At 43.7% G+C, this 288358-nt stretch overlaps 1 protein-coding gene across 5 annotated transcripts; it reads left to right on the top strand.

Annotated features, from left to right (window-relative positions):
• The first annotated feature begins 150982 nt into the window (after positions 1-150982).
• Schip1 (schwannomin interacting protein 1) lies at positions 150983-277715 on the top strand. Of its 5 annotated transcripts, none has more exons than XM_052180384.1 (8): positions 150983-151169; positions 152065-152748; positions 249484-249602; positions 267950-268067; positions 268875-269072; positions 269870-269993; positions 272319-272412; positions 277078-277715. In XM_052180384.1, the coding sequence occupies exons 2-8, from the start codon at positions 152083-152085 to the stop codon at positions 277127-277129; spliced, it is 1371 nt and encodes a 456-aa protein (XP_052036344.1). In that variant the 5' UTR covers positions 150983-151169; positions 152065-152082; the 3' UTR covers positions 277130-277715. The 5 variants fall into 5 exon arrangements, with proteins under 5 accessions (XP_052036344.1, XP_052036343.1, XP_052036342.1 ...); XM_052180383.1 differs by having other exon boundaries at positions 151101-151118; XM_052180382.1 differs by lacking the exon at positions 150983-151169 and adding an exon at positions 151479-151553.
• The last annotated feature ends 10643 nt before the right edge of the window (positions 277716-288358 follow it).

The following is a 288358-nucleotide window of genomic DNA, read 5'->3' as shown; positions in this document are numbered from 1 at the left end:
CATGGTGTAGCTGTCCGCCCTGTGATCAGTCATATAAATCACATCATCTCTCCTCCATTCCCCTCCTGTCTTTCCTTTCTCAGTATTTCTTAGCCAAGCTAAGCACCCTTTCAGCAGCTTTCAAGGTGCCTTTCAGTAAAATCTGCATCTACTTAGCGGTGGTAAGCGGGCCATAAACTTACATCGGGTCAACCGTGGACATCGGCTTCAATTAAAAAAGAAAACACAGAAGCTGGAGTCCCCATCACCATTTATCTCTTGATTAAAAACATGGGAACTCGTTTCTTCTTTTTCAATAGAAAATAAGGGGCAAGAAGATCGCTTGGCTATAATGCTTTAATAGCCTGATTTATAAGTGTCTCTCAAAATGTCTGGAAGGAAAGAGACACCCTCAATGAGGCCAGCCCTTGCCTCATTGTAGCCCTGCACTCTGGGCTGCTGGCTTGCACACCTGACAACTCTCACGTCTGGGGCAATTTGAAGCTGTGCCCCTGGATTCCCCCTCTTCTCTAAAGAGAGGGGAATTAACAGAGCCTGAGACAGAAGCCCCTCAGAACTGCCAGCATCAGTGGCTTCTAAGCTCTGTCCCCCACCAGCCAGGGTGCTCCTAAGTCTTAGCACCCCTCTTTCAAGGGAAACTGTCTCTCGTCCCCACAAATGGATACCAAACCGTTTTGTATGCAGCCAAACCAAGGCTGCAGTTTGCTTTGCCCTTTTCATTTGCCAAGAATTTATTAGAGCCCATAAAACAGCTTTCTATAGCTGGGGAAACCGTGCCCTTTCTGTTTGTTGTTACTGTTGTTTTTAATCTAGGCAGCCGTCCAGAAGTTTGCAGCAGGAGTGAACCTCTAGCCTCTGCTTTCTAGCTTTATTTGGCTTGCAGAAGGCAAGCACGCAGCAGTGCTTTGTGCAACATTATATAGTCAAGGTTCCTAGTCTACGCTGTTTGCTTTATCATCGTCAAAGTGAAATCCCAAGAAGAAGGAGAGCTAAAGCATGAAACCAGTGATGTGTGCAGCTGTTCTTTGTCGGGTAGTAAAAACATTAACAAGGGCAAATTTATCTTCATAGCCACGCTGTGTCCACGTGAATGGAAGATGTGTTTGTCCCGTCTTATGGATGGCGGTACTGACACAGGTCAGAGCCCATCCTATTCTAAGATCATACACTGAACAAACACAAATCAGCAAGACGCAGGTGAGCCAGTATCCGTGTCTCGGCGGCAGAGCCCTTTACTCTCCACACCTGCTCCCTGCCTACAGAGCGCCAGGGATTCATTTACTTTTGTAGCATAATACTTTACATGAAAGCAACTATAAAAAGTATGACAATGCCTTGTTAATTTTACAACTATTACATTTCTTTTCCTGGATGCCGTTGCCTAGTCCTTATTGATCCAAGATGCTGGTTTAGTGCATCATAGGAGAAGCGGGCAACAAAGAAGAAAATAAATAGCATTTTAGAATTACAGTGATCTCCAGAATTGCTTCTTAGCACAGGGCATCCTTTGAAGATTTAACTCATCTGTAACAATGGCCACATGCACCCAGGCTCAACGTGCAAGGATATTAGGTAATGGCAACAATTAGAGATTTGGAGAAAGATGCAAAGAAAAGATAATATACTGTGTTCTATTTCTCCCTTCATTGCCTCAGCTCACCAAAGAAGTTGGCTCTGTAATTCCTGAGAAATAACCCAGCTGGCAGGACATTTTTGCAGATGAACCCGTGGAGGCAGGCTGACAGTGGTAACTGCATCCCTCACACGACCAACATAGTGCCATGCGTTTTCTCTGTGGCCTTTGCTCTTTGGTGGCTGTGTGAAGCTTATAGAGTGCCAAGATTGACAGTCAGGGTCAGGAAAGCGACAGGACCAGGAGCCTGAAAGGGAGCACCCTTTTCTTTTTGATCTACAAATTCTATTTTAAATTAAAACAAAAAAGAAAATGTTCTTATCCTGGAATTCCTTAACCTGACTGTTGCAAAAGGGCTCTGGCAATCAGACCTCACCTGAAAACTTCTATTTTCTGCAATTTGCACAGATACTTGGCCATGTAAAACCTATCCCATTGTGCTGTGCTTTGGTAAGTAAGCAAATGCTTGACAGCTTTTTGGCATCTGAGTCATCTCAGTTACCCTTGTGAAGGGAAAAAAAAATGCAGGCAAACCAAGTGATGAGAAGCACTAGCGGACGTGGTGTCATTTTTCCACAGACAGGTGTGTCTAGGTTGTCACCTAAAACCCTGCAGGTTCATTGAAGAGAGAAAGTTGGGAAGATTGAGAATGGAGTGACAGGAGAGAAAAAGAATTAATTACACATTTCCCCAGACACACCACCTGCCCATCCAAACGCACTGTGAATTCAGTAAGGGGAGTGGACGTGACAGTCTCTGACACTCAAGACTGTTCCCTTTTGGCAGTCAGGTTTCTAAGGGACAGAAATGTTATTCACAGGCCCTGAGCTCTCTTAATCCTTGTGCATTATGAGGGCACATTCCAATGAAACTCAAATTTATTGCCAGCTTTTTGTGCTGTTCATTGATAACCTCTGTTACTTAGAGGAAACACGTGCCCCACCCTCAAGAAGGATGCTTATCAACCTCCAGTCAAACAATGAGCTTTTACTTCTTTTCTAAAAGGCTGCTTATGCCTCAGAAGTGTGTGTATGTGTGTTCATGTGCATGTCGCAGGGCCGAGATGAGTAAGAACATCTGTCTCCCAGATACAAGGTCCTCGGCGTGGCCTCTGACCTCTTCTTTCATCACAGACACATTCTATTTTGTCGCAGAAGTGAAGAACAGTTCCAGGGATTCCAAAGGTGATCCCAAAGAGGCGTTTCTGGTCTCAGATCCACACTGCTTCACACTCAGACCAGCTAAGCCCGGTGTGCCTTCCTGTCAGGCAGGGGATGGACCAATGCCCAGGGCAGGTTCAGAGCTCACCAGAAGCTAATGCAACCACATAAGCTACAAGTCCAAGACAGCACAGTTGAGACATCTGCCACTCTGGGGCGTCCCCACTAGGGTTAGAGGGCTCTGCTTCAGTCTAGCACAGCTGTATAAACAAACCCTGTTTGTATGCATTGGAGAGACTCACAGTCTGAAGGAAATGTTGGGTGTTTCTGAGGTGTTCTGTAGAAGCTGCACTTAGTTCCATCTCACAGAGTAAGATGTCAGGCTTACAGTATAATTAAAGTTCTCTTTACTATATCTGAAAAAACGTTGCAATTGCAGTTATTTTCACAGTTGAAGCTTCAAAAAATATTGGCTTTATATGTAAGTGTTCCCATCTTTTCTGTCGATAATTCCTATATAAAACGTATTTTGTCAGGAATGACTTCATATGGTAGAAATACATGTTCGTCCCTCATCTCCCCTTCCCCTTCATCTCTGAGAGGGCATCCCCTCTCAACATAACCCAACTGTTGGATATCCCCCCACCCTGGTGCATTAAGTCTCTGCAAGATTAATCACATCCTCTCCCACTGAGGCAAGACATGGCAGCCCTCGGCTACATGTGTCTCAGGGGCCTCAGACCAGCCTGTGTACACCCTTTGGTTGGTGGCATGGTCTCTGGGAGCTCTCAGGAATTCAGGTTAGTTGTCACCGTTGGTCTTTCTATGTGGTGGCCATCTCCTTCATTGCCTTCAATCCTCCCCCTAACTCTTCCATAGGGGTCCCCGACTCGTCCAATGTTGACTGTGGATATCTGTGTCTGTTTCAGGCAGCTGCTGAATAGAGCCTCTCAGAGGCCAACTATGCTAGGCTCCTGTCTGCAAGTACATCATTAATAGTGTGAGAGATTGGTGTCTGCCCATAGCATGGGTCTCAAAGTGGTCTAGCCATGGTCAGCCATTCCTTCAGACTCGGCTCCATCTTTGTTTCTGTATTTCTTTTAGACAGGACCAATGTTGCATCAAAAGTTTTGTAGGTGGGTTGATGTCCCAATTTATGCACTGGGGGTCATGTCTGGCAACTGGAAGTGGTCTCTTCAGGTTCCATAACCTGAAATACCTGTTGGATATTTCTGCTAAGGTCGTCCGTGTTTTTATTTTTTTCATTTGATCATTTGCTTGTTTTCTGTGCAGTCCAGAAAACAATCTATAATAGTTATGCTTTTGGTTTTGAATAGGTGTGTTTATCAAGTATATAGCAAGCAAAAGTAAAATAACAAACAGCAAGTGGCAGGTAACTAAATAGATACATAGCACAGCATCCTCAGGATGGGAACTTAAAACATCCAACAGAAATGGACTGAGACAGCCTTCTAGAACGTTCCGTCTCAGCTCCCACACAGAACAGGGTGTTCCCTCGGGTGGGGCTTCCAAAAATGAAAGAACAAACGACAGCAGCTATGTGTTTATCATCAGACTGGCACTCTCAACAGCCACCAGGAAGCCCTGGGGAAGCTGGAGAGGGCAGCTGGGCTCCCAGCTGGACTCTGGGGATGAGCCTTCCATTGGCGACTTCAGCTTCTTTCCCACTACAGACACTTTTATATCCTGAGACAAATAGTACTTTATTCTCTGTGGGAAATAGTTTGACCTCTTTGAGAAATGCTGTGTGTTCTAGCTGTTCTCAAGGACATGATGTTTCTACCCTTCCTTTATTATCTGACCTCCCTGCCACAGAGTTAGGGGGACCAAATCAACTTCAGGTAGGGGTCTTAAAGGACTTTTTGGGACAAATGCTTGAGTCTGAAACAGGGGGTATGTATAACACTCTAGAACCAGCTCCCTAGTGAGCTCAGATAACTCATGACTCCTCACAATACGAGGGGCACTACAAGTTTGTTTTTTGTGATACTGGATATTGGGCCTAGGCAAGCCCTTGGCAAGCACTCTGCCTCTGAGCTATAGCCCAAGTCCTATCGATTTCCATAGTGGTTGCACCAATTTTTCTTGGCATCAGCAATGAATAAAGATTCTTCTTTCCCACATCCTCACCAGTTTTTTATGTCATTTGTTTTCTTGATGTTCATCATAATGATAGGTATAATAAGATCTCAAAGAAGACTTAATATTTTGGCTGATGTCTAAAGATCTTGAACACTTAAAATATTTATTTTCTATTTGTGGTTTTTTTCTTCTTGAGAATTCTGTTTGGTTCATTGACCCATTTATTGATTAGAAGATTTGCTTTTAGGTGTTTAATTTTTGCAGGTCTTTATGTATCCTGAATATTAAACCTCTGGCAAAGTTTCTTTCCATTACCTAGTCTAGTTTGCTACTTCTTGTAATAGATGGCTTCACTGAGCAGGGTCTTTTAATTTCATGTAATCCTGTTTGTAAACCCTTGGGCTCTTTCCTGTGCTCTTTAGAAAGTTCTTACCTGTGCCTGTATCTTCAAGGATTTTCCTTGAACAGCTACACTTGGGGTTTTATATTAAGGCCTTTGATGCATGTTGAATTGATTTTTCTGTGTAAAGTGAGAAATATGTATCTAATCTCATTCTTCTACATGTGGATACTAGGGTTTCCTAACACCATTTATTGAAAACCTGTCTTTTGCCTGGTGTATGCTTTTGACACATTTGTCAAACATTAGAGGGGATTTATTAGTGAGCTGTGTGTGGTTGTTTTTCTTTCTGCTCTTTGACAGTCATGGCTGTACACTCAGTTTTCCTACCCTGCTTCCCTCTCTCATCCCCCTACCCCAGCTCTCCTGCTGCCAAGCCTTTTCCTACTTTGCTGTCTTTCTCCCCTTCCCCCACATTGAGTTTAAACTATGGCTGCTTGCATGATCATGAATGGGGATATTCTTTACTAAAACGTGGGTAATTTATCAGTGGGTACACCATTGGAGAAAACACACCCTCTTCCCAGCATCCATTAACTGCAGACTGTCCCACAGTGAGGGGTGGGGCCTGGTGATCCCTGACCCATGCATGATGAAAAATGATGATGGCCCCAACTCTGTGCAGTGAGTTCATGCATGGTGTGGCCATATCATGTTGAAAGCACAGTATTCCTCAGCACTTCCACCCAACTTCTGGTTTTTCTGTTCTTTACATCAGCTCTTCAATGATGTTTCCTAGCTGTTGGCGAGGCTGACTTAGATGTGCTGTTTGTGACAGAGCTGTGTTTTCTATACTTTCACTGACCTACATGTCTCTTTTAGCACTACTTCCATAGTGTCTTTATCATTATGGTATATAATTTGAAGTAAAGTATTGCGGTGCCTCCAACACTGTTCTTTCTCCCTACTGTTATTTTGACTTTTTGGAGTTTTTGTGTTTCCTTGTCCATTTTTAAATCGTTTTTGTTTTCCTAGTCTGTGAAGAATAACATTGGAATTTTTAGTTATTATGTTGAATCCATAACCCACCTTTGGATTGTATAGCCATTTTCAGGATATTGATTCTGGTGAGTCATGAATGTGAAAGCCTTTTCACTTTCTACTGTTTTCTTAGATTTCTTCCTTCAGTGTCTTTTGTTTTGTTTTGTGTTGGAGACAGAGTTTTTCAGTGAAGCTCTGGGCTGCTTCAACCTCACAGATGTGCTTGTCTCTGCCTCCCCAGTGCTGGGATCAAAGGTGCACACCACTGTACCTTGCTTTCTCTAGGTGGACGCGGTAGGTTTCTTTTATCTCCCTGGCTGTGTTTATTCCTAGCTCGTTTTAAACTCTGATAAGAGAAATGTTCTTCCTAGTTTCTTGACAAGATTTTTCTTAGGATATGGGAAAGTTGCTTATTTTTTGTATGTTGATTTTATACCCTTCTAAATTGCCAAAAGTGTTCATCAGATCTACCTCTCTGGTAGAGGGTTCAGGCTCTTTGTAAATATTTAGGATCCTGTGGTCAGCAGCAGAACTGGTTTGAATTCTTCAGAACTAAGGGGTCAGCATCCCCTTTCTTGCTTTCTCCTGTCTGGGTGCTCTCGCTAAGATTCCAAGCACCACTGAGGATGAAGAAGACTAGAGAGGGTAAGCTCTTAAGCATTCATTCAGGCCTCTAGAAGTGATTCTGTTTCCAGAAAACTGTAATGTTGGCTGTGAATCTGTCACATGCAGCATTTGTCACTTTGAGATACCTTTCTTTTATCCATGTTTTCTTAAGGACTTTTCATTCTAAAGGTATGTTAAATCCCATCAAATGTCTTTTCTGCATCTCTTGAAACAGTCATGTGATGCCTACTCCTTACATCTTCTTTTATGTTACATTACATTGAACCAACCTTGCATCTCTGGGATGAAACCAACTCAAGCATGTTCTATAATCTTAATAATGTGTTCCTGAACTCAGCTTGCAAGTATTTTGTTGAAAATTCTTGAGTCAAAATTCATCGGGAAATTGGTTAATGATTTGTCATTGTTTTGTCCTTAGCCTGCTTTGATATAAAGGCAATGAGTTGGGCATTGTTCTTTCTTATTCTGTTTTGTAGGATTTAAGGAACACCAGCAATGGGTCTTGAAAGTTTAGTGAGATTTAGCAGTGACTTCATCTTTCCTTTATGAGGAAACTTAATAACGGCTTTAATCCCATTGACCTATCAAAATTAATTCTCCTTGATTAAATTTGTCAGTTCATATGCATTTAGAGGTTCATCCATTTCCAGACTCTTGGAATGTAAGTCTTTAAAGTTGGAATCTCATAACTACTTCATTTCCACATGTAATTTTGTTAATCTGGGATTTCTCACTTAGTTTGGCTAAGGCTTTATCAGCCTTGTTTATCTTTATAAAGAACCAATTCATTGTTTAGTAATAGTTTTTTGTCCTCTTAGTCTACATTTTATTGATTTCTGCCCTAATCTATATTACTTCTGTATTACTTCCTGCTCTCTGCTGCACTTGCATTTGGGTTCTTGTTTTTCTATGTCCTTAGGGTGAAATGTTGGGTTATTTAATTGAGATCTTTCTGGATTTTTAATGTAAGCACTTTATGTTATAAAATTCCTGTTGTAACAGTCTTAAGTTTGTAACAGAAGTTCTGATGGCTTGTAGAATCATTTTCACATCTTTTGTACAATCTACAGGTATTTGTGTATCTTGTGTAGCTTCTCTCTGTTGATTTCTAGCTTATTTTGCATGTATCAGGGTTATGTAGATTTCATTTTTTATTTGTTTTATGTTTTTGTGTTTGTCGTGGCATGTTTTGTTGCCTATAATTTTAGAGAACACTCATGGGCCAACCACTGAGAAGACTATGTATTCCCTATCTGTTGGTGGTTGGTGGGTACATTCTGTAGATATCTGCTGAATCTAATTGTTCTGCCTATAGTTTAGCTCTTTCTTTGTTGATTTTTAGTTGGAAGATCTCTGTAATGATGAGAGTATAAGCAAGATATCTATACCATCCCATCTAAGGCTGTAAGAACATTGCAGAAAGGGGGTTCAAAAAACATGTAAGAACTGGAATGCTTTGAGAAGACCTGCAAATCTTATCTGTGCAAGACACAACCATTTTAATCATGAATTCACAGCAGCTAGAAATGCCTACCTGGCCGTAAAAGAATGGGCCTGCCAACAATCTGGCTTGGATAAAGGGAGAACTTAGGGAACCCTATGCCTCACTGCCAAACTCTTTCCACTGTTAGATTCAGGAAGCTAAAAACTCATGGCTTGTATTTGTGTATCCATCAATAATCCCACCAGGCTCCAGTGCATGCTTTCAATCCAGAGGTCATACAGATAGTCCTAAGTAAACTAAATGAGTTACAAAGCAAATACTAAAGTCATGAACCTGGGAAAGGTAGTACAAGGATGAGGAAGAGATGACAGGGATGGGAGGGAATTATAGAGAAGGTAGGAGGATATATATATATATGTATATATATATATATATATATATATATATATATATAGAGAGAGAGAGAGAGAGAGACAGACAGACAGACAGACAGACAGACAGAAACAAAGACAGAGAGTTTTCAAACAACAAAACTAATCAATAAAAAAGTATGTGTTAAAAGGTACGAATGAGGAGCTGAGCCACTCCCTATTACTGTCTTAGGACCTATCTGACCTGTCCTACGTTTGAGTGGCTGTTTTCCGATATTGGAAGGCCAACCTCTGGAGCAAGTATATTTAATCGTCACATCTTCTTAATGAATTGTTACCTTTATTAATATGTTGTAGTCTTCTTTATCTCCTTGAAGTATACTTTGTTAGATAAGGGAAGATCTGTACCAGCTTGTTCATAGCTTCCATTTTCTTAGAAGATAGATTTTCATACTTTAACTCTTCTTTTTTGGTTTTTCAAGACAGGTTTTTTTTTTTTGAGACAGGGTTTCTCTGTGTAGCCCTGGCTGTCCTGAACTCACTCTGTAAACCAGACTGGCCTCGAACTCAGAAATCTGCCTGCCTCTGCCTCCCAAGTGCTGGGATTACAGGCGTGCGCCACCACTGCCTGGCTGACTTTAACTCTTTTCTTATGTCTTTGTCAGTGAAGGTGCGCATGTGTGTGTGTGTGTGTGTGTGTGTGTGTGTGTGTGTGTGTGAGTGTTGTGTGTTTACAAACAGCAGATAGTGGGACCATTTTTCAATGTTTAAATAAGATATTTTTATTAATTGAGAGTCCCTGCCCAGGGACAAGAAGTGTCCAAGTGTGTGAGGAATGGGAGCAGCACTATCAGGAAGACCAGAGCACATCTGCCTGTCAGATTTGCTGTCCAAAACTGGAAAAAAGAAGGAGGCACAAATGTTTATTTTTTTCATGGTTTTCAGCTGGGCAAAAACATTTTAAAAGACTAAAAAGCCAAGGAAGGATTATAATAAAAATATGGGAAATTTGTTATTATTATTTGATATTAGATAAAATAATTATCATAATAATTAATTTAATATTAATTATTAATTAAATATCAATTAAATTAATATTCTTTTATTAAGGTTGCTATGTATTATATTTGATAATTTAACATATGCATGGAGTGTACTTTGATCATATTTACCTGCAGTTCTTCGTCTAACTCCTCCACGATTTACCATTCACCACACAACCCTTCTCAATTTTGTTTTTTTATTTTTATTTTTAGTAACCCACTGAGTCCAAATCGTGCTGCCCATATACTCACGGGTATTTGAGTCATTCACTGGGGTTTTGTCAATCCACCAGGAAGTACATCCTTAAAGAAAATTAGCTCTCCCTTTCACAAAAGCCATCAACTGTCAATCGCTACTCAGCTAGGGGCGGGAACTCATAAGGCCCTCCCCTAAGAATGCTGACTGACTCGCTCTTACACAGACAACCACAGCTGCCACGCAGTGATCCTATCATGTCCAGAAAATACCGCTTCACTCACATTCTTCCTGGACTGTTAGATACTTCCACCTCCTCTTCCAAGATTGTGAGCTTGTGGAGAAGGAGGTATGAAACAGATGTCCTCTGTATAGCTGAGAACCACACAATACTAATTCTCTGCATTTTGACCAGTTGTGAGTTTCTACATAACTGCCATTTACATATGCCTAATAAATAATTATATAATTTAGCATAAAGAAAGCATTTTGTTATTTGAGAATTACTATCTGCATTTATGCAACTTCTCTGATGAGGTATGAAGCTCCACTAATCTATGGATATAGAAATATAAGCTTAGAAGGCAGTTAGGTACTATATTAATTTAGCAAAATAATTGTTGTATACTCACTCCAAGGGCCTGGGAACTCCCCAATTGTGGATTCTTAGCCATATTTACAATATTGAATATATTGTTTCCTCCTGTGAAACAGGTCTTAAGTCCAATCAGAAAGTGGTTCCACTGTAAAGAAAAATGAAATTCTGAGATTTTCATGTAAGTGGAGGAACTGTACAACATTATTGAGTGAAGTAACCCACATTAATATCACATTCTCGCTTACTTGCCAATCCTAGCATCAAATCCTTAGATTTCTGAGTTTCACTGGAGTACCTATAGAATCCCAGAAACGAGAAATCGGCTGTTGGTGGTGAGAGGAAAGATCTTAAGTACCTGAAGGTGGGCAGTAGAACACAGATAATATGAAGGAGAGAATAACATGGAGGGAAGTTTAAGTGGAGAGGGGCCTTGGAGGGTAGGCTTCAGAAGGGAATGAGAAAGGGGGTAACTAAATCTAAAGATTAGTAACAGCAATATAGGGATCTACTGTTTTATAAGGTATAATACTTTTCATATAAAACTAGATGTAATGCTCATTCCAGAAGCAATAAATTGCCAAATAAAAACCCCAGTGCCAGGTCTAGAATGCCTTCCTTCAGGCGTGGGTCACAGGTATCCCAAAGATGCTCCAAGCAGTGCAGGCTACTGGCATTGCTCTTAGTTGCCCTCCGGAACTTGATGATAAATACTGCTGACCATATACTTTGGTCACAGGAAATCTTAGTTATCGTTACTATTGCTGTGATGAAACACTATGACCACAAAAACCCCTATAAGGAAAACATCTCATTGGGGCTGGCTTACAGGTTCAGAGGTTTACTCCATTGTCATCATGGTGGGCAGCATGGTGGCATGCAGACAGAAGTGGAGCTGAAGTCGTAGCTAAGATTTCAACATCCAGATCAGCAGGCAGCAGGAAGAGAGAGACACTTGAACATTTGAAAACCCAAAGCCCACTCCTAGTAAGACACTTCCTCTATTGAGGCCACACCTATTACAGTAAGGCCACACCTCCTAGTCCCTCTAAAGCATTGCCACTCCCTAAAGACCAAGCATTCAAATATATGAGCCTCGAGGGGTCATTCCTATCCAAACCACCACACAGGGCATGGACAAATCAAGCCAGGACTGACCAGGAAGTTTCCTCCCTACCGGCTAGCTTTTATACCACTGGAAGGTCCTATGCAGGCTGTTAAAGAAAAGGGAATCAAGCCTGCTACTCAGTCATGAACACATTAATTACAATAATGACAAGCACGGTGAGATGTACTCATGGGTTACACAGTGGCGTGAACATGGGGGAGGGGGGCCTTGCTAATCTGGTCAGTTAGCATCTGTCTTTTTAATCGGTACAGAAAGAGATACGCCTGCACACAGGAAGGTTCTAGGCTCTCTCTGCCTGACTTGAGAAGCCATGGAAAGCCTGCCTAGACTGTCCTTTGCCCTTTTGCACCCATCAGGACAGGGCAGCAAGTTTCGCAGCAAACCCCATGAAGCTCACCCAGGCAAAGGCAGGAGGGGGAGACTACCTTATTTGATGAGTGTCTTCCAGTCCCAGTTACAGGCTCCCACACCACGCTTGTGTCTCCACAGCCTGTCCCTCTCCGCTCTCTCCACACTGCCTTATCCAGACTCTCTTTGCTGCTGCCCAGACCGATACTCTCTGACTCTTGCTCATGAAAGAGTTTCTCCAGCAGTCACCCTTGACCATAGCTGGCCAGCAGCATGGCACGCCTGGGTGGCAACAACATGGCATGCCTGGGTGGCAGCACCTCAGCAGCTTCCTTGGGGAGAAATCCCCACCCTGGTCTCTATGGTCTGTAGCTAATTCTCTTAGGAGAAGCCTTCACTGCTTCTTGGTCTTAGCTGTATTTCATCTAGTCACAGATCCAGATCATATTCTGTCCCTTTTACAAGTCCCTTGTACCCCGTAACAACCTCTGCAAATACTCATGACACAGTAAGTTTTGTAAAATGTAAAATTAAAAATTATATTTAAAAAGTTTGGATTCCAAACACCAGAGGCATTTAGGAACCTGCACATGGACATGACAAGAGAGAAACCTGGTCTCTCATAGTCAAGATGTCAAAAATTCAAACAAAATAGAAAGTTCTTTACTGGAGGAGAAAACATGTAAAAAAAAATACCTCTTTCATTTAAGTATTTACTTAATGTTATAATGAACGGGAAACTAAAACCTACTGTTTTTCTTTTTTATGGTAACCGCCTTGATCATAGGTTTAGTGGGAAGTATATATATCCATCTGAAAGCTTTGGGGTTCTTGTGTAAAAACTGGGAGATTTGGATCAAAATAAATCTGTACTAAACTATAATAATTACCCCTCCCAAAAATCTACTGGGCATGTTTTTAGATTCTGCCTTGATATCAAAAGTGTCACTTTTCTCCCCCATGTTTCTCTGTCACACAGGTATAGGGACAGTTTGTCAGTGCTGAGTCAGCAGCAAGCCTTCCTTCTGCTAACCCTGACATTTCAAGAAGGGCAGGCTGTTTCTGTGAGATAGAAGGTTAAAGTTTCCAAGTCCATGCAAAACTCATCAAAGAATCAATGGCTACTGTTGCATCTCATATGTCAAAGGCCTCTTATCAAATATGTGTAGTGCTACAGCCTAAGAAACAGATGTGATAATATACTTATTACTTGCTGTTTTAGTCACTGTTCAGTGGCTAAGAAGAGACACCATGTCCAAGGCAACTCTTAGGATAGAAAGTGTTTGATTAGGGGCTTGCTTACAGTTTCAGAGGCTTAGCTCATTGTCATCATGGCGGGGAGCATCCATAGACCCATTGTGCTGGGGCAGTACCCAAGAGCTGCATCCACCTCCACAGGCTGGAGACAGGGAGAAATGGTACTGGCCTTGGCTTGGGCTTTTTCAACCTTAAAGCTCACCACACTTTGTTTAACAAGGCCACACCTCCTAGTCCTACCAAAGAATTCCACTCCCCATTGCTCCCCACTGACTAGGTATTCCATATACATATCATTTTCACATAGGATATATATGTTTTCACAAATGTGAAACTGTGGGAGCCATTCTTTTTCAAACTACCAAACTTACCAACATTGGCATTGTGCTTAGCATTAAACATGCATTTTCCCATTCAGTTCTCCCAGCAACCCTCTCAAAGTCTCATATTACAAGTAAGAAACGAGGCAGGAGAGATGGCTCAGAGGTTAAGAGCACTGACTGCTCTTCCAGAGGTTCTGAGTTCAATTCCCAGCAACCACATGGTAGCTCACAACCATCTGTAAAGGGATCTGATGCCCTCTTCTGGCATTTCTGAAGACAGTTACAGTATACTCATATACATAAATAAATCTTAAAATAAGATTAAATAAGAATGAGTGATTTTACGATTAATTAGTTGTCCCCTAGGTAGAATCAAGTGACCTGTGAATGCACAAGCATCCTCCAAATCATCTCGGATTCGGCCTTTCTAAGCAGTCATCATGGTATCCTGAACTTTCAAAACTATTGGCTTCTCTTGTGACTTGCCCTAGAGAAATAGGTGATTTCTATTAGCTTTTAAAAGATATGATATGAACTGTGAATTTAAGAACATAGAACAGACTCTCCAGGTGACCTATATTCAAAACATTCTGGGAGTGGAGGGACACAGGATCCACACAGGTGACAGGAAGTCAGCTAAAAGGAGAGTAACAGCTGGGTATGAAAGCATGTGTCTCCTTCCACACCACAAACCATGGGCTCACTCCTTTAGAGTGTGATACCCAAAGCCAAGACCAAGGCCGATAGATAAACCTAGAGATCAAAAGACCAGCTACAAATCATATAACACAGTCTGGACCAAGAAAATACCCGTGAACAAGAATGGTCACCCAGAAGTTCACCATTCTGAACCTAAAAGAGTCTTCAAGCAAAACAGTGCAGGCCGCAGCCCCTACCTACGCTTCTTTCCCTACAGCACACACACGCGGTTCAGGGCTTGGAGTGGCAATGCTCCCTAAGTATCCTAAGTCACAACACGCCAGCCAGCTTGTAAGTACACCTACTCCAAAGCTTTTCTCCTCAGCTCCCAACTTATCCCCACCCATCCACCCCAGAAAGGACCCATTCTCCACCCTGGAGACTCCCAGCTTCCCTCTCTGTACGACTCCCTCCTTTCTGTCCTGGGACTTGAGTAAGAGGGCCCACTGTATGTCTCTGTAGATGTAAAAGACAGAAAAGGCACAAGCTGACGAAATAAGACAGCAGGCACATGGGGAAAAGCTATTGCTGAGACCTCTCCCTAGAGGAGAGTTTACCTTCAGGAGGATTAAATACAATTATCATATAGCCTCTCTCTGCCTCCCTCTCCCTCTCCCTCTCCCTCTCTCCCTCTCTCCCTCTCCCTCTCCCTCTCCCTCTCCCTCTCCCTCTCCCTCTCCCTCTCCCTCTCTCCCTCTCTCCCTCTCCCTCTCTCCCTCTCTCCCTCTCCCTCTCTCCCTCTCCCTCCCCCTCTGCCTCTCCCTCCCCCTCCGCCTCTGCCTCTGCCTCTGCCTCTCCCTCCCCACTCTCCCTCCCCCTCTCCCTCCCCCTCTTCCTCTCCCTCTCCCTCCCCCTCTCCCTCTGCCTCTGCCTCTCCCTTCGCCTCTCCCTTCGCCTCTCCCTCCCTCTCCCCATTCCCCTCTCCCCCACCTATGATACCTTTTAAAACTGAGGCTAAAGAGGCCCCACTCTGGAACACAGCTCTTTATTTTGGCATTGATAAGAACAAAAAGAAATAACTTGTTTACTTGGGAAATGAGGTCTGTTGCGCATACATTTATATCCTCTCATGGACCATGTTCTCTTTGGGCCACTGTCTTATTTGGCAAATGAAGTCAGTGGCTCCCCTTTATTTATTCTTGGGATGCCTAGTCAGACACAATCTCACCAACCTCACAATCTCATGCCAGTGGTGTTGCATCTTTCATCCATCTACTGTGACTCACCTGGAGCATGAAAAGACCACTATAGACTACAACAGACTCAAGAGATTAAATATTTCTCCATCAATGTTTAGGAAAAAAGACCTTTCCTGAGCTATGACTAGTATCAGTCATTTTCACTCAGGGAACCACTTGGTTGCAAGGAATCTCTTCCTCACACTGGTAACCTACCAGCTGTGATATCGTGTCTTCCCTAGAGTGATTCCTGAAGAGCCACTCCCCGTGTTGCTTTCCTGACATGCTTTAGTACATACCCTGGGGTTAGCATGTGCATCAGGGAAGACAGCTCTGCCAGGTAGTCACCATCTGACAACAGAAGTTATGTAGTTACTAGTGAGAGTACAGACCACAAGATCAAACTTAGTCCAGAAGATACATTTAAGTCTTTCTTACACTCAGTTGCACGATGGGAGACATATATTATGCCCACCGAGGTGTATTAAGCAAAAGATGAAAAAGCAACATTGCTTTGCTTTACTACCTGTCAGGCATCTGTCTAAGCATGGTGCTTCATTCAGCCAGAACCCTGTAAGAATAATATTATAAAACCCCATTTGACAGAAAGACAAATCAAAGGCTCAGAGATGCAAAGTAATTGTCCACCCAACAACTCTTTAGTGTTAGCTAAGCCAGGATTCACACTTAGGCCTATATGGCACACAAGCCAGGTCCATACAACTGAAGTGTGTGATGTCACCTACAAGTGAAAACCAAGCTCACAATGAGTGTGATGATCGTGCATCTCTACATACCCCTGGACATTTTGAGCTGACTTTAAAAAGGCACTGGCATGAGACAAATTCTGTGGTTTTGAAAGGAGTCTCTTATAGACAGTTTCTCTTAGCATACATAACGTTAAGAAATCATCAACTAGGAATATGGCTATATTAGCTACTTTTCTATTGGTTCGATGAAACACCAATGCAATTTATAAATTAATTTATGAGACTCTGTCATAGTGGAGAAACTTGGCAGCATGTAATCTGGAACAGAAAGCTGAGAGCTCACATCTTGAGCAAAGAGAATTGTGGCCAAGGACAAACATCCTTCTAGAAGGCCACGCCTCTTGGACCTCCCCCAAACACTACCTACTGGAGGCCAAATACTTAAATGCTCGAGACTATAAAAGAAATCTCTTTCATCCATCAAAAATGTCATGGCTAGATCGAATATGTTATAAAGAAAATGATCTCACTGATATGCTGATTATATCTGAAAACATGCTGAAAGGGCGCTAAACCCTTAGAGGACGTGAAGGCCAAGGCTTTAAGGAAAGGGTTCCTGGAGGCACCTCCAACATGAGGCCATGTTGTGCTGGGTTCCTTTCTCTGCGTAAATCTCTGTTTATTTCAGAGATTTGTCTAAACTATCCCATGTGAACAAAGCCTTTGAGCTTTCCTTTGAATTTCTGAATAATTTATTCCTCCCAAGTCTCTGAGTCTGGTCATTTGTGTAAAGGAGGGACCAGGCTTCTTGGCAAGACTGCTGCTTACAGATCAACAGTGAATTTGTGATCTCTAGAATGAAAATGTTTTCTTGCATGTACCAACAGTTATGACCTTAGACTGGCCTCACCCTTCCCTGGTCCTAGGCATCTATCACTTGAGGCCATTCTACCTCCTTTGCCAAGACTGTGGCAAAGCCAAAACAAGGCAGGTAGGGGAGAGCCCATATGGACCACAAGCCTTGTAAAGTAGAATGTTGTTTTTTGCTGCATTTGTTCCCTACGGCCTGGGTCATAAGGGGGATAAGTGGGACTTGTTTGTGTTTACAGTCAGGACAGGAATTATTTAAGCAATTTCACACATTTAATTCAATGGACATTCAAGATGTTTTAAACATCAATAGTACATGCACTCAGCATTGAAGAAACTACTTCGCCCAGAATGGAAGACAGAATAAATAACATTTGTAAAGCAATGGGGAAGTAGTGGAAGGAAAAGAGAGTTGCCAACTCTGCTTTAAAATTCAAGAAGTGGCGAACTGAAGTGAGTGTTCTGCAGACAGTTAAGGTTGCTTGCTGTATAGTTTCAAGGATGAAAGTTCAAAATCCATCCCAGCAGCTGCTTAGGAAGCCAGGCACCCCACTCATGCCTGTAACCTTAGCTCCAAAGCAGCTGGAGGCTGAATGATCACTGTGGTTCGCTGGCGTCCATCCTAGGAGAAAACACTAGCTCCAGGGTCAGAGAGAGAGACCATGACTCAAAGGGACAGCAAAGAATGATAGGCAGGATACCCCGTGCTCTCTTCTGCACACATCTGCATAGGCCTAGATGCACACAGGCAGACACACACACACATAATATTTGGATACGAGCAATATAAAATTCAAGAAAGGGGAGTCAATGGGAAAGAGGACGAATTAGAACAGAGTATAATGACCCATGTGTGTGAAACCTATTACTTTGTGAACTAACTTGATTTTTTATTTAAAAGATAAAAACAGGTTTGAAGAGTAAGCAGGAAATCAGGCAGATAGGAGGAGCAGGAAAGATACTGACAGACAGAGGGATGTGCAAAGACCTAGAAGCAAGAAAGACCAGGATTTACATGAAACAGTCAGGGTTCAGGGATTTTTTTAATATAAATTTGACATCAAATTTGATATAATTTGATATATATTTGATGTCAATTTTTTTTTTTGATTTTTGGTTTTTACTAGACAGGGTTTCTCTGTATAGCCCTGGCTGTCCTGGAACTCACTCTGTAGACCAGGCTGGCCTCGAACTCAGAAATCCACCTGCCTCTGCCTCCCAGAGTGCTGGGGTTACAGGCGTGTACCACCACCGCCCGGCTTGATGTCAATTTTATATAAAACTTATATAAAAATTCATAGAAAAATGATGTCAAATTCCTGGATATCAAGGAATATGAAAATGGTGCATGGAGTAATTGTGCTAGCTAACTTGACACAAGCTAGAGCCATCAGAGTGAGGGAGCCACAGTTGAGACAATGCCTCCATAAGATTAGACTGTAGGCATTTCATGAATTCATTGTTTTTGATAGCTGAGTAGTATTCCATTGTGTAAATATACCGCATTTTCTGTATCCATTCCTCCATTGAGGGATATCTGGGTTCTTTCCAGCCTCTGGCTATTATAAATAAGGCTGCTATGAACATAGTGGAGCATGTGTTCTTATTGTATGCTGGAGAATCCTCTGGGTATATGCCCAAGAGTGGCATAGCAGGGTCCTCCGGAAGTATCATTCCCAGTTTTCTGAGGAGCCACCATACTGATTCCAGAGTGGTTGTACCAGCTTGCAACCCTACCAGCAGTGGAGGAGTGTTCCTCTTTCTCTACATCCTTGCCAGCACCTGCTGTCTCCTGAGTTTTTAATCTTAACCATCTGACTGGTGTGAGGGTTGTTTTCTTAGGCAAATGTTTGGATATGGAAAATGTCATCCTAAGTGAGGTAACCCAAGCACAAAAGAACACATATGGTATACACTCACTGATAAGCAGGTATTAGCCTAGAAGCTTGGAATACCCAAGACACAATTCACGTATCAAATGATGCCCAAGAAGAAGGAAGGAGACTTTTCCTGATCCTGGAAAGGCTCAGTGCAGCAGTGTAGGGGATTACCAGGACAGGGAAGTGGGAGGGGGTTATTGAGGAACAGGGGGAGGGAAGAGGGCTTATGGGACTTTCGGGGAAGGGGGACATGGGAAAGGGGAAATCATTTGAAATGTAAATTAAGAATATAGAGAATAAAAAAAAAGATTAGATTGTAAGCAAGCCTATAGAGGCTTTTTGTTTTTGTTTTTGCTTTTGTTTCGGGAGGTTGGGTTTTTGTGTGCATGTCTGTGTGATTGATATGGGAGCTCCAAGCCCACTGTGGTGTTTCCACTCATAGGTTGGTGACAGTCTCTTGTGAATCACAGTTGATTCTTCAGCCCCAGCTAACCAAAACCACAGAATCTTTACAATCAAAATATGGCCCTGATAAGCATCTTTAATCTTCCTTTTCAACACAAGCCAGGCCTCCATCTTCTATACTGTTCTCAACATTATCTTTGACGCTCCTACACAACATCCCACAGAGCTCTTAACACCAAATGGATCATCTAGCCCAAAGTTCCAAAGTCCTTCCAGAGTCCTCCCCAAAACATAGTCAGGTTGTCACAGGAATACCCCACTCCTGGTACCAATTTGTCTTAGAGTTTCTATTCCTGCATAAACATCATGATCAAGAAGCAAGTTGGGGAGGAAAGGGTTTATTCAGCTGCCAGCTCCAAATTGCTGTTTATCACAAAAGGAGGTCAGAACTGTAACTCAAGCTGGTCAGGAAGCAGGAACTGATGCAGAGGCCATGGAGGGATGTTTCTTACTGGCTTGCCTCCCCTGCTCTGTTCTCTTATAGAATCTAAGACTACAAGCCCAGGGATGGCACCACCCACAAGGGGCCCTCTGCCCTTGATCACTAACTAAGAAAATGCCCCAGAGCTGGATCTCATGGAGGCACTTCCCCAACTGAAGCTCCTTTCTCTGTGATAACGCCAGCCTGTGTCAATTTGACACACAAAACCAGCCAGTATGCAGAGGAAGGGAGCTCTCTGTGAGTTTGAGGCCAGACTTATCTACAGAGTTGAGTTCTAGGACAGCCAGAACTATAGACAGAGAAACCCAGTCTCAAACAAACAACTAGATTTGGAAAGAAGGAAAGAAGGAAGGAAGGAAGGAAGGAAGGAAGGAAGGAAGGAAGGAAGGAAGGAGAGAGATTGGGGAGAGAAGGGGAAAGGAGGACTGAGATAATAATGATCCCAGCACTCAGAAAGATGAGGCAGGAGGATCATGAGTTTGATGGCAGTTTGAGCTACATAGAGAGACCCTATCTCAGAGGGTGGGTTAGGTGCAAGGTAAATGGAAAGATAAAAACTGATTCTTTAACTAGTACAGCAACATGCATTAGGAGTCACCTGAACTCTGGGAGGCCGGGGACTAGTGTGTTTTGGGGAGGGTCTATAAAGTATAGCTCAGGGGTAATGTTGCCCAAAAGCTGATGATAGCATTCTGAATGCTGTACCCAGGATAATCTCCCCCCACTACCACCTTTGTATGGACATCTTCCTGCAGCTCAGGAGTCATCTTGTCCCCTCCAGGTTAGTATTCTTGTCTCAGTAGCTTCCCTGCAATGGGAAGAAAGAACCACCCACCAGAGCTAGGTGGCAGCTGTCCAGGAATGGGAGTGAATGCTGTCCCTAACAGTTTTATCATTTTCCCAGGCACTATTCCACAGCCAAGGGGGGGGGTTCTATCTAATCCTGGAATTCCTCCATGCTGACGAAGAGGTACATACTGTGTGGAGCAGGCTTTGCTGGCTATATATAAGCACTGCCATCTAGTAGACCAACCCAGGTCCCAGAGCCTTTTCAGTATGGTGGAGAAAAAACTTCCTGCTATAGTCGGCCCTGCACTGAGTGACTTGGGACACTCAGGAAGCAATTCAGCAAGCTGCCAGTCACCACAAATCAGTGAAGGGATTTGGGACAGAAAAGCAGGCAGCTGTGATGTTGTGGCCAACCATTCTAACAGCCAGAGGCAAGAACTTACAGAAGCTTTTGAGATTGTGTGTGTGGCTAGGGTTTAATTAAAGATCTCCAGTCAAAGTTGAACAAAAACAGGGAAATCTTCTATCTTATTTAGGGTTACTATTGATAATGATGAAACTTCATGACGAAAAGGAAGTTGGGGAAGAGTTTATTTGGCTTACACTTCCACACTGTTCTCCATCACTGAAGAAACTCAGGGTAGGAACTAAGAGCAGGAACCTGGAGAGGCAGACCAAATGCAGAGGCCATGGAGGGATGCTGCTTACTAGCTTGCTCCTTATTGCTTGCTTAGCCTGCTTTCTTACAGAACCCAGGACCACCAGCCCAGGGATGGCACCACCCATAATGGGCTGGCCCCTTGCCCATCAGTCACTAATTAAAAAAATGCCCTACAGCTGGACCTTATGGAGGCATTTCCTCAACTGAGGTTCCCTTCTTTTATGTAGCTCTAGCTTGTGTCAAGTTGACATAAAACTGGCCAGCACAATTTGATCCTGATCCTGTCTGTGCCATCTATGTGCAATCTTAGGATTCCCAGAGACACTAAAAAACTGTCTGGGAAGTAGGAAGGTCAGGAATGTGTGTGTACTGAAGAGACTGCACAAGAAAAAAATCAAAGAATTCTGCAAACTGTCACACACACACACACACACACACACACAGGGTCTCATGCACACTTGTAATGGAATCATGGGTTTCCAGCCAAAATAATTTGCACAGCTGGAGATCCACCTCTCTCCTTTTGGTAGCTAGTTTGACAAAGACAAACAAACTAAGTGTATCTTCCTTTGTTATGACTTCCAAACTGATTTTGACAGATTTCCCCAGTGCCCGTGCTCCGCTGCAAACCGAGGCTGGCTTGTCTGGCCACAGGAGCGCCAGCGCAGCGTTCAGCTGATGGGAATTGCAGGTTCCTCTCAGATTTGTTTGTACAGCACTTCCTCCCTTGCCCAAAGTATACATTATGTGTGAATGAGGCTCGTCACCGTTCTGCATAATTACCGCATTTGGAGCCATTCTTTCCCGAGAATTTTCTCCCATAGCTTATGATTTCTGGTATTTTGCAGCCACCGTTATCGGTTTCGATGCTGCGGTTTAATAGCGCCTTCAAATGCAAATTTGACAACACAAGCTGGAAATTACCGGTAACAAACAAAGGAACTAAACTTCCACTCCAGTGTTGTCACAGTTCCACCTGATGCATAAAGAGCCCTGCATACAACTTAGGCTTTTGTATTTTATAAGAAGAGCCAGAAATTCCTGAAGACACAGCAAACTTAGGCTCCAAAATGGAGTCACTGTGCAGTATACAACTTCACTGACAGTTACGTCTAGTGTGATTCCCAGCAAATCTTTGTACCATTTATCTGAGGGCAATACATCAAATATCTCCTTACCAGAACACTCCAGTAAATGGTCCGTCCAAGGAGCTGCCAAGGCTGGTGCCCTGGGCCAGTGCAAGTTTCCTGGTTTTTATAGGCAGGATTATGGGGAAAGCGGGGAATATCTCCAGCCAAAAGCTAGAGGGGTGACAGACTGGTTCGGGAAGTGTGTAAGTGTGGGAACAGCTGGCAGTGTCCTATTAGGGGGCCTCAAACCCTGTCTGTGAGTCTCCTCATTCTACAGTGTGGGGTACACTGTAATTCAGTCTGTACTTCCATTCCATCTTGTATGTCCCTTGCAGGGAGATTCAGAATCAGCTCCTCTGGGTGACACCGCACTTCTGGGCGGGTGGATGGCCACAGAAATGAATGACAAATCATTCTTGCTTCCAAGTCTCATTGCCTCACTTCCCACAACAACCTCAGTGTGTCAACTGCCTCAGTGTGTGCCCTCCGCATTTCAGCGTGGTCTGCTTGGAAAGTCCCCGAGCTTTAGAGTGGGAAGGACTTTTCAGAATCACAAATACTGTCCTTTGCAGGAACCATGAGACTTAGATATAAAGAGCTAACAATTCACCTGTCTTTCTTCCAGGAAGTAGTTATCATTGGCATAATGAATGTTTGGGGGGGGGGAAACGTGAGAATGTTTTGTTTGTTAGTTTCAGAGGCAGATGAGAAGAATCATGGAAAGAAAATACTCTTATTTTGAAGATAAAGATTTCGTTGGTGGCTCTAATAGTTATTTTTCTTGTGACAAAATACTTAACAAAATCAACTTCAGGAAGCAGGATCTTCCTGCTTATAGGAGAGGGTGCAACATATGCCTGTCCTGGGGTAGGGAGAGCCTGGGGACAAGCTGTCTCTGCAGCCAGGAATCAAATGTGAATGCCTGTGCACTCCTGGAACCCAGCCCACGGGAGTGGGGGGGGGGGGGGTGGAGCAACCAGGGTGGGTGCTCCGTTCTTAGTTAACTATCTCAGTAATGCCCTCACAGACACACCTAGAGATGTGTTTCCATGGTGATTACAATCCAATCACGTTAACCACGAAGACTAAACCAGCAACTGCTGTTCTCATTCTGCAGTATTTTAGGTTTGAATTAACACGAGACACCCAATCTATAAGCATCACACTGGCTATTCCGCTTTCCTTGCTCAAGCTAATTGAAGAACAGAGAAGGACAGAAATCCATAAATAGCGAGCAGGAAATTAGATTGTTTTTTTTTTTTTAAATCAATTCTCAGGACCTAAGTTATCAAGCTCTAAGAGTAAGAGGCTGCAAAGAAATATGATTTTTATCTAGGTCATAAAATTTACAGCTGTTTTCCTCCCTTAATTTAAATGAGGAAGCAACTGGCATGTGTAATGTGCCAATCCGGCAGGACTTGAAGTGTGAATTCACAGGTGAAAACATTTATATATTTATCCAGAGTCAAATTTGCATGAAATAAATTTATCAAGGGACCTTAGTTTTAAAGCTTGCCTTGCATGGCTGCCTAGGACCAAAAGAGAATTCTAGTATATTAAAGTAATAATTCCTTTTGAACTATGGCTATTAATGTAAGATGATAGAAACAGGCTAAAATAAACAATTTTCAAAGAAGGACCTAAAGCCAAATTATCTTGCCTTTCCAATACTTGTCAGTTGTAGCTTGAGCTATTCATGCTCTCAAAAGATAACTACCTGGAATTCTCTTGCTCATTCTGAGGCAGTGACAGAATTAAATTATTGATAACCCCCTACTGGCATGAATCAAATACAGGGTGTTTGGTTACAACAGCTGAAAGGTTTCTTGAATGCAGGAGCAGCTGATGATTTGACAGAAAGTCAATTACTATGACTAGTCTAGGTTAGATTTCGGAGTCATTTTAATTATTCTTCACAAGGTTTTTACATTTCACTCCTCTTTAATGGCGAATTTCAGGAGCTAGAGTACTGCGAGACACTGAAACAGTAGAAGCAGAGGAGACAGATGCAGCCACGGTTCTCTTGGCGCTCAAGACTTGGAGAATAGACAATGATACAGGAGCCTGCAGCAAAGCCTAAGGATTCTGTAAGAAGAGAGTGCACACACCCCAAGAAAGACCAGCTGTTCAAAGGAAGCCAGAGGAACTGGGAGGCCTGAGCAACCTGACTGCTAGGTTTGCCAGAACATTGAGACCTTAGGCAGGTAGGAAAGGCATTCCAGACAGGAGGCATGGAAACTCACTAAATACATGTAGAATTACAGGTGTGTGCAACCGCCCAGAAATGCTTTGAGGAAATCCTATGTTTAAATGAATGGGGAATGGGACATACAAAGGCTAAAAGACTCCTTTGGAAAAGTCCCTTAAAGTAAGATAATTGATATTTTCCTTTTGAAATGTATCATTGCATTATGTTTTCAGTTAGTTTCAATTGAGCAAGTAAAAAAAAAAAAGGTACAAAGAAAGGAAGGAAAAAAGGAAGGAAGGAAGGAAGGAAGGAAGGAAGGAAGGAGAAAAGAAAGAGAGAAAGAAAGAAAGAAAGAAAGAAAGAAAGAAAGAAAGAAAGAAAGAAAGAAGGAAAGAGAAAACTTCCTGAATAAAAACAGGATAGGCTATTATAAGCTATTTCTATTATATTTAAAATAGTCTGTCCCTGAGAGAACAACTAAAATATTAAATGATTTATGTCTATAGACTTAAGACCAAGATGTACTGAATTTACATATTATTAGAGATTATTACAGTTCATTCAGTAACACAATACACACTTGCCTAAGTCAAGATTTTTATTTCTGTGATAAAACACAGTAACCAAAATCAGCTTGTAGAGGAAAGGGCTTGTGTCATCCTACAAGTCTTGGGTCAATGTCCATCAGTGAGGGAATTCAGGGCAGGAACCTGGAAGCAGGAATTGAAGCAGAAGTCATGGGGGTCCTTGTTACTGTCTTATACCAGATGATTTTGCTGAGCCTGCTATCTTACATTATCCAGGACTATCCACTAGGGAGTGGTACTACGATAGGTGCACCTACATTAATCCTTAATCAAGACAATGCCCCTAAAGCTTGCCCACGGGCCAGTCTAATGGGATGTTTTTCTCAGTTGAAGTTCCTCCTTACTAAATGACTCTAACCTGTGTCAAGTTGTAAAATCAAGCCAGCCAAAGATCTCTATCTATCTATCTATCTATCTATCTATCTATCTATCTATCTCTCCCCCCAACACACACACACAGTTTGCTGTACAAAGGGGAAAGAAATGCTAACATGTCATGTAGAATTTACATTTCTTATTGTACTGTCCAGAGATACAAGAACAGGTTTGTTTTCTCTGTCGATTAAAGAATTAAAAGAAAGGAAAGGTTTAAAAATCAAGCAAAACCAAAGTGTATTCAAAGTGGACAGTTTTATTAGAGTTTAGAGGAAAATCCCTAGGGCAGGCAAGCTATAACTGTCAGCAGCTGCCTGGAGGAGGGGCGTGGAGGGGAGAGGGGCGGGGAGAAATTCGAATCAGTTGAATTAAGGATTGAGGATGGAGGTCAGCCACACAGAGACAAGCAGCCACAGGACAGAGAAGAGAATTTGGGAGAAAGAATAAGAGGCCCAGAGATCCTGAAATAGACCTACTTAGGTTCTCTCTCTGGCCAGTGATGGAAAACTCAAAAAAAAAAAAAAATCACTATGCCTCTTTGAGTCAGGATTCAGAAAGATGGACAGACTCAGGGCAGTTAAGGGACTACTCTAGGGTGGGGCGGGGGTTCTGGAAAAGAAAAAGTTCAGTAAGGGACAGGAAATGGTAATTATTTTGCCTCTCTCTTTATCACAGCTTAAGGCAAGCCTGCCTCCCCAGGGTTGATCTACCTTCCTGAAGGATGGTGCTTTGACCAGATAATTGGTAATATAAACTGGATTAACTCATTTATGTTTGAAGTCACTTGAATTGTTCTGCTGAGGCTGGGGATTTAATCCTCTTAACCAAAAGACCGTAGTTTTCCTTAATGTCTATTACTATTGTCGTGTCACTTATGAAATGAAATATTTTCATCTTCTCAAGTACCACATCCTCTTTCTGAGCCTAAGATTTAGGCTGTCTCAGAAAACATGGGATTATCCTCACATTCTACATTAATGAGATACCTGTGCTAATACCAGGAAGCACCTTCGTTTGGTAACAATGTGAGGATGGCCAGATGATGCTCCGGAATGATGTTCACAACAGCAGGAGTTTTGAGGGCACCTCCTGGGGGCATCTAAATTCTTATGTCCTGTAACAAAGAACTGAAAGGAAGCAACAGTTGCAGCAGAAGCAGAAGCAGAAGCAATTTATTAAGATATATTTCCAGGGGAGGAATCAAGCCAAAGCAGAGAGGTAGTTTAGTTGCTCTATGGCAGTGTTAGACAAATTGTTGGTGCTCTGTGTCACACTGCATGATCTTTCCGTACTTGAGCTTAGCCAAAAGGCCGAGACGCGATGCATGGTCTTTCTGGATAATTCACATAGTATGGGCTTTGGAGCTCACTGAAAGCTTTCTTTCACATGCTATGTAACATTCAGTTCTACATGCAACTTCATATACCATATGTCTCATTAGTATCTTACATCTCAACAGAGGATTGTGTGTTTTAGTATTCCAATGTGTTTCAAACCATTCTCAGACACTCTGGCTTGCCTCAGAATCTCTACGAGGGGTCAGACACCCAGCCTCAACTGAGGGCTTTCTGACCGTCTTCAGTCAACTCCTGTCCATTCCATAGACTAACTCTGCAACCTTTGTAAAGTCTTCCAACTCTCTCTTCCCACCATACTCTCCTGTCTCACTACATTTTTCTCAACTCTAATAGTTTCTCTATATGCTGAGAGATGTTTGTCTTTTATAATTCATAATTGGAATTCCAGTGACTTTCCTAGATTGGTTAGTAAAGGCATGTCATTAGCAGAAGCCCCCACCCTGAAGACCAAGGAGCTTATTCAGCTGTACCCTACCTTGTCTCACTAAGGTCATACTTGAATTTCTCCACCTGAAAGTGAGTGCTTTAGACTGAGATTCTACTTGTGAACTTTCACCCAGCAATGGCGGCTTACTCAGGTCCATTAAGTCAAACTCATTGCTGGGAAAGTCTGGCTAACCAAATATCACTCTAAACCTATGGAGAGACCATCTTGTCATCTCTCCATAGGGTTTTTGCTATTACTAAGGTAAGAGAAAATTAACGACTCCAAAGGAGAAATGTTCAAGCCACTAAAAAGTCATCACCAGACCCCTTATGGTCTATTATATAAAACAATCAATCAATCACTGCAGCTCTGCTGTTAGATGGATTTATGGTGCTCTCATTGAGTTTGCTGTCAGTGGTTGTCTACAGCCATTTCACCCTGACCGTGGAAGCTATGCACAGTCAGGTCTGGTTAGTAACTGGATGGGAGCTTGTTCCACTTACAGCTCTGCATGGATCTAGAGCATTTCCCCAAAGATTTGTGGTTGCCCAGTTCTTCAACAATGAATATGTCAATGTTTATATAAACACTCTAATCCTTACTTTTAGGTATTATGCATTATTCACGTGTGTATATGAATACACACATGAATAATGTTGGTGTACTCTCAAACTGATAAATTGTGTAGATTATAAAATAAGAACCAAAATATATTATGAATTGTGAAGGACACAAGAATTTAGAAAAATGAATAGGAATGGATTCACAACATCCTCTGAATTCTTAGGGATTATCTTAAATGCTTGTGAGATGCTTGATTAGCAATACTCTTCTGAATGACCCAGACATTTACAACGTTAATCAACCCCTTTCTAATCCTTTCTGCTTTTTAAGAACTACACATTTGCAATCTTACAACTTGCATTTTCATTTAAAGATGTTATGCTTTTATATATTCAACAAACATGGTCAGTTTTGTCTTTTTTCAGAAGGAAGACAACCGAAGGTCAAGTTCACCAAGCACGTAGTAGGGCTCAGCCATTATCAGTATGACTCTCCAGTCATCCAAGTCCTCAAAGTTCTCCTTCCTAATACTCCACAATGTTCATCCAAGCAACCATAATGAAACTTAGAAAAAAACAAACAAAAAAGGGACCTTAAAATAAGAGGGGGGACTTAACAGGAGAATGGGGTTCAATGACAATGAAAGTGGATGAGAGAAAATAATGGAAAATCAGTGTGTACGTGTGTGTGTGTGTGTCTGTGTGTGTGAAAAATCGCCAAGGAATAATATCTAAAACTTAAAACGGTTGCTTTTAGCTTATTTTTCTACCATTCAATTGATTTTTTATATATTTTTTGTTATTCATTTCTTTATCTTTGGAGATAGAACTTGATGTAGCTCAGGGAGGCCTTCAACTGGCTGTATAATCAAGGGTGAGCTGGAGCCCTGATCTCCTTGCCTCTGCTTCCTAGCTATTCAGTGGGCATTAAATGTAGTTTCCTCCTTACTGGGAAGCTCTCTTACATACATGCGAAACATGACAGGATAGTTGTTGAGCATTGTTGCAAATGTTGTATATGTTGACTGAGAAACAAATACCCCTGAGAATATAATCACAGCTTATTATTTTATGATCACACTTCATTTTCTTTCCCTTATTAATGTTTAATTCTGTTACCCAGCTTACCCATATAACTCATTCACTAGACTGCACCATTAGCAACTCCTGATAATTTCCAAATCAGACCTAAATAAAAGAAATTTTATTTCATTTTGTTTGCATTCACAGAGCAAATGCCTGCTCCCTCTGAGTATAGTGGACACAATATATCCTAGAGTGGTCACAGGAACCTAAGGAGGATTGGCAAGATACCACAGTATATAAACAATCCGTGCATTAAGGAAACCATGCGAACTATGCTTTTTAAATCTATTTTATTTCCTCATAGGTTCCCCTCATAAATGTTCCTCAGTCTGTTTAGGCTGGAAGGCTGTCAGATAACATTGCACAGAGCATTTGAGAGGCCTTACACCAGAGTTCTAATCTCTATCATTAACTGATGACATAATTAACCTTGAGCATCGACTCACCTGCCAAGTCTCTTTTTCCTTCTGCACAATAGGACACTATCTACCTTTTAACCTTGTTGTAAAGACATAGTGTTTACAAAGTTGTTAGGACACTGACAACAAAGAGCAGTCACATACTAAATGACAGCTACAGTTGCTGCTCCGTAGCAAGCAACTGCCTTAGCTGGAGTTAATGTCCAATGATTTTCTACTGACTAATACAGATAATCTTCTACCCTTTGATAGTTTTATTAAACTCCACAGAAGTAACTGATGCTCCGATACTTCTTACATTTTGCAGATTGAAGATAAAGAGCCTGGCAGTCATATAACAATAAGCACAAAAACTGTTAGTGCATTCTTGTCTCTTCTACCAGGATTTGGAACATCAATTCCCAGGGTGTGAAGTTATCTAAGAGCTGAAGTACAAATGAGAAATTGAGGTGCTCTAATCCCGACTCTACCAGCAACCATGTGAGATAGAGCTACAAATCCTTTCTCAGTGTCAGCCCCACAATGCAGGTCTCCAGTCTGGGGGCCCAACTCTAATCCTCTTCATTTAGTGATTTGGGTAATCCTCTGGCCTCCATCTTTAGGGATAAACCTTATCTTACTCATAGGAGGGAAGCAGAGAACATTGACTTTTCTACCCATATATGGCCAGGTTCAATTCTGTATGAGTTGTGTGAATACACAAACGGAAAACCGAGAGAGTCAACTGAGGGCTATGATTCTCCACTTTCATTTATAGAAGAAACATGGGCCTGATTTTTTTTTCTTTTTTGTAAGCATCCAAGCAAACAAAAGATAGGTTTTTCAAAAACTTTCCACCAAGAGAAGGTACAGGTCCATGATCAGAAATGCAGAAAGGCCATTATGCAAGGTCTCATCCTGAGGGAAGGCCGGGAAGTCCCACACCATGGCCCCTGGGACTGACAGATGCGTTGAAAAGATTGGCTTCTTCAGTTGTTGGTTCCCCCTGTGAAGAGATACACAGAAGGTTAATCAGTTCTGAAGCAGTGGTTGCCAGGGTTGGAAGACAATGATTAAATTTGCATAATCTGTTTGGAAGGTGGCCTGTCACAGTGGATAGACAGTTTTAACTGAGAATCAGATGCCCTGGGTTAGATTTCATTTTTTTCCTTTACTATTTATATGGACTTGGGAGGGAAAAATAATCCTAAAATAGAAGCTTTGGGTTTCTTATATGTAAAACGTGTGAGACATACCGACCGCAGAGTTTAGTGGAGATTTATTTAAAAGAGCAAATGTAAGAAGTCACCTCCTATACCTGGTGCCTAGCAGTCTTTCTCTGGGTGTTAATTATTTTTATTCGGTACTGACAAGAAGTGTCAGTTCTGCTCATATTCCTGTTTGTGTCTTATCTCTCCAGCCTGGAATTTGACAGAAAAGTTGAGTTCTCTTTTAAAAGCAGTTATCATTGATTTGGATTTATGTTTCTCTGGATAATCAATTATTCATCATTAATGATTTCTATCGCATCAGGGTTGGGTTCTAAAGATTTGCCTCTGTAAGGATTTTTAATAATTCTAACATTTGCCCATATTTGCATAGAACTTTGTTCTTCAAAAGCCTTCCTATTTTCTCCTTTGTCTAAGAGTTAGTACGGTTTTGCCCTTAAAATTTAGCATCGATTTCAAGGTTTTAAATGGTTTTCTGTGGCTGCATATGAATAGGGCTTTTTATTTTCAAATCTTCATCTGAGAACTGCAGCCATAGCCTATAACTGACTGAGAACAGACACTTGAATGAAGCAGTATTTCACAGGAAATTCATAAAAACTCTAAGGGTGGATGACAAAGCAGGTGCCTGGCATTTGCCTCGGCTCCCCAGTGAATGTAATTCACCCAAATGGGTGGCACGTGCTTGCTTCACACTACCCTGGGAATTATCAGAGGCCAGCAAATGCTAGGCGCTAAAGAATAAGATATTTGTGCTAAATTCTTTACGGACATGCTATAGAAGCACCAAGGATGTCCACATTAAGGCAGAAAGGGTAAATGATTTTGTTAAACTTTTCCATGAGATGTTTTTTATCACTTTGATCTCAATTTGAGCTCTATCTCCATAAAGCTCATGTTTGCACACTTTCCACATGTGAACAGAGCTGCTCACGGGAATGGGGAGGGACCATTGGCTTTGCACCCCACTTCTGCAGTTTTTATTGGTCAGTGATTTGACTTTGTGGGGCTCTCATTTCCCTGTATGAAGAATGGCTAAGCACAATAAAATGTGTCTCACTGTTTACTGGGAGGGTTAAATGAGATAAAACAGAAATAGTCCTAAATCTACTATTGGGTATTCAACCTGAATGACAGGATAGAGCTGTTGTAGTGAATAGTGCTGGCAGTAATGCTGACCCCAAAGTCACCTGTCCTGCTTTAGCCATATAACAGAAACTGATCCTATTGCTATATGGAAACCCACCTCTGCCTCTAGGAAATCTGTCTGCATAGACACACACAGGGGCCAGAGGAGAACATTTCTCTTACTCTAATCACACTCAGCCTTATTTTCATGAGTCACGGTCTCTTTCTGAACTTGGAGCTAGGGGTGATATCTAGGAGACCCCAGCATCCCTCCTTTGTCTCCCACAGCATCAGAGAGCCACATCCAGCTTTTTACACACGGTCCAGGATTTGAATTCAGGTCTTCCTCTTTGCTTAGCTGTCACTATTGCCCTCTTAGCCTTCTTCCCAGCCTTTGGCTGTTTGGTTTCTAAAGCTGAGCTCTATAAGCACAGCAAGTGAACAAAGAACCCTTCAGGGCAGGTTTGCATTAGCCAAGCTCAGGGAGACAGATCTAACAGGCTCAGTTAGGATGGGAGCCATTACTATCTCAGATCCCAGAATCTTCAGATAGCCCAACCAGTACATTCTCTCCACGGAAAAAGCCTATGAGGGAAGCAAGCTTACAACAAAATTGTTCAGTGAACACATATTTAGGGGTCCAGGAGAGAGAATTTATGAATACCTAATGCCATTGAGCGACAATCAGAATGGAACTATCCTTGCCTATCTGCAAGACTCCTTAGCTTCAGATTTCTTCCCCCTTGAACTGAGCCCAGCTATGCATGATGGTTCATTTTCTCTGTGACTCTCATTTTCTCTTTTCCCCCATGTCCTACCCCTCTAACTGATGTTGTTTTCCATAGTAACTTAATGCATATTTAATCTGGCATAGACTCTCTCACCATACAGCATGTACTAGACTTATTCTTTTAACTATAAGAGTCAATCTTCCCCAAAGTACACAGAGGCAGAAATTGATGGACAGGGCAGAGGGGACCCTCAGTGTCATTCGCTCTCACCTGTTTACTCATAGTAATGACAGGGCATTTAGGCATAGTCTCTACTTTCCCAACTAAACATAAAACCATTCAGAAATGGTCAATGTTTATATTTGTAAAGTTTTCCCCGAAATTCTGTGATACAAAACTCAATGTACAACATGTGCCTGCTGTGTGTGTGTGCCTGCTGTGTGTGTGTGTGCCTGCCGTGTATATGTGTATGTGTGTGCTCGCACACATGTGAGCACACGCACACACACAACTCAGGGTTCAATCCTGCACAGTGGGGAAAAGCCCACTCCAGATATGGCTTAAGGGTCTCACTGAGACTGTAATCTGACCACCCTCTCTTCTTGGCATTCCACCTGTAATCATGAATTCTAAGCTCAAACCAAAGACAGAAGGCGTTTTCTCGGCAGCTGGGCTGCCCTGTTGACTTGTATTAAGCTTCAAATCAACCAAGCGTTTGAAATCACCTCTGAGGTTAAACCGTACCTCCCTGACTTTTGAGTGGTGTTTTGTTTTGTTTTGTTTTTCTCTATTCCTTAAATTACTTGCTTTTCTTCTTGTTGTGATACAATACCTGCAGAAGCAGCTTGCTTGTGGAAGGGTCAGTGAGCTTTGGCTCCCAGTTTGGGGACACAGGCCATCAGCAGTGAGAAGGTGGAGACATGAGAGCCCACAGACGCTGTCTCTTTGCATTCAGGACTTTTTTTAAAAAACGGAGGGAGGTGGATGGCAGCAGTTGGCTTGGTTTTCCTCTAGGACTCAGTCAGGGTCCCCAGCCCATAGTCTTTAGAAACATCCTCACAGAAGCACTCGGAAGTGTTTCCATGGTGACTCTAAATTCAGTGACACTGACAGCAGAGAGTACCGGTCACAGTTCTATTTCATTTTGCATATTTTGGTGGGTATATCAGTACAGTCTACCAAACATGTGGGAAGAAGTGTGTCACTAATGCGCATCTATGGAAGTACTTGGTTACATATTATAGACTGAATATGTATCTACATATCTACAAATAGTTATCTTCTTTGCTTCATCCAGGGTATCTGTGACAACTGTGAGATGAATGTATACACACACACACACACACACACACCACACACACATTTCCTCTTGATCTTTTGTTCTTAGTCATCTGGATCTCTGCAAAAGTCATTTTTCTTTTGCACTAGTGATCACAGGAGGGTTAGCACAGGGTTAGCTCGAACACTCCTCTCACACTGACCAATGAACAGGACCAGAAGGTCCTTCTGCTCCTTGCTTCCAGAGTGCAGTTCTAAAAGCTGAGTAATCCAATCAAATTTAAAGCTAATTTGGTTGTATTGGTTGCATTATATTTTACAAACTTAGAAAAATCGCAGTTTTGTAACCTTTCAAGATGAAATGTAAGCATCCTGCAATAGTCCGATTACCAAAGAGACAAACATCCTGAATGGCTGCCGTAAGCTGGGATCTCTGGGAAGGAGAGCAGAGAGTCCACCCCCAAGGGCTTCACATGACTGCTCAGTGTGGGGAGGGGCTGTGACTAGAGTATTAGGCTGACCCTTGATAGTCCTCTGACGATCTGCCTGCTTCTAGAACACACACCAGCAGCCCCCACACGTTTGACGTATAGGACATTTACTTGCCTTGATCTTCTTTTCAATTTTGTCTAGCAAATTGTATGTTCAAGTAAAGGGTATTGTTTTCATCTTTAGAAATTCTTAAAAGGCAAGAGAGTTTCTACCAGAGGAGAGGAACCATGCCTTGGGCATAAACTTGAGAAAGATCCTCCTTCAATTGCCTCGCCTCTTCCCAGCCTGATCCTTTGGTCTCTCTTCTCCAAAGCAAGGAATGCTACCTACAGTTGTATCCAAGGCCTAGGTCTTCTGTTAACCAAAGAGTACCAATCATATTGGTGTCTTCAAAAGCAGCCAGATGTCCTTCAACACAAGAATGGATATAGAATATGTGGTACATTTATACCATGGAGTAACTCAGCTATTAAAAACAATGACTTCTTGAAATTCTTAGGAAAATGGATGGAACTAGAAAATATCATTCTAAGTGAGGTAACCCCGTCATAAAAGAACACACATGGTATGTACTCACTGATAAGTGGATGTTAGCCCAAAAGCTCAGAATATCGAAGATACAATTCACAGACCACATGAACATGAAGCTCAAGAAGAAGGAAGACCAAAGAGTGAATGCTTCAGTCCTTCTTAGAAGGGGGAACAAAATAATCAGGGGAGCAAATACAGAGACAAAATATGAAGCAGAGACTGAAAGAAAGGTCATCCAGAGATTGCCCCACCTGGGGATCCATCCCATATACAGTCACCAAACCCAGACACTATTGTGGATGCCAACAAGTGCTTGCTTACAGGAGTCTGATATGGCTGTCTCCTGAGAGGCACTAACAGAGCCTGACAAATACAGTGGAGGATGCTCACAGCCAACCATTGGACTGAGCTTGTGTTCCCAATGGAGGAGTTAGAGAAAGGACTTAAGGAGCTGAAGGGGTTTGGAATCCCATAGGGAAAACAACAATATCAAACAACCAGATTCCCCAAACTTTCCAGGGATTAAACCAAAATGCAAAGACTATACATGAAGGGACCCATGATTCCAGCTGCATATGTAGTAGAGGATGCCCTTGTTGGGCATCAGTGGGAGCAGAGGCCCTTGGTGTTCCAGAGGTGGGAGAAGGCTTGATGTTCCAGTATAGGGGAATGCCAGGAAGGGAAGGCAGCAGTGGAGGTGGTGGTGAGAGAGCACCTCATAGAAGCAGGGAGAGGGAAGATGTGATGGGGGTTTTGGGGGAACCAGGAAAGGGGATAACATTTGAAATGTAAATAAATAAAATATGCAATAAAAAAGTGAAGATTTAAAAAAAAAGCAGCCAGTTAACTCTTCCTTAGACTTCTGCAACCAAAGGAGACAACCTGAAAGGTTCATCCCAGAACACTGCAGTACATTGCTCTAAAAGCCCCCACTTCACACACACAAAGAGAAAGCCAGCTTGGTCACCTCCAGAATAACCACTACAGTCTTGCAATGAGTTATGGGTTCTGCCTCCTCCAGCCAGCAGCTGTGTGCTGAGCTCGCTTGGACTGCACTGTGGAGATGGGTTGGCTTAGGATGTCCAGAGGGATTCACTAGCCTAAAGACAGCAAGGAAGGACCCATGGCATGGGAAGGTATTCTGGTTTCATTTCTGTTATGATAAAATAACCCTACAAAAGCAATTTAGGGGGAACCTGTTCTTTTGCCTTCCAACTCCAGGTTACTTATAGTCCACCACTGAGAGGAAGTTGAAGGAGAAATTCAAGCCGCTAGTCCCGTCATTTCCACAATGGAGAGCAGAGATAAAGTGGGTGTGTGGATCCTCACCTGCTTGTCTTCTCGAGTGTTTATGCACAGCTTCCCTCCATCTTACACATCTTAGAGTCTTGCTCATAAAATGATGCTGCTGCCTACAAGAATCCGAACCTTCCTACAAGTCCACAACAGACATGTGTGGCTCTCTTCCCATTTGATTCTAGGTTGTGTTAAGGTGACAGCTAAAACAAGCCAGCACAAATTGCCTAAGAAACTTAAAAGGGGAAAAAATTGATTTGGAACTGTCTCTCTATGTAGCCCAGGCTGGGCTTCAACTTGTAGTCCTCCCCAGTAGGTGATATTACAGTCGTGACCCATCATGAACTCAGTTCATTCACTGCACGCAGAAGAATGAGGGAGAGGACCAGGAGGAGGAGGAGGGAAAGAAGAATAGGAGGAGGGAAAGGATGAGTAAGCTAACCTTAGTAGAGCTTCTGCAGGGAAACAGTCTCGAGTTGCAGTCATCTCAGAGCTGAGAAAATGCAAGTGAAGCTAGCATTTATCATAACCACGTGCATAAGGTAAAGATAGACAGAAATCAAGGATCGGTGCCAATGTCAGGCTTGAGTAACTGGGTGGATGGAGGTGTAGCTTGCTATGAACAATGAAAGATCTAAGTGAAAAGATGTGGCCAGCGGGGCTTTAGGGATTGACCTAGCTGCGGGAATGAAGACATGACAGGCACACATTCAGAAAAGCTAGGATCCGGTGGGTCATGCACACTGCAGTGAAGATGCACCAACAGCAACCCAAAAACTCAATTAATTCATTATATACAGAAGAAGGAAGAGGAGGAGGAGGAGGAGGAGGAGGAGGAGGAGGAGGAGGAGGAGGAGGAGGAGACTCTGAAGACACAGTCTCAGGTTGCACTCATCCAGGAGGAAGCTGTAGTCCCTTCTTTCTTTCTGCACTTAGTGGTTTCAGCTAAATGTCAACCTTTCATTAACATCCATACTTGGGCCAGAGGAAGGTTTTTCCATCCCCCGGGCCTGATGGAGGAAAGCCTTGCCAGTCCCACGGATCTGAAGCAGTGGGGTCCTTGACGTGACTGTGCCCTTGTCAATCATAAACGTATACTCAGGACTTCATTGGCACCCCACAAAATACGATTGTGTCTGGTCTTTGTGCAGTTATTAAGTTTCTGAAAAAAGATAATACGGTAGATTTGCATGCCTTGGATCAGGTTCTCTGAAGTCACCTGAGGCTGACCAATAAAGGAGGCGCTTCTTTCTGTGGAGATTGGTCAGGCTGAAGAAAGCTTGATGAAGAATCAAGGCAGGGATCAGACAAGGATGTGATCTCAGGCAAATATTCTAGAGTGTAAGCTTTAGCCTGCACCCGGGAGAACCCCCGTGGGCACAAAGCACATTACAGTTTCCACTCATGGCGCCAAAGAAGCGAGCATTTCAGGTCCATCTCCTAGAGGTATACTGAGTGAGAGCAGGTATCCCCTGGTGTTCCTCAGCATCAACTTCTCGCAGAAGCACACGCCTCCCACGCAGTCTCTAGCTAGCAACTAAACACATATAGGGTCGTATGATTGACTTCCGAGCCTCCACTACAAACATCCTCTACATTGGAGCACAACATTAGATTTTCCAGGATGTTCTGAGAACCATCCAGGTCTGTCAGTGACTCATCCTCCCCAGGTCTCCTTCCTTCTTCCTCTTTTCACAGGAGTCAAACCTGCCTCATGCTCTACACAATATCACTGTCCACTCTTTCGTTTCCTCCATTTTATCCTCAGGAATATCATGCTCAGTTGCAGAATAATCTGATAAATTCTATCCCCATCTTAGTCTCTATTTCCTGCAGCCTTGTACCATACTATATAAGGCATGAATCTTTAACATTGTCTACCCAGTGGTGACTGTCAAGGAGTTGGCAATAGGACAGACAGGGAAATGGCAGACACATAAGCACACAAGAAGTTGCATCTTTCAATGCATTCAGGCAAAGCAGTACCAGGAACCCAAAGGCAGCCTCTGTGGAACAACTACAATGGTGGGCCTTAGAGAGAGGAGGAGGACTTTGACATACAGAAATTCTAGAAAGGGACCTAAGGGGATCTGAGCAGAATATTAGCATCATGAGCTACATCCAGCAATGGAGCCACTGTCTGTATGGACCTGGAACATAGGAGAGCGGTGTGTGCTCAAGACTGGAAAGTCTTAACCTATAGGGAAGAAGATAAGGTCCCCAAACCAGTGTCAAAGAGTGCTAAGAAAAGATACGTGACATCTGAGAAAGAAGCCATAATACTGAGAGTTGAGACTTAAGAGTTAAGTTGGTAGGAAACAGGGAAGCAGAAAGAAAGAAGGAAAACCAGAAGAAAGTATTGTGAGAAAAAGCCAAGAAGAACAAGAAACTCAAAAATAAGAGAGGAAGGGACAGTGACCAATGCTTCAGAGGTCAAACAAGGCCATAAGTCAAATGAGCTCAGGGTGTGGCGGAGCTGGGGAAAGAGATGTCCAAGATGCCAGAGAGAGGGGACTTGAGCAGAAAATGCAGTGAGACCAGAAGTCTCCTATGCTCCGAATAGAACTTTGTCGGCAAAATAAAAGAGAGACATGGCTCTGGGGAAGAGACTGCAGATCTCTTTGAAGGTCTTTGTGTATTTGGAAGGATACTGTGTATCTGTGAGCCTTCTCAACAGTAACAATGAACTTTATACGAATAAAAAAAATATGCTCCGTAACAGCTTCCATCCATGAAGGCCTCATGTGAGGCATAGAGGATTTCAAAATATTTAATAGTAATGCCAACTGCTTTAGCTATTTCCCATCCCACATTGGCTCTGCTGTCACCAGATTTTTCATGTACCCAAAGAGCAGCATCTAGTGGCACCTGAGAGCAGATGATCCATGGGCATTTGCTTCCTGGTTTTAGAGGACTCAAATGGAGCACATAAAAAAACTACCCAGGGTCTTGATTCTTGTTGAACTCCATTAGATATTTCCTTCCACTTCTATTGTCCTTGCAATAACCAACCCAATACCACACAGTTCCCCCTTTCCCACTGGGCTATCTATAAAATGTGGCCTCTGAATACAGCCCAACAATCAATACAGATTGTCACAAGCCAAGTCTCTTGGGTTATTACCACCATAATGCTCTTTACTCTGATCAATGGCTACTTTTCCTTCTCCTGGCCTCAGTCACATGGTGTCTGTATTCCTTTATATTTATTCATTTGTCCATTACTTCTTGGCTCTTCTGATCATACCATCCATAAACCAAGCATCTGCAGGGACAGTTTCTTCTATCACTTTATCTAGCTTAGCTTCAAATATCGGAGGGGGCTCAGTAGTTTGAAAGTGAACTTGCCCCGGGGCAGCCAGCATGGCTTTGATGAGAGAGCTCACAGATACCACACAACATTACTGCAGATATAAACACCACTGTGTTAGAGTTTGATTCTGTGCCAGCCCAGAAAGAAGCATCTCTAAAAGGCCTTCAATCTAACGCTTAATTGAGCACTATTTTGTTTTGTTTTTTATTGTTGTTGGTTTTCTGTTCCTGAGACAGGGCCAGTGACGAATTTTACCTATTGTGCTGCTTTAGATGCAGCCAGCAATTGCCCTTCTAGCATGATGCAATGAGCTTCTGCCCTTTTCCATTACTAAGACAAAAATTCTATTAGAATCATTTGCTTAGGTTGCTTTTAGCCATATACCCCACCTCTAGTCTCTGAGCTTCTGGTAATTTCTAACAAAAAGGAACACTGGGATGATTGGGCACATCTTTGTTTAGCATGTCCTACAAAGATTGAAGTCTGCACAAAAGCATGTTCATCTTTTTTATAGCAACCCCATATGATACTCCTCCTTATCAGATTACCCAGAAGACAAGCATCTTGGGCAAGGTGGTGTATGAAAATCCGTCAGAGTCATGTCTGTTTTATTTTGCTGACAAAGTTCTATACGGAGCATAGGAGACTTCTGGTCTCACTGCATTTTCTGCTCAAGTCCCCTCTCTCTCTGGCACCTTGGACATCTCTTTCCCCAGCTCCGCCACACACTGAGCTAGCTCATTTGACTTATGGCCTTGTTTGACCTCTGAAGCATTGGTCACTGTCCCTTCCTCTCTTATTTTTGAGTTTCTTGTTCTTCTTGGCTTTTTCTCACAATACTTTCTTCCAAGAAGAACTATAGAACTTTTACATTGTAGGCACAGGCTGCTCCAGAACCATTTCAGCAACTTTGTCAAACCTGATATGCATGCTCTCACACTGTCCTACTGACACAAATTTTGCAGCTGTGGTCAGACCTCGCATGGTGCGAGCAGCCGGCTCCATTTGGGTACTCTTCTCAACCTGCTAAACACTCAGGGGTTTGGATTATGTCATCTATGTAATGAAATTTATTATGTAGGATGGGAGGGATAACAAAGCAAGATCCCAGACTACCATCCCATGATGATTAGCAGGACTGTGGAGCTAACTTGGAGGAGTGCTCTGAAGGGTCACTGGCAAGGATTCCAAGTGAATGCAAGTCTTCAGGTCCAGAAGCTTGGGGACTACTCAAAAATGCATTAGCCTGAAAATACCCCATCACCTATATCATCTATTCAGTTAATGGAGCAGTGCTGGACACCACAGCAAATATGGAAGGGACTGACTGATTATAGCTCTCTGTAATCCACAGTCATTTTCCAGAATCCATATGTCTTCTTCATGGGATGTTCTGAGCTGTGTAAAGAGCTTTGGGCTGAGCAAATAATCTCTACTTCTTTTCACTCCTGATGATGTCTGTAATTTCATCGCAGTCCCCAGGCAATCTATACTGTTTAGTATTCACCATCCTACAGGTAGGCAACATACAGGTTCCCATTTCATCCAATCATACACCATTTCCTTTGCTATTAGGCACAGCTCTATAATGGTGGTATGTAGAGTGTATGCCAGCAATACATATGTCTTGAGAATGTTCTCTTGCAGTGGAGAAATATACACAAGTCTTGGGAAGGATAGTTATCCATATCTAGGGCAAGCTTAGTCCTTCTTACCTGTTGTTTTAATCCTGTATCCATCCATGCTGTATATGCACCTGGTGCCTTTGGGTGTTGTCATGAATTAAAGTATACTCAGATCTGGTGTTTACCAAAGCCCCAGTATTTTCCACATTGATAGTGGACCACTGAATCCATAAGTTGACATGAGCTTTCTGTCACTATCTATGGCCCTTACCTGAAGGAACCTTTATCATCCATCAGAGTAGTGACTTTGGTGGTTTCTATTTCAGGACATCTTCCTCTGCCATAACTAGGGACACAGTGCAGGACTACCTTCCCTCCCTGCCTTCCTCTCCTTTCAAACTGTTGGTAAAATCTTGGCCAGAAAGTCCCTAGGAATTCACCTCAATACAAATCTTAACACATTTTTTCTCAAGTAATTTTGACAGACAGAACCCATCGTCTGTTTTCTCTTTCATCCCTGAGTGTTTAACACCTGTCTCATATGGGGTTCCTATTGCTATGATAAAACATGGAGACCAAAAGCATCTTGGGGAGGAAAGGGTTTATTTCACCCTACATGTCTCTCAGTCAAGAAAATGCTGGGCAGACTTGCCTTTAGGCCAATCTTGTAGAGACAATTTCTTTATTGAGAGTTGAGAGTCCTCTTCCCAACTGGTTTTAGCTTGTGTCCTGATGACATAAAAATAAGCAGAACATCATACAAATTCAATTTGCAGGATGGTGTGGATCATGAGGTTTTCAAAGCCCATCCTATGACATAAAGACTCATCATCATAGGACTCAGAAGAGCCACCCAAGCCCCATACCCACCTCATGGGCCCTCCTGAATCAACTTCTTTCTTAACTCTGTGAACTTAGAGCTATCTGGTCCTCAGCGTCAAAGACTGCCTCTCTTATTTCCAGCTCCCTCAGTAATATCTGTTCAACCTCTACTGTATTTCATTCCTTGTCATTTATAGGGACCTCCACTAGAGATAAACAAGTACACAAAGTTATATATGCCAGTCTATGGTGGGAAATTTCTCTTATATTTCCTTAAATTATACCGTCTTTCTTTGTCTTAAGTAGGGATGAGTGGTGGTTCTATTAGTTTTTCTGCCTCCAAACACTCAAATTGATCCCATCTGCTCCTGCATCCAACAGCTTCATAAGTGGACTTTCATTGCTTGCTAAAATCAATCCCAATCACACAGTTCAGGTACTGAGTATTCCTCAACTACCAGTTTCTTGTAGTGGACCATTATTAAGGCCTGGTCCGCATACTGAAGCATGGACTTTCCCTTCTCTATTAAAAGAGAGACCTGATGGGTATCTTCTGTTACTTTTATCATGTTTTGCTCCTTCGCCTCCTCCTCTTTCTCTTCCTCCTCCTCCCCCACCCCTCCTCTTCCTCCTCCTCCTCACTCTCCGATTCTGCCTGTGGGTTTCAGGTTCTTGGATTCTTGGAAGAACCTTTTAGCATAGACTTATTGATCTAACTGTGACTCTGCCCTCCAGTCATAAGATATGACAAGTCAACATGACTATATGTCATCCTTTCTTTTATCTAATTTACTTACTCACCAAATCAGAGGCCAACACAGAATATGTTAACCATGTGTCTTGTTTGCATTATAATTTTCCTTTACCCAAACAAATACCCAGTATTCATCTCAACCCCAGATATATTTCTTATTAAACATAGCAGTGGCCAAGCAAACTCTCTACCAGCCTGTAAATAATAGCAACCGTTACATGTTACTCTTAGGGACTGCAGAGTTTTCTATAAATCTTAAACCATTCTCCAGGCACCTCCAAGAATGCAAGAAAAGGAAGGAGAAAAAATTCTACTGACTGCCACATGAATAATATGGTACATGCATACCTATGCACACAGCAAACATACACACACATACACACTAATAATAATAAGTAAAATTTACTAAATTTTAAAAGTAGAGAGTAGAAATTTTGTCCACTGGAGACTTAGGAGAGATAAGATTAAATTACAATTACCAAAAGACCAATGCATAGATGGAGGCGTAGTAGGGAGACTACAGGGGACAATGTCAACTGTGGATTTTAGGAAGACTAGAAAGAAACATTGGAAGCATCTCAACACAAGGAAATGCTTGGTATTTAAGGAACTGGACATGCCAATGTGGTCACTGCACAATAGATGCATATATCCAGTGACCACAACATGCTTCACACACATGTACATTCAAAAGACAAAAGAAGCTGTGAAATGGGTAAAGAAAAAGAAGGCAATATGAAATAGTCTACAATGGATAAAACAGATTTGGAGACTATGGAAATTAATCAAAGGATTTACATCCACTTCATGAGGTCTATCTCAGTCACTGTTCCTCAATGAACAGCCATCAATGTCTGATTAAAATATTTCTGTTTAATGCATCTTTGGAGTCAAAATGAGTATCACTGCAGGAGAGTCCAGGCACTCCATGCCCTCCTCAGTAACCCTGTGTATACCACCTCCAGACTGTTGTAGTGGCTGCCATGTTTCTAGAGATTCTATTTCCCAGGATACAAGGACACAGCACTTGTTTTAATAACATAGCTGCAGGGTCTTTTTTTTTTTTTTAAATTGAACCACATACACTCCCCATAAAATCAAAAGCCAGCATCCTGAAGTTTGTAGCTTGACCTTTTTTTAAAAATTAATTCATGTTCCCTAAGAATTTTGAGCTAGGAGGAACTTTGGAAGATTATCTGGCACAAAACCTGCCAGGGACAGATGGTGGCCTGTCCCTCCCTGGTCCCCTGGAGCATGAGAGAGATGGACGAGAATGAACAGCAAAAGTGAACATGGTTGCCAGAGAAAAACAAATCTTAAAACTGGGAAAATTCCAAACTTTTAATTCCAACATTCAATTATTTTTGTTTCCACTTACTTAAGTGTTTTATGATCTGCCCGCAAATATTTGTCTTGGGAATAAAATAGCAAAAAAAAAAATTATAAAATGTCAGCCACTGTAAAATTATTTATTCATAAAAGTACTTCAATTTTTATTAATTCATTTATTGGTGTATGTGTGCACATGTACACGTGCACATAAGTGTGCATGTGCACATGATTAAGTCAGCACACAGGGCACGTAAGGTCAGAGCACAACCTGTGGGAGTCAGTCTCCTTCTACAACATGGCTCTTGGTAGGAACTCTGGTCGTCAGGCTTGGTAGCAAACACCTTTACCTGCTGTGCCACCACTTACTGGCCCTGTGAACTTGCTTTTACTCGAAAGACTAGGTAGCAAAATGAGACTGGGAGTCAACGAGCAGGTGCCTCAACCCTCTCCTGGCACAACTGCAAACTTCCACATCTGGGAGAGCTAATGGTAACATTTATTAAGACCTAAAATGTGCATTTTGTTTGACTCCCCTGCCCTAAAAGCCCAATTTGAGAAAAATAAATGCACTAGTACATAGATTCGTGTACAGAGTGGTATTAAAACAATCTACATGTTCAACACAGACTGGAGGCAAAAAGAGCTGTTTACAAGAATGTCTTTATCAATCCTTATCACACAGAGGGAGATCAGTGATGTTGTTAGGTGTGTGACAGAGTCAGAAGACCCATGATGGACAGCACCGTCCTTTCATGTAAATGAGCCAGAAACCCTGAGCATGAGAGACCACAGAGCTTAGCAATTAGGAATACCTGCATTTGATTGCTATGTCTGCTACCTGGTAGCTGCATGACATTTGGCAAATTAATTGAACTCTCTGTGTCTCAGCTTCCTAATCTACAAAATAAAATGAATAAATGGGTGGTGAGGATAATATAACACAATATGTATCTATCTAGTCCTTTTAAAAATATGTGACGTAGCCGTATAATTTTATTATTGTTATATTTATATTATTAATATACTTGACATTTATGCTTATAAGCAAAAGTGAAATATAGACTTTACAACCAAAGTAACTATCGGTAGAATTAGAAGACAATGACTAAAAATTTCAGCGACGTTTCGTTTTTGTTTGAACTCTTGTGTCAGGATGTATGGCTTTTATAGATAACTGAAAGTTTTAAGAGAACAGCAGGAAGAGTAGCAGTGTTTAGTAGGGTAATGGGTCAAGCTGGAGAGAAACAGCAGGTTGCACTTGAATCTTTGTTAAGTGGACAGCGCAAAACTCTCAGCAACTGTGCTTGGAGCAAAGATGGAGTCTATTGTCTGTAAGAGCCCCCATTTGTACCATCCCCCACCACCGCTGCTGATGCTGAGTTTGTGTGGTTATTGCCTCAACTATGTTAAAATGCATTTTATGCTTCTATAAGTGCACTAAACATTTGACAATTTCCATTAGCACCTCTGTAGAGAAGTTGCAAAATAAAAGAAAAAATTCATATAATTATGAAAGCATTCGACCAATTTTCCCTGTCATTTTCTATTACTTTCAGGTCAATAAACTTTCTTTTTCATATAAAAAAAAACACACAGAGTACATGCAAAAGCCTAAAGCAGATTATTGTTTCACTCTTCAAAACATCATAAATCCGGCACTCGTTCATATTACAACGCTGAGAGGAGAGCAAGCCTGTGCTGTGCCTGTGTGTGCTCTGCGGCCACACTGGCTGTCTTCCTACATCACCCAGGCTCCTGCCTTCATTCACCCTGTTACAGCCTCAAGACACCGTCACTATCAGGAAAGCTTTGATTATTTCACAAATATGTATTTACTGCATGTATTATCTCCGCTGATGTAGTCAGTGCAACAGCCATGGTGCCCTGATGTAAAGGGGAATGAAAGCAACAAAATCCCCACTGACCATGAGGTTATGAAAAGTTAGCTTCCCGGAGCTGTGGGTGAACCTGGGTGTGTTCTGCTCCTTGCTAGGCAAGTAGCTGCCCAGGTCAGGAGGATTCAGGGTGCAAATGCATTCATTCTGTCACAGCTAGTATGGGTGCCGTGAAGAACACGCTAAGAGCAATACAAAGTAAAGCGAACGCAGGGCCTGGGTAGATGTCTGGGACCAGTGACAGGGAGAAATCTCAGAGGAAATTACAAGTGATGCTCTCCCACCCATGTGAGTCCTGTGTGTATGTGAAATGGATACCCGAGTCTGTGTAAAGTGGAAAATAGAGTCATGGGGGCAGGGTGTGTGTATGTGTGTGTGTGTGTGTGTGTGTGTGTGTCTGTGTGTCTGTGTGTGTGTCTGTGTGTCTGTGTGTGTCTGTGTGTGTGTGTCTGTGTGTGTGTGTGTCTGTGTGTGTGTCTGTGTGTGTGTCTGTGTGTGTGTGTGTGTGTGTGTCTGTGTGTGTGTGTGTGTGTGTGTGTGTGTGTGTGTGTGTGTGTAATAAAGATCCAGGTAGAGCCTACATACGCACAGGATGAAGTTGAGAAACATCACAATGCCAATTTCTATCTTGTTGAGATAATGAAACTACTTTACAATACAGACTATGACTTGAAATAACAAAACTCCCCATAAATCACGCAAAGGCAATCTACATACATTCAAAGTAGCATATTGATGTGCTACCAATTGACAATTAAGCAGTGCTGACTAGCATTACTAGGACTGGCTACCTCCCAGGTCCTTCGTGTCACTTCCCTAGCTAGGCTTCCAGTCACCCACAGACTCTCTCAGGGGAATACAGTCCCATTATCAAGGGCATGGAATCTATGTGTGCCTTCTGACCAAAGCCTCTCTTTCTTTCATTCTGTGAATTCAATCAAGTCTCTTGAACCCTCTGGGCTTCTTTTATAGAAATGAAAAATGAAGCATCCAGCACATCATATCTGCTTCATTAGTGGGAATCGTTAGCTACCGAGTAGGTGACTAGACTTTGGTGTAAATTAACTTCATTTGCATCTCCAAGTGTGGAATAAAAGGCTACAGATGACCTTCGGTGTCAATCTTTTCAGAATAGATGATACTGAAGCAGGTGACTGGGATCTCTCACATAGAACAACACATACATTCCTAATACCTTTCGCACTCAATGATCTGTGGCAGCGACAGGTAGAAATGTCATTCAGAGAGGAGGACACAGCTCAAAGAGACAGTGGGAGTCATGGAGTGGACGTTGTAGAACTTTGTGGCCTTGGTCCTGAAGGACAAACAGGAGTCTTCCTGAAGGGAAGGACAGGAAATGCATTCCTAACACAGCTGATGTAGTGCAGAGGCTATGGATAGTCTGACTGGTCAGAGGTCTAACTGTGCAGCAGACAATGGAGGCAGAACCCAGATTTCGTATGATGAGTTTGTACATCAAACAAAGGGAAACAGGCATGTTACAGATGATCTCACTGAACTCTGACTATCCATGAGGATTTATGATGATCTCTCTGGTATAGATCCGGAAATTGGATTCAGTAGTGCACCAGTTGCCTCATAGCCATGAGCACAGCCACCAGACCACTGACATTTCTGATTCCAAAGCACATCTTCTTCCCTCTACCCCCAGCCCCTCCCTAGATTCCAGAGAGGTCCAGAGGAAGCGAAGGTCCTGCTGATCACCCTGTCCTTTGTAAGCTCCTGTACTCCTTCTAACTGACCAACCAAAAGCTATGTCACCATGTCATCCATACTAACTCCTTCCATAGCCTATACAGCAGCATGGTATTCCGGGTTTACAAAGCACTTTGGGATGGTGGCTTTGGGATAGTCACTCAACTCCCTTAGTGACTTTGTTTTCTTGTCTGGATTACACGATGTCACCTCCAATGGTTTCCCTGAGGAAAATTAAACCGCATGGGTAATAGCCTTCAGCAGTACATGTGCTAAAGTCCAAATGTGCTCATTGTGAAGTAGCTGTTAGCTTTATTAGCTCCATTGCACACATGATAAAATCATGCATGCAGTTTACAGATAAAGTAACTGAGGGTCAGAGGAATTTATAAACCACTCAGCTACAGAGATGCACAATGGCAGACATAGGAGCTCAAACCTGGTGCTCTGACCCCAGAGCTACCACCTCTCCTTTACCCCACCTCTTCCACAGCGATGATATATTATATATATATATATATATGTATATATATATATGTATATATATATATATATCACACAACAGCCTCGTTTTTTTAAGTGACATCTTGAATCACTTAGGGACACATATCTGTGTCACTACTCTGACACTTTCATAGTAACTGGATTAAGAATCATCTCTTAAGGACACACTCTCTCAAAACACACAGCAAAGAAATGAGCAGAGAGGTAATGAGCCGGCCTTGCATATGACACTTCCACTAGAAGTCTATACACACTAAGAGTCAAAAACATTATGTCAATCATTTTCAATGAAATAAGTGTCAAAGCAACATGAAATCACTAGGAAGTAGTGACAAAAGTGACCATCTTCCAACAGAGACATAGACCAGTGACCCCCGCCCCCTCAATTGTCCAAGCCTCACCTGGAAGCTCAAGTCAGCCACCAGAGCACATCTACAGCCCCCTTTGGACACATGCCACAGTTACTGGTGTGTCCATTTCCTCTAGCCTTTATATAATTAGCCTACAGATATTATTAGATGGTGATAATGTCTGGGCACATCATGCTCCGTTTACAGGCTTGTAGTTAAGGCTGTTAGTCACGCTCCGTGTGACTACAACCAAATCTGTCACACAGTCTAAACTGACCAATAAATCCGTGTCAAGTGGAGAGAATAATTTCAGCGATCATAAAAGGCAACCAGTTTAGATTTTTATTTTATTGGCGGACGTTTCCTGCTGCCTGAATGTCATTTAACTTGTGGGGAAGCAATGGTAGGCACCCAGAAGCTCCTAGGCATAGGTGCAGCAGTGGGGATCAAGAGAGCTATTAGCTTCCTGAAGACAAGCTAATTGTTAGATCTGATGTTGAATTAATAAGTGCCATCCATAGGGAAGAAGCAACTGGAAGGATCTGAGGGACACTCAGTTGTGCAGTACGTGCATGTGGTTGCTATGGTGATATGTTTGTTCTCCAGGAGACAGAAGTTGGAACATCGGATGCTTGGAACCAAGGATGCCATTGTCTGCATGAAGCTCTTTGCCTTGGCTAACAGCTATGACGCTTCTGAGGTCTCACTAAAGGCTGTTCTGAGTCCAGCGTTGCTCTGGCAGAAGCAGAGGCTTATGGGTTAATGCCATGAAGTCTGGCAAATGTTTCAATAGCAGAGCCTGGCTCACTTCCTCCCTCTAGAAAGGGCTGCGAACTGCCTGCCAGTGTGAGGAGGTGGTGAGCAGGAGCTCAGAAAGGGATCTGCAGTTCCACTTCCATCTATGATACAGAACTAATAGGGCACTCAGCTCAGCCCATTCTATAACCAGGATAGACAGGTGATAGACTGTGGAGTCACTTCCAAATAGGATAGTGAAGAGCAAGAGCTAGATCTTTAGATGTATGAGAAATATGAACAGTGACACAAACACACACACACATCATCATCATCATCACACACGTGTCATCACACACACACAGACCATCACACACATACATACATACACATACACACCATCAACACATACCATCACACACACCATCACACACACACACACACACACCATCCTACACATGCCATCACACAGATACCATCTCACACACACCATTACATATACACATACACACACACACACACACACATTACTGGTTATATAATCAAAATGCAAATCTCATATAGCATTACACATGTATGTATGTGTGTTTGTGTGGGTGTGGGCATATGTGCAGACGTGTGTGTGGAGAGATTCTTACACATATGTGTGCACACGTGTGTGAAGAGATGCTTGTGCATGCTCAGTTCTGAGGATGGAGGAAAGGCTGATGTTTTGTTTCAGGCTCTCACAATTCTACTGCAGAAAGTTCTGCTTCTCCTTGTCACCACCTCCTTGCTCTGTCCCCAGCTCTGTCCCCCAGACTGTTCTCCTCTGACTCCTTCCCTGGGAAACCTAGAGCAGTCTCTAAGCTTTAACTCCACCCAGCTCCAAATAGAGGTCTTTAGTGCAACTTTCTGCCCAGTTCTGAATCCATAGACCCAGCTTCATGTCTGCCTGATATCATAAAGTCTGTTCTTCTTAAAGTCCTCCCATCTCACTGACGAAGCCGGTGTACTCTAGAACAGTCATACTGTACTCTTAGCCATAACTGCTGAGCCATCTCTCCAGCCCCCATACGAAATAAGTTTCAACTAGATTTGGAATGTAAATTTTGTTTGATCAGACTTCAGCCATATTACTTTTTTATTTTCTTTTTAGTCTTTGTGGGTGGGTGGGTGGGTGGGTGGATGATTGTACGGGTCTGTGCATGCACCTGTGTGTGCATGAATGTGGAACCGGAGGTTGACATCAGGTGTTTTCTCCCAGAGCTCCCCTCCTTATGTTTAGACAAGGTCTCTCAGTGAACCTGAAGATGTCTGATGGAGTAAATGGCTAATGAATGAGCTCCGGGGATCTGCCGGTCTCTGTCTCACAGTGCTGAGGTTTCTGACATGCAGAATGTACCTAGTTTTTTATGTGGATCCTGGAGATCCTTAAGCTTGAAGAGCGAGCACTTTTCTTACTAGGTTATCTCAAAAGCACAAGGCACAGAATTATCAGTAAGCTACCAAGAAAGCGTCTTCATAGCTGTTCTGCATTGGCATGTTCCTGGGCTTGGTGTAAAGACTCCAAATGCTGTGGTGATCCAGTTCTTGAGGTTGCTGCATGAGGACAGACCAAGCGTGCCTGCCACCCTGCTTGGGCCAGTCCCAGTCAGGCTAAAAGTCATTTAGAGTGTCACTGGGGTAAGATTGGGCATTCAGTATTGCTAAATAATGTGCCTTTGCTGTTATTTTTATTTATATTTACAAAAATGGAGGCTGAGCTACTTACCAGCAAGGAACTGCTTTGTGAGCTGTCAAACCACATGCCTTTATTTCCGGTTGCTACCCTGAATCTGATAACACTGTTCATAACAGCTGACTGAAGGTATAGAGTCTTCAGTATCTAGTTCATCAAACATTCAGTATTGTGTTAATTGTGTTAATAAGGCTGAGAAGAATGAACTAAGAATCTAAAAATAATATCCATGTTAATGAGTCATGATGCCTTTTGTGGTACTGCATTATTTTGGGGAAAAAATGTGAGAAATCCAGATGAATGAAAGTCATGACATATTAATGATTTCAAATGTGTGCTGAGCTGGAATTGGCAGAACAGAAAGTGTCATGAATAATTCACATAAGGCATCAATTGTTTTTTTCCTTCATGCAAAAGGTTAAAATGTAAAGGTGGGGGAAGGGAACACACAGAAAGAGGGCTTGTGTGCTACTGTGTCCTGTGATCCCCTTGCAGTTGAGGGTTAATACACATTCAAGCAATGCAGTTGCCACCAAATCAGTTCAAGGGGTAATACCAAAATCTCTTGACAACACACTTAGCTCTTCCTCACTCTTGCAGCTGCTGGAGAAAGTTAAGACTATATATTTGATACCTGGTGAGTTGGAGTCTATTTTTTGAACTCAGATCTCCAAATCCTGAATGTGTAGTCCCCAGGAAGAAAGGAAACAGCGGTGAGGGCTTTGGTTTAATCCAGTCTCTGCTTATCTCCACCGTGCACACAGCCTCGACAGGGAGTAGGGGCTGCATCTGAAAGGGTGCTCTAGCAGATGACAACTGTGAACTGGCCAGTAGTACAAACCCGCAGGGTCACCTTTTTTGCTTTAGTATGATCTGCTTTGGCCTTTTCCTCTTCTTAAGCTGCTTTTAAAAGCAAAACTGTAATACACGGAAGACAACAGCCCCTAAGCCAGGTGTGGTATGCACAGCTGTAATTCCAGCAGTGGAAAGCTTAGGGGTGTGTGAACAGCCTGAGCTGCACAGGGAGATCCTATCACAGAAAATTAATTAATTAATCAATAGTCTATTTTAGTTGTATATATGTTGTCATAAGTTAATATGTATAAGATCAAATTTCTGTCAGATCTACATGATAGATTTGTATTGTGTAGAATACCTTGTGTATATTATAAACTTGTAATGAGCATAAAAAAATTAACTTATAAGAAAAAAAAAGAAGAAGAAGAAGACCAGGGCTGGAGAAGTGGCTCAGTGGTTAAAAACACTTGCTATTCATTTGTGAGGACTAGAGTTCAGGTCCCAGCATCAACATCAGGCAAGTCATGACAACCTGTAACTCAAGAGCCAGAACATCTAAAGTCCTCCTCTGGCCTCCTGTGGACACCTGCATACATGCATGCATACATCCACATAGTCACATGGACATAGACACACACACACACACACACACACACACACATAAAAATAAAAAGTAAAAACTGGTCCTTAATAGAAAATAAAAATATTAAAAAAAGAAAAAAGAAAAATTATGGCTGAATTCAAATGGCGACTCTTCTCTTACAAGTTGCCAGTCCTCAAATGTGTCATTTACATCCAAATGCTTCAGTTTCCTGTGTGGCATGAAGATAATAAAAGAACCTATGTCTCAGGACTGCAAATCAAGGGATATATTTATGTGTTTATACATACACCCACCACCTAGTGCAGTGACTAGGTTGCTAATAATTGGTAAATGCAGTAGCTATTTTCCTTGTTTAGATTTTCATCAGGTGATAATATATATATAAATACAAATATATCTTTCCTGCTAATACTATAATATTATGCATTTATTTATGATTTATAAGAATGTATTTATATTTATATATGTTTACCATTTCTCTGATATACATATAATAATTTATATATTTGCCTATGATATACAGATATGTCATCAGTAAATAGATCATAGGTAATATAGATGATAAATGCTTTAATCATCGCTTTCAACAGTTTCTCACAAAAAAAAATCAAAATTATCCATCACATTAATGTATAGTGACATTTAACATGTAAAACAGAATTGCTTCAGACCTCAATTTTACCAGGCCTGAGAAGTTTTCCTTACTTTTAAAATCACTAACTTGAGTGAAAAGGCAAAGCTTACAGTGGACGGTGTCATGGATTTCATCATTTGGGTCTCTGTGTTTGTTTGCTGGCTGGAGTTTAATGGAAGCAGGGAGCCCTGCCCAGCAGCCTCTTTCACTCTCCTCTCCACTCAGCCCAGTGCCCGTCTCCCACAGCAGCAGCAGCAGCAGCACTACAGCAGGAGACTGGCTAGTGTGGGAGAGGCTAGGGACACAGCGGCAGTGTGCCTTTACTCAGGGTCTTTACTTCTACTGTTAATAACACAAAGCTTTCCTCTTCATTCCTCACAAATTGCAGTCTGAAAGGGCTCAGAGTAGCGTTCAATGTATGCAAATGTCTCTGGTGCATTTTCAAAGAGGACAACCACAGTTCATTTTCAGATTCACTTCAATATGGGGATGAAAACCTCACTTAATGAAAAACAGCATGTTGCAAAAGTATGTATATTAACATTAACAAATTCAGTACAGCTTCCAGCATGTATGGTAGTTGGGAGAAATCTAATACCAATTATGGAAAATGGCATTATGGAGTCTTTTCGGGGTACTGGTTTGTCACTTTGCCACATAGAATGACGCTGTAGGAAAAGTGCGTGCAGAGTCCTACCTGCAGGCTGGAACTAGCACAGGGTTCGAGAATCACTGGATGGGAGGAAGAGAGTGAGAGAAAATGTGACTGGAGAGAATCTGACTCCTGATGGGCGCCAGCTGGGAACACCAATGACCCCCAAGGTGTAGCTTGGAACCAGGAGTAGAGGCCAGGGACTTGTGACAAATCTAAATCCTTCGTTCTATCTCAGCTCTGCTGAATAAAGACACTGAAGTAGGCTCTGCTGTCTCCTTTGCAAAATCACCCAGTGATTCTGATGCTTCAGTCCTAGTGGGCGGAGGGCATACTCAAAGGTACTATGAAAACGTAACATGTTAGACCTGGCGAGCAACAGCAGCTCCTGCTATAGGACTGACAGCTGAGATCCACCACAGTCAATTAAGTCATTGAGTGAGACAAATACATCACTGTTTTCAGAAAGCCCACCAGGTCGCTTTAATTCAGGACCAGCTTTGATGTTTAGACTACAGGTTTGTAACAAGCAACAAACCAATCAGAGGTGGGGGGGGGAGGGGGATTACACTGAGTTCTCTCTTGTTTCAGTCTGATATTGTTGGTCTGTCAAATTAACACCATCTTCTAATGGTCAATACCAGTTGTCTGTGAACTTGGTAACAATGCTCCACGACTGTTGATATCAAAAGTTCTTCTTTCCTAAGTAGCTTGAGGTCTACTTGTGTTCATACAGACTAAGTTGTCAATTAGCCAGGCAGAATTATTTGGGTATGGAGGTGGGGAGTGGGCAGCTATAAAACCAAATAAAATATTTGCATTTTCCCTTATGAATTAAAAAAGAAAATAGCTACTCCCCCCCACACACACACACCCTAGGTCCAGTGTCATCTTTATTCATCATAAAGCCTTGGGCACACATGAACTGAGTAATCTATACTGATGACAGTCTTATGGTTGGGGACTTAGAAGAGGGAGGTAGGGTCTAAAGCTGGTCTACAAGCTGAAAATCAAGCAGACTAAGAATTGTCCTCAACCATTCCTTAATGTAAGATCCAGGAGAGATCATGAAAATCAGTCCCCCTAACTCCCAAGGCCAGTTTCCCACATTCTTTCAGAGCTCACTACTCCATGGGCTAGCCTGCTGTTTCTCTTTCCTTCCTTCCCTCCATCTGTCTCTTGCTCATCAATGGATGCTTGGTTTGGTGTCACCTTCAGACACTCTCACAAGTACTTTATGTACACGATGTCTGCGAATCACCATCACATCCCACTGGGCAGATGTTAATGCCATGGTGGTCCCCATTTTCCTGCAGAGCCCAGATAGCAACAGAGGCTGAGGCTAGCCCAAAACTTCAGGTCATAGAACAGAGATGCCTTCACCCATGGTGGCTTTTCCCTACATCAATTAATCTAGAAAACCCTCCACGGACACGCCGAGAGGCTTGTTTGCAGGTGACTCTAGGTCCTATTAAGTTGACATCAGAATTAAGTTTCATCTGCACAAACACACACAAGGTCTAAAAAGTTAGTTCCTCCTTTCTCAGCATCCCCAGGATGGGCTGGAATTGTCTTTCCTTCTGGGGAATAACAGACTCTTTGAAGGAGCAGGTTTTCACTCAGGAAGGGTTCTGGGGTGACTAGTTGCCTACCCAGACTAGCATCTCCTCCCTTGTCGCCCTTCTGCTCTGACTGCTGCTGCTGCCAAATCTCCTTGGAACTGTGCAAGGAAAGTGGGAGGCCTCACTTCCAGCATTGCCTGTGACTCTGTGGAAGGACACAACGAACCCTGCTGCCTAAGAAGAGAGAGCCACGGCCACCTCCTGGTCCACAGCCACCTCCCTTTAAAGAGCTCTAATTCCAGTCCGCTGATGAATAGCAGAACATGGTGACGAGCCCAGTGAAACCCTTGAGCCACTTGCCAGCAGTCTGCACTGAGCAGCCCCACAGATGACAGAGTGAACGTCAGCCTTTGGAGTTGCGCAGCACATAATTCACACATCCACATGTAGCAGCCCTGCTAACTGTCCTTGAGACTTTGCTACAGCAAACAGGAAGCAAAGTACTATATACACACACTTTTTCCAGGACAGAGCAGGAGTCTGAAGACTCTGCTATATGTAATTTTCTAAAATGATGATACCAAGTCTTCTCTTAAATTCATATTATCATCTGTTCAAGAAATATCTTTTTAAGGGCTGGAGAGAGCTCAGGAATTAAGAGCACATTCTGCTCATACGAAGGACTCAGGTTCAGTTCCCAGCATCTGTATCAGCTGTGACATGTTTATAGCTCCAGATTTAGGATTTCTGACTCCCTCTTCTTTTTTTTTTATTTGATATATTTTTTATTTACATTTCAAATGATTTCCCCTTTTCTGGCCCCCCACTCCCCGGAGGTCACATAAGCCCCCTTCCCTCCCCCTGTTCTCCCATCCACCCCTTCCCACTTCCCTGTTTTGGTTTTGCCTTATACTGTTACACTGTCTGACTCCCTCTTCTAATCTCCAAAGGCACCTAAACTTGTACATACAAACACAACTAAAAATAAGACTAAACATATTTAGAATTATCTTTATAAAATAGTAGATCCTTATTTATTTTCTTGATTGTTACAAGCTTGTGGTAACACACACACACACACACACACACATACACACACACACGGTTTCCTGGGTCACTCCTATTTGGATGGCCAGCCAGATTACAGCCTCAGGTCTGAGACCCAGGTATACGCTGTATGGCAGGGCTGGCAGGGCACAGGTCGCACTGATATGGGTGGTGATGGTGGTGCATACAGCCACCACAGCTTCCATGAGGAGGACTGTTTGGAATGGCTGGGTCCAGAACCAGAAAGACTCCCAGGAAAGAATCTGTAACAGAGTCCTACTAGAAACACTAGAAACAGCAGAGCTAGGGCCACAGTGCCAATGACCGGGAGCCTCCCAGGCAGGTGAAGATAATGGTGGAGGCACATAGTAGGACTCTGATGATGTTTTTGAAGTCTGAGGGTCTCAGGGATTTCTATGATGATAACTTCTAAAGTGTCCTAGAAACTTTCTTGTTCTTTCTGAGGGTAAAAGACTGCTGGCTTAGGTGATTAACACCTGTAGCCTAACAGCAGAGGATTAAGCAATGTGGTTTTTGTTCTATCTCAGCAGGAACTGCTGGGCTCTAACTTTCAGCCTACCAGTCCGAAATTGCAGGGAGAAAAATGAATTTATTACTAAGTTGTAAAGAGTTTCCTATGAAAGCTATCTAAGAGGGAAAAGTGGAGAGATCCTAAGTGGAGAAAGGGAAAAATTCTTCTAAGTGGGGAAAGTTAAAAAGTGAGAGAGAACAGGAGAGAGAGAGAAGGAGGAAAAGAGAGAGAGAGAAAGTAATGAAAAGGAGAGAAGAGAGAAGTAGTGCCCTTTCTCTTTTGTCTTCAGTACTTATACATCTTTCAGAATACATGATCACATGTTACAAAGTTCATCACAAGTTCACACAAAATACCAAGTCATAACTTGAAATAGAAGTTTACAACAGAGAATGTTTACATGTATATCCATTAGGAGTAATTATCTAGCTAAACGTCTATCACTATGTCTTTCACAAGTTCATTGAAAGTTTGAAACCATAACTAAATTATAAGTGAAGTTTTGTGTACATAAACACAGTCAATATTTTATCTTCTGTCCTAACATCTGTAATAAATCCTAGTTCCCATTTATGACCTTTGGTTAATTGTTTTACAACCTCTTGGAATGTGCACATTCTGGTTGTTCAGAAGCCATAATGTGTCTAGCTTGTCCCATTATGGCTTCTGACACCACAGGAGTGTTAGGACCTCATAACACAATACTTTTCAGCTTTTCCAATCATGGCTCTCAGTGAGCCACGGATTTTACATCATATAGCCCATTCATGTATGCACATGCATGCATATACACACACAAATACACATATACACACATATACATAAACATACATATGTGATCATTTGCATACAAGTGTGAACATGCACATATGGACATACACATGAACACACATATACATACCAAGGCATGCATACATGCATAGACATATGTATGTAGACATGTATATAGACACATATGTACAAATGTGCATACATGTACACAAGACACAACAGTGATAACAAGAACCCAACGGAGGTATTCCAAGCTGCCTCTCACCCCACTTGGGGTGCAGCACTCTGATGGTATTATGGTTCACATAGTTCTTTTGCTGAATGCTGTTATGTTTCTGTTTCACAAACACCACTTTATGGAAAAAAGGAGAGAGGAGTCTTGGCAGAGGGCAGGGCCTGGGTCTAAGCCAGGAAGACACTTTGTTCAGTGGTAGTCAAGGGCCTGGCTCAGGGTGGACCATATTAATGGCCTACTGGCTTTATTCAGGAAGTCCTTCTGCCTGTGCAGAAGTCCTCAAGAAAGTTATGTCTACCAAATGAGCTGCCTTAACAGAAAGGAAACTAGTTAGCTCAAATCCTCAAACCTCCGGTGGTCCCGCTTAATAGTTCAAGGACTCTATTCTCACCTGGCCTTACAATAAAAGCCTTCACAGTCTAATAGGGCCAGAGAACCAGGCTTCTTGGAGGGATTCCCTCAAGGAAGTTAGTGTGTGCCTCTCAAAGGCAGCACAGGACTTACCCAGACACCCACTGCTCATCACAGAGGAGATTTACTACCCAGGAGAGCAAGCAGTGGGGAAGCTGCGAAGGAGGCCAAAGCAGCAAGAACCAATCAAGCAGTGTTTTGTCTCTGTGTTTGTTTGTTTGTTTGGTTGGTTGGTTGGTTGATTGATTAATTGATTGATTGGTTGACTGGTTGATTGGCTGATTTTGTTTTGTTTTGCAGGAGTGGTTTTTAAGGAAAAAAGGGTAAATCTGTGCTAGGGCAAGTTGGTGCCCTATGTGCTATGGGCTGATTGGACATATTAGCTAAATAATAAAATTTGATTGTTGGACCCTGGTGTTTAGTCTCAGGACTGAGTAGGGGGTCAAATAAGGGAGTGGACCTTGGGAGCTAGCTTTAGCAATGTTAGCTAAGGGCTTTTAACAAGGGAGAGAGAAAGGGAAAATAGGGCAAAGCCTGCTGATTCCATGCTTGGGCCTGTGTTGGCCACACTCAGGCCTGCTAGAGTCCGTCAGTAAGCAGTTGACCTGCTCCAGGATTATGATCCTGAACTAAGAGGGGAAAGTTTAAGAGTAGGATCTGTCCTGAGGGTGGCAATTCCCAGGCAAGGTGATTGAGGATCCCCCACCCCCTCTGCTCTTTTCTCTTGGAGGACCCTGGCTCTAGCCCTAGATGAAGACTACAGTGAGACATAGAGGGAACCAGCTGCTCCCAACCTCTGTCCTCACCCCTGAGGCAAGCTGATTTATGTTCTGACCTTCCATTTCTTCTGGAAGACTGGAATAATAATAAATACCTTGCAGTAGTGTTAGAAAGGTCAGAAACAACGTATGTAAAACAGGAGAGAGCCTGTCTTTCAGCATGTAGAGGTGCTGGAAAGGATCACAGTCACACCTGCCGCTGTCATTTCCATGGTCAAAGCTTGATTGACAATGGAATAGGAAATGGATCGTGACTAGAGTCACCAGGACTCATTGTGTACATGGTGCCTTCCACCCACCTCAATGCATAAACAGTATTGGAGCCAGTGGCTACACAGGAGGAAGGTCCCCCAAGGAGGACAAGATGTATTTGAAGTGGTAGCAGTCAAGTCACAATGTGACATGAACAATTTAAAAGAAGAAAGGCTGAACAACTGACTTCACTGTACAACACATTTGCAGACCTCAATTCTCCTACTCAAGCCCTCACGTCACTCTGTTTCAGGCACAAAGGGATGCTCGCCAATGCCTTGCCATGTAGGGTTGGGCCATCCTGCAACTCTGAATTTGATACTCAAGTTCTGCTTGAGCGATTTCCTGATGGTTGGGGGTAAAAAGCTAACCCAGAAGCTCTTGGCAAAAGAAGCATGCTGGAGTCTATCTGCAAGCCTAGAAAGAAGTGCACTAATGCCTTTCCAGTCAGGTGGGAAGGGCTCCCCGGAGGGGAGATGCACCTGAGACTCTGGCAGCAGCCATGAGTCAGTGTCTCCACTGAGCTGTGAACTCCATGATAAGGCCTTTTAGGGAAGAGAGACGCATCAGTCCATGAATTTTGCACAGATAAGAAACATTCACTTTAAGTGAAGATGTCACCCAAAACTCAGAAAATGAGCTGATATGAGCAAAGTTTGCTGAGCTTGAAAGTAAATTCTTGATTAGGTAAATTAATTTACTTTTAGATTAGACCATTTGCACTATTAAGATAAGCAGAATAAACAAACAACATAAGGGAAAGCTCAGACAGCTTCCCCCTCACTAATCCTCCTCCCTTTCTTAGTTTTCTGAGACAGGATCCCATATAGCCCAGGCTGGCCCCCAACTTGCTATGTAGATGAAGATAACCTTGAACTCCTGTCTAAATTCTGAGAATTATACATGGTCATACATGGTTTATATGAAGCTGGGTATGGAACACAAGGTTTTGTGCATGCTAGGCAATCTATCAAATGAACTAAACAAATAGCCTTTGATCACTAACATATATTTGTTTATTCATTCATTCATTCACTCTACATCCTCCTTCCCCTTCCCCTCAGGAAAGGGAAGTCCCGCTTGGGTACCACTTCACCCAGAGGCATCCAGTTGCAGTAGGCCTAAGAGAATCCTCTCGCACTGAAGCTCACCTAGGTAGTCCAGTTTTGGAAGAGGTCCAATGGCAGGCAACCAAATCAGAGACAGCCTCTACTCCAATTGTTAGAGGACGCACAAAAAGATTAAGAAGCTGCACCTCTGATACAAATGTGTAGGGGTTCTTAGGTCTAGCGCTTCCATGCTCTTTGGTTGGTGGTTCAGTCTCTGTGAGTTCCCATAGACCTAGGAATTGACTCTAGGTCTTCCTGTGGTGTCCTTGCTCAACTTGAAACATCCCATGTAAGATAGCCAGTCCCTGACACTATTAATGATACTCTGCTATGCTTGCAGACAGGACTACCATAACTGTCTCCTGAGAGGCTTCATCCAGCAGCTAATGAAAACAGATATAGAGACCCACAGCCAAAACTTAGGTAATTCTTGGGGAGTCTTATGGAGGAGTTGGGGATAGAGCTGAGTGAGCTGCAGGGGCCAAGGTCACTAACTTTCAGTACCATCATTTAAATATCAGAGCCTGTACGTACATCTAGTGGCTTTGAATTCATTGCCTTTCCAGCAGTCTCAGGAGAAGAACACCATCATTGCTGTCTTTTGGCTTTTACTAATGTTTAATTGGACTTAAATCTCAAAAATTCTTGAAACTTAAGAGAAGTTGGTCAGGGCAAGATGAATACCTTCTTTTGCTGTTCAAAATTCAAAGACTGATGGATCAAGAACCATACTGACATCCTTCTTTTTGCTACAGAATGTCATATTTCCTTAAGTTTGTGCAGATTAGATAATTTATATGACCAAGTATGCATATTTTTCTATGAAAAGAATATGCCACTAAGCCTATGAAATGTCATTTTGATGGGATATTAAAATTAAAGAGATTGAACATCTTATTGTGAACTTTTTTTAATGCTACCACAATAATCTTTAAGATAAGCAACTCAATATCAAATGCAGTGTGACACACCATATTTTGGGTCACCTCTTAGGAATAAAGGATGAGGAAGACTTAGCTCTTTTTGAACTTTGTTTACTCCTATTCCTTATCCAGGACACTGTGAGGCAACACACAGGAGTAATGGCTTAGCAGTTAAGAAAATGTGTTGTTCTCCAAGAGGACCCAAGTTCAGTGGATTCTAGAACTCACATCAGGCAACCACCTGTGATACTAGATCCAGGACTTCTACTGCTACATCTTCATCCAACACTTGAGTTGGTGCTGAGCCTTCATCTTGGCCAAACCCATCCTCCCTGGGGTCCAGGTGTGACAAGGATGTAGCACAGTTGTATTGAGAAAGAGCTTCAAAGACAATGGAAAACCATCAGCCAGTTTCCCTTATTCAATAACCAATAATAATTCTAAAGTTGTAGTATCTGGCCTTTCCATGACTCCAGGACATATCCTCATGGTCATGTGTGTCTGCCAAAGGAGGTGATTGTATTGAGACTTGAACACAATACTAGGTTTTGAATTCACAAAAAGCCTTTCACTGCAGACAAACCAGGCTCTCTCCACTGATATCCCCAGCCATATCCTGCCATGTTTTCTTGCACAATTAGTACTGCGTGTACTCGGTTAGCCATTCAGCCTTACAGAAGGATGAGTGAGTGTGAAAGAACATGGTGAAGCCTCAGGATGCCTTCCTGTGTGGATGTAGAGAAGTCTAGCTTCCTTCTGAGTCTTGACCACTTATGCTACTTACCTCATTAATCTGTTTCTACAGTCCCTTAGGTCCCCACTCCTTATGGTCCAGCTATCTTCTGTTTACACTTAGCATCCATGCCTCTCTCGGGTTCATCTTCCTTCTCTTCCCTTATTCAAATCATTATGCTCTAAAAACCATCCCCAACATAATACTCAGAAAAGATTTTTAGTATGATTACTGACCTGAAGCTCTATGTCAACTGTAATGTAATTTTGTTTTTTCTCAGGTTAAAGACTAACTTCTGAGCCAGGTTGGTGCATGGAGCATGGTGTCCATATTCAACGTCTTCTACTCATTAGACTTTAACTGTTTCTCCTTAGAATGATCAATCAAGTTACTGACTTACTCCAATGAGCTATCCATCAGTCACATGTATTTTCTGGGACTGGAATTATAATTTAGAAAATACTTCCAAGTGAGTTGGAGAGTTGTCTCAGTGGTTAAGGGCACTATCTACTCTTCCCAACGACCTAGATTTTATTCCCAACATCCACATGGAAGCTCACAACCATCAGTAACTCAAATCCCAGGGGCTCCAATACCCTCTTGGGCACTCCTCAAGCACCAGGAACACACGTGGTACACAGATAAAACACACACACACACACACACACACACACACACACAAATGAATACATTACACACACACACACACACAAATGAATACATTAAAAAATTTAAAAGAATAACTTCAAAACCAACGACCTCCTGGGAAGGACAGTGATAGGAACCAAGAATGAGAAATACAAAGGCCAATTTTAAACTGGTCCCATTTTCCCAGCCAGCCACACACACACACTTTCCAGGGAGCCAATTACACAGAAATAGAGCACTTGGTACCGAAAGGAATTGTATGACCACATAAACTAATTGGTTGACTAGGTGACAATTATTCACAACAATCTCCCTTTGGCAGCTTGAGTTTGGACAGAAATACTCCATCGTTGTGACTAATTAGAACCTCAGGTGTCACCCAAGCCTGACTGCACATAGGACTACAGAACTGAACTTTGAAGATCATCACAGATGCTCTCCAGCATTTCCTCTTCACAGTCGGCTTTACAGTGAGGCAAGGCTGCTGGCATAGCATTTCCCAACAGGCTTTACAGACGATTAAATGCACAAGTGTATGTTAAGAGCAAGGCACAGTCATTGAGACTGGGCAGGCACTCAATAATATTAGCAGTCGTTATCTTCTCCTTTATTCTGAAATGACAACCAGAGTAGAGCAGACGGCTCTGCCGCTGTGCACGGCAGCAAGCGTGTTCACATGAGCACTACTACTTTGATGTTACTTTACTTCTCAGTGGATGAGGGCCAGCTTGGAAGGCCTGACAGCTCAGCTTGCAGTCTGGATCAGAAACTTGTTCTGTGAGCAGTGATTCTTACCTAGTGGCCTCCCCCTCCCCATCCAAATCAGGTACATTTGGCAAGGTCCAGAGACGTTTTTCTTTGTCGCAATTAGTTTGAGTCTGGTGGCATGCAGAACATAGAGATCATCCCATAATGTAGTGTTTACCCCTCAGCCTCTCTCAGGTGCATACCATTGAGAGGATCCACTCAGTGAAACCCAGGCGAGGTGGGGAGGGGCTCAACCTCCTCCTTGCTTATAAAGGGAAACGAGCGTTCTCAGCACTACTCTTATAACCATAAGTAAACAAAATGGGAAAGGTACAGCAGATTCCTTGCCATATGACCAAACACAGCGATGCCGGTGCTGATCTAAGGATGGCACTGGTAGAGCTTCCCCTGCCACAGGCTTCAGTCATCAGCAGGGAGGGGAGACACATAGACTTTTTATTTATTTATTTGTTTGTTTATCTCTTGGAAAATAACTTGATCACAGGAGCTTCACTCTTACAGCTTTAACCCTTCTCAGGTTGTCCACAGCAAACACTGAAAGCAGATTCTATTCTGCTAGTTACTCAGTGATTGATGCACCATCTTTCTGCCTTAACGGAGGTGCGGCTTTTCCGGGGAACAGAATACGTCTCAGCGTGTGTATTTGGACACAAGAAAATACAAGTGTCTCCGCAGGCTGAGGACAGTGGCACCACACAAAAGCATGGGATGTGCTACTACACCTCAGCACCCCCAAACCAAATGCAACTTATTCCTTTATCCCACCACCTAACTGCCATGCTTCCGACTTGCCAATCCTGCTCTACACCACTTCTTAGACATCAGAAGTGGAGATCAGAATTACATTGTATATGGTTATAGTTTTCAAAATCTGTAACTAAGCTTGACAAGCTCTCGTGGGCACTTCTGTATAGCCCCAGGAGAAGAAATTGTCCTCTGAAAGGTTAGTGAAACCCTTCCTACCTAATAGAAACAAGACAAGTCTTTTAAAATGTATAGGTCTACTTGCTGCTTACCACAGGGAAAAGGCAAGGAAGATGATTATATATGTATATTAGTCCCCACCAAGAAGTGGCTTCATATAAAAGACTCCATGTGGACATTTCATTTGATTTTCATTCATTGACTGTGGTGGCACATGCCTTTAATCTTAGGACTCAAGAGACAGAGGCAGAATGATCTCTGTGAGTCTGAGTCCAGCCTCATATACATAGTGAGTTCTATAACATTCAGGGTTGTAGAGAGAGATCCTCTCCCAAAAAAATTAAATAAATACATCCTAAACACTTTCCATATTCAGATACTACGGTGTGCCTAAAGGTGCAACAATGAACAAGCCACCATCCCTGTTCTCAGGACCTTCACTGTGCACCCATATTCCCCTGATGCCTTTTCTACCCTACCACTTGGGAGTCTGAGATCAGTTTCTCAATCATTTCCAGGGAGTCATTCAACCTACCTAAAATAACCTTTCTATGTTTGATGAGAACACTTTCTTTGTCTATCAAAGTCAGTTCCAAATCAAAGCCATCAGCAAATTCTACCCCAAGTAATACATGCTCTATTCTTGTGGCAAATCCACTCTCTTTCCCCCTCCCATTCCCTTCCTATGTACACAAACTATAATTTACAAACTCCTGTAAGGCAGGCCCCCCTATGCTATGACCTAGTACAAGGTATAATCACCGACCTCAATCTGAAGAGAGACACTAAGCTGAGTTGCTTTCATTGGACAGAGAAAGCCTGAGAAATAGGTCCAGGTACAGAAATACCCTAAGAGGAACTCGTTGCCCATGTCTGTGCCTGACACATCCAGCAGGGATCTAGACCAAAGCTTAGAAAACAAATGTTTTTTTTTTTTTCTGAAAATTCAAGTACAAATATTTGGTGCTTACTTTGTAATAGAATTGGCCACACAAGGCAAGACCTCCATCTGGTCTTTTAGGTATGGACCGAAAACTCAAGCACCCAGCAAGCAAGCACTGAGGCCATCTAACCCTAGGGGTAAAAATGGATTTGAATTGAGAATGGGAGAAAGAAGAAAGCATAGATCATTTAAGCAAATTCACTGATCCGTTACATGAGAAAAGTACCAAGAAGAAAGCAATCCTGAAGACTAGGCCATTTTCTATTATGGTGTGGATCTGGAGCACTTGGTTTGATGGAACATGCCTCTTGAGCATATCTGCCCAGCTCTGACTGGCAATGATTTATGAAGTAAGAGTAGGAAAAAGAAAGACAGCAAAGAATCCTACCAACGCAACAGGACCTGCAGTGGTCACGCTGGGCACACCTTTGCTCCAACATTAGCAAGAGAGAAGAGGACGATGCTATTAGCAGTCATCCTGCTTCAGACCAGAGGAGTCGAGAACGGAGCCCAGGACATGGACACGAGCTTCTGCTCAGACGGTCAGTCTGAAGCAGGGCTTCAGACATAGCTGAAGCAGGTCTAGAAAAGTGGCCGTTGTGTTTTTAGAGAAATGGGGGCAGAGATGTTGAGCTTCTGCTCTGACACAGTTAGGTGTCTCTCGACAAAGACTGAGAGACTCAAGATTGCAAGGCAAGCTTCTTTCTATTCTACAAAATCCCATGTTTGCTGTGGCTAGCAATAAGAGGAAGACAAAGGCATACATAAATAATACACTCTGAGGGTGAACAAAAGCACAGCTGTGCATATATGCCTGTTCATCCCGAAACACTCACCAGGCTGCCAATGCACCATCCCCAGAGGAGACAATGAGCAAATTAGCTCAAGTGTGAGTCAAAGTGTGCTTGCTCAGTGCTTCTCACACTCTTAAGACAGTCATCATACACAGGAGACCCAGAGTGTGCATTACCACACAATCTTTCTGGAGTACTCTACCAAAAGCCAGGAATCTGCACTCTAGGCCTGCATGAATGGGTTTGGACACCATCATTTTAGACGAGGCAGGGTATTTTCTCAGCTCTGGTGAGGACAATTTCAGGAACAGCGCTAGCTTCACTTGATAGTACAGTTACCATCACTAGTGTTCTCCCTGGGACTCCAGAGAAAAAGAAAGTCCTTCCTACCCAGCAATAAAACCCTGTACACAGAGCCTTGGAGGCTACCTTCCTATGCCCCTGGCAGAAAATTTGCAGTCATGGCTAGGCAAAGAACAGTGTTCTGTCATTTATGGTAAAATTGAGGTTTTTCTTTGGCTGTGGGAGGTTCTAAGAAAGGTTTTCTTCTATAGTTCTTCTTCTGAAAAAAAATACTCTTTCTAAAAAGTATAATCTTCCTATGTTCTCTCTGTCTCCATCAGGGTTCAGGGACATTCATTTGCCCTTTACTAGATTATGCTACATATAAATAGGCCTGCTCTTTTCATGTCTTGAAATATCTTCTAATCGTTGCTAAATATTATTTAGCAAGTTAAACTCATTGAGTACTTCAGAAATGTCTAGTTCATTGTTAGATGTTTAAGCAATTACCAATGTGAGGTGATCTCTCTCTCTCTCTCTCTCTCTCTCTCTCTCTCTCTCTCTCTCTCTCTCTCTCTCTCTCTCTCTCTCTCTCTCTCCAGGGTTTCTCTGTGTAGCTCTGGCTGTCCTGGAACTCATTCTGTAGACCATGCTGGACTTGAACTCAGAAATCCTACTGCTTCTGCCTCCCAAGTGCCAGGATTAAAGGTATGTGCCACCACTGCCCCTCGAGGTTATTTCTCTTCACATAGACTATTATCAGATTGGCCTGAGCAGAGAAACAGTCTCTTCTGATCTCTTCAAGCAGTGAATGTTTCTCTGAAATGCCAAGTCTTAGGGTGAATGTCCCCGTAGCAGTTAGAATTTCCTATTGTCAACTTTGACTGGATTTAGAAACACCTAAAAGACAAAGTTCCAGATGTGTCTATGAGTAAGTTTCCACACAGATTGATGTGAAGAGAGGAGACAGACTCTGACTGTGGGCAGGACGATCATGTAGGCTGAATAAAAGCAAGCAAGCCGAGTCCCAACAGTCAGCGCTCTCCTTTCCTAACTGGAGATGCCATGGGACCAGCTGCTTCGTACTTTTCCTACCATGCCTCCATGACAGACTGCACCCTCAAACTGCGAATCCAAATAATCCCTTCCTTCTCCACGTGTTGAGTATTTGCCACAGCAATGAGAAGAACACTGGGCATACACAAACATGTTGTCATTACCTCTAGATTTGGGCTGAGTTTTCAAAGTCAAGCACAAGTCCCCTCCCCACTGGAGAGATCCATCTATAGCCACACTCACTCCAAGCTGAATGTTCTCCCTGTGTATCAAGGGGTCAATGGGTCTTATCTACCTATATCCCCTGGCTGTCCTTCTAGGTGATGACCCAGGCTCTCTGACCCTAGGATTCTCTATTCAAATGACCCTAGCCAGCATTCTTAGGTCACAAAGGCCCTTCCTTACTAGCTTTCCCCAGGGGCAGACACTGCCACTAGTACACACTCAGAAACCTAAGGAGGAAACTTAGAACTTGCATATAGTGGGCAACTGAGGGCATCCACGTGTATGCTCACAAGACCCCAGGGTGCCAGAAGTGAGGAGAGAAAGGAGCCGTCTACAAGATGAATGGACCTAGTTCTTCCTTCCAGAAGCACCATACTCTGTAGGAAGTCTAAGGAGGGTTAGAATTCTAAATCTAAGCCTAACCTCCCAGGTATTTTCATGCACTAGAATATATTTGTTAAGGCAAATTGTTATCATATCTCTGGCAAGTTCAAAACTCACTATGCAGCTAAGGATAAGCTAGAACTTGATCCTCCTGCCTCCACCTCTCAGGAACTTCTTTGTTAACAATTAATAGACAGCCTAGTTGACAAGTTCTAAGCTTTCTCTAGGCTTCTCCCTGTTCCCCGACCTGGGGCTCCTCGGTGTTAGAGAAATGGAGCAGCCAGGGCAATCTGCTCTGCCTCTCTGTGCGCTTGCCTCCACCCATCTCCTCCAAGCACAGAGTTCCCACTGCCCGTCTGTCACTGCCTAAAGCCAGCTTTGAGGGACCTCTCCAGATGGATTTCTCCTTCTCATTATTTAACAAAGCCATCAGAACTCTAGGAACTGGGGTGGCAACATGTTGAAGAACCTTAGTCTCTAATGCACATCTCATCTCCTTGAGCATGTGGCTTGCATATGCTATTTCCAAAGTACCCAGTGTTTTGATTTCAAAATGGCATCCCTACATAAGCCTTAACTCTCTTAAATTGTCCTTGACTCCCCCTTGACGCACAACTCTGTAACCTAGTCCTATTTCCACACTGAAAATATTTTCCAAGTGAAAGAAAAGCAATCTACAGAGTCTGACTTAGACTAAAGGATGGACGATTGGCAATCACCATCTTCATTTCAAATACAATTGACTATTTCACAGAGTTCTGATTGGCCAGGCAAGCTGTTTCATGCTTGTAGTCCCAACAGTTGGGAGGGTGAGTCTGGGAGTCACAAGTTCAAGATCAGCCTAGAATATGTAATTAGACACTGTCTCAAAAAATAAGAAGCTTTGATTAAATAAAGTGAATAAACTCAGATGGTAGCTATTATACATATATTGGGAGCAAGATGGGTAAGAAATTTTACTTTTAATAGTAAAACATTTTACATTATTGATATTAATAAAATATAGTTACAACTTAATTATTTTTAAGACCAACATAGTAAAATATCCCAATAAAAGAATGCAAGATAATTGTAAATTTCACTGGTTACTTATTGACCCGGGGATGGGAGCTGATAAAGCCCAGGAGAGATTTGCACAGTGCTCTGCTGCCCAAAGGATGCTATTGATGAGCAACTTCCTCTAGACCCCAAGTTAATTCTCAGAGTACGAGTCTAGAAAGTTGTAATTAAATTTCCATCGCAACCCTTTCCACTCTTCAAGCCTGTAGGAAGGTGATTCTAACCCCAGAGAATTATGTTAAACTTAGAGAGACTTTATTGGCAAATATGTATTATGAGGAAGGGAGGGATCCCCAAAGGGGCTTCTAAAACATCCAATACCTTTTCAAAGACTGAAGTGGATGGAAGAAGAGAATTGACTTCATCTTCCCTACACATCAGGGAATGCTGTCCTGATCCTAAGACCTTCGCCTGTGTGAGCATGAGCTTGCCCTGGCTTTGAAGGGAAGAACAGGCAAGATGCAGGTCCTGTGACTCCACAGTTGGCCTGATTCGTCCTCAGTAAAGAAGGCTATGTCTAGATAGTTGGAGGTAGAAAGACAAGCGATTTGCCTCAACTCATTCTCTCTGTCTCTATCTCTGTCTCTCGTTGTCTCTCTCTCTCTGTCTGTCTTTCTCTGTTTTTCTCTCAACACACACACACACACACACACACACACACACACACGCACGCACGCACGCACGCGTACACGCACACACACACACACACCACATATCCTGTACTTTTTGAAATAGGATCTCATAAAGCACAGGCTGGCTTCGAACTTGCTATGTAGTTGAAGTGGGTCTAGAACTCCTGACTCTCCTACTTCCAGCTATTAAGTTTACAATTAAAGGTATATGCCGTGTCTTGGATTTAACCACTCATTTCTGAGACAGATTCCAGGGTTTCTATTCTTCAAATCTTCTCCCTCTTTGCTTTATTTTCTCCTTAACACTCAAAACACAAGAGCACATTGTGAGTTTCTCCTTTAACCAGTTTCTCACACAGCTCCCCATTAGAATGTAAACTCTGCGTGGCTTTTAGTAAACCTGCAATAATGCTCTCAGAAAAACTACTTAGCAAATGCTGTGCATGAATGCCATTGTTAGAGCTGGTTACTACAATAACTAGTGTCCTTTGGGCTTTCAGCAGAACCTCATGAACAGCAAGAACCAAGGAACTGCATTTGCCATTGTCTTCTGAATACTCTGCCTAAAATACAGACTTTAAAGTGTCATTTCTATGTAATATCAACATGACCAAAAAGCACATCACTGCATATGTTTCAGATATTAACTGCTAGAATTGTGGGCTTGCAGTCCACTTACACTCAATTTGCCTTTGAGAAAGTGCTAAAGTCCTGAGCCCATCAGGAAATAATCACTAACTCATCAGTGATGGGTTCTTGATGCTACTTCCTCAATTCTGACTTGTTCGTGCTGCTTCCAGGGCACATAGTGTTGCTGTCTATTCTGCAGGGCATAGGGCCTCACAATTTACTCATTCTTTGCATTGAGAGCCGTGGAGAGAGTGAGCAAAACAGCGATTTCCTGAACTCAGAGGAGGAAGAAAAAAATTTTTTTGAAAATAGTTATTTTTTATACAATATCCTGATTACAGTTTCTCTTCCCCCTACTCTTCCCAGTTCCTCCTCACCTCCACTCCAATCCAGATCTACTTCCTTTCTGTCTCTCATAAAACAAACAGGCTCCTATGGGATGGTAATATAATATAATATAATATAATATAATATAATATAATATAATATAATAAGATAAAACAAAAACATTGGGAATAGGTTAAAATAAACAAACAATCAAAAGAGCCCAGGAAAAGGTAAAGAAACAGGTATGGATGGAAAGATACACACTTTCATACAGTCAGGAATCCCATAAAAACATAAAGCCACAGCCATAATGTATACACAAAGGACCTGTAGGGTAAGAATAGATAAACGATAGACAGACAGACAGACGACAGCAGATAAATAAAATTGGCCCTAAGACAGCATTATGAGACCAGGAGCCTCCAAGATGCCTTTGAGGTTTCTTCTCTTGGAAGCCTACTGCTGGGCATGCAGTTTCCTCTTAAGAGTCCTTTTGTTTTTCCAGTGAGACTCCCATTGGTGAAAACAAAACTTTAATTCACAAGTAGCTATCAATTGGAGATCGCTTCTGGCTTAGGGGCATGTGTCCATTTCTCCTTTTAGCTCTAGGACCCCGTCTGGTCCAGACCATGCAGTCCTTATGTATACTGCCTCTGTGTCTATGTCTCTGTGGCTTCACAGGTGTGTTGGTCCAGTTGTATTTAGGTTTCCGTCCCCTCTGGCTCTTACATTCACTCCATCTCCTTTCTGCAGGGTTCCCTAAGCCCTGGTGGGAAGGATAGGGTGTAGACACCCAGGTCAGGACTGACTGTTCCAAGGTCTCTTACCCTCTGCATACTGCCTCTGTATGCAGTATAGGTATAGTATAGACTGTATAGGTCTCTGTACCTGCTTCCATCTGCTGCAGGAGGAAACTTCTCTAATGATGACTGGGAAAGGCAATGATCTATATGTCTAGCAGAATGTCAGTAGGAGTCAATTTATTGCTACATTCCTTTAGTAGAATAAATGTATTTGTTTTACCCCATGTCCCTTGCCTATCTAGTCTCATGATCTTGGTCATTTAAACAGCATCTGGTATGGATTTCATTTTGTAGAGTGAGACTTAAGTCAAATCAGATAGTGGTTGCTTACTCCCCTTAAGATTTGTACCACTATTACACTAGCATATCTTGCAAGGGGATCACCACTGTAGCTAGGTTAGTGTTTACAGTCCTGCTTCGGTAGCATGTGGAATAACTTCTGGTAGCAAGAACACCAGCCTACAGGGGTAAAGGTTACAGGGAGGCATCAGCTACACACACACACACACACACAGAGACACACACACATGCACACACACATATAGTCTTAGGGTTTTACTGCTGTGAACAGACACTATGACCAAGGCAACTCTTATAAGGACAATATTTAATTGGGGCTGGCTTACAGGTTCAGAGATACAGTCCATTATCACCAAGGCAGGAGGATGGGAGCATCCAGGCAGGCATGGTGCAGGAGGAGTTGAGTTCTGCATCTTCATCTGAAGGCTGATAGCAGAATACTAGCTTCCAAGCAGCTAAAACTAGGGTATTAAAGCCCACTCCCACAGTGACACACCCTACTCGAACAAGCCCACACCTCCAAATGGTGCCACTCCCTGGGTTGAACATATTCAAATCATCATATATATGAAGCTTCAATTATATTAAGTTTCCATACTAACCCTCAAATACCCCTTCATTTTAACTGTCTCTCCCCATATTCTCTCCCTAGTCCCTTCTTCCCTCCCCTCCACACTTGATCCTTCCATTCCAACCATTCCCCATCAACACCAATCTATTCAATCTCCCTTTCGTAGGGACATCTATGTGTCCTTTGGAGTCTATGGGGGCCCCAGATTTTTATTCTATATATAACCTCTATGGGTTGTTTGTTTGTTTTCTGAGACAGGGTTTCTCTGGCTCTCCTGAAACTTGCTTTGTAGACTAGGCTGACCTCAAACTCACAAAGATCCACCTGCCTCTGCCTCCCAAGCTCTGGGATTTACTCAGCCCAGCAACTTCTGTGGTCCTAATATTTGTAGCTTGTTTATGTTTGACTTAACAGCTAATGTCCACATATAATGGAATATATAACATATTTGTCTTTCTGAATCCAGATTGCCTCATGATTTTTTTTTTCTAGTCCCATCCATTTACTTGGATTTCATGATTCCATTTTTTTAAGAGTCTGAGTAAAATCCCATTGTGTAAATGTACATTTTCTTTAATCATTTATCTGTTGAGAGACATCTAGGTTGTGCCCAGTTTTAAGAATGGGCCATCAATGCACATGCTTGATCAAGTGGCTCTGCGGTAAGATGAGCATCCTGTGATATATAGCCAAGAGTAGAATACTGGGTCTTAACTCCCAGCATCCTGAGGAACTGCCACACTGACTTCCAGAGCAGATATGTAAGTTTGCAGTCCCAACAGCGATGGGTGGGCATTCCCCTTATAGTACATCCTCACCAGTATGAGCCGTTTGTTTGATCTTGGCCATTATGACTGGTACTGATAGATAGGATCTCAAAATAGTTTTGATTTGCATTTTCCTGATGATTAAAGATGTTGAACACTTCTTTAAGTGTTTCTCTGCCATTTGAATTTTATCTTTTGAGAATTCTCTATTTACATGTAGACCACATTTTAATAGGGTTTGTTGTCTTAATATCAATTATTTTTGTAATATCTTGGATATTAACCCTTGACCACATGCCTTTGTGTCTATTTTATTATTAATCCATTATTATTACTTTGTATCTGATTACTATTAATCTATATATTATATCTATTATGAATTTAAGCCTGTCCCACACTTTCTCTTCTATCAGGTTCAGTGTATCCAGTTTTATGTTGAGGTATTTGATCCATTTGGAGTTGAGTTTTGTGCAGGGTGATAAGCATGGATTTCTTTGGATTCTTCTACGTGCAGCCATCAGTTAGACCAGCACCATTTGCTGAAAATTCTGTCTTTTTCCATTGTATATTTGGTACTTTTTTTAAAATCTAAAATCAGGTGCCATTGGTGGTGTATGGGTTTATGTCTTTTTCTTCAGTTTGCTTCCACTAATCAGTGCGTCTGTGTTTGTGGGAATCCTGTAGTGTTTTCATCATTAATATTGTTCATTTGGACAGGCTTCCTCCATCTTTTAGTTAATTTCTATAGAGTTTGTTATGTTACTGACTTTCTCAAAATAAATTTTCTGTTTCCTTGATTCTTTGTATTTTTTTTAATTTTTGATTGTTTTTATTTTATTGATTTGAGCCCACATTATTTCTTGACATTTACTCTTTTTGAGTGGAATTTCTTCCTTTTGTTCTAGAACTTTAAGGTGTGTTTTTAAGTTGCTAGTATGAGACCTCTTACATTGCTGATGCAGTCACTAATGCAATGAACTTGCCTGTTAGACCTTCATTGTTTCCCGTAACTTTGATATGCTATGTTTTTAATTCCATTCAGTTCTAGAAAGTCTTTAATTTTTCTTGTCCCATTTTTATTCATTAGTGAGTTCTTCAGCGTGCATGCATAGCTGAGCTTTCTATTGCTTCTGTTATTGTTGGTGTCCAGCTTTGATCTGTGGTGGTCAGAGAAGATATAAGGTATTGTTTCAGTTTTCTTGGATCTGTTGAAACTTGTTTTGTGTCCAAGTATGTGGTCAATTTTGGGGAAAGTTCCATGAGTTTCTAAGAAGAAGGTGTATTCTTTTGTGTTTGATTAAAACGTTTTGTAAATACATTAGGTCTATTTGGTTTATGACATTAGTTATCGCCAGCATTTCCCTGGTTAGGTTTTATGTGGGTGACCTCTCTGCTGGTGAAAGCAGGGTACTAACATCTCCCACTATCAGTGTATGAGGGTCATTACGTGAGGTTGGCTTTAGTAGTGTTACTTTTATGAAATTGGGTGCCCTGTGTTTAGTGCATAAATATTAAAAATTTCAATATCCTCCTTTTGGTGTTTCTTTTTCTTTTGATAAATATGTAGTGTTCTTCCCTATCTCTCCTGATTAGTTTTGGTTTGAAGCCTAGTCTGTCAAATATTAAAATGGCTATTCTGGCTTTCTTCTTGAATCCATTTACTTAAAATATCTTTTTCCATCCTTTTCTCCCAAGATTATGTCTATCCTTAATGTTAAGATGTGCTTCTTAACATTAGAAGGATGGATATTGGGGGCTGGAGAGATGGCTTAGCAGTTAAGAACATGTGCTGCTCTTCCGAAGGTCCTGAGTTCAAATCCCAGCAATCACATAGTGGCTCACAACCATCTGTAATGAGATCTGACACCCTCTTCTGGTGTGTCTGAAGACTGCTACAGTGTACTTACATATAATAATAAATAAATCTTTTTAAAAAAAGAAGGATGATATTGTTTTCATATTTATTCAGTTAATGTCTTTTGTAAGGGCAGTTGAAACCATTGATATTGAGAGTTATCAATGAGCAGTATTTGTTGATTCCTATTATGTTGCTGTTGTTGTGTTGGTGATGGTGGTGGTGGGCATAGTGGTGTGTGTGTGTGTGCGTGTGTGTGTGTGTGTGTGTGTGTGTGTGTGTGTGTGTGTGTTTTCCCTTCTTTTAATTTGGTTGCCTGTGATTTTTTACTCTGTATTTTCTGGATGTGGTTAACCTCTTGAGATTGAAGATTTCTTTCTAGTGCTTACTGTAGGACTGGATTTGTAGATGGATAAAGCTTAAATTTAGTTTTAGCAAAGAATTTTTTTCTCCATTTATTGTGATTGAAAGTTTTTCTGAGTCTAGGTGGACATCTGCCATCTCTTAGAGTTTAGAGAACATCAGTCCAGGCCCTTCTGGCTCTTACAGTCTCCATTGTAATACAGGCAGGTATTATTCTAATAGGTGTGTCTCTATATGTTACTTGGTCTTTTCCCCCTTGTAGCTTATAATATTCTTTGTTTTGTATGTTTATTGTTCTGATTGTTATGTGCTGAGGGGAATTTCTTATCTGCTCAGTTTATTTGATGTTCTGAAGTAAACTTCTTGTACTTTAATAGGCATCTCCTTCTTTAGGTTAGGACATTTTTTGTCTATGACTCTATTGAAACTCTTATCTGTGTCTTTGACCTGGGTTTCTTCTCCCTTCTCTATCCCTATTATTCTTAGATGTGGTCTTTTCATCCTGTTTCAGATTTCTCAAATGCTTTGTACCTGGAGCTTTTTAGATGTGACATCCTACTTGACTGGCATGCCCATTTCTTCTGCCATGTCTTCAATGCCTGAGATTCTCTCTTCCATCTCTTGTATTCTTTGATGAAGCATGCCTCTGAGGTTCCCTTTCAGGCTCCTACATTTTTCATTTCCAGATTACCCTCACTTTGAATTTTCTTTGTTTAACAATTTTATGTTTTTTATTAGATATTTGCTTTATTTACATTTCAAATGTTATCCCCTTTGCTCATTACCCCTCTGAAAGTCCCCTATCCCCTCTCCCTCCCCCTGCTTACCAATCCCCTCCCCACCCCCCACTTTCCTGACAAATTTTCTTTATTTACTTTCTTCCCATTTTCAGATCGTGAACTTTTATTCATTTCCTTCAATGGCTTGTGTTTTCATATAATTTTTAAGGGTTTTTGTTTTGTTTTGTTTTTTTTTTTTTTTTTTTTTTTGGTCTTGGTTCTATTGCTGTGAAGAGACACCACGAGCATGGCAATTCTTATAAAAGAAAGCATTTAATTGGAGCTGGCTTACAGTTTCAGAGGTTTGGTCCTTCATCCTCATGGTGGGGAACATGGCAGCATACAGGAACACAAGGGAGCTGAGAGCTACATCCGGGATATGTAGGCAGCAGGAAGAAAGAGTCGCTGGGCTTTGGCTTCTGAAGCAACAAAGCCCACCTAGAGTGTCACACTTCCCCCAACAAGGCCATCCCTTGTAGTAGTGCCACTCTCTGATGACGATTCATTCAATGGGGCCATTCTTATCCAAACCACCACAAAAGTATTGACTTCCCTTACGGACCTCTGTCATAGGCGGAAAGGCCATTGTCCTGTGTTTCTGCTGTGTTGCTCAGTGCTTGCTGTAACAAGGCTGCTGGGCTCTAGTGGGGACATAGTTCCTAGTTGTTAGTAAGTGTGTTTCTGTTAGTATCTAGTAATATGGATTATAGATGATTGTAATTCTAGGTTCTGCTATCTGGACTTATTGAGTGAGTGTTTTGTTCCTTGGTTTCTGTTGCCCTCTCTGTATGAAAATTGACTAGTAGGAAATTCTTCTGGAATCCTGATAGGTGTGGGTGGCCACTGGGTATTCTGGGAAGATTGTATTTCTTCTCTCTCTCTCTCTCTCTCTCTCTCTCTAGATATTTTCTTTATTTTTATTTATTTATTAAATTTATTACATTTTAATTGTTATCCCCTTTCCTCATTTCCCCTCCAAAAACCCCCAATCCCATCTCCCCTCTCCCTGCTCACCAACTCACCCACTCCTGCTTCCCTGTCCTGGCATTTCCCTACACTGGGGCACTGAGCCTTCACAGGACCAAGGCCTTTCATTGATGTCCAACAAGGCCATCCTCTGCTACATATGCAGCTGGAGCCATGGGTCCCTCCATGTGTACTCTTTGGTTGGTGGTTTAGTCCCTGGGAGCTCTGGAAGTACTGGTTGGTTCATATTGTTGTTCCTCCTATGGCACTGTAAACCCCTTCAGTTCCTTGGGTCCTTTCTTTGTCTCCTCCCTTGGGGACCCTGTGCTCAATTCAATGGATGGCTATGAGCATCCACTTCTGTATTTGTCAGGCACTGTCAGAGCCTTTCAGGAGACAGCTATATCAGGCTCCTGTCAACAAGCATTTGTTGGTATCCGCAATAGTGTCTGGGTTTGATGATGGGTATATGGGATTGATCCCCAGGTGGGCAAGTCTCTGGATGGCCTTTCTGTCAGTCTCTGCTCCACACTTTGTCTCTTAGCTCCTCCCATGGGTATTTTGATCCCCCTTCTAAGAAGGACTGCAGTATCCACAGTTTGGTCTTCCTTCTTCTTGAGCTTCATGTGGTCTATGAATTGTATCTTGGGTATTCTGATCTTCTGGGCTAATATCCACTTATCAGTGAATTCATGAAATTCTTAGGTAAATGGATGGAACTAGAAAATATCATTCTGAATAAAGTAATCCAATCACAAAAGAACACACAGGGTATGCACTTATAGATTGTATTTCTAGGTATTAAGAGATGACATTCAGGAATGAGGGTGGATTAAAGGGGGGGGGCTACTGAGAGGTCCCCAGGAGTGAGAAAAGCAAGGCTTTCCACCAGAAAAAAAGAAGCTTAGTCCCCTAAGTTGGAGGGGAGGAGGAAGAATGAAGATCTAAAGCTCTCTCACCTGCTTTCCTGGCCTGCTTGCTTCTCTGACAGCCTTAGTTGGTGGGTTGGGAATGCCTGCTGGAGTTGGGGCCTGGGACAATGGAATGAGTGTAGAGGAAGCTTGGAAGAGAAGATCTGTGTGATCTTCTGGAGATAGAGCAGACAGAAAGGGGAGGCCTTGCAGGTGGACTGCTACAGAGCTGGGGTGAGACTGGGGACTGCTTTGAGGATGGGAGGGAGATGGGAAGACTGCAGTTAGCCTACCTGCTTCCATGGCCTGTGTGGCCTGAAGCTTCCCAGGGAATTCTTGTTGGAGTTGGGATCTAGGATAAGGGGATGAGTGTGGGGGAGGGAAGGCTGGAGGACAATCTGTGTGATCTGCTGCAGATGGGTAGGACAGCAGCAGCAGGTAGTCAATTACAGAGCTGGGGGGAAGTTGGGTAGGGGTGTGGGTTTGAAGAAGAGGAGGGAAGAGAGAAAGTCTGCGTGTAGCCTACCTGCTTCTCTGGCTGATGTGGACTATAGGTTCTGAGAGAATGAGAATGACAGAATACCAGACACCACAATTCTAAATGTTAAAACCAAAAAGATCAACATCCCCAAAATATAGTTATAGAAAAAAATAACTTTAAGTTTTTATTTTTTTATTGTGTGTGTATTTAGTATTGTTTATGTGCGTGATGTATGTACATGTTTGCCTGGTATGTTCACAGGTGCATGCAGGTGTGTGTGTGTGTGTGTGTGTGTGTCTGTGTGTGTCTGTGTGTGTGTGTCTGTGTGACTCTGTGTGTGTGTGTGTGTGTGTGTGTGTGTGTGTGTGTGTGTGTGTGTGTGTGTATGAGTCTGTGTGTGTGCATGTTCCAGAGATAGGTGTCTGGGGTATTGTCAATTGCTCTCCACCTTATATTTTGAGACAAAATCTCTAACTGAGCCTGGAGCTCTGATTCAATGAATCTAGCTGCCCAATAGATGGGCAGAATCTGCCTGTTTTCATCTCCTGTCTCTTCAGCCCTGGGATTACAGGCACAGACCTCTGTACCAGCCTTTTTTTTTAACTAATAAAAAAAATTAAATATACAAGTCAGTATTGACATTTTTAAGTTATCCAAATAATTTATAATAGTTAAATGCCTCTTAAATATACATGATATCTTCTGAAGCTAAAAGTAATATGCACTCAACCAGTTTTTAAAATCATTTGGAATACTAAACACAATAGAAGTAGCAAAAAAATCTCTTATGAAGTCCTCTAAAGAGAAAATTGGAAAAAGTTCCTGATTAAACAGAAACTCTTCCATTTCCAAAGAAGAATACTCAGCATGACTGGCTCCATAGAATGAATTGGGCACTGTTCCTTCTGTTTCTGTTTTATGGAATAGTTTGAAGAATATTGGTATTAGGTCTTCTTTGAAGGTCTGATAGAATTCTCCACTAAACCCACCAGTCCTGGGATTTTGTTGGTTGGGAGACCTTTAATGACAGCTTCTATTTTTTTAGGTGTTATGGGACAGTTTAGATCATCTATCTGATCCTGATTTAACTTGGTATTTGGTATCTGTATAGAAAATTGTCCATTTCATCCAGATTTTCCGGTGTTGTTGAATATAGGCTTTTGTAGTAGGATCCAATGATTTTTTGAATTCCCCCAGTTCCTGATGTACCAGACTTTTCTATTGGTGCAAGGGCTCCAAATTCAGGTCATCAAGCTCCCGCCATAAGCACTTTGTTGACAGAGCCCTCTCCCTAGCCCCACTGTGTTTACATTTGTCATAACATGAAACTGACAAAAAGAACTTATGGATATATGCATTTGCAAACTCAGATCCAGACATATATTCATACACAAAATAAAAATACATTTTAAACGAATGAAAATGCCATCATTAGCCAATGTGAAGAATGTGTTTTCTTTTAATTACTTCAATTTTTCTAATAAAAGTATTGATTTTTGCTATTGTCTTGTTTTAAGGCAAGAATGCTATGTGTGAGGGAGTGAGGGAGCAGAACTTTGACAATTGAATAATCATAGTCCCAACTATCCTGTGTATAATCAAAAAATGCATTGACCCTGCCCCCACGATTACCTTTTATATCTCCCTTATATGGCATTTTTCCCCAGTGAGAATCAAGTCAAAGCCGCAAAAGTCTTAAAAGAATTTTAGTGTCAGAATTTCATGTTAGGATTTTAATTATCTAGAATTAAGATTCTTTTTCTAAAACTATCTGGGGAGTTCTTGTCTTTCAGGATTTGGGCTTTTTAGGATTAAATCTGCCTAAAGGAAACTATACCTTTTGTCTAGAAATTCTTTGAACCTGTTATCATAAGCATGACTAGAATCAACCCCACAACCTGAGCACACTATACAGAAGATAGCATCTTAGCCTGAGGTGGTGGTTTAAATATGCTTGGCTCAGGGAGTGGCACTATTAGGAGATGTGTCCTTGCTGGACTAGGTGTGGCTTTATTGGAGGAAGTGTGTCATTGTTGGGGGTGGGGCTTGGAGACCCTCCTCCTAGCTGTTTGTAAGACAGTCTTCTCCTGGAGACCTGCAGGTCAAGATGTAGAACTCTCAGGTCCTCCTGAGCCAGAGCTGCCTGGACCCTGTCATATTTCTCCCTTGATGATAAGGGTCTGAACCTCTGAACCTGAAAGTCAGCCAGTTAACTATTGTTCTTCATAAGAGTTGTCTTGGTCATGGTATCTGTTCACAGTAAGAGAAACCCTAAGACACCTGACCTACTTGATCTAGTTCTGGCAACTCGGATTGCTTCTGTCATAAAAGTTCATGGGTAAAAATGTAACAAGCAACTTGCAAACCAAGGTTTCATTTGTGTAATCCACTGGTGTCTTCAAAAATAAAGCTGACTCAGGTAGGGTAGCAGCCAAGAAAGCTAAGGGTTCATTTGGGTTTTTAGCATACTTTTCAATATACAAACCAGCTAATCCAGTCTGCATCCCCTGACCTCCAGCCCCACCCTAGCTCTCACCCATCAAGCCAGTATTATCTCTGCTATAAACCATTCAGGTTCAGATAGCAGGCTGGAGAGACCATCCAGAGCCCTAAGTCCATTGGTAAATAAAATAAGGCTTCTTCCTGCCACCTGACACTCTGGCTTGCTCCTGTGATAGGTATAGCACGATACAATCTTTCAATGACATTAGCCTCTTTGTGTTGAACTCAAGCACACTTTTATGCTTACAAATGTCCAAATATGTTTTAAAACACCCTGTGTCCCACTTCAAAGCTTCTGTTCTGGTTTCCTTCCTGTTTCTGTGATAAAACACTCTCACCAAAAGCAGCTAAGGGGAGGAAAGGGTGTTTCTTCACACGGGTGACAGGTCATCATTGAGAGAGGTCATGGAAGGAACTCAAGAAGGGATTTGAGGCAGAAACCATGGAGGAACACTGTTCAGTGGCTTGATTCTCACAGACTTCTACGTAGCTGCCTCTCCGACATATCTCAGGTCCACCTACCTAGAGATGGTGCTGCCTATGATGGCCCAGACCCTGTGCATTAATTAATGATCAAATCAACTTTGTAGACTAGGAGCCATCTCTCGGCAGTTCCTCAATTGAGGATTTCCTCTCAGTTGACTCTAGGTCAGCATGACAATTAAAGCCAACTAAGACAATACATAATCACCCACAAAACTTCAGAACCATCCTCAAGACAAGGCTATGTCCCACTTAACCAGCCAGGCTCAAGACAGTCTTCAATACCCTCAGTTCAGGTGAATGCCCTGAAAGTTCTTTACTCCACTTACTCTGTGTATTCAGGGCATATTTATTCTGCCACCACTTACCAAGACACAACTTTGGACCTTGATAACGAAATAGTGAATAAAATGGGCAGATAGTCCTGCTCCTTGAGAAATTCACATCTTTGTATTCATGACTGCATGCTGCCTTCTGAGAGACATTCTTTTCCTAACAGGATGTTGGTCTCCTATTGGTCTCATATCATAGGATTTAGTAAAACTAATTCAACAAAGCTCACAGCAGAAACATACAAAAATAATGGCAGAGCTATGCTCTATCTTAATGTCAAAATCCAAAGGAAAGAAGGTTTTATTTTAGTGAAAATTCAAAATATAATTATGAATATCAACCTTTTTATCTATTTATTTCCTGTTTATGCTTTAGATTTTGTTTAGAATCAAAGACTTAAATTTCTTAAGGAAAAATAAATTATTGTAAACAGGTGTTGGATCACAGTCACCTACCCTCCAAGGATCTCTCTCTCCCACAGAAATTAAAGGACGCCCTCTTCCTGTAGTCTCTTTCTCTGGGAAAGAGAGTTGATGTGTGCTGTGGCCTTACAGTCCCCCTTCACAGCTGCAAACCTGCCTTCCTCCCTATCACCCAGACCCAAAACCATGTGAATAATAGCTATCCTTACCAGTATCTTCTTAACTTCTAGCCTCTCTAGGTCACATGTTATGGAGTTGCCCAACCCAACCCTACTCTACTCCCCCAAACCTATAAAAGTCAAAACTCCCTTTGTTCTACAGAATGGAAATGTCTGTGTCCCTTCTGGTCCTAATCTGATTGTGTGTGGGCATGATGCTGTCTCTCCTAATTGTTATCCCACTTTACAAGACCTCAATTTGCCTTGAAACCTAGTCTCTGAGGTTCACACAGCAGTCTTCAATCTCTTCCCACTGGGCTTCCCAGCTCCCTTCTCTGTGAACCTGCTATATCCTTTGTGAGCTATAACAATATGCATACGGTGTTTTTCTCATACATAAATCCACTGCAATGATAAGGAGACTTTGTCTTATTGAAGCATGCCTTCAATCTCAGCACTTTGGAGGCAGAGGCAGGAGGATCTCTGTAAGAGTTCTAGGGCAGCTAGAACTGTAGGAATAAGAGAAAGAAAAAAACTAAATAAATAAACTTGCCTTAATGTTTCAATGTGAATTCACTTCTGGTGCATATACTAGAAGAATACACACAAGGAGTAATGTTGCTCCATCAATTCTGACTTCAGACCACTTAGCTTTCCTGACCTCACTGCAGGCACAGTGCACATGAACTTTCCTTCCCACACCTCAGGTCTGACTTCTAGTATCCAATTATGATTGTCTGATTTATTTACACCAATTCTTCCACTGAAAATAACTTAAAGTACTGAATAGGATATGTTTTAATTTTTACTTAAAAACATCAATAAGCCAGGACACAATGGTGCCAAAACCAAGATCAAGGGAGCATAAGAAGGAAGCTACTCAACTGAAGCTGTTTTTGTCCCAAGGGTGGTTGCCTATTTAGACTGAAACTAAACTCTGGCTTTCATGGATTCACAGGGTAAGGTGAGAGAAATAAGATCCCAAGGCCCTTCAAAGGGAGACTATAACAAGTAAACACCATGTTAAAATGAAACATGAAAGGCTCTGCTGTGAAGAAGTGTGTCCCCTCCCACAGCCCCGAGGAACATGTGTTAACCCAGAACAAAGCTCAGGCAGGAAGAAAAGAAAAGGAGAAACTCAATTCTGAGAGGCTACAATCACAGGAGTATTTGAATCCCACATAGGAGTCCTAAGGTTTTACTGGTGCCAAGAATCCAGTGCAGCACCAGACCACACCGTGTCACCAGACTGATGCTGACCCTACACCTCCCTGGAAGCAAAAGCCAACTTTCACCTAAGGGAAGAACCTTAATTGTCTTAGACTTGAAAAATCCTCAGAAATGCTTTCACGAGCCATGAGCAGCACACACTCGGAGGTAGCTAAGCACACAAAGCGAGGTAAGCGAGAGCCAGCAGATGGCAGGCGAGAGAACCATCAGACCTTCTGAACTGAAGCTGGCACATAGAGCTGTTACACGAAAAGGCAGTTAGTACATTTAAAGAAGCCTTAGAGGGAAAGATGGTAGGAACACGAAGATGCTCGTGGTGTGCCCACAGAGCATAGTTCTAATCATGGCAGGCATTTCAAATGACTAAATATCACCTGGTCACCTGTAGCTTAACTTTAACTTCCATGACAGTGACCAATAACCCAGCACTCAAGCACTCGGAGCTAATGGTTTGGCCTTGAAGTTTGTCTTCTCTTCACTAGGCTTCCAGTTTCCTCCAGTTCTTCTGAATTCATTGATTTTTGCCCTCACTGAATCCGCTACACAACTGAGTCCTCTACACAACTGAGTCCTCCACACAAGTACCCACACTGACCCTCCTCTCCACCGCCAATGGTGTAACTCCTTCAGCCCAGCAATGAGGCAGGGTGGGATCTACCAAGCTACTATGTGGCTTAATCTGTTCCTCTGATTCATGCAATTTTGAAGAATGAGAATCCAATCAGTGTATAAGTTTTAAGAGCCTAATAAGAGTGTCAAAGACCAAATGTCCATGGTCAAATTACCATGTCCTTCCCACAATAGAGACAGAAATAGTGTTTCGGGGTCACCAAACCTGAGACAAAGACAGACTTGCACTCACTTCAGCTGCTGATTGTGAAAGTGGAATGAAGTTTTTCAATTCCAAGAATTAAGAATGCTATCCTTGATGTCACAGGGTTTATTAGTTTAGCCTGAATACCAATGGAAAGATGTTATCCTTAGCAAGAATGGGTGATAGAGAGATGGAGGGATGGTTCAGTGGTTAGGGGCACCTGCGCTCTGGTACAGGACCCAGGTTTGGTTTCCAACACTCACATTGCATCTCACAAACATTCATAACTCTTATTCCAGAGGATCAGATGTCCCTTGTCTGATCTCTAAGGGTTCCTGGCAGGAATGTGCTGTACATGCATACATACATACACACACAAACACATACATACATACACACATACACACACACATACATACATACATACATACACACACATACATACATACATACATACATATACACACACATACATACATATACACACACATACATACATATACACATACATACATACACATACATACATATATATACATACATACTATACACTCAACCACATTAAGTAAAATAAATAGTTTTAAATTTTTGATGCCATAAATTGACATTACAACAATGACTCTCCTCGTCATCTGAAATTGTGCAGCATCTGGTAGTTTAAAAGTCCTTTGAGTTTCTTTGGAGGAGAAACAGTTGCTACAGAAAAATGCAATTTCTAAGGTCTCTCTTTCCTTCAAAGATAAAAGCTACACATAGAAATAGAGCTGGTGAAATCCTCCAACTTTACATTTGGAAAGAAGTTGAAGAGGGGTGTTCTGCCAGCAGTCTTGGATATAGACCAAGTAGGTATAATTAACAGAAATGATTAATTGGATCTTGACCTTCACACAGTTGGGCTGTAGCTTTGGGGACCTGGTTCCTAATGTTTTCGATGACTGTACAGCGCCTTCCAGCTAGCATTGAAGTGCTATAAAGGCAAGCTGGGAAAAGCATCACAAATGGATGGCAATGGCCATGATTCTGTTGGCACATTCCAGATGTGACAGGCAGAGGCCAGGACAGTCCTTTGAATCAACATTTATTTTCCAGGCCTGCACCTCAGACAACAATGAAAATCATCCTGTTGAGGGGATTTAAGGTTCACCAGGGAATGAACTTCACAAAAACAAGACTACTGAGTCTTTCCCTTTCTAAGGTTTCAGTGAATAGGTTTCAAACATTGTTTCAGAAAGTGAATCCACCCGTTACTAAGTATTCACAGAAGGCGATGTGTTAGGGCAGGTGATTGGAGTTTCCACAGCAACTGTAGTACTCTGCTTCTGTCCTCACTTATTCAATCTGGGCTGGTGACTCTCGTCCAGGTTGAGAACACACAGGTGAGCTCACACACACCTCTGTGTGGACAAGGCCTCCTCAAGGGCAAAACTTTCCTTTCGCTCTGTCAGGCTCTAATTAGCCAGGAGACTTGGGACGTATGGGGCCTTTTCCAGGACTGTAAAACCTCATGCGGAGTAACAAAATATTTTTGTAATGAAAATTATGAGCAACTGCATATTTTAAAAGTCAAATGATCCCACAGTAAAAATTATCCAACCCCCTAGCCTGACAACAAGTTCTGACATTGGTTCAAACTACAAAAGTCTCCCCTTGGCCCACTGCTAATTCCTGAAACAGTGCTGGTAGCATAAATGGATATTTCAGCTCAATTTGCCTTGAATCCCAGGCTTGGGGTTCACACAGCAGCCTTCAATCTCTTCCAACCGAGCTTCTCAATTGCTTTCTGATTCTTGACAAATTGGCTGAGCAAGTTCAGTGTATCCGTCCCTCCAGGTCTCAGAGCTGGGCTGATTGCTCTGTAGTCCAATTAGCAGTGTGGTTTGTTTAGAAAGCTGGTCGCCACCACGAAAGGCAAGCTCCACCCCAAGTGCTTGTTCTCCTGTTTCTATAGCAAGATTCTCTTCCAAATAAAATTGCTCTTTGCAACTTCAGAGTTGATTAACACACCCAACATGTCAAGGAAGAGGCATTGGAGGCCCTAGGCTGACCCAATAACTAAGCAGCTCTGGTGGGGTTTATCAGGTACCCATAGCACCAGCCCAGCCCTTAAAATGGCTTTAAAATCACCACTGCTACCCCACGATCTTCCTCTGTTGACTTTATTACACCCCAATGTCCTTCCTTCAAAGGCATCCTTATTCCCATACATTGCTCTTGCCCTCAAAACTGATGTCTGGTTCCCACCCTCTCCCAAATCCTCCTTTTTAAGTTTTTCTAGAAACACCCAGCTGTTCCATCCAATGCCTGGGTGCTTTGATTTGTTTGTATTGTGTTTTTTGGTTGGTTTGAGTGGTTTGTTTTCTAGTAGCATTTTCCTATTTCCATTTCTTTTCTCATGAAGGATTCTGAAATGTTTAAGATACATCACAGCTCAAAGAATCATGGAGGACTCTGGAGTTTCATGAAGCACACAGAACAGGAGTTACCTTGGATCTGAACCCCTTCAGCTATATTCTGGTTACCATGAGCTTGTGAGGCGCCTGTGGAAGGTCCTGTCACTCTGTGTGCCTCTCTCTAAATGCCTCCATGTTCCCATCCTCCCTGCTACCTTCATCTTCTCTCCAAGCCAGTCAGAACTCTCGGTGAGAAAACCACCATCCAAGCCAGAATCCTAAAAATCAGCACAAGACTGTCGGGCTCACTAACCCTTTCTTGCCCTCTGCCACCACTTTGGGTTTAGCCTCACTTCTGTCATATTTGAGTCTTCATCCCTCCAGGCCTATACTCTCAATGACTCACTTGTACCATTCACTGTCATCCTTCCCTGCACTACAATACTTTTTTTCAAACATATCATTGGTAAATAAATAATATACCTAATTTTAAAAAAATTTTAAAAACATATCATTTCATGTCCTGAATCCTTACAGCTTTCAGAATGATGGTCAGACACCTTGGTTCATGATTGTCCTATTTGGATTTTCTGAGGCTATGACAAACACCATGACTAAAAGCACTCAGATCACAAATGTACAGCTATTTTATTGTGGCCTGTATACTGTTTGTCTGTTTTTCCACCTCCGGCTCTTACAGTCTCTCTGCCCCTCTTCCTGATGATTCCTGAACCTTGAGAGAAGGAGTTGTGAAGTGGATGTTGGAAGGAGAAGTATTGGTTCAGGACCCCCAAGACCAAGCTCTTGGCACAAAGGAAATAGAGGGCAGAGAACAGGAGAAAAAGACAGGAGATAGAGGATAAGAGAGAAGGGAAAGGGAACAGGGAGAGGGAAGACAAATATTTGTCCCAGAGGACAAAGGACTGCTTTTGGGTAGAGAGGAAACAGACTGGGCCCACTGGAAAATGACAGTTTATAAATGTACAGTGGGAACCCCCTATGTTAGGATGAGGTGTTTAATTTTATTGTCACCTTGACACAACCTCAGGAGGAGGAACATAGAGATAGATAGATAGATAGATAGATAGATAGATAGATAGATAGATAGATGACAGACAAATAAATGCAACTTTTAAATTAAATAAGCATTTATTTAGTTAATCTCATGCATTTTTTCAGATAATACTCTCTGCTGTGTCATACAACAGTGAACACTTTGGTGAGTTGTCTATTTTCTTGTACTTACAGATTGATAGGAAGAAAGACACCCGAAAGAGAACACCTATGATGGCTAATACCAAAGGTCAACTTGATTTATTATGAAATGTGGTGGTGGGGAGATGAATGAGGAAGTCCACTTAGAGAAAGCTTGTGAAGCGTTTTCTAGGGAGGACTACCTGGGGGAGGAAGAACTAATTGAATATGTAAGACACCATCCTAAGAGCTGGGGACAAGACTGAATTTAAAAAATGGAAAATAAAAAAAGCCAACTTTTGGGAGACTCTTAATACAACTCAGAAGCCAGGAAAGGCCTCTCATTCCCCAGGGTGATATCATTTAGGTGAGTCTGAGGTATCTTCCAGGAAAAGAGAGTAGCCCTTTAAGGGCCTAGCATTTCCCCTTTCTCTGTTGACCCACTAGGAGATAAGAAAATAGCCTCATACCCCTAAAAACTTAGAGCTGCCTGCCCTATGCTTTCCCCAGCATGATAGGCTCCAATTGTGAGACAAAATAAACTTTTGCTCTTAAGTTACATTTGACAAACATTTGGTCACAGGAATGAGAAAAGCATAAAGTACAATGGTTAAGTATTACGTGAAAGTTTTCATGTATTTGGGGACTTTTTTTCATTCATTTATTCACTTTACATTCTGATCACAACCAAGACTCCCTCCCTTCCTCCCAGTCCCACCTTCACAAGTTCCCCCCACCCACCCACCCCTTTCCTCAGAGAAAGGGAACCCCCCTTGGGTACCAGCCCAATCTGCAGCAGGACTGAGCACATCCTCTCCCACTGAGGCCCAACCAGGTAGTCCAGCTAGGGGAAGGGAATCCAGTGGCAGGCAACATAGTCAGAGACAGCCCCTAATCCAATTGTTAGGGGACCCACATGAAGCCCAAGCTGGACATCTACTACAAATATGTAGGGAAGCTAGGTCCAGCCCTTGTGTGCTCTTTGATTGCTGGTTCAGGCTCTGTGAGTTTTGGGGGACTCTTAATACAACTCAGAAGGCCAGTAAAGACTCCTCATTTCCCAGGGTGATATCCATTAGGTGAACCTGAGGTGTGTTCCAAGAAAAGGAAGTAGTAGCCAGTTATGGGCCTAGATATAAGGGGACAGCGGCAGAGGTTTCTCTCAGTTACAAATGGAGAAAGGCAAGAGACTGGCAAGAGCCGTGGGATACAGAGATCATGGAGATGCTGACAGGGGATGCCGTGGAAGACATGGTTATGGAAATTAGACTTTTATCCCTTAGACAATGGGAAATCTATTGTATTGTTTTGGGAAGAGAGTGACATGGTAAGACTTAGGTCTTCTGAGAAGTTCCTGTCACTCTTTGAGGGAAACAACAACTAATCAGGACCCACCTAGAACAAAGTTCAGGATGGCAGTGAGCTAGACCATTTAGCACCATAGAAACATTTTGGTTGCTGCTCACAAGGTAGATTGGACAAAGTTGACTGACTTTGAACTTGAGAATGAGTGGTTAGAGGGAACTTCAATCCAACTGTCTATATCCAGGGAGTGGACAGCACTGTTTTTATAACTGGAGTGTTTGGTGACAAAGGTGACAACCTCAGGTCAGGACACATATGCTGATGTGAAGACCCTTTAAGAGTATTAGAGCTGTCTAATACGTTTGAATACGCACAGAATGCATGGATCTAGAAGTTGAAAGAAGAGAGGGAAATAAGATGGGAAAGTTGATGGTCATTATTGGATACGTTGTAATTAAAGCCAAGAAGATGAATACAATCTCATTAGACTGTGGGTCTAATGAAGTAAGAACAGGAATTTTCACCTCTGTGTCTCCAATACTCAGGATCTAATACTTGCCTAGAATATAGCAGATTCTTTGGTAATTTTGTTGAATAAATGAATGTGGGAGACAATTGGCTTAAATTTGAAAGCATTTTGAATATAAGATACTTAAAAACAAAATGTATTACGGTAGTGGCATGAATCAACCAAGCTTTTAGAAAAGTGATATTAGAATGAATAAACTAAATGAGGGGAAAAGGTTGGGGGGATGATAACTACTTTGAAGACAAAGTGCATTCCACGTACAAATTAAGGCACAGCTACAGTCTAAAATTACCAAGGCAGACTGCAAATGCTTCCTTATTATGATCATTTGTACAAAGTCTGTGACGGTGTAATTAAAATTTGATAATTGTATTTGTCTCTGCATAATAATTAGCAAGAGACAAAGAGATTAAAAAGGATAAAGAGAAATGAAAAATGTATCAACATTTGAGCCACACCTTTGGCACCAGCTAAGCTCGCCTTCAGCAAAGGCCTGCCATGAAGCTTGCTCTCCATCCTCACAGTTCCTCTCAGAGAGTTTAAATGCAGCAAGACAGCAAAACTCCTCTGTATATTATTATGGTAACTTTGCAATTATTTTTAAAGGGAACTAATTCCTCCTTGTATCTTTTTGTCCTCTTATGGAAATTATGAATTCATTCTCTAGGGACCAATGTAAGGGATATTGGCTCTACCATTCAAAGAACAGGTATGCCCCAGTAGTGTGTGTGTGTGTGTGTGTGTGTGTGTGTGTGTGTTGTGTGTTGTATGTATAGGAGCATTTGTTGGGGGCTTGCATCCAACGAATAGAGGCCAGATGATAATGCCAGGTGTCTTATTCTATCACTTCCCAGACTATTTTATTGGGATAGCCTCTCTCTCCAGACCTGGGGCTACATTGAGAGCCAAAGTCCCAACAATCCTTTGGTCTTTCCCACAGAGCTAAGGTTATAAGCATACGCAGCCATTTCCAGCTTCTTACATGAGTTCTGGGAATCCAAACTCAGGTCCTCGAGTTTTTTAGCAAGCAACCTTACCTATTGAGCCATTTCCCTAACCCCTAGCCCTTCCTTAATTAAATTATTCATTAGTCTTTCCATCTGTTAGAAGACATAAGTTGGTGGTTTCTTTCCATTTTTGTGTATAATCCCATTGTCTGTGTGAGGTTGGTAATAATTCTCAAGTCACAATCTTAGTGAACTGTGGAGAGTCAAACACTCGTGGAGCAATGGGACTCTAGTGGGGTAAAAAGTGTTCCAAAGCGATCTTGCAACTCGTCTGTGCCTCTCGTGTCTTGACTCTAAATTGAGAGATTAGCTTGTCTCCTTGTAAACCCTTCCAGTTCAGTAATTTTACAAGTCTAACCCTAGGAACATTTTATTGTGATAAGCAATCTCAGCTTTATTAAATTTGACTTTACACCATTATTTTATTATAGTTGCTCTCCATTAAATGCCAACAGTTGATAGACAGTATCTCCATCTCCAGTGAAGCTAAAAGCCTAAAGACATGGCATCACTGTGTCTGATCTAAGATGATCAAGGTGATGGCGGTGCTCCCGTTCTCTGGGCGTTTACCATGATGCAAGCATCTGCAGAGGCATTTACTCTACCTCATTTTATCTTCACGAGAAGTGTACGTGGTAAATACTAACAGTATAATGAAGAGTCAACCTAATATTTGTACCCAACAGCTGGAAAATACCATGGCTGGGTCTTCCAGAGCTGATTTCTTGGTTGCAATGTTATTCGCATCTGATTTCTGAGGATAGTCTGGGACCCAATAGGGAAAAGTTGAGTGAAGCCGGCAGAGAAGTTTATCCACAGAACGCAAACTTAAGGAGTAAGCAAGAAGGGAAGACCAAAATGGTGGTGCAGGAGTGCTTAGACTGCAGAGTAAGGCTGTGCAAAGCATCACAGCCGAGAGCTCCGGAACCGCTTCCTCTCCAGGCTGGATGCTGACTGGCTGACTTCTCGCAGGCAGCCACAGCTGCTGTGAGTTCATGAGTGCAGTGGTTTGTCATACCCAGAAGACTCTGCTCTGTCCTGGTCCTTGGCCACTGCTGGCTTCTAGAACCTGATCTCCCCTCTGTCTCAATGTTCCCTGAGCCTTGGAGGGAGGGCACTGATACAGACGTGCCACATATGGCCCAGGACTACGCAGGCGCTGATTCACCGCACTGTGGCCACTCATGAATTTCTAGGTTAACCACCATCCCCTGGATAGTATAAATTTTAGTACATCTCTTGAGGATCTATCTGGATAAGAAAGTGGAGGTGTACACAAGGGTATTAATAGCTTTATTATTTACAGAGGCAGAAACACTCTGCATCCATTGGAAAAGGTGTTACTAAAACGTAAGCTAAGGTTGAGCAGGGGCACAAATTACAGACTACAGCTATGATACAACATGTACTATAATCAGAAAACTTAGATTTTTAAAGTAAAGGCCACTTCCCACTGTTAAATCCTGAGTAAATTACCTTGAGACTTTCCCTCATCTACAAATGAAGATAATTAATGTTTCCATCTCCTGCTATGAAATTAAATGTTAAACACGAGACCAGGCAGAGTAAACACGCAGTACATCCTGCTGGAAGGTCAACATGACTTCCTAGTCTGATCGCCCCTCTGCAGAGAAGAAATTGTGGAGAGATTTTACCCTCTCTCTTTTAAACAGACTGCATCATCATTCAAGTCTTAAACTTCAAGCAAACAAACAAAAAAGGGTTTCAAACAAACAAAACAATTGATCTCTTTGTGTACCTTCACCCAGCACCTTCTCAGACTCAGGGTAAACAAAATCTAGAAACTAAGAGAAAGAGGGGCGAGTGCACAATAGTACACATAGCCCATGCAAATGTATCATCCTAGTATCCAAGGACCAGATTTGTAGAGCAGTTTTATCTTTAGAGCAAAGTGGAGCAACAGTGCAGAGTTCCCATGTCCCCCAGTCACGTGTCTACCCCACATCAGCAACAGCGTACATACTCTCTTCAAACTGAGTTATGTGAATGGAGTTGTTAAATATATAAAGGAATGGGTACTTTTGCCATGAATACAGTGTTCAATTGCATACCATCAGGAAGGTGTATGCTTATGAATTTTATCTTTGAAGAATTTATATTTGGGGCTAGTAGCTGAGTGATGTGGTGCCTGCCTAGCATGCAAACTGATCTTCGGTTTGCTCTCCAGTCCTGCAAAAGAAAATATTCAGATTTTCATTTCCTGTGTACGCTAGCAATGGCACCTACTTATACTTTATATAGTCTGTATGATTTGTAGTATATGTTTATTGGTGACCTATGTCATCTATCGTTTTGTAGCTGTGAGTATACATGTGTGGTATACATAAGGATATGTGCATGGGGTGGATGAACCTGAACACATGCATGTCTAGGTCAACAACCAATGTTGTCTTCCTCTGGTGCTCGCTACACCTTTGTTTTTCTGTTTTGAGACATTGAACCTGAAACTCTCTGATTTAGCCACACTGTCTGACCTAGGAGTCCAAGGGAAAGAAGGCCCATGCCAAACTGAAAGGTTTATTAACCTTTATAATAAACAGAATAAGTAAGTTTATAAATTTATAATTTCTAACCTTTATAATAAAACAAGTGAATTTATACTCACAGCTGAAAATAGGTAGCTCACAAACACTGAGCTCACATGATATATTTATTTAATTTTTATAAATTTATAATTTTATAAATTTATATTTATTTATATATTTAGAAAGAATCTATAAACACTGTTTATATACTATATACACCTACATCCCTGTGTCAGTGATAACTGGACTATAATCTGCACAAGCCTGCCTGCCCAAAACCATGGGTTACCTGGTTTTCCCCTATCCCACACTGAACAATCACACCCAAGATGGATTTCTGAGTAATCTATACAGCACTTTGTGACTGTCTTATTGCATATATTTATCTTATTTTATGTCTATGAATGTCTTGACTGCATGTATGAACATATACTATATACATGCCTTGTACCCATAGAAGTCAAAAAGAGGGTGTCAGATCCCCTAGAACATGAGTTACACTCACTTGTGAGCCATCGTGTGGTACTGAAAATCAAACCTAGGTCCTGTGAGGGAGCAGCACATGCTCTGAACCACCAAGTCACCTCTCCAGCTTCCTGCATAGTTTAAAGTTTATTTTTTTACTTCATGTGTGTGAGTGTTTGTTTGGCTGTCATGTATGTATGTGCACACTATGCATACCTGGTACACACAGATGCCAGAAGAGGGTGTTGGATCTTTTAGAACTATGGTTACTGATGCTTGTGATCTACCAGGTGAGCACCAGAAGTTGAATCCAAACTTCTGCAGCAACAGCAAGTATTCTTAACTTCTAAGACAACTCTCCAGCCCTATGGGCTGCATCTTGAGCCTTTCTAATATGTAAATGCAACATCCTTGAGAGAGAGAGAGAGAGAGAGAGAGAGAGAGAGAGAGAGAGAGAGAGAGAGAGAGAGGAGTTTTTGAGACTGGGTCTTATATATTTCAGGCTAGTCTTGAACTTTTGATTCTCCTGCCTATACCTCATGAATACTGGGCCTACAGATATATAACCCCAGATTCTACCCACTTTACGCTATGCAAGCCCGAGAATACCTTCCTGGCTGCTAAGCAAACCAAATTATTCTAGTCAACAGAGAAACCAGCACAGCAAACACCTCTAGAGATCCTCATCAAGGAACAAGCCTCCTTAGCTTTGAAAGCACAGTGGGAAGTATATAAGAGTAGCTAACCTAGCCAGAATGACCAGGCCAGGTCCTTCTTTCACAAAGTGCTGCCTGGGTTGATATTTGTTCAAAATGGCAAAGCTACTCATTCATGCTTTTTCCACCCTTTCAGAAAATCGCCCATAAATGCACATAGGAAGGAAAAAAATGCTGTTAACTGGAGAGCACCTGTAAAGGTATTGCCCGTAGACTCCCATCCTAACTTCAGGTGCCTGGTACAGAACCCTCTATTTCTGAGAATGTCAGCTAGCAAGGGCAAGAAGCTGAAAGTTAAAAAAAATAATAAAATAAAATGCACTCTGAAGATAAATTGCCCATATTCCCCATAGCAGGTGAATTTCAAAGCTGATGTTAGTCCTGACTGAAATTTTCAGAAAATGAGAAAGCGTTTAAAACTGAAAGTGCAATTGCATTCGTGAACTTAATTTGCCTGTCTTCAACTGCACCGAGCATCACATGGTCTGTGCATTTAAAATCTTCAGAATATTTTTATTTCAGTTCAATGTAAGGGTTATTTTCAAAGCCAAGGCACAGCAAGAGTTAGTGATGACAACTTTGAAAACCAGTAGATTTGTCCATTAAGACATTCAATGCGCTCCTCCAACATCCATCTCCACACATAGAAATGACAAATCTTCCTTAACTAACTGTCAGGGTAATTGACAGTGTCTACACATTCACTCCCTGTCTGTCATACGCCTCATAACTGAGGTGGTAAAGGAGGGGCCTGCAATGCCAAACCCAGTGAACTTGGTTGAATGCATCAAGTTTACTTCATCACAGGCTGGGAGAGGAGCTCAGTTGGTAGAGGGCTTGCTTAGGATGCACAATGCTCTCTTTTCTATCCCAAGCTCCACATAACCTGGGCATAGTAGAGTACCTATAATTGAAGCACTCAAGAGTCAGCGGAGGAGGAGCAGAAGTTCAAGGTCGCCTTTGTCTGTATATGACAGGTTTCAGGCCAGCATGGGCTATGTGGAAACCAACCTACGTGCGAGTAAAAGTGGAAAGTTGCGTTGAAGCTTGCGGGTAACAAAATGTACAAAATAGTGGAATGGCTTCCACTCCAGATTCGTAACTGGCATGCCGTAAAAATTAGGATAAATGATGTCGCACATATACCATAAAGCTGAACCAGAGCTCCCTGAGCAGAACATATGAGCAGAAGTGGGTTCACAGACAACCTTGATAACGGAGTCCACCCTAATATACCTCTGCTTTCTAGCCTCCTGAAACGTTTTTGAAACCCCACTGCCTCTCAGCATCATTCAGCTGATTCAGCAAGCATTGGGTGACATCCCCTTGCACAGCCAAGCTCCTGTCGGTATTGAAGGGAAGGAAGAGACTTTCAGAGAACCTGAGTTCTTTCCTATTCGTTAAACTATGTTCTAACAAATGTCCATGCAATTTACCATTCTCCAAACACACTCTTTATCCTCGAGCCTCAGCATTTTGCAAGTCTCTACCCTGTATTTCTTCACTTTGCAAATTCTCACTCATTCCAGCAGTTAAAACACAGCTTCCACCTGTCCTGGAAGCCTTCCCTGACTCCCTTTCTTTTGGCCATCTTTGTATCAGACAACCTAAACACACTTGAGAGTACTTACTCTGTTATCTGCCCGTGTACACACACCTTGCCTTCCCTACTATATGCCAAAAGTTGAACTGAGATTCAAACACCTCGAACATCATGCTCAGTGAATGAATGAATAAATGAATGAATGAATTTTTTACACCAAAATTGTCCTAGAATGTTAGCTTATTAGAAGAGACTACTTTCTTCATTAATAAAAGGCATAACAATTTATATGATCCCCAGATATATCCTTATTTAATAAAGAAAGTAGAAGAGCCAATCTTCTGGCACCTAGCAGTAATTTAATAAAGATCTCATTGGTGAATGATTTTTTAATGAAAAGCTATTTCTTACATTAGACAATTCTATGAGCAATTAAAATAGGATTTTCCTTAAAAGAAAATAATGTTTTCAACATGAAAATGATCTATCCAGAATTATTTACATCCTGTTCTTAGGCTAAAGGAGCCGATAGTACAAGCCCATATAGTGCTTATCAACAGTAGAAGTGTAAAAAGATGCTATCTTTAAAAATTCATTTTGTGCTTTTCCTTTTTCAACTTTCTTTTACATGGCAACATTGCCTCAAAGAATATAAGCTTGAGAATAAGAGAAAATGATTCATCTTCATCTTTTTGACTCTGAAGCAGGCTTTTGAAATCTGACATCTTGAGGAGGTCTCAACAAAATGAAAAGATATTAGATAATGATCAACCTACCAGCCTCCGCCCTTCCCAAGGAGAACCAGTAGAGAGATGCTCACTCAATGTTTCTAGTAAGTAAATGGGAAGGAGATGATCCAAGATAAGAGACCACAGGGAAAAAGCTTGGTGTAGGTGAAGACTTCAATGTCAAACAACCATCCAGGTCGTTAAGTCCAGTGTGCTGGGAAATTTAAGATCATTAGTTATCACTTGGAAAGGCACACCATATGTCATGTGGAGAGGTGATTTCACGGTGGCTGTTATCAACAGGTGCTCTGCCTGTGACTTTTCCAGTTAAACCGCATCCCAAGACTTCTGAACCCTACTCATATAGCTTCTTATAGCTCAGTTACTCAGTGTAGCCTAAAGTTTCTTACCAGTCTCTTTTCAACAAAGAGAGTAAGTCCTTAAATTCCAGGGACTGAAGATTAGTAGAATAATTCTTGTCAAGCATGTGTGAGGCCCTGGGTTTAATCCCCAGGGCTGGAGTGAAAGGAATCTTTACTTGTCAGCGTGGCAAAGGAATAATATAGATAATATATTGTTTGTATAAAATGGATTATATATGTAGATAATTACATAACTATATAAACATAATATAGACAGTAAATAGAATGATATGAAAGGAACCAAATGCCAGAATATAAAACACTGAGTCATGGTCAAATAATCCCATGATTCATCTTAAGTAGAAGTTAGATTGTCTGAAAGCCCAATATGGATCCGTAATGAGAAATTAATATTATTTCTGTGGAAAACATAATAAATCTTGGAAGAACATATCCAAAGTCCAAATGTTTTCTGTGAGATCTGAATATTAGAAACACATGTTCAGAAAATGTAGGCAAGATGATCACAAGAGGACAGTCTAAGATACAGGGTACTAAGTGACTGAAGAAAAGATGTAGGGAAAACTTTGATGGGAAGGAACAAGGGAGAACACTAGAGTTCCGTAGAGTACTCCCTAGCAATTCTGGCCTGGGCAGTCTCTGGTCTAAAGACAATGTTCTCTGGTCTAATATGGTTGACCATTTAGTTATAATGACTGAGAATCCCTGATGAACAGAGTGGTTTCTGACTGTGAGGTTCTTTAATTCTATGCAATAAAGATAATGAAATCATTCAATTGACCAGTCATTGATAAGCTTTCATTAAGGGTCAACCATTGTAATGGAGCAAAACAAAGAGTAGCCTCTACCATAAGCTTATAGTCGAGAGAAATAAGGTCTGAGGCTATCCAAAGAGTCATATAAGCAAGGACAAATTGCGACAAACATAAGTGTTCCATAAAGAACAACATAAGGCAGGCATGGTGACTCATCACACTTATAATCTGAACATTTCTGAGACGAGGCAGGAGGATTGCTGCAAGTTTAAGGCTAGCCCAGTATAGAGCAGGAGTGCCAGTTCATCCTAGTTACAGAGTGAGACCTCACTTCAAACAAATCAACAACAACAAAAAGCCCACCCACATTCTCTGAAAGCTGTTATGGGGGACTATATGAATGTGGCTCTCTTAGTCACTGTTCTATTGCTATAAAGAGGCAACTTTTCTTTCTAATTTTAATCTTTTTTTTTTACACTCCAGATTGTATCCCCTTCCTGGTCTACTCTCTGACTGTTTCCCATCCCATACCTCCTCCCCACACCCCTGACTCCATGAGGATGTCTCCACACCACTGCCATTCACCCCACCAGACCTCTCCACTCCCTGGGGCCTCCATTCTCTTGAGGCTTAGGTGCCCCTTCTCTTGCTAAACCCAGACCCAGCAGTCCTCTGCTGTATATGTGTGGGGGCCTCATATCAGCTGGTGTATGCTGCCTGGTTGGTGGTCCAGTGTCTGAGAGATCTCAGGGGTCCAGAATAATTGAAACTGCTGGTCCTCCTAGAGGGTCCCCAAGAGGCAACTCTTAAAAAAAAGAAAGCATTTAATTGGTGGCTTGCTTACAGTTTCAGAAATGTAGTCTGTTGCCAACGTGGTGGGAAGCATGGCATCATGCAGGCTGGCACTGGAGCAGAGAGCTACATTCTGATCTATAAGCAGAAAGAGAGACAGGGCTTGGCCTGGGCTTTTGAAACCCTAAAGCCCACCTTCAATGACAAACTTCCTCCAATAAAGCCACGTCCCCTGGTCCTTATAATCCTCTAAATTGTGCACTCCCTAGTAACTAAGTGCTCCAATATGTGAGCCTCTGGGGGCCATTCAGAGTCAAACCACCACATTGGCTCCCTCAGGATATTTGTCTGTAGATCAAAGATACAAAATATTTAAAGGATAATCCAGTAGAAAAAAAGAGAACAGTCAAGGTCATTGGAAGGTGCATTTCCCCCTGTCCATTTCCAGGATGAAAATAATATAGCTCATTGTAAGACAATATGTCATAACCTTTAAAAAGATAGAATTTTATACATTATTTTATTATATGTATATTTTTAGAAAAGTTATAAGCTCATTAAGCCTAAGGACTCTTATCTGTAAAATCGAGAAAATATCATTGATTGTTGAATGAGGTAAATGGGGTAATGGATATAAAGTAATTAATCTAAGCCAAATATAGACTGTTTATTAAGCTTTGGCTCGAATCCATAAATGGACATAACATGACATTGAAATAGAGTGTAGGAGACGGAGTTCCTTGGGTTTGAATGTGCCAGCACTGAGGGTGGCACACCAGCTACTAAGGGAGGGAGCACAAACTTGGTGTGAAATTTCATGACTCTTCATTTTTCTTTAAATCTAGTTAAATCTTACTTTTATATACAGATCAAGATTTTTTTCCTAGATCAAATCATTATCCTCTATCAGGAAATCCAATCTTAATTATTATTGGATTTCTGCATCCTCTTCAATCTTCTGTCTCCCGAAGTCATTACTGATAAATTCATTGTCCAATTAGCTTTGCTACTTGATGGTAAGAACTCAGCTAGCCAGAGTCTCTGTGTTCTTCATCTAGGACATTAATATTTCTCTCCTCCCATCTTCTTCCTTTTCCTCCTCCTTCTCTTCCTCCTTTTTCTACACCATTTGCCTTACCTCTTATCCCTTCTTCTTCTCAAAGTTGCTTTCTTATCTTCCAGAATACAAAGCTAGTGCCCTTGATAGCTCAGGCTAGAACACTACCATACCCAAAGTGGGTCTGGTCTGGGTCTGCCAAGATAAACCTAGAGGACACAAAGGCTTTTGTACATCTTATACAGGAAGAGATGATGCACAAAGAAAAATCACCTGATAATAATTTTAAAAAATAAGGTATGTACTCATTCCAAATGTTGGTAATGTAGAAAAACAAATATATCTTACACACAGGATAGATCTTCAGACAAAACTTGATCCTTTTCCTTTTGGAATAGAGAAAGAACATTCCTAAATAAAAGACTACCTTGGAAATCTTCCTGATGCCCATCTCAAATTGTTTAGATAACACATTTGGAATTAGGCTAGTGGTAAAGAAGAGAAGATGAAGAACTATGGACAGAACAAAACAGATAGGATGAACACGTGTGCATAGGTGATGGAAAGAAAATAAAGGCTTGAATAAAGTTTAGGCCTTTTAAAAGCTTCAAACTAGGAGCATAGGGAGACTATTGTCAAATCAGCTCATAAAGTTACTCCATCAGTGAGACTTTAACAAAGAATGATGGATATGCAAATAGCTTCATTGATGGAGCTTTCATGAACCTCTTCACATTAATGGAGTTATGACACAAGAAAAGGGTGAAATACAAATGAATAAGCAAGACCAGGGAGTTATCATCATCCCTACGGCTGAAAGGAAATGAACCAACTTACCAGAGCCCAAACAGTATCATCCATAGGAAGTAGACTAACTAGTAAAAAATATTGATCCAGCTAAGCTCGCCAACATTCAAGTCCTGATGAGGAACTGTATCATGGAAGTGCATAGGAGAATAAGTTATCAAACATCCTTCTCCGGTCCCCTTTTGTCTTTGGCTTGTGTCTCTAAAGCTGAGCCCACTTGGGATCCAGAGAAGAAGGAAGCCTGGGTATCAGTATCATGCTCCCCTGAGGAGAGCCTCCTGAGAAGCACAGGAGTTGAAGAGGAGATGATGGCTGACGTGAGAAGAGAGTGGAGGTAGATACTGTAGTCGCCTTGAGGGTCATTACTGCTATCCAAAAGATGTAGTTCATTCTTAAAATGAAAAAAAGGTTAAGGCCATTTTCAAGGGGACAGGGGAGGGAAGTGATCATCACAGGGAAAAGAAGGGAGAGTAAAGGATTCAAGGAAGAAGTAGTCTTAACCTTGCCTATAGCAATGCTGAAATACTAGGCCCAGTATTATACTGCTGCGTTTAGCTGTAAAATCTTCCCCATAATTCCCCAGTTTGAACACTGGGCCCGCAGCTGATGTCGCTATTTTGGAAGATTGTACAACTTTTATGAGATAGAACTTGCTGTAGGAAGTGAATCACTGGAGATGGACCTTGAGGCTTTATAGCCTGTCTCTACTTCCTATCTGCCTTCTGTTCCCTGTGTATGAGTGCAATGCGACCAGCTACACCATGGTCCTGCTGCCATGACGGACCATATACAGAACCATGAGCAGAACCAGGCTCTTCCTTTCCTGAGCTGCTTTCATCAGACATCTCATCACAAGGGAAGTAGCCAATGCATGTCCACTGAGTACTATGTTTGCATGTACTGGGCGTATGATTCAAGATCCCTCAGAGTATTCTATTTGTGTATTTATTGAGTACACTATAGCTGTGCATCCCACGTGGGCATTGAATCCCTTTACAGATGGTTGTGAACTACCATATGAATTGAACTCAGGACCTCTGGAAGAGTAGTCAGTGCTCTTAACCACTGAACCATCTCTCTAGCCATTGCCCACCCCTACCATTATTTTTTAAATTGTATGAATAATATTAAAATAAAGTGTTTAGGAAAGGAAAAACAGGTTAGCAAAGATACGATGCTGGATGTTTCTCCCAAGAATTGTACTTTAACCCTGAAAACACAGTGCTTTCCATTTATTCAGACAGAAATCTGGAATCTTAATTCAATAGTAATCATGAAATTAGTTTTGCTAAGTGTATCTCACACTTGAATTTTGCCACATTTTTTTTTGGTTTGTTGGTTGGCTTTTTGTTTTGGGGGGGGGGTTGGGGGTGTTGTTGTTGTTGTTGTTGTTGTTGTTGTTTGAGACAGTTTCTTTTTGTGTCCCTCACTATCCTGGAACTTACTCTATAGAGCCTAGCCTTAAATTCACAGAGATCCACCTGCCTTTGCCTCCCAAGTGCTGAGATGGAGATAAGAGGAGCCTTTTTTTTTTTTATTTTTTTGGTTTTTTGATTTTTAAAATGTATTTACTTCTTATGTATACAGGGTACTGTCTGCATATATATCTGCATGCCAGAAGAAGGCATCAGAGCCTACTACAGGTGGTTGTGAGCTGCCATGTAGTTGCTGGGAATTGAATTCAGGTCCTCTGGAAGAGCAGCCAGTGCCCTTAACCTCTGAGCCATCTCTCCCTTTTTGTCCCTGCTCCTCTTTTGAACATTTCATAGATGAATACTGTATTTATATTTCCACACTCTATCTCTTCCCCAGCATCTCCCTCATTGCTGACTCCCCATCAGCTTTATGACCTCTTTGTTAATTATTACTGTAATACATACATATAAATGGAAACATGCATCTTGCTGAGTTTATTTAGTGTTTATGTGTATGTGTTTAGAGATGACCTTTAGAGATTAGATAACCTCTTAAGGGCTCCTTCTTAGAGTACATTGACTTTTTCAACAGCTGGGGATTTCATACAGGCCTTGTGAGATTTCTCACACTGAGGTTGAAAATAAACTGGTATTGTCATTATATAGGTTGTTTAGGCAACCATATTATTAGCATCTCATTGATATAAAACTCCCATTTTTAGATTGTTGATAGATTGAAATTTTTCAAACATAACCAGGAACAACCTTGATCTCCTGAGATGCTAAGGACAAATATGCCTCCAACCTAAAATAATACTGCAGTAGGAATTGGGGCAGCTCACTTAAACACTTACTCATTACCTGTCTTGTTACAAGAAGATTAAATATGGATATAGCAGGTGTGCTATCCAATAATTATTTCACACCTGTTAGAAAGACTTACCAAAAAGAAAAAAAAAGAAAAACTAGAGTTGGCAAAGATATAAAGAAAAGAAAGCCCTTGCACACTGTTGGAAGGAATGTAAACTTAGGAAAACAATATGGCAGTTCCACAAGAAAACTGAAAATAGAACTACTCTACAATCTGGCAATTCTACTTCTTGGCTTATATCCAAAGGGTATAAAGTCAGTATGCTGATGGGATGTGTGTGCTTCCATGTTCATTGCAGAACTATTTACATTGGCCAAAATATGAAACTGACCTAAGTGCCCATCAATAGGTAAGTGGGTTTTTAAAAGTATGGTATATATACACGTTGGAGTAGTATTCAACTTCTACAGAGAGTAAAATCCTGTTATTTGCTCCAGAATATTTAAATGTATAAGACATTACTGTTGGGGTCTGGGAATCATTGCACAAACCACTCAGACCAAGATCTCAGTTAAACAGGTATGGTTTATTGAATGCACACCCCAAGACTAATGGATCAGGACCATAGCTCAGACTGGGAAGCTGAAAGCCATGATCACAAATGCTTTTGAGGGTCAGTTTATATAGGCAAAAACTCACAACAATCTTATAAGTAGGTGTAGGGAAGCCTGCAGGGTGTGGTTGGCCTTTCTCCAAGTTATTTTAGTAGTTTATACATATAGTTCAAACTGATCTCAGTTTTGATTAGCCTAAGTGGAGCTTATGGTTGTAGAATTTCTTAAGATTAACAAACCTCAGAACATACAGAACATAATGGTATGTCATTAGCATGACAGTGTGTGTGTGTGTGTGTGTGTGTGTGTGCATGTGTCAGTAACAATATGAAATGACTGGCAGGCATGGAACAGAATGGCTACGGCTATGCTGGGAAAGTGGGCTTCAACAATTACACTAGGTAAAATAGGCTCTTCCTAAAAGGCAAGTATAGAATCTATTTGTGGCCATAGAAATACAGAGAACAGAACATTTGTCACCAGAATGGGGTAAAGGGACATTATTAAAGAAAGATAAGAGTTGGTCAAATATTACAAAATGTCAAACAGAAGGAATAAGCTCTAATGCTATACTATAGAGCAAGGAGACTATAGTTAATAATGATGAATTGTTTATTTCAAAAATTGCTAAAAGAATGGATTTTAAATGTTCTAACTACAAAGGAGAATTAGTAAGTTAGCCTAATTTTCTTACTCTACAATTTAAATATATTGAAATGTTATATTATACACCATAAATATGCACAATCATCATTTTGTCAATTAAAAATAAAAATCAGGACTTGGGCTATAGCCCAGTATAGAATGTTTGTCAGGAATGCACAAGGCCTATCTCAAGCACTGCAAATAAATGAGGAAAGAAAGAAAGAAGGAAGGAAGGAAGGAAGGAAGGAAGGAAGGAAGGAAGGAAGGAAGGAAAGAAAGAAAGAAAGAAAGAAAGAAAGAAAGAAAGAAAGAAAGAAAGAAAGAAAGAAAGAAAGAAAGAAAGAAAGAGGAAAGTAGAGGGTGAGAGGAAGAGAAGGCAGAGTAGAAACACTAAAATAGAAATTGAAATCACAAGAAAACTGAAAATAGAACTACTCTACAATCTGGCAAGCTACTCACTACCAATTAACGACTTAAGCCAGGCAGTAGTTGTGCTGTAAGACCCCCAAAAACTGAGGGTGCCCCAGCACCCTACACCCCGGAAGGCGACACCCAAATCACTCGCGAGAAACAGTCTCTATGCAATAACATGAGGGTTTCTTTATTCCAGAATTCTGGGTTCCACAGCCGTACACCGCACAGGGCTAGAGGACTGTGGACAATGAGTGCCAATTTGCCACAGCTTTTATAAGTTTACAGCAAAGCCTGAGAACCACAAACCAATCATTTCTTAGCATGGAGAGCCCGCAAAATGTGAGCCCATCAATTTGTACCACTCCATAGTTTTTAGGCCAATCAGTGGACCAAATAATTTCCTATTTTCTTGAATGTCTATAGCTGAGTGAACTCCTGCATAGGGATAATGGCATAAGCAGTTTACAGAAGCAAGATAAGCTTAGCCCATTTCCAGTTACCTTGTGGGGCCAGGATCACCTATTCAAGGCCTTTCAGCTAGATCTAAACAAAGGGCGGGCTCTAGAATGTGACCTTTTACCTAGTTTCTAACAAAGTGAGATAGCATTTTAAACTTCTGACTTCTTGGAGTCATTAGAGTTAGACTGTATTATTTTCTATCCTTTCAGTGCATGTCTTTAATCTCAGCACTTGGGAGGCAGAGGCCCATGGATTTCTGAATTTGAGACCCAGCCTGATCTACAGAGTAAGTTCCAGGACAGCCAGAGCTACACAGAGAAACCCTGTCTCAAAAAGAAAGAAAGGAAGAAAAAAAGAAAGAAACAAAGAAAGAAAAAAAGAAAGAAAGAAAGAAAGAGAGAGAGAGAAGGAAGGAAGGAAGGAAAGAGAGAGAGAAGGAAGGGAGGAAAGAAAGAAAGAAAGAAAGAAAGAAAGAAAGAAAGAAAGAAAGAAAGAAAGAAAGAAAGAAAGAAAGAAAGAAAGAAAGAAAGAAAGAAAGAAAGAAAGAAAGAAAGAAAGAAGAAAGAAAGAAAGAAAGAAAGACAAATATGAAAATGAGAAACTACAAGAGTAAACAATAACAACAAAATTTCTTGACTGGAGAGATGGCTCAGCACACAAGAGCATCAGCTGCTCTTCCAGAGAACCTGGTTCAATTCTCAGCACCCACATGATAGCTCAAATCTGTGTGTAACACCATTTTCAGAAGTGCTAACACCCTCACACAGACATATACACAGGTAAAACACCAATGTACGTGAAATAAAAATAAAAGAAAAAAATGAAAACTTAAAAAAAATCTGTTAGTGCAACAAACAGAAGTGGAACAAAATTTCCTAGAAATGTGTGAGTGTCTGAGTGGATCCAAGTGAGAAGAAATCAGAACAGGACATAAGGTAAGGAAGGTTGACACCTTTGACAGGCATGAAGTCCGCCAATGCCCAGGTCTGTCCATTCTAACAGTAAAACATAAGCGCAAAGTGCAGAGAGTGGGCGAACGTCTGAGACAAAGCTGACCATGAAGTGAGCTCCTTGTGTCCTCACAGAGAGGCATCCCTAGAGCTAGCAAAGCTAATTTTGTATTTTAATAGAAACAACAGAGATGCAACCAAGGCCACTTAGGTGTACAGCTTTCTGGTCATTGAGTTGAGACTATTTTGGAGTATGCTTGAGATGGAAGAATTACTTTTTCAATGAATCAAAAACAATTTTAAGATGTATTTTATTTTTATGAGAGAGAGAGAGAGAGAGAGAGAGAGAGAGAGAGAGAGAGAGAGAGCCTATGTCTGTTTGTCTCACATGAGTGCGGGTACCTGTGGAGCCCATAGCTTCAGAAACCCTTGAAACTGGAGTTGCAAGAGATTGCCAGCTGCCTGCAGTAGTTGCTGGGAACTGAACTCCTCTAGAAGAGCAGTTAGCGTTCCTAACTATTGAGCTGTCTCTCCAGCCCTGGAAACTTAAAAAAATAAAATAAAATAAAATTGTAAATAAAGTTTATTTTCAACCATGATTGAATTAGAACCAGTGGGAACTCAACTCAGTATAGGGCATGAAGGCAAAATGATTAAGAGAAATCAGATATCTGTCAAAACAAAGGCTTGAAGTACTGTGAGGAAAGTGGCAGCTGACAAATAGCCTCTATTTTGGGAGCACAGAAAGGTACAGGAAAGACTATGCCGCCCAAGAGCCTCCTGCTCCTCCCAAGTCACTATCTTCATGACCAAAGCAGGGACCAGATGTAGCCAGCTCTCTTCTCTTTCCTGTGGATTATGGTTCTGTTCCAGATGCCAGGAATCGCTCTATTTTAAGAACAAAGGGCAAAGCTCTTGAGCACAGGAAATGAGGTGCTTAAAACAAGCTGGGGCTGGGCTGCCAGAAGAGCAAGGATGAGCCAGCTGAGGAAGCTCAGAGCTCACCTCAGCACCTCAGCACCTCAGCCTGGCTGATGGGAAATCAGGACATTCCCCCACCTCCACCCCCACCCCCACTCCACCGCACAACAACTCAGAAGGAACTCCAGGGGGAGTTAGGAAGCTTTGCTGACAATTCTGTTGACAGCCAGAGCCGTACCCCATTACACCCACACTAGCCACCAACACGTAAAAGATGCCACTGACCCCCCCATGCTCACCCCCTGGACCCACAAAGCTGGTGTCAGAAATGTCGCTATAAAAATTCCCAGTGCACCCCTGACAATTCAAGGCCTTGTCAACTGATGCAGAAAGACACAGAAAGCATCACCTGATAAATTTCTCTTCAGTGCCAATGACTGACTGATCAAAGAAAACGTAAGTTATAGCTGCATGTTTATCTCAGAACTAACAATTTTAAGTGGCCATTACCTGGAGTCATGGCAGTCGATAAAATATAGACAGAACAGTAAACCATTTTATCCACTCTTCTGTGTCTTCACACAAAAATCATTCGAAATGTTTGATGATGGCTGTCTTAATCCATTTCTGTTCCTAATAACCCAGTGTTAGTGATTGGGTAACCTACAGAGAAAAGATTATTTTGGCTCACAATTCTGGTCCAAGGTCAAGAGGCCACATCTGGTGATGGTTTTCTTGTTGGCAGAGTCTTGAGGGGGTGTGGAAGGAGTTTATGAGTGACCTAGACTCACTAATGTTTTTATAAGACTTTCTTTGGAAACAACCTATTGACCTAGTAACACATTAATCGGCTAAGAGCAGAGCTCTTATCATTCCTCCAAGGTTCCTTCTGATCCTCTCTTTTAGTATCTCATAATGGGGATTAAGTTTTAACATGAGTTTGGAGTGGACATAGTGCCAGGCCAGTATGACTTGACTATTAAAAGATAGTGAAACATAGTCATGGGCCAGTCATAAACGTGGAAGTTGAGAAAATACAGCAGTAACTGACAGAATGCACTTGAGGACAAGAAACAAGAGTACTTCAAGCCCAGATCCCCTGACCATATGACTACATAGCCTTTTGTATAGTTCCATACTGTGATCAAAGCACTAAAAACTGCATTCAAAGGCAATAGTGTTGGTTGCAATACCATTGTGAGAACATTTGAGGTAGCTGGGCAGTAGTAGAGCACACCTTTAGTCCCAGACAGAGGCAGGCAGATCTCTGTGAGGTCCAGGCCACCTGGTCTACAGGTTGAGCTCCAGGGCAGCCAGAACTATGCAGAGAAACTATCTATGGGAATAGAAAAACAAAAGAACACATGAGATGATAAAAGAGTTGTTTTTCTTCTAATGCTTCTGCCATTTCCTAGATGTCGCCTGGCATGGTATGGTGATAAAGAACTCAGACTTCATGGTGTTAGACATGGAATCTTTTGGAAGTCTCCTTTATTTCTGGTGATCTGAAGAAAAGTAGAGGCAAAACACTGGTCTAAAGAAAGATGGTAGCCAGTGCGCCATGGAGGGCTGATCCACCTGGGCAGAGTGACAACCATGAGGTGGGCTAAGCCTCCAGAATGCAGAGGAACAGTTACAATTTTTTTAAATGTATTTCTTTTTATTTTATGTCTATCAGTGTTTTGCCTGCATGCATGTCTGAATGAGGATGTCAGATACCTTGGAGCAGGAGTTTCAGACAGTTGTGAGCTGCCTTGTAAGTGCTGGGAACTGAACCCAGGTCCTCTGGAAGAATAACCAGTGCTCATAAACACTCAGTCATCTCTCCAGCCCCAAATACAGTTTTGTATAGCCAAGGAAACAGATACAATTCCTGCATAATAAAGTTTATACGTTTTGTGGTAATCACAGACTTTGGGCTTAATGTCTACATTTATTGTTTAAATTTTAATATCTTGAAGATGTCTCAGTGAACATTTTAAAAAGAGCTATAATTTATTATATTCGAAAATGTTGTAGCAACTGTCTGAATTTAAATAAGACCTTTGTTTCCACAGCTTGTCTCTCAGCAACATTTCTTGTTTACAGAGCTCCTGTTTTCACCAGAAATACATATTCTTTGACCTTTTCTCTCTTACCTGTATAGAAGACTCATAGTGAACACTTCTCAAAGGTCTCAGGTCATCCAGACTCCCAGACTTTCCCAAGAAGTCCAGTGATCTACAATTTCATTGAGAATGAGCCAAGGCCAAATCAGGGGTTAGGCTTTGTCTTAGATAGGGTTTCCATTGCTGTGAAGAGGGACCGTGACTAAGGCAACCCTTACAAAAGACAACATTTAATTGGGGCTGGCTTAGAAGTTCAGAGGTTTAATCCATTATAATCAAGGTGGGAAGCATGGCAGCTAGAGAAGGAACTGAGAGTTCTATATCTTGTTCCAAGGGGAACCAGGAGAAGACTGCCTTCCAAGCATCTAGGAAGAGGGTCTCAAAGCCCACCCCCACAGTGACACACTTCTGCCAACAAGGCCATACCTCCCAACAATGTCACTCACTGTGGGTCGAGTGCATATGTGTGTGTGTATGTGTCTGTGTGTCTATATGTATATATACACATATGCATCTATGTATATATATATATATATATATATATATATATATATATATACATACACATACTTCTGGCATTTGTAATATACAAATTTTTTGTAGATAGATAGATAGATAGATAGATAGATAGATAGATAGATAGATAGATAGAGGGAGATCCATACAGTGTGCAGATACATAAACATGTATATATGTGTATATATACATACACATATATATATATATATATATACACATATGTTTATACACACACTTCTGGCATTTGTAATATACAAATTTTTTGTAGATAGATACATAAATAGATAGATAGATAGATAGATAGATAGATAGATAGATAGATGGGGGAGATCCATACAGTGTTCATGTTTGCAATTCATACAACCATATGAAGAAGCAAATAACCTGTTATTATCTCTATCTTACTGTAGCTCAAGAGGCTTATGGCTTCATTATGATAACTAGTGAACCAGAGTTGGGTTCTACATGGCTGAATCCCATACTCTTTTCCCTAGGCCACACAGATTCATTAAATACAGCCGAAGGACTTGAACGTTCTCAGAGAAAAATGGAGAGCTAAAGAAAAGATGGGTGGCTATGTCCTCCCCGCTGCCTACATCACTCATTTATCTTCACATCATAGCAAGCCTGCCCTAGGCTTGCACTCTTCCCCGGGACTAGGCGAGTGTGTCTAGCTTCTTCACTGAGTCCCAGGCCAGCATCCCTCCACCAAGAATTGGGCTCTACTTTTATATCCTTTAATCTTAAAGGCAAACAAGTCCTGAATCTTGGGGTCTTCTTATTTTCTTGTTAAATGCTTTCAAATGTTCATTGTAATTCATTTAGAAAGAAACAATTTCAGAAGGACTAGACGATTAAAATAACCAATTATTCCTTCACCCAGCAGCTATCCCGACCACTATGTTCTATGTAACACTTCTTCCTTTGCAAACATGTTAAAAATGTGAAAGTAAATTACATAGTCTCTTTTGCAATTCTCTCTCCTCAACATGAACCTATTTCCACATCATTTGTCTTCTTCAAGAACATTTTAGGTCCTCGTTGTGTTACATATGTTTAATGCCAGCAACTGGGAATCAGAGGCAGGTGGATCTCTGCGAGCCAGCCTGTCTACATAGCAATTTCCAGGGCAGCCAGAGCTACATAGTAAGACCGTCTCCAGAAATAAACAAATAAACAAATAAATGGATGAATGAATGAAATATATACCATCTCATTGCATGGTGTGAGAATTTATTTCATATCCCAGATTGGATTTTTAAATCAGTTCCATTCTTCCCCACTGTAGATATGCTAGGCCTATCTCGAATCCTGTCTTTTGCAGAAAAAAATTACTCCTAGTTCCACATGTGAAGCCTAAAAGAGGAATCGTTTTCATCACATCACATTTCTCCTCTCAGATAAACAACAGCTAATTGGTTGACGAGTGGCACACAAGCCACTCATTTAAACTGGTTAAGAATCAAAGCCAAGAGAGCCAGTACAATAGAATTGGAAGGAGGCATTTCAAATGTACTTGCAACCAAAAGAACCTGGGCTGAAACTCATACTGCGATGAGATCTGAGGCTGTATCTTCCTTGCACACTGCGTTTTCCTCATTAGAAGACTTCTGCGCCTTGGGGTTGCCAGCTCAAGTCTGCATGCCCTAAGACTCTTTTGTGTGTTGTCTAATCTCTACCTATATTCACTGAACCCTTTATTCTCCAGCCAACCACTACTAAATGGTGATTTTTCTAATTTGCTTTTCCAAATGTTATTTGTTGTCTTAAATGACATCTCCATGATCTCAGAGTGATTTTTAACATTTTCTATGGGTTTGACCTATTGGAAACTCTTCTCTTGGGAACTGCCTGTTTACATCACTGGCCCAAGTCTTTCTGGTGGAGTCAGCATAGTTTTCTCATTGATTTAAAATGACTCCTTGACCTCTCTGACTTGCTCACTTTTATACCTCACTATTCCACAAGATTCCCCAGGCTCTTCCTGATGTTTGGCTGTGGGTCTCCACATCTGCCTCTATCTGCTACAAGATGAAGCCTCTCAGGGGACAGTTGTGCTAGGTTCCTGTCTTTAAGCATAACAGAGTATCATTAATAGTGTCAGAGGTTGGCTCTCTCACATGGGTTGGGTCTTAAGTTGGGGCAGTTATTGGTTGCCTAGACAACACAAGAAGACCCACAGAGTCAACTAAACTGGGGCTATGGGGGCTCACAGAGCCCCAGGGAGCATGCAGGAGCCAGACCTAGTCCCCCTACATATTTGTAGCAAATGTACAGTTTAGTCTTCATGTGATTCCTCTAACAAGGACCTGTCTTGGTCTCTGTTCCTGAGATTGGATTCCCTTTCCCCTACCTGGACTGCCTGGTTGTGTCTCAATGGGAGAGAATGCACCTAGTCCTGTTGAGACTAAATGCCCCAAGGTGGGGTGGTACCCAAGGGGAGGGGGCAATGGAGGAAAGGATTTATAAGAGTAGGACTAGGACGGGAAAGAGAGGAGGGAGGGGGCTGTGATCAAGATGTAAAGTGAATAAAAAAAAAAGAAAAAGAAAGAGACAAACAAGCAAATAATTAAATAAAATGACTTCTTATGTATTTCAATCTTGATCTTGACCGTGAGCCTTTTTTCTGTGAGCTAGTGAGAGGCAGCAGTAAGGACAGGAAAAGATAGGTAAAGAATTTCTGAGGAGGAATAAGGCCAAGAGTTTCAGGAAAAGTCTATAACCTGAAGACTTAGGAGTTCGTCAGAAGCTCTTCTCCAAGGCTCCAACCCATCCTGCTTCCAGGTTTCATTGCTGTTGTCTCAATTATTAGCATCCAATGAGCAAGAGAGAGAAAAGTGGGTGTGGGAGGAGAAATGGAGAGGAGTCAGGAAAGGAACCCAGCCCAGCCTTAGGAGCCCCTAAGCCAATGGCTCCACCTCCTGACTCTTGACCCCTCTTCCCTAGAGCAGTGTCCTCACTGGGGGTATAATTAGTCTGGTCATCCATTTATGGAAACTTTCAAAGATCTATAAGCACATACAGTTTTAAATAAATTAAAGTCCATATCTCATATGATATGTTCTATCTGAAAAACCCCATCCCAGCATCCTTTCCCAAGAGAATTCTTCCAGTATCTTGTGATGGTGATCTGTACTGGTGTACAAAGTACCTTGGGATCCAAGCCAAAAGAAAAAAGAAAAAAAAGTAAGGATAATCTGAAATAATATTAATTTAAAGGTTGGCAAGGATAGTAACAAAATGAACAACCTTAATGTCTGGGTACCACATTCCTGTGCAAGTCAAGTGGTTGCTAAATCTTTGCCTTCAATGACATTGAAATGGGACTCAATTCAGTTGGAAATTGATAGATTGTTTTCAAATGTTATTATAGATCACTTCACGCATGTAACTCTGTGAGAACCCAGTGACATGATAGGAACTGCCCTCAATCCTATTGCCATGAACAAGATTTCTGTTTGCATTGAGTACATTTTTTAATTTTTTACATTATTAATTCCTAATATACTTATCAAACGTTATAAAAATTCCCACACAGCTTTCATCAGCAGTGGAACACTAGTCAGGATAATGAAACCTGCTTTACAATTGCTGGGCCACTGTAGCAGGCATATAGAAACTGCTTTTTTTTTTAACAATTTATTTATTGTTATATGTAAGTACACTGTAGCTGTCTTCAGCACCCTAGAAGAGGGTGGCAGATCTCATTACGAATGGTTGTGAGCCACCATGTGGTTGCTGGGATTTAAACTCAGGACCTTCAGAAGAGCAGTCAGTGCTCTTAACCACTGAGCCATCTCTCCAGCTCTAGAAGCTGCTTTTGTTCTGTTTTTATTTATTAATAGTAGTAGTTTGCATTTTTTTTTTGGAAACTGTGTTTCATGTAGCCTAGACAGAACTCCAACTTACTACAGAGCTAAGGATGACCTTGAGCTCCTGCTCCTTAAGCTTTCATGTCTCCAGATGGTAAGACTAGAGGTACCTGCTACCACACCCTGCTAGAATCTGCATATATTGTATGTCACACATCCACAAAGCTGAGAGCACAAGATAAGCCCCTTTCTTCAACCTTCAATCATCTTGGTTTCCAGGATCAAAGCCCTGTAAGTATAGATCCATCCAGAGGAGGGCAATTAGCTTAGAAAGTGAGGCAATACTCTGAAGCATAAGGAATCATCTCACAAAGACCATGATTGGTATCCCCTTATAGGACTAGAATAATAACCACCATGTACCTGAGCACACCTTGACCAAGGACTCCTTAATTATGCACGTCCCTTGCCCCAGTCTCCCAAGCTTTCCTCTAACACTCAAATCAGAACACTGACATCAGACTCAGGGTCATCAGAGCCCTTTTAATTATTTCCTGTTCCCAAAATGTTGCTGAACTCTCCAGCCTCCAGGGTTTTTCCACTCTTATCTGTCTCTTTAATCAGAGCTTTGGATGGTTACCTGAACCTAGCTTGTTGGGAATGCTCTTGATGGGGCTTTCAGCCTGAAACTCCGCTTACAAACGTAAAAGTCTAACTGCTTGTTCAAGGAAAGTATTGCTCCGTCGTTTCATGGCCTGAGGTAGACAAGGGGATCTCAACTCTTCTCTAAAGGCTCCAGCTAGTTCTGCTTCCAGTTTTTTAATCTCTGTTGTCACCAATGGTTATTAACACTCAACCAACAAGAACGAGAAAAATGGGTGTGGAAGGAGAAAGGAAGAGGGGAGGAGAGGAAAGAGCCAGGAAAGGAACCCAACCCTGCCTTAGTTGTCTGGACAGGAAGTCTTAGTCCCTGTGTGAATAAATAACACTATTCTTTTAAAAAGACCAGTACTTAACAACAGACCACCTATTATATTATATCCTTTACATTTCTTATATTTTTTAAAAATTATATTGTAGAATCATAGGAGCAAGTAGGTTTTCAAAATCCATGTAATTGAGTGGAGAGATGGTGCGGTGACCTGGAACTCTTGCTGTTCAGCAAGCACTTGAGCTCTAGAACATCTCCTGTCCCCTTCTGGACTCTGTGGGCTCCGGGACACACACACACACACACACACACACACACAAGTAAATAAAAATAATTAAATCTTCAATTTTTCTTTAGGAAATATAGAACACCACTGTGTTTAGACAAGTGCCCACTCAGTATTATTTCATTCTCAAATAATTAAAGGGTGGCAGAGGGCCAAGGGATGACTCGGTGGTTAAAAGCACACAAGTCAGTTTGAAGCATCCCTGTCGGGTGGTTTACGGCTGCCCTTGGAGGGTAGCCCCAGGGGAATCTGCTGCCCCTGGCTTCCTCTGACACCTGCACTTACGTGCACATAGCCTCATATGCACATAGTTAAAAATAAAACGTTTTTTAAAAAAGCTAACAGACTGGAAATACAACTCAGCTGCCATCTTGAGACCTTGGGTTCAGTTCCCTCTGCCAAATAAGCCGGGAGTAGTGATGGGGTAGTAAAAAGAGAAAGTAACTGTGAGTGGACCGACTCACCTGGGTGGTGTGCCGCCTCTCCATTGTCTTCAAAGTGCAGGCATTTGGAGTGTCAGCTTCCTGAAGATCTGGGCACAGAGAGTTCCAGGTACAGAAGGGTTACCCTTCCTTCTTGTTTAATTGGGTATGTTCTTTATTTACATTTCAAATGTTGTCCCCTTTCCTGCCCCCCCTCCGAAAATCCCATAAGCCATCTTCCCTTCCCCAATCATCCCTCCCCTGCTGCCCTGTCCTGGTATTCCTATACACTACAGACAGCATCAAGTCTTTCCAGAACCAAAGGTCTCTCCTCCCTTTGGTGTCTAACAAGACCATCCTCTGCTGCCTATGTGCCTGGAACCACGGGTAACTCCATGTGTACTCTTTGGTTGATGGTTTTGTCCCTGGGAGCTCTGGGAGTACTGGGTGATTCATATTGTTGTTCCTCCTGTGGCGCTGCAAACCCCTTCAGCTCCTTGGGTCCTTTCTCTAGCTCCTCTATTGGGGACCCTGTGTTCAGTTCAATGGCTGGCTGAGAGTGTCCCCCTCTGTATTTGTCATGCACTGGGAGAGCCTCCCAGGTGACAGCTATATCCGGCTCTGGTCAGCCAGCACTTGTGGGCATCCACAATAGTGTCTGGGTTTTGTCCCAGGGACAAAACCATCAACCAAAGAGTACACATGGAGTTACCCGTGGCTCCAGACACATAGGCAGCAGAGGATGGTCTTGTTAGACACCAAAGGGAGGAGAGACCTTTGGTCCTGTGTTTGTAACTGTGTATGGGATGGATCCCTGGGTGGGGCAGTCTCTGGATGGTCTTTCCCTCAGACTCTGTTCAACCTTTTGTCTCTGTATCTCCTTCTGTGGGTATTTTTTCCCCTTTTCTACAAAGGACCCAAGGATCCATACTTTGTTCTTCCTCCTTCTTGGGCATCATCCCTCCTCTGCCACAGCGTGCCATCTCCAGGTGTTACCTTTCTTGACAGGGTTCACATATCAACAACAACCAGATCTATCATCTGCCACACCTTCTTAGCTTTGCAGTCAAGGTCAAGCTGCTGGAAGACTTAGGAGTTCTGCACCGAAGACAGTGAATTCTTACAGCTTTTGCCATCAGCTGGTCAGAGTAAACCACTCTGCCTAGTAAATAAACAACCTATCTCTTTCCAGAAAACTCAGTCATTTTGACTGCTGCAGATGGCAGTTTGAGACAGGGGTCTAGCTCCCCTCCCTAAAAGGGCCCATTGATCTTTATTGCAAGTGAAATAGCTTATGGGGACAGTAAATGGCTAGCCTTACTGTACTATAAAACAGGGCTCCCTGTAGCCTCTCTCTGCTCAGCTCCACTGAGAGGCCTGTTAATAGCATTCCTCATAAAAGCCCTGTGCCACTGCCCAGGTGCAAACCTTTACAGAAATACAACTGAAGCTTCCAAAATTGCTTGGAAAAAAAAGTCAAAGGATATTGGCAAATATTTAGCAGGTGTTTCTTGGGCAGAGTTTGAGATTGCTAATTTTGCTTTTTTTTTTTTTTTTTTTTTTTTTTTTTTTTTTTTTTTTTGCTTTAAGGAAACAAAGTCTTAAGGAAGTGGCAACTGACAAGATTCTGGAAACTGGAGAAGGGGCTTAGGTGAATGTTGCATTAATAGCTCCATCTGGCCCGGTTATCAAAAATAAGCCAAACTCTGAACCAAAGAAATTAAAAGCCACAAAAAAGAAACAGCAGTTGCCCTTCCAAAATCCTTTTTAGTTAAAAAAAAAAGTGGAAATGTACATTAAGGCCAAACAACTATGATAATAATGTTAAGTATAAGCATGAAAAAAATAAACATTATCCCTTTAATCCCAGTACTTGGGAGGCAGAGAGAGGCTGATATCTGTGAATTCAAGGTCAGTGTGGACTACATAGTGAGTTCCAGAACACCCAGAGCTACATAGTGAGATCTTGCTTGAAAAATGAATAAATAAATCAAACATAAAATATGTTACAAATTCATCTTACCACAAGATCTAAAAATTATGTGTCCATCAAAAGATTTATTAGTACCTGATTCACATTGATGCTTACTTTATTTTTATAAAGAGTAATTTTCCAGTATATATAACATACTATACTATGATTGTGCTGGTTAATTTCCTCATGACTGTAACGATACACCTAACAGAAGCAACTGAAATGGGGAAGGACTTATGTGGCTCACAGTCGGATGGAATACATGCCATTGTGGTGGGGAAGGCATGGTGACTTACAGTAAGAACATGTGCTATGGCTTCCTAGAATCCCTTCACATCAGGAATTAAAGAGAAAGAGGGGGCTTTCATGCCAGTCGTGAAATTGAGATAGATGTCTCCCTAAGACACCTCCCTAAAATACCCCATGTGTACTGGCTGGTTTTGAGTGTCAACTTGACACAGGCTGGAGTTATCACAGGGAAAGGAGTTTCAGTTGGGGAAGTGCCTCCATGAGATCCAACTGTGAGTCATTTTCTCAATTAGTGATCAGGGAGGAGGGCCCCTTGTGGGTGGTACCATCCCTGGGCTGTTGCTCTTGGGTTCTATTAGAAAGCAGGCTGAGCAAGCCAGGGGAAGCAAGCCAGTAAGAAACATCCCTCCATGGCCTCTGCATCAGCTCCTGCTTCCAACCCTGCTTGAGTTCCAGTCCTGACTTCCTTTAGTGATGAACTGCAATGTGGAAGTGTAAGCTCAATAAACCCTTTCCTCCCCAACTTGTTTCTTGGTCATGATTTTTGTGCAGGAATAGAAACCCTGACTAAGATACCATGTATTCAAGTTAGGCCATATACCTAAAGCTTCTACAACCTTCCAAAACTTCACTACCAGCTAGGACCTAAGCATTCAAACACATGAGTCTGTTGACATTAAATTATAATATCCCACTCCTGGTCTTCATAGGCTTAATTTAAAGTACATTTAGTTCAACTTGAAAAGTCCCAATAACCTCTCACAGTTACAGCAGCATTCCACTCAAGGCAACTGTAGGCTCCTGTACAAGAAAAGAAAAGAAAAGAAAAGAAAAGAAAAGAAAAGAAAAGAAAAGAAAGAAGTCACACATTTCTAAAATGAAATGGCACAGAATTAAACAGTCCCATTCCAAAGAAAATAAATGCATAGCAAGGAAAAGTTGACCAAAACAAGACCAAAATCCAGCAGAGCAAACACCAAACCTCATAGTTCCATGTCACATGGTGTCACCGTCTGGACTCCAAAGAGCTTGGGTAGTCCAGTACGCATAGCCCTGCTATCTGCAGCAATGTGTCTCTTTGAGTCTGGCTCCAATGTGTGCCAGATGCTTTCCAGGGAAGGTACTCAACATTTCTAGCACCTAAGAGTGATGCATAGCCAGTCAATACACATATTAGAATATTAAATAAGCTAAGCCAACCTATTTCTATTAAGTAAATTACAGTTTATTACCTTTTCAACAGGAAAACCTTAATCTGTGTATTCATTTATCTACAGTCACATTGTATTTTTTCCCTTCTGATGACTATGAATGGTGGTGTTAGCAAAAGGCCACCTCTAATAATGTTACAGACAATCTCCTGTAACTTGTAACAGACAGAAGTAATGTTAATCCCACCAGGTGAGAATAAGAACACTGCCCGAATTTTTTTAGCCAAATCTGAAGCAAGATTTTATTAAATACTGGTCGGAATATAGACACTGGCCAGGTCCATACCCAGGATTCCTAGAGATTGGCTACAACTTGCATTAGTCTGGCACTTATAAAAACAAAATCAACAAGGTAACGTACTTCCTACTTTTGACCAACTGGGGGGTAAGCATCCATCCTGACATACTGCCTGCTTACCTCCCACGTACACGTGATCACTTTCTGTACAGTTGGGGCAACCAACCTTGCTCACAGAAGTCCTCTTTTATGATGAAACCCCCAGCATTCCAGGGAGTTATCTGTCCTTGGGCAAGTAGGGTTTACAGGTTGATCTGCCCTTAGGCAAGTAGGGCTTAGCGTTTAAAGGCATTGTTGTTTTATAGATCTCCGTAGCATAGTCATTAAAACTTAAAACACAACTTTAGCCATCATAGCAACTTAACAGGTAAAATATTTGCATTCATTCATGGTTCAGGGAAGGTCCATAGCAGGAAAAGCACTCCAGAAGTCAGACTGTGCTGTCAGCTACTTACCAGGTGACACCGGACAGAGGCAGTGTGCCAAGAGCCCTGGGCACACGCAAGATTCTTTACCTCAGAAAATAACTTTAGAACAAGTCAATTTGAAGCAACATGGAGTTTATTCAGAAGTGATTTTAATATAAATTTAAGGACTAGGTTGGTAGAGAGGCATTTGGGAAAATGGGAGCACACGCCCAAGCATGGGCGTGCGTCTTCAAGTGAGTCACCTTTAACACTCATGGTTTGGTTGGTTTCCGACGTTACATCTCAGAGGGTTGCTAAGGAAATTAGAAGGCATAGGGGCAGGTTCCTTATGTACTTTGAATACAAGTGAGAAGTAAAACTCTAGCTCCCAAGGGTTGTACCTGAGCTGATATGCTTTCACTGTAAACAAAGTTTATGGTCTTGTTTATGAGATTCCCAAAAGACTGCAGGCTCACATTTGGGAAAGGAGTAAGGTCATATTCCAATGTCATATGTTTTCAGGTCTTAAACATAGTTCATTGCTATTTTAATATTCTTATTTGAAAATATCTCTATATAAAAGGGCATATTATCTCTGTGTGAGCAACTTTTGAAGCAGATGTTAATTTGCCTCACATTCTTTTTTTTTTTACTTTAAATATAATTACATTATTTTGTCTTCCTGTCCTCTCTCTTTTAAATCCATGACCTATTTTTCTTTGTTGTACACACACATTACACATATATAATTATATAAACACAAAAAACACGTGCTGAGTCCATTTATTTGTATGTGTATGATGTCAGGGTGACTGGTTGATATTGCAAAGTCACTTCAGAGGCTCACTCTTGGGGAGCCTCCTCCAGTTCTCAGCATTCCCCTAGTGGCCTGTAGTTACCTGACCAGGGAGAGCCGGGAGGGAGGGGCTTCTCTTTCCACTTTAGCAGGTCTGCTGTTGGTCTTCCTTAGGCTTGGTTCGAATTATCGACTTTCACTTGAAAAGAGACTTCAATTAGACTCTAGAGTAAGAGACTCCTTTCCCTTTCAACTTAACCTTAATTTTCTCTGTCTTCCTATCCTGCCCTAATATAGACCAGGAAGTAATCTGGGACCAAAAGCGTCAGGATATAACCCAAGGATTCATGTCTTCCAGCTAGGACCCAACACCTAAAGGTTCCACAAATACCCCCCCCCCCAATTATTCCACCAGCTAGTGGAACCAAGTGCTCAAACATGGGAACGTGTAGAGGACATTTCACATCTCAACCATAACAGGCACCACCCGGAGACATTCTTGTTATTCTGTAACTTAGCCCTAGCACATTACATTCAGTGCAGAGACAAGGCCACAAGCTAAAAGCAGTAAGAAGGTTTCGTTTGGTTGGTTTGTTTGTTTGTTTCTGTTGGTTGGTTACTTTTTAATTTTATTGTTTTTGGTTTATTTTTTGTTTTTGTTTTTGTTGGTGGTGGTAGTTGCTTTGTGGGGGAAGGGTGGGGGCAGGAGGTGTATCTGAGACAGGATTTCTCTGTGTAGCTCCACCTGTCCTGGAACTCTCTAAGTCTACACAATGGAATACTACTCAGGTTCGAATTATCGACTTTCACTTGAAAAGAGCAGGCTAGCCTCAGACTCAGTCCTAGAATTAAAGGCATGAGCCACCACCACCAGGTAGTTTTGTAATCTTTTAATAAAAATTCTCTTTAAATTTTTATTTTAACCAGATGTAGTGGCTATCACCTTTAATCCCAGTTCTAGGGAGGCAGAGACTGGCAGATCTCTGAATTCAAGGCTAGCCTGGTTTACATACCAAATTGCAGAGCTATGTAGAGAGAGACCTTGTCTCAAATACAAACAAGCAAACAAATAAACAAAAATCCATTTGAATTTAAACTTGGGGGAAAAACGTATCACATCCCCAGGGATAAGACTGCTGACATGTTACCATGTCAGGATGTGTGTGTATGTGTGTGTGTGTGTGTGTGTGTGTGTGTGTGAATAAATGTTTTGTCTACTATATGTACATGTACCACGTGTACCTAGTGTTCTTGGAGATTGGAAGAGGTTGTTGGGTTCCCTGTAATTGGAGTTACTGATGGTAATGAGTCACCAGGTTGGTGTTGGGAAAAAATCCTGGGTCCCCTAAGGAAGTGGTCTTAACCAGTAGTCCTCTCCCCAGTGCCATGCCCTGCTATAGGCACTAAGGTGTTGAACTCAGGGAGTTATGCTTACCTGATAAGCACTTTCCCAACTGCAGTATCTCCTCAGCCTTCAGAGTTGTTCTTATGTCTTGTGTTTTCTTGAGATGGCCTCACTATATAACAGAGATTAGCCTCAAATTCTTTCAGTCTTCCTGTCCCAGTCTTTAGCACGCTAGAATTAAGATCACCATGCCTAGTATACCTGCTACTTTTAACCATTGTATGAAGGCAGAATGGTCAGTCTGTCAATCGCCAGTGCCTATTATGATGCTCAATACAGAATGAACATACCTACACTTGGCTAGATTTATGTCAACTTGTCAACTTGTAGTCAACTTGACTACAAAACGTAGTCATCTAAGAGGAAGAAACTTCCATTGAGCAAAATGCTCCAAAATATCAGGCTGTAGGCAAGTCTTTAAGCATTTTTTAAATTAGTGATCAATGTCAGAGGGCCCAGGCCCTTGAGGATGATGCCACCCCAGCCTGGTAATCCTGGGTTCTATCAGAAAGTCAGTGAGCAGGCCATCAGAGAGCAAGCCAGGAAGCAGAACCCCTCCATGGCCTCGGCCTCGGCTCCTGCCTCCAGTTTTCTGCCCTATTTTAGTTCCCATCCTGACTTCCTTCAGTGGTCTATGGTGTGCAAGTGTCCTTTCTCTTCCCAATTTGCTTTTGGTCATGGTAGTTTGTAGCAGCAACAGAAACCCAAACTAAGACAATACCTCAGTTCAAATATCAGTTTCTGAATCTTCCTGCCTCCGTTTTATGGCCCAGGGAATGGCATGACGGCCATTACATCTCAGAGGTTTGTCCCAAGGGGTTGAGTTGCCTCTAGAAAGGTTCTGGAGTAATGTGTGTCACATATTGAGCAATCATCAGGTGAAAGCTGTTATTACTGATGTACACAGTGACCTTGGAGTCTAAGTCGTTTCTCATTTTCTTCATCACAAACAGCAGTATAAGGAACATACTCAGACCATGTGTTGTCTCCAGTTAGTTAGTTCCTTGAGATCATATTGTTGGATCAAAGAGATAACAGAATGAAACCTTTAAAAAGTACTCCCTTTGATCTCCACCCTTGACAAAAGCTTAACGGAATGCAAAAGAAACCCTACTTGAGCCCAAAGAGACAAGGAAGCAAAGAGGCCCATGTCTATTTTTCAACAATCGCAAAAATCTGGCAAATATCTACTTTGTTCACAAAACTATATGGACACCAAACAGAAACCCCCGTTTCTCCTCAGTTGACTTCGACAAGATTTTTACCGGTCATCCCTATGCCTCTTTCATGCTACCTGTAACTGGAGTCCAGAGGAAAATGAAGTGTTCTTTGTCCTTAAACATGCACACGCACAAATCTGTGTAAGAAGGTAACAGGAGACTATATAACCAGGTGCCAAATTACTTTCTTAAAGAATCCCGGATCTACAGTGCAGGCAGCACTCAAGAGTCGGCGAAGCAGTGCAGGGTGGGTGCTGGCTAGAACTACCTGGCAGACTTAGAAACATTTTCAAAGGACCGTAGCCAGTTGGCTGCAAAAAAAGAAGCACTCTACCACCCAAGTGATGACTAAATTAAACTGCACTTTCTTCTTAGAATCTAGCCTTTTATAATTGCCTTTAATCCACCCCCAAATGAACAGGACAGCTTTGCATTTAAATATCAGCAGCAGGAAATGTTTTCTCTTGCTGAAACACATTCCCCCAATGCTGCTGGTAGGTGAAGGCAGCTGCCAGCTTCAGCTGGAGGCTGAGTCCAAGAGGGGAACTCCAGAGTCCTGGCTGCTGAGGCAGTGACTGGCAGCCCTGGTGGAGGATAGTGTGCAATTATCTGCTGGGGGCTGGGGAGGGAAGAATGCTGGGGAGGCAGAAAATAAACACCATTCCCTTCTAGGATGTGTGGGGATGGGGCGCCGGGTGTGGTTTCTAGGTTCTTATGCCCCAGAAGAAGAAATTAGACACAGACGCATACATAGTTGGTGTATTACAGGAGAAGAAAAGCATTTCTAACAGTGGAGATGCTAGAACTGAAAATGGATCCAAGGCTCAGTGCCTCCAGGTCCAGAACCTTAAGGGGTATTCCAAATGCCACGAAAGGGCTTTGGCCCCTTTTATAGGTGATTTTGATTCCTCTTGGGTTTCTTTTTGGTTGTTGTTTTTTGTTTTGTTTTTGTTTTTGATGGTTTTTTGTTTAGTTCTGGGGTTTTTGGTGTTTGTTTGTGTTTGGCACATGGTCTATTCTCTTACCTGTAGGCCAAGAGTCTGGGATTTCCAGCCTTTCTCTCTACCACTGCTGTCTTTCAAGTGGTTGCACCTCACTCTGCCTTCCTCTCCTGCCTCTGGTACAGAAGTAATCCCTCTTAAACAAAAGTCACAAGCCTCAGCACTCTCTGGAGGCCTTTGCCTCTTTGTTAGGCCATCTGTCCAATTGCCTGGTTGAGGAGAGTAGGGCCACTCATTTCCATAAATCTAGAAGCACAAGCCCATTCCTGGCATTCAGGAAAACTTCAAAGTTGCCCTTGTAAAAAGATAAGCCCCATTCCTAGCCATTAAAATGCCCAGCCAAGCATTATTCTTGTGTCTAATCAAGGTTCAATTAACCTGCCTCAGGAACTGACAGGCTCCAGATGCCCCCAGAAGCCTCCTCAACGCCTAGAGACCTGGCTGCTTTGCCATAGCAGCAAACAGGCAAAACTGCCTTCCTTATATGGTGAAAGGTGCCCTGCCCCTTTAAGGCCAAGACACTGGGCTGCAGACAGTCCCTGGGAAGTTTGCGGGCAGCCCAGTCCTGTGTCTGATCCTGCTGTGCAGGTGAGTTCCCAAACCTTCCCCTCATTTGCACCCAACTCTCAGAATTGTTCCAAAGATGGCTTGCAAATGCTTTTATGAATGGCTAGAGAATTTTAGGGTCAGCAGATAGGGTGTTACTTGCAGAAGTTTGGGGTGAAGGAAAAGGTTACCAGAGACATGTGCAGTAATGCAGCCAGCCAGGATGCGTCTAACTTCACCAGTGAGGAAGCAGTAAGATTTCAGAGGCCCTGAGGCATTCCAGGACGGGAAAAGTGAGAGCAGATTCTAGGCAATGCCATGAGGGGTAAGTTTAGACTCTTGAGCTATATAAACTGGTGAATTGCAAGTTTAAAGCGAACGGGGAACGGGAGGAAACAAGCTTCTGCAAGTGCTGGTGGCTTTGTAGAAGCTGGAGAACAGGGCTGACTGCAGAGGGGAAAGTACTGGTGAATGTTCACAGCGCTAGGGCACGGAAGGCTGCAGCGTTAACCCTTTGTCTGGCTAACTCTAAGGCCTGGCTGCCACAGACCCGATGAAAGGTGGGACTATGAGGGGTGCTTGTGGGAAGTCCTGCGGTGTAATGCTATAAGAGACTAATTAGATGAGGAAGACTCCAGTTGTGAGAAAGTGTCGCTGTAATCTCCCAAATACCATGTGAAAGAAAGCGCTGGGGATTTCTGTCCTTCACAGGCAAAGGCAGGAAGACTTAGGTGCACTTACGCTGAATGTACCTCCATCATTTAAGAACTCTGCTTCCAGATGTTTCTTCCCACCATCTTAAGTTACCAATCTGAAATCGACTAACAGAACTTTTGAAGGTCTAAATACTTGCTAGCACAGTGCATCTAGGAAAGCCTAAGATGCATTCTTTTGGAACTGGGATTTTATTGATTGCCTAAAGAGAAGTGGGTGTGGCAGAGAAAAAAAAATACTCGAGGGTCATTTTATCTCCTGTCCCAAGCCTTTTAACCAAGCACATTCATCAGCTATAGCCGAGTGAGAAGTCCGCCCAGGAATTTAAAAGAGAGATGGTGTGTCGCAGGGTGTGGGGGTCGCCTTTTCTCTTTGCTAAGTCAGGGGCTATTTATCTTCTGAGGCTAGCCGGTTTTGGTGCAGTAGCTGGTGGTGGGAATGTTTAAAGCTGGATTAAAAATTCCTTACATATTCCATGCCTTGTAAAAATATTCATATATCTGGGTAGTCACTGAAGAATTTATTAACTAATTTACTGACTAATGAGTGTCCTGTGCACTTGTTCCTAGAGACTCAATTTTATTTTTATCAACAGGGACTTTTCCATTCAAGGGTTTCCAGTTCCATTCTGGCTGTTCATGGGTGGCAAAGTCTGACTCTGACTTGCTACCCTAAACTCATGAAGGACAATCTTGAGCTTGATCTACCACAAATGCTACTGTCCAGGCAAAAAGTTCAGAGTCACCACATAGGCAGTATCTTGAGCTTCTAGGCCCAGCTCTGTTCATTTTGTATCAAGCTAACGTAGAAAGACGAGTCCAAAAGACTGCCTGCAGGCCTGATGATTTGAATTTGATCCCTGGATCCCACAAGGTGGTAGGAGAGAACTGACTCCTAAGGATTGTCCACTGACTTCCAAGGGTACCATGGCATGAGAGCAACTGCACACGAACACATGCACGCACACACGCATGCACGCGCACACACACATACACGCACGCATGCATGTGTATATACTGCATTCAAAGTGCATGTAGCCAGGAAAAGCGAAATCTCATCCTCCAAAGCTGGGAAATCTCTACAAGGTATACACTGTGATCTTTTGTAAACAAACTCAAGGCATTTTAAAAGTGCAGCTTCCGAAGTGTCTCACACAGTGACTTTCAGTCACATGCCAATGGTCTGCACTCACAAGGCCATTTATTTGAAGCATGCTTCAGTTTCCTCGCTACTCACATGCAGATTAGGAGGGACTTTCCAAGGATGTGGGAAGACTGATTGTTATTCAGCAGGTCCGGGCTACATTTCCGGTCCCTTCACTTATTCTAGGACTGCAGAGAAGTTCCTTAGCTTGTGTGAGCCTCAGTGTCCTCTTTACAAAGTAAATGAGTAACTGGGTTTTTCCTCTCCCTGGGACCTGGAGAAATGTAACATCCTTAGAGGAGGAAATGAGGTTTGGAAGCAGAAACCAGCTCTGTAACCTAAGTTTAGAACCTAAGTGGGTTCATGTTCCTCCTCCCAGTCCCATTTAAGGAAGGATGTTCAGCTCCCCAGGAAACTTCTTCCTAGATATTAACCAGGCTTACTATGGGCCTTCTCACAGCAAACTCACTTCCACGCATTTGTGCTCAGAGACCAAGAAGAGCTGACTCTTTCCTTTACTATAAAAACATCCGATGTGCTTGAGGAGCAAGAATAAAGCATCTCAGCAGCTCTGGAAGTGGGGATCACCCCAATAAAAAGTATATAAGGGGAATTTTTGTTAGTGTATGGCGATTCTTACATGTGCTTCAATAACACCGATTGCTGCTGCTTTTCTGTGAGCTCTCTTAACGTCTTCACGTCTGTTCTTGAGAACGCTGCTGTGTGTGTGTGCTCTTTGCATTATTCAGGCTGCCCGGAGAGCAGGAGTGTTTCACTGTATGCACCAGGAACGCATATGACATATAGGGGAGACAATCTCTCTGCCACAGTTGGAAGGTAAAGAGACATTTCAGCAGCAGAAATGATCCAAATACCTGTCACAGCACACACACCGGCTGGGGAAGACGAATGACCCCACTCCCACCCCCAAGCTGATCTGTTGGTCTGGATCAACACCGCTTCCATCAAGGGGCTGGATTTAGAGTCCCTTAGATTGAGAGTTTAAATCAGGTGTGAGACTTCTTCCTGAGTGTGTCTGAGCTTCAGTTTAAATGCATAAGGGAAGGAAGGATAACAGTACCTGAGCACACAGCTTGGAGGAGTCAGAAACACACCAGGGCAGGCCCTGTCTGCTGCATCCCAATGTCTAACAGTTCCTAAGAGAGTTGCTAGAACTTGCTCATAAAACAGTGGCCCTGGGGGCTCAGCTGGTAAGAGCTTGCTGTGAAATCAAAAGAACCCGAGTGCAATACCCAAGACCCATATAGAAATCTGTCAACCCTATGTTGAAGAGCAGAGACAAGGAGATCCAAGGACCTAGGGATTCTGTCATAAGAAAAAAAAAAGCAATTGAGGCAGACACTCAGTTTCCTCCTCTGACTCATGCATATATACACACCTAAATCATGCAGATACACCACACACACACACACACACACACACACACACACACTCATGCACACGCACATGCATACATATGCACAAAAATGAAATTTTAAAGTGTTAGCCCTGGATCTTATAGCTCTTCCATCTATTTGCAAGTATAGGTATATTTCTCAAAATATACAAATGAAATTTTAATTTTATTTCATGTATATAAATGTTTCCCCTGAACATATTCATGTATACTACATTCATGCCTGGTGTCAGTGGCAATCAAGACAGGATGTCAGAGCTCCAAAGGCTGGAGGTACGGATGCTTGTGAACCATCATGTGGATGCTGGAAATCAAACCTGGGTTTTCTGCAAAAGCAACCAGTGCTCTGATGACTGAGACATCTCTCTAGCCCCACAAACTCATTCTTTAATAAAAAACTGTAAGTTTGTGCTTAAGTGGAACCAAAAATATACCAGCTATTGAGATGATAGTAGATATATAAATGGCTTAAAAGCGGCTGGGTTTCATTGTGCTTTAGACTGTGTTCTGTAGAGCCTTTAACCACATGGGAGATACTACAAGAAGAACGACTTGGAATGAGGACCAGGAAGTCGGCCTACATTAGGCAGATGAGCTGGAGAATAGAGGAGCTAATCTGAATCTCAGGATCCATCTCCAGCTGTTTGCTTTGACTTCTGCAGGTGATTTTATTCATTCGTGAGGCAGCCATGATGGGGAAACTTGGGGAGCTGTCTTGAGCAGTGTCTAGCTTTCAGATAAAGCTGTACTTGAAGCAGTCAAGAACAACGGAGCCTCTGCCTGTTGCCCAGGTCCCTTGGGGGTACCTATGAGTCAAGCAAACACTTGTCTGGTGAGCTCAGGGGCTGTGCTTCGTGTTTGTGGCAAGCTGATACCTGCCTATGGGAAATTGTCACCAGAGCAAGGCTTGTGGGTCTTGCCAGAGATGTGCTCTTGGCAGTTTGGCAGGGTCTCCTGACTTTCTCTCTACTAACTATCACATGGAGAGCAGATCTCCTCCTCCTCCTCCCCCTCCTCCTCCTCCTTCCATTTCATCATACTTGCATCCGACTACTCTGACTTCCTTCTGTCTATTGCAGTAATTCCCAAGCTAGAGAGACCAAAAAGCATTCATTAAAATCTGATTGTGGCTTCATCCCTTTCATAACTGTATGTAGATCTGAACTGGGACCAGAATATCTACAATTTTCTGTCATTGCTAAGAGTCATTGCTAAGAGACTAGGAGCCCCACTTTGGAAATAAGCCCTGTAACTCAACACTAAACTTCAGCTCCACTGCTCCCAGGCTCTACCCATCTTCTGTTCTGGTGTGTGTGTGTGTGTGTGTGTGTGTGTGCAGTACAGACATCTCCCTGTTAAAAATAAAGAATACTCTTGGAATTGCACAAAGGAATACAAGAACAAAATGGAACTAGCTCAGCAGGACGATTCTTGTAAAAAGGGTGCATCAAAACCCAAACCAGTGTAGAAAAATACTAGGGACAAGATGGCTTCCACCCTTTATCCCTGCTATGGGTCAGGTGACAGCATCTCCTCCCATCAGTGCAGGCTCAACTTTGCAATCTGCCTGGATTAACTAAGTGCACAAAGAGGAAGAAAAGGTTCAGGGAGTGTGAGTCCCCACTGGGCTCATTGCCTTTGACATACCTTGCCACAATTACTTATGATTGTGTATTAAATCCTCATCGCACTGTGCCGGACATGTGCAATATCAAATTCTCCCAATAGCCCAATGTGCTTGGAATCCTAAATCAAACTGGAAGAGAGTAAATAACCAAATTTTCACTGGTGACAGGAGGGAGATTTGGTCCTCAGACAAGACATGTCCAGAAAGTTCTAGATCTCCTGGCCACACCTTGAGAGCCGAGGAACAGTGCAGCAATGTGCTCCTCCACATTCAGAGTCCCCACATTACGTCTGACTTTGCCCATGCACCACTTCTGTTACATCTCAGACTCGGCTAGGAAACACAGGTTCACGTTTCATTTCATTTTGATGAGTGATCCATAAAGAACAAAACGTGCCTTTCCCTCTCCATCTCAGAGGGGAGAATATGTATGTGTGTGTGTGTGTGTGTGTGTGTGTGTATGGGTATGTGTGAAGGTATAATAAAAAATAAAGTAAAAGAAAAAGGCAATTGTTTATTAAAAATAATAAAGAAAAATAGGATGCAGCTTACTGATCGGCAATAGTCACTAATATAGACATTCTGTCCTAAAGTGGTGAGGTCAGGACAAACACTATTTATAGCCTTGTATGCAAAGGACTTTTCTTACAACTCAACTGATGGCATTATATTGAAACAATCCATTATGACCTAGTAAGGAGGTAATGATATACCCAGTTTAGCCCCTCCCTCCATTAATAGACAACGTAGGATATTTTCTTCTCAGTGTTTTATACAAAAGTGAGCAAGATAATGCCTTTCTGCTTCACCTTAACATTTATTTGGTTGTTTGGTTAGATCTTTTGAGACTGTCTCCCTCTATAGCTTTCTTAGGGTTTCTAGGCTGTGAAGAGACAGCATGACCGTGGCAACTCTTAGAAAGGAAAACATTTCATTGGATCCGCTTACAGTTTAAGGGGTTGAGTCCATTATCCTCATTGTGGGAAGCATGGCAGTGTGTAGGCAGACATGGAGTTACAAAGAGTTCTACCTCTTGATCCAAGACAACAAGGAGGAAACTGGAGTTTCATACTGCGTGGAGCTTGAGCATAGGAGATCTCTAAGCCCAGCCCCACAGTGACATACCTCCTTCAACAAGACCACACCTACTCCTACAAGACCGGACACTCCCATAGGCCTATGAGGGCCAATTACATTCAAATCACCACAGTAGCCCAGCCTGGATCTCTTTATGTAACCCAAAATGGACTTGAACTCATGGTAATTTTTCCTGCCTTGGCCTTCTAAGTGCTGGGATTACAGGTGTGGGCTACCATGTCCAGCTCATCTAAATACTTGCTATGATTAATAAACAATAGAAATGAATGGTATCAATTAAATAAAAACACTTATTAAAACATATCCCTGGTCACTGATGACACAGCAAAAAGGAGGCAGGTGTAGCAGGATTTACTTTCTAGAGAAGAAAAACATAATAAAAACAAAGGAACTATAATGCCTGTTCAGAGAGGAAGGCTGTGAGTGTACTCTCCTGCCTCTCCCCCTCCCTCCCTTCCTCCCTCCCTCTCTTCTTTCCTCTTTCTTTCCTTTTGAAACAAGGTCTCTACATAGCCTAGACTGGCCACCCTAATAACCAAACTTTACCATTCAAGAGGCGGAGGAAAGAGGTTTTGAGTCAGAGGAAGCCCGGGCTACATTAAATTACTGGCACTTACGAGGCAGAGCCCAGGTGCTGGATCTCAGTGTTTCTTAGAGACGTGCACGCGTGCCTATCCTGCTCCGGCTCTGATGCAGAAATGGTTTCTACTGAAAACTCCTCTGGAACCCTAAGGGAGCTCAGATAAGAGCTGTGTCTTAGTTCAGTGGGAAGCTACCAAGGCATCGCGTGAACTTTAAAATTGATAGGAGGAGTGGGATGAGGAACTGTGGGAAGGTGGGCTAGGAGTGGGGCAACAACTGGACTGTAAAAAAACGTAACCTCAAAGAAATTAAATATCCTTCAAAACTTATTTTCAATTTTTTTTAAAAAAAAAATATCAATTTGGACACAGTAGCCCATACCTTTAATCCCAGCACTCAGGAAGGAGGTAAGCAGATCTCTTGAGGATAGCCTGGTCTACATAGTCAGGAATACACAGTAAAACCCTGTCTCTAAAAAGAAATCACGTTGGAAGCTTTTAGCTGTATTCAATATTTATCCAGTATTCAGGAGGAAGGAGTCTTGCTGCCAGTTCTTAGCCAGGTTGGGGCTACAGACTCCATATTGAGTTGTAGGATAGGTAAGACTACAGACATTGAGCCCTGGCTGAAGTCAGTGCTCACTTTGGCTAGTAAAATGGAGGAAGAACAGAGAACACAGAAATCAAAGAAAGTAGCTCACCAGGAAGCCATTCCAGCATCCACACCAGAGACGACAGTGGCCTGGATGAGGCACATAGTAGGAAGTTTCCAGAGGATCCTGCCTTCAAACGGAAGGCTACTGTCAGACTCAGTGTCACAGGCCTGTAACACCAGCCCTTGCAAAGCAGAGGCAAGTGGATCACTGTGAGTTCCAGGCCAGCCAGGACTCTTGCAAACAACAACAAAAAAGCCTTCAAAGTAAATATAAACGGTTCCTCACAACACCCTGAAATGAGCTTCTTTCGATGTTTCCATTTGAACATCAGTTGGTTTCTTGTACACATTAAGGAGTGGTTTTAGCACCAAATTCTAGAGCTTAATCTTTCCAGCATAAGCCAGACCCCTTGCACGTTCACCCGGCCGCCCACCTGCATTTCAAGATGTTCCCTCCTCAGAGAAAACTGATTTGCTTCTAGCTTGCAGAGAGAGAGGTGAAATCATCTCGCCCGTTCCCTGAACAACAATGTGTAATTTCCCTCTACGAAGGGTCAACAGGAATGATCCTGCTTGTATCATTTTTATAAAACCTGTGTCTAATCACATGAATAACAGGTACCAGGTCTACATTTATTCTGCCGAAAGGGTAACATCAAAATATCTTGACGAGAGATTGCAGGCATTTTCGGGCTAATTTTACTACAGTATTAAAACCTTGCAAATAGCTTCCAGGTGCATACACTCCATCTCCCCAACCCAGGCAATTCAGGTTCCGAAACTTCAGAGGATGCCCTAACTGCCTCTCCTTACAGCTGCATCTTCTGCATCCCTAAGCAAGTGGTCCTCAGACTTCTCAGACCATCCCTATATAGAGAGACCCACAAAGCAATGGGAACCTGTTGATTCACCATCACAGGACTCGTTTCTCATTCATGGGAGATGCACCGTGTCTATTAGTTGAGCCTACAAGTATTGATATAAAGAGGAAGAAAGTGAGTGTCTGTCTGTCTGTCTAAGCACTGGTAAGTGCTTCCGCTGGGTCAGGTGCCTCTGCAGTCAAACCCGGGTCCTCCCCATGTGCACTCTCAGAGCTGAGCATGGCGCCTGGTCATAAGAAGAAGTACTTACCTTCCCTCGAAGTGGACGGACTCCGGTGCTCACCAACTCATATCCTGCCTTCTACCTTCTGAATGAAACTGAGGAGAAAGATTAGGCCACTCCTCACCCCTAACCAAATCATCTTCTTTAAAATTATCATGAAAACTGTGTCAGCCTAGCAACCAAGGAGGGGTGTAGCTCCATGGTGGAGCACGCATGCTTGGCATGCACGAGGCCCCAGATTCAATCCCTGGCATCTTTACTTTTCAAGGTACAGAAGTATTGTAGCAGTTTACCTCTTGCCTGGCCATCTTTCCCAGCACACAGGAGGCAGAGTCAAGCATGTCTCTGTGAGTTTGAAGCCAGCCTAGTCTACATAATGAGTTCCAGCACTACCAGGGCTGTCTCAAAACAAACAAACAACACATAAAAAGCACCCAGGCTCTGATATAGGGATAAAAGCCCAGAGAGAAGGCTGAGATGTGCCTCAGTTGGTTGAGTACTTATTTAGAACACAAAAAGCCTTGGGTTCCGACCCCAACACCTCATGAACTGAGTGGTGTTGTACTCACAGAATCCTAGCACTGGGGGCATAGAGGCAAAGGGCTATGTGACTATAATGTGAGATCACATCTAGCCTGGTTTTGTGAAACCCTGTGCCTAAACAAAACAAGGCAGAGTTCTGTCATCTCTGAATCTCGGGTGTATCCTTACAGGAGGTGACACGACACACCCCACTCTCTGACCAAGAGCAAAGCAGGGCAGGGTACCAGGTTTATGCTTTATAGAAAGCTAAATCTTCACATCCAGAAAGCCTTGTCTTACCTAGTAGCTAAACACAAGAAAATTTGGATAAGGTCACCTTGGTTGTCAGAAACTAGATGCTAACCAAGGGTTCTTTCAGACTGAGACACCTCGAAACTGATGTGTACACCTTCTAAGGCTCCGCAGGGCCTCTTGCACATTTAACCAAACCAAACCAAACCCAAACCAGCTGCACCCCCCTGCCCCTCCCAGTGTGACCAGGCTGCATCTCTTTTTGAACCACTCTCCCTCTCCCCATCCTTTGCCTCTGGAAGGGAGCTGCTGACACACTTTTGTTTGGATCTCCAGCGTTTAGCTGCAAACTGCCAAGGCTCAGGAAATGTTCACTGTTGAATAAGGGAAAGGCAAGGTGTGAAAGCAGAGGATGTGCCCAGCCAAGTCAAAGCTCCAAGGCCATTTTTACTTAAAATAACATATTTATTTGGGGGGGGGGGCGGAGAAATGGCTCAGCAGTTAAGAGCACTGACTGCTCTTCCAAAGGTCCTGAGTTCAAATCCCAGCAACCACACAGTGGCTCACAACCATCAGTAATGACGCCCTCTTCTGGGGTTTCTAAAGACAGCTATAGTGTACTTAGATATAGCAATAAATAAATCTTTTTAAAAAATCACATATTTTCCTCATATCTGAATTTCTTAGAGTGAGGGAGGGAGGGAGAGAGAGAGAGAGAGAGAGAGAGAGAGAGAGAGAGAGAGAGAGAGAGAGAGAGAGAGGAAGGGAGTTTTTGATGTCATAACAATAATTTTTCAGATGCTAGTTTTAATACTGTGTCTCTACCAAGATGCATATTTCACGTAGATGTTAGAAACATTAGCCTTACCTAGCCTTTATGAAGCATTTTCTATTTATAAAAACTAGTATAAACTTACTAGTAAAAATTTCAAGATTTAGCCAAATTGAGGTGGCATGTGTCTTTAATCCCAGCACCCAGGAGACAGAGGTAGGTGGATCTCTGAGTTTAAGCCAACCTGGTCTACAGAGTGAGTTCCAGGACAGCCAGGGCTACAGAAACATCCTGTCTAGTGAAAAAAAAATTCCAGATTCCTTACTTAATTGTATGCCTCCTTGGGGTCTTCCTAGTCAAAAAAAGAAAATCAAAACAACTCCAAAACTGCAAATTAGAGAGTTTGAAATGGCCTGCCTTCTTAGCATAAGTTTGGAGCCTTTAATTCATTGAAATACAGAAGTACCAAGCCTCAACATTAAAATTGCTAAAGAACATAACTCAGACTCCTGGGCTGTCCACTCAAGTTACCAAAAATGGTAATGCATTGCTGTTATGAGAGCCAGGAGCAGGGAGGCAAAGCCAATTCTGGCTGGGTTCTGGGAGCTTGGACTTAAGTCTGAAATAACTGTGGCAGAACTCTGTGTCTTAGATTAGGGACACCTGCCCACAAGGCCTCTGAGCTCAGCATCAGGAAGGGGTCAAATGCAGCCATCTGTGCTGTCCCCTTTCACAGAAAGGCCCTTTGTGGGGAACACTGCCACCCAAGGCTAACAGCAGGAACCCTGACTGCCCTTCAAAGTGTGGAATCGCCAATGGAATCCACTCAGACAATGCATGGATATTTCCTAGAATACATTGTTGAACGTGAGGCAGAACAGTGGCATCTCCAACTTCATCTTCTGGGAGTGTTGCGGAGGCTTATCTATCCATTTTTCTGAGGCCTGTTTGCAATATGGGTGGCAAAGGTTTTGAACTCAATTAGTTTTATTGTTTTGTTCACTTTGTAAAGAAGAAAGTTCCCCAGGTTCTTATTAATTCCGTCCTGGAAGTAAACCATGATACAAATGGTGATTGAATGGTATCCTAGCTGGTTTTATGTCAACTTGACACAGGCTGGAATTATCTGAACCTCAATTAGATGATGCCAACAATAAGATCCTTCTTCAGGGCATTTTCTTAATTAATGATTGATGGAGAGGAGGGTACAGTCCATTGTGGGTGTGGCCATCCCTGGGCTGGAGGTCTTGGGTTTTGTAAGAAAGTAGGCCTATCAAGCTCGAGGGAGCAAGCCAGTAAGCAGCACTCCTGCACGGCCTCTGCAACAGCTCCTGCATCCAGTGTGAACGTGTAAACCAAATAAACCCTTTCCAAATTGCTTTTGGTCAAGGTATTTCATCCCAGCAAAAATAACCCTAAGACAAATGGCAGTGATAAACCTTATTCGACTCACTTTGGACATTTTCTTTTTCTGTATGATGGGCATTTGGTACTGGGGATCTGACCCAGGGACTTGGGCATCCAAGCAACTGCTCTGCCTCTGAGCTACAACTCCAGCCACGTGTGTGGTTTTTGAGACAAATTCTCATTTTGTCCAGGTTGGTCTGACAAATTATGTAGCTTGAAATCCTGATCCTCCTGCCTCAGTCTTACAGATGCCAGAATTACCATCCTGTCTCTATCTCTATCTGACTGTCTCTGTCTCTGTGTCTGTGTCTGTGTCTCTGTCTCTCTCTGTCTTCGTCTCTATTATCTGACTATCTGTGTCTGTCTCTCTGTCTCTGTCTCTGACTCTGTCTCTGATTCTGTCTCTCTCTTTCTCTCTCTCACTTTCACACACACACACACACTGACTAGAAATACTTTGTGAAAGTTGAGAACATTACTACACTTAAGGGGAAATACTTTCCCTGCTCATCCTACTTCCCAGAGTAGAAAGATCCAAGGGCCACCTCCCTCTGTCTAGAAACGAATCTTATATTGAATATAGAAGGTATTCTCGTACAAGGCAGGCCTTGGGTGGCAGCCTGCAGAATGTCAGAGTATATAGGAATGGCTGTGGTACAACCCGGCTCCAGGTGGGCGGTGCCCTTGGCTGCCCTGCCTGCTATTACTCCACAGTCATACGTAACCTCAGATCCTCATTTTTCTTATCCTTGGCTTAACCAAGTTCCCTGCATTTGGTTTCTCTGATCTCTCTGCTAAAATCAATCTCGTCTAATTATCTTCTGTTCCACTTCTTTGAACCCCTTCCAGTTGCTTCCATTTCTCAAGTGTTTAATATAGAATTTGGGAGAGGTTCTGGCTGAGTCAGGTAGAGGCAGCTGCTTACCTCTTTAAGGAGCTAAGATGCTTTGCCAAGGAACCCTCTGCTGCCGGCCGAGTGAGCCTGGCGCACAGGTGGCACACAGCAAGTACTACCCCTGGGAGGAATCTGCTGCCTCGCTTCTAAATGGCTGTACATTCCAAGTGGCACTCAACGTTGCCCCAGCCCACCCTCCACTCAGGACTCTTTCTGTTCTTGGTTTTTGCTTGTTTGTTTTCCTAGTCTAATAGTTATTTCAACGATTAATTCTTTGATAGCTTATGCATTTTAAAAAGTTAAAATTCCTTTGATTTCTACCCACATATTTAATTATTTAATTCATGTGATAGGAATTTGGCAGATTAACATTATTTATGACCTACTCTCTTTTATTCCCTTCTGGAAATTACCCTAATCACGTTAATATTCTCTCTCTCTTTTTTTTATATTTTTATTTTCTATATTCTTTGTTTACATTCCAAAAGCTTTTCCCTTTCCCAGTCCCCCCCCCCCCAGTATGTCCCATAAGTCCTCTTCTCTCCATCCATTCTCCTATCTTTCCGCCTCCCTTTTCTCTGTCCTGGTACTCCCCTACAATGCTGGATCAAGCCTTTCCAGGATTAGGGCCCTCTTCTTCCTTCTTCATGGGAATCATTTGATATGCTAATTGTATGTTAATATTCTCTTATTTTTAAGTTCTATTATAATAGAATTGGCCCTGGTGTTGGCTAGTTTTCATTAATGAGCTACACAGCAAGATTTGTGCTCCTTCCATTGCAACATGGTTTTGGGCTGAGAAGATGGAAAATCGGTGTCTTAACATGGCATTATTTGGACGTCACTTGCAAATAACCCAGTGGGGTGAGCAAGGTGAGGGGCTCTGAGGAGATGGGATTGCCCTGGAGTTGCAGTTGAGCTACACGGAAGTCAGTCTGCTCTCCAGTTATATAAATGCTGCAAGTATTCCCATAATTTTTTTAAAAAAATGTTTTAAAAAGAGATGTCAAATTGTTTTTAAGGCACAGAAAATGGTATAGATAGGCTGAAATAAAATGGATCCCTCTGGATTATTGGAGGATTTACAGACAGGGTGTGCCCCTGCCACCCTTCCCCCCCACAACCCCTCTTCCCCCCCATCACTGATAGATGAGAGGGCTTCAGAAACTTTTGCTTACTTCAAGATTCAACTCAAGCATCTCTTCACTTCTGAGAGTTTTCTAGACCACCCACACTGGGTTTAATGCCTCTCTGGCAGGTTTTTATACAGTACTTTTTGATAATGCCTCCCCTGAGACCTAGAACCCTGACTGTCATCTCTGGCATCCTTGCTGGGTGTAATTGCTGGCATCCCTTTTCCCTCCCCGTTCTCTGAGCTCTTTGGCCTCTTTCAATTCTCTCTCCAGAGTCCGGCGCCGGACACATAGGTATCTGGATAAATAAACAACAAAATAACCAGAAGGATGCATGAATGCATACTATATTATCCCATTGTATGGAAACTGCGACTTCCTACGCAAGGACCTCCTGCTGCCTCTCCATCTTCTTCCTTTGGGCCTTCCCCTTTATCCACCTGATGGCCTGGCTACCAACCAGTTGTCCCTGCCTCTGCTAAATCCTTCCTATTTGGTGTTTCGACCAATATTCTACAGTGTGATACACACTCATTTTTTGATAATACTCAACTATGTGTATTTTGACACATACATACATACACACATAACATATATACATACATATATATACACACATGCATACACTGGGAAGAAGAATTAGTGCATCAAACCTGTGATTTCACAGAGAATATTATTTAGAATAAGACAAGTGTAGGCAGTGCTGTGTTAACCAACCTTACCCAGCCCCATAAATCAGGCACAAAATGCTCAGGTGTAATCACAGATGCTCCAAACTCAAGAAGTGAACTCTTGGCCATGTGCCTATTAGAAGCTGACTGCAAAATCACAGACATACTGGAATGTCACTTTCTGAAAATGCAGCATATAAACACATACACTTTTCTTACGAGGCAGCATCTCTTATAGCCCAGCTTTGAATTCATTATGGAGCTGAGCCTGGCCTCGAACTCCTGGTCTTCCTGCTTCTATCTCCCAAAGATTGGGATCACAGGATTGTGCTACCACACCTGGCTCTACATGAACATAGAATTATAACACATGAAATGGTTAAACATCTTTTGATCTGTCCACCCACATCATCACGTAAGCTCAGGGTTTTAGTGGGGGTTAAAGTAAAAGCCGGCAGATTGTGTCAGTGATGTGAATTCGTATCTTGGTCAGTAATAATCCAGCAGGAGAGACAGTGCCGATGCTTCCGTTTAATGCATTGGGTTTCCGAGTGCTGTGCTTGCCTTTTTATTTATAAAAGGAGGTTAATAATACTGCTGACATAAAATTCACTGTTTCATCAAGTCTAATGTGTTACTAGTATGTACAGCATATCATTATTTTAGGTGTCATTAAGAAAAGCAATGGAGCTGGAGAGGTGGCCCAGTGGTGAAGAACACGCACTGCTCTTCCCAAGGATCTCAGCTCAAATCCCAGCATACACTTCAGGCAGCTCACTCCTGCCCCCCCACCCCCCATTCCAGCCTCAGAGGATCTAACGCCACCATCTTCTGGCCTCTGTGGCACTGACATTCACATGCCCTTAACCACACCACTCCCTGCCCCACATACACAAAATTCTAAAAACACAAGACAGCAATGGGCTGGGGACATGCCCCAAAGGCAGAGAACTTGAAGAGTGTGTGGGGCCTTAGGTTCGATCCCCAGCACTAACAGCACTAACTGACAATGTCTCTGTTGTTTATTATCAGAGCCTAATTTCAAAGCCTGTAGCCTGAGCTTAGAGTCTAGCTCTGTAATAATAACAGTGGCAAGATGCCATTGATTGCAAGATACCTAATATCTAAAGTGTGGCTTAAAGAAATGACAAAATAAGCAGGGCGGTAGTGTCGCACGCCTTTAATCCCAGCACTTGGGAGGCAGAGGCAGGGGGATTTCTGAGTTCGAGGCCAGCCTGGTCTATAGAGTGAGTTCCAGGACAGCCAGGGCTACACAGAGAAATCCTGTCTCGAAAACAAACAAACAAAAAAACCAACCAACCAAACCAAACCAAAACAAAACAAAAGAATAATAAAGAACCTGCAAAGGGATGTTTGTGCTTTGTTGATAACAGTTATATAAAGTTTTCCTTTTGAGTGTGTTTATTTGGGGGAAAGGGTTGGGGAATTGAAACATGGTTTCTCTGTGTGACTCAGGCTGTCCTGGAACTCTCTTTGTAGACCAGGCTGGCCTCAAATTCCCAGAGATCCTCATCATTCTCCCTCCCAAGTGCTGGCATTAAAGGTGCCCAGCACCATGCCCAGCTGTGAGTTTAATTATTAAATGAGCCAACAAACCAACAAATTGGGAAAAGATCTTCACCAATCCTACATCAGATAGAGGGCTAATATCCAATATATATAAAGAACTCAAGAAGTTAGACTCCAGAAAACCAAACAACCCTATTAAAAAATGGGGTACAGAGTTAAACAAAGAATTCTCACCTGAAGAACTTCGGATGGCGGAGAAGCATCTTAAAAAATGCTCAACTTCATTAGTCATTAGGGAAATGCAAATCAAAACAACCCTAAGATTTCATCTTACACCAGTCAGAATGGCTAAGATTAAAAATTCAGGAGACAGCAGGTGTTGGAGAGGGTGCGGAGAAAGAGGAACACTCCTCCACTGCTGGTGGGGTTGCAAATTGGTACAACCACTCTGGAAATCAGTCTGGCGGTTCCTCCGAAAACTGGGCACCTCACTTCCAGAAGATCCTGCTATACCACTCCTGGGCATATACCCAGAGGATTCCCCACCATGTAATAAGGATACATGCTCTACTATGTTCATAGCAGCCCTATTTATAATTGCCAGATGCTGGAAAGAACCCAGGTATCCCTCAACAGAAGAGTGGATACAAAAAATGTGGTATATCTACACAATGGAGTACTATTCAGCCATTAGAAACAATGAATTCATGAAATTCTTAGGCAAATGGATGGAGCTAGAGAACATCATACTAAGTGAGGTAACCCAGACTCAAAAGGTGAATCATGGTATGCACTCACTAATAAGTGGTTATTAACCTAGAAAACTGGAATACCCAAAACATAATCCACACATCAAATGAGATACAAGAAGAAAGCAGGAGTGGTCCCTGGTTCTGGAAAGACTCAGTGAAACAGTATTTGGCAAAACCAGAACGGGGAACTGGGAAGGGGTGGGAGGGAGGACAGGGGAAGAGAAGGGGGCTTACGGGACTTTCGGGGAGGGGGGGGCTAGAAAAGGGGAAATCATTTGAAATGTAAATAAATTATATCGAATAAAAAAAAATAAAAAAATAAAATGAGCCAACATAAAGAAAACTATAATACAGGCTATGATCTCGCAGGACCCCAGCCGTGGAAAACATGTCTTGGCCCAACTGCTGTTTGGCTCCACGTGCGTCAGAGCTCCGACTGCTCCACGGAGCATAAGAGAATGGCTTGGGTCATAAGCTGAGGAATGTGACTATACAAAGAAAGTTCTAGAAAGTAGACTCATTACATATTCTAGAACAATGCAGACTGACCTCTAATTAAATAACAGCATATTCAGAGACTTGCTTTGTTTTTGAGTTCATTCTCTAACAAGGAAGGAGAAGTGATCCTTTTGTCATTTTAAAAATTAATTAATAACTAAAGAACACTGGCTAACAAAACACTTGGTTTCTGGGATTATCAAATCAAATCATGGTTGCTTTCTTTTCTTATAATAGATTTGCCACTCGGAATAGATTAATGAGGAACTTCTATTAGAACATATTTTGCTGGGAACGCGTAAGAAGTGGATACTTTCCTGTTCCTGGAATGAGGAAAGGGAGGAGAATGGCTTTGAGGAGTCTGGGAAGCTGCAGGGTCCTTCAGGGCTCTCTGGCTGGGACGAGATTTGCGAGATTCACGCTTCTCAGCCTCCTGGCTTCTACTGCCTTCAGCCATGCCTTCAGTGGCAGGCACAGTGGCAGCATTTCTCAGAGTTCAACAGCATCCTTTGTTTTAATCTGCATTTACTCTTGCAGGTTACAGTGAGTCATTAGCCCCAGTGCAGCAAAGCGGGAGTCACAAGTCTTACAGGCTCTGCTGCGTGCACACAGCCGGCTTTTGAAGACTTCCCTGCAAAGGTTCTAATGTAGGTGTAATTGAAAGAGAAATGGAATACATATACATATGCTAATAAAGGGATTCTTTGTAGTCAGCAGATATTCACATAATTGAGCATCAGTGAACCTGTTACAGTATAATAAAATGCAAAGGTCTTAGAAAATCATATATAGGCCATTGACTATTAGTGTGATTTTAAAATATAATCAGTAACAATTAACAAAGCCCATAATACATCTGCAGCAGTTTCTGCTCACTGGTACTGATGATGCTAGAAACTGTTCTAAATTTTAATGCCTCTCTCTTCTAAACTCTTTCCTTAGGGGTTCTCTAGTGGGATAACTTTATAAGGAGTATTTTCTGATATTTTTAAAAGCCATTAACATTGTACACTAAATTTTAAAAGTCAGACATAGAAAAATAAATTTATAAGAATACCCAAGTCCAAGAACTTGTCTCTAAGCAGACACACTGGTCAAAAGGGTCAAATATCAAGGAGAAAGGAGGCGGGGTGGCAAGGGCCGGGAAGATCGACCCAAAGTAAAGAGCTTGCCGGACAATCGTGAGGGCTTTGAGTTCTGATCCTTAGAACACACTTAACGTCCAGACTGCATGTGCCTGTAGACCCAATGCTTGGGGGATGGTTTGTGGAAAACGGAGATCTGAAGGCTTCCCTGACCAGTCAGCCTAGTCAAGAACACTGACGTAGCTCCAGTTTCAGAGATCCTGTTCCAAAAACTAAGGTGTAGAGCAATAGGAAATAATGGAAGTTGACCTCTGACCTCAATCTATGCATGTATAGTGTATGCACGCACGCGCGCGCGCACACACACACACACACAGAGCCATGCATAATAAATTGATTTTGTCTTAGTGTTTGTGTGTGCGTGTGTGTGTGTGTGTGTGTGTGTGTGTGAGAGAGAGAGAGAGAGAGAGAGAGAGAGAGAGAGAGAGAGAGAGAGAGAGAGAGTTTCACTATGTAGCTCTGACTCCTGGTATTCCTTGTAGACCAAGCTGACCTCAACCTTGTAGAGACCGGCCTGTCTCTGCCTCCTGAGTGCTGGGATTACGCCCAGACTTTGTCTTGGAGTCTTAATGTCAGGTTCTCCAGGGTTTGGGTGCAGCCTATTTGCTGTGAGACAGCAAGAGAGAAAATAATAAGAGGAATGTATAATCAGAAGTCTGCTACTATAGGGGAACAGACTAGATTTCATCCCAGAGGAGACCATGAGTCCTGTGGCCAAGCATATGTAGCAGCTGGGGGTAGGCATCAAGGCCTCCTTAGAGCAAAAGCAGCTCATAATTCCATTGGTGCTGTGAGTGGAAGGGGGCCAGGGGGGCTTCCATATTAATACCAACAACAACAGACAGGATGTTATAAAGGCATAGAACTGCCCCTCGTGGTACCCCAAACCTTAACATTACAGAAGAAAGAGGAAAAGATTTTCACTTCGAGTTTTTTCTTTACCCTTTTCTTTAGCTTTTAGCCTGGAAAGTTAAAATGCCAACTCTGTGACATATTTGCATAGAATCAATTTTCCATTAAAAATACATAAGCTTTTAAGATACTGCTCTTTGTGACCTTTCCCTCTTAGTCAGCTTCCTGTAGAAAACAGATGAATTCCCTCACTCTAGGCTGCTTCCGTTTTCCTTCTTTCTTTCTTCTTTCTGTCTTTTGACTTTTTTTTTTGTACTAGAGAGCAAACCCGGAGCGTCCCAATGCTATTATTTAACTAACTCCGATCCAAATGTTCTATTAACTTTTTATTGGTTTATTTTTCCATGCGTATGGGCATTTTGCCAGCTAATGTATCTATGTACCACATATGTACAATGCCCCTGGAGACCAGGAGAGAGCATCCGATTCCCTCGGACTGGTGTTACAGACGTTGTGAGGCACCATTGTGAGTGCTAAGAATGAAACCTGTGTCCTCTTAACTACTAAGACGTCTCTCTGCCCCTCTATTATTTTATTTAATAGAAGTAACTATAGTACGGCATGGTGGTCCAAGCCTCTAATCCCAGCACTGTGAGGAAAGTGGATTTCCGTGAGTTTGAGGCTAGCCTCTTCTACATAGTGAGTTCCAGACCAGCCAGGGCTGTTACATGTGAGACCTTGTCTGACAACAGAAGAAGTAATCATACTTTTCCTTGTGACTTTTATGAACTAATCTATTACTCCAGACATTAACTGTCTCTTAGATCTTTTCTATGATTTTTTTTTAAATTTACTACATGCTGCTTTTATTGACCCATTTTTGTTGGGATATTTGGGAGCTTGTTTAAACTAAGCCGCTTTCAACCTACAGAGCAATGCCACCACATGTGCATACCTTCATCTGAAACTTTGGGTGAATTTGGGTTAAGTGAATGTCTTTCTCAAAGTTCACTTAAATCTTGACAATTACCTTCTAACTTGGCTGGAACACTTGGAGAGTAAGAACTTAGTGTTGACAAGTAGGCCAGGATAACAGGGATGGATCAGGGCCATCCACACAAGATAGCAGAGAGAAAACAGGACCATCCATACAGGAGAGCAGGGAGGGAGGAGGACCTTCCAAACAAGGCAGGTAAGATGCCAGTTCTTCAGTTCTGACTGCAGACCTAGATTGTGGGTGGCTAGAGCTAAGAACTGAAGTTCAAGTGGTGATACGGAGAAGGGGAAAGAATGAAGCTGCTTTTGATTTTGAATTTGAACTTTGGTGCAATGAGTGCCCTGACCCTCCCTGTTGCTCCTAGTGCCCACCCCATGCATTTGCTGGATTCTTTCAGGCATCTGAGACACAGCACATGAAGCCTTAGCAGTTTCTAGGATCAGATAGCTTCATACAGTTTCCATCTCACAAGGATGCTATTGGGCTAGAGAGCTGCCGGCCCGCCTTGTCCATGAATGCAGGGCTGTTCAGAGCCCGTGCTAATGCTCTTGGAAGAGCTTCTTCCTGCTCCACAAGCTGTGCTCCCGGTGCATGGCATTGGCAATGCTGGCAGCCAAGTCATAGCAGGAAGTGACCAGAACAGAGTTCTCACGTCTGTGAGCCTTCTGCAAAGATGCTCTTTGGCAAGGATAAGATAGAAGCCCAAGACACAAGGCCTTGAAGGCAGCTTCTTGTTTACTGGGGGTCAAATGATACAGACTTCTGTGCCTATCACTTAGGAAGCTACTGTGAACCCTTGGAGTGAGTTCACCTATAATTGTCCCCAGACTGTCCTGAATGATCTTCTGAGTTATACTTTCCCATGAAGTGCAGAAACATTGCTTCCAGACTTACTTTTCGACTGCTGAGAACCTTATTGAATGTGAAAGATGGTGGCAGAAAACTCCCACAAGAGGAAAGTTCTGGCAATTGACTTATGTTCTTTCCATCTGAGGTATGACCTTATTAGATAGAGGTATATTATGCTCCCTTTCTTGTTCTTGTCAAAAGAGAGCAAAGTTCCTACTAATGGAATCCCAGCGTGGTATATGATGCACTGCATGTTCCTAGAGGGTACAACTCACATTGTCGTCTATATGAGTAGCGTCAGCGGCCCCACCCGTAGGGACCTATTGTAGAGGTGAGGGCCTGATGGACATCTTATGTGAAGTTTCTCTAATAAAGATACCATCTTTGCTGCACTTAGCCTTTTGGGTCACTAATGCCTACAAATCATGCAGGGTTATCTTCATCAGGAACATACACTCTTGCCTAGTTCTGTAAATATCAAAACTGTTAGTCTAGGGGTCCTGCGGTCAGGTTTGGAAAACAAGTTACTAGGTCTATTTTGTAAGTACTATTTGGGCTAGCTCTAGTCATTGGGGAATGTATACTGTACAATCACATCATCTAATGGAAAATCAAAACCAAAAAGAGATGTTTTCTTAGTTCCTTTGTTTATTCTAATTATTTGTGTTTAATTAGGGGCACGTACCATGATATATGTGTGGAAGTCCGAGGGCAACTTTATGGAATTGGTTCTCTCCTTCTACCTCTATAGGAGCGGACACAGACTGTCAGGCTTACACAGCAAACTCCTATACCTGAGGAGCCATCTCTTGCTGGCCCAAGAGATGAGTTTTAAATAGACATTTCTATTAAAATATAGCACTATCAATGGGGGGATCAAATCTTAGACATACTGAAGATCCATCTCTATAATGTGTACACAGATAAACTACTAAGTAAAAACTGACTATTGGTAGAGATACCATGTACCCAAGAGAACCCACCTCGCCTGTTAGCAGACATGCATTAATGCAGGAAATGAACTCGGTATATTTTTCTTTTTAACTTTTTATTGGTTCTTGGTGAGTTTCACATCATGCTCCCCAATCCCACCCATTTCCCTGTCCCCTTCATATCTGTCCTCCGCCCTTGCAATCCCTATCCCCCAAAGGAAAATAGGATAGAATAAAAAATTCTTGTTGTGGACGCCATGGCGTATCACACAGTATATTCTTTTGTCCACACATCCTTACTTGGAAATGTTCATTGAGTCACTGGTTTGTTTTGAGGCCTCGGGCTTCTGCTGTACCATCAATATTGCATTCTCACGGGGACTCCTCTCAGATATCCCGTCATTGTCCAGTGTCATGGAGATCCTGCAGATCTGCACAACTGACCCTTTCAGTGCTCCAGCAGATCATAGATGTTGGGGTGGGCCAAGTCAGAGCCCTGGATCTGGGCCTGGGCTGTCGCTGAGATGTTGAGCCTGCTTGCTCTTCTGAGCCCAAGATACCATAGTGAACTCTTCAGCACCTCCTGGGCTAGATCACCTAATGTTGCAGCCAGCAAGGGGCCAGGTAGCTCTCCTGCTCTCCATGTTCTCAAGGCCAGCTCAGCCAGTTCTACTGCGCTGCACAGGTGAGGTGCAGGGCCCATTCTCCTGGGTGCTACAGCTGGTGAGGGGAGGGGCCAGCTCTCCTGCTGTCCTGACTTCTGGGACAGCTCTCTAGCTGGCAAGGGGTGGGACACCTTTTGGTCAGGAAGGTGATAATAAAAAGGCTGAGAGACATTTCACATCCCATTTCCCATCTTTTCTAGAATGAAATCCATAGGGTCTCTAGACTGGTAGAAGCCTGTTTTCTTCCAGACTTTTAACCAACCCCTGCTATTTACCAAATGTCTTCAACAGGCAATCCGCCCTCTTTCATCTGCGAACTGTGGTCATAAAGTTGTTTAGAGACTGGGCTGGAAACAAGGCCCAGATGTTCTGCATCTAGGACACTTCGTCCTCCAGAGCGGTTCAGCGTCGTCCCCACAGCTACACACAGGTGATGAAACAGCAGAACATCTGTGTCCTGTGTGTGACTTGCATGGAATTCACACAATAAAGATGAAACAAACCCTTCACAAGCCGACTCCTTGTTAGTATCAACTCAATGTAAAGAAAGCTCAGTGTCAGTGCTAATTATTTCAGAACTAGCTTGGAGAATTTTTTGCAAATAATCCTTTTTTTTCACCCTACTCACGCCCATGACAACACATGAATTTCAAGCAGGTCCTTTCTCAGAAACTGCCTTCACAAGTTAAAATCCTGGAAACAGGACTAGCCCTGAGGGGTGTGGGCATCTCAGTCACACTGTTTTATTGTGGATCCAGTTTCATATTTTATGTGACAAATAAAAACCCAAGCTGATCTTAGAGAGATTTTTTTTTGAGTGAGGAAGACAGGATAAGAACTTACTTAACACATTAGCTGGCAGCAACATAATTTCCTTTCCTGAAGTGTCTATACTTTTTCTTAAGACTTGTTGGTTTGTTTTTCAAGACAGGGTTTCTCTGGGTAGCTCTGGCTGTCCTGGAACTTGCTCCATAGACCAGACTGGCCTCGAACTCAGAGATCCACCCGTCTTCCTAGAGTGCTGGGATCCAAGGTGTGCACCACCATTACCTGGCAATGTTTTTTGGAAATTATTTATTACGTATATGAGTGCCCTATTTGCATGTATGCCTTCAGGACAGAAGAGGGCATCAGACCCCATTCTAAATGATCCTGAGCTTCTATATGGGTGCTGGGAATTGAACTCAGGACCTCTGGAAGAATACCCAGTGCTCTTAACCACTGAGCCATCTCTCCAGTGCCTCCGCCAACATTCCTTTGTTTATTTGTCTGAGTGTTTTGCCCGCACATATGTATGTGCACCTTAGACGTACCAAGCTCTTAAAGGTCAGAAGTGGGTGTCTGGAGTTAAAGACATTGTGAGCAACCATGCGGATTCTGCAAATGGAACACATCTCTCCAGCCCCTGTACTCTTCCATTTACAACTTAATATCCTAACTTGTTGAATATCGCTGAATTTAAGAGGCCAAGGACTGTGCTAGCTAGCTGCCTCACAGGCAGACATATATTCAACCCACACGGTGATGGTGATTCCAAGCAGGAGACAGAGCTAGCCTGAGAATGCTACAAGGAGACCCTGTCTGATATCCCCCCCCCAGTAAGTTGACCCACATGGGACCAATATCTACCAACTTTATAGACGAGAGAATAAGAATAAATATTCCCAAACTACTCAGCGTCAAGTCCTGGCTCAGCCGCTTGCTTTCCCAGTTTGTGACATTGGGTGAATTACTTAATATCAGGGTCCTTGACCTCTTTGTATGCAAATGAGCAGGAAAAGAGTTTCCTCGCAGAAACCCCGAGGACCAAATGAGAGTTAGAAAGCATTAATAACTCGAACAACAAATGTCTGTCAAGACTGCATTCCTTTCACAGCCTGGCTGTCCACAGAGCCCAGAGTTTTCTTTTTCACACCGGAATCCCATCCCACTTAAGGATTTTCAAGTCACCACAGCAAGGTATAAAGATACATTTACGCTTTGTTTTATATACGTTAGGACAAGATTTTTGAGGCTAGGTCTAAAATTTGGAATCTATGGTTGATGCCAAGGATAAGCATGAAGGCCTGAAACTCAGCCTTCCTCCTCTATGCCTGTGTCACAACCAGAATGTTTGGGGGATCGAACTCAGAGCCTCTGGTATACTAGATCATCTGTCTAACCACTGAACTACACCTCTAGCATTCTAGAATAGGATACTCACAAAATAAGGGTTTCAAAAAACGTATATTTGTTTTTATATAGATGTGTGGCCTGAGTTCTAATATAAAATGTAGTTCTTACTATGAGGTTATCAGAGAAGCTGATTGAACAACAACGCTGAAGGTGTTCATCACACTGCAGTGGTCGCCATAGGCTTAGAGCAAGGTCCCCTGACCCAGATGAGCAGGAGGAATCCAGAGCTTCCAAGAGGAAGTGTTGTGTTGACTGAGACCTACGATTTAAAAAGCCAAGCCAAACCAAACCAAACCAAAGACCAAGTCGGTTGGAGAAGTTGGAGGTGGTGATAGAAAGCAGATCCTTTAGAGGCAACCCTTGTGGAGGTTTCCTGGTCAGGGAGAGAGCTGCATTCCAAGGAAGGCTACGCTTGGCTTCATACAATGGCCAGGACTACTGCAGAGTGCAGTACTTGGTGTGAGGGCAGTTGGTGGTCAAATGGGACTCTAATCTAGGCAGAAATGACAACACTGGATTGACAGGAAGGTTCTAGAAATAGGCCTCTTTCCAGACACATTTCTAATGTCTGATTCACAGAGGTTTTTAGGCCATAAATCTAAGGGGAAAAGCATCTAACTAACTTAAGAGAAGCCTCCCTAAAGAGGAAGAAGACAGGACTTGTCGATCATTTTGCAAATCATTTCTCCATCCTACTGGGCCTAACCTCTAACTAACTATTGCCGCCTCCAAGTTGGCGGACCTTGTCAAAGTGGGAGTATTCTTGGCAGGGTGGGGAAGAGTGGAAACAGAAAGGTAACTAGGCTGACCAAGCACTCTGCATGGATGGTGAAGAGGGAGACTTGGTACTTCCCATCTGATCCAGATTATCTGGTCAGAAAATAATGTGAAAGCACAGATAATTCCAAGATGTTCATAGTAGGTTTTGAAATGCCATGCATTTCTGGCAGTGCAATTTACCTTGTCAAATGTTTCATTTAGGTTTCATTTTACATTTCCTGATCACAGACCAGAGCAGATCTCAGAGCAGCTGAGGAGTTAGTGTGCCAGCTGTGTGGATGGGTGGTTCGGGAGGTCCTGGTGCTTAAAAAGTGGGCTGTCAGTATAAGGCTCCTGTCACCCCAGCTGATCAATATCAGTGTGTGTGTGTGTGTGTGTGTGTGTGTGTGTATGCTTGTGTGCATGCATGCATGTGCATGCAAGTATACCTGCCTGTGTAGGAATGTGAGGCCAGAGGTTGACATCGCCTTTTACTTTGGCTTATTTTGAAATTCTTTTTCTTGAGACAGGGTCTCTCTCTGAACCTAGGGCTTGCATCTTGGTGTAGCCTGACTCCCACTATCAGGGATCTGTCTCCACGCCCAACTCCAGCATGTTGGGGTTACAGGCAGCACCCAGATCCTGGCTGTTACAGAAGGCACTTTATTGGCCATTTCTCCAGCCCCCTAGGTGGCTTTTTTTGACCTAAGCTTTGTCATGTCTCATGGTGATCTTCTGAGCAATACTTCCCATCTATGGCACAGAACACAGGTCTACCCCCAAACCCTCAGTGGCAGCCAGCACTCCACTGCAACCTCACATCAAAACATTTGGGGCACTAAGCAGGTTGTTGACAGATGTCCCTGTGAATTGTATTTTAAGTCCTAACCAGTCCCTTTCTACTGAAGCGCTGGACAGACCAGAGGCCTCTTTTCCTGTTATTCACAGGATTACTGCTTCCAGACATCTTAAAAAAAAAAAAAAAGTTTGATTACATTTCCTGGCCAGGAGCTTACCTAAGAGAGGAAATCACTCAGACAAAGGGTCTCTGCCCCAGGTCCCCCACAGGAGCCTTGATGGCCGGGTGGCAGCCACTCCCTACCCAGGAATCCCAAGCATGCCTCTGCTCCTCCATTTGGAGGGTGCCAAGCTAGGGCTGGGGTTTGGTCCAGACTAGTCCTGCTGTAAATTAGTTACAGGCCTAAATCTGGTAGTCCAAGGAAGCTCTCCATTTCATCGTAGAGTTAAGCAAACACTCTTCCATTCTCACCACTGAGGAGGCATCTCCTAGCTAACTTCTTACAGGGCAAGACTGTTCAGAGGAAATTTTTAGTCCTTAAAAGGTATTCTGTAGCCCATCTACACCATCCAAGCAAAGAGTTTCAAATCAGCGAACCTTCTTCCTAAAAAGAAGGACAGGCAAGATCAGGTAGCCCATGTATGGTCTTGGAATTTTTCCCATAGATTTTTGGATTCAGTTTCCTGAAAGAAAAAAAAAAACAACAAGTAAGCAAAGCCAGCCAAGGTACTAGGGGCACCAGCGCTCGGGACTGCCTTTCTTTTCTCCTTTACAATCTTCTGGATCCTTCTGCCGGAAGGGATCCCTGGCCTCACCTTCAGGATAGCTCTCCACCCCACTTCCTGACCTCTCCACGTTAGATAACAGTCCCTGCTCACACTCCCTCTCCTAGTCGCGCACACACCTCGCGCTGAGGTCATCCTCAGTGCCTCTGGGAAGGGGAAGGAAACGTGAGCAAAAGCAACAGGTTCCACCCACTGCCTGAACTTGGAAGTGGATACCAGGGCGCGGTGAAGGGAGAGGAAGCGGCTAGGGGGAAGGTGGAAAGGAAATGACAGGGCCTGACCACTGGTCACTTGCGCTCCTACTCGACTTGTGTATTTGCTTGTGAGGATGACAGGAGGTCCTTCTCTGGGTCACTTGGGGACTTCCGCGTGGACTGGGAGGCAACGGGCCTCCAGAAGGCTTCGCTTGGGTTAAGAGCCCCGCCGAGGGGCCTGGAGGTGCGTTCAGCACACAACCCCCTCCCCGGGGCGCGGCTCACACACAGCAAGGTCTGTAAGCTTGGCCCCGCTACCCTCCCTCCCTCCCCTCGCCTCCCAGTGCTCTTCCAGCCGGCCTCTAGCTCCAGCGGGGAAAACCCGGCGAGCAGACTGCGCCGCACCCCGCAGCCTCTGGGCATGCTCTGTGGCGGGACCGGTCAGCCTCCGCCGCCGTCGCCGGGAGGGCGCGTCTTCCCTTCCCCAGGGCGGCGGCGCCTGCAGCGACAGTCGCTGAGCTGGGGCCCCGCACACCTTTGGCGGAAGCAAGCGCCGAGGGGTGCCATCCTGCTGGGGCGTGGGCCGACAGCGCCCCCGTGCCCATCTTTTCTTGAGAGGAGCTGGCCAAAGAGGCACGCAGGCGGGATGTGCCCTGTGACTACTGCGGTTCCTTAGAAAGTAAAGCTGAGCTCGCCCAGTGCTGGGATCCCAGTGGCCGCCGGGAGGGGGCGGGGCGGAGCGGGGCGGGGCCAGGTTGGGGGTGGTCCCAGTGCCCCCGCGAGGTGCGAAATCAGATTCTACCTCCCTCTCGGGTCCCGCCCCCAGGGAATCAGAATTCAGTGGGAAAGTGTTTGGGAGAATCCTTGGGGTGGAGTGCTAGGGCGCGCCTGGCGTAAAATGGTTAATACAAAGTCCGCGCGCGCCCCTGGGCTATGAGGGTGAAAAGTGCGCGCCCGAGGCTGCGCACCCCTTTGCTAATTTGCGGGTTAGTTAACCAGAGGAAGTCAACTTGTGCGGGAAGGGGTGGAGGCAGCTCAGGCTGCTGCTGGCTCCCGCCCCAAGGCCTCTTAGGGCGATCGCACCTCACGGCTAGCCGGCGCCGCGAGCGGGGAGGTCGGGGTGGGCAGCAGGCGGCCGGAGCAGCGGGCTCAACCCGGCCACTCACTCTTTCTGCCTCCTCCCCCCGTAGGATTACCGAGAGGATGGGATGGATCTAGGCAGCGACGCCGGCAGCAGCAGCAGCAGCCGCGCCAGCTCACAGTCCAACTCCACCAAAGTGACCCCTTGCTCCGAGTGCAAATCCTCGTCGTCGCCGGGGGGTAGCTTGGACTTGGTGTCTGCTCTGGAAGACTATGAAGAACCCTTCCCGGTCTACCAGAAGAAGGTGATTGATGAGTGGGCTCCGGAGGAGGACGGGGAGGAGGAGGAAGAGGAGGACGATCGAGGGTATCGGGATGACCGCTGTCCGGCCCGGGAGCCGGGGGACGTGAGCGCCAGGATCGGCAGCAGCGGCAGCGGGAGCAGGAGCGCCGCCGCCACCATGCCGTCCCCGATGCCTAACGGCAACCTCCATCCGCACGACCCTCAAGACCTCAGGCACAATGGCAACGTGGTGGTAACCGGCCGGCCGAACACCTCCCGGGTTCCCCGGAGACCCATCCAGAAGACCCAGCCTCCAGGGAACCGGCGTGGAGGCCGGAACCGGGCATCTGGGGGGCTCTGCCTTCAGCCTCCGGACGGCGGGACGCGCGTCCCGGTAGAACCCCCTGCGCCCCCAATGGACTGGGAGGCACTGGAAAAGCATCTGGCCGGGCTGCAGTTCCGGGAGCAGGAGGTGCGAAACCAGGGTCAGACAAGGACCAACTCCACCTCTGTAAGTTGGCCCGGGTGCGTGCCCACGCGCGCACACCCGCGTACACACCTCGCGCGCAGCCCACACGCCCCTTCTCCGCGCTCTCGCGGACGGTGGCCCCATTCATCCTTTCCCGAGGGTGGGGGCTGGGCCGGAGAGCCTGCCTCCTGTTCCCCTGGGGTACGCTTGCTCTGTCTGTGAGCTGTCTGGGTTTACAGGATGGGCGGAGAGAAGGGAGGGGCAGCCAGAGGGCAGCAGAAAGTCGGGCTAGAGGAACCCGCGACTCATTTTGATGGAATTACTTATGGAGACTAGGTTGTGAGTCACTTGCCTGAAAATAAATCTAGGGAGATTTCCCGACCGAAGTCAGTGCCTGCGGAGGCTATTTCACACTATATTAGTTGTGGCTTTGTCCATCCTCGTGGGTCTTACAGCGTTGCCCCTCACATCTCGCCCTGAGCCAGGCTGTGCCTGTGCACATGCACGCAGTCGCCTGCCCACACCTCAGATCGGGCGAGCGGTTGTGTTCCATCCCGGCTCCTGGATTTGGATGGATTGAAGGCCCTCCTCTGACTTTACTTCCATGAAACCTAAGCGATTGCTGACCTGGAGGAACTGGGTGAATTGAACTGCCAGGATGAGGGAGGGGGTTGCTGCCTCTGTCTGACTCACTCCCGGTCGGCGAATCCCTTCTTGTTTTGATAAAAGAACCACTTATAGTTCCTTACCGGAGGCTACTGCCTCAATTCTGGAAAAGCCAGACAGGGAGGGGTGCTGGCGTGGAGCGGAAGGAGGGAGAGAAGGAGGCTGCATCTATAATAAGCTCAGGCAGGTTTGTACTTGTCTCAACATTTTTTTTTTTTTTTGCCCGAGAGGAGAGCAGATAAATGACTAAAAGAAAAGCGCCGTGAATGTAGTTCTCCCTTTTATCACTGTTTGAGATAAAGCAACAGTTGTAATTTGAAATCATTAGCGATATCCCTAAATAGGGCTGAAGGGCACAGTTTAAATGAGCTGCTTTCTGTGTGTGACAGCTGTGTGGCAGTGCAGGAAAATGCTTGCCTCGCAGGTGTAATTTGGCTACTCTGAGTCTCCCAGGCTCCTGGAAATTGGGTGCATGCACTTCTGACTTCAGGGGTGAGAATGGTAACAGGGTTTCACAGAGAAATTGGCACAGCATCTGTCTGTCGGCACTCTTGGTTGATAGAGCCCATTGGTTAGTGTCCCTTGAGAGATTGCCTATTAAATTAACACACTCGTTTTAATCCCGGCTGTTTATAAGTTTACCGTGTCACTACCAGACGTGGAATCTTTCCATTACAGCCAATGCTATTTCTTGTCCCTTGCAATAGGAAACATCCTTTCCCCATTAAACTCCCTGGATTTGAGCAGTGATTGAAGATAAGCAGTTACATGGCTGTAACCGGGCTGCGAGTCTGCCACGGTGAGATAGGGTAGACTGTCTGCCCTCTGGGAACTTGGCATTTAAAGGCTTGCAGGACAGAACCCTTCTCAACCCGGTGCTCATGCATTCTCTTGTTATTGTGGGCAGCCTTAACCCCTAAGGTACTCCTTCCTCCCTTCCTCCCTTCCTCCCTCCCTCCCTTCCTTCCTTCCTTCCTTCCTTCCTTCAGCAAGTTTGGAGTTTCTTCCTCCTTGTTCCCAGATTCCTAGGCTCCCAGCTTTTCTAAAAATGTGTGCTCTTGATATTTTTAGAAGTCATTGCACTTTTTTTTTAATTTTAAAGAAGTTTAAAGAACACACACACACACACACACATGTACATATGTTGCGGGAAAGGATATGTGCGTGCCATGGCTCACATGTAGAGGTCAGAGGAAAAACTTTTGGGAGTTTCCTCTCATGGACCGTGAGGTCTGGTGGCGCTTTAATGTGCTGCCCTATCTCACTGGCTGATTTTGGTTTGCGTTTGAATAATGTTATTACTACATGTTTACTTAAGATGGTGTTTTCAAACTAAAATATCCATGAAATCACCTGAATACTTAAAATCCTTTAGTACACACATACACAGTCACAGAAAGCCTGGTGATTTCTAGGACTTTTGGTTTTGTGTAGGCACTGTACATCTAAAGTTTGTTACTTTGGATTCCTGATATAAAAGTTTTGAAAACAGCATTTAAATTCTGTTGGTCATTGCCTGGAGTAAGCAACCGTGTGATCAGGAGCTGGAGCATAGCAAATAATTGGCATAGAAGGCCTAACTTTGAAGGAGGCAGTCTAGTCCACTGGCATTGAGCTGCTCTTTGGAAAGATGTATGTCAACATGTTAACGGGGCTGGGTGCATCCTGAGCAGAAGGCTGTAAAATGCAGAAGAGAGGCTAGGTTCTCTTTACCGTATAATGCACGAGCCACCTCAGGGACTTATCCTTGCTGTTACGTCTAGAGTCGATCTATTGGTTCATTTCCCTGACCCTTCCAGACTCTGCTCAGCTCTCACCAGCTCTGAGAGGTTCTTCCTGCCTCCCCTCAAAGCAGAACACAGTGCCCCTCCTCCTGCCCCCACCTTGGCTCCCTTATCTTAGCACAAGCATAGTCTTCTTTGTAAGACCCCACTATCTTGGGTCTCTTAGAAATCCAGATGAGCTGTGCAAGCCTTTAATCCCAACACTCGGGAGGGAGGCAGAGGCAGGCAGAGATCTCTGTGAGTGCGAGGCCAGTCTGGAATGTAGAGTGAGTTCCAGGACAGTCAAAACTACACAGAGCAATTCTGTTTGGAAAACCAGAGACGGGACCTCGAACTGAAAGGTCAGGGATCTTACCTCTGTTTTGGATTGGATCGGGAATTGTTTCAAATAATCCTTTTAGGTTTATGTATTGTAGTTTACGTGATTACTGTTTTGGCTGTGATGCATTTGTCTGTACCACGAGCATGCCTGGTGCCTGCAGAGGTTAGAAGAGGGTGTGGGATCCCCTGCAACAGGAATTATAGATAGTTGTAAGCTACTGCATTCGTTACTTTTCTGTATGGTGAAGTAGAGCACCATGACTAAGGCGACTTGTCGAAGAGTTTATTTTGGGCTGGTGCCAGAAGGTTCCAGTCCATAGTGGCAGATCTCTAGCTGCATGCAGGAGGCAGAGAGAACTAAATTGAAATGGTAATGGTCTTTTGAAATCTCAACCCTCCCCCAGTGACAGATGTACTCCACCAAGGCCAGACTTCCTGATCTCTCCAAATTCCAGCGACTGGGGCCCAGCCATTTAAATGCCCAAGCCTTGCATTGGTGGGCATCTCATCCAAATGACCATTATATGGGTGCTGGAACTGAACCTAGGTTCTGTGGATTTTGAGATAGGCTTGCTATGTTGCAGGCTGGTTGTAGGAGGTTCTCTACATAGCAGAAGCTGGCCTTGAACTCATGTTCCTTCCCAAGTGCTGTAGTTACAGGTGTGCACCTGCTGTGCCGTGGTGCCTGGGACAGGGCCTGAGATGCTTGAGGGTCTGTCTCATCTATCCAGTGAAGGAAGAAGTGTTTATAGCATCCACGTATCCCAGGCAGTATCCAGAATTCTCATCTCACAACTGAGAAGAGGGCCTGAGCTGCTCTCTGACTTGTCTGAGGTACTGATGAGAAACCTCATGAAAGGATATATTTTTGATTTTGTGTGAAAGGGTATTTTTTTTTTATTTTTTCCTTCCCACATAGGAGTGATTTCCCTCTCTCTTTTCATACTTAAAATACTCTGAAATAGGAAGGATGGAGTACTCTCCTCCCTGAAATAAGTTAAAAGACTTTTGTTTTGTTTTGTTCTGTTTTTTTGAGACAGGCTTTCTCTGTGTAACCTGCCTCTGCCCCCTAATCCTCACCCTGAGTGCTGGGATTAAAGGCATGTGTCATCTTAATGTGACTTCTTAATGACAAGACCTCTCTTGTACTTCCTCGGCAACAAGGACAGGAGTAATCTAAGAAACCATCAATCCCATTGCTTCCAAGTCTCCCTCACAGGCAGGGCTGGGTTAGGTTTGCTGACACTGTTTGGTTCCTGCAGAACGACATAGTAAAGGGACGCAGGGTTCCTATCTCCAGGGCCTGTGGCTGCCCTGCTTCTCAGCTTCGACACCAGAGAAAGACTGAGGTCTCAGAAGTGGCTTGACGTTTCAGATTCCCCGGTCCTGGGAAGAGTTAGGGCCACATTTAAAACATACTACGTTCATGTAAAACCCCAAGCTGACCTTTGTGTGTGGAGTTCAGGGAATTCACCCATCCACTGGTGCTGACTGAGGGATGTGAGCTAGGTTTCTGGGGAGATTCTGGAGCCATAAGTGGGAAATCTCTGAGTCACCTGGATGGAACCATGCTGGTAGCCGACTCCTATAGACTTCTAGGAGATGGAGGCTCCTTCACAAACCTCTACCGAGTCAGGTGGTCCCAGTTTGAACTATTCTGCATCTCTATCTATCTCTGGTGGGTCACCTTGGGCTTGTCACATGTGAGGAAGCTCAGTAGTGTTATCTCTTTACCACAAGTACACTGAGAAGACTGTCCCTAGCAGGATTGGCTCGCCCATGGGTCATCTGCCAGGGTTCGTCTTCCTTTCTTGTGACCTAGTTCTTGATGACTGCCAGGGCCAGACACAGACCAAAGCTAGTTGTGGACATTGGTGGTTTTGATGTTAGATGAGAGCCTTTATCCAGGAAGTTCATGTTCATCTTAAATTCTCATCCCCCTGCCTGTTTTTACTCTGGGGAACTGGTGCAGATAGTCCTTAGGGAAACAGAAATGTCTCTCTTCTCTCTCTTGACAGCCTCTTCCTGCATCTATCTCTAGGTTTTCGTTTAATATTGCCACACTCATCTTCCTTTTTCTTTCCTCTGTGTGTGTGTGTGTTTGTGTGTCTGTGTGTCTGTGCGTGTATGTTGGAGGCAGGGTTTCTCTGTATAGTCTTGGCTATCCTGGAACTCATTCTGTAGACCATGCTGGCTTGAACTCAGAGATCCACCTGCCTCCCAAGTGCTGGGATGCAAGGCGTGCACCACCACGCCCGGCACCACTCACTTACCGGGGACTTCCTGGGCCTTTCACACAGGTGGGATATGGAACGGCCCAGGGCCCCAGTGTGTCTTTTCCCTTCCTCCATGGTTTTGTTATGAGGGCTTCTCTCCTTCAGTGTGTGTAATCGTTCATGTTTAACCTGTTTCTGGAAACTCTGCTCCCCCACCCCCACCCCCAGTCTTGTATATTCTCTAAAAGCAGATCTGTTAGGTTGGGGGTTTGGCTCCTTGGGTAAAGCCAGATATGGCAGTCCACGCATGTAACCTCAGCCTCCACAGTGAGACGGGAGGTGGAGACAGAAGAACTGCTGGAAGCAGGTGGGCAGACTGGCATGGAATACATAGTAGTGAACAAGGGAAAGCCTGCTTTTTGTCACACAAGGTAGGGAGGGAAGACTGACAGCTGAGGATCTCCTCACCACCACACGTGCCCAAACTCATTCACACACACACACACACACACACACAGACACACACACACACACTTGCGGGTACACACACTCCTCGCCCCATATTTAAGTCAGTCTAGCTGATATAGAAGATCAATTGCATAAGTAAAAATGTAAATTTGTTTTCTATAATATGTGACTTTTGACACAGCTGTGAAACCACAAAATTAAGGTATTAGATCCATCACCCCAAAGTATCTTTGTGCCCCTTTGCATTCCCCCTGTCTTTTTCCCAAGTAATCACTGGCCTGATTTCTGTACTGTGAATTGATGTGCATTTTCAGATATGTGTATGTATTCCTTAGTCATCTGGTGCTGGGCACTTGGATTAGTTCTAATGTTTTGCTTTTATAAGTAAAATCGCTATGGCCGGTTATACGTAAATCTTTATGTGAACCTCCATCCTATTTCCTTTAAATATATATGTGAGAGTAGGACTGGATCGGATAGTTGGCATATGTTCAACTTCCTGAGAAGGTGCCTTCCTTCCTCTTCCAAGAAGCGCCATTTTAAATAGCCACTGCCCTGACTCTTTAATTTTTTTTTTACATTTTATTTTTTAATTTATTCTGTGTGGTGTGTGTGTGTGTGTGTGTCTGTGTGTCTGTGTGTCTGTGTATGTCTGTATGTCTGCACAGGTGTATATGTCAATGACTGTGTACACATACACATGGCTGGGTGTATATGTACCACCAGATCAGTTCCAGAGGTCAAACTCAGGTCATCAGACTTGGTGGCAAGTGTCCTTAGCTGCAGAGCCAGCTCCTGGGCACCGTGGTCATTGTCATGGGTGGTTCTTATACCACTGACTGGAACTTTGGCTCCCCTGCTAGTGGCTAGTCGATATCATTTGAACTTTTGGGTTTTCCAGGGCATTTCTGTTCAGGTTATTGGGAAAGCTGTAACATCTAACCAAACTCATTCTGCCATTGTTCCAAAGAAGTGAGGTGTAGTTTTTTTTTTTTAAATTAGATACAATTTTATTATACTATCATGCCTTTGACAGATATATTTTCCTCATTTAATGAGAAGTTAAGATTTTTTTAATTGATACATTAATTGAAAGTAAACTCTCCTGATAAGGTTATTTCTAAAGTACTTAAAAATAATTTGTCTTTTTATTTGTTTATACTATTAGCTAGTAGCAAACTTTAAATTACCTACATTTCTCCCTAGAAAAGTGCTAATTACCAGCAATAGTCAATGTATTGTTCTGTAAGAATTACAACCCCGTTATTCTGCACAATCCTACAGAAGTCACTAAATGGCTGAGTGGTTTTTCCCTTAGTTATTTGGGGGCTGTGGTTAAATTACACAAATTCCCATTTTAAAGACTAAAATAAAATCCCTTTCTAGTCCTACAAAATATAGGAAGGTTTAGATGTAAAGTTAGCTGATTACACAGTTAGGAACCTAACGCTGGAAACCTATGGTGTGGGATACAAGTATCATTTCTATCAGAGAGCACACTATGTGACAATGGTAATTTTTTTTCTTTCTGTGATTAGAAATTGTGAGGACTAAATGTATTTATTCTATGGTTCAACAATTTATCCTGCAGTATCTCATACCATAGTCAGACTTTTTTTCCTGCTTTGCTAATGCATGCTTACTGTTAAGAGTTCAGATGCAGATCTCTGCCAGCAAGAGCTGGGATTTCAAGGAGACGGTGGAAAGGGTGCTTGCCACCAAACCTGATGACCTGAATTTGATCTCTTGGGAGGAGAGAAGACATGGACCCACATAATACATACAACTACACATCATATACGCTTGTGCCCACACATAATAATGATGATGCAAAAATAATATACATACATGCATACATACATACATACATGTATGCATACATACATACATACACATCCTGTTACATAGCCTTGGTTATCCTAGAATTCACTATATGAACCAAGCAGACCTCAATCTTGAAGCTCCTCCTGCCTCTGCCTTCAGAGTGTTGGCATCAAAGGTGTGTGGAGACATACCCAGCTTGGAAAAGAGGTTTTTATTTTAAGATGTAGAAGAGAAATGTTCAGGTCTAAACACACTAGCTTGCCAGAACTGAAGCCTTGGCTTAGTCATAGGGTTCTTCTCAAGGTCCTGAGTTCAGTACCTACCATTAGTTGTGGGGTCCTTGTCTAATCGTGCTCAAGGCCCTGGATTTAGTCATGTTCAAAGAACTGGATACCTAATGGTGAAGAAAAAATAGATTTAAGGAATACCCAAAGTGAGACACTTTTGTAAATATGTTATTTTTATTCTTTGAAAACTTTATACAGGGTGTTTCAATCATATTCACAAACACCCCAATTTTGTGCTCACTCTATTGAGTGTAACTTGTGCTGCCCATATACTCCTGGGTATGGGGCCATCACTGGAGCACGGCCGACTTGCCAGAGGTCTCACTCTTAACGAAAACTGGCCCTCCTTCCTCCCTCAGAAGTCCTTAGCTGCCCACAGTCCTCAGTTAGGGGTGGGGCTCACGGGTCCTCTCCGCTCTGTGTTAGAACGTTGGCTGGCTTCATCGTGTGTACGGCGGTCCTGTGGAGGAGCAACCAGTGAGTCCGTGAGTGCCGCACACCTGTCATATCCAGAAGATACCGGTTAGCTCTGGTCCTTCCCAGCCTCTGGCTCTTACAATCTTTCTGGCCTCTCTTTCTCTATGGTCCCCGGGCTTCAGAGGGGATGTGATACAGATGTCCCCTTTGTGGTCCCTGAGCTTTGGGAGGGCATGTGATACAGATGTCCAATTTGTCGTCCTGAGCCTTGGGAGGGGATGTGATACAGATGTCCAATTTGTGGCTGAGCACTCCAGTGACACTTGTTCTGTCCTTTGACCAGTTGTGAGTTTCTATAGTAACCAAAGTATTAATAAAATAAGTGAACAATTATTAAAAATATGAGACTTTATCATTAACTCTGGATATCTCTCAGTCTATCTATCTATCTATCTATCTATCTATCTATCTATCTGTCTGTCTGTCTGTGTTGCATTGCAGAAGGGCCCTTTGAACTATAGTAACTGAATTAAAAGAGATCTCTGCTTGCTAGTAGATTTGTCTGTAGCAGCTTTAAAGGCCCCAGAGGAAAATGTCTCTCTGAAATCCTGATGCCAATGTATAACTGTCATCAGCAGCTGACTGGGCCTTGAGGATGCCACCACAGAGCTTGGGCTCTTTGCTTCTGAAAGGCATTAGATTGTTGCTCTGTGCTGGAGAGGGTCCACGACTCTGCAGAGAGACGCAAATCTAGCCCTTTGTAAAGACTCAGCGCTAAAAGGTACTCTTCTTACCTTGCGTCTTAGAAATGCAGTGAATGTTAGTTGTCTGTTTTTCCTATTCTGGAAAACAACAGGCATCTCTGTTGACTTTTTGGTTTTGGGTCTAGTAAAGTAAATACGGCAATTCTTTGAAGAAAAAAAAAGGATCAGATTCTTCTCAAAGGCTTTATCTGTGAAAAATAGTGAGCTGTGTTGTGTAGCTCTGTGAAGCGTCAGTCAGCCTTCCGTTAGTCTGCTGGGTTAATGAGTGTCAGCACACTTACTCCGGCTGCCGCCACATTATCGGAATCCAGATCACTAGATGAGAGGACTCAGGAGCTTGTTCCATGCCTTTTGGTGTATTAGTAATCACTTAGAAATAAAGTTTGCTCATGCATTAACAAAAAGTATTTGTGATTTGTGAGGTCCATGAACTAGTCTAAATCAGGACACTTGGCTTAGTCAGAATACGGGTGAGAACAAAGAATAGAAACGTGGCCAGAAGGAGCGGGAGGCATGTGTGATTTCCTGGATGATGCTTCTGTATGATGTCTCTGGATTTTCCAGCGGATTTGATTTTAACTTTTAATTAGTTTGCTATGTACCACAACAGAAAATTTTCAGACCTATTTCTAAAACATACACATTCTCAGGGTTTGAGAAGAACTTTAAATCTCCTACCTTTATATCTTTAACTCGTGTTTAATTTTTCTGTTTCTTCATTTTTCATTCATTTAGAATGAGCGCCTAAGTAATGTGTTCCATTATAAAATCTCTTGTCGCTTTGTTCTCCATGATCTTCCTTCGCACCCTCTCCCGCTCAGCCTTCCCTTCCCCATGGCTCCTCTCGGAGTCCCTGCCCCTCCTACCACATTACACTTCTTTTTTCTCATGGTCTCCTTTCTAGTTTCATGACTTAGCTTCTTACACGAACACACACACACACACACACATGCTCACACACACACACACACACACACACACACACACATACACACATACGCACACACACGCACACACATGCACATGCACACACCACACACATGCACACACACACTCATATATATACACACATACACACATAGACACACACATACACACATAAACACACACACATACACACACAGCACACATGTACACACACACACAGCACACATGCACACACACACACACACACACACGCACATACACACACAATACACATGCACACACACACATACACACACAGCACACATGCACACACACACATGCACATGCACACACCACACACATGCACACACACACTCACATATATACACACATACACACATAGACACACACACGACACACACACATACACACATAAACACACACACATATACACACAGCACACATGCACACACACACATACACACACAACACACATGCACACGCACACATACATGCTATGAGAAAACCTGGTGTTTGTCATGCTAAGTCTCCCTTATTTGGCTCATCATGATACTTCCCATTTCGATCTGTTTTCCTGCAAATGTCATGGTTCCATTTTGCTCTGTGGCTGAATAAGACTCCGCTGTGTGTTTATATATTCCTCTATCCATTATGTGTTGATGGACACCTAGACAACTTCCATTTCTTAACCTCTGTGCCACTAGTTAAAGCAGAAGCAGCAAACACGCATGGACACTCATTTCTGAGGCAGAAGACAGGGTCTTTTAGGTGTCTACCCACCAGGGGTATAGCTGGGTCGCATGGTAGTTCTCTTCTTATCTTTGTTGAGGAAACCCCTTGCTTAGTCCATGGTGACTGTACCAGTTTTCACCCCGACTAGCAGTAAATAGAGGTTCCTCTCCCCCCTACATCTTCCACAGCATGTTTTGTTGTTTCCTTGATGGTAGCCATTCTGGCCAGGGTTAAATAGAATCTCAAATGAGTTTCTCTTTGTATTTCTTGATGACTAAGCACGTTGAACGTATTGGGGTGGAAGCCTTTCAGTTTCATAGAGTCTAATGTGTAGTACGTGGGGTTCTTTCCTGTGACACTGGAGTCCTTTTCAGGGAACTCTATGTGTGCCAGTATCCAGAAGTGATTCCCTCTAACAGCTTTCAGTGTTTTGGGTTTTATATCAAGGTCTTTGAGCTGCAGATCTGATTCTCTCTCTGCCTGTGGACACCTGGTTCTCCAGGCATCCCCTGTGATGATGGCTCTAGAGTATGAGTCCAGGTATTGTAATTTGGCCTGCATTGTTCTCATTGCTTTTGCTATTGGGGTCTTTTGAGTTTCCAAATGAATCTAAGGACATCTTCTCTAATCCAGTGAGGACGGTCTGTCATTGGAATTTTGGTGGGGATCATGTTGAACCTGTAGATTGTTTTCAGTAATGTGGCCATTTTTACAATATCTGTTCTCATTCAATGAGCACAAAGGACTTCTTGTTTTCTAGTGTTTTATTCTGTTTCTTTGTGTCTTAAAGGTCATAAGTTAGCAGTCGATGGCTTTTTTTTTTTTTTCTGTATCCCAAGAGAGGCAATCGATCTCTTCAAAACTCCAGTGGATGTCTTAGGTATTGTTGTGATTGGCTTTTGTTGTTGTTGATTTGTTTGGTCCTTGTTTCATAAAATACTACAACAAAACAAAACAAAACCCTTTTATGAACAATGTGTGTGTTGGGATGGAGGGATGGCTCCGAGGTCAAGAGCACAGGTTGCTCCTCCAGAGGACCGGGTTTTGATTCCCAGCATCCATATGGAGGCTAACAACAGTCTGAACTCTAGTTCCAGGGGATCCCAGGCTCCCTTCTGCTCTTCCTCAGGCCACTGTATGTATGTGCTGCACAGACATGCAGACAAAGCAGCCATACATATGGGGAGAAAAAAATAACATACAATAAAAAAGGTGTGTGGGTTAGGCTTTCCTAGGTGAAAAAAAGCAAAAGACGTACCATTTCCTTTAGAAGGAATGGAATATTCCATTCCGTAGAAGAATGATGTTGGGTCTCAGGATGCTTGGCACAGGACAGAAACTCAGCACCATCTATCTCTGCAGCAATAATATCCAAGCATCTTTCTAAAGGGACTCCTTTGGGCTTCCTGTTTCCCCTTTCAACCCTTGGGTAAGTTACCACTCTGTGTTTTCTCCAAAGTCCCTGAGAGAAAATAGCTTACCTCCCATGAAGCACGTCTTCTCTCGTGGCCAGTACCCTTGGTCAGGTCTCCTCTTGTTCGGCTATAGGATGGGGAGGAAGGCAGCCCTTCTCCCTGGCCAGCAGCTCTGGGCAAGGTCTGCCTGCTAACAGTGGTAACAGGCATGCTGGCAACAGCAACAACAGCAAAAGGTAAGCTGTCACAGCTCCTCAGCTAGTGACACGATTCTGGTTCCTTCCTTCTTCTTTTGCCACAAATGGAAAGAGCTTGGCTGTCTAAAAAACGTTGAAAGGGAATGAGGTGATTTCTTGACAATTCCTAAAACCCCTGGCAGTGGTATAAATTTATATTTGAAGTTAGGATATTAACAAAACAATACTAGAAATGATGGTGTGTGTAAAACATTGGCATTTTTAATATCGAGCCAGCAGTATAATAGCTCTTGCTTCCCTTTCTCACCCAAAGAGAGTGTAGCGTTCAGTTATATCCAGGGTCGGAACTTTTGGGAGACTGGTACAGTGCTTTAGAACCTTAAGGCTAATCTTCCTTCTGCTAAAAATAACACATTTATAAATAGTTTCAAGATCAATTTAGTTCTCTGTGTTTCTTCCCATGGCCCCAGCAGCTAAATATTATCCTACTTATGAAAATTGCAGATTTTTGTTCTTGTGCAATCTTATAAGTTTTTGACCCATTTTGACCTGGTCTGACCATTTATTCTGGGCAACTTCATCTTAAGTGCTCATGCCCACTGTGTCTACCTTAAAATTGGTTCGATAAGGAGCAAAAGAGCAGACGGCTGGGATTTTTTTTTTGAACTCTTAAATTATGTAACCAGTGATCTGTTCATGTTTTTATCAAGCCTGCAGAGGCCCCATACTCTGACCCAAATAGCCCTTAAAATAAGATCTCATTCTGGAAGGAATGAGTAAGGAAAACCCAGGAAGGAAAAACAAGTCCCTGACTTACTATGGAATATAATTACTTAATTCTTCGATTTACTTTTCTGGTGAGGACAGGTGTACAATACTGTCATCTGTGCTGGGACATAGGTATCCCCCCTACCCCGCCCCCTACCACACACACACACACACACACACACACACACACACACGCTCCATTGTGCTTTAAGCTGCATTGATTCATGTCTTTTGGAAGTAATGACACTCCAGAGCAAGGGTGTGCCATTACCTCTAATGTTTCCAGACAAGAATGAAAGCATTAACCCATGGAAGCCACCCTCAGGTGAGCAGACCCATCATAAGCTTCCGGGATGTATCCCAGAGTTACTAGGGAAACTGCTCCTCCTGGCAGGCTACACGATGACACATCACAATGTTGTCTCGGATTCTGAAACATCTGGAGAAGCCAAACGTAGATTTGTGTAAGCCATATCTTATCAGGGCCAGTGAACAGACTCCAGGGATAAGAGTGCCTATGGCCAAGTCTGACCGCCTGACTTGGATTCACAGGATCCATGTGGCAAAAAGGGAAACAGGTGATTCTTGTAAGTTGTCCCTTAATTTCCACACATGCACTGTCACACGTGTGCCTCCATGTAATTATACCTTGACTACCAAATGCTGTCAAGGAACCATAAATACACATCTCTATTCTGCAGGTCAGAATATGACTTTAGCCTGCCCGTTTCTTCCCCCCAACACCTCAACCTCCCTAGGTTCTGGATGAGAAAACTGAGGCCCGAGCAAGTGACATGCCTTACCTGAAGTGGGGTGATTTGGGGCTAGGGAGCAGTTTACAGAGAAATATACTCTAGAAATGCGGATTTCAAAGAGGACCCATGTGGGAAGCTGTTCTGTTTTAATGGAGGAGTGTTTTTGTCATTCCTGGGTTTCAGCACCAAATGTTGGGTTTATAAAAGAGAGAAAGGGGTTTAAAGAATGTGGCACAGTGGGGAGGGGGAAGGGGGTGCCTCAGCGGGCCCATGCTAAGGCATCCCTTCTCCCTGAGGGACCAGACACACACAGACATGGTATAGAGTAGAGTTTATTCAGGGCAGAGGATGGGAGTTAATAGGAAGTGGAGGGAGAGGCAGAGAGAGAGAGAGAGAGAGAGAGAGAGAGAGAGAGAAGAGAAGTTGAGGCTCGCCATGACCTGGAGAGAGGGGGGAGGGGAGGAGAGCCCAAGAGGGGCAGAGAGGCCAGAGTGCCACGAGGCAAGAGTGATGAGGGGAGGGGCAAGCAGCCCCTTTCATAGTGGGCCAGGTCTATGGGGCGGGGCATCCCTGGCTGTTGCCAGGTAATTGTGGGGTGGAGCTTAGACAGAATACTAACATTTTTGTTTCCTTTTCTCTTTTTGGGGGTCACAATGGTTAGAAGTGATAACAGGAAGAGGAAAACAATTGGAAATATGACGCATGTCACTGTTAATTTCATTGTTATGACCAGTGAATAGATAAGGGTTCCTTCGGAACAGATTGTCTTAAGTGTAAACACACATTGTGGAATGAACAATTGTACTCTCAAGTTCTTAGGTCTGTTGGAAAGTCAGCTGACTCCCCTTAATTCCCAGGGGTGATGCGGGCTGATTTTGGAGGGAGCTACTGAAGGTTAAACTTCAAGCCTGGTTCTTTGCCACCAAGTTCTGTCCCTAGCCCTCGCTATGTATTTTGACACAGAGTCCCAGGGAGTTGTCCAGACTAGCCTTGAACTCAGTTGCACAGGAAGGCCTTCAACAGCTTGGGATTCCCCTGCTTCATCCTCTTAATATTTAGGTCGTGGTTTGTACCCCATCCTTCCTCCTTCCTCCACCCTTTCTTTCTTCCTTGATCTTACAGTGCAGTCAAGGATGACCTTAAATTTCTGATCCTCCTGCCTCAGCTTCCAGAGTGCTCATTACAAAAAATGTGCCTGCATGCCTAGTTTATATGCACAGGACTTTGTGCTTGCTGAACAAGAACCCTTCTAGTGGAACTACATCCCTAGCCCTCTACTGTTTATTAATTTTGACAAAATTACAGTCCTTAACCACCGAACTTACTAAACTTTCGTGATACTCAGACTCTAGTGAAATATCAACATTGATAATGGTATTGGAGATTCTAGTTAATGTTGTTTTTCTTCATAATATGGAGAAGGAGTTGTTGAAAGGATAACCATTTGAATCTTTTTTTTTCCTTATTAGAACTTCTGGCTTTAAGTACAGAGTCAATGCAGACAGCAACCTAGACAAGTTTGAGTTATTAATTTACTTATTTTCAAAAATAGGGATTATTAATATCAGCTTTCTCTCAAAACTCACTTTGGAATAATTTATAGGTTCATAGAAAAGTTGAAAAGATTGTACAGAAAGTTCTGAGTATTCCTCAGTTGCTGCTCCTGATGCAACCTCTTAAGTAACTATTGAACATCTATCAAAACCAAGAAATGAGCAATGACACCAAAATTATAGATTTTATTTGGATTTGTAGTGACTTTTTCAAAATTAAAGTTATAATAAGAGTGTAAGACAAAAACTAACAAATAACATGGCCTACATTGCCCACGAAGTCTTTACGTAAGCAAAAGTTAGGCCGTTGGATTGTGTTTGCTTTGTCAATGCATTTTGAAGATGGGGCTCCTGGCCCTCCCTCCAGCCAGTTGTTTTGCCTAAGCTCCTCTGGCAAGAAGCCCTGCAGCTGCTGCTGTGGAGAATAAAGGGGCAGGAAGGAAGGCAACACCAAGGGTCAGATGCAAGCTTGGGGGCTGAGAGGGAAGGATATCCTGATCCCAGAGCCTCAAACCAGGGCAACTCTGCATGGCTTGTCTCCAAAATCAGCCAAAGCAGATAAGGAAGATAAGGAAGAAAGGCCACTCAGAGACTGGAGTGAGGGGTGTCAGAAAGAGCTAAGCAGAGGCAATCTGCATGCGAACCCACAGTCTTTTCTGTTTTCCTTTTCTTCTTTAGATTTATTTATTCATTTACATCAAATGGTGCCCCCCCTTCTGGGCCCCCTCCTCACAAAGACCCTCCCGAATCTCCCCTCCTCTTCTTCTCCAAGAGGGTGGGGCCCCCTGGGTGTTCTACCACCCTGACACATCAAGTCTCTTCCAGGGTAGAGGAGGCATCAGTAGGGATCCTCTGTCACTGAGGCCAGACAGGACAACCCTGCTGGGGAACAGATACCACAGTCAGCCCACAGCCATAGGGAGAGCCTCTGCTCCAGTTGTTGGGAGGCCCACATGGAGACGGAGCTGCACATCTGCCTCTTAAGTGCCCCAGGCCATGTTCATGCCCGTTCTTTGGTTGGTGCCTCCGTCTCTGAGAACTCCCAGAGGTTCAGGTTAGTTGACTATGTTGGTCCTCCTGTGGGCTTTCTATCCCCTTTAGGGCCTTCAATTCTTACCCCGACCTCCATCCCATAATTTGACTATGGGTTTCTGCATCTGTTTCAGCCAGCTGATAGGTACAACCTCCCAGAGGGCCGTTATCTTAGGCTCCTGTCTGAAAGCATAACAGAGTGTTATTAATAACATCAAGGATTGGTGTTTGCCCATGGGATGGGTTTCAACTTGGGCTCGTTATTGATTGGCCGTTCCTTCCATTCTCCGCTCCATCTTTGTCCCTGCATTTCTTTTAGGCAGGACAAATTTTGGGTGGGAAGTTTCATGGGTGAGTTGGTGTCCTTATCCCTCTAAATGGGCAGTGGACAACCACAAGCTGTCGCTTGCCGCTGCTCTTTGGCTCTAACTCGTGTCTTCACCAGGGAACCATTTGGGAGTGTAGTCTTCAAAGCCAAGTTGGACTGGCTTTGGTGCATGTGCTAGGTAAACCTGGCAGAGGAGGGGATTGACAGTTTTAACAGATAGCTGGAAGTGGCCTGTGGCTGACAGGACTGGATTAGTTATAAGGAACATGTCTGGGAGGTTTCCCATGTTGGAAATGGCATAGAAAGAGTGTTGAGACTCTTGCAGACATGCAGAGAGGAAGAGAAATCAGCAAATTGGGATGTTCAACATTTGTTGTCTGACCAGATGATCAGAGTTTGTGAAATTGAATCCTGAATAGATGCTGGGCATAGCGTCACCAGTAGAGACTAGTTCAAGTGACTCAGTGTAGGCTCATAAAAATGGGTTTCCTGTTTACTCTTTTTTTTTTTTTTTGTCTTTGGTTGACAGGATGGTGAGTTCTTCCCTGAGGCTTGTTAAAATTCTATTTCCTAATTACATGTTTGATGTATTGTAGAGTATGGTACCACTAACCCAACATTTCTTTCAGCAAAACTGTTTCCCAAACCAAAATGTTTTGAATGACTACTTCAGTTCATGTGTTCCTGCCAATTCATTAGACACTCTCCTCTGGGCAGAAGGAACCCTGGCGTCCCACGCTGTGATCCTCAGAGTATCCTCCTGCAGAGGATGCTTGTGGGTGTGAAGGCAATGTGAGCTCCCGTCCGAAAGCTCCGCAGTTGCAGTTTCCGTTAGGGAACCGACCTCTTTCCTTTGTGTGGTGTGTGCTTTTGGTTAGTGAGTGATTACAGTGGCTGACTCATGCACTGGGAGCTTCCATCTCAGCTGTTCCTCCGCCAGCTCTGCGTGGGCGGAAGGGCAGCCTGCCTTGGACTATATAGGTCCAGTGTGCTGGCTGTGAGGTCCTCTGAGCTGTGAGAGGTAACTGCTGCCTAGCCTGTGTCCTGTAGGACACGTGGCTGTTGCTTCTTCCCCGCCCTCAGCTCCTGCTCCTGTTCATTCTGTGCCTTAACATCAGCCAGCTGCTGGCCTCATTATTTACAAGACAGAAACCCTAGCTAGTCACAGCAGACAATCTTTTAACAGAAAACCCACACTCAGATTGTGCCAGTTGTAGGCCTGTTCTCACTTAAATAGACATCTCTCACCAAATCATAGACTGTTGAAGCTTTGATCAGCCTTCAAGCCCACTGGCCCAATGTCCTTTAGGCTGCAGGCAGGGAAGTAATCACACAAAGTGACAGAAATATATAAGTTATCACAAACTGGACATAGATACATAGATGTATCTATGAATATCTACACAGGCCACAGGACTCATCTGCCCAGGAGCATCTGGTCCATACACCCGTTTATCCTCCTGTCCTGCCCTTGTGTCCCATCTCGCCATTTATGGGGTGAGCAGATGGAAGAAAGGTAGCATCCATGACTGGGAAAGGCTAGGGGTGAAAGGCATATGGGGATTCAGCCTGCTGTGTTCGTGGTTCCCGCAGCACTGTTCAGACATGGTGGCAGAGTTTGCTGCGTTGTAGGCAAGCTTTTCCCCTGTGATGTCAGACCTGGATGCAGATGAAACTTCCCCGTAAGGAAGGGTTCTGAGCCTGCCCTGAAGCCAAACAGCAGCCTTGTGCTTATCGGGGGTGACAACCTATAATCCTGTGCTATAGATCTCATTTTCAATCTTAATTAAAAACTGCTCTGCAACCATTCCTTATTTTGTGGACTGTGTTTTGCGTGTTATAAGATGCTAGCCTCTGAGTTCTGAAGGGATAAATGTGCTCGCTCTGCTTTGAGTTGAGAGTTGGGTTTTAAAGTTGTTTCTGTGACGCTTTTCAGAAAAGCAGGCATGTAGTTCACCAAGTGGTGTCTGCCATGCATATCCCTAAGTAGATGCCATTATCTTTTCTTCCTTCTGCCATGCATATCCCTAAGTAGATGCCATTATCTTTTCTTCCTAGCCATGTCCACTCTGTAAAGACATGTGAAATGGGGGTGTTGTTAGGTGTGGGGGACAGAGAGCAGCAGAAGCTGACTTGGAACTGACCTTTCCTGGACCCTCTTAACCTCTGGGAACTTCCAGTCCATAGCACAGATGGCTAACCAGTGTGGTGACTGATGCTGTGGGTAGTGGGGAGACAGTTACTAAGTCTCCCTAAGGAGTCATTTGTCATCCTTTCCAAGGACAGACTGTGTGAGTGAGTGAGTGTGTGTGCGTGCGTGCGTGCATGTGTGTGTGTGTGTGTGTGTGTGTGTGTGTGTGTGTGTCTCATAGGCCTGTCTATCCTTTGATACCCTTCCTTCTAAAAAATTTAAAATGCTAGTAATAATTATGAAAGAGCAGCCACATCCCCACTGTGTGGTGGTGTTTAATTGTGACAGCAGTAGCTGTGGTGGCTAATCTTGATTGTCAACTTGAAACTTTAGAAAGAGTGATCCTAAACTGAAGAATTGCTTCAATCAGACTGGCAGGTGAGACATTCTGTTGTCTACTAATGGATGGAAGCGGGTCCAAGTCCACTGTGGGCAGCACCATCCCCAGTTAAGTGGGCTGAATAAGAAAAGTAGCAGAGCCAGGTGGTGGTGGGAGTGGTACACATCTTTAATCCCAGCATTGGGGAGGCAGGGAGGCAGAAGCAGTTGGATCTCCTAGGGAGGCAGAAGCAGTTGGATCTCCTAGAGTTTGAGGTCAGCCTGGCTTACAGAGAAAATTCCAGGACAGCCAGGGCTACAGAGAGAAACCCTATGGAGAAAAAGAAACAAACAACAAACAAGCAAACAAAAAGAAAGATTTCAGAGCATGAGCCTGGGAGTTGGCCAGTAGGCAGTGTGCTTCCTTTGGCTTCTGCTTTGGTTTCTTGTGATGGCGGATTGCAACCTTAGAAATGAAATAAACCCCTTCCTTCCCGAGTCGTCTTTGGTTCTAGTGTTTATCACAGCAACAGAAAGCAAAGGTAGAACGTAGCAGTGCTTGGTGAGTTCCTTTTATGGCCAGCGACTCAGCTCACGACTTTTCATTTCTTGTGGCTAAGGCTTACACTGAGGGGGTTGGATAGTGCTACTGTCTGTTCCCAGCCAAGCAGCCCTGGACCCACAGCGATGGCACCAGCCCCTTTGTCTGCATGGGCCACATTCACTTTCAGATGCATCAACTACAGCAAATATTTGGAAGTAAGCCACCTAGACGTTCATCACACAATGACCGACTGCTGCACCTGGCTTCTTGGTTTGTTTTCCAGACAGGGTCTCGCAGGGTTGCTCTAGATAGTCTGAATTCCAAGATCCTCCTGCCTCAGCCTCTCAGATGCTGAGATAAAGGTGTGGGCCTCAAAGGACACCATTAAAAGGACAAATCGGCAACCAACAAATTGGGAAAAGATCTTCACCAATCCTACATCAGATAGAGGGCTAATATCCAATATATATAAAGAACTCAAGAAGTTAGACTCCAGAAAACCAAACAACCCTATTAAAAAATGGGGTACAGAGTTAAACAAAGAATTCTCACCTGAAGAATTTCGGATGGCGGAGAAACATCTTAAAAAATGCTCAACTTCATTAGTCATTAGGGAAATGCAAATCAAAACAACCCTGAGATTTCACCTTACACCAGTCAGAATGGCTAAGATTAAAAATTCAGGAGACAGCAGGTGTTGGCGAGGATGTGGAGCAAGAGGAACACTCCTCCACTGCTGGTGGGGTTGCAAATTGGTACAACCACTCTGGAAATCAGTCTGGCGGTTCCTCAGAAAACTGGGCACCTCACTTCCAGAAGATCCTGCTATACCACTCCTGGGCATATACCCAAAAGATTCCCCAGCATGTAATAAGGATACATGTTCCACTATGTTCATAGCAGCCCTATTTATAATTGCCAGAAGTTGGAAAGAACCCAGGTATCCCTCAACAGAAGAATGGATGCAAAAATGTGGTATATATACACAGTGGAGTACTATTCAGCCATTAGAAACAATGAATTCATGAAATTCTTAGGCAAATGGATGGAGCTGGAGAACATCATACTAAGTGAGGTAACCCAGACTCAAAAGATGAATCATGGTATGCACTCACTAATAAGTGGATATTAACTTAGAAAACTGGAATACCCAAAGCATAATCCACACATCAAATGAGGTACAAGAAGAACGGAGGAGTGGCCCCTTGTTCTGGAAAGACTCAGTGAAGCAGTATAGAACAAAATCAGAACAGGGAAGTGGGAAGGGTTGGGTGGGAAAACAGGGGGAGGGAAGGGGACTGATGGGACTTTCGGGGAGTGGGGGTCCAGAAAAGGGGAAATCATTTGAAATGTAAATAAATATATCAATAAATTTAAAAAAAAGTACAATAAAAAAAAGGTGTGGGCCTCTTATGTACCTTGTTTTTCTTTACACATAGCGCAGCTACATCGGATATTCTGCAATCTCTTGACACTTTCTTAGACCTGCTTTTCTTTTATTAAGCCTTTTTCATTAATGGAAACCTAATCAGCTAAAATTATGTTTAAATGAAAGTGTATGTATGTCATACTTTTCTTTAAAGTTTCCTAATCACTACCTCTGTGCTTATTTCTACTAAATCATTAGTTCTTGGGCGTCAAAAACTCACGCCCTGTGTTGGCTTGAAGAAAATGAAACGATACTTAGATGAGTCAAAGTGGCTGAAGCCCAGCACTCCTGTGACCTTGTCCTGAGCAAGCCGTTCCCAGAAAATCCTTTGGTATGCAGAATGTGCTAGATGCTATAGGCAGCCTGGAGATTATGGGGCCTGTCTGGGAACGTTTGCTGCTTGTAGGGTGGGTGACACCTGTAGAGCTGAGTCCCTTCCTCCCAGGAATCCTGAAACTACGTCCAGCAATTGCTGAACCTGTAGCAGCAGTATGTCCTACAGAGGTGGTAGAATGCTTCCGTGCACACGGGAAGCACACAGGAAGCCTGAGCACAGTGGTACAGTCCTATAATTCCAGCACTGGAAAGGCAGAGGCAGGAAGATCAGGAGTCTGAGCTCCTCCTTGGCTACACAGCAAGTCAGAGGCTACAAGAGATTCTGTCTCCCAAGCAAACAAAAACCCTGTTCTCCTTTTTAATAACCACAGATCTTGAAGTGTTGTTTCTTTGTGCTTAGATAGGTGTGATATGGAATAGAATCTAGGGAGTAGAAAGGGGTTGCTTGAATTTAGTAGTGGCTTCATGTTGAAGTTCCCTTGGGAACTTCCTGAGTATTTTGGTTAAAGGAAGTGGGCATATTTGTGGGGGCTTCTGCAGGTCTGGATACGGAGAGATGGGACCACGTTAACACAGAGAGCCTGGCAGTTTCCCTTGTATGTTACTGCAGATTCGCCTGTCGTGTCAGTTATAGCAGCAGGACATGGGGTAGAGATGTTAACAGTTGCCCTAGGTTAGGACACTCGCTGTGTGAGTTCTTCCCACGGATCCCTTCTGGAACTCACAGTGTTGCTGGAGAAGCAAGTCAGGCCCTCCCTTCCCCAGCCCAGCTATTGGATTCGCAATGATTGGATTTGGGGGTTTGGGTTTGGAGTGAAGGGTAATTACTCTGTCAGAGTGTGAGCAGTGAACCGTACCAATTGGAGGCAGAAGAAGAGCCGACTCCGTCTCCCCACCTGCAACAGAAAGCTGTTGAATGCCAAGTCTGGTTTTCAAGTTTGAAGTGAATGTGTTTCCCCCCACATGCCATCTAGTTAAGCAAGTTCACACCTGCTCATTCGGCCATTGGTTAGTGGAAGGAATGAAGGAGAGCAGCCGTGCCTTGGGGTCAAGGCATTTCAGGATTGTCATCCCGATCACTTCTCTGCAGTGCCCCTTCCACCTTGGCTCTGTGAGCTGTAGCTGCCCTTCACACAGAGCCCGTGAGATCTCCCTGACTAGGTAAAAGCCTCTGCTGCTCAGATGACATCTTGATAGAGGAACCACTTGCTGCACAGGAAACGGGAAAGGTTTGCTGGGGAGAAACTAAGGACTCTCCGGACGGTGGACATCTCCCAGTTGTTTTCTTTGTGGTTTCCTTTAACCAGGGGCCTGTGTTCTTTAAGTTAGCTGGCCACATGCACGGAAAGGTAAGTGGCTTCATAGCATAGTGCTTGGCTGGAGAAAATGGTTTACAAATCAGCCAAGGGCAAAACTTTAGGCTGAGAAGATGGCTCTGTTGTTAGAGTGTTTGCTGTGTATGCATGAAGGCCCAGGTTTAAGTTCCTTGAATCCAGGTAGAAAGTTAGGAGGGTGTGGTGACCTGTGTACAACCTGCTATGCGGGGAGTAGACAGGGGGATTCCTGGAGTGAACTCAGTGAGAGACCCTGCTTCAGTCTGGAAATATGAAGGAAGACAACTGACACAAGGCCACACACACACACACACACACCATGTACAGAAAGGGGAGAGAGAGAGGACAGTGAACTTTGACCTCAAGTAAAGGTGAGAAACAATCTAACCTTTGGCCTTACTATGGCTGCCTGCTGCGTAACCTAGTGACTGAACCAGCCAGGCTGAGAGCGAAGAGCTAGGTAAGGACTGTGGGGGAAGTCTACAAACTTCTCTCTCGATCCATCCATTTTAAAAAAGTGAAATGTTTTAGAGCGTTCTGTAATACTTTCTAAGAAGTCATCTTAAGTATGACTCATCTTACACACCTACCAGTTATTATGTAAAATGCCGCAGCGGGCCATTGTCTGCGGGGCAGCATTGTACCGACCCAACGTTTATTTGCTTCTCTAAAAGGCCCAGCCGTTCTTCCATAGACAAATGAGAGTGTTGCTCCATATTAAGGCCATGTTACTGGGGCACACGGTATGCGTCCCTCTCCCTGCATAACTGCACAATGATTAAATATTGACTAAGAGCCAGCGTTTGACAGCCAGCAGCCTCTCCCTGGTAAATGCTGATGTGTGAAGATGAATGTAAATACGGAAGCACCCCGCAGGGCAGGGCCAGCCTTCTTCCTTGGGAAGCGGGCACGTCCTGAGTTATGCATGAGGTGTCAAACTCAACCGCTCCAATAGAAGGGTGTCACTTGAAACAAGTAATTCCTTTAAAAGCAACCCAATTCTGTCAAAAGAAAATATATTTTCCTAATCAATTTGAATAATAAAGAGGCTGTTTGTGAGTTTTCACAGAACATCCAGGGTGCCAGTGAACAAAGGCGCTGTCCGGCACTGGGACAGCTCTTCCTGTCAAAGACTCTGATTGTTTGCTTTATGTGAAACAAACTGACTGAAATCATCAAATTTACTTCTGGGCCATGACTGTCTGACGGGGAAGTTTCAATACATCTTTCTTCGCCCTGGTCACTGCCTACCTTCTTTCTTGCCATTGTTGTGAGTAGGTTCATGTCTCCTCCGCCCCCTTTATGGGGGAAAATAGCATGTTTGGCTTGGTTTTCGAAAGGAAATTAATTTTTTAAATTTTTTTCTTTTTTGAGATTATAATATAATTACAGAAAATAAGTTTTTCTTCAATATTTTCTCCTGGTAATAAATAAGGTTTATTTTAAGATCTGATCATTTTTTTTATTGCAATGGTTTTTTAAAATTAACTGTGTACATATATTTGAGTGAATATATGTGTTTGTGCATGTTTTATGTGCATATTTGGGTGTATGTGGGTGAGAGAGAGAAACACAGAGAGAGAAAGAGGGAGAAGGAGAGGGAGAGATCATGTGAAGACCAAGGGTCAACCTCTATTGTATGTTTTTTTTTTTTGAGATAATGCTGGCCTTCAATTCTATTAAACTGCCTGGTCAGCCCGCTCCAAGGTCCTTTGCCCATGGGTGCTAGAGATCAAAATCCTTTCCTTCTGCTTGCGCCCCAGACAGTTCACAGTTCTCCACAGCTCCCTTACAGGACTCTTCCTTAGACCCTGTAATAAACACCTCAAAGACTACCTCAACAGTTGCCCCTGCATGTTGTGAAACTGTTTATTCCTTAGAAGGATTTAAATACAGGCCTCTTTCTCAACAGTACAGTCATCTAAAATGTCAGCATCTTGTTCCAGCAAACTTTCTAGACATCTCCTCCTCTGAGCTGCCTGCGCCACCTGTGTGGTGACAGCTGTCTGAGCATTAGCCGTCACCACCTTCAAGGTCTCCTGAACTTAACAGATGCTTCATGAAAGCATTGTATTTCTTAGCTAGGTGTGGTGCATACAACTGTAAAATCAGCTTCTGGGAGGCAGAGGCAGGAGGATCAGCAGTATGAGGCCATCCTGATGCACAGGGAGAGCTTGTCTCCGAAAACCAATATCTGAGGATGTGGCAGAGTGCTACTTAGCATATACCAGGTCTTGCGTTTGATTCCCAGCACCACAATTTTTCTTTAAATTGTGTTTCTCAAATGATTCAGTTTAGCCAAGATAGACTGATACATATTTGAGCGGTTTAAAACTAATGTGTATTAGAGGTATTATTATCATTATTATTAGTAGTAGCATTATTATTAGCATCATTAGCATTATTATTAGCAGTAGCATTGTTATTAGTAGTATTAGTACTATTATTAGCATTATTATTGTTAGTAGTATTAGCCTATTCAAAAACTATTTTTCTTAAATATTGATTGTTCCATTCTCCTTCAAGCATAGTGAGGCATGTACTTAGTGAGAATGAAAGTCACATGAGGGGCAGCAGAGCATCCACAAGTGTGGTACGGCTCACCCTCAGTCAGAAGCACTGAAGTGAGTCTCAGAGAAACCAGGCAGTGTGTGTGCTCTTGGGCTAAGGAGCTAACAGACATGAGGCCCCACTGTGAGGCCGGTCACATGCGCCACCCACTCTCTGGAATGATCTTGCTGTTCTTCAGAAAACCAGAAGTATTTGTGAAAAATAGATTGATGTAGACATCAATGTTTGTGTGTGTGTGTGTGTGCGTGCTGCAAAATAATAACTACAAATTGCTCAGTATGTATAATGCTACTAGTATGTATGCTTTTGGGGCCAACCATTTGGTTCTGGGAAGCCAGTACTGGGAAACTCTTCCTAAGTTGCTTGTGGTTCTTGATCCGAACAAGGAATACAGTAACAGACATGCTGAGGTGGAAGGAAGCTCATGAGGATGGTATTAAAGACACCAGAGGGGCTGGAGAAGATGGCTCAGTGGTTAAGAGCACAGACTGCTCTTCCAGAGGTCCTGAGTTCAATTCCCAGAAACCACATGGTGGCTCACAACCATCTGTTATGAGATCCAACACCCTCTTCTGCTGTGTCTGAAGAGAGCAGCAATGTTCTCATATACATAAAACAAATAAATCTTTGGGGGGAAAAAAGACAACAGAGGACTCACAGAGACAGTGTGGCCAGGGAGGAAGCACAGGAGCGTGGTTGGTCAGCCTTGGTGCTGAAGGGCAAGGCAAGGCCTGACTTTGGATTTGACCATGTGTGTTTTCAGTAAAAGGATGAAGAGAGAACATCTATGGAGACATAGTAACTTCACTCAGACAGCAGGTAATTATGTTAGAGCGCCAAAGCTGAAGAGACTTGCTTTAGAATTTATTTCAAAGAAGTTCCTGCATTTGTTGACCGGAAGATGTTTGCCTCTGCCTAGTACCCAAACTGTATGGCTGTGCGTTCAGTCTGTAAATGCTCAGAGCTGCTGAGCTGCCGGCTCTACCTTTCCAGTTAGTCACTGTTCCTCCCAGATGTTCCCAGTCGGCTCAGTCCTTTGTGTTTTCATTTTGAACACTGGGTGAGTCTTCCCTGTGCCTGGGCTGATCAAGAGTCTTGGGCCAACCGTGAAATGCTAGATGAACTGAATGGGTGTGTAATGTGATAAGGAATATCTTTCTCGTTTTCAGTGTGTGTGTGTGTGTAAAACAGATCCAACAAAGTAATAGAGCATGTTTGAACTTGAACAAGGTTCTCAGAGAGCGAGCTTAAGTGGTGTCTTGGTAGCATATGAGCTGCCTCCAGTCCTCCCTCATGCCAGCTGCCTCCATCTTCCTCCTTTGAGCCTGAACATGGTCAGCTAGCACTGAGAACCTGGCATGGCTTCAGAAAAACTTGATTTAGGCTTAAGTAGGAGGAATAAAGAAAATTTCCAAGATATGCTTTTATTCCATTTTAATAGTATAGCTAACATTGCCGTCGTGGGTGAAATATAATCATCAAGATTACTCCAGTATGTTGAAAACACTCTTCAAAGCCAGGAGACAACCTCACCTTTTGTTTTTATAGCTCCACCCTCTGGAAACTTGCAATGTGGAAGCGTGAGTTTGACTCTCTTGCAAAAGGTACTAAAATCTACCACATTTTAAGGCTAAATTTTTGATTTCGCTCTTTCAGGAGAGCAATACACTGATTAAAAAACAAAACAAAACAAAACAAAACAAAAAAGCTCTTTCTGGATACAAAGCTTTGCAGGAATGAGAAGACGCAGCCACCATATCCACACACTTGAAACAGCAGGGCCGCGGCTGGGAGCAAGGCTGAAGAGGGGCCTGCTGAATGCTGAGTGCTCTTCCCCTTGTAAGAAATTAGGCATGGGCACACTCAACACATGCCTGGATGCGACTTCCTGTTGGCTTATGTATGCAATCTGGAGGATTCCTGAGGAGAGGTTTATTGTCCACAGAAATTGAGTGGAGGTGTCTTCGGGTTGGCTCTTTTCCAAGAGGCTCCTCTTAGGGCTAGATTATCCACTGCACTTTCTTAGTGAGTTTACCAGAAATATATGGGGTTTACTAATTGTTGAACATATGGTACTAGGGAAAAAAACAAAAAGAAGAGAATAAATTCCTACTCTTCACATAGGTTATTTTAAATCTGTGGCTTTTCCTCCCAACCCCATATTAATCATGTCTTCAAAGAAATAGAAACAAATTGTGTGTGTGTGTCTGTCTGTCTGTCTGTCTGTATCTCTATATATGAGTGTCTGTGGGTATGTGTGGGGTGGGGGAGAGGGAAAGAGGAAGGGAGGGAGGGCGAGGTGGATTTTAAGGCCTTGGTTTAGGAAATTCTGAAGGCTGGTAAATACAGGCCAGTAGCAGAAGTTGATGTTGTTTCTTGGAGTCCAAAGCTGAGAGGAGTCTCTTTTTCTAGGACCTGTGTTGTGTCCTTTTCAGTTGAATGGGTGAGACTGGCCTACTATATGGAAAAGAATGTTCTGTATTGCAGGGCAACTGATTTAAATGTCAACCACATGTAAAAGATACCTTCACAGGAATATCCTGCCTAGCATTTGACCAAACAGTGGGGCCCTTTGGCCTAGTAAAGTTTGGCCCATAATTACTCATGCCTCCTTCCCACCCCTCTGTTACTGTACCTGCATCCAAATAACGATGCCATTTCAGTTAATACCTCTGGGGCTTGAGCAGACATTAAGAATCCTCAGAACATGTGTTGAAACACTGATAACCCGTGGAAGACTGGGGTCTGGGAATTCGAGTTTCTGGCGAGCCCCAGGCGCTGCTGACCCGGATGGTCCAGGGACCAGTTTGGGAACTGCTGAGTCTCTAAGATCCAGAATCTGAACTTGAGCGTCATGGCTCCTCATGGCTTCGTGATCAGAGGGAAGTTAGGTTTCTTTCTCAGAGATGGGCCCAGATAAGTCAAGATGGCCCTGCTAAGTAAAACATCAATGCCAATCTGCTGGTCTGCAGTAAGAGCTAAAAGTGCCACTGCCACCTGATGCTGATAGATGCCTTGCAGGGAGGGAAGGGTGGCTTTCAGTTGCAGAGATGTCAGTCCTTGGCCGCTGGACCCATTGATTGTGAGCCCATGGCGATACCACAGTGGCAGAGGCATGTGTAGGAGACAGTCAACCTCCCGATGGACAGGAGCTAAAGTTAGGCGGGAACTGGGGTCACATGTGACCTTTAAAGACACACTCCAGTGACCTATGTCATCCACTATAGGTCCCACCTTCTAAAATTTCCGGGGCCTTCCAAAATAGGACCAGGAGTTGAAAGGCAAGTGTTAAGTCTGTGGACACACATGCACATGAACACACACATACACACATTTTTGTAAAAAAAAAAAAAAAGTGCTATTTTAGTGATTCACTAAAGCACTCCTAATCTTTGCACTTTGACCTCCATTGCGGAGTGGAGCTTTCAGAGTGCAGAGGAACATCGTTTCACAGAGATAAGGCCTGAAGTGTGTATTCTCTAGACATGGAGAGTGGAATCCTCCCTCCCCGTGCTGGGCATGTGTGGGGCAGCGGACTGTGCCAGCAGACAGAAAACCTCAATGCCAATCTGCTGGTCTGCAATAAGAACTAAAACTTATTATGCTTCCAAAATAGCACCAGGAGCTGAAGAGTGTTAAGTGTTAAGTTTGTGTGCAAGTGTTAAGTTTGTGGACATTATTTTGGAGCATGTGTGTGTACTTGTGGGCATGTGTATGTTCATGTGCATGTGTGTGTACATGTGGGCATGTGTATGTTCGTGTGCATGTGTGTACATGTGGGCATGTGTATGTTCATGTGCATGTGTGTATATGTGGGCATGTGTATGTTCATGTGCATGTGTGTGTATTTGTAAGCATGTGCATGTTCATGTGCTTATATTTGTAGGCATGTGCATGTTCATGTGCTTGTGTGTGTATATGTGGGCATGTGCATGCATGTTCATGTGCATGTATATGTACACGTGGGTATGTGTATGTTTGTGTGCATATGTGTGTACATTGGGCATGTGTATTTTCATGTGCATGAGTGTGTACATGTGGGCATGTGTATTTTCATGTGCATGTGTGTACATGTGGGCATGGGTATGTGCATGTTGAGGCCAGAGGTCAATGTTAACTGTCTTCCTTAGTCTCCTCAGTTTGTGAGTCAGGGTCTCTCACTAACCCTGCAACTCGTGAGTGTCTGAATTGGCTAGCCAGCAAGCTCTAAGTCCCCGCACGTTACAGACATAACTGCTATCCTCAGCTTTTACGGGGGTGCTGAGTCCTTGTGCTCGGACAGCAAACAGTTTACTGATGGAGCCATCTCGCAGGCCCCTGAGACGTTTTGTTACGTGAGTCGCACACTGTGATTATTATGACAAGTGAATTCGGAGCTACAGGAGAGTGAGTGTGTAGTGTGTGTCCTTCACACGCCGAGTTTCGTTCTCTGCTTAGAACGGAAGTGAAGGCGCAGTCTTCCCTTCCAGCACGATTTCTACTTTCCTGTGCTCGTTGACAGACTCAGAGGAGATATTTATATGCTTTGTGTGTCAGTATTTGCTGTGTCCTTTTAGAAGTCGCCTGCCTTTGTTGTGCCATAAGATTTTCACATTAAGTGTAGGGTTCCTTTCTTATTTTTTTTCAAATCTACTTTGCTTACACAGTTTTTTCTTTTTCTCCCCCACCTTCCCTTTCTCCTCTTGCTCCGGCCCGACTCAATCTCACACCACGCCCCAACCCTCACCCCCACCCCCACCCCCACCCCCACCCCCCAGCGCCACTCGCTCCGGCCAGGCCCTGATCTGACCCATAGGTTCTTTGTTTCTGTTTACTGATGGTTGTGAACCATTTGAACTCATGACCTCCGTAAGAGCAGTCCATGCTCTGAGCTATCTCACCAGCCTGGTTCCTTTCTTTCTTTTTTAAGGTTTATTTATTTATTATATGTAAGCACACTGTAGATGTCTTCAAACACTCCAGAAGAAGGCATCTGATCTCGTTACGGATGGTTGTGAGCCGCCATGAGGTTGCTGGAATCTGAACTCAGGACTTTCGAAAGAGCAGTTGGTGCTCTTAACCACTGAGCCATCTTTCCAGTCTGCCTGGTTTCTTTCTTAAGGAAAAAAAAAGTAATCTGTGAGGCAGATGTGGTGGCTCAGTGGGTGAAGGCTCATGTTGCCTAGGCTGGCGAGCTGAGTTTGGTGCCCAGGATCCACATAGTGGAAACACAGAGCCAGCTCCAAGTTCTCTGTCCTCTGCTCAGTGTTTGTAGAGTGTGTGTTTAAGCGGCTTTCAGACCCAGAAGTCCTTTCATCCTGAGACGCCCTCCTGTGAATAAGGACAGACTTCAGGCTGAGCCTGTGCTGGTCTCTCCCACTTCAACTTAAAAGACTTTGTCTTTAATTTCTTGTAAAGATTAGTATATACATAGCATTGGAATGTAGGGACATTTAACTTTGGAGCTCTAAGTGACATGGACGAGGTAGGGACCCCAGGCCTCTGAGAGGTAGACTTACACAGGCTCAGTGGCATGGGGTGAGGGTAATGTAGCTCTCATGGTCAGCTTTAAGGGCCATTGTGTCAACCCAGGCCTTGGCAACAAAAGAAGCCATTTTTACAAATTCCAATACAAAGACTTGTTTGCACATGTGAAGGAGGGCTGAAAGAGCACATCCCAGACCCTGAGCTAACCCTGAGACATTAGTTGCTAGAGACTCTCAGCTGCTACTGCCAGAACTGAGGCAATCAAGGAGGAAGAAATGTGACCAGCATTTATTTCCTTGGAGCCGTGTCATGTGACTCAGGCCTCCTGCAGGAGGGACAGACAGCACATCATCAGAGGCTGGCACTCCTGAGGTCTCTAGAGAGATGTTCCCCAGCTTCCGGTTGCTAGAGCCAGATCTCTCCATGTCTGTCCTGTCGCGAGGCTCAGCCTGTCCCTGTGTCTCAGATTGAAGGACTCTGCAGGGAACCAGGTGTCAACAGAGCCTAGGGAATATCGTGCTGACAGTGTCAGCATCAGAGAGCAGAGGTCCTGCACTCTGGTTCCCTTCCTCCTGTGCCAGGCCTTATCATGAACCGCATTCACTCATCTGTCTACAGGTTTTGCCTCTCCAGTGTCGTTGGTATTAGTGACGGGAGGGTCAGAGAAGGAGCGAAGCTGTTAGTCTGCCTCAGTTCGTCGCATCGATTGTTTTCTACTTGTTAATAATAACGATGATGATGGAAACAGAAAATTAAATGCCAGAGACTAGTGTGCTGTGTAATTGTGAGTTTCTCAGACAATAAGATGCCTGTAATGCTTTGATTTCTCTTTCGTGGGGTAAACCCACAACCTTGAAATAACTGCTTCTGTCTCTGTGTGTCCTTCCTTTGCTGTGAGTGTGTGTGTGTGTGTGTGTGTGTGTGTGTGTGTGACTGATTTTCCCGCGAAAGATCCGAATTCCACAGACATCCCCTTTTGCTATAGTTCCTTTGTTCATTTCTAGAGATGATGGAGTTGGTATTGATGATGCTTTCCCTATACTGTATCCAACTCCACTCAATCAGCCTTTATTGTGGGGCTGTCAGATGCCTCAGAAACAACCCCGTGGCCACATTTCGGTCTTTGACCTTGAGCCTCAGCAGTGGCTCCCTATACTCCTTATCGTGTGGCACCCGATGCTATGAGGACAAACACGAACATATGCAGGGTGGCTAAGAGCTAAGTGTGGTGGAGCGCGTGTCCGTGTGGACCACTGTCACTGCTCCATCAGAAGTAATGTGTTCTTATTCTGGTAACCCTTCACAGTTTTGGTTCAGATGTTTTACTCACTGTTCAACCTAGTGGAGTTTTCCTTTGCTATGATTCTTGCCTTTCAGTCACTCAGCTGAGATTTTAGTTGATCATTGGTTCTTATCATTTCCGTGGAGGGGAACGTATGTTTTAAATTGGTAGCTTAGGATTTGTTCCCTTCTGTTGCTCATCTTTAGAAAGGAGCCGAGGGGACTGGAATGAACCGTGTCTCAGGGCCTGGAGCTTTGCATCGGCTTACGTGTTGATGGATTGTTCATCAGAATAAAGATGGAGTGTGTAGTTGGATGGACACGGTTGAGCATGACTGCAGCACTAATTTGAGATTTAGGTAAGAACGTGGATTCCAGTTATAATCAGAAACTCTTTATAGCCATAGGTAAACTCGTTACTCCTTCTCAGCATATGTCTGTCACCTTCTTGGTGCACTAATTAGTTAAGCTGTTTACAAATCGTCTACAAGGGGCTGTTGAGAAGGTTTAGTAGGTAAGTGCTGTGCAAGCATGAGGACCTGAGGGCAAATCCCCAGCACCCATTTAGAAAGGTGGGTGTGTGTTTCTGTAACCCCAGCATGGGGGGGGGGGGGCGGGCAGAGACAGCCAATCCCAGGAGCTCACCAGCCAGCTAGCCAGCCTAGCTGAAATAGTGAGCTTTTGGTTCCATGAGAGACCTCTCTCATAAGGCTAAGAGCAATAGAGAAAGACTTGTCCTTCTTTGGCTAGTGCACCCATCCATGCAACTTTACAAAAATGAACACTACACACATCTACCCGTGCTATAAAGGGCTACAACCTATCTTAGCTTTGTCAGTAGAAGGCAGGGTTCTTCAGTCATTCCTATGTATCATGACACTGGATGGTCCATGACCATGTTCTGCTCCAAGGAATAATGCACCCCACCATAGGTTCAGATTCATTTGGGCCCCAGTATTCATATGTATGTGGTGTGAACTCTCTGTCAGAATCTTTTTAGTTCTATGCCCCTATCTGTCCATTGCTGCTTCTTGGAGTGTTCTAACAAGCACTTAGGGTCAAAAATACTGCAATAACATATAGACAAAGGTTGAAACCATGCACTTGGCTTTTTGCCCACAGTTTGTGTGTGTTGGCCAGCTGGTTGTTTATTGCAGAATGGCAGATGAGTTCACCTCTTAACTACCGCTGTAACAAATTGCCGCAAACAGTTCTTTTTGTGCGTATTTATCATCTCACAGGTCTGAAGTCAGAAGTCTGAAACGGCCTTCCCAGACCAAAGGCAATCCTTCCTCAGTATCTAGAGGTTCTCTGCCTTCCCTGGCTCTTATAAGGTGTCTACATATCTTGGAGCATTGCCCTGCCTTGGTTTTACATCAGCTTCAGCTGTTCTGCTCCTCTCTACCATTCCTACAGCCAGCAGGGTCTTAGAGAGACACTTGTAATTATGTTAGGACCATCCAGCTTATCCTGGATAATCTTATCTCAAGATTTAATTTATCCATACCTATGAAGTCTCCTTTGCTGTGCAAGAAATCATAAAGAACTAATCATGGGGTCTGGGGATTTAGACCTAGACATGTAGGGAGGGTAGTATGCTGCAGGAAACCATCTCCCCTACTTATCTGAGGAGAGCATCCTCTGAGTCAGACCCACACCCTTGTTTCCTATCCCTACAGCATCTAAAAGAAGAACATTCTGTAAACACTGGAAGTGATGACACCGTGTTCAGAATTTTAATTTCATTGATTTTTTTAAAATGCTACCAGTTTTTAAATTTCCAGACGCCTTAAGAATTTGTTCTAGAAATAGATTACGTAACATCAGAGTCTTCGTGAGCTCTGGTATATTTCTGGTTTTTCTCGGATGGGGTTACTTTACCATTACCAAACCAATGGCTCTCAATAAGAAGTGGATGTGGCTTATTATTGAAATTAACTCTTGCCACAATCATCTACCAAGCACCAACTGTATGCTAGCCTCCTAGACATAAAAATAACGAAAGCTTTCAAGAGAAAGTGACTGGTAGAGAAGTGACTGCTGGTGGGCAGCACATCTGTAGCTCATTGTAGCTCGCTTTCTTTGTAAGCCTGTTTGTGCTCTCTTAGGATTTGTTTTTGTTGTTGTTATTATCCTTTGTTTTTAATATTTGTATATAAAAACCCCAGAGAAGTCCTTTGTGGCACAAAAATAATTTAAAAGTTCTATGAGAGGCCAACATATTAATAGGACTTCAATAAAATGGTAGCGCACGGCCAAAGAACGACCTGGAGATACAGGAAGCTGGCCAGGAGGGGAGAGGCCTCAACAGCAGCTTCCAATGCCAGCTTATTGGGATTACGGGAAGAAGGAAGTATTACCCTTTTAAAAATCTTAGTTCCCGGGGGCCCACCCTTAGCAATTAAATATAATCTAATTAAAAGAGGGCTTAGGCATCTGTCACAAAAGAAATGATGTTAAGTTTGGTTTTATAGAAGAGAAACTGTGACAAGACCTAAGAGAGCTCAAGGACTCAGTAAAGAGCTGAAGCCTTAATCTCTGTGCTTACACACGCCCTCTAAGTCCTTCTGCCCACCCGGGTTCTGCCTCAGTTCCACCAGACTGACTACTGGAGACCCTCACTGACCTTTGAGGACAGGACCAAGCTCAGATCCTACAATTCCACAAGCCTCTGCTCCTTTGTAGCTGGTTTCCTAACTGGGGAGATAAGGCTTCAGGAGTTGTGGCTCATGTAGGCATGAGCTGGGCTTCTAATCCTATCTTCTCTACTTATTCATCATGTGGTCTTTGGAAAGTTACTTAGTATCTGCCTTGGTCTCCCCACTGGTGACAGGGGTGTGTGGAAGAAGGACTTCCAGGAGAGGGAATAGCATATGTTAAAATATGAGTGAGGATGTACAAGTTACATTGGGAACCCAGTAGCCATGGAGAAGGATGTATTGAGGATGCCAATGGTAAGGGGAGGAGTCTGTCTTTCCTGGAAACTTTATTTTTTAATTAAGAAAAATATTTTAAAGTGTGTGTGTGTGTGTGTGTGTGAATACATGTATGTGAATATGTGGCTGTCCTGAGGGGTACAGGCCAGAAGAGGGTAGTTGGACCCCTTGGAGTTGAAGTTATGGGATGTGTGAGCTTCCTGGTGTAAGTGTGGGGAACTCAACTCTGTTTCTCTGGAAGAACAACAACTCTGTTTCTCTTTCTTCACCCCAGTCATCTCTTCAGCCCTGAGATCTGCATTTTAAATGAGGCAAACTTGAATGTAGGAAGGCTGAACTGTAATAGAACTCCAACAAGGATTTAGGCAAAACCTAGATCCTCTCGAACCTTGTCGTTCTAAGGTGATTGGAGTGGGCAGACTCCCTGAATGTCAGATAAGAGTTTTCAGGAATATCACTCAACAAGTGTTGGGGTGGGTGGAAAGGACTCGTAGAGGAGCGAGTCTATTCCAACAGGAAGACCACCATCCTCAGTGAAGATTCCTCAGCCAGGAGAGACAATAGCAGTAGAAGACAGGAAGGCAGAAACAAAATCCACATAAAACAGGTAGGGCCCTCAAAACTTGGTGGTTGATGATTTGTGTATGAAAGTAACCTTGAGGAATCAGACAGAGAAGTCTGGGTTTTGGGGGAGTGATTAACACAAAAGCTGGGATTTGTTATCTAACGCCTTCTAAGGGAGACCAACTGGGGATGCATGCTCAGATCAGGATGCATTTCTCAGATACCCAGCAGAAAAGCAAGATGTGAACACAGCCTGACTGGGCAGACAGACCTGTAGATAGTGGGAACAAGCAAGTGGGACCTGTTTATGATAGATAGAGAAGAGGGGGATGCAGAGTTTTGATTTGGAGGCTCAAGTTGCAGTTGTGTTAAAGCAGAGTACAATGTTCCCAGTTCTTTGGTGACAAGTTGGTGCATTCACTGTGGAGAAACAAAATTGTAAGTACTCTTAAAAGAGAGTACCAGGGCAGACAATCATGGATGGGAGCCCTCCATTCTGAATGCCAGTGAGGGGAATGACTAGAAGTTTCTGGACAAACCGCACTGTGTCTTTCTCCAGATGATGTCATCACACTAGAACAAGGACTTGAAGGGTTTAGCAACTGAATTAGTCTGTGTTTCCATGACTAACGGACTTTGACTATTGTCTTTCGATCCTTGTTGCCAAAGAGATTCGTGTCTACTGCTTCAACCTCAATCCTTCAAAATTGTTCTTAACAATTCTTCTGTTGTATGACTCTATTCCTGGGAAGTTGTGAACTACTGTCTACTCCCAGTTAGGGGACAGATGACAGGCCAAAGTCCAACTTGATGAACCAATGAGTTTTATTGGGGTTACTTGGAGGAATATGATTGAGGGGTTATTTACGAGGAGTAGAAATGACTCAGAGACAGCTGCATCACCAAAGCCCACCCCAGCATGGGTGACAACTCATAAAAACTGGGAACCTAGAGCACTCTGCACAGCCTGCAGGCATCTCAACAGGTTGGAGAGTGTCCATTCTTTCCAGATAGATGAGTTGGTTCTAGCCTCTTCAAGCAGCTCAGCATGTGGTACAAGTCTCTCAGCAGCCTCTACTGCTGAATTGTTTACTTCCTGGACTTAAGCTTCCCTGCAGGACAGAGTATTTCACCTCTCCTTGAACAATGGCGCTCAACCTTTCTAATGCTCTGACCCTTTAATATAGTTCTGCATGCTGTGGTGACAATCCCCAATCCTAAAATTATTTCATTGCTCCTTCATAATTGGAATGTTGCTACTGTTATGAATCATAATGTAAATATCTGATATGTATGTTATCTGATAAGGTGTCACTGCCGACAGGTTGAGAACTGCTCCCTTGGAACACCAGGGGTCTTAACACACTTTAGAATATCCTGTTGTTTCAACTACTCTGTAACATCCAGTGCCTTTACCAGCCTCCTTCCGAGATGGACGCTTTAAACTGGTACACAGCCTCCTCGCAGCTGGTGTGAGGGTCTGGTCCCACCCATTGCGGCAGCCTCTTATTGACTTGGGTGATTCATTACAAACTCTTGAAGCTGAAATGGCCTTATTGCATGTTAATAATAGTATCCCAATAGTACCGGGTGGTAGTGGTGCACGCCTGTAATCCCAGCACTCTGGGAGGCAGAGGCAGGCGGATTTCTGAGTTTGAGGCCAGCCTGGTCTATGGAGTGAGTTCCAGGACAGCCAGAGCTATACAGAGAAACCCTGTCTCGAAAAAAACCAGATCCAGAAATGCAAATAATTAATAATAATAATAATAATAATAATAATAATAATAATAATAGTATCCCACGGGTCATGGTAAAGCTTGATTTTATTAGAAGTCTTGAACTCAAATGTGGGGCTTATTTTTCAAGTCTGTGTAACAGCCTTGTCTGTCCTGGAACTCTCGCTCTGACCAGGCTAGCCTCGAAACCACAGAGATCTGCCTCTGCCTCTGCCTCTGCCTCTGCCTCTGCTTCTCCCTCCCCAGTGCTAGGATTAAAGACAGGACACTTGCCACCATGCTCAGTTAGATGTGGGGTTTCTACAGCCCTTTATCCTGTAGGTTCTTCTAACAAGGCATTCTTTTTCTTCCTTTCCAGTTTTACTTTGAAAGAATCAAGCAGAATATCAGCATTGTGGAGCTTCTTACTGAAAACAGCATGTTGATAAAATACAGATTTTTATTGAAATGTCAGACTTTGCTAAATTTCAAATTGATTCTTTAGGGAAAATACAATCTAATGATTTGTTTGGATTACTGTTCATTTGTGTTATACAAACTAGAAAGTTGGAAAAAAATAGGTCAGGAACCAGACAAACTGTGTGTGTGTGTGTGTGTGTGTGTGTATTTATGTGTATGTGTGTGTATATTTAAGTGTGTTTATGTGTATGTATGTCTGTGTATGTTTATGTGTGTCTTTAAGTGTGTGTACGTATGTATATGTGTGTTTGTGTGTGTGTATGTGTGTGTTTATGTGTATGTGTGTGTATATTTAAGTGTGTTTATACGTATGTATGTCTGTGTATGTTTATGTGTGTGTTTAAGTGTGTACGCATGTATATGTGTGTTTGTGTGTGTGTGTGTGTTTATGTGTATGTGTGTGTATATTTAAGTGTGTTTATATGTATGTATGTCTGTGTATGTTTATGTGTGTGTTTAAGTGTGTACAAATGTATATGTGTGTTTGTGTGTGTGTGTGTTTATGTGTATGTGTGTGTATATTTAAGTGTGTTTATATGTATGTATGTCTGTGTATGTTTATGTGTGTGTTTAAGTGTGTACGTATGTATATGTGTGTTTGTGTGTGTGTGTTTATGTGTATGTGTGTGTATATTTAAGTGTGTTTATATGTATGTATGTCTGTGTATGTTTATGTGTGTGTTTAAGTGTGTACGAATGTATATGTGTGTTTGTGTGTGTGTGTTTATGTGTATGTGTGTGTATATTTAAGTGTGTTTATATGTATGTATGTCTGTGTATGTTTATGTGTGTGTATATGTGTGTTTATGTGTATGTGTGTGTATATTTAAGTGTGTTTATATGTATGTATGTCTGTGTATGTTTATGTGTGTGTTTAAGTGTGTGTACGTATGTATATGTGTGTTTGTGTGTGTATGTGTGTGTTTATGTGTATGTGTGTGTATTTAAGTGTGTGTTTATGTGTATATATGTCTGTGTATGTTTATGTGTGTGTTTAAATGTGTGTACGTACGTATGTGTGTGTGTGTGTGTGTGTTTAAGTGTTTGTATGCGGTACATGTGGAAGCCCAAGACTAATGTCAGGTTCTTCAATTGCCTTTTTGAGACAAAATCTCTTTCTCAGTGTGGAAGTTCATTTCCTGGCCAGAAAATCCCAGAATCCTCTTGCCTGTGTCTCCAGCGCTGGAATTACAGATATGTACTAGCATGCTTACCTGTTCGTATGGGTACTGGAGACCCAAACTCAGATTCTTATCCTTTCAAGACAAGCCCTCGATTCGCAAGCTCTCTCTTTCCCCAGTCCCCTCTAATCCCTTTAGCTGTTGCACCTTGAAAAAAATTCACCTTCTTTGCTCTGATTCCTACATCGGTGGAGCGTGGCTGTCAATAGCAGGCTTGATCTGCCTGTGTGCCCAGGCCATAAGTAATAACACTAGCTGGCTGTGCTTATCTTTATAATTATTATCTTCTATTCCTTATCGCCCATGCTGGGGGCTCTCACATTCCAATCAAGCATTACTGCTGAGCTGTACATTAGCCGGAGTCTCCATTTACAATTGTCACACATGGATGATGCTGGCAGACCCTCCAACGTTTCTGTACCTGCTTGGCTGTTCACAGGTTGAATGTGTGATTTTTATTATTTTATTTACTTATTTAATTTTATTTTATTTTGTATTAAAACAGAGCATGTGCTAAGACAGAGCACTTAAACCCTTGGTTTTAATGATCTTGTTAGGCTGGAATTTTCCTTCTGGTGATTTGAGATTGTGACCTCACATGTACCTGCAAATGACGACAGTTAAGCAATCACTAGAGAGACTGGGCAGGGCAGTAATCTGACCTACATTCCTTTGCTCTCTGCTGCAGACTGAGCCACCACCCCCCCCCCCTCACATTCTTTCTCCCCAGGCATTCCTTCTTCCTGAGGTAAAGCAGCCCTGCACTGTGGAGGGCGGGCGGGCTCAGGTCTGCAGCCTGGTTACCTGGAGTAAAGAGACTGGGGAAGCACTGCTGAGAGTCAGATTCTTAGCCCTATGCAAATGGCTTAGCCTTTCCAAGTTTACTCTCACATTCGTGAAGTCGCAGAGTGGAGGGTTGCACATTCACGCCATTGAAACTGGCACAAGATCAAATATGTTTATCCAGTAAGAGTTGCCAAGCTGCTTCCTGGAGGCAAAGGCCTGGCATGGATGACCAAGGTCACAGAACTGCAGGACAAAGTTAACAGACAGCCCAGCGTGGGTGGTAAAGAACACTGCAAGGGCAATGGGAGGGATTAAGAGGCGACAAATGTGGAGGATTTCCCGGAGACCCAATGGCTGAATTAGGACGTTGCCACCCAGCTGGTTGGAGGATGGGAAGGAGAGCTGGTTGCAGAGACATTGACCAGTAATTCTGGCCTGGGTGGGAGGGACTGATATGGGCTAGGTTCTTCTCGACCTTGTTAGGAATTTTTGGACTTTATCCTAAGAAAAATGAAGTCTTACTGGGACGTTTTCAGTGAAGTAAAACAGTAGATTTGGAGTCTGGAACAGTAACTCGGGGCAGAGGTGTTTGGATGAGGAAACTGTCTCAAAGCCTGGATCTAGGTGCACTAGGATGTCTGAGCCGAAGCCCTGCAGATGAGATGGAAGGGGCTCCAGCCCCGAAAGGTTTCCAGGAAGGCCAGCGCTACTTCCATTTTGCTCACATCTCCCCCCCCACCCTCACCCCCACCACCGTGTGAATGGAATATCCGTCATGTGCCGATGATAAGGTGACTACATGAGGAAAATAAATGAACACATACTACCTGGTTGTGACCGTGCTGACAACCCACCCCCACAATCTCTACCTTAAAATGAGAGGTCTGGTGTAGGCCAGCCACTGTGCCTCAGGTCAGCGCCAGTGGTCATGGGCTTCTTTGATAAAGTCATCCTGAGCCCCAGGACCTAAAGTCTTTGATCTGTTCTGAACCCCTCATAGGTCCTCTCTTTCCCACCAACAGATGCAAGAAAGGGAGCAATTCAAAGCTGTTCAAGCAGGATATGCTGTGTCCTGCACAGCTTCAAGGATCCACCTACTAGAGCTGCAGGGGAATGAGGAAAAGACAAACACGGACACAGAGAAGCGCTGGGATCGGGTGGACTGGGCTCGGAATGGAGAAGTAGCATCCCAGAAAACTCTGCCTGTTTATTATATACAGTGAGATACAGAAGTTGGGTTATTACATACAGATAAACAAGGAATTTGATGTATTATGTGCAACTGGACGAGGAAGCAGGTTTAGCTAATCTCAGTAGGAGGGTCTCTTTAGGGAAACGGTCTTCCAACAGTAACAATATGAGTAGATATAAAATCTCAGGAAGAAAGCTAGGGTGGACATTTTTTGCACACTCTGTTAACATTCACACTCAGCCCGGAGGAAGGCTGTGCCTTTCTTCCCTCTGAGCCTCTCCCAAGGAAGGCTTTACCACCCACAGGGCTGAAGCATTAGTCTAGACATGACCAACATGGCTGTGCTGATGGAAGCAATATACATTTACTCAGGACTTGAGTCGGAGCTTCCTCTGCTCCTCACAAAGGTCACAGCTGCAGCCACCTGTGAAGACAGAATGTCACACAGGTGGCATCTGATAGCAGACCACAGGTATAGGGAGTGCAGACTTCAGTAGCAGTTGCTGATCTGCTGCTATCTACCAGGGACTTTCTACATGAGACCTCTGTTGAGTGCTGGGCTGTGAGGGTCCTGGTGACAGACGAGGAACTGGGCCGTGATCCTTCTTCTGTTTCTGTGAGCCCTTGACATGCACGGGTAGCCTCTTCTGTGTTCTCACAGGCAAAGGTGACACACATGCTGAGAGGCCTTCTGCTCACATCCCTTCAATACAGATTCACACCCCTTCAGTGCAGGGCAAGCAGATTTTTGAAAAGGGAATCCCTGTGTGTGGAGAAAAGAAGAATTTTAATCCAGCAACATGGCTATGCTGACAAGGGATCACATCCAAAGACCATCTAGGTCTGTGTAATCTGTCAGAAATGACTCACTTTTAACCCCTCTGGATGGAATACATACATACCCTTAGTGCACACCTTTAATCCCAAACAATGAAGGTAAAATTAGTTTGTAAACAGAAGCAACCATGCTAGAAAGTGACGTCAAATTGAGGGGCAAACAAAGTGACGAATCAGAGGAAGATTTGACAGAATGAGTCAGAGATAAGATATGCTCAACTCCCATGAGAACAGTACAGGAAAGAGAAGCTATTTAACCAATGTACAGGGAGAATGAGGAGTGCAATTCAGTTCAGTGCAGTGCAGTGCAGTTGGGTGTAGTTCACTTGAATGCAGTTGAGTTCGTTTGTGAGTTCCATTTGGTTTATTTGGTTTGTGCAGTGCCAGTCAGCATTGGCAGTTGAAGCCAGAGAATAAGAAGGAGCCAGAAGATTAGGACAAATTGCCAGAATTAGTTTGAGGCCAAGCAGAGAAATTCGGTGAGAAGCTGAGAGAAGCCAGATTGAATCAGTCAGGGGTGTGTGTGTGTGTGTGAGTGTGTGTGTGTGTGTGTGTGTGTGTGTGTGTTTGAGCCAGAACAGCTCAGTTGAACCAGCTAGCCAGAGTTCAGAAGGAAGCCTCTGAGATGACAATTATAGCAGACAAATAAAGCAGTTACTCTAAGTAAGATCTTGTAAATGATGTTTCTCTAAGGGGAGAAATTTCAGAATTTCAGCAACTTGCACACATTTCTAGAACATAAACAATTATCTATAAGTAAGAGTGCAAAAGCATATGTGTATATGTGTATATATATGTGTGTGTATATATACACACATACACAGCACATCAGTCATATTTTTTAGCTAAATTATGTGTATGTATTTCTGTATATGGATGTGTATGTGACACCAACTGCTTGTGGAGGACAGGAGAGGGTCCCGGATTGCCTGGGGCTGCTCCTCCAGGTAATTGTGAGGTAACTACACATTTGTGAGGTGAGTGTGATCTCAGGCTCTCTGGAAGAGCAAGAAGCGCTCTCAACCATGGAGCCATCTCTCCAGAACCATAGTCTCATCATCACTATGTAGTCTTGACTAGCTCACTGTGTAGACCAGGCTGGCCTCAAACTCAGATATCCACCAGTTTCTGCCTCCTGAATGCTGAGATTAAAAGCAAGCACCACCACCTACCGTATCTCACTTGAAATTTTCTTTTATAAACATTGTCTATGAATTTTCTCATTTTTATTTCCATTCCCCAAACATCTCTAGAGGACAGGGGGGGAAAAAAACCAAGATTTTAATGTAACAATGAAAATAAAGGACTTGGCACAGTGCCTAATATCTGATAATCACGCGACATGTTAACAGTTTTTATGGCTATAATTAATCATTTTATTGCTGTTGTCACAATTCTGATTGAAGAAACCCAATCTTCAGTAATTAGGGATACTATGATTATAAAACTCATGCATAAAAATGCAGTTCTACAAATTTAACAAGTAGTCTCTCACTTGTACCAATTAAAAACCAAAAGAACAAACAAATAAATATTGTTTCTTAGATTAGTTAGGGTTTCTATTGCTGTCATGTAACACCAGGACCAAAAACAACTTGGGGAAGAAAGGATGTATTTCAGATGGCATGTCCTGATCACAGACTGTCATGAAGAGAAGTCAGGGCAGGAACCTGGAGGCAGGAGCTGATGCTGGGTCATGGACGGTGCTGCTCACCAAAGCTTGCTTCCCGTGGATTACTCAGCTTGCTCTCTTACATGTCAGGACCACAGCCCAGGGTGGCACCACCCATGTAAGCTGGGACCCCTCTCACCCCACACCAGTTATTAGTTACGAACATGTCACACAGATTGGCCCACAGGTCAGTCTGGAAGGAACATTTTCTCAGTTGAGATTTCCATAAATCACTCGACCTTGTATCAAATTGACATAAAACCAGTACATTATTAAAACACCCTTTAAATACTGGGAGAGCTGCACGTATTAGCTCATTAGTCAATATAGTCTTTTCAAAAAAAGAATTATTTATTTCTTGTATATGATTACACATTAGCTGTCTTCAGACACACCAGAAGGGAGCATCAGAACCCATTACGGATGGTTGTGAGCCACCATGTGGTTGCTGGGAATTGAACTCAGGATCTCTGGAAGAGCAGTCAGTGATATTAACTGCTGGGCCATCTCTCCAACCCCTCAATTAATCTTGTTTTGCAAATATAATGTGAGCCTTTAATTTATAGGTAAAGAAACTGGAAATAAGAGTCTAAATCACTTAACAGTAGCAGAAACTTACGGAGGTGGCCCTGTTGCAGCTGGAGAATATTTTCTTAGTTCCATGAAAACTGCCAGTTACAGGAGGGGAAAGCAGTGGTCTTAAATAGACCTTCTAAAAAACATAAATAAAAAAAATTAAAAAAAGGTTTCAAGCCGGGCAGTGGTGGCGCATGCCTGTAATCCCAGCACTCTGGGAGGCAGAGGCAGGCAGATTTCTGAGTTCAAGGCCAGCCTGGTCTACAGAATGAGTTCCAGGACAGCCAGGGCTATACAGAGAAACCCTGTCTTGAAAAGACCAAATCCAAAAAACCAAAAAAAAAAAAAAAAAAGTTTCTTTTTAAGTCCCAATTCCTCTCCACATCTGAGAGATGATCTTTTCAAATGATGTATATGGGTGGAATTCGCTCTGTAAGTTGTGAGTGAGATTTTAGTGGTATGACAGACAGCCTAGAGCCCCATTTGTAAGTGACTCATCTTCTAAAAAGCAACCCTTGTGTGCCTGATACCTCAGACCAGTGCAGAAACGTAAGCAGCAGACAAACAGTAGGCTTGACAGTCTCAGATTATTACTGAGAGCAGCTGATGTCCCACATGACTAAACTCCATGGAGGTGGGGTTTTATTTCACAAGGATATGAAAGACGTGTGAGATCTGCTACATGTGAGTCTCTGCCTCGATGGTAGCTGTGGATTTCGCTTTGTCTTCCCTCCCATCCTCAGTTTCCTGGTTGCTGGTTTATGGTCCAAGATGGATGCTTAAGCACCTGTCATGGTTTAATACAATGATAAAGGGACACTCTACAAATGTAGAAAACCAACAGTTTTGCTAGAGAAAGAAGGAAAAGGGCGAGCCGTGCAGCATGGAGAGATTGCTTCCGTTGCTGCGAGTGTCTCAGGATACCCTGTTTTCGGCTGCTTTGAACAGGATCCTGAAACAGATGTATATATGTAGGTCCTAATCGCCTCCTCTGGGCACCTGATTTTGAATGAACGACTGAAGTCCTTAGAAACCTGTGTTTTTATAAAAAGGAAAGCAGGAAGAAGTTATACATTCCTTGCTTTGCAGACACTTGAAGTTTGTCTCCAGAACCCATGTGAGCGTGCCAGGCCAGGGAGCACTGGTCTTAGGATCCCAGCTCTGGGGAGACGGAGACATGAGGATCCTGGGCTCTCGTCAGCCAGTCTGACCTATTTGATGAGGTGAAGGAGAACAGGAGACCTTGCTTTAAAGGGAGTGGATGGCATTGCTGAGCATGGCACCCGTCTTCCAGCCTCCACACAGAGGCACACACAACTGCACACACATGCATCAGCACACACAGACATAAGCTGCAGCAAAGGAAAAGCAAAGAGGGCCATGACTTGAAGTTTTCAGTAGCTCCTTTGAGACTGCCTAAAGTCTCCGCCAGGGAGTGGGTCATTCCTGAATCACGCGAATTAACCCTGTAATTACTCTCAGAATCTTCCGGCTTATCTAAGATTCCCAATCAGAGATACAGACCCTGCTCGAGGGCACAGCATTTGCAAGGTCTTGCAACGTGCTTTCATCAGGGTGTACCTAGGGAATCTTGTCACGGGTGGGAATAAACACAGACAGTGGGGATGCATCCAGAGCTGGCTGCTTCTCTGGTTTTGTAGGTCACAGCTTTCCTCCTAAGGAATATTTGAGATTAGGGTCCTAGCAACTATTTGAATGCTAAAATCATGACCTGTGTTACACATAAACCTGAGAGTCACCTGAAGGACAGGTGTCATCCATCAGCTGTTTACAGATGGAGATAAAGTCACCCAATTCCAAGAGCGGTGCCACAACTTGAACTGAGGTGATGAGCTCTCTGCTCTCCATACCCTTTCTAGATGGAACTCTACCACTTCAAAAGTACAAGACATCACAGGACATTTGCTGCTTTTTAGAATGTAATGAACGAAGGAAAGTTGAAAGGTGGCGTCAGTTTTGCCTGTTCCCTGGAGTCATATGCCATCCCTTGGTATCCTCTGGAGACTATCCCAAGACTCTCCACGGTTACCAAGATGCACAGGTGCTCATTTTCCAAGTAGCAAATATACGCAGCTCGTTATGCAGGGCTCCCCAAATGAGGAGCCCTTGGTCGATTGCTTATAATAACAAATACAGAACGAACAGGATGAAAGTATTTAGACTGGGCCCTTTAGCGAATAATCACAAGGTTAAAGTCTGTACATGCTCACTTCAGACACAGCTTTTAAGTTATGACATTTATTTATGTCTGCACGTATGTGCCATAGCACATGAGTGGAGGTCAGAGGTCAGCTTGCAGGAATGAGTTGTCTCTACTTAGGAAGGGGATCCTGGGGGTTGGTTTTAGGTCATTAGGATTGGCAGTAAGCACTTTTAGACCCAGGGTCCATCTTAGAAGCCCTAAATGTCTTTTTTTTTTTTTAGAAAGAATTATGTAATGTGTATGACTGCTTTGCTTTCATTATATGTGTGTGTGCCAGGTTCATGCATGGTGCAGGAGGAGGTCAGAAAAGGCGTTAGGGAGAGTTGTAAGCCACTACATGGGCACTAAGAACCAAACCCTGATCCTCTGGAAGAACAGTCACCAAACCCACCCACCCTCCTCCTTAGAAATGGTTTTTCTCAGCAGCTGATCCACAGATGCAGTCTTCAGTGCTGTGGAGAGCTGACTGTGTTAGCGATCCCGTCACTCCCTTACTGACTCTCTGCTGGTTCCCTAGAAAACCATCTTTGTACATGGGAAATGCCCAGGCTTTTGAGCTCTGAGGATCCGGCGCTGCTTCGGGCTGAGTAAGCAATGGGCATCGAAGACAACTGGAGTGCAGGCCTGTCCTCCACCCACTCCGCTCTCCAGAGGCAGCAGCAGGAGCCTGGTAAAACAAGAAGATAACATTTTGATCAACATGGTTCAAAAAAAAAAAAAAGCACGTGGGAAGTCAGAGGAAGGAAGACCCAGCAATGGTGCCTTCTTCACAGTAACTGGAGAGGAGAGCAGCCTTGAGTGTATGCTGCCCTCTTCCCCAGTCATGAGCTCTGGGTACAAGGCCTCTTGCAGAGCGCTGATTTCCTAGTACAGGTTGGTCTGGCAATAAAATTATGTTTGAACACACAGATCAGTTGCTTTCCCACTTGAAATGCTTTGTTATGTAAGATGCCACTAAATGCAAATATAGAAAAAAAATCCATATTCAACCTGGCTTCACAGTGAGGAGATTTGGCTTTTAAGCAGCTAGAATGTTCTTTAGAAAATGCTTCTGGGAATGTGGCTGAAGCTCAGGGGAAGAATGCCCCTCTACAAAACTCTGGGTTCTATTTTCAGCACGGGAGGGAGGGACACACACACACACACACACACACACACACACACGATTTAGAATCCAGTTCCTTCTCTTAATATGATTTTACTCGGAACTTGATCATTTTTATTAAAGCCCCTGCTGTGTTTCTTGCAGTCAGCTTCCTTTTATAGCAATCCCTCCTTGCCACACCTGGCTGTTGCCAGGGTATTGATCATATGACTCCAGAGCATTGGGTTTCTTATCTCAATTGGAAGAAAAGACAGGTGGGGGTAAAGGCTTCCTGGAACTCTGTCAGAAAAATCAGTTATCCTTAGCAAATTTCTCTGTCCCCACCCCCCATTCATTCTTTTAGTTAATTTTAATTATTTAAGTGTGTATGTGTGTATATACAAATGTGTGAATGCAGGTGTCTAGCCTGTGGGGTCCAGAAGGTGTTAGATTCCCTCCCCCTCCACCCGCCTCAAATCTTTATGGGTGCTTTTGAGTACTGAGAACTGAATATCACTCCTTACAAGACCTGTGCTGGTCTTCAGGGGCCTGCTGAGCCACCCCTTCAGTCCCCGCCCTACCCTCATTCCCACCTCCATCCCATTTGATCTCCTAGCTCTTGCTGCCCAAATAAGGTCATATTTCTTTGAACTGGGAGCCTGGGCTATGCTGTGGGAGGTATTATGTAAATTAGCTTGGGCTGCGCCACAACTCCACCATCAGATCGTCGTCTCACAGCACCCAGGCTTTGCAGGAGGACGCCAGGGACCCAAATGAAAGTAGAAGTTACTGTTTTGAGGAGGGCCTGTGTGGAAGCGGCTACAATAGTGATTAGACGCCCCCCTGTTGTGGGCATCACTCCAGCAACGCCCTGAGCACGGGGCCCCGCCCTAGGCGCCGGGGCTCCTGGTTTCACTCACAACTTTTGGGAATCTGCTGACCCCTAGTGTCTTCAATAAAGCATTGGCCATAAAATCTGAAGACTCACTTCCCACCTCCTCCCGGAGCTGCTCCACATTCACAGAAGAGGTGGCAGTGAGCCAAATAAACCATGAGTTTATAATGGGAAGCTTCTGAGTTCCTTTAAGACTCAGCACACAGACTCCCGTGTGGTGGCTTCCCACTTGCGAATCTAACACTTAGCAGGTTAAAGCAGGATTTCTAAGAGTTTGCGGCCAGCCTGGACTACTGGTGAGTTTCTGGCCAGCCTGGGGTATAATGTGAGATCCCCGTCTCAAAAACAAAAGGCTGAGCATTCATGCTGGGGCTTTCCTGACCATCGTTCTCAGAGAACTTTATGCAAACCTGACTGCCCCTGCAATTGTGTCCAAGTGGATCATTTCCCTAGATGCAGGGTATCCTTTTGGAGGCAGGGCGTAGATATGTGGTGAGGACCCACACTCTTAGTGAATATTGCCTGGGTAGATGAAGATCACCACTATTATGCCAGCATCGAAGAGGCCAAGGAAGGAGATCAAGTAGGAAGCCTTGATGGGCTGCATATAGCAAGTTCCCCACCAGCCTGACTGCAGAGAGACACTTTAAAATGATAGATAGGTAGGTAGACAGACAGACAGATAGATAGATAGATGGATAGATAGATGGATATATAGACAGACAGACAGATAGATAGATAGATAGATAGATAGATAGATAGATAGATAGATGGATATATAGAAAGACTAGACAAATAAGAGTGCAGGTATTATTCAGCTATGTTTTTGCTCATAGACCTGATAGATCTATCAGCTATGTTTTTGCTCATAGATCTGATAGTAGATCTATCAGCTATGTTTTTGCTCATAGATCTGATAGTAGATCTATCAGCTATGTTTTTGCTCATAGACCTGATAGCAGATCTATCATTCTGAATGCAGGCACTGGGATGAAGTCAGCAGTCAATTGTGTGTGTAAACTGTATGTCATACAGAGTATTCCATTATCCCAGAAGACACACCTGAGCACCTGGTTTGTGCTGTGGCTGGCTACAGTGTGGCCAGCAGCTCCAGTACTCGCTGTGCGGGGCTTTTATTGCACTGTACCAGCTTGTGCTGCTGCTGGGAGCCAGACCCGAGCCACTGGTGAAGGTGTGTTACCCCCAACCTTCCTCTGGTCTGTGGGCTTGGACGCACAAGACTTTCCCTGCTTTCCTGGATTTGGGTTGTAGGACAAAAGGAAAGACAGAGACAAGAAGATGACACCCAAGGAAAAAGAGAATGAATCTGTGTTTGATTTATTTTGCTTGTAACCAATTTCTAAAGCAAGTGTGAGATGAGGCGGCTCTCCAGTTAGGAGGAATTTTGCACAAAGCAAGGATTAGAAATGAACTGCTATGATCTGTGGAGGGCAGCGAAGGACAGATAGGATCTCTCAATCTGGGATCTGAGGAATGTTCTGGAAAACAGGTGTTTGACAGCTGGTTGGTTTTAGCAAGCAGAGCGGCTGTTGCTGCTAACCAAGCATCACACTGCTTGCCGCCCAGGGGCCCATGCAGCCACTGCTGAGAGGGCCTCTTGCGGCCTCTTCCCACAGCGGAGGAGAGCCAAACAGATGAGCCGCAGCCTCCGTGTCTGAGTGAGGCACTGGGAGAAAGCTTAGGCACGGGTGTGTGCAGTGACTGGAACAGCCAAGCAGACTTCAGCATGGCTTGTGCCTGTCACTAGATTAGACACACCAAGTGAGTTTGCCATGATGATGCCTTTGATGTGGATGGTGGACATATTAGATATTTGTTCTATCTTTCCACTGACAACCTTGGAGTTCTTCTTTGTGACACATAGCTTTTTTGCAGAAATAGGGTCAGGGACTATATTCAGTCAATGCTAAGTGGGAGCTGCAAAAACCTACAGCACTTGCAGACCAGGTAGAAGTTGTAGATTGGTCTTTGTTGGTTTGAATAGGATTTTTTTTTCTTCTTTTACATTTATTTTGTGTGTGTGTGTGTGTGTGTGTGTGTGTGTGAGAGAGAGAGAGAGAGAGAGAGAGAGAGAGAGAGAGAGAGATGGTGCTGGGTATGTGGAGGGTCAGGCTTTGGGGTTCAGCTTTCTTTCCACTAGTGGATCTTAGGGATCGAACTCGGGTCTTCAGGCTTGCCAGCGAGCGTCTTTACGTACTGAGCTGTCTTACCAGCCCTGACTATATCTCGTTATAGGCTCATATTTATATTCCTCTCCCCCTGCCCCAGTGCCATTTCTCCCTGTCCCTCCCTCTGCCTTGTATGGATGACCCGACTTGGCTTCTGACATCTGCATTTGTCCTTCGCCCAGCACACGGAGAGGTCAGTGTGTTTTTCTAAGTGCTGTCTGTGGTAGAACCAACCACCAGGAAGATTACAACAATTACAGGTTTTTGGTTCTTTTTAATTATTTTTAGAATTTTGGTTTTTTTGTATGCTTTTGTCTTTATTGTTTTGGGGAGGTTGTCTTTTTGTTTGTTTTCTTGCTTGTTTGTTTGGGGGGCTTTTTTGTTGTCTTTTTTTTTTTTTTAGATTGGGTTTTTTTCCTCCCCCTTCTCCAAATTAGTGTGTGTTTGTATCTATGTTGAGTGGATGATCTCTAATTAGGAGTTCCCTGGAGAAGCACAATCAGCCTGGGAAATGTGGGGAACGGTGGCAGGAAAGCTGGTACATTTTGGCAAGGAAAGCAGCGAGTCCTCACCCTTCCTGGCTATGCGTGACAACTGGGCCTCTCTGCCTTGGGGGGGGGGGGGGTGGAGGTTGGAGGGTTGGGGGAGGGGGTCCTAAGGAAGGGAGCTGAGCCACCTCTGTGAAGGCCTCCCCTTCCCTGGAAGGCAACTGTCGGCCTCCCTTTGTAAAAAAGAATTTGAGGCCGAGTTACACTGACCTTTGCCCAAGGCATAGTTACTTCAAGGCACCACCAGGTTTCAAAATGCAGCCATTTCTAACTTAGAATCCTGTTTTTCTACTGTACCAAATGTCCCAGCCTTCAGGTTTTTGTCTTGGAACTAAAAATATGAAGAACAGTGAACATTTGTTCCACTAACAGACAGCTTCTTTAGAACCCTTCTGTTTTCACAGAGGATTTATTTAGTTTTCATTTTAATTAGCAACCGTGAATAAGCACACCGTGGTTCATCGCCTCTCTGACCAGACTCCCCCATCCAGTGTGAGCAGTACTGGCCGGGTTTGTGTTTAGATTGACAGTAAGAATTGTTTTTCAACCCTGAGACTGTTAGCTGCTCCTTCATTCTTTCTTGCTAATGGAAGCTGTGGTGACTGGGAGCAGCGATATAGCCTTAGATTTCCTACAGTCGTCATTCTGGGGCTAGAGCATCGGTTCTCTACCTTTCTAGTGCTGTGACCCTTTAATGTAGTTCCTCATGTTTTGGTGACCCCCCCCCCAACCTTAAAATTATTTTGGTTGCTACTTCATCACTGTAATTTTGCTTCCGTTATGAATCATAATATAAATATCTGATATGCAGGATATCCAATCTGTTACCTCAAAAGGACTGTGACCCACAGGTTGAGAAACTCTGGGCCAGAACCCTGGTGTAGCGGTTAAGAGCACTGCTTTCACAGAGGACCCAAGTCTGGTTTATAGCATCCATATTGGGTGGCTCACAACTGCCTGTAACTCCAGCTCCAGGGGATCTGATGCCCTCTTGGAGCACACACACACACACACACACACACACACACACACACACCCATATTGGGTGGCTCACAACTGCCTATAACTCCAGCTCCAGGCTGTCCTGTCAGTTTCCTACTGATATATTTGAAACCTATTTTTAATTTTGCTGAAATCTTTTTTCCATCTCAAAATTCTTTTGAGTCGATGATCATGCTTTTGATGTTGTTTAACAACTCTTTGTCTAACCCACGCTTGTAAATATCTTCTGTGGTTTCTTCTTCACTTTTGAAAGCCTTCATTATGTTCTGATTCGTTCTGAGTTCATTTTAGAATATTTTGGCAATTTCTTAAAGCAAATTTAACAAATTTGTCACATGGACTTCAGCTCCTTTCCTGAAAGTTTATCCTTTAAGTCCAGTTTTTCTTGTTTTTCTGGTTTGGTTTGGTTTGGTTTTTTGCCTTCAGCTATCCAGTTGTCCCACAACTCTGTCAGAAAAACTACCTTTTCTGTCCTATTACCTTGGTACATTTGCCTAAAACTTTGATTGCAAAGCTTTATTTGTCGGTTCTTGGTTCTGCTGACTGATTCCCCAAGTAGCACCATGCTATCTTAATTAAGGCAGCTTGACGGTAAATTTTAAAATGAGAAGCGTAGGTTTCTTCCTTTCTGCCTTTTAAGGGGTGTGTGTATGTGTATCTTTCATGCTTTCATTTGTATTTTAGAATCAGTTCATCAATTTCTGCCCAAAAGACTTGAAAATTTTAAAACCTTTATTGGGTTCACAGATCTATTTGATGAGAATTTATGTCTTAATAATTTGAATCTTCTACCTTACTTTATAAATAGTTATAAATATCAATTTCTATAACTATAATATATAGTACAGTATATACTAATACATATTAAATATCTTATATAAAATATACATTGTATGCAAATTATATATAATATAGTATATACTACTAATAATAGTATATAATATATACTAATAAAATATAGTGTACTAGATACTAATAATATAAATATCTGTAAGTATTTATAAATATCTATTTCTCACATAGCCCAGTATTTCCCCCTCTGAATGGGTGCGCATTTATTATCTAACATTGTAAAACACTAGTTTTAGCTTTTTTTCTTTTCAACAGCATTTTTAGTTTATCATCTGTCACAGTTAGCTTTTGTTGCTGTGATAAACACCATGACCAAAAGCAGCATGGGAGGAAAGTGTTTCTGTGATCCTCAGTGAGCAGTGGATTTGTTATAAGGGATGTCAAGGCGCAGGGACCTGGAGGCAGGAACAAGGCTGAGGCTGTGGAGAAACACTGCCAGAGAATGGCTTGCTCGCTCTCTCCAAGGCTTCCTTAGCTTGCCCAGGAGTGGCACCACAGTGGGCTAGGACCTCCCACATCAATCATTCATTAATCAAGAAAATAAGGAAATGCCCCACAGACCAGACTGATGAAGGCATTTCTTAGTTGAAGCTCCCTCTTCCCAGATGACCTTAGCTATCTTGTGTCAAATTGACAAAAAAAAAAAAAAACAAAAACAAAACCCACAGCACCATCTCCGGGTTCTCATAGAAATCTTGGAGTTTATATAAAATGACATGTCTTTTAATTATTCCCCGCTATAAATGGTGAAAGGAGATACACGAAACTAAATGTGACGAATGTAATATCCATAAATGGCAGTTTAGTTTCCAAACTCCTTGCCCTTGCATCTGGATATAAGTTGTCTTAGTTAAGGTTATGATTGCTTTGATGAAATGCCAGGACCAAAAAGAATTCAGGGTGGGGGAGATATGCAGTCTATGAGGGAAACCAAGACTGAACTTAAACCAAGCAGGACCCAGAGGCAGGAGCTGATGCAGAGACCATGGAGGGGTTCTTACTGGTTTATTCCGCTTGGCTTGCTCAGGATCCAGGGGAGGCGCCGCCATGAATGGGCTGGTCCCGTCCCCATCAGTCACTAATTAAGAAAAGGCCCTGCAGACCTGAATGCATCCTGTTCTTATGGAAGCATCTTCTCAACTGAGGCTCCATCATCCCGGGTGTCGTGTCGATGTTAAACTGCCCAGCACACATGCTGATTATCAATCATTTCCCTAAACCCTGCTGGGATGTGAGGGTAAAAGCTGTGGAAGTGTTGACGTCTCAGTAGAGCGATGTAATTCCCATAGGGTTCAGAGAAGCTAGGGTCGGTATAAGAGAGCCCCAAACCCAGCCCCTGAGTTCTACGGACTGAGTAATGAAGGGGTGAAGCAGCACCCTGGCCATGCAGACAGTGGTGCTAGGCCGCCCTAGCCATGACTCCGCCCACCCTAGCCATGACTCCGCCCACCCTAGCCATGACACCGCCCACCCCTCCACGAGTGCAGCCCATCAGCTGCCAGGGATGCTGGCAGCTGACAGTTCTCAGCTGAGACCCTTTAGGCTTAAACAGAGTTGTTTGGCCTTAGATAATGCCTCCTTCTCCAAATAAGGCCGTATCTGGTGACTGATTAATGCTAGGAACCCTCTTTCTCCAGGGTTGGAATAATGTAGAAGTGCCGGCCAACCTCCACCACCGCCCCCTGCTGCTTCAGTGAGACCCTTGTTTCCAGGCGCACTGGAGTCAGGGTCTACCCCTGGCTCCGGCTTACTGCCTCATTCTTCTCGGTTGTTGACCCGGAGTGTTCTCTTAAGGACAGTTCTGACTGAAGAGTCTGCTTCCCACACCTGAAGGCCTTTAAGTACAAAGGGTGAGATTCCAGAGTTCCTTTCACAGATGGGGATTAATGTTTTACATAGGACAGAGACTAAGGGACCAATAGTGGGGACTTTGAAGGACAGAGTAAGATGTCAGCCTCAGTGGAGAGCATCTCAGAAAGCCTTAGCTGGCCTACATGGAATATATATGGCCAAGTAAAAGCACTGGAGATAAACCTCTTATGGTCTGCACGTAGATGTTCTTACAGCTCCCGTGTTTTAGTACTTCTCAGTTTTGGTGCTGTTTTGGAAGGTGGTGGTGTCCTGCTTCGCTTTTCTGTTGCTGGGACTAAGACAATCTGACCAAAAACAACTTGGGGAGGAAAGGGTTTATTTCATTTTCTGCCTCCAGGTAGGTTACAGCCCATCACTGAGGGCAAGAACCAGGGTTGTGCTCCCTCGCTGGTCCTCTGGGTCACGCCCCGCTACCTTTTTTATACAGTCCACATCCAGTAGATGGTGCTGCCAGAAATGATGGTTCCTACATCAACAGTCAAGGCAATCTCTCAGTCTAGCCTGATCTGGCTAGATCTTCAGTTGAACTTCCCCTCTCCCAAGTGACTCTAGATCAGCAGTTCTCAACCTGTGGGTCTCGATCCCCTCTATCTCCAAAATTATTTACATTATTATTCACAACTAGCAAAATTACAGTTATAAAGTAGGAATGAAAATAATTTTATGGTTTGAAGGGACGGTCACCACAACATGAGGAACTGCGTCGAAGACCCACAGCACGAGGAAGACTGAGAGCTGCTGCTGTAGGTTGTGTCAAGTTGACAGTAAAAACTAACCAATAGAGTTGTGGAATCTTCTAGAAGTGGAACCTTGCTGGGAGAAGGGGTTGATGGGAGGAGGAGGTGGTCTCATGGCCCATATCCCACCCTGGTTCTGTCTGAGTTGTCTTCCGGATATGAGCAAATCACTTCCTGCTCCCACTGGCTTCGAGCTCTCTGCTGTTATGTCCCCAACCCCCAACCCCCATGCCCCATCCCATAATGAAATGCTTAGCTCCAAGCCATGAGCTGGAACAAGTCCTTTTTCCACAAATTGTTTCTTATTAAATATTTGGTCACAGTGTTATATAGAGTAGCTACCACAGACCCTGACATTTGCTTTGTAAAGGGGCTGGGGTGCCCCACCTTTAATATCCTTTCTGCCCACCTCCACCCGTGATCCCAAGGAAAGGCCTGAATCTGGAAAGGGAAGACCTGATTTTAGGTCTCTCTTGCCAGCTTTCCTGGCTACAAGGTCTTAAAGTTTCCATTTCTCTTTGAAAAAAAAGGAAAAATTGGCTGATTTTGTTTGTTTGTGTTTGTTTGTTTTTAGTCTGTGCTGATCTTTATTTCAGGTCTGAATTGCTGTAAAGTTAACAGGAGGCTTCCCTGGGCAAATGACTCTGGGTGACATCAGAGCCTAATAGATTTCTTTACTTATATAATCCAGATCATCCCATGCTGGAACCTCAGGCAGGTTTAACCCAGGCTTGACTCACTCAGGTAACACCTACTGGATGTGTCCTGCTGTAGTCATTGCCTGGAAGATTCTGTTGATTGCCCTCGATCACTGAGCAAAGGATTCTTAATGATTTATACCCCCAAATTATTATGTTCTTTTATTATCTTATTTTAAGGTTGGTGAGGTAGTTTACTTCAAAGATTAAAAAGATTCCACTCCTGTGTGTAAGAAATACTTCTTTTTATCTTTTTTATTTTTTATTAAAATTTAAAAATTTTTGAGCCTGACTCTCACTATATAGACTGTCTCTAATTCATAATAATCCTCCTGTCTGTGGAGAGCTAGGATTGCAGTGTGCACCGCCACACCCAGCTTCGACCCCGACAGTGGGGTTGCTTACCTGCAGTATCTGCCACCCTTATTTCAGACCGTAGCTAAATAGACAGGTACACTCTTAGCCTCTGGACGGCACAACCGAATGGCTTCCTCTTCCTCTCAGTCAGCCGATGGTTTTGTTGTTGTTGTTGTTGTTGCTGTTTTTACATTAGCAAAGTCATATGTTTGAGGTTATCTGAAATGAAAAGGCTTAACTTTGTGGTCCTTACCCTGTGACCTAGTCACCTGTTGCTTTAAAGTAGTTTCCTTCAGCTTAACCTAACAAACTTTAACTCAGAGGGTCTGACAGCCAGGAATCTCACCCAGAGCTCTCTGTGGCTTTGGTTCTAGCCCAGGGTGACACATGAGGCGTCAGTCATCAGAAGGCTCTACTCAGGGAAGGAGGGATACACTGCTAGAGGCTGGTGGCCAGAAGCCTCCGTTTCTTAAGAATGGCCTTCTCCATAGGCCGTTTGTTCCTAAGTCGTGGTGCAAGGAATGCACGGCTCTGAACCAGCCATCAGCCTATAGGACACAATCTTTAAGTCTAGGCCACATTCAAGATCCTACTTCTTCATAGACAGGTATAACATACTTAGAGGTTGGAATAGCATAGAGATAATCATGGCTCACCTTGGAGCCCGAAAGGTCAGGTAGTACCTCTCGCACCTTATTTCCACTCTCCTGCTTGCCAGTGGTCCAAGGGAAGCAGCAAGTGGAAGAGCCCGGGCCTGTGGAACTCCCTCAGATCTGACGAGGTGTGGTTTTTCCTCCTGCTCCTTTACTTGGTACCAGTCTTAGAGGAAAGTGCCTGTCTTTGGTATTCCCCCCGATGAAGGTAGGTGGCTTTGAGAATCAGCTTCTTGGTGGGAGTCATCCCCCTGCCCCTGATGTCTTGGTTAGGCTTGGTCAGGTCTTCCAGCAGGCCACCTCCGAGGTTTGAGTAAAACACTCATCGCACACAGGACAGCCTGGACATTCTGCTGCTGCCCATTCCCAGCTCTGCCACAGACTCCAGATGGACACTGTGTAAAAGACTCCTGTGGCCCAGAGGACAGCCCAAAGCTTAACTGTAAAGCTGCAGAACCAGCTGCAGAGGCTAAGTGTTTTTTCCTGACCCACCAAATCCACCTTAATCAAAACACATGCTGTTAACTTCCTGCTGATGGGAACTCAGACACCAGCACATAGCACTTGGAATTATAGCTTCCTAAGTTATAGTTCCTGAAACATCTAAAAATAATAATTATAGACAAGTCATTCTTCAGGGGAAATTACATACATATCAGGTTGGCAGATTATAGGAAAAATTCAAACCTGTAACTTAAATGCAATCTGAAATTAAGTCAAGTCTACGCATCACAAGGAGAGGGGGCTGGAGGAACGAAGGAACTGGTCCAGAACAAGAATGGAGAAGGCGTGTGTGCACCTCTCTGCCTGTCATGCTCAGTCAGAGACCTTGTAGGGAAGTGGCTTCCTGGTGTTGCGCAATGTCTAAAGCTTGAAACAATGGAGAGCGAGATTGTCTCCTGACATCTTGAGGACTCTGTACACTGGGAGTTAAGCCAGATGCAGCCAAGCATCAATGTCACACTTAACATGAAATAAATGCCAAGAAAAGAACTGGGAAAATGGGATAGGAGGGCTATCCCACAGAGAGTGCCTGCTGTATAGGAAGGGATATCCTGCAAAGACTGCAACTGTGTAGGAAGGGATATCCAGGAGAGGTCGCTACTGTATTCAGCATTGTCAGGGGAGACCTCTCTACTAAGGCAACATTTGTGGGGGAGTACAGGGCAACCCCTTAAGATGCCCCAGCAGAGTGCTGAGCTGCAGAAAGATTTGGAGTAGAGACCGAGTAGAAGGAAGAGCAGATCTCCCTGGTCCTGGGAGGAAGATGACACTGGCTCCTGGCTGAGGCTTGGTGTCTGTCTACTCTGAGAGAGATGGACGCTGTTATAACACTTTGAAGAGAAGAGATAGAATCAGATTGTCAGACATAATCTGGGCTGTTTTGCTAAGACTAGGCCAAGGTGAGGAAGGCTGGAAGGGCAGAATCAGGGAATTTGGACAGAAAAATGTGTAGCTCGGTTTAGGCTTCATAAACCATGAGATCTGCAAGTGGAATGGTGTGGGCAGACAGATAAAGAAGTCTGGAGTTCAGAGAAATGTCCAGGAGAGACAGGGAGTATAGAAGTCACTGGGGAAGAGATGAAAGGAGCCTCAGAGGGGAGGGTGGATGGGGGGTGAGGGAAGGGGGAAGGACAGAGATGCAAAACCAGAGCTAATCCTACGAGTAGGCCTCAGATAGTCTAGTAAGTCTATAGATATAGATACTAAATATAGATACAGGACATAGATAGTCTATGACCTGTAGAGCATTCTGTGATAACAGACATATTCTTTGCATCGTCCAGCTGTCCAGCCACTAGAACCATGCAGGTCTGGAACCCTTAAGACATGATGTGTGCAACTGAAGAGCACATGTTCGATTTGATTTGACTTAAAGAGGCACACGTAGCACACATGCTACCATGCTGGACAGGAAGCTCTTGTGCATTAAGAGTGAGAGAGATGGGGTGGGGCAACAGAGACAAAGCCTTTACCTCAGGAAAGGACCAGAGGCAGCTGGAAGCCTGAGAGGCTGACTGGGATGAGCCCTACCCAGGGTCCGACACAGGCAGCACTCATGGTGAGGTGGGATGAGGAGAGTGAATGGTGGTTGCTTGTGCAAACAAAAGCTGGACTGGAAAGTGCTCAAAGGGAAATAAAGGGCAGAGAGAGTCTGCAGACAGCAAGTCTGGAAGGCTCTGTCAAGGAATTCTGTGGTTGTCTAGAAGTGAATGGACAAGGGAAATATACCCGAGGGAAAATTTGAAGGTATCAGCTATGAATTTAAAGAATTTAAGTATACCTGACTGTATAGTTTTCTCTGCTCATCTGTGTCAGCCTGAGAGCTGACACAAAGTACCTGGTGGGATTGAACCTGGTATGAAGTGAGAGGGGCAGGCGAGCGGAACTGAGGGGTTTCAGTAATGGCTCATAGAATCTAGAGTGCGGAGATGTGCCAATCTTAGAGCGAGAAAAAGGCGATGCAAGGCCATCTTGACCCTCAGCCGCTGGCCAGTGGGAGGTGCTTGGTGAAGACTAGCTCCGTGCTCCCTCTTCAGTTTCATTTCCTCTGAGGGCAGTTCTTTCTTTGTGTGCCAAAACTCAAGATTCGGTTTTCTTTCCAAGGCTGAGTAACCGTGGCGGTTAATCAAATTATTAGTAATTCGTCAGGGTCTAGAGTCATGGGGAAGTGACTTTAAATCTCTGGGCATATCAGTGTGGCGGTTTCTAGACTAGGTTGGTGGAGAAAGGGAGGCCCACCTTAAGGTAGGGAGAACCATTCTGCGGGCTCCGATTCCTCACTGAATCTAAAGAAATCAAGCTAAGCAACAACATTCATCATTCTGTGTTCTGACTTTAGACACACAGGCCAACCAGCCAGCTCCTGTTCCTGCCACCAGACCCTCCCCATGATGATATATCCTCCAACTATGAGACAAAATAAACCCTTCCTTCCTTAAGTTGCTGTTGTTGGATATTTGATCAACCAATGAGGAAAGTAATACATCACTTAATCTAAACAACTCTTTAGAGTTCGTTTCTCTTTGCCTAGGGTGGGTGGGTGACCTCTGCTAGCTTCCAGGAGCCCTGTCCTTTGCTGAATGATTAACTGTGGTCATCTTAAAATCACCTCCTCCTTTCACCCGTGGGGTGGAAATCCAGGGTCTTGCACATTCTTGGCAAATGTTTTACTACTGGGCTACACAGCAACCTCATCCTAAAATATACTGAGTTTTTGGTTGTAGCTCCACAGTGGCATTTTTCTTGGGGCCCTGAGAAACAGAACTGGGGTTAGAGAGATGGCTCAGCAGTTCAGAGCACTTGCTGCTCTTACAGAAGACCTGGGTTCGGTTCCCAGCACCAATAGTCCACATAATAAACCAGTTCACAACCACCTGTAACTCCAGTTCCAGAGAAGGATCCAACACCTTCCGGCCTCTCAAGCAGATGGGTATACACACATACATACACACACACACACACACACACACACATGAATGAATGAATGAATGAATGAAATGTAAAAGCCCATCTAAGTGATAAGACATGACCATGGGAGCAGCTAGATAATCCAGTTTATCATTTCATTCATGTGTCAACATTTTAGTGGTGAAAGGTATGGCGGCTTAATTGAGAATGGCCCCCACAGGCGCCTGTATTTGAATACTTCGTCCCCAGTTGGTAGAGCTGTTTTGGAAGGACTGGGAGGTGTGGCTTTGGTGCACGTGTGTTACTGTAGGTGGGCTTTGAGATTTCCAAAGCCCATGCCACTCTCCGCTAGCTCTCTCTGCCTTGTACTTGTGGTTCACATGTAAGTGCCTAGTACTGCTGCAGTCCCATGCCTGCTGCCATGTTTCCGTCCATGATCATAGACTAACTCTCTGGGACTATGAGCCCACAAACTGAGTGCTTTCCTTTATGAGTTGTCTTGGTCATGGCGTCTCTTCACAGCAATAGAAAAATAGCAAAGACGAAGGGTGTTTTTAAAAAACAATGAAAAGCACCATCCCCCCCCCCCGTCATTTGTAAATAAGAAAATAATTGAGTGTATATTAAATTTTATGATGGTCTCCAATATTTAATCACATTTTTTTTTCAAAATGAAGAACTAGAGTCTCCTTCGGAAGGATTTGCTATCATTGCTCCCATGCACCAGGAAGTTGGAAATCTTTAAGTTATTCTGCACCAAAAGCAAAGCATGACTGAACTACCAGCCACGGCAGAGCATTCAATCCTCCCTCCAGAGCACTTCTTGCCTGGATTTGGGAGCTCTCTTGTTTACACAAGAAACATCGATTTCCTGTATTGTGTTATCTCAAGAAGATAACAGGAGCAGAGCTGTACCAGAGCACACACCAGACTGACCTCGTGTATACAGTCAGATGGAATTCTAACCTACTCACTATCTGGGGCAAACCGGAGTCCCTCCCCAGGTGTAGCCATCAAGCTGAGATTGTGTGGACAGATGTTAACAAAGAGTCTACAGAGCTTTAGTTAGCTCAGCCAGGTCTGCGTTCTCCGAACCAACCACAGATCCGTGACCAATCTGTCATACACACTGGATGATGATGAGGACACTCTGAATAATCTGTGTGATTCCTTTCTGGTAGTAGTGTGGTGAGGATAAGAACTGGTTTCTATAGAGAGAATGTGGGGGAGGAGCCTGGGGAGATGGCTCTGAGAGTCAGGTGCTTGTCACATGAGCATATGGACCTGAGCCTGACCCCCTAATACTCAGGTTTAAAAACGTGCATGCCAGATTCTCTTATAATCCATGCCGCAGAGATAAAGATGGCTGCTGGCCAGCCAGTCTAGCGTAATCAGCAAGCGCCAAGTTCAGTGAGGGCCACTGTCCCAAAAACTGTGGTGGAGAGGGATTAAGGAAGTGAATTTCTATCACATTAGTGTGTGCACAGACTACACACACACACACACACACACACACACACACGTACACACCAGGAAAAGAAAGAGAATACAAATCAGAGAGACATGAGCTATGCTCACATCTCCACAACACATTAGAAAGTTGTATGGAAAGGCACAATGTAAACTGTAGGTTTTACCTTGGTTCCAATACTTAGTCTGTTCTCTTCCTTTATTATTTTATATCCTTTTAAAACATGCCCTAAATTTCCAACATCAGCAGGCAAATATAAAAATATCTGTCTTTCACAAGCCCGGGTTGCCATCAGACTGCTCTTTTTGTCTTGATTAGAAAGTCACTTAGGGTACTTTATTATTCTTTTGAGGTGGGAATTGACTTTATATGTTTATCAGTCTGATTTTGGAGAGTGCACAGGGTTGCGATAGTAAGTCAGTTGCTTATTTTTACCAGGCTATCCCTTGGAACCAAAAATCTCTCCCATAAGGTGGTAAACCAGGGGAGTGGGGAGGAGAAAGGGGGCTCCATAACTCATCTCTTTCCGTTTGGTAATTTGATATGGGATCTGGAGCAGTCAGCTACTGCGGATTAGTAATTGTTACTTGAGATCCCGTAAACGATTATTTGCCCTTAGGTCCAGCCGGTGCACTCAGTCTTGGCTCCCGTGATAGGTAGATCTGCAAAGTTAGGGGTCCCCCTGGAGCCTGCCACCCCCACAGCTCAAAGTAAAACGGGAACTGTGGCCAAAATCCCTCCCAGGCTTAGTTCCAAACTGGCAGTCCGCCTCTTGGCTCCCAGGTGAGCCGCAGCCGACTTCAGACTAACAAGTAGCCACATGGATAGCTTGGCTACATTGCAGTGATAACAGCTATGGCGCTGGCTACAGGCACTTCCCTTCCCTGAAAGAAGAGACTTCCTGGGATTTATGTTCATTAGCTCAGTCCAATATTCATTGACAGGTACTGTATGTCCGGTACTGCTGGATGCTAGATGTAGGATTACAGATTGAGCAAGAGGACTCCAGGAATCTCATGGAGCAACTCAACCCTATACATCTCCAAAGCAACTGAATAGTTCCATGTTGTACTGAGGTATGAGGAAGAAACGTAGTAGAACCTGATTTAAATTAGGGGCCAGGAAAAGGTCTTCTCACTTAAAGTAAGAAAGGTAGCTTGTGTGGTGGGGGGTGGGGAGGCTAGGGCCCAAGGTAAGAAGCAGTTTGCGTGAAGACCCTGAGCAGATGCAAACATGGCGTTTCCTGGGCCACCTGGTGGCCCACAGCTCAATACATAAGTTCACTTTTCATTCCTCTGACAGAGTGCCTGAGGAAATGAACTCATAAAGGGGAAAGGTTTGCTTTGACTGACATCTTCGAAGTTCTCTGTGTATGGTTCCTTGGCCCTGTGGCAGCAAAGCACATTAGGATAAGAACCCAAGGCAAAGGAGGCCTGTTCACCTCATGGTGCTCAGGATGCAAGATGGGAAGAGACAGGAAGGCACCGGATCCCAGGATCCCCTTCGAGGCCTCTCTCCCAAGGCCTAATTTCCTTCCATTATTCACTAAAGGATCCATCAGTTCCAAGTAGCTGGTAACCAAGCCTTTAATGCAGTAGGAGTGGTTTAAGACCTAAACTGCAGGCATGGGCAAGATTTTGAGATGGCAAAAGGAAGTCTGGAGGTGAACTCAGTGAGCGTGACAGGGTTTAAGATCTTAAGAGCTGCAGACTCTAACGAGAGTTTAATCTAAGCATAATGTGACATCATGGGTTATGGGTTGAGAAGTCTAATTTGAAAGGGTAAGGCTGCCAGCCCTTGATGTTTTATAAGACGGAGAACAAAATCAAGAAGTAAAACATCATCAAGTCAGGAGAACAAGGTAAACAGTGGGTTTAAATTTCTTCCTAAATGGTATTTTATAAGTTTATGACATCGAAAAGTAGGGCTGAGGACCTGTTGCTATACTTGTAGTGACAGCTGTCTGAAAGAAGTCTCTTCCGTGCTCTGCAAAAGGCATTTGAGTGTGAGAATCTTGGGCAGCAGTATGTTCTCGTCAGCACATTTCCACTGTTATCTGTAGAGCAAACACCTTCAGCTGCTCACTGTGCCTGGTCTCCACAGGGACAGCAAAAGGAAACAGATGGATAGAGGTGTTGCCCAGCGGATCATGCCGCCCTTTCTAGTGCGTCCTCCCATAGGTTGGTGTCGAGTTCTAACATGGGGCCTAGAGAGATGGCTCTCTTGGCTAAGTGTGTGCCATACCATCATGGGGGCCCGAGTTCAAGCCTCGGCACACCCCCACCTGCAGAGGGAGGCAGGGTGAAAAACCTGGATGCAGCAGACCCGGTGTTGCAGAAAACAAGACAGACCCCAGGTTTACCCCCTGGCCAGTCTTTGGTGAACATCAGGTTCTATGAGAAACCCTGACTGAAAGCAGTCAGGTGAGACACACATGAGGAAGATAACCGAAGTCCACTTCTGTCCTGCACATCAGTCACACAGATGGGTACAGAGGACAAAACCAACCCAGCCTCGTCCTTTAGTGTCATCTCATAAGGAGAAAGGTGACACATCTACACAACACTCAACCTGTTCTGTCTTGGCATAGTTAATAATGCAGAAGCCCTGACAGTTTCTACCCAGGAGCATCTGAGAGACCCAGGTTGTGTGTCTCAGAGTCTGTCTTTGCCATTCTCAAAGGAGAGCTGACTTAAATTTGAGTTTTGGAGGAGTTGGGATGAACGTGCTGATTCACTCGAATGCTTCAGAAGAGTCCACCAGGGCTGGCATCTGCCCTTCTCTGGGCTCACCCTCCCTTCCTCACCAGCTCGTCTGCGTCCTGGAGAGGCATGCCTCTATAACAGGCGAGGCGTCCCTGTTCAGTTGCTCTAAGTTAAGCAAGTTATTTAGATTATTCAGTGTGTTTCTGGCCATTTCGCTGCCCACCAGGAAAACTTTAAGACTAGTGCTTGTTCTAAGCTAAGATGTAAGTGCAGTGTCTCACAGTGAGGCCGTGAGACTGCAAAGGATTGCAAACACAGTCCATGTTGTTGTTTAACTGGTCTTAGAAAAGCTGAGAGAATGTCCCTGAAAAACTCTTGGGCACCATCCATTGTAAATAATAGTGTTTCAACAGTACGCCTACTTTTTTATTTATTTATTTATTTATTTATTGGTTTTTCCAGACAGGGTTTCTCTGTGTAGCCCTGGCTGGCCTGGAACTCACTCTGTAGACCAGGCTGGCCTTGAACTCAGAAATCCGCCTCCCAAGTGCTGGGATTACAGGCGTGCCCCACCACCGCCCGGCTCTTTTTTTTTTTTTAAGTATATTTAAGGACCATTGATGAGTTATAATAGTTCCTTAGAGATTATATGAATAGTTTAATTGTATATTATTATGTTCCACTGTGGTGATAAAATAGTAACCCGGGGCTGGGATGACTCAGTGCGTAAAGCATTTGCCTTGGAAATGTGAACGCACATGTTCACATTCCTGGAACCCATGTAAAAGCTGGTCTTGGAAACTCTTCTCTGTACCCTTCCTGCTCCTATTACATGATGAGATGCTCAAAACTCTAGAAACTCATGGGCCACACCTCTGTGTGCAGCAAGGAGAACACGAAGACAAGGACCAAGACCTGTGACATGTGTGCTTTTACTAACATACATGAGTGTATGTACGCACACGCATCATTCACAGACACACATACAAAACAGTAACCAATTTTACTTTAATGAAATTTCCTAGTCTAGTGTTTTCTGACTCACCCCGTGCTCTGCATAAAGCATAGATAGTGACATGAATTTTGTATTGCTAATTTGGAAAACTCAGGTTGTAGAAATCAAGTTGACTTTAAAACACAGTCATCTCATAGCCCCCAAAAGACGGGACAGTTTCTAACTCAACCCGTTTGGCACATTAGGAAATAGAGGGCCTTAGATATGAAGCAGTTGACCAAGGAAACATATATTTTATCCAGCCTAGAGATAGGTCTTGTTTTGGTTTGTGGCAGGGACTTGGCTGCCTTTATACTATGTAGTTAAAAATAACCATGAACTCCAAATAGTTCTTTGAACCCTGGTCCAAGGTTCTACCAACTGTAGAAACATTGAAGAATGGCCTGAGTGGTAACTTTGGACATGTTAACAGTGTTGTAACCTATATAGTTCTCAACTGATATGACTGAAGACGTTCAAGCTTATGTTACTATTATTTCTTTAGATATTGTTGAGATGACACTTAGATTTATAGCTTGCCTTTGAGGGTCATTTTGTTTTGTTATCCTATTACTAGTTGAAACTAATTGAATAAACACAATTGTCCACTAGAGGTCACCTTTCCAACTGGTTTTAATCAACCACCCCCCACTATAGAGAAGTAAATAATAGCCTTCATCATCATCACCACCACCATCACCACCACCATCATTATTATTGTCAGAGATTTCATGTAGTGCTTTAGATCAATGTACCTATATTGATAGATAAGATTATCAGGGCTACTCAAAGTCCTAGAGAGCAAAGGGGAGGCATGTCCCTTCTTCCACACACCCCTTGTTTGCACTAGCATGCACGCACACATGTATTCACAAACACAGTTAGTGCCATCCTGGGTTCTCTTGGAAAACCTGTTTGATTTTATTTGGAAATTTGAAAAGCCTCATTAGTTCCCACACCTCTATCTCTGTCTGTCTGTCTCTGTTTTTCTCTCTCTTTCTCAAATGAGGGTAAAGCCCATCATTAAAGATATAAACAACTCAAGAAGAAACCATGTAGACATCACATCATGTACCTGTGCATCAGCTGCTAATTTTCTACAGTGTGCAAATTTCATCTTGCCTTGGGCAGAACGCACACTGGGGAGAACCAGAAGACTCTGCCATAAACAGGTGTCTTGGCAGTTCCTGTGGAAATATAACTGTCTCATTATTCTGCAGGGAGTGTACTGCTATAACACTGCCTAGTTTCAAACTGTGTCTATAGAAACCCAAGGCAGCAGCAGGTATTTTTAGAGGCTAATTTGCACCTATTATAATGAGGTGCTAAACACCTCATCCTCGAGTCCCCAAAACAAAACTGGAAATTAAAATATGAAAATGTAAAAGTAATCCAGAATACATATACAAATGAGATTATCTGTAGGACTTGATAGAAAAGTTGCCTATGAAGGAATGGTAAGAAGAATATAGCATTTCAGCCCATATCATGGAGATTCTATTCCTTTCTTATTTATGCAAAGTATTTCCACTCCATCTTTTATGTCAGTGGATTGAGTTTGCCCTGCTGGGCTCTTGGATAGTTGAACTAGTTGATATGCCTTTGACTGTGAACATGGTTTCTCTGCGCCAGCCTTTCTGAAACTTTCATGCCTGCAAATCTCTAGGCAGGAAGAATGATCTGAGTTACCCAAGAAGCCAGGCTTGGTACACTGCCAGGCTAAGGTCAGATTCTTCTCCTTGGCACAGCTGGCACAATGACAAGAGAATGCCCAGTCCATCAAATGAGGAAGTGTTGTTACAGATTGATGCCCTGTTACAAATATCGGTGTTCTATCTTTTATTACCTTGTTTATAAAAAATGTAAGCAATCACTGTCTATTGTCAGTAAGTCACCCGTGAGTAAGATTCTGCCCTCTGCCACCCAGCTTTTGGATACGCTCAGCAAATAATCCTCCGGAGACTGCAGCAGGCACGATGACTGAGAACTGCTTCCACTTACCACTACTTGCCTCTGTGAAATGGTATTCTTTCGATAAGACACAGCAGAGCAAAATACAAAAAGAAATGTCAGCTCTAATTGGAATAAGACTATAACAGACATCTTTAATATTATGCCTTCAAATATTTGTGTGTAACCGAAGAATTGCATGTTTTCATCCTAGTACAAGCTTGAGCTCAAGTTAATTCTCAAGTTAATTTTATCCTCATAAAAACCTTTTTTTTTTTTTATCATTTTGCACTTAGGCTTTAGTTTTAAAAGGAGATTCTAATACTATACAAAATAAAAATCAGCCTTGCTGATTCACACCACTAATTTTCTGTGGAAGGTATTTTCAGTGTAGCCTAAAATAATAAGTGTTAAGCCAGAGACAGAAGAGTAAAACTTTAGAGCAAATTATTTTACATTATTTGTAAAGCATCTTGTTTATAAGAAATACAACACATCTCATTTTTATTTTTCTCTAAGTTCCAGTTTCTGGTCTTCTAAATATTTCTGGAGAAAAGGTATAGAATTATCCTATTGCCAGTGTCTTCTGGACTCCCTGCCCTCCTCTGAAACATGGAGAGTGACTTTGATATAGTCATAGCCTGCATGTACACTACAAAGGTCTCCATCCAGTCACAGCCCCAGTCACGGTAATCATTTGACAATCTAGTTAAATCACAAAGACAAGAAAGAGGTGTGGGGCGCGGTGACTTCGGAGACGGAGCAGGGCTGTGGGAAGGCCAGGCTGCCTGTGTCTGGGATTTTGCAGTCTTCATGTGTCCAGCCTCTCCCCAACAGTCCGCCTGGAAGACGATCAGGCTGTGCACCAGGAGTGGAGGTTTGGAAAATGATTCACAATTAGACAGAAGGCATCTGCCAGTGTCACACACTTGCTTTACAAGAGAGACCCAGGCCATTTCCTCTGACTTCTTCTGTTATTCACCTCTTATCCCGAGTACAAACTGGGCAGAGTAGGAGTGAGCAGAGGGCCATCCTTGAGTGTGATAAGCACTGAGAGCTCCAGATACACACGTCACACAGTGTGTGTATGGGGGATGGGAAGGGCAAGCATCTCTTTAGCCTTCCCATCCCTTCCTACGCTCCGCATGCCCCCTGGGTTCAGGTTTAACACAGTACTGAACATATTTCATGAAATCTGCATCTATTTGCTTATCCATTCTAACCCTGGTCTTCTGTCAGCTGCTGCCTGCTCATCGCCTACACTTAGCACACCCTCTTTACTACCCTAACTACCCTCTTTGTTTCTGTTGTCCTTCTGTACCAAAGTTCTGCAGGGGCACAGCAAAGCCCCTAGCAAATCTTTTGGAAAAGGTTCTCCCACAATTGCCCACCCTCTCTGCCCTCCCTCCAGCCCTCGGGCCTTAGCCTCCAGCCGTCTGGCCGTGGGGCCACTCCGCCATCTGTATCCCAAACCCACCAGAATATCTGTCTTAGTCAGCATTTCTGTGTAACCTGATGTTCATGTCTTCATTTCCAAAAGTTCCTCTTCCCGTCCCTGGCTTGTTCTGTTACTTCCCACCCATCACCCTCACGCTCTCCCTCAGGCTGTTTCCTTCCCTGATGCTCACGGCATGTGTGGTCCCCCTCCTGCTTCCTTTATTTTTATTTTTGGTATGTATGGGTGTTTTGCCAGCATGTTTTTGTGTGCCTGGTACCTGTGGAGACCAGAGGGGAGTGTCAGAGCCCCTGGCACTGGGGTTATGGACAGTTATTAGCCAACATATGGGTGCTGGGAGTCAAACCTAGGTCCTCTAGAAGAGCAGCCGGTGCTCTTAACCACAGAGCTGCCTCTCCAGCGCCGTGGTCTTCCACTCAGAAACACCAACACAGTTCTGGAGTATGTTCATGGGCCCGCCCTGGTACTCTGAATGGGCAAGAAGCGTGTTTGCAAATGGTGCTTGTCACTCTCTCAACTCCTTACCCACAGTGGCAGGGCTCTCCACCCGTAACACCGGACTGCTCACCGTTTTGTAAGAATAGCCGAGAACGTCCTCTTTTTTAGAACATGTGGCCCTGGCTGTGTCTCTTCTCTACTTCTGAAACATTTGAAGCAGATAAATGTCTGACAGCTCTCCTCTCTCTCCTTTACCTCCTAGCTCACTGTCGTCTCTCCTGGCTAGCCACCTCCCCACGGCTTCCTGCCCTAAAACTGCGGGCTTTCACCCAAAGATTAGTTTTGGAAGTGTGCAATTATAAATCATCACAAGTCAGCTTAAGTCAACACGGATCTGTGAATTCATTGCATCACAGTTATGGACTTAAAAACTTTGGAAGAAGTCTTGCTTGGCAAAAATCAGGATGCTAACTGAGCTGTGCTCCTTTGGGAGGCTCTGGAGAAAATTCTAGATGCAGCTTCTCTGGTGGTCTCTTCCCCTATCTTTAAAGCCAATAGCCAGGAAAACCTTTTTCATACAGAAAGAAAGAGTATGGGTTTTTGTTTTGTATTTTTTGGCGCGCGTGTGTGTGTGTGTGTGTGTGTGTGTGTGTGTGTGTGTGTGTGTATGTGTGTTCATTCATTGCTAGCTTCTGAGCTAAAGACTTTTTGGCTATCCCAGGCTGCCCCCTAGTCTCTTCAATGTCAGGATTAATCACGTCCCATTGTGCCTGTTGAAATGCCAGCTTTAAGGAAATGTTCCCCCTCCCTGAGAGTTCTTTTCCTCTTCTCAATTCCTAGTGAGCATACACACAAAATCTCCTTGGGGACATTTGACTCACTCCGTAATTATACAGTTATATGTGTGGTGTGGTCTTACCAAACACTAAGAGTAGAAACCCTGCTTTGAATTGTACCCAGTAGGAATTTATTTTAATTACCACATTGTAACAATCAAGGAAGCTGTTGGGAAAGGACCTGCTGGATTGTGAAGCATCTTCAAAGGTTTGTCACCAGGCTCCACTCTAGTGACTACAGAGAGAGCTGTCCTCCTTACCCTGGGCATCGACGACAGACTCTGATGCTCATAGAATTAAAGTCCTCCGACTTCTTTTCTTTTTCATCTTTTATCGCAACTCCACAGTGCCGGGCTGCTTCCGGTGGTTGAGATGGATACTCGCTGCCAAGCTCCTGCCTCCCCCCCCCCCAATTGCTTCCTTCCCGACCCCCAACATTTCATTGTGATCATTTTAAAGTGGAAATTTGTTTCACAAATCCTAATTCATACATTAGTTTCTTCTCAGAGCCCATAAGTCTCCAGCCTTTTACAGATGATGGTTTATTTACCATCTTAAGAGTCTGCAGTTGATGCCTTACTACACAGGCCTCGTCAGAGCTTGACAGTGGCCTTGCCCTCCCTCACCCATCCATTCCTTTCATTTATTTGACTCATCTCAGTGTACACACACACACACACACACATACACACACAGTTCATATATCAACAAGTGTCTCTGTAAATATGTTAGCCTGCATATACTTAACTGGGGCTGAAAAAATTATGCAATTAGCTCTTTTTTTTTAACCTCTTTGAGGTAGATACTATATTCAATAAAACGCACAAATCTTACTATCCACTCAGTGAAAGCTGACAAATGCATGTACCCATGTAAGCTGCTCCTGTAGCACATGCCGGAAAGTCTCCTGTGCTCCCTGCACATCAGTCCCTGTGCTCCCTGCTCATCAGTCCCTGTGCTCCCTGCTCATCAGTCCCTGTGCTCCCTGCTCATCAGTCCCTGTGCTCCCTGCATGTCAGTCCCTGTGCTCCCTGCTCCTCAGTCCCTGTGCTCCCTGCTCATCAGTCCCTGTGCTCCCTGCATGTCAGTCCCTGTGCTCCCTGCTCATCAGTCCCTGTGCTCCCTGCTCATCAGTCCCTGTGCTCCCTGCTCATCAGTCCCTGTGCTCCCTGCTCATCAGTCCCTGTGCTCCCTGCATGTCAGTCCCTGTGCTCCCTGCACGTCAGTCCCTGTGCTCCCTGCTCATCAGTCCCTGTGCTCCCTGCTCATCAGTCCCTGTGCTCCCTGCACGTCAGTTCCTGACCCACGTTTACTTCTGTTGACCTGTGAACGTGATGGGTTACTGCTGCCGTTACTATTCAGAGCAGTTCTCTGGGGCTGGAGAGGTGGCTCAGAAGAGCGTCTGCTGCTCTTCCAGAGGTCCTGGGTCCAGCCTCAGCACTCAGAGGCAGTACACAACCATTTGTAACTCCAGTCCCAAGGTATTTAACCCACTTCTGGCCTTCATGAGCACCACGTAAATGTGGTACACAGACATACATGTGAGCAGACACCTAGACACATAAAATAAAAAATAAATCTAAGAAAAAAACTAAACCCCAGCTCTGTATTGTGTTTCTCCTATTTGCCACAATGAGAAAAGAAAAGCTTTTTTTTCCTTGAGATTTAAAAACACAACTATTTTATAGTGGCATAAACACGTAGGTTAACTGAGAAACGCTCTAACTTTTCTTCCTTACACACATACCTTGGAGGAGGTTTAAGTGAAGCCACACTGATTTTGGTTTGGGCCTGCTTTGGCCCAGTCCGTATGAGTTGGTTTCTGCTGAGTCCTCCCGGACCTTTGTCTTAGGTGGTCCAGGCTTCTGTAAACTACAAATAGTAGACCTTTATTTCTGTCATTCTAGAAGCCGTTCAAGGCACTGCAGGTTCAGGGTCTAGTGAGGGCCTGCTTCCTGATTGATAGACAGCTCAGTTCTCACTGTAGCCTTTGTAAGGCAGCTGCCCGGAGCCTCCTCTAAGAGGGCAATGAATCCTTGAGGTTCCTCCTCCTGACCTCCCAGCAGCCCCTCCTCCTCACGCTTCGCATTGGCCTAGAGACTACTCAGTTGATAGGAACTGGAAAATAGTGGTCCTCTCTTGGTTTTCTTTATTTTGATACTCTGTTTGTTGTTAGTGGGCATGTTACAGCATCCTTAGGCCCCAATATATAACTTCAAAGCAACAATTTTGGATTGAATAGTTTCTAGAAGTCCCATCTAAATATGATATATTGAAAGTTTAAAGTGTTGGGCGCTCTTTATTAAGATTTCTTTGTGTAGCCCAGGCTGTCCTCAAACATAATCCTCCCCCTCAGCTTACTAGAATGATGGATACAGAGCACAGTATCTGGTACTCAATTTAAGACTCAACTTCTTAAATTATGTGTGTGTGTGTGTATGTGTGTGTGTGTGTTTGTCAGTGGACAACTTAGCAGAGGCTGTTCTCTCTTACCTTTTTTGGGGGGAAGAGGGGGTTCAAGACAGGGTTTCTCTGTGTAGCCCTAGCTATCCTGGAGCTCACTCTGTAGACCAGGCTGGCCTCAAACTCAGAAATCCGCCTGCCTCTGCCTCCCAAGTGCTGGGATTACAGGCGTGCACCACCACGCCCGGCTTCTCTCTTCTCTTTATGTGGCTTCCAGGAATCAAATTGAGGTCAGGCTTGAGAGCGTCCACCCACTGAGACATCCCATTTGTCCTTCAAGTCAATGGTTTTAATGGGAAACAAAAAGATTAAAAAATAAGTTTAAAAAATAAGTGCTCAATAGATTATATTTAAAACAAAAACGTCATTATTTTTAGACAAAAATAACAAATATTAGTGTCCTTTGCTGAACTGCTTTAGCTTAAATGTTCTTCGGGCATCTGGTTTCTGTTTAAGCTTCTTTTTTTTATTTCTTTATCCTGTATTGGCCAATCATAGCGTACATCATAACATGAAGTCCTTTCTGGTGGGCAGTTATTCGGAGCGGCCTGCCTCACCTGTCCCTTTTTTGTCTTGTTTATACCTTTTGGGAGAGAAGGAGTGTTTTGACAGCATTTGGGATGCAAGTGTCAGAAATCTGTTCTGTCCAAAAACCACTTCCGAGTCACTCCCACTGTTTCTGCAACAGCAACTGTGAAAATAGGATAGTGTTTAGGAAAACAAACAAACAAACAAACAAAAAAAAAACCCCACACAGCACTTGATATATGTCTTCAAGAGCCTATGTAATGTATCCCAGAACAGAAAGCTCTGTGTGTGTGTGTGTGCGTGCGTGCGTGCGCGCCTGCCTGCCTGCCTGTTTGTCTGTCTGTCTGTTTTAGACTCCTTTCCACATCTTGGACTTGTAGATTCAGGAACCACAGTCGTGAGATCAAGCCTTTGGAGTGACATGCTCCGTCTCGGAGAGTGTGGGGATGCCGTGCGTGTGGGGCTACCGTTTATACCGCCTGCTTCCTCGCACTCCATAAAGATTTCTGCTCTGTGAGCACAGCACAGGAGGCTGGAGTTTGGGTGGGCTAAGTTTTTACTGTTTTGCTTTACGGTAGCATTTTGGTCTTCCTTCCATCTTAAGGTTAAGTAAACTTGTTCCTATCCCCGACTCCTGCCTTATTATCAAATGCTCCTTGTCCAACATGGCCGGCTCCCTCTGTACTAGAGGTTCTGCAGGCCACATGACCATAGTACCTCTTCCTAGACCCCACTGCACAAATTTAGGGAACACAGGGCTGGGCCTCTCTTACCACTTTTTATCCTCCTAATATGAGGTCTGAAATGGGTGCGCACATGGGTAAAACATAAAACTAAAATAGGATGTAGCTTAAAATGTCAGCCTTGGGAACTCTTTGTTTAAAGTAATGACGGTTTGAAGCCAGTCACGGTTTCTCTGAGGACCATTTCTGTCAACAAGGGCCAGAGAGATAGATAGTTCAGTGAGTCAGTGTGCTTGTCACCAAGGCTGATGACCTCAGTTTGAGCCTTGGGACCAACATGATGGATGGAAAAAACCAACCTGACTGCCACACACTTGCCAGGACACGAACACACTCACCTTATATAAAGACACAAAAGAAACGACAATGTGAATCGTTTCGGCCAAACAAGGAATATAAACAAGGACTTTTTATTGTTGTTCTCTTTAACTTTGTGTCATTTGGTTGAAGAATCTTTGCTCCCTCCTATGTCCTAGAGTGGCCCTTGCACTATCCAGAGACTGGCCCCCATTTTCTTCCAGAAACATACATGATTCAACCTGTATTTCATTGGATTATGATATACAGGTCCCAAGTTCTTCCCATGCATACTCTGAAGATAGTCTGTCCCAGAGATTGCCTGTGTTATGTTGGGGTGTCTGTACATTCAAGTCAAAGATTGGGTAATTTACACATGCAAGGCCCCACCTTTAAAAAAATTTTAGTTTTCATGTAATGAATAAGTAATAAACTTAACAACTTAATAAGTTTCTCCAAAAATTATAGAAATAATGATTGCATCATTTTTGTTTCACTAAAAAGAGTTAAGAAAAAATAAGTGAGGTATTTTTTTAAATTACAGAATAATACATATTTTAATGAAAGTCCCTCCTTTAGTCAGAAAGTTGACAAGATACTTTAAAAATGAAGCGTGAATACAAACCTTGCATGTATGTATTCAGAATGTTCCCTTTAGCACGTGGAAAGTTCCGAAAAGATCTTTAAGGCCTGGCTTTCAGAAGCACCAGCCAAGCAGCATTGGTGGGCAGGAAGGATTCTGCAGCAGATTAGGAATGTCCAACTGCAACATTGATTTGTGTCTGTCGCTCTCTCTCTCTCCCTCACTGGCCTTTTTCTCTATAATGAGTACTAGAATGTTTCCACATCAGTTAACTGCCTTCATAAAGCACCAGAAGGTCACACCAGCCCCAGACAGATCCTTTTCTTTGTGCCTATAATATAATTGGCTGATTGTGCGGGTGATGCGCCCGCCCCCTCCCCCAGGCCGGTCCCAGCTAGGCTCAGCAGCCTGCCTCCCGGTTCCAGAGGAGCAGAGCAGCTTGGAGGCTTCAGAGCCGAGCTCGCTCGCTCGCTCGGTGGCTGCGCGCTCCCCAGCACAGGCAGAGCCACTGCGCAGGTTACTCAGCGGAACAGCATCCATTTTAATCTGCGGGGAGCCCCTGCCTAACCAGGGCGTTCTCCCGCGCCTGTGGATGCTCGGCGCTTCCCCTGCACAGCCTCGCCCAGCAGTCCAGCTTTGGGGTCTGCGTCCTAGGATGTTCTGAGATGGTACATCAGGAGAACTGCTCGTACCAGGTAAGGTTGGGAAGCTTGATTCTGAGGCGCTTACCCTATGGGAGAGGCCTTCCTCTTCTAGGGCAGCAGGTTGCCTCTTGCTGGATTTTCAGGGGATTTTTGCCATCCTGGGCTCCACTCCCGGCCTTCATTGCATACAGTATCTGAATTCTAATGAGGCTTTCTGGGGACTAATGGGGCAGAAACGCTGCTTCTTTGGCCTTTAAAGCGTTTGTGGAATACATGGTGGTGATGCGTGCTCAAAACTGAAAAAAAATGTGATTATTGTTCATTGCATAAGAGCTCAATTAGAGTCCAGTTTTTAAGACTGTCTATGAGAAAATTATTTAAATTGAAAGTCCTAATTGACGATCTTACAATTTTTCATAAACCAGTCAGCAGGCATTTGGCATTTCAAGTTGCACTGACATATCTTTATGAACCTGTTTTTGCCAGTATGCTCTTTTAAATGGTCAGTAGATAAACATGACATACCGGTGTGAATTAAAAACTTCACATAGAAAAAATTCAATAACACACATTCATCTTTTAATGTACTAATTTGCTATCTGGGGTTAGGAATTCAACACTTTAGACAATTTCCCAAGCTCCCTTCCTGAGTGTTTCGTAACTCCTTCCTACAACTTGAGCTGTAGAGGCAACGCTATATACAGCAAGACTGTTCTCAGAGAAACTGCTCTATGCCGTGGCTGGCATAGCTGGTGCACATCCTGGGTGGCTGGTATGGGGATTTTACTCACCTGATGGAGTTTCTCAGAGACCAGCTTTCTAACCTAACAATGCCTCTTCCTTGTGAGAGGTAGGTTACCTGAGACAAGCAGGTGTTTCTCCGAGGGTCACATTTCACATTGTGAATGTCTGTGGGCGGAGTGGTGCATTTCACAAGACTCCAGGAAGGCAGCTGTTGCTAGCTAAGTAGAGTGTGCCTATTTGAAATATGCCTGTGTACTATTTTTGCGCTTCATAACAGGAATTTGATAATCACGGGCCTGGTTTTGTAGCATTTTCATTTTACAGGACATTAGTTCCACATATAGATCCTTAGGTCTCAAGATCTGTGTTTCACTGGCATTCGATCCGTGAGAAAGTCAGAGAGCTGAGAAGAGGCAGGAATATAGGGTGGGGTACGTCAGGAATCCATGGAGAGCCTCGTGTGTAGAGGGCTCAATAGGGTTGTAGAAGATTAAATTGGTGTCATAATTAAAATAGTTTTCTGTCTCTCTTCTCAGAGAAGCTCTGTAATTTATGTTGAAGGTGAGGTTACCACAGGTAGACTCCCTGTATTTTTTTTTTCACTAAGTCAAACACAAAGTCATTGTTTTTAGAAGGTGAAAAAAAAAATGGGCAGTATCAGCAGTTTCATCTGGAGAGGGAGGGGCCGTGCTAGCCAAATGTTTCTTCCAAAGGAAGACAGATGTGACTTGACAGGAACTGAGTATTTACCAGTGGCACTGTGTGCTTAATAGTTTTGAAGTCTTTATTGCTTATTTCCGCAGTAAAATCATGTGTGTGCGGGTTGTAATGATAGTTAATAGGTTGTGCATCACCAACGGGGGCATGTGCATGGGCTCTTCTGAAATACTTCCCTTCAGGGCTAGCTAACAAAAGCAGACATGTTAGCCAGCCCCGATGCCAAGTCTTAATCCCGCTTAGAACCCTTGCTTTTAGAACCCATCTGGCGTCACACACGATTGGGTTTAGGAAAAGTGATTTCTCTAAATCCTTAGCTTGATATGTCCCAAGTCACTGGTGCTGTCAACATTTTTTTCTTCCTCAGAAACTTGTCCCCCTTTTCCATCTGGGGCCTATTTGTATGTTAAAATGGCAGCGCAGAGCGGTTGTGGCATATTGCTTAGGTTTAGTGAGGCTTTTTGTTATTTTTTTAATTTTTTTCAAACCAGAATCTCACTATGTTATAAGACAGGCTTGGAACTCACAGATGTTACCCTGCCCCTCCCTCCCCGGTGCTGAGTGCCTGCCTGTGTGGCCAGTCCCAGCAGGTGAGCACCCTTAAGGGGATGTGGACTGGGATTTCTGGAGGACATTCATGGAGCCGCTATGAGTGGGGGGCTCAGACTCCAGTCTCCCGAATGCCGTGTGCATATTTTGGTGCACGCAGACAGATGTAGATGACTGTCATTGCTATCATCAGATGGCAACCGAGTCCTTCTTGGACTTACCCATCCCTGTCCTTATCTCTCATCACCCACAGTTAGTTTGCAACACAGTATCCAGAATAAGCTATTGAACTCAAAGTCTGGACGTGTGCCGCCTTCCCAAATTATCTTGAAAGTTTATCATCCCACTGAGAAGAACCCAGTTATTCACAGGACCTGGGCTTTACACCAGTGTCTCCCACCTCTGCATTCCCCCACCCCCCCATACCCCACCCCTCCATACCCCCACCTCCATTTCCACCTGGGGTCTTGCCTTTACTTCTCCGTTCAGTCCCCCTGGTCTACCTGGCACATGCCCCTCCATGCCCCACCACACCCCCCATAGGCTTGTCGCATTTACCACTGGGTACATAGTTGCACTAAAGCATGTTAGCCCTTCATGTGGAATTCTCGATGCACTGAGCAGCCCTACCCTACACCTCTTCTTTCTTCAGGCCTTTCCTGGGCTGCCACCTCTTTAGACATCTTCTCTGGACTTACTACTCCACAAGCCTCAAGTATTCCCACTTTTCATTAGAGTTCCCAAACTTGTTTTCATAGTAAGCATTTGCCACCGTCGGTGAGTACCGATCTCACCCCACCGTCTGTCTGTGTTCAGTTTCCATTACTGTATGAGAATGGCTTTTTCTCTAAGGCCTCCAGTACCACGCATGGGCAGATATGTCTGTCCACGAGAAAAGTCACTATATATCCTCTCCTCCTTCCCTCCGTGGACTTGCCCTGCTGAGAGGGATGCAGGCTACCCTCTTTCCCCTTATGTCTGTTTTCTCATCTCTGAAGTGGGGTTTTGCCTGTTGACACAGCATGACCATTGTCTGGTCCTCTGGCGGAAGTCAGCCATCGCTAACTTAGAGCCATCTTGCTCCTGCAACTGTTTCCTGCTCCATTGGTCATTGTGCTGCCCAGGAGCTTAGGTGTCTGGGTATCCTGTGCCCCAGGCAACCCGAGCCAAGGAAGAGTAGGCAGAGCAACTGTGCTGGGGAATGCTCTGTGATAGGTTTCAGGTCACCCTGCTTTTCTGATCTCCCTCCCCGGGGTTCACGGGACCCTCCAGCTCACTAAGATGGACGTTGTCACTTTCCGTCTTTACTCTGTTAAAAGCCAGAGCTGTCTGTCCACCTCCATTTCCCAGTCTTGGGCGGAAGCCAATCTCTTCTTCAAGCAGAGACTCTTGCCCACAGCTTCAGGCCTGGCAGCCTTCAAAAGGCCAAATTCTTCTAAACTGTTTCTGACGGACAGCTTAGAAATATTGTTAACTCGTAAGCACAAGTTTAGGTCAAGGGGGTCCACTGAGCTTAAAAACTCCCAAATGTTTTCTCTCTTCTCCTGCAGTGTTGTTTGGGGGTAGGTCCAGAATGGGAACAATGACAGGCTTTCATCCCTCCCTTGCTGTCGTTTAAATGACCAGCTCTGATCCAGATCACACCCCGGAATTCCTAGCTACTGTAGCCACTGTGGGAATGGACACACACACACACACACACACACTCACATGGAGAAGAGATAAAGGGCATGAGACTAGCTCGTACCCACCTCCCTCCCCAGCACACAGTCCCTTCTTCAAGCACAGTCAGGAATCTTTAATGCTTCTCCAGTCCCTTAGGATAGATTCCAGACCCTTTTGGGTTCAAGGCCTGGCAGGGATCCAAACCCGGGATGAAGCACTCCTCCCTCCCTCCCTCCCCCACTCCAGATCGCATGCTGCCCCCACCCTTTGTCCCTGCCGTGCTGTCTCCAGCTGGGACTCCTTCCACCCACACACCACCTGCCCACACCTTTTGCCAGCTACTTTCAAGGCACAAATGCCACCACCTCCTCCTCACCACGAAATGTCTCCCCAGCACTCTTTCCACTCTGTGAGCGAGCGAGCGCCTCTTCACAAGGCTTTAGCATGGGTCTGTGGCACCCATTAGAGAAAGATGCCTGAAGATAAGACCCTTCTGTCAATTGTTAGAGCCTTACACCTAGATTATAGGTTTATTAAATGCTTGCTGGACCAAACTCCATTTCCTGCAGTTGGTATGCTCTGAGACCTGAGAGTCAGAGAGCAACTCAGATCTCTGCCTGCCAGCAGGGACTCAGCAAAGCTGACCCCGGCACTATAGGGACCAGCTACCCTGCTTCCGAGCCTCCATCACCAATGCTTCAAACATCCTCTATGCCAGAACAGGGACTCAGGGCAACACACAGTCGGTGTGTGATGGAGATGCCCAGCCTGGGAAATCCCTCTATGCCTGCTGATTTCACCCCAAGATGGTGCCATCGTGATGACACTTTTTCTTCCTTTTGGGGGTGGGGGGGGAGAACAAATGTATGCAATAGATGTATTTAACAAGGTATGCAATAAATGGAAATATCACACATCAAAATTAAGCAGACCCAAGGTTGACACTAGTTGCACTTCTTTCTATACAGCTAGAATTGGCATTCGGAACAGGACCTCTGAAGCTTCGCGCTATGTTATACTCATTTAATGCTAAATATATTTTATGCACCCATCCAAACAAAACCGTGGCAACTAGAACTAGAAAAACAGTTAGCTTTGTTTCTCCTGCATAAACCATGTCTGTTACCTGCATGAGGTCCACCATCCCTCATTATACTTACCTCTCCCAGCTTACCTCAGGGCTTCTGCTAAGTCGGCCATCATGGTCTATCTCCAGGGACTGCCAGACTTCGTTGAGGCAAGTACTCACCCACAAGCTGCCTTTCCAACCTACTCTTTTCTTTTTTTCTATTTTCCTCTCCCCATTTTTCCCCTTCTCTTTTTCCTCAGTCCACCTCCCTCCCTGCACCTCTTCTTAGGGCCAAACCCAGAGCCTCCTCAACATCAGGCAAGTATCTACCACTGAGCTGTATCATCTGCCTCCCTCCCCCCACCCCTGTCTTTTCTAGTTTTGACACAACAGTCCAATGGTCTTGGTGACTTAACCTTCTAAGTAGCTGAGATTACAGGTTTGCACTACCACGTCCACCTGATGCTTTTCTTAATAACATCACATCTTCTGAAATTGTTGGTTTGTTTATTTATTTATTTATTTTGCAAGATAGATGAGGGACAGGGTACACAATTTGTGGGAGCCAATTCTCTGTAGTACCTTGTGGGTTCCAGGTACCAAACTCAGGCTTGGTAGCAGATGTTTTTACCCACTGGGCATTCTCACTACCTCACACAGTTTGACTACAACACAGGAGGATAATTTCACTGCTTCACAGAACACTTAGTTTTCTGGAGCAAATGCTGTGGAAGTGTCATGCCCAGCTCACAAAACAAAAGATGCCCTATCTTGGTCTTGAAAGATCAAACTAGGGAGTGTATCAGTTTAACTAGTTCATCAAGATACCCTCAAATTCTCAGTAGAAAAAAGCAGTAAACAGCCTAGCAAGCCCAGATTCAGGTGGATCCTGGAATGGTGGACGGAAGCAAGGAAATCCATCTATCCCTGCTGACACCAGCCCCTTTCCTTCGCCCTTCCTGAGCAGGGGAGAACAAGGTATCAAATTGGAGTTTGCCCAAGAGTTCCAGGATAAGCCCGGGCTCATCTGCACAGGGTGGGGATGAGGAGGGGGGCGAACCACACCGTGTCAGGAGGAAAGGGAGCTTCAAGGCATTTTAATGCACTGTTTTGATACAGGCTTTTAAGTATAAGTTCAATTGTCTATTGGGCTATAGATTTTGCTTTCACTGTGAAGTTTTGATTTCACAGTACAGAGTCCTGAGAGTGTTCTAGCTTAATACTTTTGCCTGCTTAAAGAATAGCTGTGTTCTGTCTCTAACAGTAACAATTAAGAAAGTAATTCTGGGTGTAAATGTCTGTATGTTTGTCTTTAGCCAAGTTGTCTGAAAATCTAGTTCTGTGCTTTCTCACACAAAGAAGCGCAAGTGACAAGGGCTGAGTAGGTGAAAGATGATCGTTTAGGATTCAGCGTGAAGATCATCTGACACAGACAGGGAGTGAAGGGAACTCTTGTAGGGGATCAGTCTTCATGAGCCAGACTTCGTGATTTAAGGAAGTAAATATGTAAAGCCCATTTTAATCCACAGATGTCAAATGAAATGGTGCTGGTGATGGGAAAGGGAGAAATGGGACCCTCTGTGGTATATCCATGCACTGAAGCCTTGGAGATTTGAAACCCCACATTCAGTTTTACACATGTATCTGTATGTACATATAAATATAGACTCCTAGGTGACCAACCACAGCTTCACAAACACAAGAAACATTAATAGGCCTGTATGCCAACCAATTTTCATTATATATTTATATTCTCTATACCAGGGGAGTATCTCAAACTTTGATCTACACTGTATTGAAGCATCAGAAACTACTCAGCCTCCTGAAATAGAAAGTCATTTGACAAAATTGCTTGAGTTCAAAAGAAAGCAGCCATCAGGGAAGCCTGGTGGCAATCAGAGGGCCATTATGGAGTGGGACACAGAGAGAAAGGTAATGAGAGCATTAGGGATCTCCCCTGGAGGCTGGGCCAGGGGCTGGCAGAAGGAGGTGGAGGAGTTTCTGGGGCCCCGGATGTTAGCCTGGCAGGAGGATTTACAAATGTGGGATTCTTGGGCGTGGAAAAGCATTTGACTTGGAAGCATGTGAGCTTCCAAGCCTCACACCCCACCCCCACCCTCACCTCCACCCCCACCGCCAGTACTTCAGTGTTTTTAACCTACATTCTTAAAGTGCTGCAAATTTTCATGGATTTTTTTTCCCAGCTATACGAATGCCTTAATTGAAAAGCAAACCAAATTCAGATGAGCTTTACATAAAAGAAAAAAAAATGTTTGAAAGAGACTATAACGTTGAAGGAGGGAGGACGGATCAGAAGGCTGAAGGGTTAATGAAGATTAACTAGAGTTTCCACCTGTGAATGGGAGAGGCTTTTGACAATCCATAAGTGATTTCCCAGTAATGCGCTCAGGGTTCTCAGTCAATAATTTCCACCGATGGCTGCTAATGATCATTTAAAAGCATTAGATCACAGGAGAAATGCCTTGCCATTCAGAGCGTAGCTTAGCATCCTTGGATTTCAGGGTAGGGAGTGGTGCTTTCAACCTCAGATTCTGAGAGGCTATAAGCACATTTCTGAGAGAGAACATTAGTAGCTAGGCCTGTCTTCTTCCTGCATAGATCCTTTTAGGCCATTCTCTGCAGGAAGGACAGGCAGAATGGCATGGTCTTAGTGTCCATAGCTACTACAAAGCCTCCCACCACCGTGTGTTCACCACAGGCAAAGCAATGTTGCAGGCGCTGTGGGGCGAACAAGGCAACTGAGCACAAATCCCCGGTCCCCTAGCAAAAAAAAAAGGCCTAAAACAGTAACAGTTGTCAGAAAGAAGCTACTGTAGCTTGTGAGAGTTTCCTGATAAAGCAGAGGAGAAGGTAGTGAGGGCGGCAGGTGCCAGAGGTATGATTTAGAAAACCACCCAGCATATGACTGGGGATTGCTGCTAGATTTCTCTTCAACACATCCTAATTAAACAACAACAACAACAAACAAAAAACCCCACCTTTATCATGCTGTTTTTTTTATCATGGCTGTTTATTGCTTTTAGGGTCAGCCAGTAGGGGGCTCTAGCACGCCCATTTACAGAGTGGATGGACCACCAAGGCAGAAGACCTAGATTCAAATTCCTGCCTGACTATGGCAATTTGGGTAGCTAGGTACTTACTTAACATCCCTAGGAGCCCCGCCCCACCCCTGGGCTATAAAATGCGGCTGGAAATGATACATACTCTGCAAAATTATTGAAAGATAGAGGAAGCACGTGTAAGGTGCCTCGCCCCAGTGAAGCACACCTGTTATTTATATGGTTGCATGTAAGAGCTGCGCTTCCTTCGTCTCCACCATCTTCTCTGTTAGGTTAGGATACAGAGTAGCATTCAAGGTAGAAGCATCCTTTCAACCCCATAGCCTTGACCTTTGTGACTGCTTTGCATTGTGGTCACAGCCCTAGCCAACACTCAGTGGCCGCCATTGCCACACAATCCAGACAAACATTCCAGGATACACATCACACAGCGGAATGAGGGTCTAGGAGTCTGGACCAGAGTAAGACAGGGCCTTGCAAATGTATCCCCTGAGATGAAACTTGTCAGTGTGATACCCTACAAAAGGGCTATTCATCCCCTAGGGAATCAGAGAGGACTGGCTGTGGGGGGGGGGGAGGTAGGAGGTGGGCGGGGGATGGGGGATGGAATAAAAGGATAGAGATTTGGATCCGGGCTTCCAGAAGAAAATATTTGCCTGATAGAAACAGGACTACCATAAAGCCCCCCTCCCCCAAGCTGTGTTTATATCACAAGTCTAACACAAATTGAATTTAAAAATGTTTACAGAGGTAAACAGCTAAAGGTGAACCTGTAGAGTGGAGGTGGAGACGCGAAACAAGGTTCTGTTGAATGGCATTTTTCTTCAGATCTGTTCTTAACAATGCTGCAGTTATTTGGGAATGTGTACTGAGATTGATTGACTAGTACATTTGCAATTTTCAATGTGAGCATTTTGAAAGGTAAGGCCTGTTGTTAAGCGGAAGCTTGGCCTTTGAGTGCTTCTGCGGCTGGTTTTCCCTGCAAACTGTTGTTTTGAAGCAATAGCATTTTTTTTGTTTGTGGGAGTATTAATTTGATGTGTGTGAGTAGGCTTGAGTGTGTGCCCGTGAACTTCTGTTTGTCTGCTTATGTGAGCCAAACATCCTCCAGCTGTGGCCCTTCCCCTGGCTGCATGTAAAACCCATAAACAAACCCAGAAGCCATGGGAAAGAGCAAAGAGAGCAATAGAAAAGAAAGCGTGCTTCTGTGAAAAAGCCCGCCACTGGCTGAATCATAAAAGGAAACTTGATGGGTCCCTTTCTCTTGCCTGTATTTACAGGCCAAAGCCTTGCCGTGCTCCTAGGGGCAGGACAGGGTTTCTCTGGGCTGGAATCGGTCTCAGTCTTGGGCTTAGTGCTCACTCCAGACGACGAAACTTTTACATCTCATAAACGATTTGGAAAAATGAAGTGCTTCCCCCCCGTTGGTCACGGGCAAAAGAAAAATGGCAAACATCCGTCTTACGGGTCACCTTAAATGATAGTTCTCGTTCCGTGCAGGGCACCAGACTCAGCTCACAGTGAGACCTCTTGGGCTGCAAGTTTTTGTGTCTATTTTTATCCCACAGTCTACTGGTTTCGCAGGGCCTCACCGAACTCCAGATCACACTGGGCCCTGAACTGGGGTCGGGTCAGCTGGCCGGAGCTCACTGGCCCTCCTTTCCCTTTGTGGGAGCAGGAAAGGTGCTGTGGAGAAGAATCTGGGCCAGGCCATTCAGGGAAGGTGACAGCAGATGGTAGGCAGGCTGGACTCTCTCTCGACAAGCCGATTGTGAGGAGAGGAGTGTGCCTTACAGCAGGCAGCTGCCCAGTGCCCAGGAGAAAGAAGCCAGGCAGGCCGGGCGGGGCAGCGGCTGAGGCAGAAGGGGGCAAGGACACTGCAGCCAGACTTAAGCTCTTCATGCCAGCATGAGTGGTAACCAAGGTACTGGGCAGTTGGCACTTCAGCCTGTCAGGATTCATGGGAGATTATTTCTTAAGTGAAATTCTAAAGAGTTAAAGGATGAATTTGGACCGTGATGGAATGGACGATGACATCATCAGTCGAGAATCCCCATTGGATTTGGAGGGGAATTATAAAAAGGTAAGGGGGGGGGGAGTGCTTTTGTTTATAAACAATTGGACCATTTTTCTAAGAGGGAGGAAGGTTGCCCTTGAGGAAGATTGCCAAATTCCACACACAGTGGTCATTGCTGTTATACACAGGAGAAAAACTAAATGCACAGAATTAACCACAGTAAGCTTGGAGACCCCAGTCCAGGCCTCCAGTTCTTCCCAGCTTATAGGCATTAGAACAGCATTGGAGAACACCAGGGCTGAAAAACAGCTAAACCATACATGTTAGGGTTCTGAAGTTGAGAGAATGTCTACTATGTACTTCATTGCAAAGCAGCATTTTATGCAAAGGGATTTTTTTTAAATTATTGACATATTTTAGCTGTTCAGTAGAAACAATTACTTGATAGAGCTAACAGATCTAAATTTGTTTTTAACGGTGAAAACAATATAAAAGTTTTACAGAGAGGTTTGGGGTCTTAAAAAATACAGTATCTGTTAATTCTCTGCTAGCCTTTTCTTTTGAAAGTCAGTAAATATATTTTGGGAATGTTTTATGTGGTAATTGTCTGGTAATAACAGGTCCAAGTAAAAATAGCTTTAGTTATATGGGTGAGGTCATGAAATCAAACTACAAGTATATGCTTGTCTGCCCACAGATGCCTAAAGACACACAGCCCTCTGCCCTTTATTATTTGACAGAAGTCAAGTGTAGTTCTTAGCTGGACAACATGAAGATTAGGCTCTTCCCGTTCAGTCAAAGATGACATTAGTGGTTTAGGGCACAGTGAGATGTAGGAAGAAGTGTCTAGCATGTTGCTTCCTCAGATTTGGTCAGCTGTGACATCTGTGCCTTAAACACTGCATGTGAACGTGGCAGCTCTTTAACGTGTTTACTGTATATCTTATTATTTCATAATAATTTGTATTCTTTATCCAGGGGGTACAAACTTAAATGTGCTGGGCCCTGGTGTGTGTTTTTCAGCCCTGGTGTTCTCCAACCAGGGACTAAGAGCTCAGTGTGGTGACTTTGTGTCCTGAAACTGCAGCTGTCCACCCTCCCCCCGCTGGGCGGAAGCCGGTACACAGAAGACACTTGGGACACTCCGCCATCAGTCAGATCGCTTATCCAACCCTGCAGAGCAAGGGTGTCGTTGTCGCTCTCTTGTGTTTTGTCTTCAGTGCCAGAGAACTGGTCACAATTTTCTTTGTCAACTCATTTTTTTTTTCAGATTAAAAAAAAGTCCAGATCAGTTCACACTAAGGAAAAATGAAAGGTATACAGTTACTAATTCACTAACAATAAAATCATGACCACTGTGCTTATATCCTACCTAGGCATACAGAGGGAAACAGATGCCCAGAATACATGAGCTGTCTACACTGGCAACCTGGGTAGGGCCCCAAGAGCTTAGAGTTACCACCTTCAGCAAAACAAAGTCAAGGCCACCAGGAAGCACAGGCAGTAAGAGGTCATGTTCGATTTCAGAAGAATAGTGCTAACAGGATAGTACAAAACAAACAACCTGTTAGGCAAAGCTTCCAGACATGTGGGGTGCTACAGGTATACAGCGTGTGGGACCCAGAACATTAGAGTTGGCTTCTTGTCACATGAGTTTCTTAGTTACTGTCCCAAGGTAAGGGCCTTGTGTTTGTGCAGTGTTGTTTATACTGTGGTCACTGCGAAGGCTTCCTTATGCTTAGAGGGAAGAAAATTGTAATTTCATTATGAGCTTCTAGTGAAATTGACCAACATAGGCTTTTTTCAGAGTACAAAGATGAGAAAGACAATTCTCAGTGTAAAAAATCACTTTACCTAATCCGAATCTTCCTTTTCAAAGGTCCCCCTCGCCTCCCTTACTGGTTTTGGTCTTTGGTTGACTAAGGAAAATAAATAAATAAATGAGACGCCATAGGAAGTCGTCTATAGGCAATGTGATCTTGCATCACCAGTTAAATGTAATGGGGCCTAGGCCTCAAGTATACATTTATTTTATTCCACAATTACATTGATTCACCATTAGAAGTATAAATGTCTAAAACATATGCACAAATCGCTAATTGAGAGAATAAACTGCTTATAAATAACACTAAAACCCCAAATGAAACCTCCTTTTTTTTTCTGTGAACTCTCCCTTCATTAAGGTCCAACATTAAAACCAGTTGGAAAATCAGCGTTCGCTGCTCAGGTGCTGCACAATTCCCCAAATGGGTCCCATTAATAAATACCACATGCGTATAGGGATTGTTTTACAGGGCTGTTTTAAAGTCAGACAAACAGCTTTGGGGGTGGGTGGGAAGGTCACTTCCCGACGACTAAAATTAGATTCACCGAGGCAGAGGAAGGAAAAGCTTCTGCAGCTGCCCCTTTTCCTTGGGGAAGGCCTGCCTGTAGGAAAGATGTTTCATTAAGAACCCGGCTTATTCAATAATGGCAGTAAAACCAAACTAAATCAGAGAACAGATCACAGTCCCTAAGAGCAAAAGTGGAGGGCTCGGCCATGAATGAGGGGTGTGTGCTTGGCCCACCACTCCCCTGCTCCTCTGTGGTCACTTCTGAGTCTCTGCTGAGGACCCACAGAGGCCTGAGAGATGCACAGGCCGCTCTCACACGTGACCCAGGTTTGGCTCTTGGCACCCACATGGCAGCTCACAATTTCCTGTAAATCCCATTCTAGGGGGTCTGACAGTCCCTTCTGGCCCTCTCAGACCCCAGGCTCCCATGTGGCAACACACATCTGTGCAGGCGAACGCTCACCAAAAAGTAAATCTTTAGGAGGAGGAGGAGGAAGGAGAAGGAGGAGGAGGAAAGAGAAAAAGGATGAGGAAGAGGAGGAGGAAGACAGGAAGAGGGGGGAAGAAGAAGAACAACAACAACAACAACCACCACCACCACCACAGAGCATGTGTGAGGACAAGGAGGCCTTCGGTGTGTGTCCGCCATCCAGCTCTTCCATCATTTCCCCCAGCCTTGTTGGTCACTCACACACTGCATCAGGGTCACGGAAGGGATGCTGAGTCTTCCCTCGAGGAGCTTACCAACAGACAAATCCACTACACCGATAGGTGCTGCCCTGGAAAAGGGCCGTATACAGTGTGGACCTCCACGTTCTCTCGCCAAGGCTGTGCCAGAGTAGAGGGTATCCAAATGAGCATTAGCAGACAGAAGAAAGGAATTTGTGAGTCTTCGGTTTAGCACACAGCCTAAGCCTGGCTCCAGCTCTGTGCACGAGGCCTTCTGTTCCCAGGCCACTGAGCAGAGAATAGGGAAGCAGCGCAGTCCCAGGACCTGGCCAGCTCAGCTCTGTCCCACAGAGGTGTTGCCCCAAGTGTCTTCCATCTAATTACAGCGAAAGATTAGGGAGGACCCCATGGAGGAAAAAAAAAACATAAAAGGCTGGAAGGAAAAATATTTAAAGTGAAGCCACAGCTGCGCCTCATGTTTTTTTAAAAGGTGAATGGAAATGACTGTCTGAGATAAACTGCAATAAACAGGCGCCGGGATGCCAGCTGCCATTCCTGACAAGCTCTGCCCTCCCCACACAATTACCGAGGCAAAGCAGCCGCCGACCTCCATTAACCCTCCAGGCTCCCTGTCGCAGAGGCATGAATATGCTTGAAGAACCAAGTTAGTCACCGGAGCCTGGGCTCTGTGTCCCACGTGTCATGCCCTCACCTCTGCCACCTCAGGGAAATCCTTTCCAGTTTGGGGCCTTGGGGCCTCCTTTTCTTCAGAGTGAGGAATCAAAGGTTCTCAGTGTGACGCCCTCTGGTTATAGTTCCAGGTCCTTTGCGTTCTATCACCCAATGGCCACACCTCAGTCAGCCATGATGGTCAGGGAATGGGCTGTTTCTGGAGTGTATTGTGAACACTGAGCACATTTTTCTTGCTCAGCAAACCATATTCACCCCCTTTCTCATCCTGGCCTCCTCCTTTCTCTTCTACTTTCTCTTCTTAGGAATTACTTTAGGGCTCTATTTCTTTCTTTTGGGGACCAGCATAGTATTTTATGAAAGCAGAAATGTAGTTCTCACACATCGAATTCCTCTGGTGCCAGGAGTGGTGGTGCGTCTCTTTAATCCCAGTTCTTGAGAGGCAGAAGCAGGTGGATCTCTGTGAGTTCCAGTTCAAATCCAGCCTGGTCTATATAAGCAAGTTTCAGGCCAGCCAAGGCTACATAGTGAAACATTGTCAAAACAACAACAACAACCACCACTTTTTAAAATGGTTTTTAGTATATTCACAGGCTTGTGCAAACTACTGCCTAGTTTGAGAACATTTTATTTAACCCCCGCCCCCCAAGAACCTGGGACCATTTGCAACCATTCTATACCCCTTGTCCAGTCAGCCTTGGGAAGTCACCTTCTGTCTTTAAGAATTTACCTGTTCTACATGTAGTTAGCATTTTCAGCTTTTTTCCTTTTCTGCAGCCCACTCTTCCTTTTAATATCAACATCAGCTACTGTTAATAAACTATCAGCTCTTATGTTCTCTCTGCCAGACCACGTGGCGAGCACTCTCTACATTTACTTGTTTAAACATGAAAAATAGATATTATCTCTTATTAAAATACAAAACAACCCGAGGCTCAAAGAGTTTCTGTAACCTGAAGTAGTATCAGACCCCACCTGTATCCTCAGGCCCAGCTCCTGCCCTGCCCTCTTGTCAGACTGTCTGTCTGTCTGTCTCCCACTCTCCCACATCCTAATCCATCTGGCTAGTGGGTTGAAGACATCATTTTCCTGGCAGCTGACCAGGCCCATTTCATACCTAGGCAGTGTTGTGGACTGTTTGTGTTCCTGGCAGTGATACCAGATGACCACGATGGACTCACAGGCGTTTAAACCCGCACCTGTTAAAAATAGAGTTGCCAGATGACACTGTCCACGGCACAGAAGGCGTTGGTGCACGCAATCCTCTGAGAACTAGCAGTGAGCACAGGCTGCTCCCAACAGGTTCTCTGTGGGGCATGCTGATCAGAGGGTGGAAAGCCAGCTGCGCCTTCCATCGCTCAGTCAGGCTCCAGAGTTGTGCTGTTTCTCCCATCGCCAAATTTCCCGTTCTGAGTGACGGATGAGCTAATGCTAGGTCTTTGTGAAACACCTTTGTTCTCGTCCTTAGCCATCAGAATGTTCTGGAATCGAGGCCTCTACAGCAGCATTTGTTTGCCTTGTGGCATGAGAAGGCAGGCAGTCAACAACACGGCTCAAAACCATCTTCATGATTACACTAATATAAACATTCTCATCCTGTAAACTAGCAGCGCAGTGCTTTGATAGCAGCCAGTCTCAGGTCAAACAGATGGAGCTTCCCCGACCACGCCCTTCCTGGATAGTGTGTATTCAAGGCCAGCGCTCCCTAGTAGTATTAGTGAATTTTAAAGCAATTCAGGAGACCTGTGCCTGATATCTCATTATAACCTTTTTGTAGAATGTTTAGCATAAGTGTCTAAGATGGAAAATATCAGAAATACTAAATGAAAAAGTTTCCAGGCTTAATATCCATTCAGCCATATGGTGGAAAGGCCCAATGCCATTTAGCTACTATATCCACCCATAATTTAAAAACACTTCCCAAGGAATAAAATAACTGTGAGAATTTGAATTAACCTGCAGTATATAAGTATTGATGCATATGACATTCAAAAGTATTCCATTTCTTCTCTCATAGCATACTATTTTCCTATTCTGATCTTGTTACAAATCCATGGTTTATCTCAGCAAGGAAACAATTAAGGAGTATCATCAATATACCCGAGTTTTCTTTCTACTGTTTAATTTAAAAGAAAGTCAATGAAATTTGCCACTGAGTGAATACATTTTGTACATCTGCTTTCTGATGTTTAAAAGCCTCAGCCTCGCCCACACTGGAGAGTTGCCTGCAGTTATTAGAGTCCAGCTGTTTCCCAAGCAGAGGAGAGAAACAAGTGACCACCATTTCCTCAAGGAAGAGAGTCTTTCCTCGGGGAGCTTCAGAGTCCCAGTTGGGCTCCGGGGTGGATGCTAATGGTGATGAGCCAGGTATTGCTGGGTGATAGATTGCACTGGGTCAAGAAGATCATTAATTGCTGCAAAACAGGCATCCTCACAGGCCCAGGCAATCACATGCCCCTGGCTGCAGAGGCTGGACAGGCTACATGGAACAGATGTGGCCATGGGGGAAGGGAGCTAACTCTGCCTAGAACAGCAGCATCTGGAAGCTTGTTCGGCATGCACACTCGGAGCCAGAGCCCAGACCTCAAGCACAGAAGCATGGCCTGTGCTTTCACAGGCCCTCTGGGTGATGCCCATGCACATGCTAGTACGGGATCTACCGACTCAAAGAAATGTGTTACTTACAGAGTATGTGTGTGTGCCTTGACAAACTGATGTCTCAGCAGCTCCTGGAAGCCTGACTTCCACTGACTGAGGGAAAGCTATAGCTCCTGAGACAATGCAGCTGATAGTACTTAGGAAGTTACTTCTCTGTGAATATGCCATTTTCCTTGTTAGCCTTGTAGAAAGTATAGTCATCTTTTAGTATCTATGGGATATTGCTTCCAAGACACACACACACAGAAAGAGAGAGACAGACAGACAGACAGACAGAGACAGAGTCAGATAGAGATGGAAAAACCTATAAATGTTCAAGCCTTTAACATAAGTACCGAGTTTGTGTAGACTCCCATATACTTTATTTGCCATATTTGGTACACTATAGACATATTTGATGTCACTGTGTTGTTTAGGGAATAACAAGAATGAAGTATGTGTACATGCTTAGTCCAGACAGATTCCCTCCAAGCACTTCCTGTTGAGTCTCTGATCTGAAACCTCTGGATAGGGAAACCACTGCATGTTCTTCATTGCTTTTGCAAGCGATCCCAGCCATTTGCAGTAGCGTAGAAGATGGAGAAAGGGAAGTCAAGGATGTGAGCATCAGTATTCCTAACCATGGAGCCATCTCTCTAGCATCAGTAGCTTCATTCCACGGCATTTCTGTGCAGTTCTCATCAATTAGGTCCTGGGATTTTTTTTCCTAGGCAGAGATTCTTTAAATATATGTAATCATGGGGGAGATTTTGTTCCTCTTGGTCTGACAAGCCTTTCTGGCTGGCTATGGTTATATCATGTGCATGAGTTAGGAGGAGGAAGCCCCTTGTATTGTGCTCAACACCGGTGACTTTATAATTAGGGCTAGGGCGTTGTTCCCCAGAGCGTGTTCCTTATGCCTTTACAGATATGCTTCCACACAAACACTGCGTGCCGGTTAAATATACTTTAGAAATGTAAGAACTATCCAGTCCTTCCCTTGCAAATTTCTGGGCAGATTATCATGTTAAGTGGCAAGTAGACCTGCTTCAGAGACATGATGGTGCTGCAAAGTAACACGGCCCAGAGGAAAGCAACGAAGAACCCAGCGGAGGATGCAGGAATGATGTAGTTGTATTCATATAAGGGATGGGTTTGTCCTATGTCCTGAAAACAGTGTAGAAAAGACCCAGAGACAGGCAGATTTCAAATGGACAACATCTACCCAAGCAGAACATCTTGCTTAGTTCTTTAGGAAGTACTCTTCTTACCACATTTGGGTAGAGCAGTTTCACCCCAGGAAAGGGGTGTTGTGCATGTAATCTAAGAGTCCTGTGAGATACCTGTAGCTTGTGCCACATCCTTGATGGCCATTGTAAGGGACATCTGCCCACACACAGTGTTTGGTAGTAAGGGATGCAGTCCTAACCTAGGACAAGCTGCCCACGGCCGGTGAAGCATCAATATCTAAGCAGTTTCACTTCCACCTCGGTTTTGGGCAGCTTTTCTGTCTTGTCGTCCTGAGCCACTATGCCTCAGCTGCTCTTTGACTTTTCACTAGCAATATCAATTTTAGACATTTTGTTTTATGAGAGTGATTCCCAAGGCTTTTTTAGCAGTGGACATGGCTTTGCAGACCATAGCGCATCTAGATGGTGTTATTTTGCATTAGCCTCTCCCTTTCTCCAAAGGCTTCATCTCCTGGCTCTGGGAGTTGTGAGATCCAATGGGCCTATGTTTAGAATTCCTCAGAGAACAAAAGATCCCTGCTTTGCAGTATGGGGAACTGTAATACTTGAAACACTTGGAATCAGACGTCCTAAAAGGCGGGCTGAGCTGTGGCGGTGGTGAGAGTGGCTGAGAAGATGTTTGTGAATGTCTCTGCTTATGGTTCTTCCGTGGTCATCTGTGCTCTGCGCCGCAGTGTTTGCAGACATCTGTTTACAGTTGCTCTGTGGTCATACATGATCTATTTTTTGGTTTGCTAGTATGTGATGCTTTTCTGAGAAAGTGTCATGTCCATGTCAGAGAAGACATTGATCCATAGCTCTAGTCTCACAATGTGTCTTCGCCATAGTGCCCACTGTTCGTGTCAGTCTGCACTTTTCCCCCTCAGTGTAGAAGAGAAGAAAGCTATGGGACCAGAAAGCATATGCTCAAACCCTAGATCTTCTCCATACCCATAGGGTAACCTGTTGTTGCACTCCAGTTCTCATCTTGAAAACAGAAGTTATTGGAGGATTAACCATGATGTGGCCATTATTGCTGGCTACCTTACCATCAACCAGCTGCTCCGAACTCTCTCAGTCAACTCTTCAGTAAATAGAGATTCTTCTCCATTCTGAACTGAAAAGAGGCTTCGGTGCACAAAAGCCACCAGCAATGTGACAGAGGAGGCAAGTTATTGACTTGACCAGCCAAACACAGCTAAAAGTCAAAAGGTCAAATTCCCGGCACATAAACCATCAGATCTCTGTAGAAAAAAATAAACACACTTAGCAATAACTAATTCAGGGGAAAGAAAATACAGTAGCTTAAACACTTAAACATTTATTCTTCCTGATAAATGGAAAGAACTGAACTAAGAGAATCTGCCTGTGTATCACACTAAAAACAACAGCAAGTGCTTCAGGTTAGCTGGAACACGGCAGAAGCCGCCTTTGCATCGCTGGTGGGCACTTGAACGGGAGCAGCTTTTCTTTGGAGCACTGTGACAAGAGGTGTCAAGAGCTTCAGCAAATGTTCACACGCAGCGGATCTGCCAGTCCCACTTCAGGAGCTCATCCCTGGGAAACCATCAGACATGTGGGCAGGGATTTATGTAAAAGATGTTATTTTTAATTTGACATAACTCCAAATGACTAACTGTAGAGGGAGACTCCATGGGGTGGTTGAGAAGCAATTGTTGAAAGTGTGTTTTTAAAAGAGTATGAAGTGCTTCTATGGGAAATTTTCAGAATACGCGCAATTAGAAGAAAAAAAAAAGGAGGAAATATACCAAGTGTTAGCAATGATCTAAATAACAGGATTATCATTTACATTTATATTCTCTTTATTTTTTCCTTATTCTGTTCAGTGAGATCTTTTTAAAGGGAAACAGAGAGAGTGGCTTTTTAGTGTTCTCCCAACACCAATACTGGTAGCACTCTGCATTCCAGAGAGAAGTGTCCAGAAACCAAGAGGGTGTTCACACAGCCCAGCAGGGATGGCCTTACTCTTCATCAAAGCCCCTTCCAGACCAGGACCACTGTGGGACTGTCGCCTTGTTCTTTCTTAAATACTCAGTTCTAGTTAGCAGTTTTTGCACTGTTGAGGACTTACGGTTGAGACTTAGGCTCACTGACTTAGGTTAAATTTGTGCTCAATGCAGGTGGGTATGGGGTGTGTTTCACAAGGCTGGCCTGGGTGTGACGGGGTGGTAGGCCTTGATGGAGGTGCCAGCACTACACTTGTGAGTGGTTAGCCAAATGAAAGGTATTCCTGCTTTCCTTGACAATCTCATAGTGACTTTCTTAGTGCTCGGTACTGGAGCAGTACAACGCACAGAACAAAATCATCATCTTTCCTGTAAAATTATCTGTATAAAAACAGTCTTTCACTTTGTGGCTGTATTGTATGCATGTGCACACACGCATTATCTCCTCGGTATGTGCCAGAATGGGGCGGAGGGGGCCATGACTGGCCATGTAGATAAATATCATTGGTAAGTCTAAATTAGAATGCTTATGGTATTCAAGAATTTAGAAGTATTGGAGGAGAGGAGAGGAGGGGAGAGGTGAGCTTTCTCGGAATAACAAGTTTTCAAACCTGAAATTAAGGGTCTGGATCTGGCACCCCAAGATGTATACTTCAAAAACCCTAGTTCATTCTAACATAGCTCATTGAAGCTCTGTAAAATACTGTGCTGTCATATTTTACTGTGTGTCGAATGTCAAATCCATGGCTTTGCAGCTCCTGAAATGAGACCAGGTTGACTGAGGAACTGAATTTAAATTTTAATTAAGCAGTTGTTAGATTGAACCGCAGACAGCCACATGTGACCTGAGAGTGCTGGGAGTCGGAGGAGTCCTAGTCCTGGCTCTCACGTGGGAGTGAAGCAGGCCGTTTGTCGGACCGTCCTTCCAGATGGAAGCACTGGATCTCTCTGACACAGGAGAGCACCGGTGTGACTCTAGGACCTTCTGTAGGGAGATCGCTAGCACCATCAAGTCCCGTGAGCAGACAGAGGTCACAGCAGCCCTTGAGAACCTGCTCAGCACCCAAAATGGCTCCACTCATGAACGCCCCCCCCCCCCACAATCTTCTCAGCCCAGGCTTTCTGGTTGGTTTTGTAGTGGTTTTATTTTTAACTAAGGAAATCATTTCTAATCTTCTACCCCGTTGTTTAAAGGGCTTAAAAGTTCAGCCTGGTGAGTTTTTATGGGGCTTTTAATAGGAAGCTGAGCATTGTAAACATACCCAAATGATCAGAGTAGCATAGCTCAAGTCTTTTTACTATGCATGCTTCAAATCAAAATATGAGACCGATGAGGCCAATTACAACTCCCGAAACATCACAGGCATTATATTCATGCTCATAGACACTCTGGAAATAGGAGGCACACAGAAACAGTCATACCCAGCAAGACTGCAAGCCCAGTGCAGGCAGACTCTGGGAATCCGTCTTGTTGGCTCTGTGCCAGACCAAACTATCTATGGCTTAGGCCAGCTCCCAGAATCCAGTGTGCACAGCTGAATGGGTTATTGTTCTTGCTACCAAGGGTGTGGGCTGAAGGTCTGGAGGGAAAGCCTTATTTGGGACCAGAGTGATTAAATTTAGGAGAAATCATTGGCCAGCCCTGACTAGCAGCTCCACCTAGCCCCAGGAAGATGGCTAGGCATCACAATGGATGCCCAAACCAGAGATCAAAAAAGGCACCAAAGAACTGGAATTAAAGCCATAGGAGACTGATTCCATTTCAGCTTTTAATAATTGAAACATCTCTGGACTTCAGCCCATTTATTTTTCTGTCTAATGTTACATTCCAAGAATCTTACTTAGCACGGTGGGCTGCCTGTGCTTGTGTTGTATCTCCCACTGATTGGTACCTTTTGTTTTTCCCTTATAATTTTAGGCACAGAAGAATGAGAGAGAGTCTATCAGACAGAAGTTGGCACTCGGAAGCTTCTTTGACGACGGCCCAGGAATCTATACCAGCTGCAGCAAGAGCGGGAAGCCGAGCCTTTCCTCCAGGTGAGCGTGCTTCTGAGTTGATTTTCTGGTGTGTGCCATGTGGTGCCTGTATGCCTAACGAAAGACAGTCGTATGTCCTCGCAGGGTTAGTTCTGGGTTTCAGTCAGACCCTTCGCATTTTCACTGGTTATTTTCACTGCTAAGGGTTGCCATGGCCCAGCACCCAGCTACCTGAGGTCACATTTTTATATTTCATTTATCTTTGGACAGAACGCTGATTTCATAGACTGACCAGGCCACAGGCCTAAGCACCTGATGATGCCTTATACACGTGGCAGACCCCCAGACTTCCCAGTAAGCAACCCCAAAGCACTCAGAAGCAGCCCTTAATATGTTTAATTGCAGTAATTATCAGTACATGAGAAATGTGATTCTCACTTTGATCGTTTGGTGTTTATTACTGTTTTAAGATTGTCTGCCAGGTAGTTTCTCTTGGTCTTTATTTTAGGACAGTGGTTTTCAGTCCGTGGGTCAAAACCCCTTTGGGGGTCAAATGACCCTTTCACAGAGGTCACATGTCAGATACCCTGTATATCATGCATTTACATTACTTTTTATGAAGCAGCAACAAGAATAATTTTATGGTTGGGGGTAGTAACCATATCATGAGGAACTAACTGTGTTAAAGGGTGGTAGCATTAGGAAGGTTGAGAACCACTGTTTTAGGATGTCATTATCCCCTTATCGTTGTTTATTTCAAAATATTATTGGTAATTCGCATAGCTTTTTATTCCAAATAAAATATGTGAAGTTTCCAATATTTCCAGGAAAATGGCAAAGGCTTCTCAACCTTTTACATGCTGTGTGTCTCCCAGGGAATTATGGTTCTGATTCAGTGTGTCTCTGCTGAGCTGGAAATCCCACCTTTCTAAGCCACAGCTGGCTGATGCCCAGAGCGCCATTCTGTGGACTACTTTGCTTAATGGAAGTATAGATAATTCTCAGCAATATCCCATTCCTAGTGACTAATGGAAACATATCTCAGCTTTATGTGAGGCCCAGAAGGAGCAACCTGCTACCCACTATCCACCTAATCCTGCCCTATCTGATCCAATGGCAGACACATGCTCTCCCAAGTGCATTGTTTCAAAGGGGACAGGTGAGTGGACGCACCCGGAGACAAGAGCTAGTTTGCCCATGGAATGTTAAGGCATCACATCCTTAGCTGGGTAGGAGCTGATGCAGAGGCCATGGAGGGGTGCTACTTACTGGCTTGTTCTCCATGGTTCACTCAGCCAGCTTTCTTATAGAACCCAGGACCACCAGTCCAGGGTTGGCACCACCCACAATGGACTGGGCCCTCCCAACTGATCGCTAATTGAGAAAATGTCTTACAGCTGGATTTCACGGAAGCATTCTCTCAACTGAGGCTCCTTCCTCTCTGGTGACTCTACCTTGTATTTCAAGTTGACACAAATGTAGCATGTTTCAGTTGTGTGAGACATATGCTGTCTAACATCAATAGGAACTGACTCTTCGTACTCTCTGTGCATGCCTGAATGAATTCCTTTCTACTAAGTGACTAGAGTAGTTTCTATAGCCAATTTTGCAATGATGAACATGGGGATGTTTTGGAATACTTGGCTAGTGTCACACCCCTGCTGGTCACGCTCTTGCCCATGTCTTCTGAGTAGGTAGGATTTCTCTTTGGTGTGTGCATGAAGGTAGAGGTAGGAGCAGAATACATGAATGTTCCCACTGACAAGACAATGCAAATCATGATACTGTCCTTCCAGCACTGTCTCAGACACCTGTTGGCACTCAGGACACTCTTTAAAAACTATTTCTTAACTGAAAAAGAACATGGCAGCATATCATTGTTTATTAACTAGTTGCATTTCTTCTGCGAAATATCTATTTATGTCTTATTTCAAATTTCTGGTTTCCCTCCTTCTTCCTCCTCTTCCTCCGTATGTGTGTGCTTTTCCATATCAAAGTTATTTAGTCATAATAGTAGTTCATATTAGGAATCCTAAATATGCATTGCAAGTATCTTTTCCCAGCTCATAATTTGTTTCTTACTTTCTTGTGTGTGTTGTGACCATATATCTTCATTTTAATACGGGTAATTCTGTTTTTTTTCTGGTCAGTGTTGTGTGTAATTTTGTGTATAAAATCCTTCCTAACAGGGCCTGGTGGCACTTGCCTGTAATCCCAGCCCACAGGATGTGTAGGCAGAAGAGGCAAGAGCTCAAGGCCCACCTTGATTAAATAGCAAGCTTAAGGCCAGGCTGTGTTATATATCAAGTCCTGTTTCAGAAACTGATCAAACACTTTCTCTATCCCCTGGTTATAGATATTTGCTAGTCTCACCAAGAGTTGAAAGTGTTAGATTTTTAGAAGTCTAATCAGTCGGCTGATTTCTTTATAAGGCACGGAGAGAAGACTGTTTTCTTCTTCACTGTTTACGAAGGACTTGATTATGCTCGGTGACTGACCCACCTTCACTTGCTGGTCCCATAGGGCTCCCTGTCTCCTGCTCTACAATCAAGGGACTGTGTCTTTCACTCGTTTATTTCGTTGCTTCTATTCTTGCTCCAAAACTATACTTTTTATTATTATAGATTGAAAATACATCACAATGTTTGGATAGTCAACTCTCTTTAATCTTTTTCCATCAGACAAAAAAGAAAGTTGACATTTTTCAACACTGAGCGAATACTTCTTGGGTTTTTATTCCTCCCTATAAATTTAAATCATCTATTCAAGTTCAGCAAAATATTTTCATATTTTTTAAGATTCTCATTGAATCTATGTATAGGTCAATTCAGGAATAATTACATTTTTATAATATGAAATCTTTTCATCTATGAGTATGGTCTGTCTTTTCATTTCTTAAACCTTTTTGAAACTAAGGAAATAGATACTTTCTGTTTTGACACCTTAAATTCCCTTTAATAAAGCTTCATTGTTAGTTGCTGCTGCAGAGAAATGCAACTACCTACCTACCTAAGCCCCAGTAACCCCTTCCTGTACAGGGCCTCCAACCCAGGGCTGATGCATGCTTGACAATGCTCTACCGCCATGGTACATAACCAGCGGGTCCTACACCCACGTCACCATTGCTGATATTACCTCTGTAATTTTTTGTAGTTGCCTGCGGAGTACCAAAGATTCTTTAGGGATTATTATTTTTTTTTTTTTTTTTAGCTAAGTTTCTCTATGAAGCCCTGGCTGTCCTGGAACTCACAGCTTCCTCCTGCCCCTGCCTCCCCAGGAGCTGCCACCACGCCTGACTCTTTAGAGACTTTTAAACAGTGATATCTCTGGCAAAGTACAATGGCTTGATTTATTTCTTTCCAATCCCATGCTTCTGGTTTCTGTCTGTTTCCTTTGTACCTGATAGGTATTTTAATACAGTGAGGATTAGAAATCACAGTGGTTAGAACCCTTAGCTCATTTCTCAGATTGAGTAGACTATTTCTACAATTTCCCCATTTGGCATGGTGTTAATTATATGTCTTATCTAATCATTTACAGAATTAGTAGTGTTCCCTTCTATTAATAATTTACAAAGAACTTTGATCTTAAGTGGACCTTTAATTCCATCACATGTTTTTTCTTCATTGCTGAAATAACTTTGTCACATTATCTTCTTCTGCTAATGCATCAGTGCAGTACATTAGAGATTTTTAAAATGTTGAATTATCCTTGCATATCCTATAAACCTAAGCAGGTGAAGTAAATTATCTTTTTTTCATATTCTTTATTTTTAATATCTTACTTAAGATTGTTACATGTATATTCATAATTGACATGGGTCTTCCATAGTCTTAGAATATTTTGTCTGCTTTTATAATTATGCTGGCTTGAAAATGGGCAGGGACTTATAGTTCATATTATCCGCCAAATGTCTACATGATATTGCAATGATCCACTTCTCTGACGTCACCTACAATGGTCTGGTTTGCATCTGTTTCAAAACTGCTTCCAATCCTTAAGCGCCATCTGATCCGACCTACTTTTTGCGACTTTCTTGAGTCAATTCTAATGAGATGTATTTTTCTAGGTATTTCTCCATTTTCATTACACTTTCAGAATTGTTAGTATATTTAATTTCATTGAAACGTTTAAGTTTTAATTTGATTGTTTCAGATAGTTTTTACTGAGCTTCATACTTCCCACTATTTTTTTTTCATTTTTTTTTCTTTTGCCTTCCACCTGATGATAATTAAGTATAGGATAATAAAGGCTCTTTTGCTTTCTTACATTGTGGGCTAGGTTGTTTTGACATATATCATCTCCTCAGAGAGACCTTCCCAGGCCACTTTATTAAAAATAAACACCCATGCTCCTGTTGCTTTCTCTTTTATCCTGTTTACTTAACTTGACATGGTTTTCTCTTTAGACTTGTTACCATTATTAAGACATTTATAGAATGTCTTTAAATCTGTTCTTTGTCTTTTGCCAACACCCAAATGTAAGTTATTGGGAAGCAAGTCTTTGTTGTATTCATTACCAAGGCAACCATGAAGTGAGGTCAAGTCTTTGAGTATTGTTGAACAAATGAGTCAGTATCTTCACGATGGAACTAACCAAACTGGGGCAGTCCTTCCCCAGAAAGCAATCAACTGAAAGTATCTAGTCTTTTCTCTTAGTCTGTGACTTAGAGTAGAAAAGAACTGTCCAACCTCACTGTGAGGGGTTGTCTGCATGTCTGGTAGTGTCTGAGGATCCTAGGAAGGGAACACTTGGAACTTTAGTGTGTGTTTAGGGTACTCCAGTCTAGAGCACTTCTGGTGTGAGAATAAACTTTCTGATTCTTCGAGGCCAGAGATTAGCCAGGCAGAGAGCTGGTCTAGATGGCCCTGTCAAGCACTGAGTCTGCGCAACGCTCTTCTCTGCTCCCCCTGGTGTTTCCAGGACTCTGCAGTATCGATTCATGCTCCTCCTCCTGACCAGCCTCTCACACGCAGCTGGAGAACTGAAACATTGCATATTTCTGTACATTTCATTTTACCTTCCTAAGATTTCCATAGGCTCATGCTATTGTTTTTCTTTCCTGTGTATTTGTCTTCCTGATGTTAGGGGGATTTCATAAGAGCAGGTAGACAGTGGTAACCACTGTTCTGTCTCATGGAGGATTTCAATATTTGTCTGGTTTGGGTTTGCTTTTTCTGTTTCGGTTTTTGAGACAGGGCCTCACTCTGTAGCTCTGGCTGGTCTGGAACTCAATATGTAGACCAGGCTAACCTCAAACTCACAAAGGCCAACCTGCCTCTGCCTCTTAAGTGCTGGGATTAAAGCACTACACCACCACACCCAACCTCAGCAGAATACCTTCTCAATAAAACTCTACGAAGAAACCCTCTATGTAAAACCAAATAGTCCTTCTCCAACTGAGGAGAACTGAGGGTCAGGAATGGGGGGGGTCCCAAAAATGCTTCCCCCATCCCTTTTTGCCCTCCTACCCTTTGGTTCCTCTCTCCATTTCCCAGAGCCACTTAGACTTAGAGCAGAGCCAAATTGGAAAAGCACCGAGTCCTCTTCCCCTGGAGACAGCTATGCAAACACGAATGTGCTTTGCAGTAGCATATAATAAGCTGCACTTGTTGGCTTGCCTTAGAGAGATTATTTATAGACTGTTCTTTCAGATGGGCTCATCTCTGTTCTGGGATGAGCTCATCATCTGTGAGAGCACCATGACTTTTCTAATTTCACCCAAGATGATATTTAATAAGGATTCTAAATGTTTTTAAGAAACATCACTTTATCTCGTAAATAGAAAATCTGTTATGATTGACCATCATCATCCTCATTAACCAAAATGTAGTATTGGGGAGTGGAGGGATCTCCAGGAAAGCTAAATTGCTGTTATATATCCCTGTTACATAACCTGTGGTCATTGAGGCTATTAAGGATGTAAATTTTCTTTGTAGGCATTATTGATTCATTTTGTTCCTTGCTAATTTCATACGTGTTTAGTAGGCATGCTGGTTACTCTCTCTTGTCACCTTCTGTATCGTCTTCCTGCCCCTTTCAAACCTGCCCCAATCACTACTAGTCATTCCAAAAGCATTTCACAGGGTGGGAAATACCTTGCCTCTTACAGAAGTATTTGAGGATGTCAACTCAGCAATACGGTACTCCAAAATGTACAAAAGCAGGTGTATTGGGTTAGTTAAACATCCAGACCCAGATAGACCTGCTGTGAACCCACTACCCTGAAGAGCTCAGACCTCAATATGAAATGGAGTGCAGGATTTAAGATTAATTGGCAGAGTCAGGCATGGTAACACAGGCCCAGCCCAGGGAAGACTGAAGCAGAAGGAAGAGTAAGTTTAAGGCCAATATACAGGCAAGCTGGGGTGACCGCGTGAGGCCCTACCCACAGACACCCCAGCAAATATTGGACTCTGAAATTGTAAGCTTGGTTTTGAAGACAGGGCCCACAGAAGTAAATGGAAATCTTTGGAAACCTAACCTGCCTCCTGTCCATGCTCTTTAAAGGATGTGAATTTGCCTGCAAAATAAAAAGGAAATTAGATATATTCCGTATGTAAGAGATGTGAAGGCATGTGGGAGAGTCCGAGTGTGTCGTCGTGCCTTCGAGGTCAAGGTTGACATGGGCCACGGGATCTCAACGCTGCTGAGTTTTTATGGATGGTGTTACCTCTTTTAAAGCAGTTTTTTTTTCAAAAAGTGTTAAGTGTTAAATATAAGCTAGGCTTACAATAATCCCATAAAGACATTTTATGCTTAATACCATAGCCAAAGAACGTTGGATATTACTGCATTACACAGCTCATTAGACCTGACGTGTGCCGGAGCGTGGCCTACATGGGGTGTCACATTTTCCTGCAAAATTTGCTAATCCAGACATAATCACCTTCTTCAACTGAGACTGTGTGATCTTTGTCATCCTTCTATCGTTTTGGAAAAGGTCTTAACTGCTTAAAAGGAAATAAGAAAAATGGATTACCTATTTTTTTTGAAATGAGATTTCCAAGAAATTCTAGGTTTAGTAGTATTCGGGGTGTGGGGTAGATCTTGCTGCTTGGCGGAGGCTGGCCCTCGCCTTCCAGCCCCCCCCACCTCCGCCATCTCCGAGTGCTAAGCCTCAGGCATGCCGTCACCTCCAGCTTTTCCTTCCCTTCTGCTATAATGATTCCCTGCACATTGTTCATTGGCCACAGTAATGATCAGCTCTTGCCCTGCTCCCACATTTTGAGCTCACATCCCTTAGCATGGAGATCGGAAGAGGCCTGGCTACTGTGGGGACACAGGATGCATGGCCATTACCAATAGGCATCTAGGAAATCTTTTATTTATTAACATTACAACCCAACCTGACATGGAGAAGAAAACTTCCTTCCTCTCCCTTCTCCTTTCTTCACAGTAGCCCCAGATCAGCCTGATCTTCGCTTTCCTTCTACCTTAACTACTTAAGATGGGTTTTCTTCCGCATACACAGGTATAAAGACAGCCCAGATAACCAAGCTTTATCACACTTGCAGAGCGATCCAGTAGCCAGGCTGAGCTATAGCCTTCCCTCCGGGGCTGTATGATAAAAACAAGTTCCCCTGGGTGTTCTGGAGCAGCTGGTTTGAATAATGATTACTGTTTACTTATCTCAACCATCCCCAAATCAAAATTCATTTCTTTCCTGGCCTTCCATGTTCATTGGTGAATGGCTGAAGCAAGGCCAATTACAAACACCTGCTACCTCGTCTCTGTGTGTGTGGGAGGGCGAGGAGCAGGGCCGCCTTAGCTAGACCTTAACTGTGAACCTGGGAAGCTTTAAAGAAACGGACTTCACAGGGCTTGAATATGGGATCTCTCTCTCTCTCTCTCTCTCTCTCTCTCTCTCTCTCTTTCTCTGTGTGTGTGTGTGTGTGTGTGTGTGTGTGTGTGTGTGTGTGTGTGTGTGTGTGCCAGGAAAGCGAATCACTGTATTGACTCTAACAGTAATAATTTTTGCATAATTTCCTGGAAGTAAGTGGAGTGGCTGTTTTAGCCAGGCCTGAGAGAAGAAAGAGACTGACCTGTCTCAGTGCAGCGAGGCTCACTCTAAAGCATCTTCCTTGAAATGAGACGCGCATACCAAAGCGCCTTATTTATAATGCATGGTGGATCTGTAAAACCTCACGTTGATCTCATACACACGCTGTTAATTTGTTTTAAAAACTCTTCACGTTGGTAGCACCAGCATCACAGCAAACTGGTTCTACATCTACTTTGAATTCTTTGTGAATTGTCGTCTCGTACTCTACAGAATGCCTCTGTTTTGAATGCCTTGTTTCAAGGAGAACTTATTCTAAAATATTACACAATTTCCAAAGTGAGACAGGATTAAAGCGAATCTTTTGAGAAGTAATAAGATTAAAATAGCAAAACAAATTTAATTAAGTAAGCAATTCTTCTCTTTCACAAATCTGAAAGAAAAGTAAATTGGTATTTGTGAAATTTTCTTTGTCTAATAAATAGCCTTGCTTTACAATAATGCCAATGACCCCAGTTTAATTAGGTGCAATTAATTTTGTGCAGGCTGAATTTGACATCTTGCTAAAGGCATAACCAGCTGTACCCTGTCTTATGAATTTTTTTCAGCAACAACGAGAATTCAATTGCCTGAGCTATTGCACAAAAAGCTGGGGGTGGGCACAGGGCTACATATTATATTTTTTAAAAAAGGCTTCAATGGACAGGGGAATGTTAATTAAAAGAGCTTCTAGGATTTAGCTTTCATTCTGCATCGTCTTTAACATGATCTCGTCGTACCATCAGTGGAATTTACACCCCCTTTAGACAGTGGTCAGGCACATGCGTAGGGCCTCAGCTCCGCCCACCGACAGCGGTGAGCTGGCTGTCTGGAGGTCTCCCAGCATCCTTCCTTCTCGTCAGTGCTGGTCCCTGAGCTCAGAATCTCATGCCTCTTCTCAAGCAAAGAGCTCAACTAAGCTACGTCCCCACCCAGCACCATCTTTTAATTCAATCTTAGGTCTTTCATATTGTTCTTTCTCAGATTATCACATGCATGAAGACATGGAAGATGGTTTTACTGAGAACGCAAACCCTTCTGTGCTGTTATTTAAACAGTCTGGTGTGGGGGGGGCTATAATTTGTTGTGTCTTTTCAGATGTATAATAGATTTGCAGTTAAATAGATAAGTAAATAGTATCAGTAAAAATGCTTTTAAAAGAAAAGACTCATGCCTTTTCATCATAGTCCCCCACTTGTCCCCCAGGCTTTGGTGTGTCTCATCAACTGTTCCCAGATTCATCCTCCCACGTCCCACTCAAACATCCCACAGGACAAAGAAATGACACATCCACTCAGTTCACAGCAGTGCCTCTGCACCATCAAGCCGTCCAGAGCCCTGCCTGGACCAGGCTCTTAGGAGCTGAGGGCCTGACTGCCACTTGGTAGCACTTGCTAATGACATCGCTGTGCCTCAGCCTTCGGATCTGTAAAATGGGATGGTAACTCCACCTTCTTCATAAACGCCTTGTGAAGACGGCAAGGGACGGTATTACTCAGAAGAGCGCCTTCTGTACCGCCTTGGTGTTTGCTGTGGTTATTTCTGTTACGGTTTTTATTTGCTTCCATAGAGTGCTGATTATAGCACATGAAAAAATTAAAACGAAACAAAACACTGCCGATTAAATGTCCCCTGGGCGCTTAGACTTTTGACTTTAGTTGTTGAGAGACTCATTTTAGACTTGTTTGGGCATATTCCTTTCCTGTGCTGTTTATCAATTCTCTGAGAATGTCACACAAATTATTTTGATCATATCCACCCCCCCACTTCTCCCCGAGGCCCCTCCCAGGGCTGCCTCCCACCCTTACCCTCTCTTGACTTTGTGTTTGGCTGCTGTTGTTTAATAATCCAGAGTTCAATGCGTGTTGCCCATGTGCGCATGGTGGGAGGGGCATCCACTGGAGTATGGTTAGCCTACCTGGGCCACACCCACAACAAAAACTGACTTTGTCACTTGTCAGCTTCTCAGTTAAGGGTAGGGACTCACACACCCGCCACCCTCCACGCTAGAGTGCTGACTGGCTTGCTCACCTACAGGCCACATGTGAACTCCACAGCATTGCTGTGAGCTCGTCAATCCAGCCGGCCCCGTCACAGACAAACTTTATTCAATGTGTCTCTAGCACTTGGAAAACAAAAACAAAAACAAGAAATGCACTGGTGAAGGTCTCTCCTGGAACTCGTCACCATGTCAGAGTTGAAATCTACTATGCTATTCTCAGCACCAGGACCTTGCTTGTTCTCCACAGTGACACCTCACTGGGTGGGTGCTGTCAACAGAACCTAGGTCCTCTCCAGGAGCCGTCAGTGCTCTTACCCACTGAGCCATCTAAGGCAGTGTTTCTATGGAAGCAAGCTTGAGTAGCAACCTCTAAATGTTTCTCATACAACCAGAAGAGAGGTGAATGCTATGTTTCTACGTTGAAAAGTAAAAAAAACCAACATAAATTACAATATTCACCTTGGCGTTAGAGCATAGCCCAAGCTTGGTATGTGTGAGGCTCTGGGTTCTGTCCAGTCACCAAGAAGAAAAGACAGACAAACAGATCCTACTAGCCCTAAAAACCACACATTCTCTGCTGTATTTTCGCAGGAGCCTCTTTAGGCACCTGACAAAGGAAGTCTTCCTGCTTTACCTTGCACAGTCAGCAGGAGGGAGAGGTCTCTGGTTGGGAACTGAGCAGAGTAATTCAGATGTCTGGCTTTGAAAAAGAGTTAAATTTCTGCCAGTTACCTGGGGGCAGTTGGTTTACTGCGGGCACATGGAGACGTGTAGGCTTGAGGGGTGTCTGTGGGTGAGTGGGCGAGCTTGTTCACGGAACCGTTCACCTACACGGAGGCGGTTCCCAGCTGCCCACGGATCATCCCCCACTGTCCACGACAGCGTGCCAAAAGCATAGCTCAGGCCCACTCGGGCATGAGTCACACTCCCGCGTCAGTGTGGCCTGCGTCACATGGCAGCTGTCAAACGCTGAGCCCCACTCACCTTCCCCACAACTCGCGGGCTCCACCGCCAACTCGCATCCTCTTCTCCTTCGCCTTTTCTAATTCTTACCAACTGCCCACACGTGACAACTCAGAGGCGTTCGAGGGAGACAAGTCTAAAGTCAACTTGATGCCTTCTGTCAAGAAGTCTATTTCTTCCCATCTTACCTAAACATTTGAGACGATTACTACCTTTTTGCTATTTTTGTGGGGTAGGGAACACACGCGTGCCGTGGCAGATGTGTAAAAGCCAGAAGACAACTTGTAGGAGTCCAGTTCTTTCCATTATGGTGAGCCCTGGGATTGAACTTAGCTCCTCAGGCGCAGCAGAAGGGGACCTTTCCTGCAGAGCTCTTGCACTGGTTCTTCCGTGTGCATTTTTATGTGTGAAATTGGAATCACTCTGCAGCTATTCTTTATGACCCATTTTTCACTTAAGACTGTATCAGAGCATTTCAGCCATTTTTGTGCAGCTATTCCAATGTGCATGTGTGTGTGTGTGTGTGTGTGTGTGTGTGTGCGTGCGTGCATGCCTGTGTGTTTACTAGCTTGAGTAACTCATATTTCACCTTTTATCCTTAAGCATTTCAGTTTCCAGATTTTTGGGTTATTTTGGTTTTATTTTGTTTGTGTTTTCATCTTCTCTTTTATTCTCATTTACAAATGTATTTTACCCCCTCTTAAAGTGTCCTATCCTCTCAGGATGGAGGACACATACGACTGTGACTTTGTGCAGTTTTACCTGTCTGGGACTTTGTTTTTCATACGTAAAGCAAGGTCCCCACTCCTAAGTCAGGTAGGCAAAGTGCCTGGTGCACATGCCCACAAATGACAACTTTTCATTTCATAAACAGGCTGCTTGGAAATCATCAGAACTCAATTAAGATAAAAACATGCCACATTTGACATCTAGCTATTTTATGCCTGCCATCCTAAGAGGGCTCGTTCTGGCCTTCCATTCATACTAGAGAGTGTTCCTCTTGAAAATACATTTTGCCAACATTAAAATCCTATAATTCCAAATTCAATTACAGGGAAGTGGTCATCAGTGAAGGAAATTGGCACTGATGTGGAATGAGAACCAACAGCTGACTGAGGAATGCGAGTATTTATAGCGCTCTGGAGCCAGGTTAGGAAACGGACTGACGCTTCTCCAAAGGAAAGCTCATGGGTGGCCGCCCCTGATCTACTGGCTGCTTAGCCACGGAGACTCTGTGGCCATGAGGTCTTGGAAGTGTATTGGCTGTGCTTTGAACATGTACAGAAAGAATAATTGAGAAACAACCTTAGAGGTAGGAGCAGAAACGGGAGCGTGTGTATCGGGTAAAGAAGAAAACACAGGAACAGACATTCGCAGGCCCACTGCCTTTAGCACTATTTCCTCTTCTCTTATGATGCCAGATCAGAAGTGAATAAATAAATAAATAAATGAAGAAAAAAATGCCAGGGCAGGACAAGACACAAAGTGACACAGTGCCCCATCAGACATCCCTTTCTTCGGCTTGTAGTTAAAAATACCAGTTAGCTTTTCTGGACGCACGACTTCCGGAGGGTGGTCCTCTGACTCTCTGCTGGGTTCAACGTCTACCCACTGCACTTCCTTTCGTCAGAAGCTTTCTGCTTTAACATCCCTGGATAGCACCTCACTTTAGTAATGCCCGGGTAGCAAAGGTGTTGAGTGGAATGGGGAGTGCCCACCAGGTGTTTTTGAGTTCCCTTCCAATGTGTGTATTTGCACATTGGGGCTGATGGCTCGGGCACTTTCGCCCTGCCAGAAGACCTCAGTTTTATTCCTTGATCAACAGAGGTCAAGCACCATAAAATGCCTGCATGGTCCAACCAAAAAACTGTAATGAGTGAACTCATCCAAATAAAAACCAGTAGACCGTAGTAGGACTGTAGCAAATTAGAAAGTGTGTTGCCTGATCCTTGAAAAAAAATGAATGAATGAATGAATGAATGAATGAACAAACGAACCAATGAACTAAAAATCAAGCAATCCTTTTCTCTGATACACGCTTAGGAAAATATTTTGTGGTGCTTTTGTGTGATGAAGCCATGTGTTGAACCAGCAACATTTGCAGCTGGTACATAGACTGAATGCTTTTTTTTTTAAGTCCAATAGAGTGTTCTCCTGTCTTTTAAGTAGACCTCAAAGCAAGAGGAAGGTTACACACTCTTGCCAGAATAAAAGAAGCTGTAGCATTGTGCTTCCATAACGAATGTGGAGAAGTAGAAACCTTCCTCTCTCGTCCTTTTTTTAAAACAGCAGTAGGCATTTGTGTAGTTCTTGAGGTAAATGTCTACAAGGCACAGTAAATGGGGAAGAGGCAGAGTTTATGGGATTTTACAATTCTCTACGAAGCAATAGTCACCTACCACCATCCCACATAATATGTATGTAGCTAAAGCTCACCCAAACTCAGTTGTTCTCACATTCATCATGACATAGTCCCAGAAAAATGAAATGCATTTATACGTACCCTTGGGTAGTTATAATCCATATTTGATGCTCTATTCCCTTTGAAATCAATATGAAACAGAAAAATGGCATGAAAAATATGAGTGATTATTCATTATGTATAAAGCCTTTGAATAATGCATCAAAGATCCATTCAGATAAATGGAAATAATGTATTCTAACAGCTTGGCCACAAACTGTTGGGGATGTTGAGTTATGAATGGCGCTGTGGAACCGTGGCTCACGAGCCACAATGGCTGTCGACAGTTAAGGAGCAATGCAAGCTGGAAAGCCATAGGTGCCCGGAAGCTCCCTCTTGCTCTGCTTCCTGGCCGTACAGTTGCCTTGAAATTATCAACAATGATAGGAGGCATGAGCCCGGTAAAATTATGCTGCCAAACACAGGTAGGATGTGGTAAATTAAACCAGAGCTCTCGTGTGTTCATGGGACTTGGGTTCTGAGCTCTGATCTGAGATGAACTGACATGGAGAGCCATCAGAAGGTGATGGCAGAGTGGAGGCATGAAAGATTGTGAAATCTTAAAAGAATCTTTAAAATGGGTCAGGGAGATGGATCGGTGGTAAGGATGCTTGCTGTGCAAACATGAGAACCGTAGTTCAAGTCCCTAGTCCCCACACAAAAACTGGGCATGCTAACAATGGCTCTAACCCCAGGATGGGAGGCATGAAGACAGGTAGATTCTGAAAGTCACTGGCCAACCAGCCTAGCCAAAACTTCCAGTTCAGTGAAAGACCCTGTCTCAAAGGAATAAAATGGATAGAGGAAAAAAAATCTCCTCTGACCTACAAGTGTAGACTCTTAACGCGTGTGCACACACACACACACACACACACACACAAAAAAAATGTTAAATATTCATACATTGCCTAAGCCAGATTCTCATTTCTAGAACTAGAAGGAGGAACTCTGGGATTCAGAGCAGCCCTCAGACCAGATTTTAATCAGCCCAACCTAAGACCAAGCACACGAACCTGCTTTACGATATTTTCTGCTCTCCTGAAAGTCACCAGCAAACTTAAAACCATGACATTGCTTCTGTCTGGTTTTACACAAGTCTTATCTCTGCATTTTTTAAAAGAAATGGATTTCCCTCCCCTCGGCTCTAACAGTCAGATCCAGGGCCTTGCTCATCACAGGCCAGTGTTCTACCCCGAGCTCTATGCCAATTCCTCAGCCTCTAGAGACAACAGCTCCTTGTGCAGCCCAAGATGACCTCAACTCTCAACCTTCCTGCCTCTGTTTGCTGTGTGCTAGGATTCCGGGTGCCACTGCCTGGTAAAGAGCTGGTTTAGGGTTTTGTTGTTGTTGTTGTTGTTGTTGTTGTTGTTTTACTGAGATTGGCTATGCTGTGAGATCTCCTTTGGTAACAAAGAACATCCTGTGTCTGCCATCCTCCAGGCCCTGTGTAACTATTCCTCATAACTGCAGACGAATTCAGTGTGCCCCTTTTCCAAGAGATGCCCGTCCCACTGTAAAACACACCTGCTGAGTCTCCCCATCCAATGCCCTTCCACGTAAGCCATCAACACCATCCCGCAGGAGCCGCTTCTGTTCACGCTGGTGTGTCCAGAAAATATGCCGAAGTCTTACATCTTCAAGTTCTGAGCCTCCTCCATCCACAACCCTCTATCCAGGCCCAGATGGGAAGTTTCATGCCCACAGCATTGGGTAGCTCTGCTGTGTGACATCCATGTGGTCCATAAAGAAGAGATTCCAGGGGCAATCACCACCTAGGCCTTCCAGAAGTAAAATCATCCAGCAAGACAGACTTCCCGTGGCATTTTTTTAATGCAATCTTCTGCTAAATACTTAGAGAGATGTCTCAGGCCAGAGTTCAGACTCCAGCATGTAATTGTAGTGGCTCCATCTCCAAGGGGTCTGACACCCTCTTCTGGCTTCCACAGGCACTCATACTCGTGTGTGTGTGTGTGTGTGTGTGTGTGTGTGTGTGTATGTGTGGTTACACTCACATAGACACAAACACACATAAATTAAATAATTTCTTTTAAAACATCAAATGACTCCAAATGAGATGCTTTGAAATAATAGCTTCCATAAGCAAAATATTTTTTCACCTGGTATTGTGCTGGCGAGACCATGGAAGACTGAACTAAGCAGGATTTAAGTGTGGTAGCAGAAGGTCAGAGACCCAGGGAAGCGCAGTTTTCAGAAATAAACCTTGCAGACAGCTGCGAATCTCACTGCCAGGCAGGAAGGTGAGAATGGGGATTATCTGTTCTTTGACTCCATGGCACAGAGGCCTTCAGAAGACCTGGTTGCCCTATTACCCCTCAGTCCGGCCTCTGCTTGAGGAATGAATGTGGTTGAGTTTCACCCAGAGCTGTCTTCCTCCTAAAATGCGATTAAAGGCTCAAGGCAAAGAAATCCCTCTTGAAGCAGGAGCCCATTGAAGATGTCTTTACTAAAACCCTTTCTTAATCAGCTATGATGTCACATCGTCCCTGTGAGTAACATTCTTACCACGGTAAGGAATTACAAGCCCGCCCCACCCCACCCCCACCTACCCAAGCTCCTTTCAGTTTCCCACGGGGCTACTGTGCTACTGAGGTGGGGTGGGGGCTCTGAATCTGTACCTGAAGCGCTCTTCAAGTCCCTGGCTGTTAGAAGCTCCTGTGGGTGGTTGGCCAGTTCGGAGGCAGAGCTGTAAAATTTATAATCATTTTTTCTTCAGAATGAAGATATTTGTCCTTGGGCATCTTTAACTCGGTTTTGTGATATTCTTTCTTGCTGGCTGTTTTATATTTTCACAATCTTTATCTCCAGCAGCCAGATGCTTCTTTGTGAGACTTTATTCATATCTAGGAAATGCTACATAATCCTAGACTCGGGTGAGATTAAAATGTGTCCCCAGACCGTCCTTGCTATCACCTTCCTAACCATAGATCTTGATTTTATTGTTAAAATTGCTTTATTCTACTTTTTAGACAAACTGCAGATACCACAAATCTGTTAAATTTGATGTGTCTGGATCAAAGGGGAATCTAATCGTACTGGATACCTCAAGATACATGGAGAAAATGTAAGGGAGGCAGGACCCGGCGGAACTGAAGGGCAGCTGCTTACTGCTACAGGTGGCTTGAGTCCGGCTTTCAGACCTGACTGCGGGGCGGCTGTCAGTGTGGGAGCAGTGTTAGGGTCCTTTAGAAGGTCACATCAGCGCTGGGAGTCTTTGTGTCTGTGCCCTGCTTCCAGAAAGTGGAGAAAGGAGAGTCATTCCATGTACGGGTACCTGCCCCATGCCAAGCTCTGAACAAACTCAGGGTTTGGAACCCACTGGGAACCCAGTCATCTCAGAGCCTGTGTCCTGCTTCCCTGCAGCCCTGGGCCTGGCCTCCTCATCTGTCAGGAAGGTTGGAAGTACTCAAAGATGAGCTATCTTTTTATTTATTCAATATATTTTTTATTTACATTTCAAATGATTTCCCCTTTCCTGGCTCCCCACTCCCCGAAAGTCCCATAAGCCCTCTTCCCTTCCCCTGTTCCCCCCTCCACCCCTTCCCACTTCCCTGTTCTGGTATTCCCCTATACTGCTACACTGAGTCTTTCCAGAACCAGGGGCCACTCCTCGTTCTTCTTGTACCTCATTTGATGTGTGGATTATGTCTTGGGTATTCCAAGTTTCTAGGCTAATAACCACTTATCCACTTATTTCCTTTTAAAAAAAAAATAAAAAAAGGAAAACTAAGCAGGAGCTTGTGTAATTATAACATTTAACAATAGGTGGCAGTACATACCCATCTTAATTGCAATGCTGAGGCTAAATGGGGTTGGGGCGGAGCAATTCTATCAGTCATGAGCAAGACTAAGTTTCTCCATCATTAGGATAAAGACAACCAAACACAAATGTCAAGGATTAGATTAGATCCTTGCAATAGTAATAACACCAGGGCAAATTCAGTGTCCACTGCCCCAAAGCAGGCTTAGACTGGCTTGCTGTGACCCCTTCTGGCACCCCCACCCCCACACATACACACACACAAGACTTACATTCCCACAAGACTGGGATATTGGAGATGCTGAGAATGACCAAATAGTACTGTGATGCGGTTCACATTTAAAAGCCAGTTAGGACCGAGATCCGAGCCTGCGGCCCGGCCACCATCGTTGCCAGTGCTTGTCCTTTCTGACTCCAGAAGCACCCTTTCTAGGGCTTCAGCATCCTGACGACCTCCTGAGAGGTGTTTTCTCTTGTGGTGCTGGGGGCTGGGGTGGGGGGCAGTCTGCAGACTCACATGCGTTCTAAGACTCCAAACTCCCTGGGATTTCCTTCTTCCTCTTGGGATAAACAGACCTGCGGTATCTTTGTCTTTGAGTGACAGAAGTGAGCTTCCTCCGTTGGCTTTTGGCAACCACTTTAAATAAAGGTTTCCTTCCAGTGGTGCTGTCTTGCTAGAGGGGAAGGGGACTTTCTTCATGGAGCTGTCATCTTGGGACATTGGTTCTCATGAACTTATTTGGGTTGTTCTTCTAAAGCAGAATCCGAAATAGCATCACATAGCGTTACTGGCTGGAGTCTGTCCATCTTGGTTGACAGAAATGACATCCCTTGTATGTGCCGACTCTGGGTTTGTTATTCACACATTGCTATCACATATAACATTAAGCGACAGACAGGTGGAAAAAAGCCTGGAATGCTGGGACGTCCTCTGATAGAATTTGTATTTGCAAGAAAGAATTGGCTGAGGCAGAAGGATTGCCAGCCCAAGCTATGTAGAAAATCCTGTCTCAACAACAGCAGAAGGAAATGCAGAATGATTTGGGTCCCTAAGTTCTCCACAAGAACACATAAAACTATTTTGTTAGTAACTCCATTGAGTCAGTTACAGCCAGATAACAGATAACTAAGCAGAATTACTGTCCTGCTTGTTTCTGCCCAGACTACAAAGTGGGATGAACCTCCAGATATGCTTTGTCAATGACAGCGGCAGTGACAAGGACAGCGATGCAGATGACAGTAAGACTGAAACCAGCCTGGACACGCCCTTGTCCCCCATGGTAAGTCCACGTGGCCACCGGCTGAGCCATTGCCTTGTCTTCTTTCCCGACTGTTCAGCGTTTATTCTGTTGTGAATCTGTATCAGCCATTCCAGGAACTCAAAATCAGGATGCAGTAAGGGTAAATACGGCTTATTAAAGCTGTTGACTATGAGAGAAATCACTTACTGTTTTAAAGATTATAAAAGGGACCTGGGCATGGTGGTGGGTGCTTGTAATCCCAGTATTTGGGGGTCTGTGGCAGGAGGATCACAAGTTTGAGGTCAGTCTAGGCTATGTAGTGAGTTCAAAGCTGGTTGGGGTAGATAAGAAATAGCTCCATCTCTTATCTATTTCTTACATATAATGCATATATGTGTGAAAGAAAGAATCCTTTCTCATTGGGCTTCAAGCTAGAGGCTCAGCCCTTTCCCAACATGCTCCGGAAGTCAAGACTAATCAGGACTGCTTGCTACTGGCATGTTTTCCCCTCTGTGGTGTCTTTTCACCTTTGTTCTAATGACCAGCGGGTGTGTGCTGGCCTCTGAGCATAGGGCAGATGTCATTTGATGCCTGACCTCAGAAGACAATCTCAGACCATGGTTCTGGGTTCCATAATTAAACATAGCCCTGTTATAACCTTTATCACTCTTCTGTCTGTGCTCAGAACAGAATCATTCTAAGCAGGCCCATTTTAGGTTTCTTGTGAGTGATGGGCTCATTGAGATCAAGTGGGTGGTGGGATTGCTGCCAGGCCCCCACCTATGCTGAGAGAAGACCCTGTTGCTTCCAGAGTGACATTCGAAGCTGCTTTTCCTTCCTTCACAGAGCAAGCAGAGTTCTTCCTACTCAGATAGAGACACTACTGAGGAGGAATCGGAATCCCTGGATGACATGGACTTCCTCACAAGGCAAAAGAAGCTACAAGCTGAAGCCAAAATGGCCCTGGCCATGGCCAAACCAATGGCCAAAATGCAAGTAGAAGTGGAAAAACAGAACAGGAAAAAGTCTCCCGTCGCCGATCTTGTAAGCAGCGGAGGCTGGCGTGCAAGCGAGCGTTTGGGGCTGAGGATGGGTTCTTTCCCAGAGTTATGCAAACTTGGGTTTCTCTGAGGCAGTTTGTCAGAAGCACCGGCAATTGAGAAAGAACAAAGTCTGTTTCTTTTTCCCTTCTCCTGTTACACTGAGAAACACCGGGGCAATATTTCATAGAAGTAAACACTCACGGCCCGTGATTCAGATCTCCTGTGTTCCCACTCAATCACCAGTGAAAGATTGCCATACCTTCTCACCCACATCTCGAGGGAGAAGGCAGAATGTAATGAATTAGTGCCCTGGACTTAGCAGTCACGGTTAGCTCTGCCACTGGACTGCTGCAGGGATCCAACAAGGGGCTCACGTGTCCGTTTTCACGTGTGCAGTGTGGATAATAACACCTGGGTGGGAGTATGATTGTCAAAGACCCAGTGAAGAAGGCGTTCAGAGCACCACAGTGCTGGTGGCGTGGTATGGAGTAGTAAGCAGCAGCTGATACTGTTCATTTTATCCCTGCTAGTCCTATCATATTGCCCATAACCAGTGTGAGAGACCAACAGTAAGCCCCAGGATGCAGACAGTGTATCATCTGGGGTACAGAAGGCATCGTAGTAGGAAATGGGTGTTAGATATGGGGCCACCCTTGGGATGCTCAGGGGCTCAGAGAGCTTTTAGGCTCAAACCTAGGTAGAAGTGGGTGGGTGGGACTGGGTGTGTAAGAGCAGCCTGGCTCTTCCCCGGGGTCTTGGCCTCTCAGCTCACCTCTCCGCTGCCCCTCGTGTCTCTAGCTGCCGCACATGCCTCACATAAGCGAATGCTTGATGAAAAGAAGCTTAAAGCCCACCGACCTGAGAGACATGACCATCGGGCAACTACAAGTGATCGTCAATGACCTCCACTCCCAGATTGAAAGTAAGTTGGGGAGGGGGTCTGCTTGGAAATAAGCGTGAGGTGGACAGGGGTGGGGACGAGGCTGCCCGGGGCTCATTGCTTCTCTCCTACATTTTCACTGGGCTATGTGTGTGTGTTTTCAAGATCAAGACAATCACAGGACTCTTCCATTGGTTTTTCTTTCTTTCTTTTTCCCTTTAAACTGTGACATGGCAGAAGCTTTCAGAACTGTTCAAGGTTCACCATGGTTACCAGGTCTTTTAAATGTGCTGGCTCCAAGCATGGGCCTTGTATTTAACTTGCATCTGTTTCTAGAACAAGCGTCCACAACTGCAAGCTTTGCACCACCCCCCTCCCACCTCGCGTGGGTACACACTTGTTTTAGCCGCCATCGTCAGCACACATCAAGTGAGATTTTTTTTTTAAACTTGATGGATGTATATTTACAAATATGGAAAGATTACAAAGTGCTACCTTCTCAGTATAAAGGGACTCAACAGATGCATCCAGAGAGGAAAGGAAACTGGTGGGGATGGTGCTCATTGGAGGTCGTTTGCCGCACAGAGAGCAGGCAGTGGTTGGCCCGGAGAACACGGTGTCCCCACAAGGCAGCATGGTCAACCAGATGATGTCATCAGCCCCAGATGACATGGTGTGTGGGTGTGTGTAATGGCTGTAAAATGGCCCTGTAGACTTGAGAAGGATGATTCGAGCTGGTCATCCTTGAGGCCAAGAGCGTCTGTGGGGCGTCACTAAGTAGATTTCGCTGTTGTTGTGCTAGTTTCGAGTTTTCCTTAATAGAAAGTTTAAAACTTAATGTGGAGCTGGAGAAGATGCAAAAACGAACCTCTTGTGCACTGAGGGGAAAGTGCAGACATGTTAAGCAGTGTAGAGAGGGCCACCCAGGAGCAAGTGAAAACGATCATTTTGTTTCATTAGATCTAAATAAAAATTGAGATGTGCTTAGGTGACACTTTAGAATCAAGAGAAAGCATTTTGGATTTTCAAGTTTTGTTTTATTTGTTTTGTTTTCTGAGACATGGTTTCTCTGTGTAGCCATGGCTGTCTTGGAACTTACTCTGTAAATGAGGCTGGCCAGGAACTCAGAGATCTGCCTGCCCCTTGCCTCTTGCCCCTTGCCATTGCCCCTTGCCCCTTGCCCCTTGCCCCTTGCCCCTTGCCCCTTGCCCCTTGCCCTTGCCTCCTAAGTGCTGGTATGAAAGGTGCATTATGCCATCACCTGGTTTGAGGATTTTTGTTTCTAAACTTTAGACTCACAGGACATAAGATGACTTTATTTTGTTTTAACCACTAGGCTTGCTACTCATGCACGAACTGAGAGCATGAAGTCTTTTACCACCAAAACAGCTTCTCCTAGAAGCTTACTTTCTGGTGCTTTTTAGAGGCACGTGGAACTTCAGAGCTCTGAGTATGATTTTTGTACCCATTAAGTTGCAGACTCTTAGGCACTGGAGGCGCGGAGGGCTCGTTTGAAGGCAGAATCTCTGAAAACACGTGCAGGGGGCCCACTCCTCCTCGTGTCTCTGGGCTCTTGTCAGGTCTTTTCAGCTGCTCTCCCTGTGTGTGCACCTGACAGCTAACTCTCTTAGCTTCTCTGAGGGGAAACGTGAGAGCGGGCTCCTTGCCTCTTCATGAGCCACACTGACCCATCCCACTAACATCAGGAGAGCTAGAAATATTTCCGTCTTCACCCGCTTAGTTTTCGGCTGTAAGACAAGGGCTCAGGAGTGTTCTCGCACCATTTTCCGGACATCTTTCTTCGTCTTACACATCTTCCCTCACCACAAAGCTAACTTTCCAGTATTTCAGAGGATATTTCTTTTCCTCCGTATCTTCTTAATTTTTACAAACAGGCCATATTGCTCCAGTAGGTGCTTCACGGGCACATATAAGAAGCTAGTATAAGAGTCCGCTAGAATTTGAATCCCCAGAAGCCCATGTAAATTCTGGGTGAGTGTGGTGGCTGACCTGTAATCTACCTTAAAAGCTGCAGACAGCAGATCCCCAGAGTGAGCTGGTTAGCAAGACCAATGTATGCATTTGATTACAAGGCGGGGTTCTTTCAGTGTAGAAAAGCAATTGATGATCATTCCCAACACGGGCCTCCGCATGTATTTACCCAACCATACATGTACAATCAAACATACACACACATGTAAATCACACACACATACACACACACACACACATGAAACACTGAAAAGGCAGAGATTCTTTCCTATGATCTTTAACTGCTTACATGTACTTTTGCATCTGTGAACATGCATTATGGTCTGCTTTGGGTGTGGCTTCATCTGATTTTTAACGTTCCCTTTTTTGCCCCAGGTTTGAATGAAGAGTTGGTCCAGCTGCTCCTCATTCGAGATGAGCTGCACACAGAACAAGATGCCATGCTGGTGGACATAGAGGACTTGACTAGGTCGGTCTGGCTTCTCTCTTCCCAAGGAGACAAGAAGCCTTGGGTAGACCAAGCTTGAAAGACGAGGGCAGGAATGAGCTCTTGGGATTTAATCCCTTATGTTTGTACCTAAGTCACCAAACAACTATCGATACTTGCTGTTTAGGAGAGAGGAAGAGGACCAAAATCCTCTTTAGAAAATGCATTATTTTTAATATGTGTGTGCGTGTGTGTGTGTGTGTGTGTGTGTGTGTATGTGTGTGTGGGGGGGGGAGGAGAGGGAATGTTTATGCTCTGGTGTGCACGTGGCAAGCTGAGGGCAACCATGAGTATCTATCCTTGTTTTCCTCTTTGACATAGGATCTCTTGTTTTCTTTTGGGCTTCCAGGGATTCTCCATCTCCATCTCACAGTAGCTGTACACAGTACAGTCCTGGGGCTGTAGAGCATGCTACAGTATCCAGCTTTCTGCGATGTTCTAGTTGTGTTTCTGTTGCTGCAATAATTAGCACGACTGAAGTAACTTAGGGGAAGGAAGGGTTTATTTCATCTTACAGGTTATAATGCATCATGGAAGGAAGTCAGGGTAGGAACTCTAAGGCAGAAACCACTTGCTGGCTCACTCACGGTCCAGCTCACTAAGATGGTGCTCAGCTGGCTTCTCCACAGCCCAGGACCACTTGCCTAGGGAATAGCGTCGCCCACAGTGGGCCGAGCTCTCCTGCACCGATTACCAATGAAGACAGTCTGCCACTGACAGGTTCGCTAGACAGTCTGATCATGGCAATTTCTCTGTCAACGCTCTTCTCCGTTAACTCCAAACAATTGAAAGTAGCAAGGAACTCTGGTATTCACACTTTCAAAACAAACTCCTTACACAATGGTGGTAGGTATCGATCTATGAGGACTTCTTACGCTTTCCTCTAAACCAGGGCAACATTTCTTGCCTAGAAGGACTTTATCCTGCTAAACTGTTGCCCCCCAAGACAGCTGGCCCTCGTTCATTCCATTCTGTTGTTTCCAGCACAGGAATAGTTACGTGGCTCGTGCTACGAAGAGATACCAGCTGTTAAGTGGGCCAGCTCTTGATCATTACTGCCATACTTGGGAGAGAGGGATCCTGGCATCTTTCCACAGCCCCAGTGCCACCAGATTATTCTTATCATGGGGAAACTGAGATCTGGGTGTGAAGCTGGACATGGATCCAGATGCCTTGCAGGTTAGAGTAATGAATCAGGCTAGTGCTGGACAGGGTACCCCAGTTCTTAGTAACGTCTCTCATAGCAAAGCCCATCATATATATGTATGTATGCATAAAGGATGGATGGATGGATAGATGGATAGGTAGGTAGATAGATAGATAGATAGATAGATAGATAGATAGATAGATATGGGGTATGTATGGGTTTTGTGTGTGTGTGTGTGTTCGTGTATTGTGTGCGTGCATTATGTGTGTGCACATGCGTGTATCAGCATTTGCATGTGAAAGCCCCAGACTGATGACAAGTGTCATGCTTGTTCTCTGTCCTACCTCTGTGACTCATCTGGCTAACCAGTTTTCTCTGGGGATCTCCTTCCCCTGCCTTCTGAGGCTGTAATTATAGACAGGTCTCCACACCTACTCATCATACATGTGGATTCTGGGATGCAAACTCCAGTGCTTACACTTGCATGGCAAGTGCTTTAACCACTGAGCTTTCTCCCCAGGACCTTGGTTTGTATGCTTTAAATTATCTTATCCCTCATCTGAATGAGGAAAGGAATATGCCTCGTAAGTTGAGAATATTGGCCAGCAGCTGAATTATTATAATAACACAAATCACACCATTGCCACCTGAAAACATGTTGGGGCATTGCCCCATCAGCAACTGTGAAGTACCCCATTTTGTTACCTAAGAATCCAAGAGTCACGGAATCGAGAGGATAGGATCAGAGGGAAATAAGACACCCAGGCCCCATAGTTCACTGAAGTCTGCAGTCTTCCATAGCTCCCATCTGCCTATGGTAGCAAAAACCTTCCCCCACCCCTGGGTGGTGCTGGCATTCCTTGCTGAAAGGGACACTGAGGGACTCCTACCCATTTCTCAAGATGATAGGCTGCATATTCGTGTTTCTCTGTGGGCCTGCTGGTACAGATGAGGTCATTTGGGAGACAGGGAAAGCAGGAGCGTAAGGTCAGAAGCTTGGAGATAGTAGAGGAAGCTTTTCAATTGAAGCAATCCTATAATAGGCAGAGGCGTGGTGCTCCCTTGAAGCCCCCCACATGGAGGGAGAGGCCCTTCCTTCTATTCATGCTGGGGGTGGGGAACTGTGCATGGGGACAGAGGAGAACCAGAGGGTGCTTAGCCACTCCCAAGGGGTATCACCACAGAGACTCCTCTGGGAAGTTTGGGTCCACAGTTTCCTCTACCTGTTCTATCCTTGCCATTATAGATGTCAGTTTACAACCTACGCAGTTCAATTTTGGCTCCTCACTGAAAGCACTAGAGATATTTACAAACTACAGATGCCTGGATCCCATTCTTAGACTAGACTAAGGCTTTTTAAAAGTTTCCAGATGATTTGAAAATCACTTGTATGTCTCCTAAGCAACGTTCTCTCTGCCCTCCCGCCTCGAGTTTACTTTTTGGTATTTATTCTCCCCTTGTATTGGATTGCCAGGACATCTCCAGCTAACTGTGGTCAGCAGTTATGACCTTGGAAGGCTTGATTCTAAAAGACCATCCCTGGGGAGTAGCCCCAGCACATCCCATGCTGCTGTGTTTCCCACACATGACCAGCCATGTGCCGGGTGCTAGAGTGCCAGCAGCTGTGAGGATGCCAAGACCATTTGCGCTCCCCACTGTGTCCAGGCCACAGCCTGGTCTCTCTGAGGAGCTTCACACAGTCGCATAGGGCTGATGATTCTCCCCAGGCGGTGAGGAATTCCCAGTCCTGAGAGCAGAGATCACACCACTTGGATCCTTTGTTATGTCTTAGATCCCAGCACTGGACCTGCCGTGAACATCGTAGGTCCTCAGCAATGATTGTATTTACTATAGAGAGTCATTTTGCAGGGCCTAAATGATATACTTCTTACATCTTGCAAAGGACTTTAAAGTAAAAATGATTAATGAAAAGGTTTATGGAAATCCTTTCCCCCTTAACATTTTAATGAAATCCCTCTTATGTAGGTCTCAAAATAACACATAGCTTTTAATATTTTCTAAAGCTGTTTATTGCCACTTTTTCTTGCCTTTGCAGGAAGTCACTTGATGTATGTCCTGGTGTGTACAATTGTGTAGAGCTGCATTAAAACAAACACCATAAGAGCTATAATTCAGTTAGCGATCGTGAACCTTCCATCACAGGACACCCAAACATTTCTTGAATTGAGTTTGCTTGAGATGCTCACAGATTGCCCATAGCTCTTTGGACCCATCAGCGGGGCCTTGGTCTGTGGTGTTGGAGGAGGGGCCAATAACAGCATCTCCCTGGGTTCCTTGATTGCCAAACACGCATTGCCATTTGTTCCAGAGTTTCTGTGTGTGGCAAGGGTGCTGCTGTCACGTGCCCGATTTTTGAAACTGCTTGTGGTTTGTCTTCTCTGCACCATGGAGAGGAGGCTTTCTGCAAGAAACCAGGCACAAGCTTGGCGTCACCAGCTTCCTACATCCAGACAGTACACATCTTGTCCCCAACCCTCGATTACAGCCAGAAACCACAGCCGTAGCCTCTCACAAGATTTGTCATTTCCTAAAATCATCCTTCCAAACTGTTAGCTTTTGCAGCCTACAGATCTTACAGGTCTTTGGGTTGTGCCTGTTGGGGGGGCTTGGGTGGGTGGAGGGGGAGGGTTTCCAAGACCACAGCCATCTCTCCCCTCCTGTTCCCACCACCCAGCTTCTGGATTGTCTAAGTTTTCCATCATACACTCCTTGGCCATTTCATTATTGTATTGACGCCTTAGGATTCACTGGGGGTGGGGAACTTATGCTAACATGGGAAAACCTTGTATCCACAGAGAGTTTTACGTCATGTGTTTGACGTAAGCTTCCATTAAGAGCAAATTGGATAGACAGCTCTGGATTTCCATCAGCCTTAGTTAATGCCCCAATCTACTCTGGTTAAAATAATCTCTCAGTCCACCCTCAGCCACCCAGGCTTGGCTTGTTCATTTTAACCCTTTGGTTCCTGCAGTCCTGGGGCATCCTGCAGGTTAGGCGAGTGTTCTGCATTGAGCTACAGCCCCACCTTTAATGTTTGTTTCCTGTCTGTGCCACCTCATTTGCCATCTGCTCCCTTCCTGGCCGCATTCCCTGGAATACACCCTAAAAGGCCACAGCCTTATTGACTCCTGGGTGCAATGCCTGGCATGTAGACAACACATTTTAACTCTTCACTGGTGCAAGATATTCCCGCTACTCACCTCTTGACCTCTTTTTAACACAACACTTTGCTTCTTCACAGTAGTAATAATCTGTCAGCCTCAGATTAATCCTGTGATTCGCCAAATCAAGGGCTCAGGATCACCTGAAACCAGAACAGCATGTTAAAGGAAGCAGCCCTCTTCCCTGACTCGCATGTGTGGCATCCCGACTCTTGGTGTGGAGGCTGCGGTGGCTGTCTTTGGTTTGGAGGGTGTTGGTTGGAAAGCAGTCTGGGTCTTTCTCCTCAGTGCTGAGTGATCGTATCATTGATCTTGCAGACACGCTGAGAGCCAGCAGAAGCACCTGGCTGAGAAAATGCCCGCGAAGTGAGAGACAGCCATCCGCCAGAGGACAAGCTAGAATTTATTTTGCTTCTGTGGTCGTAAACATTGCTGTTGCTAAAGGTGACTCCGAAACAGACATCAGTGTTAGTCATTGGTAACGTCGAGCTTACTGTCCCGTGACTGGCCTTCGCTTCTTAATTTATTTTAAAAATTTTTTTTTTACTCTCGCCACTTAACTATCAGGCCTTTTAGTAAAATATTGTTACAAGAACTGTACAGTACTTATACCACCAACAACCGTGGATAAGCAGAGGGTAGTTTTAACTTTATTTTTGTTTAGAGACTTTGAGTTGGAGCAGTATTTTACCATTGACTATTTCATTCTTCACTGTAGCTTTGAAGAGGGGTGGTAAATGACGGTGCTATACAAGTCAAAATACATGCCTGCCTCGTAGTGAAGTCGTAGCTCTCCATACTACGTATATTTTAATCAGTTTTCAACATTTTGTGAATGTTGACTACTTGAGGTTTATTCTTAGATGTGCTATTAACATTCTGTCGGATCCACATGGTTCCTTGGAAGTTTTATGTATAAATATGTAAAATAAAAATTAAAACTTTGTTTCATATGATACGTCCTTTTGCTCACTAACAAATACTGGCTGTGCCTCCTTTGTCCTCTGCCATTCGGGGAGTCCCCACCACTGCCAGTCGCCCCAAAGAAGGTAGCAAGGTAAGAAAGGCTATGACGTCAGTTACATCCGAGACAGCGTTTCCGGGATCGACCGAAGCAACCCATCTGGAATGGTGCCTCTCTTTAACACCTAGTCCTCTTGCTAGGCCCTCAGATTGTGTCAGCGTTCCGTTTAACAAATTTGCCACATAAACAAATGGTGTTTGCACTTTCCTCGTGGACCCCAGAGCCTGACTTAGCAGAGCAGCTGTGGTTTCCTGCATAAGACCCTCACGTGAACGGGCCCATGGCATCCTCTCCTGAGAGATGGGAGGGCTCACGGAGCACATGGGGCTCTCCACCTGGGACCTCTGAGCAGTCAACAGTTGCTGAGGGTCAGAAGGATGCTCCTTGGGTGTGTAGCATCTGCAAAGTGCGCATGCTCCTGCGAGTAACTAATCCAGCTCAGTGCTTCAGCAAGTTAGATGTGGGTGGAGTCATTTTGGCTGGTCTGATGTTGGTGCCCTATCTGAAGTCAAGTTAGACATTCATTCAGGCACCACAATCACGACACATTTTTACTGTGTTTCTAAAGCTACTTTTCACCATTTGTAATTTTTGAAGCACTTTTACTGGTGTCAACATTTTCCAGCTCTAAAGAAGATTGTAGGGTGTCCTCCAGTAGGTAGAGAGATTCACTCAGTTAGCTGGTGTGCACTGCCGATTAGAAGCCCACCAACTGAGAGAGATGAGCGGTTCAACAGCCAGGCTCCGCCCCTGGGTCACCTGGTTTCTATGTGGAGGCCACCATGGTACAAGCAAGACTTTAGGAACAAATATCCCACTCCCTTTCTCAGAAGTACTCAACCATTGTAAGTCACTGAAGGAGTTACCATAGTTCATGGTTAGCAAAACAGGTCATCTTAGGCTGTAGCACACGTCACTTTTATGGGTTTAGTCAGCATTTGCATTCAGAATAGAAAAAGATTGTAACCCGGAATGTGGTTGGATTTTGTGAGTTGGCCACGGGCCAGCCCTGATTGCTGCCGACTGTTGAACTCCACCAACTTTTCTCTGCCTGAGTAAGTCCCACTGCGCCTGGCAGCCATTCGCCAGACCGTTGCTGCTCCCATTGGCAGGCCTGCTGTTCTCACGTGCACCCGTGCAGTGGAATCCCGTGGAAGCTTCGGAGAGCACTGGTTCTAGGGTCTTATTGTGGCCCTGGAGTGTTTACTATTAAAGCACTGATTGGGGTGGGTACGCATGCTCCACAGTGGTGCACGGAAATAGGGGTGGCTTTCAGGGGCTGGTCCTCTCCTCTCCAGCTTGGGTCCAGGTCATCAGGCTTGGCAGGAAGTGCCTTGGCCCACTTCGCCATCTCATTAGTCCCTTGGTAACTACAGAAGGTCCCCAAGTGCTAGCGTGAAAATCACTGTCATGGAATTTCTTTTTCAGCTTTTTGTTAAAACATATTTTTCAGTGTTTTTTTGGGTTTTGTGTTTGTTTGTTTTAGTTTAAGTGTTACATTCTTATTAATTTAAGCCTTTGGGAGAGCACAAAGTTATAAAAAGGACGGACAATGCCTCTGCTCAAGGAAGAGAGAGCGATCTGGGCATCTCAGCCTCCTGCTAATCCGGAGCTGACGCAGACACTCATCTGCCAGGAAAGGCAGTCTTAATTTTTAAAATCCTTCCCAGACTTAATCAACACCAATAAACTTTAAAAATGTCTTCTGTCTTACTCTCCATAGTAAGTGTACTCTCCATAGCTACAAAACTACATTCTGAAGAAACCCATGGCCTTTCGATCCAGTCTCCCCACCCATCCGCACAGTCCATAACTATCACTAAAGAACCCTCACTCAGGAAGGAAACAAGACATGAGGATGTGCCCAAAGGAGCCCCTCAAGATCCTCCAGCATCAGTCTTGCTAGGAGTAGAGTGCCGCACCCCCCGTCTCCTGAGAGTCTCAAAGGAGAGTACGCTCGTTATCTGGGAGCCACTTCAAACCTTTCCTGTGGGAGGTTCACCTCTGAGGCCATTCTTTGAAGACCTTCTCTGTCCTTCTGCTGAGGTTTGCCAACAAAGACTGACTTAATCTCAGCAGCATCTTCGCCTGCTCTCAGTTAGCCAGATGACCTGACCCATGGATAGGACATCACCTGTCACTCACATTTGAAGAAACTGAGGTATACTCATGACCTTCCAGGCCCTAGGACCAGGTCTGGCTAAGAAATGCACTACCAGCTTCCTAGGGCTGGGATCTCAAGAGAGCTACTGAGGCTCTGACCTGTCACTTGTTAGTCCTATATCTGGAATCACTGCAAAGACAGTATGTCATGTTCAGGAACCACCGTCAGCAGTGAGAGCCATTGAAGGGAAAAGCTAAGGGGGAGAACATTGGGCTGGGGATTCTGCCTTTTCCGTTTCTAGATTTGACACCACCGTGTAAGTTTGTTTCTCAAATATTCAGAGTGAAGATGCTTAAGGGAAGCATTAATCCAGTCAGTCCCATTTCCAGCGCTCTTCCTCCCTCTAAATATCAGTAGTCAGCCCTGGGTGTGTTTTTATACCCCTTTCTCTGTGCCTACATGAAGATGTACACAGGTAGGGTTTGTGTTCTAATTTGTTCATATAAAGTGGCATCACGTAAAACAACACTTTGCAACTTGCTTTGTGAAAGTATACATGATACACACATACACACACACACACACACACGTCAAATACAAGAGTCTGAGTCTACATTACTTTGCTCAATATAGTAAATTCCATTCCCATCTATTTCTGCAAATGTCCCAGCCACTCTCTTAACTGTATACCCAAGCCATAGTTTTCAAACTGCATAAAGCCCTGCAGTGCTGGCCCGTGCCTCGTTCAGTCAGTCTCTTTCCTTGGGAGAGCCTTTCTAAGGCTCCCACTTTGCCCCTAGATCACATTCTAGTTCGCGCTTAGCTTCTAATGTGTTCGCCCCACTGCTCTTCCTTAACTGTCACCTAGTGTTGCGCTGTATCTCACAGTACAGGGAACTAACACAGAGAAGGCCGGACAAGTCCATTGAGGAGAAGTTTGATTCTTTTGTGACAAAATTAGACCTATTTCTGCCAAATACTCATTTTATCATTGAGCTCGAATGGCACTTTCTTAATGAACCTCTGTCCCACACGTGCATACGTAGCCTTAGAGAGTTCTCTGTCCGATTGTCTGTTCAAGAGCAGACGCAAGCCTCCACCGTGTGGGTACGGACAGGCCTCAGTGAGGACCCAAGCAGACAACTCGTACTTGAAGACACTTGGATGGACTGACAGCAGGCAATCCTAACAGGCAGCGCCTCTCTTCTTGGCTGAGGGATGGGGCCCTGTAGACCTTCATATTGTGCTACGCCCACTGTTGTCAGGTTTATTCCCCATTTCTATCCCTTAAGTACTTGGCCTTAGACCTGCTATCTGTTGCATTCTTCTACTCAATCTGTCATCTCTAATAAATGTCCCTATCGCAGACATAGCTATCCATCTACTAAAATCCTTGTCTATCTCTGTCTATAGCTGCAGACTTGTCCCTAGGACATGGCTCATTGGGCAGAGACATTCCCAGCTCCCGGTGTCTAAGGTAACTCCATGACTAATTAATTTCCCAATAAAGTGTTAAATGACTGTGATGTGTCTTAGCTCCAGCTTAGGCATTGAAGAGGATCTGCCCAGCATCTCTCTGCTCACACCAGCTGCAGTCTCAAGGCCTAGGAGATGTCAGAGACACGAAAGGAAAGGAGACTGGTTCCCAGTCACTGCATGGGGGGCAGCTGCCTGCGGTTCTAGTAGGATTCTGGTGTTACAGGAGTGAGAACCAAGGGCATTTGAGCAGTTACACTTAGTTGAATCTGTCGTTGTACTAGCAAAGGCAGGCTCTCAGTAAGGGCAATTGTATTTAAGAAAGAGCTAGAAAACCAGTTCTTTCTCTGAGAACAAACTGATAACCAATATACCACACTATTTCATTTCTCTGGAAAAGAAGTGACTCACTCTATTTCTGGCCCCTGACCTCTACAGCTTAGCTTAAATCCCATTTTCCAGTCACTCTTCTCTCCCCAGGGCAAAAATCAAAAGAAGGTCAAGATAAGATTTATGAATAAACAATCCTCTCTAAAAAATAAATATGGATTTTTATAATGATGTCAAGTGAACATAGCAGGTCTCTTTGATTTCTAGCTAGGAAAGTCTTGCGACCCAACAGTCCTCGTGATCACATTGGGTAGTTCAACCCCAGCTGCATTCTGGGAAGTACAAAATACCATTTGCACTGATACTTAATTTTGTCTAAATAAGAAGCAAGGGTTGTGTGTGTTCATTCTGATAGGGGTTCATGGGCAATGGGCTTTTCAGGATGTTTTAGTAGAAGCTATGGTCGGTTGACAGGATGAAGAAATATAAGTAATTTAGGAATGAATCACCTGTCTGTGCAAACTTAAAATGAGCCAGAGGACCTCCTGGTCTGGAGCTTTGGTTTACAAAGAATGGCCAAGAAGAGTTGGTTGAGTAAGTTCTTTTGCAGAACATTCTTCTCTTTGTACATTTTTTTTCTTGATTAATGTGGGGCTACACTTTTAACACAAGATGGGTTCATTTCCCTGAACAAGGCATAAGTGTACAAAGTAAGAAAAGAAACTGTGGCGAAGGGATTCTGCTCTGTTTTACAGCCCACACTCAAGCTTTTGCTTTGATTATTTACTACACGATTCCTCGATTCTTTATACTGAATCAATACTTTGTTTTCTGGCTTTTCAGAAAATAGGCGTCTATGTTCTAACTCAGGTAAAGCACTGTAAGGTAGACGCGAGTTCTTTAATTTTCTGCTTCATAAAGTTACTTCCTTCCCAGTGTCTGTCCTCAGAAGAAATCACAGCCTGTAGTGACACTCCGCCTCTCCTGATGTGTGGCCGATTGATCTCTGAGCATGCCTGTGGATTAGACATTTCAAGGAGCCTGTGCCTACCCTTCACCTCTCAGACACTTCAGATGCTCGCAGAGAAGACTGTACGGGTGTTATCAGGACAAAGGGCTTTCCTGCGTATCACAGAGCATCTATTTCCTTTTTCCCGTGAGCTGACAGACTGCTGTCCTCATTGATAAGACGGCTTATTTTAAAGGATGCCACTATCTCAGATATGGGTCAGGCTGAGAACAGAGCATCAGGCAGCTCTGTCATTTATTATAATTTTTATCTTTTGAAATTTTAATTACATCATTTCTCCCATTCCTTCTCTTCCCTCTAAGCCCTCCCATTTATCCCTCTCTGTTCTTTCTGAAATTCTTGGCCTCTTTTTCACTATATGTGTATGTGAAATTATATATATATATATATATATATATATATATATATATATATATATGTATCATATATATGAGATATCATATATATGAGAGAGAGAAGTGTTGTATTTCACACATGCATATATGTATATATTCCTAGATACATAAATACAGTCTTTATAATGTCATCTGTGTGTATATGATCTCAGGGTGGTGTTAGATAACCAGGAGAGGATTCTTCCCTGAGAAAGACCATTTCTCCACTCTCAGCATGAGTCCCTACTGAGCAGCTTCTAAAGGGAAGTAATGAATGCCTCAGAAGAATAACTCGAAGTGGGGATGTTTTTGAGGGAGTCATAAGCCCATTTCAAGCATTAATTCTAAACTAGGAGTGGGAGTGAAATATTACACGGGAAGTTCTGGAGTTCCCAGCCAGTGTTACACAGTACATGGCAGACTGTGGGGTTTGTATAGAGACAGCAGCTTTGGCTGCCAGGTTTCTCCCAAGAGCATTAGAGGGAGCCTAGTCAAACATGAGGGCTTCGGAAAACAGGAGTGTGGCTCAGTGCAAGCCCGGGACCCAGTGTCACCATCAGACCTTGGCAGCTTCATCTGAGGCCTTGTCTTCGTAGTTTCCTCTAAACATACCTCAGTCCATTGAACCCATAGGCCAAGCAACTCCTTGCTTGATATAACCTGCTAGTGAGGGAGCCAGGGAACCAAAGCCTACCCTTAATCACTCTGCAGTTTCCACGTGGTGTCCATTACATGGTGCCCACCAAGTTCCAGGAATGCCAAGTTCCAGAAAGCATGTGTCAAAAGCAGCTGAGTGATTATACATTTCATAGGCAGTTTACAAACTATCAAAAGCTGCTTTCGGCTGAGGTTTGCCTATAGCTCGGTAGTAGAGAATTTGCCTAGCATGCAGAGGTGTCCAATCTCCTGTACTAAGGAGTGAAGACTCCTGAGGACTCTACTTCCCAAGCTGATCTAGGGGCCTGTCTCCTCCCAAACACTGTGAGGTAACCATCATTTGAGGAATAGAAATTGGTGTTATTTGGAAGGAAGAGACAAAACCTGTAATCAAAAATAAAGCAACAAGGAGCTTACCAAAGCCTTTGGAGGCCACTCTTCAAGAGTATTGTTCATTTGAATCTTACAGGAAAGAGCCCTATGTCAACCATCTTCCTTTTGGATCTAAATTCCTTGCCTTATTTTTGTGCCTTTCTTGTTTCTTTTATAATCAGCTCAGTCCCCTGATTTGCATAGATGATGTGTCAATCATGTACTAAGAATGCTTTTGCTAAGCCACTAAGAAAAAAATCAAAATGCCCACTTCCTCTTTTGAGTATGCATATATGTATCATTTCCTCAATAATGCTTTTTGTAAAGAACTCGGGCTACAGGCTCATGGATGTCTTGGTTGGTGTCTAATGCTGCTGTCTTCTCCTGTCAAGCATCACCAGTGTCTTGACTTCACAGCTCAGGACCCTCTTGGACTTACAGTGTGAGTCTCAGAGAACTCCCTTCTCAGAATTGTGAAACTCAAGGCAAGAGGTTCATGTACAAATGCATAGGATTGCCTGCATCCCAACTGAAGGGACAAGCAGCACTGCTTTCATATTGCACCAGAAAATGAAAGACAGGGCGCAGGACTTCTTCAGATCTCTAAGACAAGTACTCACTGTCATTCCCAGCTGAAATTTGCCCCAAGCTTAAGAGTGAACCGGTTTTCACAGGGAATTCCTTGGCCAGTTTCCCTGCCAGTCATCTGTACTATCACAAACACATACAATTCTCAGCCTACTGCAGGTAAGAGATGGAGGATGCAGCCTTTAGGAAGGCGGTGACTTCGCCCCACAAAGCTTACTGCCGGATGCAAGAAAAAAGTGAGCAACTTCATCCTCCAAAATTCCGGAAAAGAACAGATGTGTTTGATGGAACTCGTCTGTGGGAAAGAGAACATCAAAGCGATGTCATGTGTCATAGTGAACAGAGGGAAAGCTTGGGCTAGTGCCATTATTATGCACACCATGCCAGAGGTCACAAAAACATGTAGGAAGGACACTGATAAATAATCAAATACCTGAAGCAAATTGAGAACAAGACAATGGGGGTGATGTGGAGTCCTTACATAGACTAAGGGGATTGGTAGCCAAGAAATGATGTACTGAGCTGACCTGAGTTCTACCATACTCCCCTAAGACTTCAAAAACAATCTTGATATGTCCATGTATGGTGGTGCACACTTAGGATCTCACAGTTTGGGAGGCAGGGAACTGCTATGAGTCTGAAGTCAGCCTAGGCTATATAGAGGGCTCCAGGCCAGCCAGGAAATCATAGTGAGAATCTGTCTCGAGAAAACCTCAATGGTTCTAGGGAATTCTGGAAAAGTGCTTGCCAAGCATTCACAAGGCCTCACCTCAGTCTTTAGTATCACACAAAATTAGATGTGGTAGCAAGCACTTAGGAGGTAGAGGATAGGTGATCAGAGGTTCAAGGTCATGTCAAAGTGTATAGGGAGTTTGGAGCTACCCTTGGATTCATGAGAGTCTGTCTCAGAATAAAATTAATTAATGATATGAAAATAAACCTAGATTCTGAGAAGAGTACATTTCTTGTACCAATCAGCTCTTGCCTGGACCAGATTAGTCACTGGAACACACAATACTCTACAATACTCACATTTACCTATTGTATTTATTGTATTGTCCAATGACAACTTTATGAGCACTAGATACTTCTTTGAGATGTCGGTACCAGTACTACTCAAGTCTCCCCAATGTTTACTGTAAATTCTTTGATAAAGCTGCCCTCTTTGCATTGGCTTCTAGGCAGCAATGAATGAGACTGTAGTCTATTTCTCTCAAATCAAGTAAAGGCTCCAAGTACAGCCTTTACTTTATTGCATTATCCCTACAAGTTTCCTCAAATCCTTTTGGGGAACTCTATCTTTTACTTCACTGTTTTATTCACACACTTATGTGTTGACTTAGGCCTGGCAGCCTACTGGCATTTGGAATCTCTTCCCAGGGCAGCATCAAGACTGGGAGAGGCCAAAGGCAAAAGTTTTATTCTCAACACCATGTGAACAAAACTCAAGTCCTGCTATCAATTACACCTCTGCAAACATCTTTTATGTGTCTGCATATATAAAATGAAATATGATCTTATATACCCCCATTTCTACCCTATATCTCTTTCTATACCCCTCAATATGTCACTCTCCTAACTTCATAGCTGTCTGTCTTTCTGTCTTCCTTCCATCCTTCCTTCCATTCTTCCTTTTTCCCTCCCTCTGTTGTTTAGTCTCCTTTGCTTCCTGTCTTCCCATTTCAGTAATTCTTTGTTCATTGTTTAAGCTTTCCTGCTCCTTGAACATAGGGAAGGTCATTTATTTTTGTTACTTTACTTCTATTCCAGAAAATGACACTAAATGATGTTTGAAGGACTGGTTGAGAAAATGAATGTTCAGTGTTATCCGTCAGAGAATTTCTACTTCTCGCTTCTCAATACTCAGTTTCCTTATCATAGAACTTTTGTAAGTTCTGAGGCATATACATCTGCTTCAAATTCCATATGTACTTTTTAAATTAGTGTGTGTGTGTGTGTGTGTGTGTGTGTGTGTGTGTGTGTGACTGTGTGTCTGTGTGTCAGTCCTATACCCAGGACTGACAAGATATAGATGGGGAGATCCTGGGACAAATTTTCAGTTCTTTGCTTCCACCGTGTGGTTGCTGGGAATTGAACTCAGGTCGTCAGGCTTAATAGCGAGTAGCTTTACTCACAGAACCATTTCACTGACCCAAAACGCAGTATCTTTTCAAGGCAAAGGCATTCCTAAGCCTTTGTAAGGCAGTTAATCTTCCATGAGATCTTGAGCCAAACTCAGTTCTGAAGTACATTAGAAATGCTGGATAGCAGAACTTAATGTGCTTTATCAATGAATCAAAAAGCATTAAACATTTTTTAAAGGAAATGAATTACATATAGAACAGCAGGTAGTGTTCAAGCTAAGAGGGCTACAAGTATTATGAACCAACCATCAACAAGTACCCAAATATGCATGAGTGGCCATGCTGAGAACCTCATCAGCGTTCGAAGTGTAGAGTGGCTGAGCTCCCACAGCCTTCTGAGAGGAGTTTCAACTTCTTGACCTGTACATTTGGTTGTTCCTACTGATCATCAGGGTAGAACTTTGGAGTTAGCCTTGATAGACAGGCGATTCCTCCTGCAGAGACGATTCTAATCCTGTGGTGTTGGATTGCTTCTCAGGGTTTGAATGGCTGAATCACTCCTGGAGTATATAGGAAGTCAGGTCAAAACAGAGGTAACAATGAGATGATCTTTCATTTACCTTTTAGGGGGAACTAGCCAGTATTCTTACGGCCTGAAAAAGTCATTGAAACTTCCCAGAGATGTTCAACTTACCCCCAGGAAACAATTTAGGACTTTTCACATCACTTTATTACCACATATGATCACAGAACTTTCCTAAGAACAAGGAAAGGCAAGCTGCTGTGATTTTTACTTTGCAGAAAGGGAAATATATATAGGGGGTAAGAAGGGCATTTCCCAAAGCTTTGTAGTAGCCATAAGCATTAATGATCACATGTGTACACTTGTATCATTGGGCCACTTCTTAGGCTCTTCTGAAAAGCCTTCTTCCAAGGTAAAACAATACTCTACTCATGTTTAAGTTAGCCTCAAGCTTTCTATCCTATGTTTAGAGAATTGCAAATAATATTATTTCCAAAATTTTCTAAATGTAAAAAATTTAAATATATCTGATATAGCCAATGGTGTATTTTTCTAAATGTATGCAGTGGGATAAGAATGCTAGAGTAATTTGAACATAATACCCATTTTGGAAACATAGGTAGAGTCTACAATTTGGCAGAAAAACACTTGCTAAGCATGCATGAAGCTCTGGATTCTGCCTCCTGCAAACTTTAAAAATGTGTTTGTGTATGTGTGTGTATGTGTATATACATACATACATGTAAATATACATATGAATTCTTATCTACCTAGAGAAAAATACTTTTATTTGTTAAGATACAGAAAATTTTATTTCCCATTTTTCTCCTCATATTTCAGTCTTAAAATCATTGCATTTCATTTTCAGAAATGTTTTGTTTCTCTGTGAATCTTTTTTATATAAATAAACACATTGGTAAAACTGCTTTTGCTAAGTAAACCATCTCACTGGCCCCCATTTCTTCATTCTTGAAGAGAAAAAAATAAAGGAAGTCTGGACAAGTAAAATGACTTTCTTTTTAAATTCCTTGGAATCA

Source organism: Apodemus sylvaticus, chromosome 4 (assembly GCF_947179515.1).
Source record: "Apodemus sylvaticus chromosome 4, mApoSyl1.1, whole genome shotgun sequence".
NCBI lineage: Eukaryota > Metazoa > Chordata > Mammalia > Rodentia > Muridae > Apodemus > Apodemus sylvaticus.
The sequence above is the reverse complement of the archived record's forward strand: the minus strand, read 5'-3'. Positions and strand labels throughout refer to the sequence as shown.

Coding starts and splice junctions, on each gene's coding strand:
- Schip1 (XM_052180384.1), top strand. CDS start 152,083: ATGGATCTAGGCAGCGACGCCGGCAGCAGCAGCAGCAGCCGCGCCAGC. Junction 152,749..249,483: donor CAAGGACCAACTCCACCTCT/GTAAGTTGGCCC, acceptor TTATAATTTTAG/GCACAGAAGAATGAGAGAGA. Junction 249,603..267,949: donor AAGCCGAGCCTTTCCTCCAG/GTGAGCGTGCTT, acceptor GTTTCTGCCCAG/ACTACAAAGTGGGATGAACC.